Source organism: Lepisosteus platostomus, chromosome 2 (assembly GCF_059453375.1).
Source record: "Lepisosteus platostomus isolate fLepPlt1 chromosome 2, fLepPlt1.hap1, whole genome shotgun sequence".
NCBI classification, from domain to species: Eukaryota; Metazoa; Chordata; class Actinopteri; order Semionotiformes; family Lepisosteidae; genus Lepisosteus; species Lepisosteus platostomus.
Window position 1 is genome coordinate 13,225,903 of NC_142612.1, and position 288,358 is coordinate 13,514,260.

At 37.8% G+C, this 288,358-nt stretch overlaps 8 protein-coding genes across 17 annotated transcripts; 4 read left to right on the forward strand and 4 right to left on the reverse strand.

Moving 5' to 3' along the window:
- Window positions 1–2,250: 2,250 nt before the first annotated feature.
- LOC148675961 (uncharacterized) lies at window positions 2,251–35,524 on the forward strand. Its single transcript, XM_088644235.1, has 19 exons — window positions 2,251–2,606; window positions 3,059–3,189; window positions 6,040–6,165; window positions 7,563–7,655; window positions 8,976–9,038; window positions 10,142–10,300; window positions 10,755–10,904; window positions 11,731–11,889; window positions 12,656–12,811; window positions 14,843–14,967; window positions 15,609–15,800; window positions 16,897–17,083; window positions 19,256–19,365; window positions 24,695–24,760; window positions 25,996–28,209; window positions 31,179–31,322; window positions 31,589–31,637; window positions 33,590–33,687; window positions 34,018–35,524. Exons 2-19 carry the CDS (start codon window positions 3,159–3,161, stop codon window positions 34,264–34,266), a joined length of 4,371 nt encoding a protein of 1,456 aa, XP_088500361.1. The 5' UTR covers window positions 2,251–2,606; window positions 3,059–3,158; the 3' UTR covers window positions 34,267–35,524.
- A 923-nt stretch (window positions 35,525–36,447) lies between these two features.
- srpx (sushi-repeat containing protein X-linked) lies at window positions 36,448–63,083 on the forward strand. Of its 3 annotated transcripts, XM_088599022.1 has the most exons (10): window positions 36,457–36,728; window positions 45,347–45,403; window positions 47,704–47,895; window positions 48,232–48,408; window positions 52,082–52,208; window positions 52,290–52,411; window positions 55,625–55,804; window positions 56,821–56,954; window positions 58,840–58,961; window positions 60,264–63,083. In XM_088599022.1, the coding sequence occupies exons 1-10, from the start codon at window positions 36,659–36,661 to the stop codon at window positions 60,442–60,444; spliced, it is 1,362 nt and encodes a 453-aa protein (XP_088455148.1). In that variant the 5' UTR covers window positions 36,457–36,658; the 3' UTR covers window positions 60,445–63,083. The 3 variants fall into 3 exon arrangements, with proteins under 3 accessions (XP_088455168.1, XP_088455157.1, XP_088455148.1); XM_088599042.1 differs by lacking the exon at window positions 55,625–55,804 and having other exon boundaries at window positions 36,448–36,728; XM_088599031.1 differs by lacking the exon at window positions 45,347–45,403 and having other exon boundaries at window positions 36,455–36,728.
- On the reverse strand, window positions 62,038–132,903 carry sytl5 (synaptotagmin-like 5). Of its 6 annotated transcripts, none has more exons than XM_088599001.1 (19): window positions 132,716–132,903; window positions 131,965–132,012; window positions 88,345–88,806; window positions 83,082–83,294; window positions 81,542–81,657; window positions 80,369–80,468; window positions 77,851–78,000; window positions 75,822–75,945; window positions 73,518–73,629; window positions 71,634–71,737; window positions 70,428–70,523; window positions 69,401–69,457; window positions 68,302–68,480; window positions 67,581–67,683; window positions 66,137–66,298; window positions 65,579–65,687; window positions 65,155–65,290; window positions 64,537–64,745; window positions 62,038–63,888 (listed from the first exon to the last, which is right to left on the reverse strand). In XM_088599001.1, the coding sequence occupies exons 3-19, from the start codon at window positions 88,461–88,463 to the stop codon at window positions 63,746–63,748; spliced, it is 2,232 nt and encodes a 743-aa protein (XP_088455127.1). In that variant the 5' UTR covers window positions 88,464–88,806; window positions 131,965–132,012; window positions 132,716–132,903; the 3' UTR covers window positions 62,038–63,745. The 6 variants fall into 6 exon arrangements, with proteins under 6 accessions (XP_088455127.1, XP_088455119.1, XP_088455108.1 ...); XM_088598993.1 differs by having other exon boundaries at window positions 131,903–132,012; XM_088598982.1 differs by lacking the exons at window positions 131,965–132,012; window positions 132,716–132,903 and adding exons at window positions 90,387–90,455; window positions 96,349–96,631.
- Window positions 132,904–137,635: 4,732 nt separating this feature from the next.
- dynlt3 (dynein light chain Tctex-type 3) lies at window positions 137,636–144,163 on the forward strand. Its single transcript, XM_088599054.1, has 5 exons — window positions 137,636–137,790; window positions 138,556–138,597; window positions 139,043–139,166; window positions 139,914–139,991; window positions 140,492–144,163. Exons 1-5 carry the CDS (start codon window positions 137,764–137,766, stop codon window positions 140,566–140,568), a joined length of 348 nt encoding a protein of 115 aa, XP_088455180.1. The 5' UTR covers window positions 137,636–137,763; the 3' UTR covers window positions 140,569–144,163.
- An 8,313-nt stretch (window positions 144,164–152,476) lies between these two features.
- cybb (cytochrome b-245, beta polypeptide (chronic granulomatous disease)) lies at window positions 152,477–164,491 on the reverse strand. Its single transcript, XM_088599068.1, has 13 exons — window positions 164,340–164,491; window positions 164,150–164,242; window positions 163,365–163,475; window positions 161,653–161,737; window positions 161,008–161,153; window positions 160,099–160,280; window positions 159,515–159,647; window positions 159,027–159,119; window positions 158,141–158,394; window positions 156,897–157,059; window positions 156,458–156,604; window positions 155,111–155,235; window positions 152,477–154,714 (listed from the first exon to the last, which is right to left on the reverse strand). Exons 1-13 carry the CDS (start codon window positions 164,382–164,384, stop codon window positions 154,588–154,590), a joined length of 1,704 nt encoding a protein of 567 aa, XP_088455194.1. The 5' UTR covers window positions 164,385–164,491; the 3' UTR covers window positions 152,477–154,587.
- A 3,200-nt stretch (window positions 164,492–167,691) lies between these two features.
- On the reverse strand, window positions 167,692–183,814 carry xk (X-linked Kx blood group antigen, Kell and VPS13A binding protein). Of its 2 annotated transcripts, none has more exons than XM_088599083.1 (4): window positions 183,675–183,814; window positions 179,532–179,982; window positions 175,398–175,660; window positions 167,692–172,224 (listed from the first exon to the last, which is right to left on the reverse strand). In XM_088599083.1, the coding sequence occupies exons 2-4, from the start codon at window positions 179,774–179,776 to the stop codon at window positions 171,398–171,400; spliced, it is 1,335 nt and encodes a 444-aa protein (XP_088455209.1). In that variant the 5' UTR covers window positions 179,777–179,982; window positions 183,675–183,814; the 3' UTR covers window positions 167,692–171,397. The 2 variants fall into 2 exon arrangements, with proteins under 2 accessions (XP_088455209.1, XP_088455201.1); XM_088599075.1 differs by lacking the exon at window positions 183,675–183,814 and adding an exon at window positions 182,112–182,676.
- On the reverse strand, window positions 183,133–191,313 carry LOC148675967 (lanC-like protein 3). Of its 2 annotated transcripts, none has more exons than XM_088599093.1 (5): window positions 190,537–191,313; window positions 189,056–189,179; window positions 185,514–185,711; window positions 184,889–185,096; window positions 183,133–184,792 (listed from the first exon to the last, which is right to left on the reverse strand). In XM_088599093.1, the coding sequence occupies exons 1-5, from the start codon at window positions 191,077–191,079 to the stop codon at window positions 184,633–184,635; spliced, it is 1,233 nt and encodes a 410-aa protein (XP_088455219.1). In that variant the 5' UTR covers window positions 191,080–191,313; the 3' UTR covers window positions 183,133–184,632. The 2 variants fall into 2 exon arrangements, with proteins under 2 accessions (XP_088455219.1, XP_088455226.1); XM_088599100.1 differs by having other exon boundaries at window positions 184,630–184,792; window positions 184,885–185,096.
- Window positions 191,314–241,179: 49,866 nt separating this feature from the next.
- grpr (gastrin-releasing peptide receptor) lies at window positions 241,180–253,791 on the forward strand. The gene is made up of 3 exons (XM_088599113.1): window positions 241,180–242,084; window positions 251,114–251,465; window positions 253,176–253,791. The coding sequence occupies exons 1-3, from the start codon at window positions 241,669–241,671 to the stop codon at window positions 253,566–253,568; spliced, it is 1,161 nt and encodes a 386-aa protein (XP_088455239.1). The 5' UTR covers window positions 241,180–241,668; the 3' UTR covers window positions 253,569–253,791.
- The last annotated feature ends 34,567 nt before the right edge of the window (window positions 253,792–288,358 follow it).

Genomic DNA, 288,358 nt, shown 5'->3' on the forward strand with positions numbered 1-288,358 from the left:
CAGTCTCGCTAGTTAAATCAATTTGTGTATGCTGAGAAGGCATGGGCACCAAAGCACAAAAAATAGCATTTATTTTCTAAAAGAAGTCACTTAAGTACAAAATATAAAATGAAACAGCAATCATCACAATAACAGCTCAGCAAGTAAAAAAATCCCCAAATATAATAAATGTTTTCTATCAAGAAGACACATTTCTATACATTTACAGGATTATGGTTCTTCACTTATTGAAACTGCTGCAACTGAAACTACTGCTACATTTCCCATTACTGAATTCAATACTTGCACACCTGAATAAAATTTGATCTGCATTATTCTGTCTGATAGCTTGTGCTAAAAACACTACTGTATTCACTACACTCTATTTAAAAAACCCTATCAGAGGAATTATGAAAACTGGTGACTGTGATAGCTGAAGTACTTTTTCCCCAGGCTGTCACACATTTATTTTCACACGTTTTTGAGTCATTGTCTTTCTTGAGAGTTTTATTTTCATTGTAAATGTTAACTTTCGGACACAGAGCTCATGCAATGCAGATGTTAAAAGAGACACAGAAGAAAAAGACAGTTATAATAAAAATAATCATCATCATTATCATCATCACACTTACATAGTGCTTTTCTGGACAGAATGATTGTGTGGCCCCCACCTATAGAATGCCACAGCAGCCAAACTAAACCAGTACGCTCACCACACACCAGTTATCAGTGAGGAGGAGCACAGAGTGATGACGCCAGTTCACAGAAGGTGATTATTAGGAGGCCATGATTGGTTAAGGCCAGCGTAACAGTTGGCCAGGACTCTTCTTGAGAAATGCCCTGGGATTTTTAATGACCACGGAGAGTTAGGACCTTGGTTTTCCGTCTCATTAAAAAACTGGCACCTTTTTATAGTATAGTATCCCAAATTCCCAACCACTATACTGGAGCATTAGGAATCACACAGACCACAGGATGAGCACCCCGTACTGGCCCCACTAACACCTCTTCCAGCAGCAAACTTAGTTTTTCCCAGGAGGTCTCCAATCCAGGTACTGACCAGACTCACACCTGTTGAGCTTCAGTGTGTTGCCAGTTGTGAGTTGCAGATTGATTTAGATGCTGGCTGTAAGGATTTGTGTATAGCTATGTGCAGTGCTTAAAAGGTTGCTGCTGGAAGAGGTGTTAGTGGGGCCAGCGGGGGGCGCTCACCCTGCGGTCCATGTGGGTCCTAATGCCCCAGTATAGTGACGGGGGCACTATACTGTAAACAGGCGCCGTCCTTCGGATGAGACGTAAAACCGAGGTCCTGACTCTCTGTGGTCATTAAAAATCCCAGGGCGCTTCTCGAAAAGAGTAGGGGTGTAACCCCGGTGTCCTGGCCAAATTTCCAATTGGCCCTTACCAATCATGGCCTCCTAATAATCCCCTTCTATGAATTGGCTACATTACTCTGCTCTCCTCCCCACTGATAGCTGATGTGTGGTGAGCGTTCTGGCGCACTATGGCTGCCGTCGCATCATCCAGGTGGATGCTGCACATTGGTGGTGGTGGAGGGGAGTCCCCATTACCTGTAAAGCGCTTTGAGTGGAGTGTCCAGAAAAGCGCTATATAAGTGTAAGCAATTATTATTATTATTATTATTGTGAAAACAAGACTCAAAGGAAGAGCTGGTAAAAAACAGTGTGGAGTTGTTTCCGACAAGTTTAATAAGTTTGTGTACTTATTAGTCATGATAAATCCAGTTCAGCACTTTCATTAAACAGTTTTAAGAAAGACGACCACTGGAGAATCTGTGCAATATATTAGGGAAAGTTAATAACCGACATCAAAATTTATCTTTCAATATTTCAGAGCTTATCAATGATGCAGATCTTAATAATTTGTTATAAATTTTCATTTAATACAACCAATCAAAGGAACCTGGCCATAGCAACAAAACGTTTAGTATTTGTACAAGTTTAACAATATTTCAATTATTCGTTTATTCAAGCCAATCAGAGGGTTGAAAGTGTTCCATTTTTCACACTGTAAAAATTCCAAGACTCCGGGTGAAATGGTTATCACGGTAATAATATTCAACCTGGTTTTTCATTTACTTGATTTAGAATATTTTACTGTTTTTTTCAAAGCATCGATACAGAAAGCTTCAGGAATACACCTATTTTTTTGCTTTGTGCTTCACCTCATATCAGATGCCAGGCAATTACTTCACAGTTCAGAGGCGAGATATGAAGTTGCATGTCAGGTTTTAACTACGCTTGTAACTGGGAGGGGATTCCAGAACAGGGGAAGAATAAACAGTGAATTGTTACCAATAGCCATGTACGTGTTAATTAGGACTAAGCCATTATCTCTCAATACATAAGCCCCAGTCGGTAGACTCACTCGGGAGACACAGAAAAGAAACTGGGGGAACAGTGGCACCACTAGACCCAGGAAAGAACTCCATTGAGTAGACAGAGAGCAGTACAGGAAGGCTCTGGCATCGTTTTCTCCACCATTCCCCCCCAGAAGCTGGACTATGAGAAGTCTGGGCAGGGGAAGAGCCTAAGAACCGCATTGTTCAGGATGGCTGGGATTGAAGAGGGTGCCGAAGACCACCAAAAGCCTATACAGAATTCCAGGTCTATGCATTAGCGCTTTAGTAGTACTGCCGTTTCTCACAACTGATGCAGGACTTTCACAGTTAAAATAGAGGCTGGGAAAGAATTTACGTCATATTCACAGACTAGTTATCCACACATCAGAAAAGAAATATAGACAGATCAGTGGGTTTTATGAATAAGGATTACTTAATTCTAACGTGTTTGATCATTCCTGAACCATAATTGCACATGTGCTATCGCAATGGGTTTCACACATATCTCACAGTAACATTTGCACTCAATTGTTAACAATTATATTATTTCAAATAAAAAGATTAAAGAGCTGCAAGTGTAGTTCAATATACGTAAAATGTATTCATAGGGTTAAATTACAGGATCTCGAAAACTTATGTACGGTACTAATTGCTTGAGGAAAAGTGAATGAGTAGACAATCGTATTAAACTCGCGTTCCCCTCTGCTCCTCCTCCAGCTTTCAGCGCTGACCTCTGGTTGCTAGAGGCGAATGTTTGTTTACTTCCGGGGACATCCCCGACAGACAGCCGCCTGTGCTCCGCAAGCTGGGGAGAAAAATGGCAGGGGAAGCAGAAGACGAGATTCCCGGTAAAATGCATTGCATCATTCATTTGCTTCAGTGGAGGGGAGGGGGAGACGCTGGGAAGACCTGAGCAGTAGTCGTAGCCTTTGGGTGTGATCGATGATTGCAGCAGATGTTGCCTGTCTTGCAGATCAAAAAGTGCCCCGGTTTTTGTTTTGAATCAAGTAGCATATGGTTACAGAAGTCGGATCTCGTATCATTCATTTAAAATGCACGTTGTGTCACACATTAGCCGAACGACTCTGTGCACTTTTCCATTTTGGTGCTTGAACGTTGCCTCTGGTTTTGCATCGTATTGTAGAAATAATTGTATATACCAATATACTGATGTCTGAGGCTACGTATTCCAAAATTAATACAGTAAAAGTAAGATATTTTCGTTACCTCAATGTATTAAGTACGCAGTTATGGACGACGCTTCCGTTAATGGGAAAAACGACTGTAACTGGGAATACGAATGACACAACTTCTTTCTTTACTCTTGTGTTTGTTTGCTGGTAGTTAAGTTGATTTTGGCACTAGCAAGCTACAGCGTGTTCATGTTCAATGAATTGAAAAATACATTTAAACTTAACGCTACGAATCTCTGCTAGAAGTTCTTATTGTTGTTGACATTTTGTCTTTTATACTATTGCACGATTAATGCAGTTAGGCATATTTTTAATAATTTATTTTTGTTTTAGTTAGTTTTTTTTATTTTCTCACGTCGAATTTAAACATTCCTCTGTCAGTTGTCAATTACGTCTTGCTTTTGTAGTCAGCCCCATCAGTTTGAAGTAATTGATATTCGTTACAGCATCACTGTGGCAGATCTTAACATTTTTATTTTACAAATGAGGACTTGTCTTGTTTTCTGTGTATTGTCCTAAGGGTGATGAGGAAAAATGAACTTGGTTTTCTATCTAGAGACGAAATGTGTTGTACATACAATTGTAATTTTTTTGTGGGGGAGGGTACTTATGTAGGAAAACATGATAATTATATACGTTTATAACAAATCTGTACTGCTAAAAATAGGGTTGTAGTATTTTGGTGCTGAAAGCCATGTATTGTAGCATCTCTGAAGTTTTTGAAGACCAAGCTGTTGCCACAGAGTGTGGGCAAATACAATAAGCTCTGAGCCTGAGAGATCAAACAACACAGTAATAAAATAGAGGAGGAAAGTGGAGACACAAAGGTAGGGAAAGATAAGACTTTACAAATGAGAAAGGATGTTACTGCCTGAGGAATAATTGCAGTGAAGACGGCCACAAGTCCAATTTCTCCTTGTACAAATGGAGGTGGTGGTGCTGGAACTGCTGACCTTTGTGCACCTATTTTACCTACATGGATACCACATTATCAGAGCAATAACACAGAAAAAGATGTGTTACAGATATAGAAGCCTGTACTGACAGCCCTCCGCAATGCATTGCAAAACAAGTTTGCTCCACAGTGGAACCCCGGAAGCAGATCATCAAGACTAAGAAACTCGGGGATCGGCTCCAGGACACCACCACAGATAAGGAAGTCCAGACAGAGATAACAGCACTTTCGTTCAGCTCATTGATTTGCTAATCTTAAGCAATGAGAGCAATGAACGATACTCCTGAAGCTACTGTAGATCAGCAGAGGCCGTACAGCTGGCACATCTGGCAGATCCCTGGCGAATAAACTCCACGTTTTGATTTTTTTGTTTCTAAATTCTGCAATTCTGACATTCAGTGTTATCTAGGAATGTGTATGAGACTTATTCGTTCTCTTTGTTTATGTAATCTTTCTCCTGAAAAGGCGGTTTTTCTGGAGGTGCCTGAGTTCAAGGCTACAGACTACCATTCAGAGAGGATAACTGAATACATGCTTCTCCAATTTACTGTCTTGTTATATCTCTTTTGTTGAAAGAAGACAACAATGATACTGTACCTCACTATGTAAGAACACATGCTAAGGTGGTGAGATGGGAGATACTTTGATATGAACTTTTAGATTCTCCACAATTGAATTCCACAAAGAAAATATAATGTTTTTTTAAAAAAAAATCTTAACACCTGGACTGTACTTCATAGTACATGAACTGGTGAGCCACTCGGCTTAACAGAAAATGTTAAATTAAAATAGATTCTTTGTAACATGTTTGTGAACATGCAAGAGATCACCTTTGTTTTTGGTTCTGACAGAATGCTTTCATGGTCTAGTTTTCATCAATGATTATTAACTTTGTATTTGTCTAATTTCTCAATTTCATCATCTTTTTTGGGTTAAACATGCCATGTTTTGAAATCAACACTTTGTTAAAAGTCTCCTACATCTGACATTAGATTATGTGACTGGGGCAAATAACTCTTCTCTTGCAGGAAACTGTAGCATATGTTTAAAAACAAATTCAGATCTCTGGAAAAACAATAACCATATTAATTTCAATACAGCCTGAAAAAAGAGAAAATGAAACTAAGGCTTAAATTTTGCTGGCATCACTCACTGTTTTGAATGATTAGGAACTGTTTTTTAGAGGAATTTGACACTGCAAAAAATACTTTAATAATTTTCTTTAAATAATTAAAAAATAATTAAGGAACAAATCTGGAGATGCCCTTGGATAGAACTTTATTAAGTCTGTGTAGTCATAATTAATTAGTCATGTTTAAATATATTAGAAATTTAGCTTAAAAAGGCCTTTGATATTAATTACATTTAATGTTTGTTTTTTTCACTACTTGAAAATTAAAATATTTGTTAAACAATTTAACATGGGCAGCTATTGTCTTTATAGCATGGATGTCAGACCAAAAGAATGTTTTAAATAGGTGAAAAACCATGCGCTGCAGTTTTCATCTTTTGCACATCGACAGCTGCTGTCTCGTTGTTTTTCTCTGCAGAATCGGGAGCCGTCTTCACCTTTGGGAAGAGCAAGTTTGCAGACAACGTCCCTAGCAAGTTTTGGCTGAAAAACGATAAGGCTAAGCAAATCTCGTGTGGGGATGAGCATACCGCGCTGATAACAGGTAATCCTGACTACTGGATTTTTGACTGGGTGGGAAAGTAATATAGTGAATAATCACCATTGAATCTTGAATGTATGACAGTTCAATGCTGAGTGATTACAGAAGGTCTTGGGGTAAGTCTTGTTCATTCTTGTTTATATGGGGAGCAAAGACATTCGTACAGTACAGGTACATTACATTGCTTATTTCTACTCTTCAGGATCAGCATAGTAAAAAGTTTGAGAGAATAATGGGAAATGACAAGAGGCAGATGGGAAAACCAAAAAGAGTATAGTTTGTTTAATCTCCATGAGATAACCATATTTGTACTGATAGTGGTGTATGAATATATTTAGCCAAGGAAGCATGGTTAGAAGCAACAGGACCCCCTTGGAAATGAGGTGATGCATCTCAAGGAGTTTTATTCTGTCAGTGAAGTTTAGAATGTGAAAAGCAGGAAAAGACAGCAGTGTCGGGGTAGTGGTCTGGGCTCTGGACTTATGGGTTAAAATCCCTGGTGAGGGGCTACTGCTGTAGCTTTGAGGGTCCTTCTCAAAGATTGTTCTAAGAAAATGTCCAATTGTATAATTATACACGTGAGCTTATTTGGATAAAAAAAGCGAATTTAATAATAATAAATGAGAAGTTACAAAGCTAGGTATAGCTGACAAGGAGCAGGAGTTCTTCGTGTGGGACGTGTGTATATTGCATATATTAACAAGCCCAGATGAGCATACCCTGAGGGTGGTTTAGGAGCTGGATCTTTAATATGGTATTATTGATAAGATATAATCGGTGAGATAAAGGACTGAATTATGTTCATGTTTACATTTTGCAATGTGATATTCTTACACTTTTATTGATGATATAGCAGTGTACTGTATGTACTGTGTGTAGCGATTAGCAAATGCATTCCCTGTGTGTATCACTAGTTTATGTAAGATTATTTTATGACATTCCCATTTCTGTCACTGCCAGCACACCTAAGCATGTTCACAATTGTCTAATGATTTTAAAGCATTAATTACAAGGAGTGCTTGCTTTGAAGGGCTATGACAAGGTAATTTTGTTGGAGTCCACTGTTTTATTGGAGATGAGATGCTTTTCGTGGTCTACAGTCATAAGACAAAGAAGTGGGAGTATATGTTTTCTGTATTTTCTGTAAAGTACTCTTACTGTATGAGCTATAGTATGCTCACATAGAGTAAGAGTGCTCTGACCAGATGTAATTTGAGATGCATTATCTTTGCCGTTAGTATGAGTGAGTAGAAAGTGATGAGAAAACCAAATGCCTCCTGAGCAGCTGCATCAAGGAGATGAGGCTGTCAGTCTGTGGCTAATATGCCTCTTGGGAAGCCAGTCTGCTGCTGTTACCGTCTTTCTCTGTTGCTGCTCAATGTATCTTTTTAATCCCCTAGAAAATGGCAAGCTGTACATGTTTGGCAGCAATAATTGGGGCCAGCTGGGGCTCGGAACAAAGAGCACAGTGAACAAACCCACTTGTGTGAAAGGTTAGTCATTCCACCCATTGTTTCTTCTTTGTGTCTGTAACAAGTGTACACTAGCTAACTGCGTGCAGAGTGTGGTATTGTTTTGCTAGCAATTAAGGCTGCCACCTTGGCTTTTAATCTTGTCAGAAAGTAGTCTGTTTGGCACTCAAGGGCTGAAGTGAGGTAGGAGGCAAAGATGATTCTAGGACCGGGCAAAATCACTGTACTTTCTAAGGTTTAAATACAGCCAGAACTCAGAACATCGTGATAACACTGTGTCTGCTGAGTCAAAAAGTTAAAATAAAACACAATCCCTTAAGAGTCTTAAGATTGTATATACTGTATATTCAGGAGAATGTTTTTTAAATACTGTACATAAAGGTAGATTTGGGTAAGGGATTTAAAACTTGCAAACAGCTGCATTATTTATCCAGAATGGCTTTTCATCTACACAACAATATCTATTAGTTTAAGGAAAAATAAATGCTTATAAATATAAGGGTAAAATATAAATATAATATATAAGGCTCTGGGCCACAGGCCGAGCTCTATGGCTCAGACATACCTAATTAAAGTTTGAGCCATGTCTCTATCAAGTCTCTGTAGTCTGTGTAGTCACACATCAGTTGTGAGAACGAGGTTTCCCTATGTGTCTGCGTACATCTATTAGAGTGCCTCCGGTGGCAGGGATCGGAATAGCTCAGCCAGGGCTCTCTGCTGTGGGCAGAACAGTACATGTGGTGACTTCCCAGGTGCCTGCAGGCTTGCAGTGACATCAGCAAGAGGCATGCCTCTTTTCAATTGTTACGTCCTCTCCTGCAAGGAACTGTGGTACTTGCAGTGTGTCAGAAGGCGAATGTGTGTGATGTGTGGAAAGTTTGGAATAAAGGAACAAGTAATAGGTTTATTCCATGCTGAAAAAAAGAAGAAAGGGAACACAACGTTTCGGCCGTGGAGCCTTCTTCAGGTGTCAGTTTGGAATATGCTTTGTAAGGCTCTGATGTGGATGTGTTACAGTACTGTCCTCCTTCTCCCCATGAGTATTTTTGCATGCTCTATGAAGAAAAAGATAGAGCTAACAGAACACAAAACCCTAATTACATCCATGTGAGAATGTGAAATACTCAGCCCTTCACAAGTTATTCAATAGTTTGGTTATACCCACTGTGGCTATTTACATAGATTGGGGGTTATATAGTGGCCTCTAGTGGCAGATCATTTGTAACTGCAACCCTTTCTTAAAGTGGTCTGCCACAACTATGGTATATACAGCATTTAAAAATGAAAATTGTCTAGTTTTGAAGTTTTTCTTTTGATAATATTTTTGTTGTTTTATTAAAGCTTTAAAGTCAGAAAAGGTGAAGCTTGCAGCATGTGGAAGAAACCACACCATAGTTTACACAGGTAAGTCCTTCTGAGCAAATTTCAGGAAAAAAAACCCAAGATTTTTCTTACATACAGTTGAAACGCTGAGGTTAATATATGTATGTTACAATATATAAGTTAAGAATATGGAAATAATCTATGGAAATGATCCTTATATAGAAATAATCCTCAAGGCCATGAATGTAAACCTCAGAGCCATATTTGTCTTGCTAGAAATTACAATATGTAGAGAAAGGAAAAAAGGTCATGCTGTTTATGGTCCCACAATGCTTCAGGGGCCAGCAACATTTGGCCTCAGAATCACACGCAGCCCTTTGGCTGGTGAATCTTTACAGTAAAATGATGTAACAGCTGTACCCAGATGTTCACAATCAGACATTTATCATTAAATACTATCAGTTTTAAAACCGTAGGCTACTGGTCCCTAAACACTCTGAAATGCCAGCTGCAGATGGGAATCCATCTCATCCATTTTCACATTCCAGGCCAGTCCCGCTCTCTGCATTGCATGAATTTTATCATGTTTGGTTTGAGTTGAACCTGTTTCATGCTGTGTGCAATGCAGATTAGCTTCACTAAAAACAAGCAATTTTTTAACGTTTTTTTTTAGAATTGATAGGTTATTTTTCTTAAGTGTGGTCAATATATAACAACATCTATAGAAAGTGTTGACATTAATAAATATCCAACTTGTGCAGCACTCAAAATACTTGGTTATTGAAGAAAATTAAAAAAATGACTTCTCGTTTGGTTTGCCAATCCCTGGACTACTGGGCACAATTCAACCTGCTATTAATTCTGGCCATTATTTGTTTTAAGTCTTCTGTATTGCAGAAGTTCATCACCCTGGCATTGTTAATGGCCTGTTAACGGCCTGTTGTTAAAGTATGCTTCAAAGGAAGGAGTAAAGGTTTATTCCATGCTGAAAAGAGAAGATAAGGTTTCGGCTGTGGAGCCTTCTTCAGGTGTCATACAGCCTCCTTCAGGTGTTTCTTTTCTTCTCTTTTCAGTATGGAATAAGCCTTACTTGAACTAAGTACGCTTCATACCTAATAATTCCATCACTCACGGCTTCCCGGATGTTTCTTTCTGTATTGTTCTGCTGGTGCCTCTGTTTTCAGCCCAAGGGAAATTGTATTCTACTGGGGGCAATAATGAAGGCCAGCTGGGTCTGGGCGACTTTGAGGAGAGAACAACGTTCCACCAGCTGGACTTCTTCAACACCGAGACTCGCGTTAAGATGCTGGCAGCGGGGTCCAACATGTCCGCCGCGCTCACAGGTAAGACCGCCCCAGGTGAATAAAGTGGGCTCTGCTTCTGGCCGGATTGTCAGGGCAGCATCTGACGAGGTATTTGGTGGGCAAGATTCCCCAGGATATGGATTAGGTCTTCACCAGGTAACTAGGTACAAAAACACTTGTCAGAACTGAGGTTCAAGGTTTTTAAAGCTGCGTCTTTATGTCTTTCAAGGTGTGAAGTTAAATGGATTTTACAAAGTGCATAGCAATGTGTATATGACACAGTGTTGACTATAAACACAGTAAGCAAGACATCTGTTGTAATATTACAGTATTTTATTTAGCTTGCTAAAAGCACAAATGGAAGAATGGAACTCTTCTGGGATAAGATCTGATTCTTTGACTTGATAAGCCCAAAATAATTATTCACAGCATCTCATTTAGAAAGCAGTTAGTTTGTGGTGTGGTTATTCCAGGGCTCTTTTTGTCATTCCAGAGGAAGGGAAGCTCTTCATGTGGGGAGACAACTCTGAAGGTCAGATTGGACTGGCCAACAAAAACGGTGCATGTGTCCCTCAGGAAGTGAGTGTGGGGAAGCCAGTCGTTTGGGTGTCCTGTGGATATTATCACTCTGCTCTTGTGACAGGTGGGGTGTCAGTTTTTCTTTTTATTACTCTCAACAGGAGTATTTCTGTACTTTATGTCCACTCAGTACTAAAATAAGACTTTACCATGTTTCGATTCAGTGTACTTAATCAGACATGTGACCTGTGTGTGCCAATTTGTTTTTTCACGTTTTCTGACCTATTTTGTGTATTCTCACAGAGTTCAGTTTCTCTCTTTTATTCCAAACATGCATAGAACTGTAGAAAGCACCATGTCATAATTAAAGGGATGATTTCTGTAAACACTGGAGTCCATGCATCAATATATTGGCAACTTGTTTTTCAGTGAATGGATACAATCTAGTTTGAAGCAGGTTGACAATTTGAAGCAAAAGATGTGTACAGGCACTTTGATTTTAGCTGAGTGATCAAATAGGGTAGTTCTCAGATCTTTAAATAGCCTTCCTCAGACTCTACGAGAGACAAATTCTTTGACTCTCTTCAGATCCAAACTTAATAATTGCCCTTTTACCAGGGCCTATGTCTCATTGTCCTACATTCTTGCTTTTTAAACTTGTATACTCATGTATTTTTTGTTGTACCCCTTATTGTACTTTTTTTGCCTTTTGCCTTATCTCTATGTACAGCATCCTTGGGTTTGGAAAAGCACTTTATAAATCGATTGTTGTTGTTGTTGTTATTATTATTAAAGGAAACTACATAACCAGGTAACCAATTAGTACACCTCTAGACTGAGCCTAAAGACTTGGTGCTGTGTTCCTTTCTGAAAGAGAGATACGCGGAACGCATAGTGAATTGACGTTTGGACCTGTTACTCCATTGCAGTTATTTTGTGTTCCATTGCAGCCGATGGGCAGCTGTTCACATTCGGCGAGTCTGACCATGGAAAGCTGGGGCTGCCCCCACAGCACTTAAACAACACCAGGGTTCCCCAGTTTGTGCAGGGGATACCAGGCAGGGTCACCCAGGTGGCCTGTGGTGGGGGCCATACTGTAATCCTGACAGGTAGGAGCCCTGTTCACTCCACTCACCTGCTGAGAAACCAAGTGGGATTTTCTCTGTGTTTTCTCTTGCCATGGAACAGTGACATACCTGAAAGTCACTGTAAGCTGAGAGGCTGAGACAACTCTCGGAAGTAAAAGCTGGAAATGGCACTGTGTCATTAGAGACATATGAACATAAGAAATGTTGTTGAATACGACACAAATTGTGTTTTTAATCCTTTTGTATTTTCACCCAGCCTGGAAAAACCGATTGTTTAAGACTCAGCTTTCTAGTAATGGGAGCTGTACCTGCATGGAGAGAATGAGAACTGGCAAATGTGCTTCTGTGGCATGCCCACTTATCAGAGCCCTTCATCCCTAGGCTGAAGTCCTAGAACTGAGTCCTTTTAGTCTTGAATGGAGAAGACTACAAGGAGATTGGATAAAAGTATTGACATTAATCAAAGGCATTGACAAAGTCAACCCAGTGGACCTCTTTAGAATAGGAACCTAGACTTTAACCAGTGTCACACGGGCCATAGTACTCTGATAGGATATACAGTATCAGTATAAAGGTTGCTGGGCTACGTTTTTGCACAAAGAGCTTGTAGTGCATTTTAACTTAACTTACTGTACATGGTGCCTGAAATGTGTTAGTTAAGCAGTTTTTATTTTCTTTTCATCTCTGAAAGGAATGCTATTACTGATGTGAACTACTGAAGTTGAAATCATGAAGGCACTGTGATTTGCAGGCTAAAGTGATATCTCATTTTTGTTTTCCTTTTAAGATGGTGACTTGTACACATTCGGGCTGGGCCAGTTTGGACAGCTGGGACACGGGACCTTTACCTTTGAGACCTCTGTCCCCAGAGCTGTAGAGTACTTCAGGGAAAGGAAAGTCCGCCTGGTGGTGTGTGGGGAAAACCACACAGCAGTCATAACAGGTAAGACATCTGATAGAGACGAGACAGTAGGGTGTCTTAGTTTGAGTTTTTCCTAAGGTAACCAGCAGAGTGTAGCAGGCTTGTCCATTCCGCTCCTCCGGTTCACCCAGTCCTACTTTCCTCCTACCCTGACAGACAGCCAGTCTGAAATCATTAACCTCTTTAAGAAAGCTGGAAGTTTAAGTTGATTTCACATTCCAGTATCCTTGAGGTACATAAAAGACTTTGCAGTGTGCTTTTGTAAATCTGACAGGTTGAGTATGAGCATACTGTACCTATCTATTCACATTTATAATAATTTAATAATAAAAAAGCATTAAATTAACCTAACTTTGAATTACAGTAAGGAGTAGATGTACAGTACCATATACACAGAATCTACAGTATCCAGACACTTGCAGAGTTTTCACTGTCATGACACTTTGAAGTAGCGGTTAACATTTATTATATACAACCTACTCCACATGTCTAAAGCAAAAAACGAACAAGAAGTAAACAATTAATATATAAAAAACATACTGTATATTCATAATTGCTGAAGTATTCAAACCCTTTGCTGTGACAAATGTATGCACAACATTACCTTAACATACCATACAATTTGTTAGGTTGTGGCCCAGTAGTGGTTAGCATTGGTGCCTTGCAGCACTGGGGCCCTAGGTTCAATTCCAGGCCTGGGGTGCTATCTGCATGAAGTGCTATCTCTGTTTTCCTCCAAGTGCTCCAAGTTTCCTCCCACAAGCTTAAGAAATTCTGGTACGTAAATTGGCTTCTGGAAATATTGCCCCTGGCATGAGGTTGTGCGTGTTTGTATCTGTGTAGGTTCTGTGATAGATTCCCCCCACACCAGCCCTGAGCTGGATGAAGTGGTTAGAAAATGGATGGATGGATAATTGCCTATAGCTAGGAATTAATAATAATAGTGCGATAACAGTGGTTTCATGGTTCATGATTTCATAATGAATACATTATCTCTGTAAAGTTCCTCAGTCAGGTAGTAAATTCCAAGCAAAGGTTCAACCATGAAGACAAAGGAGCTTTGAAAATAACTCGGAGATAAAACTATATAAAGGCACAGCTGAGGAGAAGGCTGTAAAGTATTTGCAATCCCCTTAATTGCTCTTAGGTCACAGTGAAGCTAATCATAAAGAGGAGGAAGACATTCAGACACTGCCTAAATCAGGCTATTCCTTCCAGACAAGGAGGAAACTGGTTAGGAATGCCACCGTCTTGCCAATGGCAATGCTGAAAGAGTTAAGAGTTTTGTGGTCACTCCACAGAAGGGTCTTGTGTGAAACTGAAAACAAAAATCTCAAATCCCACTTGGGGTTTGCAAAAAAATCAAGTGAGTTGATACTGCAAACATGTGGCAAAGGTTTTGTGGTCAAACAATTCATAATTTGAACTTTTTGATCTAAATGTAAAGCGTTTCAGCTGACTCAGCATAGAGCATTACTCAGTTAACCCACCCTTACTGTCAGGCTTGGTGGTTCAGCATTATTTTATAGTTCATCTCATCAGCGGGGACTGGGAAACATGTTAAGATTGATGGGAACATAGATGAAGCCACATACTGACGAAGATGTTCTTCAGAATTAAAAGTGGGGGGAAAATTCAATTTTCATTAGGAGAGTGGTGTAAAAATAATAAAGTGAATATCTTTGAGCTGCCCTCTTTAATTCCTCACTTGAATCCAATTCATAATCTGTGAAAAGACTTGAAGACTGTTATCTATAAGCAATCCTCTCAGAGGTTTTCTGTCAGAGCATTCAGGTTTTGACACGAATATCAGGTTTAAAGATATGTGTATGCATCCTTTTGGAATTTTACAAAATGGGACACCATAGTAAGGGGTCTGAAGGCTTTTTGCAAGGCACTGTAACTTAATATGATTTCACAAAACCAATACAATAAAGCTAACTTTAAGTGATAGCAATTAGTGAATATACTGTACATGCTGTGTAGACAAGGTTAGATTTCATGTACGTACTTGTTGATTTGTGACCGAGATATGTTTTTTTCTAACACTAGGGAATGGTCTTCTTTATACGTTTGGAGATGGACGACATGGGAAACTGGGACTGGGGGAGGAGAATTTTACCAACCAGTTCAAGCCAACTCTTTGCACTCGGTTCCTCAAGTACCTAGTGCAGTCTGTAAGCACAAGCTCTTCCTATCAGATTGCCATCAGTATTAATTTAGTCTTATGAACTGATGTCTTATTTTTAGTGCCCATCCCATAATTTGGAATGATCCATATGTGCTCAAACTTCTCCAAAGTGGATTGACAATTTATAATGTGACATTTATATTAATCCAGATTCTGCTTTCCTTTTCTGAGTGTATGGTGTTAAGAACAGAAACGAATAGTACAAGTACATTTTTATGGTTTCATCTACATAGTCACTTTTTTTCATATTGTATAAATTATATTTTACATGTTGGCTAAGCTGCGCCAGTGTTCAATGTCAATGTGCCAGTGTTCAAGATCAGTGTTAGTGAAGGAGAAAGCTGGTTTAGACTCATGCCACACAGAGTTGCTTGTGTTGTAGTCTGCGAGCATCATGTTCTTTTGTCTCCTTTGGAATGGACTGGGACACTACGCTCAGACTTTATGTTTTGAAAGTCTATGAAAGAGTTGCATTAGACTCATCCAGTTGTCTTGGTACCTGTTTCAGAAATAACACAAGTGCTTCCATGTGTCGGTTTTATGATTCAGACAACACTCAGATGTGATAGACGTTTTTCAGTGGCTGTGGATGTCAGTGCACATTGTGGAATCATTCTTGTGTTTAAGGTGTCCTGCGGTGGATGTCATATGCTGGTCCTCGCTGTTCCCAGACCTAAGGGCTCGGAGCCTGTAATCCTTCAGGAGGATGACTTGAACGAGAACTACCTGGAAAAATCCTATACAGAGCTCCTAGGGGACACCTCTGCTTCTGGCACTTTCAGGAGGACCCTATCAGCACGTGTCAGGCGCAGAGAAAGGGTGTGTAATCCTAGCACTTGTTATCTGAGTGTTTTCCTGTTTTTTTATAATCAACTGCTGCTTTGTATATAAGATTGTAAATTTGCTCTGAATTGATATATGTTCAAAGTTCAGTAATAAAAATAGAAGTCAAGCTGACCCTTTCATATCTTCTCTATATTAAAAAGGTTCACGGACACCTAGTCATAGAGAAAGCTATGGATGCTTGCTGAAAGTTCAAAACACATCACACCTGTGATCTCAAGTCACAAGACCCCATTGATTATACAGCAGTATAGAAAAATCTATCCTCTCAATAAAGAGTAGAAGAGACAAAAAACGATTACTGATCTGTCCACATAATTAGATGGAGTGTTTTTTTTTGGTTTATGCAGCCACTGAAATGATGGTCATGCCAAAGTCACGTACTGTGTTGCATTATGCACAATATATTGAAACAAAAGCATGACTTAAGAGAGTAAGATGAATCTCTTACAATTTCTTTATCTCCACTAGATGGCAATGTTATTTCATCATAGTTTGTGAAGAGTCTCAGATTATTCTCACAGGGCTCTCTTTGTATTCCTTCTAGTTTGGGGAAAAAAAACAGGACTGGCGTTTAATTGTCTTAAGCCTTGTTGGCAAGTATTAACATGCTGACCTGAGAATATCAGACCACATCCTTGATGATCACATGTAGTTATTAATTTGTACTTTACAGATGAGAACAGATATATAGATGAAGTGCCACTTACAGATTAGGTAAAATTAGCTTGTTAATTACCTAGTCCCTCAGGTATCTGAAGAGCCACAGACATAAACTTTTCTTCCCCTGTGATACATCAATAGATTTGATGGTAGTTTCATGGAATCCACAACCACCAATCAAAGCTGTGGTCTCTAAGCTGCTCTCTGGGCAGAGAGTGCTGGGAAAGTGGCTCATGAGTGGCTCATGAGCCAAAACAATAATTTTAAGCAAAAATAAGAAGTGATGAAATCTATAAATTTATAATTAAGACCTAGAACACTGATTATCCTGTGAGGTTAGTTAATTTGTCAGCCACATGTGTTATATTTTATCACAATTGAGATATGTTGTTCTTGTGTCCTTTTGTAGGAGCGTTCTCCAGACCAGTTTGGGATAATGTTCAGGACACTGCCCCCACCGAGAGGGAATTTCCTCAACTCCTCTCTTCCTGTTCCAAGCCAAACGGTGCCAGCCAGACTTCCTAGCTTGAACCTGCCTGATTCCAGGGTGCCAAATGGAATTCACCACAAGAAGGTTGCAGAGACTTCCAACAGCTGTATGTAAATTAATAAAACTTTTTTTTTCACTACTATGTAACAAACTGGTGACACACCATGAGTGGGTGACAGAATGCATGTACTGTAGCAGACAGTTTATATAATGTGGTGTTAGAATGGATCTTGCACTGAGGGAAGACAAGAACTTTGTTTTTCTGAAATATTAGTTTTTAGAGTACCAGAGCCACAGTAATACTGACATTATAATCTATGACAGACCCTATCCTCAACCAAGGGTCTGTACACCAAAAAAAAAAAGCAACAGCAACACAAGTCCAGAAAGGCCTTTTCTGAGTTTTCTAGTCAAACAGCTCTCAACATACCTTAAGCACTGTGCATGTTCCCTATATACCAAGCAACTTAATTACACCCATGTGAGAATATGCAACAACAGTCATCACCACTAATCTAATTAATTCCCTAATTGTTACCCACTTTGGCGGCTGTCGCATCAGCCAGGTGGGTGCTACGCATTGGTGGTTGTGGAGGGGATTCTTCATTACCTGTAACGCGCTTTTGATTGAAATGTGCAGAAAGACAAGGATGTAAGGATTATTATTACCTGGTGTGTGGCTACTTACAAGGATTGGAGGCCAAAAGTGGCAGGTCTTCATAACTGCAGTCCTGTCTTATGATGGCCCTCTGCCCATTCATTTAAATGTGGATTCTGAGAAACATCTCTAGGAACATTGTTTTCACCTTACAATTTAACGTCAGGAAATACTGGACAAGGCAAAATGGCTTTTTACATTTTTTGTGAACAACTTTGTGTTGGGGGAAACGGGCAATATTTTAAAAGCGTCAGTTGACCCCAAAAAAGGGCTAAGTGTGCTACAAAAATCCATCCATAATAAAACAAGAATGTTTATGCTTAAATTATGGTGGGCCTTTGGCCAATCTCTTTCAGTTGGGTTTTAGTAGCTAATTGATTGAGGATAATTTCCAGCTGTTTCTTGAAATAAGACATACAGTATGTATTCATCTTCAAACACATGGTGTACCTCTTGTTCTCTGTTTTAAAATTATTTGCATGTTATTCACTCAAAATCACATTACCCTGTTTTTTGCTCTATCAACACTAGTGTAGTCTTTCAATAACAGTGACTTAATGATTTAAATTCACACCAGCATACCGTTAATATTAATTGTTATTCCTTTCAGAGATATTATATTTCATGTTACATATATGTTTAGTTAAAATGCCCTACAAGTGCTTTGTAAAAACTTAGCCAAGCAGCCTACATATTAATATCCTTTTGGAGCGATATTGCTCAGATGCCACTGGTTCCAGCCTGGGTCACGTCACTAATTGACCATGACTGAGAACCCACAACCTTTTGGGTAAAGAAGTGCCTCCTGTTCTCTGTTAAATGCATCTACCACTTGTGTTTCACATGTGTCCTCTCGGCTGAGTCTAAGAAGAGTAACCAGATACTGTACATCCCAGGGAATCTCCTTCATTGACAGGCTGAAGGAACAGAATCCTCTTTTGAACGGAGAAGGTTATGAGGAGACCTGACACAGGTTTTCAAAGTCCTCAATGGTACTGACAAAGTCAATTCAGTGGACCTCTTCGGGAAGTATAGTGAAACACAAAGCTGAGGGCACAAGTGGAAACTATGTGATAGTGCATTTAAAAACAAGATAACTTCTTCACCCAAAGGGTTGTGGGTGTACGGAACAAGCTAGCCAGCCATTGTTGAATGTGATACCTTGGCTCTTTTCAAGAAATGGCTGAATGAGATCTTTGGATCACAAAACACCTAGAAGTGCTCTTTGCTTTGTAATCTGTTATAAATGTGTTAGAAAGGCAAAAGGTATCTAAAAGGTAGCTTCTTCTGTTTCCATGATTTAAAAGGACAGGTTATGTCTTGTCCTTTCTTTATGAATGTCAATGGTTGGAGAAAATCACAGTTTGCCAATGAGGTTCCTGATAATGGTTCCAGCAAATAATGATGTAGGTTGAGGCACTGCAGCTGTGAGAACTTCACAACCTTGGCACACGGAAACTAAGAGAAGCTTCTGCCTCTAGTGTAATCCTTTTGTAGTAGCCTGCAGCCTCTGTGTGTTATGAATGTCATCCAATTATGTAAAAAGTTCATGATGCGGACCATCTAAAATGTTGTGTTCCTTGTATTACAGTATGTTTATTTTCTTTTTATTTGGAAAAGACAAGTCTGGTAACGCTCAGAGGTCAGAAGACAAGGGCTGGGCAGTCGAAGACCTGGATGACAATGACAGCGTGAAAGGACTAGGGAACACCACTGACCTGCTGAATATGGTTTGTTCATTTTCCTTGTAAACTCATTTCACTTTGTTTTAGGTCACCAAACTAGGACACCAGCATTTGTATAATGTACTGGCTGAGCAAGAGACTTGTATTCACTGGAATGCTGGGCATAATATTATCATTGCCGCCTAACAGTGAGGCTCACACAGTACATGGGTGTTCTTAATGTGAAACATTTACACTGGCAAGAGTCTGTGAGCATGCTACTGTAAATACTGTATTAGATGCCAGTAAAATCCCTTCATTAAATTTTTCCGTTTTAAATAGTGTTTTGTATGCATTTTGCTCTAAGTGTAAAATCCTTGTGCCTGTCTTACATTTTGTACCTCTAGGGTTTCCTTTTTGCCATTTTGTTACAGAATTGTCAAGTGCTGATAGATCTATCACAAAGCAAAACAAAAATGTAATTGGCACAATAGCAGCCAAACCCAGAGATGTGGTTTTCTGTTACCAATTAATAAATCTAGACGTAATCCCATCCACTGAACTTATAGATGCTGACATACAGTATAAGGTCTTAACAAGTAGGAAAGACAAAGTTCTGATATCTATGATGTAAATATTTCCACTGTAGTGAAAAACATAGTGGCTGTTTTCTTTCAGAAACCTACACTGGCTTCAGCAATGTTGTTATGTTTGGTTTTGTACATTGCCACACAGCCTGACATGTTTCCCAAAACACAGAACAAAAACAGCTTTACTTGAAGCTCTGTACAGTAAGTATGCATAGTGCATTTCCTCTAATGTCTTAAAAAAGTGGAAAAATCGTGCACTAAATATATATAGTTGAATGCTCCTAAACAGTGTAGTCTTTCAATTTGGTGTTTTTATTAACGAAGAATCACCTAAGCACACGGCAGCAATTTTGCATGGTTACTTTAGCTGTTTTTTTTTTTTTTGACAGTACTGATAGTTATCCTGTTACAATGAAACAAAGCCATGGAAATACCAATGTGGCATGGCGGTACAGTAGTTAGGATTGCAGCCTCACAATACTGGGGCCCTCAGTTCAATTCCACACCCAGGGTTCTATCTGAATGTTCTACCCTGGTTTGTGTGGGTTTCCTCCAGGTGCTCTGGTTTCCTCCCAAAGTCTAGGGACATACTGGTTATTGGCTTCTGGGAAAATTGGCTCTGGTGTTTATGTGTCTGTGTTTACCCTACGATGGACTTGTCCTATCCAGGGTGTATGCTGCCTTGTGCCTGTTGCTTGCAAAGGACCTTGGAATGGATGAAAACACTAATGTAAAGTTACATAATTGTGCCTGCTCTGTACAGTAGTTCACCAGTGTTTGGAGTTCTGTAGGAGGGATGGGCAACCATTCTTCCATGCGAAAGAGTCAACTACTCCTCATTGATGTAGATAGAAAACGCTGTTCCTGGTGACACTGAAAAATATCCCATAAATGCTCTATTGGGCTCAGATCTGGTGACTGAGGAGACCACGACATGTGGCTAACAACAGTGCTCATCAAACCGTTGGGAGACCATACATGCATTCTGGGGAGACACACCTTTCCCAGCAGAAAAGACATTTTGTAACATTGGGTAAAGATGATCACTTAGTATGTCTGATTAATGATCAGCATTGACCTTGCCTTGTAAGGGAATGTGTGCACCCAAACCATGCTAGTAAAATGCACCGCATAACAATAAGGAGCCACCAGAACTGTGGTTGTAACTGATCACTCAGGGCTATAGAGTTCTGTAGGGTTTTGCAAGAGGTGCACTCGTCTGTATGTCGAGAACATGTTGAAGGATGGTTCATCTGACTCTATTACATTTCTCCTCTGGTCAGCAGTATATTGCCTGAGCTCCTTACACCATTAGATTCGCAAACTTGCAATGCCAGATGTGATGAGAGGTTTGTGCACTGCAGCCCCAACATGCTATCCCTCTCTGTGGAGTTCTTGGTAGACCTTTCTCAATGAAACTGGCTGCTTGCCTCCCAGGAAATGTGCTGTCAAGTGATCTCGCTCGCCTGTTTTGCCTTACACTTTGAAGGCATGCAGAGCTATCAGATGCTCAGATGTTGTCTTTCTCCATGCAGACATTACCTTGGAACTTGGTGTCCATCATTTACCCAGACGCTTCCATTTTTTATTCAGTACCATTTCCAGTTTAGTGACATTTTCCAGTTTTTTTTCTTGGTAGGATTAAAACAATCAACTAATTAACACTGGTTATATATACAGTAACTATGCAGGATATATTAGTTCTTTATGGTTTATTATTATTATTCTCACAACACCTACAGAGACGATCGATAGGTGGCACTTATACTGAGTTAGATGTTAGTAAAATGATTGCTTCATTCATTTTGTTTCCCTACTGTAGATCTTTGGACTAATGTAACCAAAGGGACATGAAAATGAAAATAAAAATAACAGTATAACATCTCTGAATGTCATAAGTGATATTAATAGATGAATATAAATATATTAAACAGACTATATACTGAATAGTTGGTAGTGTAATAAAAACATAGGGTACACAACAGTATTCCATCTTCTTCATAAACATTTTCTGCATCAAAGTCTAATTTGTTCACTTGCTGTGGTTATTTTGGAAAAGTTTTGATGTTCTCATTCTAACTATATAAAGTTTATATACTTTATATAAAGTTTTATAAAACACTGTAATGTTTGAGCTGTTTCTGTGAATGTATGTTGTCGTTATTGTTGTAAAAAATTGTAGTACTTTTTTAATCCACTTAATACAGAATATTAATGTGGAATCATAACTAACAAAACGAAATTTTGATAGCTGAAAATAAAAATAGTTTTTGAACGTCATTAACAATATAAATTTATGGATATAAATATTGGGGAAACCCATCTCTTGGATATTACTAAGGAGTTATTTTTCTTTTCTCAATAATGAATCATGTGCATTCTCATATCAGGCATGGATAATGGAAAAGCCAGTGTCATGTTTTTCGTAACCATGTTATGTTTTCATATGTGACAAAGTTTAAAGAATTGTAGCTGTAAACCAAGACATTGACTTAGCTGGGTGTTTCTGCTATGGGTAGCATTCATCCAGAGCATCTGCTTTTGATGACTGACTAAGGCTGCACAAAGATGGAAAAACAACTACATGTAGACAGAGAGACTGCGTTTAACCTAGAACCTACCAGGAAGAAGTGGAAAAAAAATCATTTTGGTGCCAGACTAATTTATAAACACCCTTTCCCCAATAGAGATTATAAAATGAGAAAAAGCACAACTCTTACAGCATTAACCCTTTTCTTTTTAGATTTCTTTGCCACAGATACAACCCATTTCTCTAAAAGAAAGCAGGGTGAAATCCTTCTTGTTTTACTGCTTTTTACTGCCTGTGTCACCCTGGTAACCTACCGGGCAGGATATAGAATAGCAGAAGGAATATGCAGGATTTAAACGCTCTGTTTATAGGAAATTAAGTTGCAGACACTTTATCACATTATGGTACAAGTGAGTGTTCTAGGACTGGGTTGATTTACTGGAGAGTTGCCTTGGTGATAAATTGTTGTCATTGCTGTTTGCTCATACCTCACTTTTCATCTCACGCTCTCCTCATTAAAGTATTTACTAATCACAATGAGAAAGCAAGTATAGAAAGCCCTTTTAAGAGCTTTCTTATTACTGTTCACCTTTTTTTCAGAGGAGCTTAATTTATAAATCAGTGTTTAATATAGTACATCCCCTTTGTATCATGTAAGATTTGGGTCTTATCATTTTTGCTAAGCGTGCTTTGCTGTTTCAAATGCCACTTTGTTTGGCTTAGAAATGTCCATTTATGTTGTAGGCTTTGGGGATTTGAAGGAAGATGTTCCTTTTTTAAGCATATATATTTTTGAATATGCGCTTATAAACATTGTGCAGAGATGTGTGAATGTTGGGGAAACATTCTTCATGTTTGATCCATGTGTAAGAGCGAGATACTCCTGTTTCCCAAACAGGGCACCAAGTTACATATGTAATCTGGAATTTTATTTGTATACATCCATATGGTTTACTGTTCAGTACTGGTTTACTGTTTATTTCTCTTACTAGGACACAAGAAAATGTCAAAAGTTAAAAAATATTGTAAATATTATTTTATCACTGTCCTTTTGTAGCAACGTATACTCATAATTCTAAATCAAACAGCTGAACCGTATTTACAGTTGTGAGAAAACGTTTCTTTATTGAACAAATGCAGTTTATATTTGGCTCTCTTTTTCTGTATTTAAGTGCATTGCTTTTAAAATATGCTGTAATTTGGATTAGATACTCATTACATACAAGAGAAATTGTCCTTTGTTTCTTGGTGCTCCATACAGTTCAGACATTGATGTGTTCTATGACTTCATTATTTTGTGTTTTATTGCTATGGCAGGATTATTGTTACATGGTTGTGATTATATTAAGCATACTTGCTTTTTGTATGTCATAATCCAAATCAAACACCCTGACCTGTGTGATGATCGATTAATGCTCATAATCATGTGAAAATATTAATATGTTAGATATTGATTTTTTTGTTTTGGTTTCTAAGGAATTGGAGGTTATCTTATGTACATTGCATGTGTGGTCATTTGTCAAGAAGCTTAATTCTGTTCCTGTTTTGTTGATATTATTTATGCTTTTTTCCTTCTAACTCACTAATCCAATAAGTTGGTTTTCCAATAAGTGATGCAGAAGCCTTGTTAACACATCCACTTAACAGCTTGGGATGAAATATCTCAGTTTGTGGGGTTATCATGCTTCAGTATGTGAATCTGTGACTACTGAAGCCAGCAGCTATATCACCCTGCAACTCACAACTGGCAGCCCCACTGAGGGTAAGCAGGTGTGAGCCTGGTCAGTACCTGGGAAAATCTAGTTTCTGGTTGAAGAGGTGTTAGTGAGGCCACCAGTATAGTGTCGGGGACACTATACTGTAAAAAAGTGCCGTTCTTCAGTCGAGACGTAATACCGAGGTCCAGACACTCTGTGTTCATTAAAAATCCCAGGGCGTTTCTCAAAAAGAGTAGGGGTGTTACCCAGGCATCCTGGCCAAATTTCCCATTGACCTTTACCAATCATGGCCTCCTAATAATCCCCATCTATGAACTGGCTTCATTAATCTGTTCTCCTCCCCACTAATAGCTAATGTGTGGTGAGTGTTCTGGCACACTATGGCTGCCATCGCATCATCTAGGTGGGGCTGCACACTGGTGGTGGTGGAGGGGAGTCCCCATTACCTGTAAAGCGCTTTGAGTGGAGTGTCCAGAAAAGCGCTATACAAGTGTAAGCAATTATTATTATAACTGTGTTTTTCTGTGCTCATTCATTTTCATTTCTGTTTGTTGCAGACCCACGTAATGCAGATGAATCCCAGTGACCAGACTCTGACATTATCACCTGTTCAAAAGGAAAAGGTAAGTCATGGGCTCAATTAAAAAATCCTGTCCTGATCAGCTCAGCAAATCCCCATAAGGTTGGTGCCATCTTTGAATTTCAGAAGTACAAAGAGTGACAAAAATAGAAAGAAAAACATTTAGTTATGCTTTAACTTCGTTTATTTTCTGAATTTGAAATGGCCAGTTGTTTGTTTTATATCCTCGGTTTGCCAGGACAAGGTCTGTGAATGCCCCTCTGCTGCACACCATTTCACATACAGTGAGCTTCATAGTGTGTTACAGGAGAGTTAGCTTGAATTGGAGGAATGATGCGTCTCTCACTGACAGCAGTGGGAGGACACTATAGCCAGCCCAGGTCCTTCCTGTTGAAATTGAAAGAGGCCAGTTTTGTGCCATGCTAGGGAATTTTTCTCAGTTTGCTGATGACAGCCCGGTTTTGGCCCGGTGGTGTTTGAACAGTCTCCACTATAGGATTTAATTTGAGTAAATGTATTTAATAAATTGTTATTTATTATTATTATTTTAACCACATTTATGGATGTGGTTATTTGTTTGGATTTGTTGGTTCTCAGCCTCAAAACTATCAAAGTACAGTAAATGCTTCTCCAATATGGGTTTTCCAGTGCAGATTTTTATACTTGATAAAAAATCAAATAAATGTCACACATGAAAAATCTGACTGGGCATGTTTATATGTGCTCTGCCTAAAATAGTATCTAGAATCTTCTAGTAATGTCTCCAACACCCTTGCACAACCACACATTCCTCTCTCTCTGCCTCATGTACACTGTCACGGTGAGTAATGTTCATGGTTGTGCAGACTGCGATGAATTCATAAGTGTTGCCTGTTATATTAAATTAGGTAAATTCCAAAATTTCCTTTTGACTTTTTCATGGAATACTTAAAGTGCTGCAAGTTCCCTTTTCTTTGGAGGGAAAGTAAGTGAATTATAAACCTTAGTTTTCACTGGAGGCAATTTTTATGTAATTTGTAATATCTTTTTTTTTTGCATACCACCTATATAAATTATCAGTTCTACTGGTGAACAAGAAGCAGGACAGTTTTCCTTACCTCAGCTTCATTGAGTCGCTCTCTGTTGCTACTTTCTGCTTGTTTTGTTTCTCTACACCTGCAGTGACAGCCTTTTTTAATTTGTTTTCCAACTCCTGTGTCTGTACTCTGCTTTTTCTGCATGCTTATTAATTTCTAATATTTTCCTTCTTTTTGCCCTCTGCTTCTCATGGTGGGATAGAAGAAAATTAGAATGGTGAAAAGGCATGGTCCAACAGGGTCAAAAGGACCGGGTCCTTCGTTGGAAAGTCAGTTCCAGTCTGAGCGAAAAGCAGCTACAAAATCTAGGCGTCCCCTTCCTACTGAATTACTGAGGGCGGCTGGGTCGATGCCCATGCCTTCAGCTGCTGTTGTGGTGGACAAAAAAAAATTCAAAGAGAGCGCTTTAAAGAAAGGTGGTGACAAAGAAAATATTAGTACAGGCATGAACAAAATAAAGTCACCATTAAAAGCTAATACAGATAACTTGAAAACGGGAATCCAGTTACCAGACTTGGAAGAAACTAGTAAAGATGAGACAGAATACAGCAAGCCCATGGTAATGAAAAGCAAGTCAAAACTTAAAAGGGTCATTACTGATCCTCCAAGCCTTAGGACTGAAGTTAAAATAGTAGGCACCAAAAAGCCTTTAGTGAAACCAGATGAAGACCAGATACTCTCTACAACAGAAAGCTCTTGTGTACTGCAAAGTGAAAAAACAATCAGTTCAAAGCCAAGCCGAGCTGAAATTGCAACTAAAGTCACTTTGTCATCAGAAAGTAAGAATCAAGGTTCTAACAAAAAGAATAAAACTGAATCAGAACAAGGAGGCGTTGTTGCAGGACACCATGCGAGACTAGAGAGGAGAAAGGAAAAAGTGGTTAAAAAGCCGAACCACACCCAAACGAAGATAAGCGTGACCTCTGTTTCACAAAGCACTGGATCAGAGAGAAGTCCCAAACGTGTGTCAAAAAAGGACGTGAAGAAGGCAGCTCAGTCAAACCGGGATAGTGAGGAGCAGAGAGAGCAGCCTACATCCAGAAGGCCAAGCAAAACTGAGAGGTTCACCAAACAAATGGCAATCACAGTCCAGTCATCGAGCGAATCGAGCGAGACGGAGTCTGAAAAGAGGCCCACCGTTGGTATAAAAATTGTGTCGGAGGCAAAAGGGAGAAAACAGAATGCAGAAGGAAGTAGTGCGAGTCAGTCTGACGGCCAAGAAGATGGCCACAAGAAAGAACTCCTGCAAGAGGATATGGTAGAAGGATATCAGTTTGAAACCAAAAAGCAGGATGGAACAAAGGATAAGGGAGGAAAAGGGAAAAGCCAGGGAGCAGGAGATAAAGACGAGCTGGAGGATGAAGGCAGTAGCCCAGAGAAGGCTGAGGGCGAGAGTGAAAGCAGAACAGAAGAGGGTGTAGGAACCCAGCTGGTAGAAAAAAAGGAAGGTGGCAGTGAGAGTGAGGCATGTGAGGAAGAGGAGGGTGAAGGTGAGGAGGAGGAGAAGGGATGTCCAGAGAAGGGTGAGGGAGCTGATAAGAGCACAAGGGAGCTTGAAGAAGAAGGCAGTGGTGAAGAGGGAACAGAGACGAGAGAGGGAAGCGTGGCAGAGGAGGAAGGTGAGCAACAGGAGAGTGAGGAAGCAGAAGAGGGAAGGAGGGGTGAGCAAGAGGAGGATCAGGAGAGTGGAGAGGCAGAATCTAAGCCTGAGGGGGAGGAGGAGGAGCAGGAGAGTGACGAGGAAGAGGAGGCAGAAGAAAGTAGCAAGGAGGAAGGGGAAGATGATCTGGAGGAAGGTGAAGAGGAGGGGGAGAGTAAAGGAGAAGAAGAGGGAGGGAAGGAAGAGGAGGGGGAGAGTAAAGGAGAAGAAGAGGAAGAGGACGGAGAGAGTAGTGAGGAGGAAAAGGACCAGGAGGAAGAAGAGGGTGAGGAAGTAGAGGAAGAGGGTGAGGAAGAGGAAGGAGAGAGTAAAGGAAAGGAAGAAGACCAGGATGAAGAAGAGGGAGAGGAGGGAGAGAGTGAAGGAGAGGAAGAGGAAGAGGAGGGAGAGAGTGAAGAAGAGGAAGAGGACCAGGGGGAAGAAGAGGAAGAGGAGGGAGAGAGTGAAGGAGAGGAAGAAGACCAGGGGGAAGAAGGGGAAGAGGGAGAGAGTGAAGAAGAGGGAGAGAGTGAAGGAGAGGAAGAAGACCAGGGGGAAGATGAGGGAGAGAGTGAAGATGAGGGAGAGAGTGAAGATGAGGGAGAGAGTGAAGGAGAGGAAGAAGACCAGGATGAAGAAGAGGAAGAGGAGGGAGAGAGTGAAGGAGAGGAAGAAGACCAGGATGAAGAAGAGGAAGAGGAGGGAGAAAGTGAAGGAGAGGAAGAGGAGCAAGAGAGAGAGGAAGAGGAGGATGGGGTTGAAGAAGAGGAACAACCTGTGATCAGAAATAAAAAACATAACCAAAAATCAAAGAAAGACAGCAAACCAGCTTCCAGCTCTAAAAGCAAAACTGTGGGAAAGCAGAGATTGGGCAACGGCACCCAGAACACCCAGCAATTTTGGAATAACGTGTTGCCCCATTATTTGACACTAAAATGACAAACTATTTAGTTCCAGGTTAGTTCAGGGCCATTCTTTACAAAGAGAAAAAATGCTTGTGTACACGTTATTAATAAACATGTACACTTTTTTGTAGGAAACCCTCCTAAAGGTTTTTATTTTTTTTTAATACTGTACTAAGATTACCTCCATACTTCAGAGGATTACGTTAAATGTATGCTTTGTGAAGGGCATTTTCATTATTGCTTTTTCCCATCTGCATACTGTTTCTGTATTTTGTACATGTGCCTCTGAAATGTGACTGACTCTGTTGAACATTTGATTAACCCTCAGCCTTTTTGGATAGTATGGTATAGTGTAGTTGCTTTTTTCATTTTGATATTTCCTATAAACACAGTAATGTAATGTTTAGCCCTAACTTCACTCATCCATGGAATGCCATGGAAAGTCCACAGGATCTTGTTAAAGCCGTGTAAAGCAATAGAAAACCCTTATATAGTCACAACAGTGTGCATTATGCAGTATATTTTTATACTTAACATACTGTTTTACAAGTAAAACTGAAGTGCCAATAGAGGGCATCATGAAAAGAATTCATTGCCATGAATCAAACTGAAAACAAAGCGCAAACTGTCGTCCTAAGAACCTGTAATGTACTCTTATTATACATGCCCATGATCTGGGGGCAACTGTGTATCACTATTAGCAGAGACTATAATACTATAAACTCACCACATTGCCATCGAGTGAAACAGTGAGTAGAGAACATGCCTCCTTTGAAGACATTGTGCCACAGACACACGTTTGGACTGTTTTCTCAGTTTTAGTACTGCAAGTGTATTTTGTTTACAAAGATGAAATGCTAAATTCTTATCAACGCTGGACATCCTTAACACAAAAATGAATAGAGAAATCTGTTGCTGCTGATGGGAGGAGCTACAGTATGAACAGTCCTTTCTCATTAGGGCTTACAGCTACGTTTTGATGTTTTGTCTTCTGTGATGACAAATAACCTTCAGAATCAGAGAGCAGGAAATGATATTTGAAATGCAAACAAGTTATCAGTGTAAACATGCGCCCAACATTTTGTGACTTTCCTTTTTTCTTATAATGTTTTATTTCTGCTCCCAATATATGCCGTGTATATGTTAATTTCTAATAAATCATCTTTGGTATTTTCCTAAATTAACTTCATTCTGATTTCCGGAATTTGTTGAATTTTCAAAAAAGAACATCTTCTTGATATTCATTTTTTTTCTTCTGTACTGTATATCTACAGAGTACATGTATGTAAGATGTATGAATCTGAGACTTTTGAAAAATGTATGGAAATGATATACGTTACTAATCCTGTAGTTGAGCAAATCCAATTTTTATACTCTAATTGTTGGGTTTTAAGGAGATGGAGGTTTTTGTCTTTTGTTATCACAGAGAAAAAATCTTAAAATTTAAAACCTTGTGGGTAAACAGTAGCTCACATACGTTGGAAGACTGCACCACAACATTTAATGAACCCAATTTTGTTGTTGCACCACCACAAAGAGTTTGTGGACTTTTTTCTTAAAATTTAGGTTTTGATAATGCAGAACTAGCAAGTTTTGTATTTCGAGGTTCATACTGATTACCTTGAAAATGCAATATCCTTCATTTGCTAAACTGTTGATATATTTAAACATTGGTTTCATAAGCAGATATGCGTGACTCGTGCAAGGATTTGCTCGAATACTGTACTTTGCCACTGTGCAATGCTGTTCAAGAGCAACATGGTATCAAGGGGTATTGAATGGAATAAAAAATAATGTTTTTCTCATAACCTAGTACTTCAGTGAAAGGGTTGCAACGTTCTGTCCGATGTTATCAGAAGTTAAATCTTACACACTGTCCTACATGAGCTGTACAGGTTGTGATTTGCAAGAGCTTTTATGAGTTTTAACTGCCTGTGTTTTTTAAGCACATTCCTTGTTTTATACCATCATAAATCTATATTGCTTTTGCATGCTGTCATGTCATGACTGTCTTTATTTTCATAGCCTTTTCAGTCTAGAAAACAGAGGTAAGTCGAGACTCAAAACCTGAGATACACCGACTAGACATCCTCTTGTCTTTTTCTTCATCATTGTGTCTCTTAGAAATTACAAGAAAATCTATTCATTATTATAATGTATCAACAGGATTATATTCTATTATATTCAAGTGCAGTAGTAGCTCTTAGACTCAGCACTAATAAGGACATTATATGAAATATAACATTTGCTGCAGGTTTACTTACAGTACAAGCCTGCAGCAGATATAAAGTCTTATTTGGGCAGCAAAACACTCTTGTTGTCCTGTCTAGGTGCCTTTAGAATTTCCCTTTTCACAGACTGCAGGACACACAGTAGGTGTACATCCAGAAACTTTTCTTCATAGTGTAGTTGTGTAATGTGAAGTTGCTAGTTTGTTGTTGTCACTGAAATCCCTCTGATCCTTCATTTATCACCTAAACCGTTTGCTATCTTGGACAGATTTTTAACCCAGAACAGTAGTTTCTCCCTGCCTTTTTATTCTATTCATTTCTTCTTTGTAGTTAGTATACAGTATTGAGCCTTTTTCATATACTCCATATGAAAGGAAAATCAATCTAATTGAACTAGGACCAGTTAAAAAAAAACACCACCTCTTTATTTCACCTCTTTAATTTGCCATCCAGTGGAAAATGAAGGATCACTGGTGAAAGTGGAAACCCACTTTCTCCAAAAACACTTTAGTGAAAGGACACCACTTTTAAAGTATGTGGGGATTGCATGTTTCAGTGTTGATATCTCTCATGACAGAAATTAGGACACAATGCTGCAGAGGAGAGTGAGGAAGATGATGAAGAGGAAGAAGAAGAAGAAACTGATGAGGAAGAGGAAGATGAGGAAGATGAAAGGCCTGCACAGAAAAAATCAGGAGATCAGCAGCCTCAGACAGGAGAGGGTGATTGCCTTTCTCAGGAAACATCAATAATGGTATGATTCAGGACTTGACACTGATTTCAACTGGATTTAAGGGCACTAGAATGTAGTAGGGTGACACTCCTAAAGGAACCCCTTACCTCTAACAAACTTTGGTCTGGATTTCCTTGTTTTATGAGCATGTGAAATCTGTACATTGTTACAATTAAACATGCAATTGTGTACGTTATTCCTTTGTTCCATCCTAAATCCATTCAGCCATGGTACTGATTTCTTCTGTGTTGACTGTTTCTGTTCAACATTTGTTTTTCTTTTTACAGGCATCTGAAGTCAGAAAGAAAGTGACTACTCCAGAGGCCATACAAGAAGGTACTGTATATATCATTTGGAGGTCCTTATTATACATTAACTGGTTTTATTTTCTGAATGCATTTTAAAATCTATTTCACCTTTCCCTTCATTTTTAAAATATAGCATTCTTAAGCTTTGACATCTGATTTTTGTTTGCCTGTTAGTAATTCCTGTAGACCCTTCTCATGATTCTTTTCATAATTTAATTTAACAATTTTTTGAACAAGGAGTTCTAGATTGTGACGCGGGTGGACTTAAAGCATTTGGTTGCAAACTGTGATTAACACAATTCATTTACTTTGATTGCAGTGTTAAAACCAATTAACTAGGGTAGGAACACATACTGTATATACGGTAGCAAGGAGTCATAATTTTCCCTTTGACTGATGACATCCTGAAGCTGAGTGAAACACATTTCTCTTGTAACAACCTACTGTAAGATTGCACCTTACAATTAGTGAACTTCTTTATGGTTATGACCATAAAATAATCCCCCCCAAAAAATGCGTGGTCCCTTACCCTTTCCTTTCCAGCAGTATAACATTCACAGAATTTTCTCATGCTGTATATGAGGTTCCCTATCAGGCTGTAAGGCCCCAAATTACACTCTAGTACACGAACACTGCTGAGCTCTTGAGGAATTCTTGGTGCTGGTTGATAACTGGACCTCTTTCTCTGTAAAACCTCCCAGGTATAGCTCTAGATGTTGTGGTACTTAGACACAGCTGGTAGGTAGCATCTCTTGCCTCCAGAACCTTGCTTATTGAAACATTTCGCCTTCTTAAAACTCCAGCCAGTGTTTGCCCCTTTTACATTTCATCTCAGATTATCCACACAGCTCCTTCTTCGCATTCCTTGCAGTGAATCTCCACAGAGCAATCTGAGAGCAAACCGCATCCCAAAGGAGAGTGGAGTTTAAAAGCTTTTTTATAGGATGCAGAATTTGCATTTGCAGACAGAATTTATCGGTATGTTTTCAAGTGAGATTCAACATTTGTGGATGACCCTTGAGCAGTAAATCATTTGTTGTATTATTCACCTACACTGTTTTTTAAAACCAAAATGGTTTGTTCCTTAACGTCTGCACACCAGTGTACAGTATATAGAAAACCGCATTGTTCTTTGAAGCATTCTTTTAGGTGATTTATCATTTGTTTGGTCAGAGTACTTACTGTATCTGTTGCATTGAGAACCAGCTTTCCCTTTCTACAGGTGAACATTAACAGTTGAATCATTAGCCCAAACTACTTACTGTAGTATAAAGACACTGCTGTCAGAGAGTGATCCTGAATCTGACATAAAAGCAAGTCTTTCATTGAGGATGGAATGTAAAGCATTTAATTACTGCGCCACTTCATAGACTGTAGACGGTATGAAGGAATGTATGCATACAGCAAGGTAAACATACCTTGCATTTAACACTGACCTTTGTGTCAGTGATGTTTCTAGTTGAGTGCTTATAAAAGCCCTTTCATTGTGAATACAGCACACTGGATCATTCATACATTTTCTTCTTAGTAAGAAATTTGCAGGATCTTCATGAGCCAGGCAAGTGCATTGCTGAAAAATATGAAGCTGCTTTGTTAAAAAAAAAAAAAAACACAACTTGTAATGGTTATAAGAATGGTAATATAGGTACTGATGCATTATGGAGAAAATGCATAATCAGGTAATAATGGACATTTTCAGCAAATGTTTATTTTACATGATTAGAAATGATCCGTATAAAACATAAGAGCATCATTTTGTATCTGAATTATTAATAATAGGATCTCTCAGAACATATTTCTAAGACAGACTTACATTATTCACAGAAAACACAAGGTTAATTTTAACAGAATGCAAGAAACGTGTGATGTTTTGAAATAAAGTTAGCATTTTTTTAACTTGATAATCCTTTAATGTAAAGATTCTTAAAAAAATAAATCTGTAGGTTTTAAAATAGGGTTCATGTGTTTTTGTTGTTTTAGCTTCTAAAATGGAAGAAAATCTCATGCACAAGCAACCTCAGATCCATGAAGGAAAAGAGGATGTGAAGTCAAAAGGCCTTTTTGGGACAAATGGCAAGGTGCAGTAATTAAAAGTTGATGACTTCAAAATATTTATCATTTTCTCTCCGAGATTATGATGGTACCGGATTCATTTAAAATTGTGCATCTGTAATTTGCACTTCATGAAGACTCACTCAGGAGAAGGTTACTGTATTATTTTTGAAAAAGGTAATTCCTACTGTATTCTTTTAAAATGTTTCAGTTTCTGTGTGGCAGTCGTTATATAATACAGAAGATAAAAGCAATGCAGACTCCAAGATAGAGGTGATGTTGTTGTAATAAGCAATTGTTTCATACTACAAATGGATGGAAAGTGTAATTTAGCTCTTTTTGCTTCTGTCGCATAGATTTCTTTTTTCAAGCGGCTATCCACCACAGAGATCAAGAAACCAGAGAAAAAGAATGATGCAAGACCTGTCCAGGAAAAGAATCGTTCCGAAGATCAGAAGGTTTTCCCGGCCAACGAGGAGAGCAGAGACCCGAAGGACAGCAGTAACACCAACGCCATCCCCACACAGTCCCCACAGAGAGACCCACGGAAAGCACAGAGTCTCAGTGACGGAGGGTCCCGCTCCTCCACTTGCACTATGCTGTGATTACGTGGAGAGATTACACTTTTCAGTGCTTTTCAGAAGTTGCAGTGTGCCTTAAACTATTTTTATGAGTTTTATAATGTGTTTTGTTTCCAAAACTATAACCATTGCACACAGCAAAATTAAAAGTGCATGTACTGTATACAGATCATTTAGAGATTGTACAAAGCAAGTGGCCAAGAATACCATTTTACTGGCAGTGGTAGGAATACTTCACAAGTGCTTTATGATCCGGAGTCCACGGGCAAACTGGCACAACTGACAGCTCTGTAAGATTACACAGAAATTGAAAACCTTGCACTACAAAGAATGTAAAATCTCAGAAATATCCAAAATATAAGGTAAAACAGGATTGTTCATAAGGGATCAAGTTTCTTACATTGTGCAAAAGGGATTGACTTGGTGTATTGTGGATTTCCAAAGAATTTCACTCAGTCACTTGAGTATTTTGAGGATTGTTGTACATTCGTATTCTTCCACAGCTCTAAACAAATGCAGTAGAATGTGTTCATTCAGTCATTTAAAATTGCAGGTTCAAAGACCAGAAACATCTGAATTCACATTGCACTCCTGGTGTTACCTCAGTTATGTATCTGTTTACTACAGTATGTTTTTGAGTTGTTTCTTACACTTTCAGAATTTTTTTTTAATTAATACAGAATCAACATACACCGTACACAACAATTCTCCCTGCCTGCAGGCCCAAAATGTATTCTGCTGTTGTACAACGCATTTAGCTTGATTCAAAAATCCACAGCTGGTCCTCACGTTTTAAAAAAATTTTGTTGTATATTTAGTATACTGTATGTATGAGTGATGGTTCCACATACACTGTATAGCTTTATTCTAAATGTTGTAATATGGCTCTTTTAGTATTAACTTCAAGATATTTGTTCTATAATTTATGAAACTGTATATATTTCTTATTTTAACAGATGTATTTATTTAAGTTTAGAATCTAAAAGCACAGATTGCACTTTAAATTGAGCTACTGTACACTGTACATTGTACTTGTTTCAGGGAAATGTGTACGTTTTAAAGATTGACTCATCAGCAGGTATACGTGCCTCCTGAAAGACTGCATTTTCACTTTTTATCGTACCTAAGGATGGAAGGATGCTTTTGTATTTTACACTCATCTGGTACATGCCATGTGATTTCAGTATAAACACATTGTGCTCTCTGGTGTGTGAACAGGATTTCTTCTTACAGTACATTCAAACTGAATCCTATTAATGTTAAATAAATCAGGTTATCAGTTCTTAAATCTCCTTGTCTTTTTGGATGTTGACCTTTTTAAAATTGGTACAAATGGAGTATCTACTGTGCAAAAGAGAGAAAAGAAACTAACTTATGGAACAGTTCATATTGCAGATAGAGTGAAGCTGCCAGTTGACTTATTAAGAATCGGGAGCGGTGCAGCAAAGTAGGTGTCTTCTCAATCAACTATCTTGCCAAAGGCTGCCAACTCCAGAGAACCAACGTCATCAGAGGGTTCCCTTGAGATGCTACAACCGGAGCACAACTTGCCTCTGTAGGATGTGTTCTCAGTAGGGGCTGCCGTAGCGCGGAGATCCACTTCAGCCACACACAAAATTCTTGCGTCAGAGTTGTTCTGATGAGAGCAAGCACAGACTTGCTCTTTCATAAAAGGTGCCGAGTGGAACAACTATGTAAATAACCTCAATTTGCCCCCCTGTCAAACATGAATGCTGTTTACCCACATGCGATAGGTTGTTAATTTTTTTCAATTATTTTTGCTTCTTTTTTTCTACATAATCCTGGCACAAGTGTTCGACATTTAAATAAACTCACTTTTCTGACTAGGCGTCATTTTGTGGTGACTTTTGATAGGCCCTGTCCATTTTTCGCTCACACTTAATCGGCAGTAACAACTACAAGATTGTTGGGCAAAAATTAAGTTTAATTCTCAGCGTAATTAACAGCAACCTCGCGCGCTTTTCGGATTCAACAATCACAACCTCCACGGCTGCTAAACGTTGGATGACCACAGTCAAAACGCATTTCAATTATCGGACATTCAGTGTAGGACTAGTTAGACCAATTGTGAAATACAGCACAGCCCCTTCGCATGTTTAATTTTAAGGTAAAGCGCACGGTATAATAATGAATAGGTGTGGTTATTTAAAATTTAATATTTAAATTATTTAAAAAATGGTAAAAGGTGTATTCCTTAACAATAAAATCGCGTAAATGGGGTTTTGCCCAAATCTGTCCAAAGTGCGAGGCAGCTGAAGTATCCAAATTCGATTAGTAGCTGGATGAGAATATTCTCGTTTCCTGCTAAGGAGGCGGACCCGTGTAAAAGGGGCTTGAACTTTGAGATTTTTTTTTTTCCGTGGGACTCCTGGGGAAGACAGTCAAATATTTGGATATGGACACCTGGGTGATTGTGTTCCTGTTTGTAGGTGTGCACGTTTCTTGCGCCCTTGCATATGACGACGGTAAGAAGTGAGTTTGTGGAGTGTATTGTACAATAGAAGCTTCAATAGTGCGACTTCAGCCTGGATAAATCTTGCGTGGCATTAGAGCAGTACATTTTTGGGGAGAAAACACATCGAAACTTTATAGGACCTGTTAATGTTACCGTACATATAGATATAAATGAAGTTATTTTGCTTTACTCTTATTTCTAAGTTTTATTCCGTCTTGAGTTTTTGAAGTTTTAAGTTTCTTTTGACGGGGTGGGAGGTGTGCGGAAAAAGATAAAACGGGGAATATGATCCCTTTTTGTTGCGCGAAACGGCGTAGTGTGTCTTCGTAAAAATGCAATGCTAATATTTAAAACGACACGTGTAGGGGTCGGATTCCAAATTTCAAAATACGATAGGCAACCGATTTATTAAGATAACTATTACTTTAAGCGTTTGTGGAAGATAAGTTATTTTGATAGTATTAGTGATGCATTATACCAATGCTCTATCCTTCTTTTAAAAGGAACCTAAACAGTGAAAACGAGACGAGGTCGTAGAGAGGCTGTAAAAGGTTTAAATCATATCTACAAACTTCCTAAGAATGGGAGGCCTGACAGTCTTGCAGGATGTCCTTAATTTGTGTAAACCAGACGATACAGTATATTTAAAGGATAAACGACATCATGCATAGTAGTTAAAAGGCTTTAACGCCGAACTTGGGTACATCGAATGGAGCCTTAAATGGATGAAAAAAATACTCATTATTTGTAACGGTCGAAACGTCCAAATGAACTCTAATATTTTGCAGGCTGAAGTGATCTGTTCGCATAGAAAATGGTTAAATGCTTTACTGCTTTATTTACTACCGTTTCCATTTCTCTCAGGCATGCTTTTGTGAGACTTGAACTGGCTCTGTTGTGAAACTGAGCAGAATGGTACCTTACTTATCATTACATAGTTATGTGCATTTCATAACCTTGTAACCGTTACGAACACTGCTGTTAGATTATTATTTTTTAGACGCTCTCCTCCTTTACCAACTTCACAAAGATGATGCTTCTTTGTGAACCTCAATCCAATATTCTCTCAAGTAGCACTTCTCGGCAAGCAAAGCATCTTATCCCATATGTTAGCTCTTGTGAATTTTGACTGTATAGCTGAAAGGGATTTTTGGCTTGGATGTCTGCGCTGTTTTCCATAAATGTCGTTCACCACAGTTGTACTCCCAGGGCTTTTTCCATGGCAAGCTGCATGATGGAACAATAGATCCCAGTGTTGTCAAGGTGAGCCAAGTCAAAACGGTCAGTAGAACAAAATCTAGTGAACATTGAAGTCTGAAGACCTGATTTTTTTTTTCCATTCTGGGCCACATTTTGACAACATTCCCCCCCGTCTCTGTGGTGTACCACTGAAAGCAGTAGTAAAGCACAGTAGAGTCCAGCCACGTGCTCACCACTGTCCTAATGCCCCTGCCAAGTCTGTACAGCCTTGCTTATTACAGGACATTGAGTGTTTACGTTGGCTTTGGGCTGCTTTCAGGATCAGATTTTAATGACTTCATGTCAAATGCTGGCAGATTGCATACAACTTCCACAGACATGGAGAAATCCAGAAATGCTCAGTATGCCTTATTATAAAGCCTGGGTACTGTATGAAATTTCATGTGAGGAGAAATGAAGCAATGGAGTACTTCTATTTGTGCAAATGGAAAAATATACACTGAATTGCTCACATATTTAAGCCTCATACTCATTGCTATCCTTAATTTTTGAATCGGAGGTTGGTATACCATGCAGGCCTTTGAGTCTCGGATGTAGGCATCCTAACCAAGCTATTTTGGTGATGCAAGGTCTGTGCCTTTTTTTTTCTGTCCAACTCCTGTGGTAATACTTGGTCTTTGTGCGTCTCCCTGTCATTCCTACTTTCGATAGTTTCCATTGCTCGTCTTAACAAAGACCAAGGCTGTCTCATCCTGAATGTTCTTACTAAGCCGTTTTACACAGTTTTAAAGGACTGGCCTGTTCTTCCTAATTTGATTTTTGTACTGCTTCTAAATTTAAATGGTTTTTGTATGTGGGCACTGTCTTGGCATGATGTACACTGATGTTCCTGAAAACTATGAAGTGCAAAAAAAAATGTTCTCAAGTTCTGTTGTACTGTATGTGGTTTTTACATTGACTGTTACACACCAAGCTGTGTAACTGTGTATACCCCTCTGAGTTGACTGAAAGTGATTGTGCTGCAGGCTGTCTTATGTCGCATAGTGACGTTTGTCAAGTACAACGTGAAGGGAAGCTTTGTTGCTCAAATAGCTCATCAAATAAAGAAGGCAAAAAGTAAATTTAAGTGATCATGGTTTTTGCATTTTTTTTTGCTAGTCAATAATCACCTTTCATTTTGTGCATTATATGGGGTCTTCCCTCAATAGTAGCAATTTTAGAACTTGTATGCTTAAAATAGTGCTCAAGTTCGTTGTGCTGGGCAACATCCAGTGCTTTTTAAAAGCCTTATAGCCGAAGCCACACGTTGCTTGGGGCTTTCATTTACTCCAGAAAACTAAATTTCTCAGCTTTAAGGCTTTTATGGAGGGGGGGAAAAAGGCATATGATTTTGAACCTGGAGTGGAAAAGTTGTTTTCATCATGGTAATTGGAATAACAGACACTGAAGGTGAATTAAAATGGCTGGTCGGCCTCTGGGCTAGTGATGCTTTAAGGCTAGAGCTCAGATGTGGAAATTGCTGCTTAGGTGCTTTCTGCGTATGCAGGCTGTAACATGAGGACCAGAGATTGAGAGAAGATTTATGATGACAGCTTAAACACGGCTTGTCAAACTGACATGGATTGTGGCTTCAGTTTACTCGGTAGAAGACCACATTACTTTCCAGTCAAACTCCTTGAGGGGAAAAAGCACCTTGCCAGGAAAGTACACTTTCTGTTCCTCCTGTATGCTGATGAACTTCAACTTACCCAAGCAGACTTGAATGTGTAAAACGGGAGTAGATCATTAAGGTGTACTTGTTTCTTTAGTTTTCCTGTAATAATAGGACATAAATTACTTTCTCTATTGACTTCCCTTGCATGATTTTTTTTTTTACGAAGTAAAACCTTGGCCTTAACCCTTGTGGAAAAAGCACTTTAAGAGCTTGCATAGAACTGTTATTTGAAACGTGTTCAGACTATCAGGACTCTGTGTCCAAAGTTAGTTAAAACTTTGGAAAGTGGCTGAAACAAGTAATGACTGCTAGTGGGATTAGTTCTTCTGCAGTGTCATTAGTAGGACTTGACTTCAAGCTTGCTGCATTCTGACAAGGCGTTCGGACCTTAATCCCTTTTTGTCAAACTCATGGGCCTGCCAGCGGATTTTTCTGAATACATTTCTATCCCCTGACTCTAGAGAGAAGTTGCTGTTTAATTTCCTGTCACTCTGTACTCTTGCTGTTTAAAAAGTCTTTGCAAATGTATAAATCTTGGTGCACTGAAATTTCTAAATAACTTTTCTTAACATGCTCCGGTTGTCCTTGGCTAAATTTCCCCATCTTTCAAACTCCTGTTGTATTCCTCAAAACTGTAGTGCTAGAGTGGGGAAAACCCTATTTTTAATTATCTTGGGTTAACACGTAATTACTGAATCATAGTAATTGGATTTGTTAAAACTATAAAAGTACATTGGCAAAATGAGTAAGGTGCTGGATCCCTCATCCCTTGTTCGGGGTTTTGGGGGACTTGTGTGATCCTCAGCAGTGTACCGAAAACCTGATTTTTCTTTACCATGAAGTTTGAATTTCTAACTTGCCTTGGTTAATTCAACTTTTTTCCAGGTCCTAACTTTGGGACTCCAGGTTAGTTGTGCCACAAGGTAATGTCTTCCACAAGGGCTCTGCTATAGTAATTGTTCTTTGTGTAGTGAAGCTTCTAGACGCTGTTGTAGTAGAAAGGAACAAGAGCTCACCTCCCCACGGTAAGTAAGCTTGGCAGCTGCTGTATCTTTCATTCCAGAAAATGGCTCTGCGTAGAACTTGGAAGAAAGCACTCTATTTTCATGACTGCTTTTTAGAGCGGATTACTTTGAATCGTCAACACTTAAGCACATGCTAGTATGGAAGAAAAACAAGATTCTGAGCTTTAGGAAGAGATGCTGTGTATAGCTGAAAGATTAATAATTTGCTGTTCTGCTAACATGGAAAGAGACGTGCAGCACGAGTATCTTCTTTGCCAAGCTTTGTCTTTTGTGTTGGCTAGCTGCAGTGTAGGCATTGTTTTAGAGAACAAGTGGGTGGTAGAGACCTGAAGACCCTACATGATTTAAAAATTCTGATAACCAGCACTAAGCTTGGTGGGGGGAGGTAAATGTATAAATTGCACAAGACCCTCCTCACTCTGCAGGAGGCTCAAATTCTAAAACAAAAAAATTACAGAGATCTGAAAATCAGGGTCCTTGTAGAATGATTATAACTTGTCGAGCATATTGGCAATTAACTACAATGAAAACCGTTTAAGATGGCAGGGTGTTTTGTTCCACAGTCTGTCATTGAGGCCTAGCTAATGTTAGGCAGGGGTGAGTTTCTTTGAGCCCAGGAATGTTTCTGCTTTTCCTCTGAACCGATTCCACAACGGCAATATTTAAAATGTAGTAACCTCATTTAAAATACAGTGTACACATCTGATCTTACAATTGAGCTTTGTGCGGTGTAACTTCTTTTTTTCTTGGCCTGAGGCCTTCTATTATGCTGTACAAAGCTCAATTGTAAGATCAAATTTGTACACTATTCTAAATGAGGTAACGACTTTGTTTGCAATGTATTGTTCTCCTTCTCATGCTTTTAAAAAATCAGTCATTTGGGCCTTCGGCTTCTGGCCTTTCCTTCCTTGCATCTCAAGAGGTTCTTTTAACTCTCCCCTCCATTCTGTAGTGATTCTGTCTAGCCTGTTCTTGCACCCTTATCTCTTCATAATGTGCTGTACTGAAATCTTAAATGTTCATTAATGGAACAGCTTTGAAATCATGGATACCCCATGATCCGCTTCCTTGTGGTTCTCAATCCTGTCTTCCTTTCTCTTTCCCCCTGTTTTGTGGGGTGACAAACTGAGAGGAGGTGGTTTTTAAGTTGACCCTTTTAATCTTGGCTACCTGTCTCCCACCACCACCCCCCTCTCTGTATGTGAAATTTATTACTGGAGATGAGCACTTCCCTCTTCACATTCCTTATTTATGTAAGTGTGCAGCTGAATTGTTTAGATTTTAAGGAAATACTTGGACTACTACACACTGTGCCCTCTTTTTTGTTCTTTTAATCTAATTAAGGTCTGTACATTTTATGTAGGTAGAATACTGCACTCTTTCTCCAGAAAATATTCTTCTCCATTGCTCCATCTCTTTCTGCTTTGTCAGGCATTCAAATAGTAGGCATACTCACCCGCTAATGGTCCTAGTATTTAGGCTTCAGAAGGATAGGACTGGACACTAACAAGACAATCTGAAATCAAACCTAATTAGGAGTGGAATTCTCCCTTGGGGTGGAGGGGAGGGATGATCTTGTAAGAAATGTAGGTAAAATATATACCAAAGCAGGTAGGCTTGGACCTGGGTAAAGTCCAAGGTTGGGAAAACAATATAGTATGGTATAAATACTGTAGTTCAGGTGGGAAGCTGCGTCAGCATGCATAGGCTGCAAAGGAACAAGTAATAGGTTTATGTGAACACCTGAAGAAGGCTTCACAGCTGGAATGTTTTCTCTTCTCTTTTCAGCATGGAATAAACCTCTTACTTGTTCCTAGATGTACTGTAATCTAATATAAGCAGGTCTCATTGTTCTGTTGTAAAAGGAAAGCGGGAGCCACTGTTCTATACAGTGTTTTAGAGCAGATCGTGACCATAAATGTTTTGCGAGGGTCAAACTGCTTCCTGTGAAGATCTCGCCCAGGCTGAATATTTACACTGAATCCTTTTGGGACGTTTTAGCAACCATATCGGTAGTTTAGACAATCTAGTTTTGGTGCAAACTGCTGTAATGTGGTGAAAAGAGGGCAGAGGGTCCAGGGAGAAAGCTACAGTATAAGGGGTGGTGGGTCACTGTAAAGACTCTGAAGAGGTCTGAGGGGGCTACATTGTCAGCTCTCCAAAGTGGGGAGGGGAGTGGTGTTTTGACATCTGTCTTTTAGTTTTTTTTTAATGTGTGACCCCATTTTGCCTGCTTTTTCATGCAACATTTTCTTGACTATAATGGAAAAGCACCTATGCATCCATATCCTGATCATTTCAGGATAGACCACTGTTGCCGTGAATCTCTTTTCCATCCTTGAAGACTGCTGTAATCTGTATCTACTGTACAGTGAAGAAGGGTAACTATGGACCTTTTATTATCTTTCGTATTCTTGAATCATGTGAACATGGTCACATGGGACTGGCATTGATTTGTGCCAGACATGCTACAGAACCTCCGCATATATGCGTACAGTAGGATAAATTGCCAAGCAGAAAGTTTTGGCTTTCCCTGCCTTCCTACAAGATTGATTTCTTAAGCCATTACTACAGCACACTTAGTGGTTGCTTTGGTAATTGATTTCTCTGTTGGTAAGATCAAACCATGATACTCACCCTGATGGTGGCTTTATGAATGGGATGAACAGGTTTTAATGGGGTGGCTGTCCATGGGATCTAAGTAACCAAAACTTTCCAGTTCTCACGTTAGAAAAGAAATGGGGGAACTGCTTATTAAAACTTCTCGCAGGGGCATTTCAATAAGCAGAGAGATTTTTTTCATCCAAGGTGTTTGAGACATTAAGTGCTGGTATAAATGGCAGAATTAACACCTTAACTTATAAGGGAAAAATTTCATCCCCTTAAGTGTAAACAAGCACTGATTAGAGTGATCAATGTGGAAAATCTGAGCAAAAGCTAGGCCGTTTAAAGATGAGGGCAAGAAATTGTATAAACAAAATGGCTTGTAGCAGGCACAGAAGTAAATGCTATAAAGTGCTGTAAATCATCCTTGGCACACAACGCTTCCACTACTTGGGACTGACTAGTGAGAAGTTGTCTTGTGAGTTTTTAAAGGGTTTAGTGGAGTTTCTGAAAGTCTCTTGAGGGAACACAGTGCAAAATTGTGAGGCCTGGCACAGATCTGGTCCAAGGCATCGCCTGCCAGCAGCAACTGCATTAGTAAGTGGAAACACATTGATGTCAGATCTCAAAAGATTGATTCTACTTCCCTCTCTGGCCACTCATTTATAAATGATTCCTATTGGCTGCCTGAGCTCTCCCATGCGTCACACTGCCTACTTTGAAGGAAAAGCAACAGTCTGTTCTGGGACTGTAGTGTTCTGTCTAATGACCCATGTGTAATGAGTTTCGCCATGCAGTTCTTAAAACATTCACCATTCTGAAGAAAATCCCGCTAAATTGCATTGTATTCTGATTTGACTTGGTGTCCCGCTCCCTGGTCTTGAGCAGGTTCTGTTTCCATCATTTTCCATGGAGGTAACGCCTCCCTCTGGACTTTTCCTGATTTCCCGCTTTCCAGCCTTGAGGTTAAGTGATTTCTCATCTCTCTTTCCAGGGTAGGCAGCTCAGTCAAAACAAATGCCGGAGGAAGTATTTATTAGCGTGGTTCTCCTTTGATCTTGAGAAAGTTGCATAGGGATGGTGTTTGAGTTGAAAGCCTGAAACCTTTCATCTTGCTTTGTGTGACTTTTTTTTTTTAATGTGCCTGCCACCTTGACTGCTGCAAGATTAATTTGTAGATGCATGTAAAGCACTGGTAATGGTGTGGGTGTGCTTTTTAAAAACTGAGTAAATGGTACTTTGCATGCTTCTGTGCTTTAAGGCACTGTATAGTATGAGCCTGGGTGACCCACAGAATCCAGATTCCAACAGACGATGGAATAAGAATTTAATAGGATGTCTACACTGGGACTCATGGGTTGCCAAATGAGTTCTGTTGGGATCGCTTTATTTGCACATTATACACTTCTGATGCATGCTTACCCTTTACTGACCAAGATAATGTCTTCACTGATTTTGAATTAAAATGGCAAAATGCAGGTTGTACTAGTGCATCTTTCCATTCTCTATTCGCTATGGAACTGTCCTGAGAAATACTATTATTGGGGCTGTTCCTTTTTATATATAGTAAAATTGTTATACAATGCAACTTCTGTAGAGCTCCTTCGAAAATCATTTTGCATGTCACATTTATCATGCTTATTATTTGTTTTTTTCAGGGCCCTAAGATCTTGGGCCTTGCTGTCATTTCTGAAGCGAGCTTTCACGTTAATTCAACTGTTAGAATGTTTCCTATTAAGTGATATTGTAAGTTTTCCCACTGTATTGGTAATGACTGTATTGGTATTGCTGATATCAGGTTCTTTTCCTCACCACCCTCCTGTGGAGTACAGTAGGTATACCTTTTAATACCATTAATCAGTAATGGTATCCTGATTTTTTTTTTTTAAATGATGCTGATTTTGGCCTGCAAAATCTATGGATTCATCTGGACAGGATGTTTATCGTAGTGCCAAACCAGCACATTTGCTTTTTCGTTTAAAACGCCATTGTAATGTTCTCTGGCTGCACAGAAGTTGCTGAAAATGCCTTTCAGTTCTATTTTTAAAATTCTACTGTCTCTAGTCTGGTTTTTTTGTGTTTTAGGGTCTGGATATTCAGCGTTTGAAGATGACGAAGACTCTTATGCACGTAGATATAAAGGTGAAAGCTTCAACTAATCACTAACCTGCACCAGCTCAAGAAGCCTGCACAGCATGCATGACTGCCGTTTTGATCACCGTAACGCAACCAACAACAAGATAGCATGGGAGCTGACCACCGTGGACCCAGTGCAGTGAGAGTCGAGATGGTCTCTAGGCTAAACATGAGCCCCACATATTTGATTAAAAGCTTAGCTTGGCAAGTTAAAACTTTGGTTAGACAAATATGTGAAAGACTTGGTTCCTGATCAAAATGAACAAAGCAACCACTGTTTTTTGTTCATTTTAATGGTAATCAGTAATTGAATGGTTATTTTAGAGTCTTATGGTTGGGACTCTAAAAATAAAAATGGTGGATGGTTGGCTATTGAACTACTTAAGGATCAATTTACCTCTCCAGGTTGGTTTTTAATAAAAGGTCATTTAAAAAACCTTAAGGTTTGTAACAAGTTTTGAAATGCTCACAGTTTGATCTCATCTCCCTTCCAAAAACCTCAACGTAAGTATATGCTCCCAGCTCATGCTGATATGTTGTGCTGTAAATTTCCTGCTTAAAAATGTGGTATTGATTGTGTCTTCTTGGGTAAAATTCCTGTCATGGTCAGAGTTGCATTTACCTTCTCTTGCCAAAATGGGGAGCTCTTTTCCTACTTATTTCTACAGAAGAACCACCTCGATCATGTAAAATGTAGCTGTCTGTTTTTTAATTCTCTGAAAACAATTGAAGTATATTGCAATAGATGGAAGATTTGCATTAGTGAATAAAAGCAGAGTTCAGTTGGATTACTGCCTTGTCTGAGTGTTGACCCAGGGCCTATGGAGAGTATTAACTTTGTAACTTCTATATTTTTGGAATACTGCCTGTCTTGGCCTTGTAAAACCTGAGATCTTTCAATTGTCAAAATGTATAGGAGCCTTTTGGGGGGGTGGGGAGATGAGGACTGAATAGACTTCCCCAGGCCAGGAGTGTGTGAAACTAAATCTTGAATTGTGTAGGAATTAACTGAGGAGCATAATTTAATGGTGTGGGTTGTTTGCTCCAAGTGACAGTACAGCATTGTGCATAAACTGTTGGCTAGCAACCCACAAAGTTCTGCGTTTCGTTTGTGACGGTGACATTTGTTAAAGGACTGTAGCAAATGCTTATTTCCAGCTGGAAAATTCCAAACCCATTAGGACTTTTTTTCTTTTAAAACAGATAATGCTTGTTACATGTATAAAACATGCTATGAAAAAACACATTGTGCGTTATTTGGCGTGCACATGAACTGCTGCCAGATTTCCAGAAGATTCTTGCATGTTTTAAAGGGGAACTGCAATCCCAATTTCACAGACCAGTTATTAAGTCTTGGTAATCAAAGGGACAGTATTACAAAATTTCACTTTTGTTAATTCAGGATTTGTAAACTTTGGGAGGGTACCCTGTGGTCTGTTTTGTTACAAACCACTGCTCCCTCCACAGGAGAGAGCGCAAGTTTGTGAGAACTGTGAGCAGGAAGGTGGTGGTTTAAATCGCTAGTCAGTGTAATAACTAATATACAAGTGAATAAGTGCAGATTACATTAGAACATATGTTGTATTTGTCGGCAAACCATCACGAAGTCGCAGGTAGAACTTTTCTGTTGGATAAAGAGGTGTTCGCACACCTGCTTGTTTACAGTGTAATAAGATGCTCAACATTACTGGAAGTTCCGTTTCCTCATTCTGAAGAGCAGCTGTCCATACCTGGCAATTGTCTAGTTTGTGATGTGCACCGTAACGTGTAAACCCTACAATTTACATTTGTTAATCATTGTTTCACATGCGCTCATCTATACCAATACATTCTAACCCCAAAATACGACTAAGTTGAACACTGATTCTGAAGTCCCCCAAAAATATGCAGTTGCTCATGCAGAATGGCTCGTATACAGAAAAACCTGAAGGCCTATCTACATGGAGATTTGTTATATAGCTAGGAGGTTTGCCGCATGCCATTTATGTCGGAAACCACGAAGGAGTAGCCTGTTGCTTTGTGACTGGAAGTCCCAGTTTTGTTAAACTGGTATTTCCACAGGTAAGGATGTGCAGGGCTCTGTATTGTGTGGCTGATCACATTTAATAGCTTTTTGCTCATGTAAACTACACAAGACTTGTAAACTGGATTGCTATCCTGTTTCTAGATCACATTTACAGCCCCCCTATTAAGGTTTGAGGCGTTCATGCCAATAATGAAGTATGAAAGCCAGACGTTTGGTTGTGGGGAATGTCATTCATCTTCTGACGGGAGAGCTCACTGTCCGGCCCTGAACTCGTTCCCAGGAACACCTTGGTGTGCTCCCGTCAAGGTGAAGAATGGCCATGTGAGCTGCCAGACCCCCCGGGGGGAGTATTATAAAAACGTGATGGGCACCCGGTGCAAAATCGGCTGCAAGAAGGGCTACGAAGTGGTGGGGCATCCGGAGATCATCTGCATGGCGAACAAGAGGTGGTCGGGAAACTATGCGTGTAGAGGTGAGCATCTCAACCTCGAGTTTGCCATCTGAGGTAAGCAGGCAAGGCAGAGACCCGTCAAGAGCTGAGGATGTCCTGTTGTGCTTTTTATACTGCTTTATTCTGTTTAAGTGAGGGTCTGATTTGTCCTAAAGCAGTGTGATCTAATCTAGTATTTTATTCACTAACAGTGAATGATCCTGTTGGAGGGGGAGGGTAACAGTGTTTGGATTAAACAGTCTAATAGCAAAGTGGCCAAATATATCCTTGAGTTGGGTTTTATTCTGTACTTTTATCTCGGTATCTTACATTTTATGATGCTGAGCCTTTTTTTTTCTTTCAAATTGATTTTTTCAGAAATCCGCTGCCCTAAACTGACCATGCCAGCCAACGGAGGGTACAAGTGCTCAGACGGCTCTTACTTCAACTCCAGGTGCGAGTTCTTCTGCTCCCCGGGGTATCAGCTGAAGGGAGACAGGATGGTGACGTGCATGAGTAACAAAGCCTGGACAGGGAGGCACACCAGCTGTGTGGGTGAGTCGGAAGCCCTCTTCTGCTTCTGGTTACTCTGTAATTCTCGCAATTAAAGAGCGGAACTGCACATGCTTCCACACTGACAATAGCATTTGTTTCAGAGCTACTCTAATTGGATAATGAAGTGGTTGCAAGGAAAGAACAGTTCTCAAGTCGGCTTTAATTGCCAAGCCCAGAGGATATAATTGTCTTAATTTTGTGTGCAAACACAGTAATGTGTAAAACCACTTGTTGCATCTCTGCCTTTTCTTTAGCACTTGTGTGCATTCTCTTACACTTGTATTCCGCTGTTTGGACTTCACTCAAAGCCTTTAAAATTTAGGCCCGGTGAATTCCTTGTTTGAAATCACTCTGATCAATCTCGCAGTAACCCTTCACCTTGAACAGATCTCCTGGGATTTTCTCCAGTAATGAGACCACTGGTATTTAACAGCTCTATAAAAGAGGGCATGCTAAAAAGAAACCATGGGTTCTGTTCTTCAATGACAAGGCTGCCATTTACCCTCTTGACCAACAGATGTCAGAATAGTCTCACTTTAGATGCTACTCATTCACCCTACAGCTCTTGCTTAATGATGTAAACTAGATTTTTGGTGACTTACAATCTGTTGACCTAAAGCATAGACTGCTGAACTGACTTTCTCGCACTTGGTCATCTTCAGAAAGGAGTAACTTATTGATACAAATTCCCAGGGTTTTCATTTCCTGTGTTTACTCTACTCTAGCTGCCTCTTAACATAGTTATCAGTATACTGTATTGCACAATGTTAATTAAGCTTGATGTAATTGCATAGCATTTAATGCTTTTCATGCCAAAGGATGGAAGACTTGACATAGAGGAAGGGATCCACTTCTTCCACTACTGAAGCGCAGCACCTAACTGGGTGACTTGAGACAGCCATTATGTAGCAGATCAGTGTGGAATTTTATTTTAACTTGTGCAAGTACACAGGAATATTTTGCCAGGACACTATAGTTTAACACTGCAACTATTCTGAATAGTGTCATGGATTGCTGTCCGAGTGGTTGGTTTAAATTTTTTTTACTCAATGATGGCAGTCTTCCTGGTTACCATCCTAGGTCATTTAGAAAATGTGGTCCAGAGGGTGGAGTCTCCCAGCAGCAACCTCAGTTTCCTTAGCTCTCCCTCCACTAAGCAGGTCCATCTGAGACTTGGATGTGATGGTATAGCAGGTGGTAATATCGGTCCCATGGGAAACAGTATTTGATTATTCGCACTGAAGCATTACTGGTGTGGAAGTATACAACTTCTGTGAAACAGAGCTTAGTTTTGTAAATGGGGGGGAAAAAACAGTATGAAATGGTAAATGTACTACCCTAAGCAGCTTTATTGGCAGTTGAAAGCAAATCCTACCTCTGCCTGCTGTGGAGTCTTGGATGCGAGTTCCTTTGTTCAGCTTAAATTGAACTTCCTGACAACTCGGTATAATTATTGTGAAATGTGATGGAACTGAAGAAAAGAGCTTCTATAGGACTAATGGCTGAGGATAATGGCTTTCTCTTAAATGGTGCCGAAATGTCCTTGGTCTCCTGCCACCTCACTGAAAGCCTTACCAGATCTCCCAGGAGACCACATAATCTACTGCTTTTCCCCGGAGAAGGGGGTTTAACTCTCTGACCCATTTTCATTGGCAGTGAAATAAGCTTCCCAGAAGTGTTAATTCTTACTCGGCATCCTCTATTATCGTTCTACCTAATTTCAGAATATACTGTAGCTATTTAACACTTCTGTAGCCATGGTTATGCTTGTCAGTTTTCTATATTGAATCTTGTGTAATCTGTCCCTTCAACCACAAACTAATCGGATTTGAAGCGATTTTTAAAGGAACTGCAAAACCAGTTTCAGATGTGACTTCCACTGTAAGTAAACTTACCTGGTTTGCGAAAGCATGGGACAGTTTTAACCTCCTAGTGGGAGCTCTGTCGGACATGAAGGGCCCTGTATTTAAAATGCTTAAGCGTTTTGTTTTCATCTCTCCTTTAACGGAGATCCTGCAGCTTGAGATCTGGCCAATGCTGTCTTTCCCAGAGTGTCTAGTAATTTCCAGTTCTATGGCTAGATTAGAGATGGTGTGATTAAGAATGAATATCCAGTGAACAAACAGAATATTGTTCCTGTCCAGTTAATCCTATTGCAACATTGGTGCCCTTTTAGAGAGTGGAGGGAGGGGGAAAATCCCCCAACTCATTTTAAATAGATAGTGAAAAATACAACTATTTCCAGACATGGCAGCATATAACAATTTGCATGTAGACCAAGCTTCTAACCCACAAATGATTAAAACTGGTAATACTGTCTGGTTCTTTTTTTATATTTGTCAGATCCTCTTTTTAAACTCTTCCAAGAGTTCCTTTGCTCCACTTTTCTAGCATCTGGCTTGGCTGTCGGCAGAAATGGAGCCTCCTCTCTTGACAGTAGAGGGCTCCGAGCGCAAACCTTTCAAATCCAGACTGCTTGTCATGAGTAGCCCCATAGATCAGGCCACTTTGCAGCATAAAGGTGTTCTGCATGGAGATCGAAGGACCTTTGCCTCTAATACAGTAAGTTGCTATTGCACAAAGGTCATCCATCACTTGGTAAATGTCACGCTACCTGATTTCTTACCGTATCTTCAAGTGATAAGCTTCCTAAACAGTGTGCTCTAAATGGCATCTGTGCTGAGGCAGAACGTGATGGGGGGGACGTGTGTGCCACTGTGACAGGAACAATGGTCTGCAAAACCCATTAGCTTGTGAATAGTACAATATGAGCAATTCTTTGATATTGAAAGGTGTTCATCAGAACTGCTACAAAATATACATGCCTTTTATGACCTGAAACCAATTTTAATCATTGCTTTTTTTTTTCTTGCAGTTCAAGTCCAATTTACCTTTTACAATTGGTAACATTTTGGTAAAGCTTAGTGTTTGCTATGACGTTTAATGCAGATCTACACTTGATTCTGGGGGTAAAGCTCCTTTTAGACATTGCATTTTGCTCCAGATTTTTGCCCTTTAATCTTCCCATAAAGGCAGGTTTTACTCTTTTCCTCTTCTATTTTCCATAATTACCATTTCATTGAGGAGAAATGGAGAATAGACCTCCTAGAAAGCTAAGTGAGTATGGTCTTAACTAGTTGCAGGAGTTTTGCAATTACAGTGTTTGCTACCTTGCTTTGTTTGGCTTGCATATGAAGCATGTTCCATAGGGGAGTAGAGTAAACCATGGATAGAGCTGTTAATGTGAGACTTTTAAAAACAGACACCTGGATAGGCAGTTATTTCTTGCTTCTGTCTTGTGCTTGTGCTAAGGGACTTGACTCTTGGCCTCGGGAATGGATTAAGATTTCAAACCTTAACACATTAACGGCACTGGGATTCTCCACAATCATTACCTGGCATCGTAACATTTTACATCATGATTTACTGTGTGATCGCGTGTTGCCAGCAGGAGGAGGTCTTGAGTGCTGCTGTTGAGTAAAAATCCTATTGTGGCTGAATTTCCTCTAGTGAAAAGCTTGGAGGGATGCGCAATTAATGGTGGGGCACCCACCATTATATAGTGTAATTAATGTACACCATATTGTGTATTGGTGTACCTCCAGATCTGATGGCAGACTTGCTCAGGTACCTGCATGTTCAATAGCTGTAGTCAGTTCGCTTTTCCCCACAGATGTGGAGCCCCCGACTATCAAGTGTCCTAGTGTCAAAGAGAAGACGGCCGAGCCAGGCAAGCTTACAGCGCGCGTCCACTGGGACACCCCCGAGGGAAGGGACACCGCTGACGGCACTCTGACAGAGTTGGTTTTTGCAGTTGGCCATTTTCAGGCTCTGATTTGTGGTGATTAATGACCGGACCCATTAACAATATTGTTTTGTAGTGTCCTTTTGAAAGGAAGGAGTCCTGGCTCCGATTTCCCTGAGGGAGACCACAGAATCCAGTACACGGTATATGACCGAGCAGGAAACAAGGGTACCTGCAGGTTCTCTGTCAAAGTGCGAGGTAGGTGGTTTGGGGTGTTCTTTGTTTAGCACTGTTACTTCATATTTCCTGTTCAAAGGAAAGAGTGTTGGAAAGCGTATACTACTCAGTCCAATATGGACTATAAACTAGGTAGCATGAGTACCAAAGAGGTGACCTTGTTACCTACACAAATGTGCATCTGTGGTTTTTTTTTTTGTTTATTCAGTGTGAGCTACTTGCTGTGGCAGAAATGAATCTGCTTGGTCGCAGAGCAGCCATAAGATTTAGTTTTGCTGGGAGACTTTCCCAATCATTCTGCTTGCAACCCTGGATCCTGCCTACCCTGTTTTTTCTCGTGGAAATCTCGACTGCTGGGACCCATGATGCTATTGGGGGTGGGGCTGGGGGGCACCCTTGGAAGTACTAAGAGCTACTATTAGCCCAGTCAGGGCCTCAAAGTTAAATGGTTTCCATTGTGGCTTTGACTAGTTTGGAGGTGAAAATGTAGATGCGAGTTCCTCTACGGCAGAGCAAGAGTTCTTGTAGATCGTGGCTGTTTTCTTAGCACAGTTCCGCTTGAACTTGGCTTGTTTAAATTTTTTCTTTCTGTGCCACAGGACATAAGCATTCCAGTTTATTAGGTGCAAAATAGTATTAAACTGTAATGCTGTTAAATACAAGACCATATACTGCATGATCTAGCAGTGGGTATTCCCTGAATTCTATGATGGGCAGTCTGCACCAGGGGTGCACTGGATACTAAAATGGATTTCTGACGATGTCCAGGTGTAGAAGTAGAAGTCTCAAATGGTGGCTCTCGTCTAAATACCTTTTAAAGAGTTAAACCTCGGAATTCCCTTCAAAAAGGGAATGCATCTTCAGTATTGATGGATTAATTGGGAAAAGTACCTGCTAACAGGCCGCCTAGAATTCCTACTATAAGCTAATCTGCATGCTTTCCCATCTGGGAATCACCAGGTTGATTGTCTGCTGCTTTGCTGCCCTTTGCATGTAAGGTTTGTTTTCTAAATAACTTTCTGCTGTTTAAGTCCTTAACTTTATCGCTACTTACTGCTTTTATTGCTGTGGTCCTGGCTTTTGCTTAAGAGCTGGATTTAGTGCTTGGAGGTGTGCCATGATGGGTACTGTATCAAGTAGGCGAAAACCCGTGTTTACTCTTGACCTGACGAGTACACAGTACTGTTAGTAGAGCAGGTGTTATTTTCAAGGTGATCTAAAATGGCTTGTGACTGAATCTGGTCCCATAACCTTGATCTATAGTATATTGGGTAAATTTAAGGCTGTTCAGTGTTTCAAATGCGCTCTAAAGTTACTTTTTTGGATTATAAGGTGGCAGATGTCCCAGATGTTCAAGGAGAATGCATGGAAATTGAACAGAAATGCAAGGTATTCCTGTCGGTTTTAGATGGGTGTCATTTGATACGTTTATATCGAGAGACTTGTCTCGAGTCAAACCGAGAGACTTGGGTCAAGTGTTGGCTTGAGAAATGGCACCATTTGAGAATGAGGTGCCTTTCAGAGCTCCAGTGAACACAAATTTGAATAGGTAAAAATATATGCCACTTTTGATATACTGTAGGTGGAGTATTGGTTTTTATATATCTTTTTAAATAACCCCATAACTGCAATAATTGAGATGACACTTGTAACGTATACCTGTATTTGAAGCACCGATGCATCTGGAAAAAAATGCTTCTTTTGTTAATGGTCCCTGTAATTGACATAATGCATAGGCTGCAGGTAATTACAAATTACATGAATGCAAGAAAGGGAAGTCATCCTGCTACTAGAAGCAGGGGCCTATGTGGGAATGAGAATGGTAACTTCTGTTATCTGGTTATAAAGAGCACTATCAGGGGAAACAAGCAGAAAAAAATTTCTTTGTCGCATGGTGCCTTACCTTCAGCTGAAGTCAAGACCTGATGATCGCTTCACCTCTGTAGACTGGACTTTTTCCCAGTCTCCCTTCTGCCTTCAGTAGGTTTCTACCAATTTCTACCAATTTAAAACTCAAGAATTCTTTACTAGCCTCCACTGCTAACTGCATTATTCTTGGCATGCCTGGGTTTGGATATGCAAGGATAAGCTTATTTGCATGTTTTGAGGCAGCAGGTGCAATGCAGGGTGTTTTGGCTGGGGTTGTGAATGTTCAAAACAAAGGCTGGAAGAGGGATTACTGGATTCTTCAGCAAAATGGAGCATGTTTAAATGGTTTAACCAAACCCTGACTTTCTTGCAAATGGTCTTATGTAATTGAGATTTTGTAACTTGATCTTAACTGGTCAGCTCCTGTTCACCATAAATGGTACACAAGAGCAAAGGAAAAGGTTAAGATGTATTCAGTAAGCCAGAGAAGTTCATCCAGGCTGGATTTTGGTTGATTTGTAAAAAATTGTTGCCTTATGTTCCTCCAAACTTCAATTTATGAAGCCAAACTGGGCTTCCAGTTGTCCATTGTAATTGTTATTCTAAGGGCATACATTATGCAAGCTGAACTGCATGGTGCTCACTGGGTTCTCATTGTACCAGACTGGAAATGCGCCAGTCTGGTTGGCAATGGGATTGAGATTAAAGTGCTTCGTTGTCAAAATGATTAGCGTCTTTATTAAGAGGGCCCCAACATAATCCCTCCCTGTTGATGGGGAAATCCATGACCAGAAGAAGCAGGTGTTTTAAAACTTCTAGTGTGTCTTGCAAAGAGCAAAACCCAAATTGGGCATTTTGAAATGGCAGGAAAGTCAGGGTATAAACATGCAAAGATCTTGCATCCTAAAATGTGGTGATTTAGTTGTACATAGGAATATGAAGCCTAATTCATCTTGTATAACAGTGGATCACTGAAGGATGGAGGAAATGTCACTTTCTCCTGGAGCAGCTAAAAGGTTAAGTGCTGGAACGGAACTGCAACTAATACAATTTGAGTAAACTTGATGGCGGTAGCCTCAGTACCACTGGGTGCCAACGTTTGTCAAATAGGAATACCAGAAAAAGACAGTCCCTCACTTATTATGCATCTTGCATAATTCCTGCCAACTGGAGTTGGGGGAATCCTAACCAGAGTAACTTACAGAAACTGTTTATCTTGGAGTGCAAATGGTAGCAGTTGGTTAGGCACGTGGTCGATTTATGGTTTGTTCAAGAAACCCTTTAATTTTTACAGCGGCTGTGCTCCAGGGGAGACTTGCCAAGACCGATGCGAGGTCTGAGTGTCTTGTGCTTGGGGTATTGCAGTTCGCCGCTGTGGCCGGCTGAGCCCGCCAGATAACGGCTACATGAAGTGCGACGGCGACGGTGATAACTACGGCGCCACGTGCGAGTTCTCTTGCATGGGAGGGTACGAGCTGCAGGGCAGTACGGCCAGAGTCTGTCAGTACGGGATGACCTGGGTCGGCTCCGAGGCCTCTTGCTCGCGTATGTATGGCGGGTTCAATCCCCTCCGATCCGGGGAGTGGAGTTCACCGCCTTCCTATGGGCGATCCGATTTGTGTGCAAGGTCATGTTAGTGCTGCTGATGAAAAGACTTCAGATTTTTTAGGTTCCAATCACCTGTAAACCCCAGTGTTCTCCTGTCAAGATGGGTTACAATAAGTAAAGAATGGTGAGAATAAATAAAGAATATGGTACTTGGGCAGTTTCTCCAGTTACTTTATTACATTTGAGTATTCGAATTTGTGCTGTTCACTAGTAGTAACCATATTGTGAAAGTTGTACAACTAGGCTCTCTGGAACTTTAAAAGTATTGCCCAGGTCAAAATTTGCATCTGACAGATCTATGCAGGTTTCTGCAAAATGTATCTGGTTATCTTAAATGGATGACCTCCATTTACAGTACAGCAGCTCTCTGCCATATAAGAGCTGTGCCATCTTCTGTTCCAACAATTTCAGGAGACATTAAGAGAAGCAATGTCAGGGTTGCTCTTGTTGAGGTAGGTGTACAGCAAGTGATCAATGTAGAACAAATGTAGCTTATGTCCTGAACTGTATTTTTCATTCTAAGTTTGTACAATTTAATTCAGGTGCTTGAAAACTACACTAAGAGACAAGGATATGGTACCAGTTTTAGATTGTTACTGGTCCCCAAAAACATGCAGTTTTGCAGCAAAATAAATTTTCTGCTCAGCTGGTGATGAGAAAATGTTCATACTGTTTAAAAAGTATTAACTTTGCTATAACAACCATTTCCTCCCCTGAGACAATCTGCTGTACAAAAAGCACAAATCCATAGAGGGTTGGAAGTCGGAACTGCTTTTCACTGTGGAGAACCCAGTCAACAGTTCAGAAAGCATAAAGCAAATTGATCAAGTTCTAGAATTCCACTTAAAGGGACACTGTGCATCCTTTAGTGCAATTGTACAAGTAAACAAGCATAATCGGTTCTGCTCTTAGTTTGGGGAACTAGCTTGTTTTGTGGTCTGTTTTTAATGCAGCTATGAACATCAATGTTGGGGTGAGGACAGCAGCTTCCTTCCTGGACCAGTTCTATGAGAAGAGACGGCTCATCTTCTTGTCGGCTCCTACTGCAGCCCATCACCACTACAGGACTCAGATGGAGATTCTCCAGGTGTGCTTTGAACGATTACCAGCTTGCTTGTCTACCGTTTTTTTCAAATATGACAACCATCCATTGGAGTTGTTCAGGGTTGCATAGGTCTGCTGGGATATTATGTGAAAATTGTTCTAAACAATTTCTTTGAGTGTTTTAATCAAAAAGTGCCGCACTTTGTATGGTGTAAGGTACTTTGCCAAGGAACTGTCATTCTAGAAACAGGTGCTGTCCCTGACTTAAAGGTAATGGAAGAAAGCTACTGAATTTTCAATTTTCTCATCTAAAAATGCATTCTTTCAGTCTTTTTAATTACTGGAAATGGTTTCAGTACCAAGTAGATTGGTAACCAGACAACATCCCAATGAATGAAATGAGGTTTGCAGTGTTGGATTGTACAGTTGCCTTATACGGTGTAAATTTAAAGTTTGTAATGAAAAATTCACTTTAATCCCTAAAGTAACTTAGAGTGGATGCCAGTCTATCTAATTTGCTCATTGTCTGTGGTAAGTTTTTGAGTGTAATGACAGCCTACCAATTTTTTTTCTTTTCTGGAAACCTTAGGGGCATATTTCCCACCCCCAAGACATTTTTCAGTCTTGTGCAAATTAAAATTAATCTGGGAATTGGGTTACTAACAATATTGGTGATTGTTTTCACTTTGATCCTTGAAATGCATTAGCATCTATAGACATTTCGGAGAGCAAAGCACATTTTTAATATGAAAGTATCCTGATAATTTGGGCAACAGACACTTCCACCTTGGTAAAAGGATGTACTGGACTCTATCACAGTGAGACATCTATTATTTATGAGGCAATGCCAATTTTAACTTGCACCTTCTTACAGGCTAAACCTCCATGTGGTTTGCTCACAAAGCTTTAACCTTTTGTGAAAGTCATAATATGGATCAAATTAGTGGCCTCCTATTAATGCAAGTAAGTTGATTCATACCAAAACATTCATTAATATGGCAATTTATGTTCTTGGAGATTCTTAACTTTTTATGACACCACAAGCAGAATTGTATCTACTATTTGTGTAAGCTTATTGGTGCTTTAATGTTGGTTTGTGGCCTCAGTAGGTATCCTTTTAAGAGCTATGTATTGCAGTACATGAACACTAATTTTTCTAACGTGCCTTGTTCTGCTGAGCTGTTTAATGATCTGAATGTTTGATCAAAAGGATTCCTTAACGTCTATAAACCACACCAGGATACCAATTTCATTCCTTTTTACCTCTGGGATGTCTCTCTCCACAGAGCTTCTAGAATTCAGATTGGATGTCCTATTAAACAATCTCAGACTAGCACCAATACATGAAGAAAGCAGAAACTTCATTGCGAGTTTTGAATATTGAATACAAAATCATTTTTGAAACGGTTAATTCTGGGTGTAATTTCCCTTACAAGTACCGAGACACTTCTTCCAGTTGGTGCTACTGATGTTAGTTTTACTTGTTGCCTTCTGGTACTATTGTTTAAACTATAAGCTTATTGTTCATGTTAAACACTGGCTCTTCTGTGAAATTAAGATCGGAGCAAAATCATGAAAGGACTTGTTCCACAAAACATGTCTTGCTTTATAACTGAGTAAAGGACATTAAACATTTTAGCTTAGCTACTGTACAGCCTGGGTGTATCAGTAATTACACAAGTACAGCTTGTGTAGTTTTGTCTAAATTGTCTTCATTTTTAAAGGATGAGATGTCAAAGATCTTAGTGACTGTCAACCCACCCCCAAACTAAGGCTATTTACTTTTCAGAAGGATGCTCTTCTAGTTCACCTTTACTGTAGGTATTAATGAGTTGCTTTAAAAGCAGTTATATTAATTGATTTCTTGCTTGAAAGTGCACATACAAGTGAAGCTGTGCTATAGACCTTTTGTGTTTGTTTTATTTCAGCAAGTGCAGTGTGGCATTGACCTGAGACATGTCAGCATCGTTGAGCTGGTGGGGGTTTATCCAGCTCAGATCGGGAGGATTGGACACAGGCTCATCCATCCTGGCCTTGCTTTACAGCTCAGGTGTGCGGCACAGAGCCCTCTACAGCTGCTGGCACTTGGCCTCTAAAAAGCCAGAGATCTCCTTGATAAAGACATGACAAACTGATCAAAATGCATGTACACTACATCTACTAAAGCTTGTGCTCATGAAATGATTAAGCTAGCCAATTAAAAGACCAACGGAAGATTAGAATAGACATGATTGCTGGTTGAAGGTGGTAAGAAATTTAAAAACCTTTTGAGAGTGGATTTGAATCCTTTGTAATTAAATTTAATCATGAGTATTTACTTGTTTTGTGATGAGAACTGTGCAGTTTAATTTTAAGGTGCCCTCTTAAGGTTATGATTTAATGGATAAATGAAATTCAGTACATACTGCATTTCCAGACATTCACTGTATCTGCAACAACCCATTTTTTATCTGCATTTTAAGGTGCAACTCAGTTGGACTGTCTGGATAAAGGGTCTCCTGGTACACTGAGGCACACCGCCGTGCGTCCCCAAGTTAAAATTCAGTTCGGTTAGGTTTGGGTGCCAGTTAATTCCAGCGGCAATATCATGGTGCCTTGTGATACATTTGCAGTGAGGGAAATACAAGTGAAGCAAGAATATAAATGGTTGCTTTGACATGTGTACTATAGCTCTTGAAAAGCGCACCATCAAAAGTTGTTGGGTAATGTCGTTTTCACAAGCCCAGTATAAGAGGCTCTTGTGTTTTCCTGATTTTTTTATTTATTTTATTTATCAAGAACTTGATAAATGTCCCTTGGCCCTTTAGGAAATGTGGAAATGTTTTTTTTGTCCACTTTTTGTGGTCAGAATTAGTTGCCAACGTTTGTCAGGTAATTTTGAACTAACACTTTTTGAGGGTGTGGTGTCAGTGCATAAAGAAGCCTTCACAACCTGACCAAGTTTTGATTAGGGATAGTTGTTGATAGGGTAGAGAGAGATGCAAATCAAAATGCACAAGCAGGTGTTCTGGAGTCAAGATATTTATACAGTATGTAGAAGAGCGGAGGTGAGTGAGATTAGGGTTCTGCTGTACCTCCACCCTAACTTATTTAAAGCTTCAGTTGCCTTTTCATGTCAGACTGTAGAATTAATAACGGAGTGTCTTGAACTTCAAGCAGAACATTTGACACCGGAACATAAAAGGCAGCATTGTAGCAGGTGATTGAAATTTGAGGCCACCAACGGCTCAATCCTTCTAGGATACCAGAGCAGCTAGCGGACTAGTGTCGAAATTTCACATGAAAATTAAAGGACAAGGTGGAGTTTGTCTAATTGTTACCTTCCACCCCCCCCCGCCTTTTTTTTCCCCAGGTTACTGTTGCAGATTTCCCACAACAGCTACAATATGGTTCTCGTTGACAAGCACGGGACGGACAAAGAGCGCTACACCTTCCCAGTCACTGCTGCCGAGCTCTTCACTCTCATCGACTCCTTCCCTCTCCGGCAAGAGGAGATGAAACTGCAGCAAGAGGCTGGCCAGACCTGCTCTTAATGTCCACTGTTCATTTCCCCCGTCCCACACTGGATCTTTCCCTTTCACCTGCTCTTCCCTTCCTGTTTCCCCTCCGAAGGTGCTGAGGAAAGCCATGGCCTTTTCTAACGGATGTACAGAATTTTATTCCGCATGCATGATTTGACTGGGTTTTTTTGTTCTTAAAGCTGCAATGTTTTTATTTTGAACCTAGCAAGTGAATTTATCCTGTTTTTATATAATCAATTTTTTAGATGCCCCTTAATTACTGTGCAATCTCAGCCCAAGACCATGGGGTTTAGATGCTTTGTAAGAAAGGGGTCCATTCCTTTTTTGATTGGGGGGGGGATATCAACATTTACAAGCATTAAACTGCACCATTATTTAAAACTTGTCCAAAACTAACTCTTGGGGGTATCATGCCACATCTGTGTAGACAAGTGGTGTAGACTCACTTGCATATAAATGAATGCAATATTATATTGCATTGATTGATTTGATCATGTATGCCTCTTGGAATTTAGTAACTGTAAATTTGTTTAAAAAGGTCCTCTTCGGTGAATCTAGATTGAACTGCTGACAGTCATCTTCCAAGAACTTGCTTTAGCCTCAAATACAAGTGGAAAAACAAGTGTAAGGGCCCATAAAAGAAGCTGACCAGTTTTATTTTGGCAGAAATATCAGTGTTTTTGTAAAATCCATGAAAGCTAAGTGTTGAATTCTTAATTAGGACACACTGCTTAAAAGCAGCAATTCCAATTAAAACTGAGGTATGTAACTTGAATAATATCAGAAGCATAAGGCTGTAAGTTCTGTGTGGAAGAGAACTCCTGAAATGCACAAGATGCACAAGATTTTTACTAATGGGAGTTTGTGTTTTTTCTCAGAATTCAAGTATGGCTAATTTTACTTAAACTAAGAAACCCAAACCATTTTCCTGTTATGTAACAGACTTCTGATTTCCATCAAAATCATTTTTAAGAGCTCTCCATGGTTACATGATGTACTACAGATAAAGTAACCACTCATTTGTGAAAGCAACACAAGAACATTACATGTAATTGCTGATACCTAATGGTTAGAGACATTTTTGTAAGATGGGTAGACAACATAATTGGTCTTGAAAGGCCAGGAACTGGAGATAATGTCGGGAGTTGATGGCACTATAAATTCTGTGATTTTACTTAGCATAACAATGCTTGATCTAGTTTTAGATTAAACATGCTTCATGAATGTGTGGTGCACTTGATTTGACATTTCTTCTGGTTAATGTAAAGAAATCCCACCTGCAATAAGCATTTTAAGACACCTGCCCCTCCACCCCAAAGAAAAAAGTGTACCTATTTCCAGCTCTCAAAAGGTCAGGCTTTCACATGTTTTACTAGATGCATGAATTACTGGCTCCATGTAGTGCATAAGTAACTCATTGTAAATGCAGGCACATGAGGTTTTACAGTTCCAGTTTGGAATGACAAACTAGTTTGAGGTAAAGCTAACCTCTGTTTAAGATGGAGAATCAGAATTGGGTTTTCAGCTAAATAAAATTTCTACCTTTTCACCATTTAGGAGGATGTGCACAGTGATCTCTAAAAACATTCCACTAACATGCAGTCCTTCAGACATATCATTTTAATGTCAGGAGGAGGCAGAGGTACAGAGATGGCTACAGTGAGCACCAGTCATGTGAAATGCAGGCACACTGTAGGTTGAACAGCGCGGTACTATTCATGTCTGTTCTGCTGCACTGTTGGAAAAAGTGCAGACAAATACAATGCAGAAAGGGAAATGACTAAATACAAAGTATCCATGGGTTAGAACGTAATGCTCAGAAGGTCAAAATACATAGAGCAGGATCCAGAAGCTTCATTCTGCTTCCAGCACATGTAGGTCTTTTGCAACACTAGAAGTCTTGCTCATTTCCTGGACAACCCTGTTCTGACCCATGTAGTCCATTAACCAGTTATATCTGACTTCTAGGATTATTAGAACTTGTACAGTTCATTACTCAATTTAATTTGAATCAATAAGTTGACGTTTCTCCACCATGCTTTAACTGTGTTTGAAGGATTCTAAGCTTGCAGTTTAATTGCACCTCCTAGGTGATACCAGAGGTGGAACAGAAACCAAAGACTAGGTTCTCAAGGAAAAGCAGTGGAAAAGCAGCTATTGAAGGTGGTGGTGGAAGAAAGACTTCTCTGCTGTTTATCACCATTAAAATGCTTCTCTTTTGACATTGGAGGACATCTAAAGTTTTTGTGCAATGAAAAGGTGAAGCATTACTATTGGTAAAATTGGTCTTCTCCAGGGATAGCTGCAATGTTTGGAATCAAAGCCACCTTGCAGTTTTTTTGGAAAAATGTAATTTTACTATAAATAACTTGAATGTTACAAGGAAACGTACTGTTATGCCTAGTAAATGCAGCTAGTTGACCTTGCTTTTTGATAAAAACAGGGCACACCTGATCAATTCCTTCCAGTAATTAAAACATTCCGTTGTGTATTAGGTGAATTTATTGCTCATCAAACTGAAACAGAGCAATGGGAAACATACTTGTATGTGTTGTAAATGGATATTGTCAGGTGTTAAGTTCATGCATAGCTTGGAATTGGCACCCTGATGTTGACATCTAAATAAAATACTACAACAGGTTTGTTTTAAATGCATTTGTCATTACACATCAATGCAGTGCTAGCAATGTTTTCCTTATGTAAATGTTCTGACCATGGACTGTCTAGATAAACGTTAATGTTTTAGGTTCTTTATGTAGTTTTAATTTGGTAGGAAGCTGCTCATTCCTAGAAATGGTGTTGTTAACCAGGAGACTGTCCTGGAAAAAATTGATCCACCGCATCTTAATTTTGATCCGTTATAGTATATGTGCTGAGATCCACATTGCCCAAAGGCCTCCAATAACTGGAGAATATGGTAATAACAGTTGTGCTTTGTCCATGGTGGTAATGTGCATTTTCTAATAAGCAACCTCCATTTATCAAAAGGAACTTGCTATTTAAAGTTATGATACACACGTTTTTATGTCTATATAGTGTAATTTTTTTTTAATCACAGTTCATTGAAGGAAGTTGCATCTCAGTACAGAAGTGATCGATTCATATTCATGTTAATGTGTATGTTGCAGCTGTGCTTTTAATTTTGAATGTAAAGGAGATTTTTTATTTGGGGGAGGGGGGTTGTGTGCATTTATAAGGCATTACACAGTACTGTTTTCCTGAACCGTGTACGTCAATGCTGTTTGAATGAGTTGTAAAAAAAAAAAATCTGTGAGGGAAAAGGGGATTTGAAAGAGGAGTAAATCTGGTTTCCTCAAGTCTTCCTTTTTCCCATGCTTGACCTCAGCATCAGCGTGCACTCCTGAGGGAGTTCGGGATTGTCAATCATTCGCTGCCAAACACTTTGCTCCTCTCCCTGAGAATCCATCCAGTCCACTTCATTCCCATAGCTCAGACCTGGAAATTAGAGTACAGTTCAGAAAACACCAACTCGTTCCGCATCTACCGTAGAGCAACGGAGAACGTAAGTAGGGCATCTCTGTGGCTCAAAGTCAGTGTTTGCTCAGGGTACAAGTTGAGCTCCAATTTAGACTGTGTTTGAACCTGGTTCTCCTTAACTTCTGGACTGGGACCATAAGTTCCCATGTGGCAGTGCAATCTTGTCAGAACACTAGGATTGGAGTGGTTGGCCAAGGCTCACTTAACTTTCTGATCAACAGTAGGACACATGCAGGTTTGCAGTTGTGTCAGTGAGAGACCTGCTTGGGTCTCCACTTGGTGTTAACTTTTGTCAGGCCCTGTAGAGTTTGATGTGTGAAATGATGCATGGTTCTGAATGCATATCTTTTGAAGGAGCCTATTCTCCTGGGAAACACAGGAGTTAATCCCAGAAAACCAAATCTTTAAACAACTAGCAATTCCAAACTGGGTGTGTAATACAAATCAGGGTGCTTGTTTCTCAATTGCAAAGATGGTATGCAAACCATTGCAAAGTATGGTGTGTGTGCGTAAAGATAAAAATGTCTTTAGTGACCTGTCTCAAAGTTAAAGCATCAGCACTAGAAATTTGATGCTGCAGGAGTGTTGAACCAATGAGAATCTCACCACTGCCTATGCTCAGCCGGACCCCTCCCAGAAAGATGTTGCTGGACAACGACTCCTTGTCCCACACGGTGAGCTCCAGACAGACGTTGTGAAGGTCACTGGGCTTCAGGCCGCTGTAGGTAAACGTGTGGTTCCACTGCGGGTTCACGCTCTTCTTCACAACTGGGGTTTTGTGCTTTGAGGCTTTGCTGTTGTCTGGAAGCAGGTATCTGGTTTTGCAAAAATAAAATTGGTACTGTGAATGTACACACATTTTTTCTTTTGGATGTACTGTCATTCTGGTTTCCTCCCAGACATACAGGTAGGTAAATTGGCCCGTGTGTGTGTGTGCACCCTGCGATAGACTGGCATCCAGTCCAGAGTGTATCCTGCCTTTCACCCATATCTTGCCTGGTTAGACTCCGACTCCTCTGTGGCCCTCTATTGGATAAAGTGGCTAGAAAATGGATAGATGGAGTTACTACATTGGAGTGTGAAGTTTGCAGTAAATATGGGTCAAAGAATTCACACTATTTCTAAGAGACCCTAAAGTATGGTCTCAAAGTGTGTTTCTTAAGCTTTGTTTCTGATTCAAGGCTATTACAGATGATCTGACTTCACAAGCAAGGTGTTTCTCACCCTTTGACAAAAGTGTCTGATGTTCCTCCAGACTTCACTGCAGTCAGGTTTTTGGCTTCTTTAACAACTAACTCCACTACTCCACCTTTTGGCAGCTGGGCATTAGTTTTCTTTCCTTTCATAAAACTCTTCTTGGCTGTAGGAAGAGAAAGTATGTTTTTTTTTCTGCATTTTCTTATTAAAGCTGTACTGTAAAGTGGCAAGAAACAATTGCAGGTTTCTCCAGAGGAGCACGGGAACGAGAAGAGACAAGATAGATCAAACCTCTGCCCATTCATCATAAGGCAACAGCGATACTAGTTAGAAAGAATGGATTTAGATTTATTAGGTCAGCCAAAAAATGTTTTTTTCCTCCATTGAAGAGGACACTTCTTTTCAGTTTTAAGAAGCCTGAAGTTAACAGTCTGCCACTAGAAGAGAATACCTTGAAATGGCTCCAGAGGTAATGTGAGGTTTTTCTCTGGTGGGATGTACCGCAGAACTACAGTCAGCTCTCCTTTGTACTGGAGGGCTGCATCCATACAAAGATCCACCTGGGAAACACATACTGTATAATATTAGTGGTAATCTCTTAAGACTGAGCACTGCAATAGCTGCCTGTGTTTGCAATAATATTAAAACATTAATGTAAAAGCATAAATTGTTTTATGCCCGTTGTGGGCTCTACCAACTGTTTCGGTTTCTGTTTTAAGAAAATCAGTGTCCGATTCATGCACATGTGAGAGATCAGCTGTTTCTAGTGTGAAATACTCTTTCAAAGACTGGTACAGAAAGACATACTGTCTTTACATACTGAAAGTATACTGTACATAAGTGTAACATTAAGAGAAAAACAGAATTGCTACTGTATTACCAAATCTTGATTAAAATGGTTGAACTCTTTAATTTAATTCTGCCCCTCAGTTTAATTAAGAAGCTTCCAGGATCTGATTTTCTGTGTCTCAATCCTTCTGTACTGTTGTCCTAGGAACAAGCTGATTACCTTGGGCTGCAGGGAGAACCATTCCTCTGTTTGGTTCTCAAACTCCCACGAATCGAAGGGGACTTCCACCTCTCCCAGGAAGCTGTTGTGTCCAAACCTGTCATTGTGCCACACAGACAGCTGTAGGGTCCTGGTCTCCAGCTGAGAGTGGCTTATTACATACTGCAGGAGAGGAGGAAACCGGTCTGCAGTCATTGATCTCATGAAACCAGCTTCAGGAATAAGAGCTCCATTTCGCTCACTTTCCACCATACCCTGTATTGTGAATGGCTTCTTGTGTGCAGGCAGTCATGTTGACATTAGGACAGTTTTGACAGCACGCGGCCAGAGCAAGGTATGTTTAACTTAATTCCTGCTATAAGGGGCCCTCAGAAAAGCTTAGCTTTGGTACCCTGCTTTTTCCTTCCTTGACTTAATCTCTCTGTAGAGTGTGCTTAATCTTGACTGCAATTCTATTGTGCTCTCTCTGGGGTATTTGCTACAGCTTGACTCTATAGGTACCTATATTGGAAGGCAGCCAGCTTAAACCATTGCATTCATTTGCCATGAAGTGCTGACAAAATCAGACATGGTTTATTTGCCAGAATCCATGTAGAAGTTTCTTTCAGGTGTCGAGTTACAAATGTTAAGGTAACACCATACAGAGGACACAAACTAAAAAAATACCTTGCAAAATTTAGCTTTCACTACTGTAATTTATTTTCCAGTTATTTCTAATACCTTAGTGTATGTCTGCACATAAAGTGGAATTCCTCACAGCATCAATGAGAGAAAAGTCACATTCATTATCTAGAGGTTCAAGTGGGGAACTCTGTCAGTGTGCATTGCAAAAAGTAAACGTTTAATTCCAAGCTGAAAAGCATAAAGAAGAAACAAATCATTTTGTCAAAAACCTTCCAATGGAAGCCAAAATGCTGTGATTCTCCTTTCTACTTTTCAGCATGAAATTAACCTTTACTTGTTCATTATTTTGAAAACAGAATTTCATAACCAGATACTGAGTCAAATCTATGAAATCTATGGAGTAAAGATGATTTCAATAACCTAATATTTTTATAAAGAAATTTTGTTACACTTAGAAGATAATATCAAACAGCAACCTCAACAATATCAATTTGTGAAGTTATTTCAGCATACTGTATTGTTCATTCCATATGAAACTACATGTCCCTCACCAAAATAATTGGATTTATGGACTTTTTGAACAAAGCGTTGCTCTTTTTTTCTAAAAACAAATGGGGTGGTCTTTAGAAAGTTTTGGAAGTTTGGGTCTCCAGCAATGGACCTGGAGAGTCACAGTCCAGCAGGTTTTATAGACAGCCTTTAAATCACCACTTTTAAAGGCCTGAACAAATTTAAATAAGATCAATGAAACAGATGGTGGGTTTAACAAATCACTCAGTCAGTGTACCAAAGCTGTCAATGCTAGGCAGTCATCCCTTACCTTCAGGGTCTCATTGTAGACTGGGTTAGTGGTGTTGGATTTGATGCTTGTTTTCCTCTTGCTCTGACGAGACCTGTCTGGCAGGAGGTATGTCTTCACATAGCTGCAAAACAACCCCCCCAAAAAAACATGAATTGAAAAGCAAAACCAGCATGAAACCTTTGTGTTTATTGTCATTGCAGTGATTTTTTTCTGCTTAAAATAGAACTGAGGTGGCAGAGGCATTTATTCAGCAAAACGAGCGAAATTAAGTAAAATGTATACAATTTGGGACCTTATATTTGTTTTACTCTTGTATAACAGATGCCCGTCTGTTGGTAATTACTTGTGTCTAAAGGGTTATTAGTATGTCAATCTGTGTGACATCTTGAAATATCCGTTCTTTTCAACTGACATCTCTTCCATCGCAATCCTCCTGACATCTTGCCTTTATACACATCTCAAAACAATAGTTATAGCTTGAAATTCATAATACCGCTTGCCGTTTTTATCTCAATGTTATTAACACCAATTTTTTTTTGCCAACGATGTGCATTTTAATATTAACGGCAAAATCTAACCCTGTGTTGATCCAGAGTGATGATAAAAATAGTTGTGACTCAACCATGAAAGAGACAACACGCCAGGTACAGTATCTCGACAGACACAATAATAATCCATACCGGTCAGACCCAGAAAAGTAAAGTAAACCTCTATATTCACTCCATATTCATTTTCTTACGGGTCAGTTCGCTGTTTCTTCTCATCCCCGATGGCCAGGTTGCGACACTCTTTGACCAAGATGTTGAGGGCACCTGTCTTGTAGCTGTAGGTGATGTTGAGCAGGATCTCTCCGCTGATACTGGCGTTGCCATAGTCTCCTGTCTCGCTGTACACACTCATCATGCTGTTCAGGCTGCTCTGCAGGCAAAGACAGAGACACGGTACAATGTCAAGCCAAAGTTACTTTACAGCACTGGCAGTCAACACTTACATTATCTCAGCGGGCTTAGTGTCGAGCTACGGTGCTAGAATTGACGTTTGGGACTGGGGCTAGAGCTAGAAATTTGAGAGAAGAAGTAGAGACAGAATTATAAGTGGACAAGGAGTTATGGTTCATGTCTAGGTTTAGAATTATGAATAAAGTAAAGACTGACTTTGGTGTTTAGGAGTGTGTTAGAGATTTGAATTTCACAGAAAGCATAGCCTTCCAATCAGAAGATTAGGTGGGTCACGTGAAGGGTTCTGCCTAAATTTTAAGACTACAGTGAGTTCAATAATTCCTTATGCAGGAATAAGACAAAAAAATCAGCTTGGTAATGTGAGTGATACTGTAGATATAAATGTTGACATCACTGGGTTTACAAACTATCAAGAAACATAGTAGTCATGCTTATTCACAGATAACAGCAGGCTGATATAATACTTAAAACAGTTTTGGGTAAGCCTTTATAACAAATACCTGTAAAAGCTGTCTTTTAAAATTGGGTAATTTAGTACATGACACAAGTGTCCCTTTTCATTAAGAATTCTTTGCTTTAATGGCCTGTCACAGGAAATTCCTACTCCAATCCTGGAAGACTGCTTCATTATAAGCCTGAATCATAATCACTGAGTTGAACTAATTATCGGCTAATATGTAGTGATATAATAGCTTCTCTTCAGCTCTTCAGGTGTTGATTGAAAGAGACATACTGTATAGAACTTGCTGGTTTGCAGCATTTCAGGACTCAAGTTGGGTAAATCAGTACTATAAAGTATGATTTTACAGTATGTGTGACAAAACTCAGGATAAGACATGCAAAGCAGAGAAAGAGTGAAAGGTAGCATAGAGCACTTACAGTTTCAGCGTCAGAGTCAGGGACATTAAGATAGTTCCACTTTCTCTCTGAGCCAGGCTGAGTAGAGCAGAAGAGGAAGCACAGAAAACAGATTGGAAAGGCAGTGACAGCCAGGCTAGGGGCAAACGTCCTAGTGATCTGTGTCTGAGATCTCTCTCTGACCCTCGATGACATAAACAGCTTTACATTCTGTATCTGTTACCAATGCCGACAAAGAGGAACAGACACATCTTGTCAGATTGAGCTGAATTCAAACTAATTTCATCACAAGGTACTTGCTGGAGAATGAGCCAGACAGATACGAATGTGTTTTGTCCTGCACATGGAAGAAAAAGCTTCAAACAGTTAAAGGAAATTCCATGTTTTTCAGTGCTCTGTTCTGAAAGAGTAGCCATCTTTATGTGGTGTAGTATAAAAATGTACTAAACAGGTGTGTATATATATTTTTTTCCATCAGCACAGTGATGAAAGAATAGGTTAAACTCCAGCACTTGCATCATGGAAAATAAAGCATTTCCAATTGGATGTTTATTTTAGGACTTACTTGCAAGCAAAGAGCACTAAATTAATTAGGGAGTATCCAGGATACTTTTCATTTTTTTGGTTTGTATTTTTACTATGAAGTCGAATATACAGAATGCCCATTCCAGTTATTTTTTTCATTTGAAATTAGGTGGGAAAGAGCCAATATTTCTGGCTGTAAAAGTTCACCTTTTTAAGATCAGGAACAAGCAGAGGTCAATTCTCTTAAAAAATTGGTGGATAGCATTATTTAAAAAGAATGTGCTAAAGAGACATCACAGAGGGAGTCAGAGGGTTCTTATTTGGACAAAAGCAGGACACAAACCTGTGCAAGTTGCAAACTATCAGCCACCTTAGAATTTGTGAAAAAAAAAATTGGCAGAAAATACAAAGTAGAGAAAATATTTTTTTAGCAAAGGAAAAGGTGAATAATTACTTGGAAATGTGGCCAGTGACCAATCCCCTTCATAGAAAACTCCAGCTTGTTACACATTAAAGAACTTACCACAGATAATGCGCTTGTTACAGTTTTCTGAGTAGCAAAATTATGTGCCGACATCAGTTCATCAATGTCTTCCTCTCTTTCTTCATCCGAATAGTTCTGAAATTGCACAGGCAACACTTTCTCAAAATTACTTTAAAAAAAGGTCACAGCAAATTGGATTGTGTTTTATTAATTGTTCCCTGCAGAAGAACATAATGACATAATGAATATGTAATGTCACATCAGTAGCTGGCAGGTAATTCCTTGTAATTATGGAAAACCTTGATGTTCCTGAAGTTCTAACAAAGTATCTGTTATTCAGACTTTACTAGGCTATTCATGGAGCCCAGTTATTTTTTGCCATGATAAATACAATCTCAATAAAAACAAAATATTAATGATGATCTTCGAGCAAATTAACAGATATAAATATATATATATATAATATAAAATTGACAGATAATAAAAAACACCATAAAATGACTGTTCAACAATTCTGTGTGGCTGAAGTTTGAAAAAGTTTAAACTGTTTTTTCAGTTCAATGTTCACCTCTTTCATGTGCAAACAAACCTTGAGAAGTAAATTGGTCTAAATGTGTTAAGCTGTTGCTGAAATGCCTGGCCTCCAAAGATAAGCACTTTTTTTAATTGTAGGGACCTCCTGAAGCAAAGCTGCAGAATTTGCAGTAAGATTTGATAAAAAAAGAGGCTAAAATGCTTTGTTTGCCTGTTTACAGCATGAAACAATTTTCTCAGTTCTAAATCCATGTTTCCTATTAAAAGATCAAAGAACCATTTCAGCTGAATCCATTTTTTTTTGCTCTTGAGCAATGTGCAGGGGAAGCTATCTAGTTAAATGGAGGTCATAAATCTGGTTCGCAGTGGTATATTTAATATAGCCCTAAACATCCCTATAGGGTTTACTTACGGTACAACAGTAGTCAGAGTGAGATTAATACGATTGCTGCCTGGGAGTGTTTGTATTTTTTCATTAATTAATTTATACTGTAAATATGGTAACATACTATACATACTGTAACTACAATATGCACTACACAGGGTGAACTGATATAAAGAATAAGCTATTAATCAACAGTCTCCTCTATAAATCAGTGGATGAAACTAACAGCTTTGCAGCTGTGACAAGTGGCCCATTCTGCTTAGTGCAAAGGTTAACGACATTGTGTGCCCCTATCGGTGCAATCACTCCAGAGGGGCCTGACTTACCTCATCGTTCAGCTCCCCAGGCACAGACTGACACCGCAGGCTCAGGGTCTCCTCGTTCAACTCGGCACACGAGCTGCTGAGGTCCACCTCTGACCGGCTTCGATCTGGTATTTGAGGAGAAAAACATTCATTTTAAAGCCAAAGGGACTGGAAAAAGTGGGGGCGTATGAAGGTTGTCGTGGGTTTGGATTCTTAAGGTGTGTGCTTCATTTCGTATTTTGTTTGACTCTATGCAAGGCCTGATTTTGCTACCTATTTAGATATACAATACAGTATGTTTGCAAGGGTTTGGTGCAGAGAACTATCACGAATAGTCAAATACATATACAATATGAACAAGTCCACCCCTCTACCATTGCATATTGTACTACAGTATACAGTATATAGCATGTATGGTTAAAAGACATAAGCATAACCCTTCCTTACATGATAATTAATAAACACATTGGCTTTAAATTAATTTAAATAACATAGATCAGCCTTCTCTGCTTCTGTGATCAGCGTGCCCCACTGTAGTGAAACTGGCAGTGAGTCAGTAAAGTTTTTCCTGCCTGTCATTCCCCACACTGCTGACACAGAACTGGGAGTGTTCATTACAATACGAAAACAAGGCCACTCTGAGGTGTGGATGTGGGGTGCTGAATACCTAGGCAGGAGGCAGGGGGCAGGGGGCAGGGAGCGTTTCATAGTTAGATTCATCTCACAATCTTAGTCTGTTGTGCCACTGATTGTGGCGCTGCTGATTTCTGATACCCGATAACATGTTAAGGAAGGACATGAAGTGACTTATTCATGTAAGGAAACCCTCAAATGTCACCAATTCGAAGCAGTTGTAGAAAGAATATTTGGCCAAAATTCATAAAAGCTGATATAGAGACTGATAAACAATTATAGTCAATGCTGCTCAAGGAGGTGCCATCAGTAACTGCATCTAAGAGATAACGTACTGGTTCACACAAGTATATTTAATGTTGGATAATTTTGTTCACGTTATAATACAAATATACTGTAGCTGTGTGTTATGTGTTTCAACATGTTATCTTTATCTTTCACGAGGATCTAATTACATTTTATGTTTAAAATATACAACAATATAGCTCAATCTGGGGGTCCAGAAAAGCTTTCTCCAGACCGTTTCAGAATTTCAGAGCTTGGCAGTACAGAGTGCTACCTAAAGTATATTATTACAGATATTATCTTTAAAATGTTTAAAAATACTTAATGGATCCACTATATAATAATAACTGTGTAACTAGTTTGGTGGGTCTAAACATGGTGCTGTCTGAACCACTGTTGCTCACAGCTAAAACAAAACATACAGTACAAGCAGTCTAGAACAGAATGGCTGAAGGAGACAGGCTGCCAGAGACGCAATTTAGAGGCTTCAGGACTCAACTTGAAAACCTTAAATAATTTATATATAGAGATTTTTTTTTCAATTTGCATATAGCTGCTGCCACCAGCTAATCAGCGATAGGTTGACAGATTTAATGCAGGACTTTGAAGTAGGAAAACTTTTTTCTTCATCTTGATCGGCAATTTCAGTTAAAGAACTGGCAGGTTTATCCTGAGCAGCTTAAACAATACTTTATCAGAACTTTACTGTTATAAGCTTTGACGTTTTTCTATACTATGTATACTATTAATCTAATTTCACAAAATGTTTTCTCAACCACGGCCTCATTTTACTGTTTCATTATCTCATACCCTCCCATTAGATACTTTTAATTAAGCCATTAATCTATTGTCTACAGTTAAAAACATAAAACAGTATTCCTCCTTAGTTTCAATCTTTGTCAGCGTCTTGTTTTGAAAGTATGGCATAGAAACCAAGCTTTGACTAAGTGCGCTGTCAGATTTTTCTTATTGCTGGTAATGGCACACCTGAGGAGAGAGAAACTCTGGATACAGCAATCGATGGAGTCCCGGACATTTTCCTGTAGTTCCGATGTGCCATGTCATCGTACGTGCCTGCCATGCTCTCTGCACCATCCACCTGAAGAGAAAAAAATGATTACCAAATACTGTCAGAGAAGCGGCTATTAGTCTGAGGTTTTTTTTTTACAGGAGTCAGCATTGATTTTCTTAAGCATGGAATGGTACAACACTAAAACATCAATCATGACTACACTGTCATACTGTGGGTGGTACCTAATAGATTCTCCATTCTTTCCTCCTTTAGGAGCCCTAAGCAACATTACACAGCTATGACAGAGACACCAGGCAGTAAGGATCTGACAGCTTTGGCTGCAGTATTGTAATCTCACAGTGCCTTCCTGGTGCCATGGGTCCAAGCAGCAGACAGTGCCATACAAATGAAATCAAGGACAGGATTCAGTGATAACTCTGAAGGGAAACCGGAGTATTCCAATGCAGTAGCAGCATTTTTTACTATTGGTGAGACAGGCCAACCAAACATGTTTCTGCTGCGGGGGAACAACATCCATGTTGCCATTTCTTAAAAGCACTCAGGGAGAGCAAGGTATGTTCTTGTTTAGAATGGTGGATAATGAAGAAGAAACCACTATCCACACCAGGATATTCCCAAATCTATGAACAGGCCCCATGGGAAAGCCATACAGGAACTGGAATCATTTGATATCATCTACGAGGTGGCAAGTGCACTCTATAAAGAAAAGCTCACACAAACTATGGAATCTTTTTCCATTAAAAAGAGATACAATGTTAGTATTAACATGCCTCCAAACAAACCCTTCTGATGGCGGTAGCATACTGTATCAAGCAGAAGGGACCTAATTGGAGCCAGAATGTCAGATAAACTTCAGGAGCAAGTTTCACACTTTGTCATATCCTGAACTGCCTCATTCAGTGCAGACAGGTGCATAGGCAGTCCTAAAACAACTCCCATTTCAGGAGCAAGTGTGTACATATAGTATACACTCAGGCTCAGAGTCAATTCAGTAGCACTATTTCGTTCACTGACTCGAATTCGATTCAGTGGCGCTGGTTCATTCGAGTGAATTCGTCAATTCAATCAATCCATCAAATCAATGAATCAAATTAATGAATTTCTGATTTAATGGAACTGAAATACATTTGTTCACTAAAATGAATCGAACAGCCTGACTCTAGTGAGGCAATTGGAGCTTTCCTTTGACAAACAATGAGACTGCATTTGAAAGTAAGTGCACTTTGAAATCAATTAATTAAGATACTCTTGAACAGTAATGTGTTGTTTTATTGTACACAGAACAAGTCTATCCCAAGAGTGAGCAAATCAAAAGCTAAAGAAACAGTATCCCAAATGGTTCAACAAATGTATTAGAAAAAGCACAAGGAAAAAGATTTTACAAAATGATTCACAAACAAAAGGATATAGACAAGAAAAATGGTGAATTCTGTGTAAGGTAAAAAAAAGAATAAAAAAGAGAACTTGAGAAAAGACGAGAGAGAAATGGAAAGGAAAACTGCAATGGAGGCTAAAATAAAATAATGAAAAGAGTGCTTTTAATAGTACAACATGAAGTGAAAGATATTTGGGATAACAATGCAAAACGTCTGGACCACAAGAACAAAACAGCCGATGCACTAAATGAGTGTTCCCCAAGGAAGAAGTCAATAGCATGCCTCAGGTTGCTTTGGATGATGATGTTTAATGAAGACAAGTGCAGGACTTTGTATATCTGTAGCAAAAACATGAACTATAAATACAAAAATGGACACACTGTTCCAGATCAGGCATGTCATTTACAGTACAGTACATCTCCTAGACAATGTGGGGAAGCAAATGAAAATGAAAATTTTAGGATATACTGTATAGTTCAAGTGCAGAATTTAAATTGGGGGCTGTTATTGTCCAAAGTACTAGTAAGAATCCGTTTAGAATACCATGTATGAATTTGACATGTTATCGAAAATAAATTTATGGATATTGCATTTAAAACTGGGAACTGGAATATGTCTTTACCCAAAGGGTTCAGAGAGTGTGGAACAAACTACCCAGACATGCAACTGAAGCCGATTCCCTGACGTCTTCCAAGAAATTATACTACTGTACATGCGTTCCTTGGATCACTTATCCTACAACTACCAAATGCGCCAGGTGGGCCAAATAGCTTCCTGAAAGCAATTCACAAAATCATTCTAGATGATTGTGGAAGTATAGTAGCAAGTGTAATTCTTGTTCTCTGCTGCCTTAAAGCTATAAAGAACACTGGTCCCCCTTACCCTCCTGCTGTTTCCTGATACTGCGCTGCGCTTGCTGGGTGTGGGGGATCTTCCCGGTGTGTGAGAGCGGAGATTGTTGGGAACTGTCGGCACCCCAGATGACTCCAGAGCAAGAGTACTCCCCCTGTTGATCGTGAGAGGGAAATGAACAAAGGAGAAAGGAAACAAAGGAGATGTTGCTCTTTTATTATGCAGTGGTATGCAGTAGCTCAAAAACAGTGCTTGGAACAAACAAAATAAAACTGTGACTGTTTCAATTTAGTGTAAGTAATTGTAGATATAATTCTGTTAGAGGTATTATTTTATTGTGCTGCTGTAGCAGCATCATACTGTTTTTATGCTGCACAACTGCTGTCTGTATTACAGAGCAAAATTTCCTTGTGTTGTAGAAAAACCCCACCATGTTTTGTTGTCAGAATTTATGAAGGGTGTTGGGTTACTTTTGATTCATTCTGGGTCTTAGTCTCAAGCTGGAATTGCTGGTTTAGTAAAGTTCTGTTTTCCATTGTCTGATCTTTCAAAGTCTCCTGTCCTGTCTCTTTTTATTCATAAACAACTGTAATATATATGCCTGCTCACATACTATAATCACATAACTGTAAGGTTGTATCCTTAGTTTCTGGTTACATTTACATTGATTTTAATTCACTCCAAACAACAAACAAAAAAAAAGTTACAATTTACAAACAAGGGAAAGAGCATTTAAACATAAGCAAGCCTTAACTAACATCAGTAACTGAAAGGTTAAAGGATATTCCTCTGAAAAAACAAAGGTAATACTTTTAAACCTTTAAAATTATCAAAGGTTATCCTTTCAACCTTTCAAGTTAAGACTTTGTCAGAAAAAATATGCTGGCCTAGGTTCAATGAGAACTCAAGCCAGTTTGCAAGGGTTAAACGTTTAAACCCGGATGATAAATTAACATTTATTTTACTCACCACCCACAAAACGAGAACAATACACAAAGGAAAACAATTCCAAGAACCATTAAGTACAAGTTAACATAACTGCAATTCAGTTTAGTTGCAGCAACCATTCAATTAGATGAATTGCAAAGCAATTGTTACAAAGCAAGCATGTGGATGCTTCTATGTTGTCAGTGTGATTAAAAGTGTTACCACTGTTATCAAGAAGAAAACAATAGCCAATCTCCTGTATGTCTTTGCACATGTCACATTAATATCAAATCGAATAACATATCATTGCTCCTTTTTCTTCATGATACAGGAGGGCATTAAGGGCCATCACTGTAAGAGCTCAGTCTATATACAGTATACAGTATACTGTATGATGATTGCCACTAATGACAGCAATTTGATGATGTATGGTCATTTCCATAAATACAGACTCCTGTTTTGAGATTTTGGTGTTGGTTTGCAGTTCCAGTTGCTGTTCTATAATATTCCTAATCTGCAGACTTCAACCAGGAATTAATGAGACTACTTCATGGCCTCTGATTATTCATAGAGACTCTTAATGACAAAATGGCTTTAACATTACTGCACAATAAATGCTTGCTGAAGCACGTGTGCAATGTTATCAGTTCAATCCCAATTCCTACTTTCCTTGTTATTTTGCTGCTAATACTCAGTTTAGAGAAAGGACCCTCATTGATCTGAGCAAATGATTGATTGTATTACTCTACCTACAGTACATCTTCAGCTTTGTGCAGCTTCTTGGAAGAGGCACTGGATAGTTTTTAAGTGGTGGCTTATGTTTCACATTTTTAGATACAATCATCTTGCTTTTTCTATATTTGCTCCCAAATGTTCAGTGAAAAACAACATTTCAGTATTTTTTAAACCCAACCAGATCATAAGGAAATGAACACAATACAAATAAAGCACCTGACTAGTATCCTCATTACTTGGTTAAAAGGTAATAAGTGATTGGTTTAACATGTATGATCACTGCTATGAATCTGGTTCAGGACGTTGATGTACTAATGTTACCCAGCTGTGGGAGTATATTTCATCTCTAAGGTACGTGCAGGATGGTAGAGAAACCCCTCGTGCCGCTGTGCCCCACCTGTTGGATCGAGGTGTAGAACGGCCACTGCGAACGCTGTGTGCGTCCAGGTCCGAGGCTGAGCCTATGCTCCGGGAGTCTTCAGCCCGGAAATCCACACCATTCTCAGCTTTGAGCAGCGGCCTGTTACCTCGCTTCTCCAGCCTGAGTCTGCATCAGGGTCACAAAGGAAGACCATCTGCTCATCTCTGCATGCTTACGATTATAACGTACACACACAACACTCAATACGAAGTGGTACGGCTGTGTTTTGTGGCTAAAAGGACTCTTGTCAAAACAACGTGTTTTGTGTTTTGGCTAAAGTGCTTTGACTAATGTTCAGTTATACAGTAGGTACTGTATTCTTTCCTTTTTTCTTTTTAAGGTTTGATGAATTAAATTGTGTCTCATTCTATATGGTAGAAAACTGTAATTCAACAGGTAACTGCCCAAACAAAGGAAACACCAGCATAAAGTGTCTTAATGGGGTGCTGGGCCATCACAAGCCACTAGAACAGCTTTGGTGTGTCTTGGCATAGATTCTGCAAGTGTCTGGAACTCGACTGGAAGCATGAGACATCATTTGGTGTTTTGTTGATGGTGGTGGAAAACTCTATCTTAGGTGCTTCTCCAGAGTCTCCCATAAGTGTTCAGTTGGGTTAAGATCTGGTGATTGGGGAGGCCATGGCATGGTTTATATTGTTTTCATGCTCATCAAACCATTCAGTTACCACTGGTGCCGTGTGAATGGGGGCATCGTCATCCTGAAAGATTCAACTTCCATCAGAAATGAAACACTCTGAAAGCAAGTACTTACTGGCATCTACCATGCCATCGAAGGAGTTGAGTGGGCCTAAGCCGTGGAAAATGCACCCCACAGCTTTACAGCGCAAACAGAGCCCCTCACAGTGGGAAACAAGCACTCGAGCCTGTAGGCTTCTTTTGGTGTGCACCACAAATGTAAGCCAACTTGTTGAGTGCAGGGTGAAGAATGAGTCATCTGACTACATGACTTTTTTCCACTGCTGGAAGTAGACCAATTCCTGCGATCTTTGCACCACTTTACCTCCAAAAAGGGCATTTTTAGATGTAATAGGGGGTTTATGCACTGCAACCCCACCACAGTATCCCTCTCTGCGAAGTTCTGAATGAAACTGCCTGCTCACACTTTTAGATTTTTGCAGTCAACAGACTCAGAGTAACTCATTTGCTTTGCCTTGCATCTCAAACCAATGCACGGGCATCACAGTCAAGGAGGATGCACTTTTGTCCACAGTTGCCCCTAGTTGATGATGTCTTTCCCTCAGACCTCTATTCCAACACCTTAGCCACTGATCCTCATAGAAACTTCAGCAAGTCGAGCAGTCTTTGTCACTGAAGCTCCTGCCAAAGTGCCCCTGCAAAGTCACCGAGTTCCTTCTTCTAGTCATGATATCCAAAACAATGGACAACCAGGCGTGCCCAGCATTTTCATATAAAACTCATGTGAAATGATTCATGATTCACTTTCATTTGAAGCATGATGGGATGTTAATTGCTTAATTAACTCAGTAAGTTCCCTGTGTGGTAGCACCTGATTTCAATATATTTTTTATCTGTTTTTTTTCTCAAGTGTTCCCTTTATTTTGACAGTTACCTGTATATGTTTGTATACTGTATGTTTGTGAAACTAAACAAACAGTATAAAAATAAATCATTTTGTATGAACAGGCCTCTGGAAAGTAGCTACATGCCAAACTCAGTGTGGTTTCAAGAGAAATCGCCAAGCTATGTTTACTTTAAGAAGTGACTTCTGTATCATTAGTGTCTTCAGAATTTCACAAATCTGATTCATATAAAGCTTGCACTAACAGGTGACAGAGGTGAGTGTGGGCTCTAAATAACCTAGGAACAATCAGGACATGTTGTACAGTCTGCCTGAAGCAATAAGGCAGGTTCAGAGTCCATTGGGGATCATAATTCATTACACCTTACCTGCAACCTCTCGTACCATACAGTATGAAGATCACCAGATCATTCTGATTTACAGCTGACTCTGGAACCCAAACATAATCTCAGAAATAAAACTTTTTTATTCATCTGCCAGTCCAACACAGGAAGGAACTGGAGCGTGCGTGGCTCATTCCCAGCTGGGATTCAGTCTCTGTCTCTCAGATGCATCTCCCAGCACTGAGCTATATGGTGCAGACGTCAACTACGCCACAAGGCCAGATAAACAGCATGGGTGAATTCAGTTGAACCGGCAGTGCCTTGGGGGTTACATCACTGGGCACATCACTCACCTTACACACGATACCAGTGACATTTTATTCAGCGTACAACTCATCAAATTGAACATTAATTTCAGTAAAAAGATAAATATACAACAGAACCTGAACTGTAATAAAATCATTTAGCTTATTAACCTTTCTAATGATATTTTTACACCTTTAAAAATATAATTTGGTTGCATAATTTGGTAAACAGAAAATAAAATGTAAGTGTGCTGTATTTCCAATGTATTGTAAATTGTACATATACAGTAATAAATAATGCTTACCCTTTCTTTTTTGGTGCATCTAATACATTTCTGGTGGCACTCCGGCCTGACATGGGCGTATCAGGTCTTTCTTGCAGTGTTTGGTCAGTTTTATTGTCTCCTGAAACACACATAAGCACCAGCACAGTACGTGAAGGTCTGTTTCATCAGTACATTGAAACTATAATCTACAACCTTACTATGGTTATCAGAAAAACAAAATAAATCTATATCTAAATAAATCTAAAGTTAAATAAGTTACACATATCTGTTTAAATTTCCAATTGTGTTTTTCAGACAATTGTAAAAAGAACAATGCCGTATGTAGCATATAAATTGGACAGTACACCACCTTTTCACAGTCAAAACAAGCAAAGGAAAAGAAATAAAACCACTACATGCTCTTTTTAATAAATTAAAATGTACATTTCATCTCTTGGTATCCGGAATTTCTCCTTTAGCTCTCTTCTGCATGCAGTGCAATGCTCAATCTCCACTCTCTCGCATGCTGGCTTCGGATGTGTGTGGGGAGTCTGATTCCAGACTCTGCAAAGATTCGGCCTCTCTCCCTCTATTAAAGCTAGTTGAAGCCACTGTCAAGAGGGCATCGGCTCATTAAACAGTGCCTACAGCGGTTCTCTGCATACTTAAACAGACTTTTCCACTTCCCAACATCATCTGAAAAACAGGCTATTAATATACTATTCAGGGCTCTGAAGATACTATTATATACAGCATATTATTATAATATACTATTCAGGACACTGAAGAAAAGATGCTAAAAATGGACCTATGCAAAACAAGCTGAGGTATTGTATCTAAATAACCGAATGTATAATGCATTATATTAAACAACCTCACAAAAGACTAGTCTAGAAAGCTTGTACTTTTGTACTTTGTACTACCATCATGCATTGAAGTAAATACTGATTGCTGAGTATTTTATACAGAAAGGATTTTTGCATTTTTCAAAAGTTGCATGGAGTCCATTTATTTTATTTTCATTACTTTTGGACTTCTGTCCTTTCATTAATTTGCTCTGTTTTTCTGAGTAAAATGCATATCAGTCTGCTGAGCCGGGCTCTTTTGCTCTGAGCTTAAGCGTAATGTAGTTTAAGGACATTCTGCTTAATCTAAAAATGTGTTCCAAAAGACTTTGTCTTAAGTCTTCTCTGATTTGTCTCTAAGGCTCACCTGAGGGGGACTGCAAGATGGACTGTTTAATTAAGTCACAGCCCAGGACGTTTCCCTGTGAGAATCGTTTTGATCGCTCTTCGAAGAACCACTCCCCAGTCACAACTTTCAGATGCCTGCCGATGGAAGAGAAATTGCTGTAGAGAAGATTTGCTGTTCTCAAAGGGTTGTGAATTGCTTGGACCGTTGCTGATACATTCTGAAAATGGCGTCTTGGAGCAATTTTCAACTATGACTTCAACACAGACTGCTGCTAACATTCATTATACAGTACATAAACATTAAAATGTAGAAAAGACAGAAACAATTTTTATTTTCCAGTTGCATAGTATGTGGAACAAGCACTTAAATGGACACTGATGTGGCAGCCCTATATTCTTTCAACACACTTGGTACAAAGGCAAGTTCAACTTTGTTTAACACATACAGTAATAGTCTCATCCTGACTTCTGGTGATGTTTCTAAGCTTCTGGTAAACATGCAAACTTTAAGGCATCATTGAATAAGGCCTTTGGCCTGAAGGTCAATTGTTAAATAGTTTCATGTACTCAATTTTATTTGGTAGTTCTTTACTAAAATGTTATTATGCCCTACTGTAATATAACTGATGGTTCTGACCATGAAAAAGTTAACTTTAAGAGAAAACCTGACAGAGTAGTAGATGCTGTAGTGGAATCTTAAGGTTTGTTTATAGCAACACATCTTCAAGACAGTCAAAGATATGCAGAGCATATAATTTCTGAGACACAAAGTAACTCTCTGTTATTGTTGCAGTATTGTTTAGTTGCCAGGCCTACTATTCAAAGAGTTTCACACTTATTTTGTGTAACACAATGGAAGACTGCAGCAAATGTTATGGGCATAAAAAGAACAAGCAATTTTGAGTATATGAAAAATAATCTTTATTGAATGGGACTGAGTCATCGAAGGGCTCTTGTATTATTCATATAAAATTGGTCTGCTGTCGTGATAATATATTACTGAGACACAGTATTTAATCTAAAACTTCCTTTCAAGGTGCTGTATAAAACTTTGCATCAATATGTTAAGAGCACACATAAAACCACCTTTAATTTTTAACATTTTGAAAAATGAGTTTTCACTTACACAACATACATTTTTTAAAGAGGATGTATTCGGATGGTGTGAAACTAACCCAGAGCTTACTTACTCATAAATTAAACCATGAAGCCATTTCAGGTTTGTGACATGCCTTTTCACTTGTTTTGCACATTAGAGTTGTAAACCCCCCAAAACAAATGTTATGTTTTCTTTAACAAAGTTGGATTTTTTGTTTAGAAAACTTTAAAATTCAGAAACTCTGGAGTTTCCGTGTTTAGCTATTGAGGAAGGCCAAGAAAGGGAAAGACTATTTGCAGTGAAAGAAACCAGTAATATAATGAAATGGTGTAGCTTTGGGGTATAAGTCAGTATAGGGAAATCATTGTAGAAACAGGTATTTCAATGCCCCTGATCTTCAAAATGCTGTAAAACTATGCTAGCTCTGCAGAACAGAAAGGCAGAGTCCGAAAAGACTCACGAGATCTTGGCACAGACGATGCACTTCCAGCTGTTGTCCGACTGTACTACACGGCACTCATTGCACACCCGTTCCTTGCACTCCTCGCACAGCTCCCCTCGGTGGAAGATCAGGCCCAGGGCCCTCTGACAGCGGACACAGACCCGGTCGCTCTGATCCTGGTGTTTCCGGGAGCCCTTCCTGCGAATTTCCAGCAGCTCGTTCTTTAGCTTCCTGGGGGACAAAACAGAGAAGGAGCCCTTGACTAGGACACACTTTAGCTCAGTTTTATTCTCTTCATAGCATTATTTATTGCTTGTATTTACGGTACTGGTGTGTTTCTGTGATTGTGTATATCAGTGAAAGGTTCTTAAGATGTTTAAGTCCAGAGGTTCTCCACTCAGTATCGCAAGTAGATCATCTACATGTTAGCTTACAGATATTCAGACTCCATGTCTGAGAGCCAACGTCTTGGCTGTGAAAATGAGGTTGATGGGGGTCCCTGTGTGAGGTCAGTCAGTGACTGATGGGCACTGAGGAATCCAAAGCAAAATAACAAATGCAGAAAAATAAGGGATTTAGCTGTATTTTGCAATTAAACCAGTAATGATGTAAGAGATGAGAACATGGCACTCTTCCACCTTGGAGATGTAATCTGCATATTTCATTTATCAAAGAGCCTTTAGTAACTCTTTCAGGTTTTCAAAACTAAGTGCCATAAGCAGGAGCATTCCATCTTTTGGTGAAATAATAAAAATGCCTATTATGCTCTCCTGTATAGAAAATCCTGATGAAAATCCTTAATAACAAAAATCTGTTTAGCTAAACAGTTGTGGGAGTCTATAAGATGCTTCTCGCATATGTTGAAAACAATATACTGTACTGAGTTCTTAAAAAAATGACATGATGAGGTCCCCACATCAATTACCTGCTACCAACTAAACAACCTAAATGGGCTGAATGGCGTCCTCTTCTTTACAAACTTACCATATGTTCTTAAAGGTCATCTTAAAGGTAGGTAATTGATCCAAGGATCTCATCCAAACTTTTCTTGAAAAAAGCCAGGGTACTGATTTCAAAAACATGGCAGGTTAGTTTGTTCCATACTCTTATTTTTGTCCTCTGGTTTGTGTTTCACTATTCATTCTGAAGAAATACGGTACGCTGGGTTGACTTTGTCGATGTCCTTGAGGATTTTTAGCAGGTCCCCTCACAATCTTTTCTGTTGAAGACTGAAGGTTCAGTTCCCTCAGTATGTCAGTGTTGTAGGACATTCCCTTAAGCCCCAGCATGTATCTAATTGGCATATTCTAGACTGATTCCAGAGCAGCAGCAAAGCTTGTCAACATGCATGTCAAAAGCATCAGATGTTTTACAGTTTAACTTATATCATATGCTTTTCAGATAGCACCCCTAGTGAGTGTTCTCCTGTCCCAGTGATGCTGTAGTGAAGAACATTTCTGAGTATCAGCATATGATTTTTATCATGTACTGATTTATGGCCAATTTCCTTCTCCAATTCCAGGATTGATGAGTAATGAGTGTTTGATGGGATTGAGCTTGATGATGATCTAGCTGAGATAGTTCAGAGGTTTAACAGAGGATGCTGGGCATTATCATATTAAACCTCTGGCCCAGCAAAGCAATTACCCTTCAATCATACAAAATCTGACTGATGCCCTGCTGCCTTTATAAGCCACCTCATTCTAAACCTATTCCCTTCCAAGACTGAAGATGAAAGTGTCATAGCGACTTACAGAGGCCTGCAGTCACTGCTTCTGAAATGAGCAGAGAGCTGTCAAAGAATTACATCCATGAAACATGCTGGCAGTAAAGAGAGTTCAAGCGTGTCTTATCACAAAAGGCACATTATACAGTAAAAGTCCTACTTTTTGGCATAAAATAATGACTGTATATTTAACTGGAATTTTATCGACATTAAACAAGATTTACATTAATGTGAAAGTTTGTGAGTAGAAAAAGCCAGCAGGTTGTTTCTCGGTTGCTGACATTTATGTACTATACTGAATTTAAATCACATCTGAACCCTTACAACCACCTACACTGTAGTGTAAAGAGTGACAGAATTTAATGTAATTAAAGGTTTACGTGCCTGGGTTTTTAAAACAAATAACTACACCCTGCATTACCTTATTTTGCCCTCTCTGTTGTGATTTAACCTGTGGTTGTTTTTATAATTAGCCTCATTCTGATGTTGTTGGTGCCAAAAAATAATTAGAATATACAAAGTACAGAATTGCAATGCAACTCAAAGAAGAACATAAGTATAATCTGTTGAGTAAAGCCTAAATGCACTTAGGCAAGTACTGTATAGACAGCATTATTCTGTATTCTTAAGTAAATTCTTACTTTATTTCTAAGTTGTTCAGCAATGGCTGATTCTATTTACTGATCAATGTGGTGTTTCTTCCTTTGGGAGTAATTGTCAGTTGTGAAGTGTCTTGGCTATGTCCCCCTTTGACTGGATGACAGAAGCGATGCCTCAGCAGTAAATATTAATTTACTTTCTGTAGAAATTGAAAGGAAGATCTTTACATCTGGGGGTGGAGGTGAGTACTTCATAGGTCTAACCTGCTGCAGTGTGAAACAATGGTAAGAGCTTTGGAGAGCTCAAAGGCCTGCAAGCCAGCTCAATCTGTAACTTATGAGACCTGAACCACAGGACACAAGTAGAAACTACCGTACTTTGAAGTGCACTTAAACTGAGAACAGGAACCAATCCAAAGGGTTACGGGAGTATGGATTGCTTCGAAATTTCAGAATGTTTATTACTATATATACAGCATACAAACCTGGTGCAAATGGATTGTGCACATACTGAAGTTTATTCTCTTAACTGTAAATGTCTCACAGCTACATTGCTAAATATCTCAGCTTCAGATATCTGCCACCAGAGAGCAAGTGTTCTTTAATGTATACTGTGTATTTCTATAAACCATTTTGTTAAGATGTTCTACCACAAAGTAAAGCATACAAAATACTCTCCATTGGGTGCATTATACAGTACTGTAATAATAATAGCCATTACTGGATTTCAATATAGCACTTTAATCAGTATAGCATTCTCAGTCATTTTTGTGGTATACAGTACGTAGTTTTACCATTTATTTTGTAATGAAATTAACAAATATATTTTAATTCACGGAAATATGTCCCTAAATTAGGAAATAATTCCAGTTTATGCTCTCAGAGAAGTAAAGAATTAGATCTAATGTGTGTCTCTACATGAAATGATGTGATTATGGGTCATAAAAGGCAATAGTGTTTTAGTGGTAATCTTGATTGGTTCCTGCATGCCTCAGGAGTGAGTTAAATAGGTTTGTGTTATTAACTCAAGAAAATGTTTCCTTTAATCAGTACATTAGATCAATGAATCATACTGTCTGGCTATTAGACTACAAAGAACACAGACGTCCTGTGGACTATAAATGATTCCTACAGAAGTTTTATGTGAGCCAGGTTGTAAAGTGGCAATTAAGAGGTCATTTGTTAAGCTATTTTAAACAAGTCTTTCTGGAAGCTTGCTTGAAATATTGCGTTTTTTAAATAATACAGCTTATATCCCTTTATCCAATTTCCTACTGTTTCTTCCAATTCAGAAAGCCCATCCCTGCAAGCAACTGGCAATAGGCAGGGTACATCCTGACATCCTTGACAGGGCACCAGTTCGTCGCAGGGCAGAAACAAACACAGAGATGCACACACTCACAACAAGAGCCAATTCTCCCAGAAGCCAATTAACCCAGCAGCAAGTTTTTGGACTGTGGGAGGAAACTGGAACACCCAGAAGAAACCCATGCAAACTTCACCCATATCGCACCCCAGGAACTGAACCCAGGGCCCCAGTGTTGCAAGGCAGCAATGCTAACCAGCCCTCAAATATTATTGCACCTTAAATATAGCCCTATTATGGACAGATGAGTGTGACTGAAAATCTGAGGCAGTAATGCTAAAACTGTCACAGTGCCGCCTCTTCCCTCCACCCAGTTTCTAACCGCTTCTTCTAATGCAGGGCCACGAGGCAGCCAGAGCCTCTCTCGGAAAGTAACGGGTATGAGGCAGGGTATGCCATAAAGTAAAATATCAATAAAAAGCTTGTAAGGCAGGCTTATATGATAAATGACAAGGTAAAGACCAAACACGCTGTGGACAGGATGCCAATCCAAGCAGATACTGTACCCAAAAATGAGGCAGATCAAAAGTTGTAAGAAAACCAGTTCTTATTGATAAACACTTTAATTTTTGTCTTCTAATGACTAACGAGACGTACAGTATAACTGCAGCCAACGCTAAATGTTTCTGCTAACCCTAATCCTACAGTAGCCTAAAATAGATCCTCTTTGAAGTACCATTTTACCAGTGTTTTTCATGTGACTGAAAATGTATGTAAAGATGATAGATTATTGAAGATATTAAATTTCAAAGAGCTTTATTATGTCTTTATTATTTCAGACTCATATTTTTGGTTTGGGGAACATTTCAAAATCTCATGCCTGGAGCGCTTCACAGACGTTTTCTGGAAATGCCCCTTTGAAAACCCAGCTAGGGTTAGGGTTAGAATTCCCACACTCCTTAGACAATTTTTATGCTCAGTGCTGGATTTTGGGGCCCAAGTCAGCTTTAGGACAAGTGATAATTTGCTCCTATCTACAACTTTTGTTTTCATAGACTTTTGGCTGCTTTTATTGTGTATTGCAAAGTTTAGTAATTGTATCCCAAAACTGAGACAGATTAAATTTTCTAAGAAAAACAGTTCTAATGGATAAACACATTTAATGGTGTCTTTCTTTTAATGTCCAACTAGAAGTATAACAGCAGTCAACGTTTAATGTTTCTGCTAATCCTAGCCCTACAGTAGCCTAAAATGACATCACATTGTGCTTCCTGACATCACTCAAAAAGTTAAAAAAATTATATTAAATGCTTTGTCACTCAGATTGTACTTCAAAACCAAATGAAAACCCAGACATTAGCAAGTTATTATGAAATAAACATGTAAATCAGGTTTGTTGTAAATACTGTAGTACATCAGTAGAAAGTAAGAAAAGGAAATAATTTGCTATTTTACTGCCTTAAGACTAGTGCAAAGCCCTACTGCCAATTGCAGCTGGCATACCTGGTAGTTTTAGGCAGCTTTTTTGTTTGCCTCAGGACTTTTGCTTCTACCCAATGTTTTAAATACTTAAATAGAAAGTGGACAGGTCATCAGTTTGGTTTAATTTGGCCTTAATTAGTCTGGACTGAAAGTTAAGAAAGGTCTTACCTTATCCGTTTCTCCTCGCGTTTCCTTAGCTTTTCGTCCTTTTGAAGAACACTAAGAATTGACTCTCTCTCGTCTTTAAGAAGGAAGGAGACATTAATGATCTCGGTGGTTTTCTCCATCTCCCTTTCAAGGTTAGCCCAAGGGGCAGGGATCAAGACCAGAAGTCACAGAGCAACAGGATTAACCAGAAAGGACGAAGCAAGCTGTCAAGTGCAGAATGTCATGAAATGATTTGTACACATATCCCAGGTAGACAAGGTATTCCACTGTGGCGTCTTTGCAGATGACATTGGTTAAAGGTGCCCAGTTAGAGTACAGACATGTTCCAGGTCAATGAACTTCCATCTAGTCTTTGGCTTTGCTTGCTGTCCCTTGTGCTCAAAGTGTGGATTGGCATCATCCTAAGAACTCCTTTTGTGTCCCTCAGATGACTTAAGTGAAGTGTCTTCAATCATACGGGCACTGGAATAAACAGAAACAATTTAATAACACTGCTCTATGTGGCTATTCTGCCCAACATGGATCAGCCAAGCTACCTAAACAATAAGGAATAACAATAAATATGTAATGTATCAATATGGAATTTAATGTATATGTATTATTTCTTTGTCTGTTCTGTACACAGATGTATGTTAAATGAACTTAGCATATCGCCTTTGTTCCAATGAATATTGTGATTAACAAATGTCATTCAGATATAAGTATAGCATTAATAGGAAGCCCTGTGCAGTAAATTATGCTTTTCCTCTGATGCACATAAAAGGCTGCTTCCTGTACTTATTTTGAACTCTGATGAAAGGAGTTTGAATTATTTTGGATTATAAATATCATCAAAACCCTTGACTAATGTTTAAAATTGGAATGTTAATAAGCTCATTACTGAATGACATTTGAATGGGCAGGCAAGTTCCTCTAAAAAAATATGTTTATTTCCAACGGCAATGTGTTTCTCAGGCAAGTTCTATTTATGACCTAGCTCCATTGATTGATGAAAAAAACTCATTCAGGATTTCATTCTACTTGAGATGGAACAGAGAAGAACAGTCATCATTAAATGCATCAAAAATCTTGACATCATTAATTTAATCTTTTAGCTTAGGTAGACATATATGATTACTAAGAAACACTAAGAAACAGGTAAAGGTTTATTCCATGCTGAAAAGACAAGAGACACAACATTTCGGCTGTTGAGCCTTCTTCGGGTGTGAGGGAGAGTGGGAACCTGCAGCTGATAAAGGATGGGAAGGATTAGAAGGAGACGAGTCTGTCATTAAGAGAAGGGGGAAGGTGTGATCCTAGTTTCAGGATAATTTTGGTTTCGGGTGTATTTCTGCAATAGGAGTTCCGAAACCCCACTATGAGGACGCAGACGGAGAGATCAGTGTGATCGTGGCCATTAGCGGTGAAATGGGAAACTCTGGGTTTGGAGAGATCTTTGATCCTCACAGCCCTGACATGTTCCCTGAAATGGTCCCCCAGTGTCCATTCCTGTTTTGCCAATAGCTGGGCATTTTGATTAATTGCTCTTGCTGACTGACCGTGATACACTTGGTTTGGACTCTTCTGCAAGATGTTATGCACAAGCAATGAATCACCTCATTGTTCAGAGAGTTATTGGGCACAAGTAATGAGGTTATTTAACCTGATAACTGTCAAGCTGTCAGGGAGAGTGGTGCAGACATGCAGCATGTACAGTAGTCATGCACATTACAACAGACCACCCAATGGGGAAGTCCAGATGTGATAGACTGGGCAGGACTGTCCAGAATTCCACTTATGGTGTCCGGTGGCAAAATTACTAGATTGATCACGTCCTTGGACTTCACTTGGTGGGCTTCTTGTGAGCTTATCCTGCTATGAAAACAGTCCAGCAGGACAATGCAAGTCCTCAAACTGCTTGTGTAACAACAGCTGTCTTGTGAGATCAGAACATAACAGTTCTGCCCTACTCGTGGGAAATTGCATATTTAATGGGTGAGCTTAAATGATGTATGGCTCCTAGGGCTCAAAGACCAGTGAACAGGCAGAGATAAAAAACGTACTGTAGATGATCCAAATAGCCATCTCTCTTAAGTAACCATTCTTATCTTCTTGTGCTTATCCAGGATCTACTGAAACGACATAAAATGATTAAACTGATCAACTTCATTGATCAGAATGCAACAAAATTGCTCTGGTTTTGCAACTTTTTTAGGCCTTGATGTTGGGGAGAAAGCACTTCACAAGAATTTCTTGGACTGCTGTGTGCTTCTTTCTGATAGCGACATAGTGACATTGCCACATCATCACCGGCTGAGGAACTGTTAGAATCAATTCTAATGTTAGGAAAAGAAGCTTTCGTAGATCTACAAATTACTCTAGTTTCATTTCTCAGCAACGTACTGTAGTTCAAAAGGTACGTAAAGTCAATAACAAAGTGAGAGGGCCTGCCTACCTTGCTTTACTTTCAACTGAAGTGTTTTGGAAAATGTCAGTGCTGATAATGTTATAGACAAGCTCACTGAAACTAAAGCACACAATTTTTATTCAGCATGGGAAATTTATAGAATGTGTTATTGTGTGTGACAGGAGTAAAAATGGGGCACGAAGGCAGGGCCAGAGGCCATTGGTGAGTCAGGGAAAATGTGGAGACAGCTGAAGCTGATGAGAGAAACAGATTTAAAAATGTTTCTTCTCCAATCTTAGAGAGGGGAGCTGGTGAAAAACAGTACTACCACAGCAGTCTTAGTTGGACAGCGCTTCAGACCTCTGATGACGCAAAGACCGCAGAATTTTCTCCATTGATGGGTTTTTATTTTAGCCTGCTATTTTGGCTCTCGATTATGAATCGTCTTTATTCTGGTTTATAAAAATGGGATGGCTCCCAGGTGAAGAATTATTCTTTTTCTTTTGTAAAAACCCAGATCAAAATGATGATCTACTGTACTACTGTTTGCCTTATTCCAGGTGAAAATTCCAGCTGTGATTCCTTAACAAGGGTAATCACATTGTGATATTCTGTGACTTTATGTATTGCTATCAGAAGGATTGGATTACAGATGTTATCTTTGGACTCTTGATGTTGGAGTGCTACGGTATGTCCTCTGACAGTCTATAGTGTGGCAAGGCCTGAATTTGTCCCTTCTGACTCAAAGTCTCACTATGAACTCTGAGTAGATGCTTTTACCAGTGGTATAAAATGTTTCTAGAATAAGGGAATTTTCAAAACTTACAGTAGTTAACACTTTTTAAAATAGTATTCAAACAGTTGTACCGTGCAGGATGCACAGCCCCATGAACCTCTCCATTGAAAATATTCTTTATTATTTTATGTTAAAGCCCTGGAAAAGACCCATCTGAGCAAAGCACAGTGAATAAACCAGACTGGCAATAACACAGAGCCTCAGTCCTTCAACACATTAAAATAACATAAACTTCCTGATTTCATTTACTTTTAATCACAGCTGAGAAATCTTTCACATGTGATTTCTGGAACAGTCAGAATCACCACTCCCCCCTAAATGTGATACAACTACCAAAACCCCAAACATCCTACTGTGTCTGGCATCTCTCATATTGGATTCAGCCTCTTAAAACGTCCTCCATGCACAAAGTTAATCACCACATGGCACATGACAAGCTTCTGAAATTGAAATCTTGGAAGTCCACTCATATTTACAGCAGACGTATGTGTCTGAATTTATCATTCAGTATTCATTCATTAAAATTTGAATGTGGAGCAAAATGTTCAATGGAGATTTACATTCTCAGACTTCCTTGAGATCATTAATTATTTACCTTTGGAGGCTTTTAAGGAGAACAAAACTAAGTCCTGGAAAAGAACGGGAGCAACCCTAAAGCCAATCCTTCCTTTGGAATGTATTAGTTGACAATAGCTACTGCAGGTGTGGTACAGTGGTTAAAGTAAAGCTTTCTAAGACCACTGGGGGAAAAAAAACAGCATGGCAAACAACTCTCCCTTCCCAAAACACCTTTACAGAAAGACCTAAAAGGGTCTACATAGCCAATGCAGCCCCTTAATGTACTATACACAAAAAATCACTAAGTATAACTATCACAACACCATAAAAAAGATATTGTTGATCTGCAATCAATCCAGAGAAGAGCAATCAGACAAGGGAATCTACAAAGGGGGTGTCCTACGCTGACAGGCTGAATGAACTGAACCTTTTTAGTCTTGAAACAGTAAGGATCATGAGTGAACCTATTACAAGTATTCAGAATCCTCAGGAGGATTGACAAAGTCAATTCAGGGCCTCTTCAGATAAACAGGGAAACACAAACCAGAGGACACAAGTGGAATGAACATGGAAGTGCATTTAAAACTGATAAATGCAGGCATTTTTTTCCTGAATTGTTGTGGGAATATGGAACACACTACCCAGCCACGTGGTCAAAGCTGATTGAGTAAGATCCTTGGATTAATTAACTCCTAACTACTGCACCTAATGGATTAGATGACTTTAAGTGGTCTTCTATTGTTTGTAACTGCTCTCATGTTTAAATATTTCTACCATGGAATTTATTTTGTTAGGCCACACAACAATAAAGATGTGTGCTCTGTTTAGGACACTCAATGTTATTTCCTTTCTTTGGTCTGAAGAAAAAGAGCATTCATAATAATATACAAAGAATAAACAACATTTCCTATGTATAATTCATATGATAACATAAATATTCAGGATAAAACTGTGACTCTAAGTTACTTTATTGTCGAACATGAATATTTGATTTAGATATTAAGTGAATTCATGGGTAACCACACACATAAACATTTTACTATCCCGTCTGTAGCAGCTGAGTCCTATTTATTTGTAATTTGTTATTTCAATTTTTTCTTAATCTGAACATTTACAAATGTTAACTCTTCATGATTTTCTAATAGTTTTTCTCTCATTCACCCAACAGCATGTGCTATCGAATATGATGTAAAAGTGTAAATAACCATAGTGCATTTCAGAATAAATGAGGAAAAATGTCCTGCACACTGTATGCTAACATGGTTGTTTTAATTGTGGATCCTCTCTCATGTGCATGTCTGTTGGCCCACCACGTGTTTCTGCTGATGAGTATATAGTCTATTTTTATTTTACATGTTTAATGTTATAAGCCCAGGATTTAATATGAAGTACCAGACTGATCCTTGTATGAGAGCATTGCAAACTATGAATGAATTTATATATCTATAGAAAATAATTGTGTTTTCTGTCTTTTGTACAACTCTCCTACCTGAATGAAAGGAACATGTTATTGGGGAGATGTTTTTACCTTTTAAAATTTCCACAATACAGTATGTCATAGACTTTTGTTTCATTTTCTTTCTGTAGCGAAAGAGCTATTCATGTTGCCTTGCTAAAATATCATTAGATACAATAATAGATTTTGATCAATAATATAGATTGTAACAGGTGTTTTATATATGCCCTCACTTAGCATACAAAATGTGCCTCAAGCAGAGGCTGTGAAGTGAGTATTCATTAAGTTAAATGAATCTTGAACTGTTTGACCTCAGGTCATTTTGTCGCAAAGCAATGGCAAGAATGAGAATCAAATCTAATTATTTCTGTTGAAATTGAAGTTGAAATTCTCCCAGTAGCATAATGTGGTGTTTGGTTGGTTGCGTTTGTGCAGGGCCATGTTTAAAAAGACCAAAGGCAGAAAAAAAACAATACCAGCCAAACCACATTGACTGTTAAACACAAATCTGATAAAATGGTTCAAAGATAGAAAGAGAAATGTGTTCTACAGTACATTGTCTTTTAAAAGTAATGTTTTTTGATGGGACTTTACCATTCTATTAGCTCGTTGTAAGTTTTTAGTAAACATAGCCAGGACATAACAAGTTGTCTATTCTCATTCTTTGCCAATCATTGTGCCTTAAATCATAGGAATAAATCTAAAACTAACATAGCTCTGGCCATTATTGATACTGAAAGAAGACTTAGTAATATTGTTACTGCAGAAATATTAGTATTATATAATATAATATATAATATTATATATATAATACTAGTATTGGATTCATTATTATGACACATGAGTTAAGAAGAAATTAGAGAACGATTGCAGCTGCTGTTTAACAGAAGGTGTTTCCCACAGGCACTAGATTTGCAACTGGGCTCAGCACTTCTCTTTCCCCTTGTGTACTCCTCTTTCACCTGACGTAATTACTACAAGATAAAAGCTGACTATCTGGATATGATTTCAGTCCCTAGCTGAGTAAAACTTAATAGGAAGATATAAGTTGAATTAGAAAGCTTTGGCTAGCTTAGCTTTCCAGTATCTATTGACTACCTGAGAGTACTGTATATTTTCAAATTCATAGCAATTATTTTTTCTTTTTTGATTTTTGTTCTTTTTGAATCCCCCAGAGGTAATTTTCTGTTTTTCATATAAATGTGTGCATAAACCCAGCTTTATCCAAACTATTGTGTGGGTTAAGCATGTCGCTCTTGAAGTAATTATTATTTTCTCCCACTCATTTAGTAGCACATAATTAAAACAACAACAATATATTTCAACTTTAAGTTTAATTTTTTTTAATTCCCTGAATTATATTTTGGATAATGGTGTAGTTTTAGGATTTTATTAGCTATACTAGCACATTTGTTGCTCAAAATTTATAAATCCTTACAACACATTAATTTATAGAGTTACAATTTAAATTAATATACAGTATATCTTCAAAGAAAAATAAAGAGGCTTTTCTCAAACTTTTACAAGTCATTCCCATCAAATACACATCACTTTACATAATATATGACATAAGCATTCCAGCTGAGGACGTGTACCCTTGTAATTTGGGACATAAATCGTGCCGTCTTCTCTCAAGGCAAATTATACCAAATTGACTTCAGTGCAGAGTGTTATTTTACAAAATTAATACAGCACATCATTGCACGCTTTAAATTATTTTCTGACACTTCATATAGAGACTGAGATACATGTCCATTACCTTTGTTTTAATTAAAAAGGAAATTTATAATTTCATGCTGTGGATCTTGGAATTTTTACCAGGCATTTGAGCTCTCTTATTCCTGATTTACTTTACCGGCAGAATCAAAGAAGAATTATGTGGAAGCAAAGTGTTCTACAGTAGTATAAAATGCTAACTCTGTGTTGGGTATTGTTAGATTTTAATATGTACTGTATACAAATCGGATATTTGTCATTTCTTTTAAATTAACAGCTCTGTGATAATGATTGAATGGGTTGAGTTTCAAGGAATTTGGCCTGAGCCAACAAGGTATGACTGAAACAAAAGTATATATTTCCTTAGCAGGAAACAATCTTCTAATTTCAAATGATTAAAAAACTGGCAAGTTCACTGGTAAACTACATTTGTAGAACAGATAGATTTTCTACTTATACAAAATACATTAGTATGTACTAAGATACACTGCAAGTCTGTCTTTCATATTTAAATTAGTCTTATTAAGTTCCTTTTTATCAGCTTGGAAAGCATAACAGGTGAGCACACAAAAAAGAACGAACTGCTAACAGAATCAGAGAATCTACACAAATCTGCACACAACCAGTTGAAGTTGTGGTAGATAGCATTCTCATGAACAGCAGTATTCTTAACTCTCTAGTAGCTTAAAGCAACAAAATAAATCACATGACACAGAGATCTTTCAGCTTAATTAATTTGCACAGTGCTTTTATTCCTAAGAAAATTGGAATTTTAAGTAAAAAATTCTTTGTGAAATTAATGATCAATTTATACAGGTTTATAAGGTTGTGCTGTCATCTTAAACCACTCTGTGAAACTAGCAAGAAACCACCACATTTTAAATTATCTTAAGAGCTGTCTTATTTGCTTGAGAATGAAGCAAACCAGGAGAATAATATGTTTTATAAAAGACTGCTCAAGCACTGGAAAAACGCACCAATGAAAAACACTACGAGGAAGAAATAGCTTAAAAAAGAAAGGTACGTTCACAAGAAAGATCATTAGAACACTAAAATAATTCATACAAAAATATTCTGAAAAGCCATTCTTACCTAAGAAGAGGTTCTGCAGATGTAATAACTTGAAAAACGTTGTTAAGACAGAACAGGCTTCCTTTAAGCTCCTTAACAGGTGCCTCTGGTCTTGACAAACCTGTCTTTCCTAGTTGTTTCCAGGGCTGCTATATAATACAAGCTCACACCCAAATGAATAATAAAATGTTGTAGTCAGAAAACCTGTGTTTACTGTTAGCTACTGTAAAAACGCCTTTAGGCTGTGGGAGAGAAACACAAACTCAAACTTACTCAGGTATGTAAGTACACAGCAGCAGAAAAGGCAGCTGATTAAGAATGGCACACTCGGCAGCATAAGGCATAAAACTGCACAGCTGACGTAATTATTAAGGGTTAAATATATTAAATACAAAAATGTACTAGAAGGGAGATTGTTAAAAAAGGCGGCTTACAAATAAAAGTGGCAGCATTGTGTTCATAAAAGTTCTGGGACAAAGAAAGAGTTACCCTTAGGGCATAGTTTTACAAAGAAGATTGTAAAGATTTTTTTTTCTGTGGCCGTGTCTTCTGCTTCATTGAATGCAGACAAGTACAAGACTGACTGCAAGCAGACATTTTTTAACGTTTTTATGTGGTACTGCAAACAAATGAGGCTGAAAAATAAATGAACAAAAATGAGTCCCTGAATCCATTTGGATTGGATTATTGATTCAGAATAAAGACACAAACACAATGAAGCAGCACATTTGAAATTTCCAAATGAAAAAGACAACACTAAACTTTTAACTAGCAATTAATGCAAAATATAAGGTCTCCCTGACCCACATTCCCTAGATAATATATCTTTTAAGAGAATTGTAATAAACTGTTCAATGCCAACCTGATAGAAGAAAAATCATTCAAATATTTCTAGTAGATAGCTGATCAGCATAGATCAGCATCATTAAAATCATTAAAATTGTTGGCTGTACATCAGCAATAAAGGAGCCTTGTAGTTTGAATAAAATACATCAAATGTGAAACACTCACAATATAGTGAATGATTAACTGCAATTACTGCAAATGACGAGCAAACTGGAGAAAAAGACATTAGCACTCACTAAGATAAAGAGTTCAGGGTGCATGAACCAAACCTGTCAGTGTACCGGTAGCTGTTTTTAGATTTGTTGAGTTTCACAGCACTCCAGTGCTGGAGTTTCTTGCACCTTTCTATAATCTATAACATGTTTCTCCCCTGAAAGACAGTCAAACTAATGTGATGTGATGGTTTTAGCAACTGCCAGGGACATTCCCCACCAGCCCACAGTCAGGCAAGCAGGTGGAGGAGAACGAGCTGTCACAAACAGTAGATATCTCTCAATTCCCTAGAAAAAAAGAAAGAAAAACAGCTACTGTAGAAGCAGCTCAACTGTTTTGACCTTGCATTATCATGATGTTAAACATACCACAACAAAAGTCGCTGTCGCGGCATATTAAATACTAAGGAACAGATGCAAGGGACCACAACAGCTTTTTCTCTCAGCTAATAAGGAGACATTAAGTTGAAAATAATATGACAGGTGTTGCTAGTGAAATGTTTTGCTGATTGTTCATGTACACTGAAATGTGCAGTCATGTACAACACCTCTTCAATGTGCTAGTTATTTGTCTTTATTTATACGTCTTGATTTTAGAACAGCTACCAATGATACAAAACACATATTTGTGTTTTATTTATTTGTGTGCCTGATAATAACTTCAAAGGCATGCTGTAGGTTTTGAGCTTGAATGTTTGAGCTTGAACTGTTTATGCATTCTGGTCTGCCCAGATCATTTTATGCATATCAATAATCTACAGTAACTGATCTTCCTGTTTAAGATGAAGTGTAAATGACCAGCACAGCTAGTTGGTTCTGCCTTATTTATTCCTGAGCCACCTGAGGTATGTATCACACCTGTAGGTGAAAAGAAATAGAACACAGTATATACTGTATATATACAGTAAAGGTAGAATGTTCCTCTGTTAAGGTTTACATGGGATACATATCAATTTTATAAACAAATTAAAATCCACAATGAGAATTCTACATTTTATTCACACCACATATTTTAGCTGCATTTCCACATACACAGGCATTTACAGCTAACTACTTTTACCACACTGATAAATTCACTGCTGTGGCTAGCGAATACAGCAGTTCATCTGCTTCATGTTTCAAGAATGCTAATGATAAAAAATCTAATAACATGGATTTTTCAGGATTTACAGTTTGTGTTCATCCATCTGCACCCTGAGATGCAATAGTGCAACTATTTCCTAATCTTTTTACTCAACAAAAGCTAAGAATGATGGCGTAACATCTTTTAGATATGTAGAGAAGAGCGACATCATTTTTATTTAGATTTACCTAGAAACACCTACATTTTACCTGGATTTGTAAACTAACACTCTTCTTTTGGATCTGGCCTCCTGTGGCTAGAAGGGTAGATGTTTTTCCTGGAGTACAGGGAAGTACAGGGCCTCTATGCTCTTTAAAACTCACATCTAACAAATACTGGTACGAGTCATACAGTATTGTTTTACATTTTTTTACATTTCTTACAAATTAGAAATGTCACATTCATTTTTTATTCATATTTCACTTGTACCCATCTTATCTTATCATTCCTTCTTTCCACAGACACTGCTGGATAGCATGAATTCTCCGAGGTAATATTCTGCTTTGCTTACCATTGGCTTTTGGTTGAAATAGCATGGCAGTGGTTAAGAGCCCAGGGAACACGTTATCATTAAACATCTTTATTTAGAGTGCGGATATGCAATGCCACCTGAGTACAAATGATTTCAAGCATCCAATCTGAAGAACTGCTTTAAAGATAACAATGTCTCATGGGATTATTTTTTAAGAAAGAAAAATAAGGTAATTGAAAGAGAGCCAAGTGAACTGACAAAGTAAACTTTGACAACAGCTGGATTACACCAAACCTTCATGGCCTCATATACTGTACAACAGAGGAACAAAATTAACTCAATTCATCTAATTACAACACTAGATTTCCTTTCCCCTTTAAATTTTTTATGAATGCTCTAGATCTAGATATTTCCGTTTTACACCAGCAGCTTTCTTATTCTACTCCCAAGAAACTTTTATCGAGTTGGCCCATGTACAAATACGCCGAGGGAAGTAATAAACGAACAAGTACAATGAATCAAATTTGTAAGACAAGATGCACAATTCAGTTTAAACAACACATTTTTGCATTGGTTGAACTCAAATAAAATAAAATAAAACTTATAATTGTAAATGAACTATGAAGGTCCTTTTGTGTTTTTTCAGCAATAACCTCTGCCTATTCCTTTGAAAGTTCAAATACTGAAGTGACTCCCCAGTTTATTCTCTTATACTGTATATACATTAAGCATCAGTTAACAACAAACTAAATGTTTCTAAACTTGTGCTTCAAATTTAGTATCATTTTCTTATGTTAATTTATTTTCTACATCTACAAAAACCACAATCATTATTTCCACTGACACATTTTCAATGGAAAGCAAGTGAACAATGTTTTCAAGCTCTCAAGCCGGATTGAAAAACTACTTGTTGTGGGAATACAATTCTAAGTCAATGGTATAAAAAACATGTTCCAGTATACCCTCTCCTTATCTTAGTACAATGCATATGTTAGTCATGTTATAGGTGTGTCATGTATTGTAAACCAGCTTAAGTAAGAGCCCTCCCTGAGTACACAATAAAAAAAATTCCCACAGGTTTCATTTTGTCCAGAGCAAACATCTTCACTGTTTGAATTTCTATTTACACTCAGTTTTCAAGATCAAAGAAACCTACAGTGCTAGAATCCTGTTCATAGTAAGGCTGTAATTCATCTGTCATGCCATTAAAGCTCTTTGAATTTGAAAGAAATTTATTACACATCACATGACTGAAAGCATCTTTCAAATGCAAAACGAATCAATTGACTAGATGCTGGTTTTCTTTGCATTTTTGTCTCCTTGAAAAATTGACTCAATTTTCTACAAGTCTGGTCTTTGACTAAAGTATTCTCACCCTGTACGGAATTCAAGATTGTTCACATACTGTATCTTTTGAGTAAATAGAAATGATAGAAATGTTGTTTATTTAATTCATTGATGAAGCCTTCTAGCAATATACTGTACATCAGATATTCTAGTATGTTAATTAATTTATGATTTCAGGCAGAAGCATTATGCAGCATAGCTATTACATACTCAGTCTCCTTTTGACTCTTGCTAACCATAATATGCAACCAAACACTGGGTTTCATCATAGTTATAGGACTAGAATATCCAATTCATTGCCATGGGATTTTAGTGCAGTTACACTCAATTAACTGCTGACAGATACTGGTTATTTGCCCTCTTTGGATGAGACTGCAAACTCAAAAATGACTAAACAGAATAGACAAGCTAGATGGAGAAGCAGAGGAAGGAACCCAAGAGTCACAACTAGAAGGTTGTGATGAATCTGATACCCTGTGATTCTCTGAGACATTACTTAATAAAATCCTTAGATCAATTACTGTAGGTAATAGAAACCAAAAAATGCTAGATGGGTTGAATGGTCTCCACTTGTTTACCATCTCCCTAGTGTATGTCTTGATTGAGAACAGGAGGTACCTCCATAGTATTTAATCTGCTTTAAGTATCAGTACAGGGAATCATTTTATCTTTGTCTGTTGTTCTCCTAATCAATGACACTAAAGTAAAAATGGCAGGGAAACAAAAACCTGCCTTAGCATATACTGCATTGTCTCTGCTTCTGTGTCTTGATGTCTTCATTTACGTCACTAAAGGATTGTTGTGGGCCACTAAAGATACGGTACATAAATTCAGACAGAATAAGTCCAGTTTGGACTTTGTCCTTTGGATGAGACTTTAAAAATCCTAGGGTGTTTCTTAAAAAGAGTAGGGGAGTTACCATTGCATCCTGACCAAATTTCCCATTGGCCTTTCCCACTCATGGCCGCCTAACAATCCTCATCTATGAACTGGCTTCATCACTCTGTTTTCCTCCCCACTGATAGATGGTGTGTGGGGAGAGTACTGGTGCACTATGGCTGCCGTCGCATCATCCAGGTGGGGCTACATATTGGTATTGGTGGAGGGGATCCCCATCACCTGTAAAGCGCTTTGAGCGGAGTGTCCAGAAAAGAGCTATGGTATATAAGTAAATAATTATTATTATTACCATTTTAGGATAACTTAGAGTCCCTACCCTCTGCATCTTTATGATAACACAGCACAGTATTAATAATACTATTACTGTAAATGCATTGGCTGCAGACCTCCATTCCATTCACATGCTCTTTTTTTATAATGGGCTGCTCCTTTTTCTCTTTACCAATCTGCTTGCCCTTTTGATATTACATAGTCTACAATTACTGTACAATTCAGTAAAATGAGCAAAATAAAAACACTAGATCTGCTTATTATTTAAATATAAGCATTCTTAGCCTTAAGCTAAAAAGATAAGGAATGATCCAGAACAAAACAGTGATCTATAAACAAAGCAAATGCAGCCACTTACTAATGACCCATTGCATGTCACTCTTGTGAAGACTAACCCTGCTGACAACAAACTAGTGATATGAGCACCACTGCAGGCAAATGCACTGAAATCACACCTTAAAGCAGTTAGAAGACTAACATTTAATGGAGCGCAAAATGTATTGAGGATTCCCTGGAGGAGAGAAGTCAGAACACTGTTAATGAGCCAGGATTTCACTGCTGCTGAAACCCATTCTCTTACATTTTTAATCTACTAAAAAATAAGGTTATAAAATAGAATATGACAGCATACGGTTATTACTATAATTGCAACTGCAGTTATACAATCTCAATTTATAATTTAAAGACAATTTTAACCATTTAAATTGTATTTTAAAGACACAAATTTCAATGAACTGCCGTTCTGTAAATCACAGATGTATATTTACAGGATTTTTAAACTAACCAATGATTTATAGATAGTGATGCATCTACTGTATAAATAAAGAGATGAAATTTGAAAATTTGAAATTTGAAAAAAGCATCATTAATCACAAAGACTTTCAAAGTGCCTCAAATATTGAAGGGAACCCACTATAACCAAGACTGGATAAGTTACAGTAAGAACCCAGCCACCATAATTTCAAGCAGCATTGAGCTCCATAGCAAAATAAGCATAGAAGTGAATAAGAAAATGTATGCCTAAAGAGGCCACACTATGTAAGCCCAAAGTGGAATTTAGCCAGGACACTGTTTCTTTTTATATCTGAATTTTTAATGATTTTTGTAATATCCACCAAATTTGGAATTTTTTTCACAGCTTGGCCTGCAACTAGAAACCCATGACCACACTTAGGGGAGAATGACAGTGTAGGCAGACTCCTCTGACCCTCTGTAATTTCACTGCTCATACTTGAATGAGAACAGCGATCTGGGGGCAGTGACCAGATCTGACCACATCCTGAATATCCAGATATATTCAGTAAGAAGCTATAGACGGCATGAACCTTGTCTCCCACTGTCTCACTTGCGGCAGGACCCAAGCAAGACGACACAGATTGGGATTTAAAGACAAAAGTTCAGCAATGCTAACTTCGCACACCTGTCCTCAGCAAAGGTAGGCAAAGCACTTTCTTTATGCACTGGGCAGAGCAGGCAGCTGACAAGATGGACTACGGACGAACCCAGCCAGCTTTGCCTCTGTGGGAAGTTTAAACTCATCAAGGTCGTTTGGACAATGTATTTTTGACTTTCAAACTTCTTTATTCACATTATAATTCTCGACAACTGAACTATTATTCCAAAGACATGCTTGATAGAATATGAATGTGATTGAATTATGTGAGACTGATAAAATCTACAAGCTAGACTATACAACTTGATGTATTTTAACTCTGACCTCATTAACTCCTCTCCTCATTGACAGGCTGAAGAATCCAAGAGCTAGAGCCCAAATGAATAACAGTACCTCCTCTCAACAGGTAGAACTCTAAGACACTCACTGTAGAACAAACTAAGTGTGTATGAGCGAGGAGGTGACGCAAAACTGGTCATAAAAATCTTGTTTCCATTGAGACAGGTTAGGAGGTTAACTGTGCACAGGTTGAACTGATCTCCAGCCTGAGCACATAGTCACAGAAACTGATTGATTGTCAGTATAGCTGAGGCTCTGCTGGTTGCCATGGTAGCTCTAGTGCATCCCCCAGCACTCTGACAGGAGTGGATGTGATGGGAGCCCCTTGTCTTTTCAAACATCAGAACCATTACAGCATCTTGTAGGTGGTTCAGTGGTGATTAGGGGGCGGGAACATTTCTCACCAACACAACCACATGCCGCTGGGGTCACTGACAGCTGAGATAGCCTGTGCTGGATGATTCTACCCTTTCCTACCAAGCAGCAGTACAGAGTCATCCAAGAAGCAGCTTAGATTATTTCAGTCACAGTTGGCTAGTTACATGAACTAGGCTCAAATCCATGACTGTAAAGCTCAGCCTGCTTTACAGTCATGCTCAACCTTTACCCACAAGTCTCTTGGGATGCCCCGATACTTCATTTAACACCCCTATTCTAAGGAACAGCATGGTAAGAACTTTAATCATCATGTAGTTAGGACATTGGTCTCGGTCTCAAAGGATGGCATCTTATACAGCACAAGGCTGTCACAGAACTGGGGCATGGGTCCAGGACTACCAACGAACTTTACAGCTGAAAACTGGTTTAAAGGTGTCTTAGACAATACTGAAATATTCAATCAGAACTGAATTCATTTACAGGTACATTCTGACTTCTACTATATACACATTAAAAAGAGGAATGCAATTATTACACATTTAAATAGATAAAGTAATAATAAATTGAATTTATTTTGTCTTTTAAAATATTTCTAACCTTTTGCTATTATCTTGCCCTATTGGTCAATTAAAGTTAAATATGTTCATTTTTTTTTTTACAAAGACCATTTTGTCCTATCTAACATATGTTCTCTTTTTTGTTTTTCACACAGAAATGCCACTTTCTACTTTTCTCAGAAGCAAGTGGTAACTTAATTCATACCTCCAGCATTTTTCTTCCCTAGGCCAGAGAATAGAAATCATGAACTCACTCTCCTTGTGTTTTGGAAAATCCCTCAGAAGACTGATGTCAATTTGAAGGCACTATGAAGTACTGCTGAAAAGCAATCTCGTCAGGAAGCATTTTTACAATATTCAGCAAAAAACATTTAACACAATTCAGATGACAGAGTTCCAAAGATTGATTTAATTACAAGCAACAGACCCAGATCTAGGTACTGTACTTTATAATCCTGACAAAGAAAGAGGAGGCATTTTTATTTGAGAAAATGGATGTCAATGGATACTGTCAAACACTGTTGTGTTTGACAGCTGCTGAGAAATGTTTTTTTTTTAAAGTCTTAGAACTAGAAAATGCTTTAAAATATAATTATGTAGTATGATTTAATGATTACAAAGCTTTTCTTTTGAAAATGGAACTTGGTTTTTGAATAGGCTCCTATGCCTCAAGGTCAAGTCAGTGGCCCCTTTTCAGAGAAGCCTACTCAGTCCCCAAATCCAGTCATTAACAGAGGTATCTTTTGGGAACCAATCTTTAGCTCCTCTTCTCATGTGGAAGAGATTTTCAGTCCTCTGTTCCACTGAGAGAGTTGGAACAGACTAATTTCTGATTAGCTTCTGAATACTCCACTTCTCTTCTTCCTTATAAAAGGAAACTTCTCATTCCCTGGAACTCCTGGCACACAACTGAGCCCTCACATCCACAGCCAGTCTTCCCTTTACCTGGAAGAAACCTGACCCATCCCTACTCTGCATCCCCTGCAACAGACAGTCTCACCCCTTCACAGCCAGTCTTCCCTGGAAGATACATGTTCCCCAACTACTCCAAGACCTACTGGAATGCCTTACCCTCTGGTACCCACTTTCCAGCTATAAACACTAACCTGCTACACTATAAAGACTACAGAGAACTCAAACTAGTCCAGGTACATAGTACACACTAGAAAGACAACCAAGTTCTCTCTGAGGATCCATCTTCTTTTCTAAAGCCAATGCATACCATAATCCTTGCAAGGTGTTTCTCTTACTAACTTTGCAAGGCTAAAGAGGAGTTAGGATTGCCATGTGGCTGATTTTAAAGCACAGGTATTAAACACACTAAAATCTAGAGTACAACTAACACACCCTCCTTGAACTGCAGAAACTTAAACAGAACTCTCCACCCTCTCCCCCCTGACTGCTGTTATAGTGACTACTGCTGGTCCTGCTTCTATCCCAATTAAGCACAGGGCCAATCAGCTGATCCCTTTTCTGAATTCCATTCCACAGGATTCCAATCAGTCAGTCAAGGCAGGTGTGTCGAATTTACTGTGGTGAAGGAAGAGGATTTAACTAAGCCACAGCTTGCTCCATTATCCCCCCTTTCTTAGTTCACTCAAGCAACAGCTTTTAGTGAAAGGGGAGTGTAAATTGGACAGCAGGCTTGATAGACCATCAGGATACGTACAGATCCCACTCCTGACAATACCAAATCAAGTATTGTAATTGTGGAATTCTGGCCTGTTTTAATGTAAATTATAACCAGTTAAAACAGCATAACCTGTAATACTTTTTATATGCTTCCTGCAATCCTATTCCTTTTGTGCCTTGAAGCCATTATGAACCTTCTTGTAGCCAAGGCATGTGAGTGTGTGGCTTACAAGTACTGCAAATAATCATAAGGCTTGTTCATTCTCTCAGTAGTTCATTCTCTTACAGTATCGACTAATAGTTGCAAAAAAGGGGGGTTGAGTTTCAGATTCACTATGAATGATGTAGCCTTCGAAATCTTGAAATCAAACACCCTGGAAAAGTGGAAAAATGTACTGCAAAATGATGAACAATTAAATTTTTGTGTCATTAATACTGTGAGAACTGTTACACTGTTTAAAAAGTTTATTTCGTTTCAATGATGATAATAATATGTAATTTCTCTGGGATCCTTTTTCCTACAGTCCAGTTCCCAAGCACAGTATGAACTGTATAGCAATCTTAATAATTAATAACCTGGCGCATCACATGCTGTGCTAATACAGGTCTTGATATGTTTATTCATTTCTGGTGCTGACAGAAGACAAAAAGTATACATCGTTAAATTTTCATTTTTATTTGCCTTTAAAGGATAAACAAACAGGATGAGTATTTATATTGGAAATGCAATCAGTAAACCACGTTTTCATAAAAAGTATAACATCATCTTTATACGCACCTTAATGCAACATAAAGAGGCTTTTCTGTGCAGAACATAGGGCACAGTCATATATCCGTGCCTTGTAACAATTTCTGTGTAATTCTATTTTTTGGCTTGCCTATACCATTTTATTGAATAAAGGCTTGTGTGTTATGTCCTTGCAGGATATGGTATGAATTTGTAGGATATAAATATTTAATGCTTGTTTCACATTCAGGATGAATTAGCTTGGGGGTGCTACACAGGAAAATGCAGTGGAACCAGTTATAGTAGACCTTAGGCAGAATGACATTTTATAGCCATGGACGCAGGTTTCTAGCCTTCGATCTAAATTTCAAAATGGACAGCGCATTAATTCACAGTTACATTTACACTTCATAAATGTTAGTATGCACAGCGTACATTCAAAAATTGTGAAATGCAAAAATATTTTGGGATATCTGAATTTAAAGTAATAGAAAAAAATATGAAACTAGAAAATAAAAAATAGTTCAAAGGTTGCAGAGTGTTCCAACCAGTAATACCATATGCCCTCTTCAAGCATGAAATAAGACCTACAGCTCAGACACAGCTGCTCATGTTTAGATGATACCAGATAAATGGGATTGATGCTGGTGCAGGAGTTAGATAGGCCAAATAGCTTTGTCTTGGTTGTAATATTTCTTACATTTTTTATTCCCCAGAATTAGCCAAACATCACATGGGTGGGGTTGAGTCACACAGGATTTCCTCAGTCTCCAGCGCAACTGACCACTCCGAATTTCCGGGTAAATGTGTGCTCTGGCTGTTGGTGACAACTGAGCTCAAGCGCCAGTTAATGCTAAATCTCTTGGGAGGGAAAGAGGGCACAAGGCTCAGACATGGATGTTGTAGGAAGTCTACACTGTCCTCACATCCCCCTTCAGCAGATTTAAGCTGGCAAAATATAAACAGCGGAGTGACTGGTGATTCCAAGTCACAGAAGAAAAATATTTTGTAGTGTAAAAACAAACAACACAGCAAACATTTATTTGATCTTAAAACCTGTTCGAATGTATATACATACTGTACCTTTTGGAAATATGTCACAATTTGCCCCCTTTTCCCTATGGGCAAAATGTTACAACCTGCCAATTTACAGTAATATAATTACTATTGAGCAGGCAGTGTGCCCACAGGAAAATCCTAGGAAAGGAGGTCATAGCATATTGGAAAACTAAATAAGACAATTATAATTAAGAATCATTTTTCCAAAGTGGTAATTATATCATTATCTAATTTGCAATAAAACAGTTCTGTGTGAGTTTATTATGCAGATCCTGCAGCATACTGTACAGTGGTTTCATTCAACATGTACAGTAGTTCCAATCTTTGTGGAAAAAAAGTGTGTGGTGTGTGGGTCACTACTTAGCAATCTGTTCTGAATTTTTCTGAATTCTTTTTTCTCATCTAAACATACTGAAAAAATATCATAATGCCATTTTCTGTGCTTTGGATGTGAGCACTGTTTTTTGTGGTTTTAAAGAAATACTCAGTTTATACTGAGTTCTTAGGGAGTTCTGCAAAGCATTGTTCTCATTTGAACTTAAATGGTATTAACTTTAATAAACACTACACTTGGTACTATTGACTTGTGTTTTTTTTTTACTTAATTGAGGTTTGATTATTGACTGCCTTGTTAAAATCTAGTCGTATTAGTTAAAACCCCTATCAGACTTATACGTCCTTCCATTTACTAACCACGTCATCCAGTTCAGGGTTGTGGGGAGCCATAGCTTATCCCTGCAAGCAACAGGCATGAAACAGGATACACCTCAGATGGGATACTAATCCATCACAGAGCACAGAGAGACAAAACCCAGACATGTACATACAGTACTCACACCAGGGCTACGTTTCACAGAATCCAATTAACCTACCAGTACTGTATCTCTTTGGGCTGTGGGAGAAGGTACTCTACAACCTCAACGTACAGTAGATAGCATCCCAGGTCCAGAATTGAGCCTAGGCCAAAATGCTAACCACTGCACCACTATCGTACCCTCATACTTATACAACAAATGTAAATGATTCTGGTGCTGTTTCTCATTATATCTTTTTAGTGAGATAAGTTAAAACCTGTTTTTATAACTCATGTCAAGACAGAAGCCCTGTTAACGTGAAACACATTACCTTTAGCTGTATTTATGCTGTCTCACTCCCAAGGTAACTGGAAACAGAACAGCATTAGAAATATTTCCTGGTACTGTAGATACTTCTGGCTCCGTTATGCTTTTAACCTTCGGTGCCTTGGACACTACCTTCTGTCTTGGATGACCTGTTTGGATTTTCTCATGGATTGTTCGCCCCGGATTCACTCTCCCTGGACACCTGCACCCCTTGGACACGCCCCCTGTCTCCATACCCTCTCCTGCATGACTTTTTCCCCAGTGTTTCTTCACAATTCTGGATTGTGTCGTCTGCATAGGGCCCGGAAAGAACTGTTTCTTGACACTTTTAACTATTGCCTTTCAATTGGTAAAATAACATCTCAAACTAGAAAGTAGAAAGAAAGTTGCTAATACTCCAGTCAGGGAATCAATTAAGGTTTCAGACAGGTAATTAAGCTCATTTGCAATGAAAATGAGCAGGTGTATAGTCCTCCAGAATGAGGACTTGCATTCCCTGCCATATACAAAGACATACTGTATACAGATGTATTCTTTGTATGTACACTTTGTATGCTGCATATACAGTACTGTATATGGATATAAGCATATTGATACTCTATTCCAATTAATCTTTGTTTCACTTTAGAAAAAGGTTGGCAAAAAGTTCCTTTTTTAAAATTCATTGAAAGACACCTAGTAATGATACTGTGAGAAGAAGGGAAACCAAATGCATAAAAGGGAGTACATCACATGTACATGTACCATCATAGTTCAAAAGCAGTTGTCATGGTTAACATTCTTCATTTCCTTCACTGTGTGACAGTCTGTTGAAGAGCCCTGAAAAATAATGTTTCTTTGCCTCACTGGGACAACTGCTGTTGCAGGCATGAGGAGAACTTTATCCATATTGAATCTCCAGAAAAAATACTAGGAAACAAACAACACCAAGCAAATATCAGTCTTTAAATCTGTCAAAAAAACGTTCCTTGTGCTTTAAAGAGCTAATCTGAGACTGAAAGTTACTTCACGGTGTCTGTAACAGAAAATACAGAGAATGAAGCACTACCATGATCAGATCTGTTACAGTGAAGATGCTCAATGTTTTACCACACACAGTCAGCTAATCATGAACAAACAAATCAAGTGTGATCGTCCTTCCTCAACAGAGTAGGCCTGGCCATTATCCAGTGGTTGCCATGCAACAGTAAAATTAAAAATTTGTAAAACGGATTTTAAAACCTGGAATTAGTCTGATGACTAATTAAAGATTTAATTAAAGATTTTGATTGATTGATTTATAGTTGCCTTCAGTCACAGAACCTAAATGGTGAGTGTAATCAAGCATGTTAAATCCACTGCTTATTTTGACTGGCATATCTGGCAGGGAGGAAATCGTGATTCACTGACAAAGAATTGAAAAACAGACTTTCACATTGCTTATAATTGACTTCAGAAGGGGACTATTCATATTGTATACAATTGGCCGCAAATGTATTAATACAATGCAACTGAATACTGATTTTAGGAAAAAAATGCAAATCTACCTTCAATATTTGTTACATACATACATTAAAACACACAAATTGTAATGTTACCATTAACAGATATGGCAAAAACAAAACAGTTGAACATTTTTTTTCTAAATGGATAATGCTGTTTATTCACACCCCAGCAACTGATACTTTGTTGATCCTGTGTAAGAGGGCAGCTGGATGTGGAGTGTCAGTTAAGGTGTCAAGAACAGCAGAGGGTTGTTAGAGACACTCCAGGTACATGAAGAAATGCATGAATAAAACACATACCGTACACACTTGTGTGAAGCCCGACTCCATCTGGAAGGTTTCGTAAGTAAAACGTCCAGGTTGACTCAGAGGAGTCGGACCCTTGCTAGCAGATGTGTCAGCCAGTATCAGAGCTCAGGGGGAGTGAGACCCAGTGTGAGACATGGGCGAGCCAGTTCCTTACTGGCAGGTGTCAGTAATATACTGGCTCTCGGCATCTCTCCCTGGAAGAGGCAGGTTCCAGCACAATCCCGGAGGGGACTGATCAGTGTGACAGACAGTCTGAGCTTTAGGAGTGAACAGGGCTGTCTGAGTGAAAGACAGGCATCTTGCGGTGAGACAGCTGACTGTGTCCGCTCAGTTACAGAGAGACGTGTTTGAGCCTTAAGGGAAAATCCATCTACCTAGCGAGACTTATGGTTAGTAGAAGAAGGTGGAGAACTCCCAAGGTTAGGAGTGAGAGGTCTGAGCGATCTAAGGAGAGTAGACAATCGAGAGAAGAGAAGTTCACAGAGTTGTAGTGTCAGTACTTTCCGTGTCACTACAGAGAAGACAGGAAAGGAGCAAGACTGGCCAAAGAGAATTGACCCAGAGAGGATCTTCCACTGCTACTCAACCGTAACACACTACAAGGTTGAGTAGGCGTGTGGTCACAGACTAATACTGTATAAGGACAGAACACAGTTAAATTCTAACAACATATGTAGATCTGGAAGACTGGCCATAGATTTGGGTCATAATCTTGCTGAAATGTCTATTTGTGAACAAATCGGAATTTTTTAGAAAGGGAAAAAAGATTTTTACAGATTTGGTGGGGAAAATATCCTGATACACTTTGGAATGCGTCTGTCCCTCTTTTATAACAAGAACAGCAGGACCAGGGGATATGGGACAAGCCTAAAGCAGAACAGAATGATTTCTACCCTTTACAGAAAGCATGAAATTAATTTTCCACATGAACTCACCTCTCTGGGGTGAGACTCTCCAAAAACTCCTCTTATATTTCCTTACAACCACTTCTCATCTCACTTAATGAGGGAGACATTTTTTTTAATTTAGCAAATATGTACTGTACATACAGTATGTCTTTCTATATCTGTTGTCAAAAATAAAAAAAATGTTTACTTATTTAGTTTTTACTTTCAGTCCTTCCAGGGTATGATTACATTTTAGAGGCTAATGTATGCTGCTACTGTAGATACAGTAGATATACAGTAGTATGTAGATACTGTACAGTATAAAATGGACTGTTACAGCAGGTAGAGCCTGGATACATTTTAACTGCTTGAGAATTTATGTAGTGATGTACAGTACAATATAATGATGTATCATGGCCACCAGTTCTTCAAACAGCAACAAATATTGCGGAACTCCTCATATCATTTGTTTACTACAAATGAAAAAATTCTAGACACTGATTTAAATTTCAGTGTTCTTTAAAAGAATGAGCCACTTAGGGAAAAGGCAGTCTCATTGTGCTGTGAACACAATCAGTTGACTTCCGGTACTAAGGTTTGTGATTGTTCAGCTTTTCCTCACAGTGCCTAATTATCCCTTTAGGATGAATTAAAAGAACAAAAGCACCTTTTTGGCTGACATCTCCCCACAGGCCCTGTGACACTTACAGACTTGTGGCCTCTGGAGACTAAGCTTTCCCCCCAGCTCTTAAACTGTCTCATTTACTTGTCTTAATAGCTTGAGACTTTATTTATGACGTACAGTGATGGGCCATTCCCAAGGCTTTCAATTGACTGTGCAGCACATTAGCATGCTTTGAATTTTATGTCTGCGTCCCAAAGCGCAATGGAAGTACTGTAGGTCTTTGTTTTCTTCACGATTTTCTGTTAGCATGTCAAATCTGCATGTTATTGGACAAACCTAATTGGCAAGAACTTATCAATTGTGACTTATTTTAATGATATTTTTTCATAATGTTATTTTAGCCAAAGAGGACTATTGCAGTCTTCTGATGCAAACATGGGCAATAACATGAATTCATTATAGACTAAATTACTTTTATGTTGGGATGAGCTATGACCTTAAAAACATACAGTATGCTCATGTGATGCGAATTATTGAGAAATGTCTGCCATTTTATCTACTGAATGATATACAAGTAAATGGATTTTGATTCATTCCAGTCAAAACAAAACAAAAAGGTACAAGGATGGTCAACTAACTTGGGTACACGGATTCCTTATTTTTATCAGCAAAACTAGACCTCACCTGGTCTTTCTGAGTTTCTGAACGTCCAGCAAAGTTTTAGCCTTAGGGCACTGTTTACTTATAGTTTGTATGGGGTCAAAATTTCAGCAGACATTGTGACAGCAGTTTTACGATTAGTGTTACCTGTTTAATGCATATTTGCAGTTTATTTGTGCATAATGTTTCGTGTTAAACCTGGTTCAGTACTTATTTGTTGTCTACATCTTTCATATAGAAATAACTTTTCTGAATGAGAAAAGAGTATATTACTAATCATTATTTTGAATAATCAGTTGACAAATTGTGCTGAAATACAGGACTTCTGAGTACTCTATGAATTAACTTCCCTTAAACATTTCCTGGAAGGTGTTGATGAATGGTCTTTTCAGCAATCATTTTATTTGGTAAAGACAACTATGTCTATTAACATGTTCTAACATGACAAAATCCCCGACCAAAATGGAAACCAAACTCATATCGAAAGGGTGATCAGTCAGGCATTTGTGAGATAATTAAAAAATAAAGACCATTCATTATGCTTACTGAGTCCATTCATCAAAAAATGACACAATGACACAACATAATTGAAAAGCTGTAGTAGAAAGAATTGTTTGTAAAAAATGATAACATCACAACTGAATCACAACACCACATCAATCAATGAATCAATAAAACAGCTATCAAAATAAGATCCAGAGGCTCAATAAGAATATGTCTTAGCCATATGCCTTGCATCTTACAAGATGCAAGTATATGTTTTACAATGTCAGGGTAACACTGCTAAAATATTTATATTTACTTGCATTAGCTGTTGAACACCTCATCTAAAAAATTAAAATGTCACATATGAAGACAAACCTTAGGAAGGGTTGTGGTAATAAGAGAGTTCAATCTAATTAGGAATCTCTGTCTGTCAGTAGCAGTTTGCAAGGCACTGCTGATGAATGTTTGTATAGAGTGCTCTTCAGGGATTCAGAGAGCACTTTGCTTGAGTGCTGCAAAATCTATCACATTGGACTCTCTCCCCCTCAGGCAAAAGAAAGAACAGGGACTAACTGAGCAGGATTCTGCAAACCAAGATAACATAAATCCTAGAAGATTTTAGCCTGCACTTTAGGGACAGTATACGTACTGTATTTTTAGTGATCCCAGGTTGTACGAATACCTATCATTCCTGCCTGCCTGTGATAGGATTCTTGTACATTTAATACAATGTACAATGTAAATCCATTTCAAGCAGAGTGAGAATCCCAGGTTCCACATAGTCTAATTATTAGGTCCTTCTTTAACATTTTGTGGAAAAAATTCAACCATGTTACTGTAACTTTTTCAATCACTTAAGAACATTCAAGACAAGGCAGTGTGCAATTTGTTTCCAATGTAACCTCTTCCTATTCTGTCAGATAAGCCCTATCAACTCCCTATGTCAGAGGCAACAATGCTGCTCAATATTTATGATCAGCAAAAATGATACGTTTTCTCAAAGAAAGTTTAGTCTCTTGGATGTCTGAAATTGAAGTATTTCACTATAGAAGCAAATCAAAAAGGCCTTCAAAAGCCTTTTTAATAGAAACCGATCTCACCATTACATTTAATGTAAGACTCACAAATAAAACTATAAAAGAAAAGGCATTTCTCACACTCCAGGTAATTTACTAGTGACCAACATGCTTAAAATTTACAGTGATGTTAAATTTCAGCTACTGCCTTAAGGCAACAATTGTAACTTGCTGCACAAAGAAGCAGTTTACTGAGAATCTAAAGTCAATTCATTCACTGGAAGGAAGAGGTCTTAAATGTTAAGGACACTTACCAACATTCAAGATGAGACGAGTGACTGAAAGCTTAAAAACGAAAAATAGCCCATATAAAAGGAAAAAGCATCCAATAAATGCAATGGATGAAATATATTTTAAAAAGAACCAATATGAGAGTCACTGTATATTACTGTTATCTTTGATTCCATGTAGGCTTTCTCAGTTTGTACAATTGCAACATACCTCTCAGCACTAAAGAACTAACTAAAAGGAATGAAACAACATTAATAAAATATTAGTAAATACTACAGTATGTAATCTGAAACACTTCAGTCACTAAGAAAGCCTCCTTGTTATGATTATTACATTAATGAAAGCTGAGAATGGTGTTTTTTGCCTCTAGTTCAGCAACACTCAGTTTGATACTCCAAGACAAATTAGTGGTGACCTGCACAGATCTCTGGTCAGCTTCCAGAGAAAATGGACTGTCCTCCTTCCTATTGTATACCCCAGACACTGATGGTGTTTTTCTTAAATCTACATGTTTTATACATCATTATACAGGGAATTTCCAGGTCCGCTGTAGCAGACGGAGATTGTAGCCCAAGATTGTAATTCAATCTTTTCAAAAGGATAAAATGTATTTAAAGAAGTGTTTTTGTTTGTTCTGTTTATAAAAAAAAATGATGAAATATTTTCACACTTTAACCACCCCTGATAACTCTGAGACAAAGTTTGGCAAACAGTGCTGAAACCATGGAAAGAGAACGAGTGAGCAGATCTTCACGCATTGGCTACATTTTAGAAGAACAAAGAATGACTTTTAGTCTAACTGGGTTGTGAAGGTACAGTACCTCAGATGCACAAACCACAGCAGTGCTACAGCGCGCACCCTGTCTGTCTTTTCCGGGGGGGTGTCTGGGTGGGGGAGGCTAGGCACATGGATGGATGAGCATGTTTCTGAGCTACTTGATTACATCCGTCCCAAGAACAGGTGCTCACGTAATGAAAAGAAATGAAAAGACTGAAAGCCAGTTTGCCCAAAGCACTCCCTGACCTGTTTGGAAAATACAATAGCTCAATCTGACTGTACATACAGAAAACCTAAATCTATTTACAGAAGCACTGGAAACTCAAACAAAACATATTTATGGCAGCATTATCCTTCATTAGTAACAGAAGAGAAAAAAAATGAATTTCACTGGGCATACTGCCAGTAGTGGTTGCCAAGGACACATCTCAAGTAAATATTTTTCTCTTCATTAAAAATATTCAAGTCTCAAAAGTGGACAAATTGGAGTATAGGCAAAACCGTAAGTATATAATATGTATTGTCCATTCATTCATTTTCTAACCACTTTATCCAGTTCAGGGTTGCAGGGGAGCCCGGCGACTATTCCAGCAAGCAGTATGCACAAGGGAGAGTACATCCTGGATGGGACACCAGGCCATCACAGAGCACACACAGACACAAACACAGGCACACTCACACCAGGGCCAGTTGCCTCAGAAGTCAATTAATCAGGAAGAAACCCATGTGAAGACAGGGAGAACATAGAACACCCAAACAGATAGCACCCCTGGAATTAAACTCAGGGCCATAGCGCAGTGAAGCAACAATGCTAACCTCTGCACTACAGTGCAGCACGAATACAGTATGTATTACATAATATGTAAATATACAGTATACTGTATTCCAGACATGTAATCATTGGCATGCACACATGTCTTACGAAAGCAATCACACAAAGCTGTGACGTTCAACAGCTGCTTATGGACTTTTAAAAATGACGCTTGGAAGAGAGGTCAGAATTAGCAGACAAACTCTACCAAAGCATAAATCTGTCGATAAAATCAGAATACAGACTTGCCCTGGAATAACTGGAAAAACAATAAAACACAGTAAAAATAAATACTATAGCACATAGTGTTAATATTCAGGAATTCCAACGATGCCCTGTAGGGGTATGTTATTTGCTTAGGATGGGGGCTGTTTGTGTTTCGGATGCTTTAGTGAATTTTATACAGTCTATTTATGACACATGAAATTAAAAGTGTATGATTAAAAGTGTTATGATAAAAAGGGACACTTTTCACATAATTTTAAAACAGTTATTGATTGCATTAGTGAAAAAATAAGTCAAAAGACACAGAAAGCATGTATATACAGTATTACTATATATATATTCCTCTTATGCAGTAATTGTGTTTTGGGGTTGCAAAAACATCATTGGTGATTTAACAGATATTTGGCAATAACAGATACTCCTTCCCCACTATTATGCTGTTGAACTAAGGGTTTATTGTGCCTTTGTGTTCATGTCTACTCATCAATCATGGAGTGCACCTTATTGAAAAAGTATAATTTATTGTCCTCTATGGTGTGAGCCTTCTACTCTTCTCTGTTAACTGGATTTTCTTTTTCTTGGCACTGACACTGATTGCTACACAGCTGAGTCGAGCATTGTATCCTTTTTTGCAGTCTAACGGGAGTTTCATTAACACACAGTATCTGCTTACGAGAAACATTGAGCTCAGTAAAGAGGACCCAGGGGAGCAAGCATGTAAACTCTTCACACAGAAAAATGTCAATGATGTGAAATGGAGCAAACCACAAATAACTGAGAATTTAGCTTTCCATAAGCGCAGTCAGCCCATGCTGATAAAGGGCATTTTTGCATGTTACCCCTGCAATCAAGATGTGAGCTATGACACCTCTGATCTGAGTGCACAGCCTTGTCAGTGACGTGAGCCATGTGTAAAATCAGACACAGCACTACACTTGCCTATCCTGTCCTCTGTATTCCACTACTGAGCAGGAGGCGAAAGAGTGTTCAGTGTTGTTTTACATTCACAAATGGTTTGAAACATGGAATCGTCTTTTAGAAATTCATAGAATGGTCTTTATCACCTATAATTTTCCAACTTATTTGTGTGTAATGGCATGGGCTGTTTTACAGCTAAGCACAGATCTCAGTGGGGCACATCTTGATGAAAATATAACCATTTCACATTCAGCAGCTCTAGATCACATATTAAACATCCGTGCAAAGTGTTCTGTTCAGTGGGATTTCACATTCTGCTCTTACATGTTTCTGATTCCTGAAATATCTCAGGGCTCTGCAAATAGTGAAAGGTAATAGTCACAAGCAGGTGACGGTAAGCAGCTTCAAACTGCTTTGTTTTTGGGACTTTAGATAAGAACCCTCTCATAGTGGTATATCTAAGCCAAGATGAGTTAAAATCTCACAAGAGCCTAATCATTTCTGCTTGAATTTTAAGATCAGATATTGATATATAAAAAAAACACTAAACATTATTTTCTAAAATTCTGAATTAGAAGTTTATATGAGAAATAAATGGGGCATTATGTTATGTACTGTAAATTGCCAAATTAATAAATAATAACATTTTTAACCATTAGCCTACATAACATGCATGTATCCAAATATATAATATATTAGCTAGTTATTTTACTGAATTAATCCGAGTGAAGAGCATCAGTTCTTCTGCTGGGTCTTGAACATCCAGCCTTTCAGTAAAAAGCCCTAACCTCTATTCACTTCTACTTCCCCAGTAAAGACAAGTTTGGATGTGCTTAGAAACAAGACGAGGAGATTGCACTGGTCATTGTTCATGGATTCTTCTATCACACAGGCATCTCAGCTAATCCATTCATGGCCAGAGAAGTGACAGGCAGCACAAATACAGTAGCTCTAGTCAGGCATTACAATGACCATTCTGTCAGGTGCTTGAGCTTGTCTGTAGAAGGTCACTATACACAGTAAAGTAGAGCTCGAGCTGGAGTCTTTATTATCATTTAATTCAGACCTTGTCCTTTTCATGATTGCACTGTTGACACCATGCTACATAGTCCATATCCATATATAAACATATTCCTGAAGCTTGGGTGATTGATGGGTCAAAGCAGTTAGCAATGTTTTACAGTTAATAATAATAATTGCTTACACTTATATAGCGCTTTTCTGGACACTCCACTCAAAGCGCTTTACAGGTAATGGGGACTCCCCTCCACCACCACCACCAGTGTGCAGCCTCCACCTGGATGATGCAACGGCAGCCATAGTGCGCCAGAACGCTCACGACACATCAGCTATTAGTGGGGAGGAGAGCAGAGTAATGAAGCCAATTCATACATGGGGATTATTAGGAGGCCATGATTGGTAAGGGCCAATGGGAAATTTGGCCAGGATGCCAGGGTTACACCCCTACTCTTTTCGAGAGACGCCCTGGGATTTTTAATGACCACAGAGAGTCAGGACCTCGGTTTTACATCTCATCCGAAGGACAGCGCCTGTTTTTACAGTATAGTGTCCCCGTCACTATACTTGGACATTAGGACCCACATAGACTGCAGGGTGAGCGCCCCCTGCTGGCCCCACTAACACCGCTTCCAGCAGCAACCTTATTTTTTCCCAGGAGGTCTCCCATCCAGGTACTGACCAGGCTCACACCTGCTGAGCTTCAGTGGGCTGCCAGTTGTGAGTTGCAGGGTGATATGGCTGCTGCAGTTCCCAGCAAAAGTTACCTTATTCTGAAGGTCTGAAGCAATGAGTATTGCTTTGGTGTATTTACACAGTGTCACCTTCCAATAAGACTCGAAGCCAGATTCTGTCCAGGTAATATGAATGCTGAAGGAGTACCAGATCTTATTATTTAAGGGAGATTGCTGTATTATTTATTTGAAAATTGTGATTTCCTATATTCTCCTCAGTCAAAAAAAAATGTCTCTCCTGGGTTACTGATGGATGGTTAGAATAAGGAAATTAGTTCCTGTCCCTTGTGAATACCCATTTAGAGAGGAGATGTAGTCCAGGTTAGAATCTATTTTTATTTATGAGGATGCGTGTTCTCTGTTCTTGGTTTCTAGATTATAAAGATAGAATTATGGATTGTCTTTATTTGTAGAAGGCAGAGCTCTGGAACTCACAGACCTTTAAATATTTTTGCAGAGTGTGACTGCTGTATTGTACCATTGTGCGCTGTACAGTTATGTTATTTATTAGAAACACATGTCTGTCCTGTCTAAACTTGCCAGCTTGTCCTTACTATGTAGCTTTCCTGGAGAATAAAAGAAATCATTGCCGTGTATTATGGAAGTTTTTATCTATAATTTGCTTGCACAGCAAAATGGTGTCATTATTTGATTTGGATATGCAGTTTAATAACCTCCTCATTCTATAATATAATACATATACACTATAAATATGTCCAATTATGTAATAAATAAAAGGTTGTTATATTACTTAATGTCATTGAATCATCACAAATACATATAATGTATTGATTGAAACAGTGAACATACTAAGGTTTTACAGCACCAGAACCTTCAATTTTACCTCTTTCATAATATTCTTTATTCTTTATTCTTTAAACTGTTGTGTGTATATTGTAAACTTACAGTATATATTAAACAATATGCATACTGTACATACGTTTCATTAAAAGGGATAATAGAGTATTAAATGTTGAATTACTGCAGGTTATCCCCACACAGTCAGCACTGAAACTGAAGAGATTATGTCAGGAAATTCAACCATTTTTAGATATTTAATACTTTAAGTTATACACCATGCTAACATGTCCTGAAATTCAGAACATGCTTTTACTGGGACATTTTGTATCCTTCATTTTGTTAAACTACTGACCACTTCTTCCTTTTAAATTGATTCTAAATTGAAATAATCCACCATATTTCAATGTGTTTCTGATTTTAAGTATAATCTAGCACTGACCGAGGAAAGCATAATTCTGAAGGAAATGCTCTGGGAAAAGTAAGAGTTTCCGAGTTATTAATTACAGAGCAGGCCTGTTGACTTTAACTGATGAAAGCCTTCTGGCAGTTAAAGTTAAGGGTTAGTTATAAACTATCTACTCTAGACACACTCAGTATAGATATCTGTCATTCACTCTCATTTTTTTCACTAGTGATGTACTTTCTTTGATAACATTTTCCTTTTAGTCCTGCATGTGAAAAACTAATGTATGCACAGTGACCCATCTACACCAATTAATCTTCTCAGCTAAGTGCAAGCCCCATTAAAGAAGTGTGTTATACTCTGAAAGCAGAATTAATTTCAAATGTTTAATCATCTTTCAAAAGTATGTTATACTGTATGCCTACATATAAAAACACATGAAAATTGACCTTAAAAATATGAACATAACATACTGTACAAAGGATACAAACAAGAGTACATTTGGTTCTTCTAGCCCATTTTCTTCTTAATAGCTATTTGATCCCAAGAGCTCACCCAGCAGTTTGTTTAAAAGAAGCCAGGGTGTCAATCCTCATTTCAAAACACACTTCCTCATAGTTCATAATCTTGTTTCACTATTTATTCTGAAGAAAGCCACCGGGTTGATCTGATACAATTGCCTTTGTATCAGGTCCAGTCATAGTCTTCTCTGTTCAAGACTAAAAATGTTCAGTTCCTTCAACATGTCAATGTAGAACATTCCCTTAAACTCTTGATGCTCCTGCCTGGAATATTTTAAGATCAGCAATATGTTTTCTATAGAGTGGTGACCAAAATGGTCAACAATACAGGCATCATTTGATTTAGGACGGTAACTTGTTCCCACGAAACTTTTAAAGGCATCTGTTAATAGCAAATCAGTTCTTATAACATTATATGTAAATCTTTCCAAAAATCACAGAAAAATCACAAAAGCATTACAAAAGTATAGTACAAAAGCATTATAATGACAGCAATATTACTTTTTATGTTAATTACTGACCATAAAAACCTAGTTAACCTAACGGACCACTTTCCATAAGTTAAATGATATTTACATTGTACATTAGATATGATATCTAAAGTAATAAACAACTTATTAAACAAGCAATGCATGTAACAGTTTTCTTTAATAAAACCTTCATTTAGAATGGAAATAGTTAAAGAAAAATGTGCATGATTTGTTGTAGTAAAATTCAGAGTACAAACATAGTGTATAATGTAGGATGTTTGGCTCTATGCAAGACACTAAAGTCTATTTTTCCACCTACAGTAGAATGCTCATCAATGAAGGGATTTTGGTCATTATAGCAAAAAAATATTCTTTTTAAAAAAATGGGGAATAAATATGCACACTTCATTGTAGGGAAAAATTGTAAATTGAGGCCTTACTAGTTTAACTAGTTTTATTCTAGCCTTGTACAGTTTTAACATAAAATCCCTTGATGTAACTTTTTTTTCCTAACTTTTTGTTTGCCTCCTTTCTGGCTTCCCAGTACCTAGAAGATGTAAATAATGTCAACTTCAACAACATAAGTCATTTTCATTAAATACATTTGACAAGAATCATTGTATCTGAAAATCTTGCCAACACTGATGAGTCTATCTCTCATGAGTACGCCTGGGTATAATCCCTGTTGATAAACAGGAAATCTCCTGGATAGATTTCCCATGAGATTGGAAGACGTCTGCTCATACAGCAGTCACATTTCAGTGAGTATGAGTTGACACGGACACATAGCAGAAAATGCCACTATCGAGCCCCTTTGAAAACTGCCATGTACAAAACCTATTATCTGAAAATGATTTATCTTTCAATTCCTTGTGTTACCAGATTGTGTTTGAGACACATTCATTTAAAAAAAAAATATCAAAAGCTGCAGATTGCAGCAAGAATTGGCTATATGTCGGATCTTCTGATTGTTGAATGAGATAAAACTCTATGCCACAGCAAATGTTTGCATCACTTTTACACTGTTCTATGCTGCCAGTGCAAATAACAAAACTATGTAATCATAAAATCATTTTTAAATGTAAAAAAGTTGGAAATATGAAAAGCTGTCATTTGCTTCAGAATGCGAATCACAATGTTCTTTCATAAGCATTTTTATTTGATGAAAGAATGCCTTGATAGGATATTACACCAAGCAGAATTACCTTTTCTCAAGTGAGGGCAAAGTTTCATTTCTCACCGATTGTTTATCCAATCTAAAGTTTAACTCTCCAGAGAAACACTTTTTATTGTCTTACATACATTTTGGTCAATAAAACGTGAAAGTCTAAAACTTTTGCTAACACTGGAAACTGCTGTACACATTTAAGTTTTGAAAATAACAGCTGGTAAGAAGTTTGTTTAAGTCTAGCTACAGTTTTCAAATAAGAACCTGTTATCACACTGAGCACCAGAGACATTAAATATAAATACATGTGAAATATACATAGTAAATATTACAACTGTTAGAAGTGAGCTGATAAATTGAATACAGGTGAACAGAGTTTTTATTTTCTTCTTTACCTCTATTATCCTAACTCTCAATTTTCCAACGTTTCTTCCCAAAAGGCCTTAAATATCATAATGAGCCCCTCTCTCTTCCTTTCATTCATCTTTCTGCCTTGGCTAAGCCTTGGTTCACGAGGAAAAATGACACCCAGGCGATTCTGAAGACATATATTGAATGTTCAGTCCCAGAAAGATTTGGCTCAACCTGCTGGACTGCTTGTCTGGGACCCCCTAAAGCTGAGGAGTCATCCGAGTGGGAGCTGCAAAGGTGGAGGAGGAATGCGCGAAGTGAACTGTGAGATGAAGAGGGATTGGTATTTGATCTATACAGCTTTGAGACTTGCCTTTGGGCAGGATGATTCAGAACAGCCAGCGTGAAAGACGTGGCTATTGTCACCTCTCCTGAACTTCGATTCAGCTCCACTCTGCTCGGGGTAGAGGCCTCCTCGTTCTGTGGCCTGGTGGTCTAAGCTAAGCTGAGTGAGCCAAAGCTTCTTATACTTCAGTTCCCAATAAGTAATCCTATACTCATTTTCTTACTAGGTGATGATATTCTTCATTAAAATTACTTTTGTTAAAAGCAAAAGAGATCAGTGAATACAAATAGTGAGATTTAAAAAAAGTACACCAAAGTCCAATTACACATGAAAGTGTCACGATCGCTACCCCTCCTCTTAAGGGCGCTCCAGCCCTTCCTTGTTCTGCCCCATTACCTGCACCTGTTTCTGCTTTCCGTTCCCCCTTAAAAGCCAGACGCAGACGTCACCCAAGTTTCCTCATTGAATCCGGTTTTGTGAGAGCCCAGGATCCTGCTGCGTCTGGCTCTGTTATGGTTTTAACCTTCTGTTCCTGATTCCCCGCCCCGCTGGTCCCGACCCGGTTCATGCTTTTATTTCCTGGATGGATCTCCTGGCTTTGGACTTTACTCTTCTGTTTTGGATTCTCCATTTGGACTTAGTCTTTGTTTGTTCGCCCCGGATTCACTTCCTCAGGACACCTGCTCACCCTGGACACTCCCCCCTGTCTCCAGACCCTCTCCTGCTTGACTTTTTTCCCCCGTATTACCTCACAATTCCGGATCGTGTCGTTTGCATAGGGCCCGGAAAGAACTGTTCGTGACAGAAAGGCAATCTTTAGAAATGGAGCAGTGTTTCAATTTCCTTACAAAGCAGAATTTTAGCAGTCACAATTAATGCTTTACAATTAATGTTTAATTTTAAATTTTTCATGACTCCTAACCCAAATGGCTAATTTCTAGCATTTCAAAATTCATTTGGAATGGAAACAACCTAGGTTAACATCGCCTTCAAATTCAAGCATGACGTGTGTGGATGGATGAGGAGCCTGAGGAGCCCTGGAGATCTGTAAGGGCTTCCTTGGCAAAGCCACACAGACTCCAATATATATTGTTTGCAGGAGTGGGGCGAAACAATCTCATGCCAGCAGATATATCTCCCTGCAACTATAGAAATGTTAACATTAAATACAAATAGTTGAACTACAAATTTTGGTAGCCATTTTAAATTAGGCTTTCTTATACTCTATAGCAGCAGTAGATTTTGTTCCCAAATCTAAAAAGCTACAGTAATGAGAGCTACAGTAATTATCCCATGATCATCACATTCTCCAGAGGATGCCCTGTTGAACAATACAAATCACTCCAGTTTTATGCAAGTGGTAATTTAATACTCATGTCAATCAAAGCTATTTGTCTGAAATCCAATTAAGAGGATCTAAATCTCCACATTCCATCTCGCACACATCCAAAACAATACTGCAGTACCATAATGGGGACATTTTGGTGACCAGATAATCAGCCTGAGAAACAGTAGGGGACTGCCAGAGGAAATGGGGAAAACTAAAATCTCTAATTACAGTACATTGGTTGCTATTGTTTTAACATTGAAAGGTGTCCAGGACAAGTGCATCTGCTAAGCAAACAAAAAAACATTTTATTATAAATAATAATTGCTAGTAAGAACTGCTCATTTCTTATTAATTAATTTTTGTGTTGACTCTGGTCATAGAGCACACTCCCTTCCGCCATTTTCCTTGTGTGGTAACGTCCTCATAATTTTCAAAATTGTTTTTTGGATTAATTTCTCACTGTAATGTGCAGAAATGGTTTGATTTCTGTTCTGTTTTTTCACAGTGTGTTATACCACCTTCGTGTAATACCAACAGGAAATGACTAAGTGGAGTGGGGCAAAGGTGTGTTACATTCATTATTTTAATTGTAGAGAACTGCAGGGACAAAGCACGATTTGTGGCACGATTAAGCACCAAGCCAACTGACTGTACGTGGTGTTCAGCCAGTGGGAAATTCATGAATCAGTGGAACGGAAAATAAAATTTGCTGTGCCGCACTGGTGTCAGCCTCCTGGCAGAGGTGACAGATATTCCTTTAAGTCGTGGATGTGGAGATTACCAGTACAAAAGTGATGCCTGATATATCTTTCTTGCAAAATGAAATTGAGAGAAATACAAATGGAACCAGGACTTGAGAATGTAAAGAAAAGTCTTTGCAGATGATGAGAAAAGGACTACAAAAAAATCCCACACAGAAAACAATCATTCTTTCTAATGGAATCCAATAATATCAAGAGCTAGTGATGAATCAACAACATTAGGAATAAAATCTAATTGGAATGCAATTATATCCCAATTAATCCGTGACCATCACATTCACCTCAAAGGTCTTACAGCAGTTACTGTACTACACTGCTTCTATCGACTGGGTTTTCTTCTTTCTAATAAAAGAATGTCTGTTCCATTTAACCCCACATGGTGTTCAATACTTGACTATCATTCCACTAATTCTCAATTGTTACATTGTTTCTGCTCCGAATCACACAAGACCGTTCCCCCAGCAGGATGGCAAATATACTCATTTATATCGGGGGATTTTTATTCTCTCTCCCAAATAAAATGCACACGCTGTTTGATAATCACACACTTTAAAGAAGTCCTGCTCTCTCCTCTCTGAACAGAAGACCTTAGGGTATTTGATTACATAAAATGGTACACATATAGAAAACCATGGGATGAGATAAAACAGAGAGACAATATTTGTACACACCCAAATCTTGCCTACATAGGATCAGATAAGAGGACCTAAAAGAGAGTAGAACGTACTGTATGAGCATATTAGCAATTGAAACTGAAATATTAGTAGTAATCAATACTGACATTCTATGTATTCTGCTTACTTGGTGACCTTTATAAACATAACAGACCATGAAAATGCCAGTACTGCATCTGGACGACAATAATAATTTCTATTTTCTAGATTTTTCTGCATATGGGTTTCCAGTGAATTGCTGTTACTGCTGTGATAATTTGAATAGTCCTGAGGAGCATATAGCGAGAGTCTGAGATCATCTAATATTCTAAATAGTAGTTTTTTTACTGATTCTGACCATGTTAATGATTAAGTATTTGGAAACTGCTTCTGACCTGTTACCTTTAATTAATGTGTGCAATGAACCCATTATAAAAGGCAGATTTATTTTGAGAGCATCTTGGCATCTTGCATTAGGAATTTCACATCCTCCCACCCTCCTCAGTACTCTGCCTGTTATTAATATTTCTGCCACTTTAAGCTTTGTACACATGGGGGAGGCCTGTTCTTCACCCTTCAACTAGCTACATGCCTTACAGTTGAAGTATTTACACAGTACTTTCATATCTCAGACATCAGGTTTAACCATGTTGTGGATCTCTTACTAGAAAATTTCTATGACATTGAAACTACACCTGAAAACAAGGATGAGAAAGGAAAGTCCCCATGCTCCTTTGTTCCATCTCTTCCATCTCTCAGATTACTCATGTATGCATCCTTCCATGTGTGCAACTTCAAGAAGACATCTACACAATGCACTTGTTTATTTAAACCATTTATCTGTGTGGTCATCAAACAGAAATGAACAATCAATATTTCAATTGTGGGTGGAACAGTGGCACAGTGGTTAGCAGTGCAGCGGTCCTGGGTTCAATTTCTGAGATGCTGTCAGCGAGTTTGTATGTTCTCATTGGGTTTGCGTGGGTTTCTGCCAGGTGCTGTGGTTTCTTCCCACAGTCCAAAGACAGGATGATAGGATAAATGGCTTCTGGGAAAACTGACCCTGTGACTCTGTGTGTGTCCTACAATGGTCCAGGGTGTATGTCGCCCAATGCTTCCTGGGATAGGCTCTGGGCCATGTGACCCCAAATAGGATAAATGGCTATTAAAAGTGATGGGATATTTCAAATATATAATAGTATAAAGCTTTGAAACAGAGACTCAAATGAGCATTCATTTCAAGGAGTAGTTTGGGAGTTTGAAGAAAGGAGTAGTTTAAAGAAAAAGATAGGTAGGAATTTGTAAAGAAAGGTACTGTATGACAAAGCGATTGTGTTACAAAAATGTAAAAATATGTCAATGGGTAGTGTCTGTATTCATCTACAGCAGGGATGGCTACCTACAGTAGATCCTGGAGAGTCACAATCCAGCAGGCTTTATCTGACATATTTAAATCAGCAGTTTCTAAACACTTTTAAACAATACTGTTTTGAGCACGTAATGAGGTGATTTGTTCAGTTAAGCAGTTCAGAGATCAATTAAAAAGAAAACACCAATACACTGCAGCTCTCAAGGGCCTCAGATGGACCATACCTGTCCAAAACAGCGAAGGTACAGTAAGTACTACCCTGCTCATAATGCACGTGTTCCACGCTTTGACAAGTTGATAATGTAAGTAAGCATGACGTATAAGATCTGTCGGAATGTGGCTATCTGGGAACAGGGTTAGTCCTTCCTGGTCTACAGCATGCAAATCGACCTGATAAAGATCCAGGAATAACACTCTCTCTGCAGATAATACTTTAAATAAATTATACATCTGTAAAGCAATGCACTTCCTTATATTTTACTGCATCCTGCCCATGTCTCTTGAATTTTACAGTGTTTCCATTTTCAACAGAAAACCTAAATTATTTAAGTTTTCATTCCTGTTATACAGGACGCCCAACATGCAGCTGTAATACACAATACAGCAATCAAGAAAAAGTTTTTGTCTTCGTCAAGATCCTATATTTTGTGTTTGGATTAATTTGCCACAAAACCAAACAGGCAAAAGGCAGCTTTTATTAGGTTTGTTATCAATGAATTAGAAAAGTCAAAGATTATGAAAATATTCCATTGAAGAAACACAGGAGGGAATGTGGCAAAATGTTAGCAGTATTGCTCCTACTGTAGTTCATAATAATAATCATAATTAAGTGTATTTTTGATCTTCTGATTTGTACAAGATCCAGGCATTTTTATGGAATATGCCCTCTAAGTCTCAATTACAAGGTCTCTTACTGTACATCTCTTCTTTTTTTAAGTGATACTGTAAGAAAAAATAGTAAACAGATGGCAGTTACAATAACCACAAACATGTAAAGCTGAGTGAATCAATAGGTCTAATGCTAAATAAAATATTCTGGTTCAGTTCTTCTTGACAAATTGATATGTGGTGCGGTAGATCAAAAGTACAACACAAGCCATCAATTTAATTGATCTACGTGAAATTAATGTGGTAATAAAGAAACATTAAACTCAACTCGATTTAAAAGTACAGTTATAAAATGCTCTTTGAGATCTGGCCATGCTGCAGGTCTAAAGGCCATTGCACACATACAGTAGCTCTATGAGCATTTGTGCTGTTGCGACGAATGCTCACTAATATGATTCAATGCAAATTTCATTCACTTCTCCTGCTTTGTTATCGGGTGTATACCATTTTTCACACAGTTGATATAATCCCATCTCGTGATCTATTCCGTAAGGTCAGAACAGAAAAAAATCACATACTCTGATGAAATATCAAACGCACAGCAGATCCTATTATCCTAACACTATACTTAGAACAGATCTAATTTCGATAAAGCCTATTGCAACTTTATGCAATGAAAAATCCCTGCTTGAAATATAAAAATATTTGCGATTTAAACCCAAACCCACTTTTTGAATGGTGACGTCATCACGTTCCTATAAACAAACAAGTACCAACCATACATAAAGGTACAGTAGCTCTTGATTATGAAATTGAATTTTTATGATCAGGCTGAAGTGTTTTAATTTTGGTACTTTCTGGGGAGGCTGTTCTTCTCAAAGCTGAATAAGTGATGCCCAAGCTGTTCTGAATACCAAATGAGAGCGGAAACGACAAGCAGAGTACCAGAGCAGAGATTAGTCTATCTTTCAGGGCATGGAAAAGCTATGTAATTTGCCGTGATTGTAAATCCATTATCTCTTTGAGTCATTCTTGCCAACATTTTCTAAAAAATGAATTCCTCCTCTGCAGCACTTACACTGCATTCGCAGTTCAGCACCCACTGATTTCAAAGCAAAACCTTGATTTTATAAGAGCTCTTGATTGATCTGTACGTGGTTTCAAGCCGCAAATCTATCTGATGTGTGGCAAAGCCAAAGCTAAATATGCAGTGCCTAAAACATGTACAACATTTATCGATTAATGATAATTGATACACTCCAGGCAATTCTAGAAATATCTCAATATGCTAAATAAAGTTATTTTTGTGGGAATAGGAATGATTGTTTTTAAAGCATGGCTGAGAAGGACAAGAATAATTCTATATAGCCCACTGCCATATTTGTCGTTCACGTTGCACCTTTTAAATAACTGCTGAATAAATAAAGTACTATTTAATCTGAAATGAATAAAAAAGAGTGTGGAGCCTTCTTCATAGAAATTATACATCGAGTGTGTTGTAAAATTATTAAAAGTAGTCATTCGTTGAAATTATGTCCCAGTTTGTTAAATGATCAAAAATTGTGTGTGTACAGAAGGTGTTGACTGTGTAATGTTCTGTGTTGGATTTGAAACAGACTTAACACTTACAGTAGCACTTAGAACCAATAGGTTTCCAATTTTGTCTTGTCTGACCACAAAACCATTTGCAACTATTTTAATGCTTTTCTGCAATCTTCACGAGGGGTTACAGATGGTTTTCCGACTCTGTCATACGGGACAGCTTTATGGATATTGTTGAGTCTTGGATTATTTTCTCCTGCCCCAGTCATTGGACTCTGAAGCTCTAACGTCGTCACTGTTGGCCTCACGATGGCTTCAGTGCCGGATTTCCCATGAGGCACTGTAGGCACAGTGCTTAGGGCCTATGAAATTTTTAGGGCCTACGAAGGCGGGAAACACTAGTGACTAACGAAGAACGAGCTGAAACAACATGCTTGCGATCGACTCTGGGTGCTCCAAATCAATAATCATACGCTATCGAGCGGCTGTTCTAGAAACTAGAAATATCGAAACGATGGTCGCTTGACTCGCTCCGTCAATCACGCGGTTTAGCATTAGAATAGCTTAAAGTGTGTCATGTCAATCGACATAATTCAATTGCCGTTCACCCCTCTTTTTACACATTTCGAAGTGAAAGCACCTAGGGCCTACGTACACCTAAATCTGGGCCTGGATGGCTTTCCTAACCAGCTTCCTCCTTGCCCACCTCCTTAGTAAAGCCTCCGTCAGGCTGTATCCCTCCTTGTCACCTTTGCTTGCCGGGATAGGACTGGGTTCCCCAATGACAATGAATTGGACAAAGTGGTCAGAAAAGGCCATAGGACATCACTGGAATGGGGTGAGTACTTTTGCAAGACACTGTAAACTCCAGGGGATCAAGTGCCACTTTGGCACACGGCATTTCAAGTTCTCTGTAGGCTGCTTTATCTCACTTAATGCAAGGCTGACCATGCTCACTGTGGTACATTTCATCCCATCTCAGCGGTCACCCAGGAACTGGATGGTTGGATGACTACTGAACACATGCTGCAGGTGAGTCATTACAGGTTAACAGCACATGATTTAAATTATAGTCTGTTATCATGTTCTTAACTTTAAACTGTCCCAAAACATTTTAAAAAAATAAATTATGATAGCAACTTTTCATATAACCAAAAGCATCACCTTACACTGCTCCTCCCAAATCTTCAATTTCCTCGTTTCTTTTTCTTCAAACCTTAATCAAACTACTGTATACTGTGTGTCACCCTCACAGGGGGAGAAGCGAATTTCAATGAGCGCCCTGCGACGTACTTTACACGCCTCAGGAATTTTAAAGGGTAAACTGATAAGCTTTTGAGCTCCCGAGGACAGATCTCAATCACAGCAGGCTTAATCCCTTGGGGGTAGATTCAGCCATTTAAATGGTGACTTTATACAGCAACGTCAATATACTGGCAATGTCAATAATACGACAACAACTTGCAATCCAATAGAAACAGCAAGCAGCAAATATGACTGGCCATAAAAGATGATAAAAATCCTCGATGAAATGTTCAAATGTGCCTTTTTGTTAGAGACGGACTCCAATGCATGAGCTGAAACAACAGCAACAAAATCATATTTAATGTTACTTTTACCACCTAAAAAATACAAATGTAAAGATGTAGCATCTCAGATTTGACATTTTTTTTAAAAAAACTGCTACTTTCCAAATAACTCCTCCAAGAAAACTAAAACTATCCATATTTATTTGTGCTCAAACAGAAGAAAACGCCGATTCCTATATAAGGAAAATTCTTCGAAGAAAAGAAGAACTTCGCGGCAGTATAAATTCGTGTGATTTTAAACTATTCTGTCCTAAAATATAACTTATATAACCGCGCTGGTGAAGACAAGCAGTCCCTTGGTCACATTAATAATAGAATCTGACAGTTGTCCACCACGATGCCTTTTCCCGTTAACTCGCAACAACTAAGACACTGGACTATCTTTGTTACATCTCTCACGCCTGTCCTAAACTATTAGTTGACAAACAGCCTCCAAAGCTACATTGAATCATTTGTCACTTCTGCACAGGACAGCTCATGAACTCCAAGCCGTGAATAAAAGCGTTAAACTATATAAAATAAAGCGTTAAACTGTTAAACTGTATTGCAGTACACTGGAACAGATCATTTACGTCTCCCTTGGAAACTATGAGCTTTGGCACTCAATGTATCAATTTATTTAATTCACATGTTTAAAAAGAACGAAATACTTAAGCGCACATTATTGTCACAATCTCAGACAAATACAAAAAAAGAAACATTGTGACGTTTGGCTACATTTAATTTGATCAATAGTGACCAATATGGTGGTTTATATGGTAATATGTAAAGTCATGCTGTATATAGCTTCACAAACAACGAAATGAATGAATGCAGTACTACTCACATACTATACATCGTGTGGCGACACATTCACTACAGTAAGAAAGATGCAGGGATTCGATTTACCAGTATAACACACAGGCGGGTCAATATTTACATGTCAACGTTTAGCGCCTGAAAAACAGGAATAGTGGGTCGTCAATGGGACGAAGTCATTACAGAGGGAAATTCGAAAAGCCAGAGGCAGGAGAATTTCATATAGCCTACAGTTTTCTGCATTAGACTCTGTAACACAAAAGCTACTGAAACTGATAACTTTTTGTTATAGGGTTATCATAGTGCTTTTCAGCTTTAAAAACATGCATCACATTTAACATCTGAAACATAAATAACTAACTACTGTGTGGATACAGACAATGACTAAAAAATCTAATCCAAGCGAAACTGCTGTAGATCGTACTGCATTGCACCGGTAAGCAGTACGTAACAGACGGGCACATTCGCCTAAAAACAACAGCTTTAAAACTGGACAGACAGCACAAGATTCTCCTGTTGTAAAAGAAGACTGGGACTGCTTGGCTTTATCTTAACGTGCTTTCTGCCACACACTGTGCGTAAAAGCGATACCATCTGACGTTAAGCGATTGACGATTTAGGAACACAAGTTAAACGTCGACCACTAACAAATAAACTTTGGAGTTTGAAAAGGTGACCGCACATTAGCAAGAGTTTTAATTACACCTGGTTTGTCAGTTTGTGCAGTATCTTTACGCTGCCTTCAGGAAAGGTAGTCCTGGACAGGAGCAATTCGGTTGGTCGGAAATGCGAACAAAAATATTGCCTGTTTTTTTCTTTTTATACGTATATTGTTTCTTACCTCCGCTGTCATGAAACTCTTCTTAAGTGCTGAGTAGATTTCCCCGTTTTATTTTATTCGAATAGTAGTAAATGACCGGGGCAGTTAGCTTTCCGTCCTTCCTGCGTTTCGTATATCCTGATGTTAGTATCCAGTCTGTTGTTAAGAAGACCTATCGCTGTACAGTACCAGCAGCGAGCCGTAGACCTTTCTGCTTCAAGGAGGCGGGTCTCGGGCTTTTTCAACAGAAGAATCCCTCTAAACATCTGGATTAGTGATTCCCGCAGCGCACGTAGCCTAATGTGTTCACACAGTTACAGTCGTGAAAATGGCTACTATGTTTTTTAAACAATTGAACTTCCATTGACTATACATAAACTTGATATATTTCTTGAGATTTGAGGGGAATCTGATCGAATGCTTCTTTAACTGTTAATTACAAAATGGTTATGATCTCAGGGGATTCAGAGACATATTTTCGTTCTTCTTGCCTCATACTGCTTTCATCTGGTCACCAAACATTTCTTAGGAGGCTTTTAATTAAATATCGGCAACCGCCTGCCTGAATATAAATTCTTACTTCGGGGGTATTAATTTCATATTTTTCAATATTGATTTTCTCGTATTCCTCTGTCATAAACATGGTATCGTAGGAAGTCACGTTGGGGTCCATCGCCTTCTTTCAAATAGAATAGAACACTAACAATACACTGATAATGAATTAGTGAGCTAAAACGGACTCTTGTTCAGCTCCTACACTGAGTACTAAAGTTATGACTGTAAGGAACTATTTGTACAGATTTAAAAGCAAATTCGTGGGGTTAATTTGAATACAAAGTGGAGAAAACAGGAGTGCATTGCCAGACATACAGTCTGCAGGCTCACTCGCTGCACAACCTCACCAGATAACATGCTAATGTGTCACTGAAATGTTATACTGCAGAATATACAGTATGTGAAAGCAGCCAATTTCAATAACAGACCAGTAGCCATTTACTGCTTTGAGATCAGCCAACAAGCACACTTTTCCTGTACCACTACCCAATAATATACAGCTGGGTCGGATTATGTTCATATCGAACTATATACTGTATTCTGACTTTAATTTTCTTTTTTTCAAGGATAAAGATTTATATATTGATTGATGGCAACCTGACTGCTCCATGCTGCTTTGATCTAACCCTAGGACCTCAGTTGCTACCCCATTCTGTGCAGTTCATCCTTACATGACATCTTTCCAGCAGCACATTGTATACTCTCAATTGCTTGATTACCATCAATGATAACCATCAGGTGAAAGTTTGGGGGGGGGGTTTTCACAGCATGGGTCCCCCAAAAGGGACCCTCGGCCAGTGCCAGATTTCCCATTAGGCACTGTAGGCACAGGGCCTATGTTAGGGATTCGGTAAGAGAAACCGAAACCAGTGAATGAACCCACTTGCAGGAGCTGATAAAGCCTAGCCGTGATCCAAAGAAAGCAGTAGTCGAAGGAACGAGCCGAGAGTCCAGGGGAAGCCAGAGATCCAAACAGGGAACGGGTTACCGAAGCCAAACCATGATCCGAAACCGTAGAGGATAGATCAATCCGAGAGTCCAGGGGAAGCCAGAGATCCAAAACAGAGAGTGAGTACCGAAGCCAAGCCGTGATCCGAAAAACCGTAGTCAAAGGGGGAAAAAACGTAATCCGAAAACCAAGAAAGACACAAAGCAGAAGAAGGAGTAGCGCAACTAGGAAGCTAGAAAGGAAAACCAATACTGAGCGAGGAGGTAGGAAAAGACAGGTGTTTAAGTACAGGATGAGACGGGGGTGTGGTGGTGAATAAGTAAACTGATAGGTAGACTGATGAAGTAAGGCTACGCCTTCATCTGCCTCTTCCGTTGCCGGGAGGCAGGGATCGTAACAGCCTAGGGCCTACAAAATTATTAGGGCCTACAAAGGAGGGAAACACTAGGGACTAACGAAGAATGAGCCGAAACAACATGCTTGCACTCGATTCTGGGTGCTCCAAATCAATAATCATACGCTACAGTATCTAGCGGCTGTTCTAGAAACTAGAAGTATCGAAGTGATGGTGGCTCGACTCGCTCCATCAATCACGTGGTTTAGCATCAGAATAGTTTAAAGTGCATAATGTCAATCAATGTAATTCAATTGCCGTTTACCCCTCTTTTTGCACATTTCGTGCACATGCCTAGGGCCTACGAACACCAAACTCTGGCCCTACCCCCACCCACACTGTTCTCAGCAGCTCTGACTTACCCAGTAATTCACCTCCCCTGAGGCCCTAGCGCCCAGTCGTGAGGCAGGGCCTCTCAGCAAGCTGGGGGGGGGGGGTTATGTTAAGGCCCCAGAGGACCACTTGGTTCCCAGTGTGTTATGGTTACCCCTTTCCTGTACCAACCTTTCCCCTGCTTCTCCTGGTGAATTTCTTCCAGCAGTGGTCACGCATGTCTGTGGCTTTCACAGCTCAGAACCTGGAGATCAACAGATGCAGTTACCATTGTTTGTAATCTAACTACGAAACACTGTTTCAAGTGTTGTTACTTTCAGTCCCTGTTTGTATCATATGTGGACTGTCTCACAGTACTGTATGTATTGCTCAGCTGGTTCCAATTCACTTATGTTTCACTTGTGATGTTTTCCTATGTGCTACAAAAAGCAAGGGTGACAGGGAATAGCCAAAAACAAGCTATTGACTACAAATGAGAGAAAGAAGGGTCAAGACGAGCAGAGCTTCGTATTTTCTGTTTTTTTTTGGTTCATACTATGGTTATGATTGGAGTTTTTTACACATCATTGAATATATCTTCCAGTTTCCTAATATCAGATTACACAACTTTTGAGTCTTCAGCGGCGCTGTATATGTCACGGACGTCCAAAGGGACTAACCGTGGGGAGCAGGAGAGCGGAAAAAGACCCATATGCGTAGCGGCGAGACGGGAAAAAGGCCCGGGCTCATAGTGCAAAGAGTTCAGGAATGCCGTATAGAAACCTATGCCCTCAGGGAGCGGACGAGGGGCGCCCTGGTGCTAGGCGGGTCTCAGGACATCCGAACGTCAATGCTGAGCGAGGACAGAGTGCAAGACCCGGAAATATATAGCCCAAGGGAAAGAGAGGGACAGGAAGGACAGCAGACCGGAAACTAGGGACAGGACAGAGAAGGAGCGCCCCCTGGCTGCAGAGGGCGTGACAGTATACAGTAAATGGCTGACCCTGTGCTCTGACCCCAAGCTTCTCTCCCTGTCTGTGTGTCTCATGGAGAGCAAGTTGGGGTATGCGAAAAGACAAACTCCTAATACACGAAATTGTATATGGCCAATAAAGTGATCTTATCTTCTTATCTTCTTCAGAAACTATTCAAGCACATAAGCGCAATTTCTCTCTCTAGTCTTTTAGCTAGTGCACTTCACAACAAACACTTTTACAAAATTTCATCTGGTATACAGTATACTTCAAATGTCTTTGCATTTTTTAATGAGAATGTCAACAGAAATTTTAACAAAATGAATTTAAAACTACAGAAACTTAACATTTGTCTGTAGTTATCTGGTAGAAAGAAGAAGATCCTAGATTGTCAATAACTGGCAGCACTAAGAGCAATATTGAGGCTGGGGAGCTGTAGTTAAGCAGGAATGACCAAATTCATATTACTTTTGGCCATGGTGAATGTCCTATTGATGTCAAGACGAGTGTCTTTTAGAGCAAAGAATTTTACCAGGTGATATAAAAAAGACATTATAGATAAAATGAAGTTAATTAATGGGTGAGCCAAGAACGTTTGTCTGTATCATCTCATATACAGTATGTACTGTATATGTGGATGTTGATGTTATGATGTGTACAGCATCTGTATGTGTACAGTATGTGTGTAATTCTGTGTATTTGTGCACAGTGTTGAGCTATTTACAGTAGGCTGATGTGTAAAACAACATTGACCCAGTGAAATGAACTTGGTCCATGATAGCTGGTTATCCAGAATTGACCCTGAACACAATGCCACTACCCAGAGTACAACATGGGACTGCTGAAGGCCAGAACAATGAAAAAGAATGTTAAAAATAATACATTCTAATCTGAAATGCCATATCTATGCATGGAAACAGTGTGCATTGTTGCGTTTTCCTTTCAAGAAATTTGAATTTACCCCTTCTCAGGAATTCTATCATTTTCTACCAAAATATGTTTTACTTAGTATTTAATCTTAATCAAGCGACCTGTTATTAACATCACCAGTAGTACCGTGTGTTGTGATAAGCAACAGATTCTCAGAAGCTATTATTAATCGTTTTTAAGACTATCGTCCCTCTTTCCTCTTCTTTTTTACTTGGTGTTTTGATGCACAAGCCCTATTAAGGCGTGTCGATGTATTATGGTTACACACTCCCATCTTTCAGATCTGCAGAATAATCGTCTTGCGTACTGAAAAATATCCATTTTTCTCAGCTATTTGGAAACCTATGCTGAAATAATGATTACTGCTAAAAAATAAAAAAAGCATTTATAGAAAAGCAACAAAGCCCATTCAACTCAGATGCTTTCTATCGGTTCCATCTAGTGGTTAACAGAAGTAACTGCGTTCATCGAAATTTCCAAATATTTTGGGGAAAAACTGCGACTGCGTGTCACAAATAGCAAAACGAAGTTCCTTGTTCGATTTTTAAATTAAAACATATAAGCTGGTATTTGCTTCTCGGTACAATATTGTCATGCCACAGTTGAAAGAACGCGTTGTATTTCAAACACTACTTTGAAATACAATAACGAGAACGCCTTGTTTTAAAGCTTTGCTTGATTGCCGGGGAACGTACATTATCTAAAGGTACAGCGACGTGGTGTGTGCGTTACATTTTAAACACATTCAGGCAACGCCGTCGTTGGTACCCCTGACCACAAGGCGGCGCTAAGTCAAATCTCTTCTCTCTCTCTCTCGGAGACGAGCAGTCTTTGATCATCAGTTCCCTGAGTGACAGCTAAACAGGAACACAAGCGCCACTGTTGCAAGGGAGTGTCATTGAGAGCGGATAGCGTTGGAGACGCTTGCTGTTGTTTGTCTTCGTGGAATACAACGATGGAGGAATACCATTCCAGTGACGAGGTAGGGGGGGAGTCTAGTGTCTTCACCGATTATTAACGCAGTTAAGTTTTGGTTTTAATAATAAAGCAACTTACAGGAGACTGCGGGGGTTGGGGATGGGGTACTGCCTCTCGTTAGACTGGGTTATTGAAAATGGGTAAAAAATGCGGATTACCAGCTGTCAGTACTTCTGAGAAGAGATTAAGCGTCGTGCACGCTAAATATGTCGTAACTGCGAAGTAGTCGGAACCAGCTGGCTGGCTGGCCGTGCTCGCTGGACTGGGAGTCTAGCGCCCGAGGGTGCGGCCAGAGACACGAATAGAGATCCAGACGCAGCACCTCTCGTACTGTACATCGGCCCAAATCCGCTTCCCTCGTTACTGGCCAGGTCGAGTGAGTGAATTTCAAACTTTAGCGAGTCCGGTTTGTCTGTAATACCCAAGCCTGAACGAAAAGGGCACTACCCTCTAATCTATTTCCAAATAGATTACTTCTTTCTTCATTTTGATTTGGTAGCGTATTCAAGTTAGAAACTCCTCTGCATTTAATTTAGATTCAGGTAGATAAACATTCTCTTCTGAGTTGCGGTAAACTTCACTATGAGTTGAAAGTAGCTCTGAAATCTAGTTCACTGTGCTTTTGTAAAATCAAAGTAGTCTGTTGTTGTACAATACATTAAAAACTCTTCGAAATCACCGAAGTTGACTCCTGTAATTATTTAGACATGCACTTCACTTGCTTTCTGTGTTGTTGAAATGAGCAGCTGCTGATTCTTTATTTTTACAGGTCCCCTTTAATGCAGATGAAGCAAGCAGCTGCGTGAAAGAGGTACTGTCATTGTTAATTTTGTCATTTTCATCAGTATGCAGGGATATTAGGTTGCCAAAGCTATCGGAACCTTTGAAATGCAAAACATCATGTTAAAAAAAAACATTTGAATCCTTTTGAAATAGCAGTGTGAAGAAGGTGGAATGCTAAGTACATACAATTCAGATTTGTTGCTTTCCTAGTGTTTAGTTTAAGCACAATACAGTGCAAGTCTGAGCAATCTGGTACCCTTAGATGTCTGTCTCAGTCACCTTTGCTGTGTGTAGCTTGAAGCGAAGTGGATTATAAAGACCAAAGCTCCTTAGGGTAATTCTGCTCTTACTGTACTTTGGAGCTCTACTGGTCTACAAAGAATTCTCTGAACGTTCTGGATCCTAACTCATCTGGGATCCTTTGACTTAAATGCAGGCCTGAGAGTTCTGACAGAATCTTCTCTTTCTTGCAGTGTATTGAAGGTATCATTGGTGGAGTAGATTACAATCAGAACAAGGTGAATCAGTGGACAGCCAGTATTGTTGAGCACTCCCTCACTCAGCTTGTCAAGCAAGGAAAACCATTCAAGTACATAGGTATGTGCTTGTGCATTTTTGGTCCTAGCCAGCTATGTGTACTGTAGTGTATCATAAATATAAGACAATTTCTTAAATAAATTGTGATCTATTTCTCTGTATATTTTTTAGGAAAACTTAAGTGTATAGTATGAAACAATGATTGAGCAACGCGGTCTCACTAATGGTCCCTTTTGCACCAGATACAATGCACTTCATACGTTTTAGGACAGTGAAGTCAAAATCTCTACTTTTGCTTCATACTTCATACAATTCAAATTTGAAATAAGAAGATTAGTATGAGATTAAAGTATAGAAGATCACCTTTTATTTCTGGGTTTTTCTGTGCTTATTTTTTATTCCATTTTAGAAGAATAACACTCTTGGTATTCTTACCTGCCATTTAGTAGTTTTGACACTATACTGTGAATACTTATGGATGGCACTGTACAGTTCTACGTTCTCAACTCCAACAAAGTTTGTGAGTGTGCCGTAGTTTGCAAGTGGATCAATCAAAAAGGTATTTTCTAATAAATTGATTCAGGTACTGTATAGATAGGATTTATGTCAATGCAAAACACAATTTATAATTATTTTGGGGGAAAATATAGTAAATTAATGTCATGACTGTGCTAAATTAGATTTTCCAAACGGAATATCTGAGTTTTCTGGATAATGTGTAATAAGAGATGAAACCCTGTACATGACTGAAGCGTTATTCCTATTGCCCCATTGTTGGTCATTTTCAATGCTTTTCCTAAACTGCAGTCAACTGTGCTGTGATGCAGAAGAGTGGAGCTGGACTACACACAGCCAATTCCTGTTACTGGGACACAGCTACTGATGGTGAGAACTGACAGGTTGTCCAATGCTGCGTCTTTATCTTCCTGCTCCAGGACACACTTGTTTCTAATAATACCGCGTCATTTCAAGTCAAAGTTGCAAAATAATTGATGAAGAAAACACCCAGTATAAATAATAGTGAGCTTGTCCAGTCATCATCTTGTGAGTTAGTGCTCAATGCCGTGAGAAGTTTTATTTTAAGCATCATTATAAAACTGTCTTATTTGTTACTGATTGTATTCTTGCATATGTATTCTAAAGTTAGTGAGTGAAAGCCTTATGTCAGTGAAACTCAGCTTGGGTTAAAAGGTACCGATGGCCTGTTTAAAGATTATTGTCCCGTGCATTCTTAACCACATCTATAGTGTGTAGTGGAGACACAGAAGGTGGTACAGCCGAGAGAAGCAGTGACCATTCTGCTTCTGCACGTGTCGGTTTCAAGCCTAGTGAGCCATGCTCCTCCCTTCAGGCCTGCTTCACTTCCTGTCCTGTGTTTTCTGCAGGGAGCTGCACGGTGAGATGGGAGAATCGCACCATGTATTGTGTGGTCAGTGTCTTTGCTGTTGCTGTGACCCTCTAGCCAGGTGATTCAGAAGGCTGGACAAACAGACCTGCACACGGACTCACATGGGAACCGCCAAAGCCTTGAAGATCCAATGCTGTTTTATGATGTGAAATGTGTGTAACGCTGGTATTACCGGTTAGCTGGTAATAATGAACTCTCGACTACCCACAGTTCAGAAATCACACACGTCCAGGAGGAATGATAAGGTTTCCTTGTTGCGTACAGGCCTTTTAAAACTATGGTTAACCTTCATGCTTTGATATTTTTCAATTATTATTGCTATTGTTTTGTAAAGACCAGATTGGTGTAGTGTGTGGTGGTATTTGAATAATTTCTGTTTCCTGGAGGGAAACAAGAAACATATTCTGATTTGAATAATCACTTACAATAAGATTGTCCTTTGTCAGTAACGCTTTTAGGCTCAATTAGTTTCAGTCCCGCTGTAGAAAAGCTCAGCTTTTTTAAAGTGTCTATACTGTATACAAGGAAGAACAGCATGCAGTTTCTTAAATCTCTTCCGTTTTTTTTTGGATAAAACAGAATTCAGAACCCTCTTTTGGTCAGAGGCACTGTGTTACTGTGCTTAATTTTGCTTTTGTTGTATTGGATCTATACTGAAAGGTTCTTTCCTTTTTGGTGCCTGAAATGAGAAGGAGATTTCAGCTAGTTCAGGTTAAGTTCAAGAAGGGAGCAGCATCAGCATACTTAGGCTACAAAGCAACGGGTAAAGGAACAAGTAAAGGTTTATTCCATGCTGAAACGAAAAGAGACATGTTTGAGAAGGCTTCACAGCTGAAACATTGTCTCTTTTCAGCCTGGAATAAACCTTTACTTGTTCCTTTCCAAGTTTAAGGTTGAGATTGTCAAAGTATAAAGAAAGCAACCAGCTGTAAAATCTTAATGATCTTAAGTCTTAAATACCTAAAATGTCAATATTACATGTATTTCATGTATTTCTTTATTCTCTAACACATTCTTATTGCTGAATGCAGTGGGGTTGTATAGGCAGTTATCAAGTTTTAGCCACCCCCACTATAACAAGTTAATAAGCAAGCCTAATTGATTTCCAAATTAGCAGAAGCAGTCTAGCATTGAACCCTCCTTTTTACATCCAGCCTCCTCAGCAGTTTTGTGTAAATAACTCCTGTTGGCGCAGTGGTAGATTTACATAATTCTTCAGTGTAGTAGACTGCAACTATATTGTGAGCACAAAACAATTAGTAATTAAACAAAACAGTAATTTGCCTCGGTGTGATAAGTAGGCACTGCACACAAGCTTGGGATTGTATTCCAAACGGCAAAGGCTTAACACTGTTCTGAACATTTTTTTCTTTTCAGTGGATATCAGTTCTGGTCCTGAGGTACCACTATGTATACTGGTTTTTGCTTCTGCTCAGCTCTCAATCTCAAGTGCGCCTTTGATGCCTTTAATAGGTCTGCTTTCTTGTTTAGTCTTTTGTTAAACCTTGATTCTGCTCTAAGTCTTAAGTTTCACGAACACTCCAGTTAAAGGTATTTGTGGTGTGCACCATTTCCAAAAGCCTCAGCATAAATTAAAACAGCCTTTCTTCAATTTGCATTCCCTTGTTTCTGAATTAATGGATCTAAAGAAGCAATCAATTTATGTTGAACAGACAAAGCTGGGAATGACAATGTATCGGACAGTCCCACAATTATTTTCCTTCGGCTGAGATGTAGCTCATTGTATTTCAGTTAGCCTACAGTACCTGAATGGGGGCAGTTCTGAACCCCAGAAATGTGTGCAGGGTTGGTACCAATCGCAGATATCATTAGACCTTTTGAGGAATGAAATCATATTTTCATTGAGATCAATGAGCCTTGTGCACTTGGCTGGAGCGAAACCAGGTCCCCTGGCCAGGGTTGTGAACCACGTCTTTACAAATGGTTCTTTAAAACGCAACACACATTTCTAAGACTATTGCCCAGTGAACGGTTGCTGCAAAAAGCATAAAGGCGGCTTTAACATTTTAAAGCAAAGTGCATTTTTACGTTTGCCCGTTAGATGGCGCTCGAAGGTAAAACTCGTGATGAGTACAGTACATTCCCAGGAAGACACGCTTCCCGAGCTGTAACGAGCCGTGCTGTCTACTGCTTTTTGAACAGCCGAGTGGACACGTCTTTACTGCTTAAGAGCTCAGTTTTCAATTTGAGGGAAATAGAAGAATAAATAGGAATGTTGTGATTAAATTATTAGTATTTTTTGTTTATTGTTAAGTATTTTATTTTTCCTGTCCAAAAAGTTGAGTCTTATAAAGACTAGATCTTTACTGTGATTAGGTCAAAGCTATAAAACAAGCTTCAGTCCACCTACCCGTCACAAAGCCCAAGCCCTGTACTTGACTGTGGTCTTGATTTGTTGTGACTGGGGGTCTTGGTAAGCTTTAGGCAAAGAGAAACACATTTTCCATTGGGAGGGCTGAGACAAGTTTAGGCCTTCTGGTCTGGTCATGCTATATTTCTTTGTCATTTTCTGTGGAGTATTGCTATAACATGATTTGAAGTCCATCAATGAATTGTGACTTAAATCAACAGGAAACAGTACCCTTTAAGTGAAAAGGCAAAACTTTCTTAGTGTTTAACAATGCTAAGAAAAGAGGTAAATATTTTTTTGCTCCTGTGACTTTTTTTTAGTATTGTTTCTTAATTTCAGATTTTATTTGTTTAGACATACGGTACAGTTATTGGAGTTTCCTAACTGGTGTGTTATATACCTTTTGCATACAGGAGCAATTTTACTGGTTAGAATTTGCAATTAAATGTTTGTGAGTCTAAATAATTCTGTTTATGCCACTTAATAGTTTGACTTTCATTAAAGGGCTAGAATTGTGATCACTAACACAGGGGGTATTCTATCAGTGAAGCACTTATTTTATTCTAAATAAATGTCAGAACGTGTCTTGTAGGATGAAGTCAAACAAGAGGAGCACTAATTATTCACAAATAGTGTGAATGAGAACTGACTTTGCTGAATTAAACTACAGTTGAACCAACTGTGGACTTCTCCTCCAACTGTCGGCCCAGGTTGCATAAGACACCTTAAGCATTTCTTAAAAATACTTCTCCCTTTAAATAGGGTACTGACTTGGGGTCGTTAAACAAGTTTTCGCAACATCCTTGAGCTCAAGGAATACCTAAGAGGAAAAGTGTGTGGAAATGTCAGCTCCAGGGCTTTCATGCAATGGGCCAGTGGTGTCCTTATTTTGAAGGGATGGCAGTGCTGTCTATTACTTGAACACTTAACAGAGATTGATAGTAGTCTATAGCTTCAAAATGTAAGAAAGTAAAAACCCAGTGCCACTACCAGCTCTCGCATTATGACACTTGAGAAAGTATTGTAAATAGCCTAGTAAGAGCATGCCTTGACTATTGGAAATGGGAGTATTGTCGTATTCAGATCAGCACGAGCTGTTGTGTTTCCAGGCTTGGGAGGACGTGGATGAAGAGAAGCTGGCTGGGGTCACGCCATGCCTCACACTCTTGTATTGTGCTCCATCTCTTCCACACCTGAGTGGGCTGTTGTGCATGATTGCATGCTTTTGTAAGATATAGAGCGAAGCTGTAAATAAACATTAACTCATAAAAAAAGGCATTCTGTTGTTTGGAGTGAGTTATATTCCATGAAAATGACGACTTGTGTTTTTACTCGCTTTTGAATTCAATGGAGGGCTGTGGGCGGGATCTCTGATCTTAAAATGTTTGCGTTTAAGAGCATTTTAAATCATTGAAAGCTTGAATTTCAAAACAATTTAAAAGTTGAAGTCATAGTTTATCTGGGGTTGGAAAATGCTCTTTTCTAAGCAGACTAGTATAGAGTTTTATGAGACGACAATGGCATGGGTTGAGGTGTGGTTGGCGAGGAAGTAAAATGGAATTTGTACACTATGTTCTTTGTAGTTATCCTGAATGAAGACAATGAAGACTAGCCTGAAACTATTTTGTTTTCTTTTTAAAATATCTGTTAAACATTAGCTCCACTTATGTAAGATGTATGAAAGCTGGAAGTTTCAATATTTTTGAATGCTTACCTAGAAACCTGTTTTGTGTGACTAACTCTGTTGCAATTTCATGTTTCGCCGTTAAACTGTTATGACTAATTTCAGTATTCTTCACACATTTCTGTTAATTCTCTGAAATGTTATTTTTGAAATATAACCACAGCTGGTTTTATTTTGTGGTGCAAAGAACATACATGTACCCCACCAACACTACAGTATAGCTTGCTTTCATGATGGTGAATAGCCAGAGTCCTACACTAAGGTGCAGTGCTATAATGATTCATACAGGGTGTCACTGCCACTATACCAGTGGTGTTAACCTTATTAAAATGGAAACTACAGTGGAAACCAACACATACAGGTTTTGTGAATTATTTTATAACCATTCCTCAACTTGTGGAGGTCAATGACCATTTGCTTGCAGTGCTTAAAGAGCTCTCTGACCATAAGGATGAAGATGTACTGTATGCAATTACTCAACGTTGCCCATTCAATACCTCCTTTTATACATCTGGGAAACTGGAAACCTTCGGAGACTTCCTTTATACTTCTGATGAGCAGAATGTTATTGCAGGTTTTTGTTGATTTTTTGCAAAGAATGCTTAAGGGTGTGAATAAATGCAATTCACTTATTTTCCTGACTTCATTAACTTATGACGCATACAGTATGATTCTTTGAACAGCTGTTGTGACTACAGTTAAAAGGTATTAGAATTTATTAAGCAAGACATTAGTTGTCAAACTTAAACTCATTCAGCTATATGATGGTTTTTATTTGATCAGGGAATATTAATAACCTTGGACAGCGCTGTATAATCTAACTACAGCAACTTTAAAAGTGACAACAATACCTCCTGATGAGGTACCTAAATTACAAGAACATCGGTAAGTGGTTCAGTAAGTGCAGTTAGAATACTTTCAAAATAATTACTAAATTAAAGCTTTGTGAGTCAGTACATAAAAAAGAGCCTTTGAAAGGAATTTACTAGTAACCCAGGAATGATCACTTCCATAATTACAAATGAAGGGCTTAGACATTCCCAAAAGCGCCAGAAGAGTTTGCATTCTTCAGCACATTTTACAGTTTTGGCACTTGTAGGACTACTCAATGTTCTTCTATAAGAAAATCTTATGAAACTATTTCCAGAATTAAAAGTTGCAACAAAATTGTCCCTGCTAAGTCAACTAGATAACTACCTACGTTATCTTTCAAAGCTTCAATTTAATATTAATTGAAGTCAAGGGCTCAATTTAAAAGTTAAGATAAGCACCTGAAATGGAAGGCTAATCACTGATGATCAGCAATACATAAATATATTACATTTCATCCACCAATACAATCCAGTCTCGAGCAATGCTGACAATATCCAGTGTACTGTATATGCATCCCAAAACCACATGCAACTTCAAAGCCATCCTTCAGTCATAAATTTGGAAATTGTGATTGCTAGATGTGTTGATGTTTTGGTTTAATCCAAAATTAAACAATATAAGAGATGTATAAATTGCACTTGTTCTGTGTTGAAATAAAACACATATTACATAAATAAATGAATGCTATGTTAACTCAAGCATAGAATAGCCAGACATAACCTGTTGTTCTAGCATTGTTCAGTTTAAAGTAAAAATACTTGAAAATAGCATAAATGTCACCGCTTGTTTGTTTTGAAATATTTTTTGTTATGCATTTTGTTGACAGTATATTTGTTTAAACAATTTGTATCTTTCCTTTTAAAGGAAAAGATGAATGTCCAGTAAAAGCATGTTATTATAGCCTGTCACTTTCAATAACCAATTTCAGTATCCAATTCAGGCCATGGTGGCCAGGAGCCAATCCAAGGAAGCAAAAGGCATAGTACACCCTAGACAGGACACTAGTCCATGGCAGGGCACATAGAGACTCAAACATGCACTTACTCAGGCCAGTTTTCTAGAAAGCAATCAAACTACCAGCATCTCTTTGGAGGCAGGATTTCCTGTTTACTAGGCAAGGATAACTAAGCCAGAGTGCCAGCCTGCTTAGTTGGTTAAAGCGTCTTTGGACTGTGTGAGGAAACCAGAGCACCCGGAGGAAACTCATGTAAACACAGGGAGATCATGCAATCTCCACACAGATAGCACCCCAGGAATTCAAACCAGAGCCCTAGCTCTGCAAGGCAGCAACGCTAACCTCCCAACACATATTAAATGTGCAGCAAAATTCATCTATCATCAGGAAGCTCATTTTACTTATTCCTTGCAAGGGCTGCAGAAGTGTAGGGTGTGAGGCAGCACTACACTCAGGGCTAACCAGAGAAAAAGTCCTTTAAGAAAATACAGTAGTGATTATTTTTGTCACAACATTGGTGAGCACTAGAAGGCAGCAGTTAGTCCTTTTGAAATTAAGAAAGGACTTTTGTACATTATTTAAAAAAGCCTGCTGTTGTCTAAATCATGAGACTACACAACAATATCCAGTTTTGCATTGACTCTTTTGGTTTCTGTGTCATATGGTATTTGCACATTTAGGTTCTCAATTTTGTTTTTTGATATTTCCTCTTGTATGCAGGGCTTCCACCCATCAGCATCATGTGAGCCTCAGCTTGTAAACATGTGACAAGCAGAAGCTAGGAAGGGGCATGATTAGTTCATATTGTCTGGACAACGCCTAACTCTCAAACTGTTGCATTATTGTTCTGTAAAATGTAATGAAAGTATCTGTGCTGTTTAGCACCACAAAAAAGGATAAAAATGTGTTTCAAAAACTAATAATTGTAATATGATTTGTTCGTAAAAAGTAATTTGTAGTTGCTTGCCCGTACTTTTGCTAAGGTCATACTGACTAATGATGTTCAATTAGCCACTAATGCTTTTCAGGAACCATGAAATAGAAATGCAATAGTTCCGCTTGAAAAACTCAAGTGATGCACAGTATTATGAATATGAGCAGTTTTATAAAGAAGTATGTGTACTTAAATGTATTTGAATTTAAAGTGATTATTTTGATTAAATAATGGAAAAATGCAAAATGTTCTGTAAGAATAAACTGTAATATTTTCGAAAGACTTTAAAGAGGCCAGTTTAGCACACCAGTACAACATTAGAACATAATATTAGAAGCACAATCAGGAGAATAATGTAGAAAATCCTAACCCCAACCCTAACTAATGTTAATAAATAATTTTCATTTTAACTCTAATATCTAACTCTTATCTTAACCTCAATTACTAATAGTAATCCCTAAACCCATCCCCAACCTCAACCCTAACCTCAATCACTATTACTAATCCCTGGCCCCTACCCTAACTCTAACCTTAACCTCAATTACTAAGGCTTAGGGATGTTAAAATAATTAAAATATGTTACTTTAGTAAAAGTACTTTTACTTCCAAAAATACAGTACGTACAGTAACTTAGCAAAAGTACAAAATGATAATCTCTTAGTGATTCTCTATTATTAAAAAGTAAAAAGGTGACATCTCTTCTGTTGTTACCTTGACTATTTTGCTGCTTATTTTTATTAATTGCAGTACTAATTACAATTAATTCATTTATGGGTACCGATGTTACCAAACCAAAAAGTGAGACAATCAAAAAGTGAGTATTTTAAGACACTTTCCTTAAATGACTTACAGAAATATGCAAAAAGAGTTCAGTTCTATCTACCTTGAAATAGCTAATTTACCTGTGAAAAAAGCATGTCCGTTTTATAAAAAGAGGCCTTTTTATAAATGGTGTTACAACATTTGTCCCATCTTGTGTTTGAGTCTGTGACCAGTCCAAAGTACAGTACTTGCAGTCATTGCGAAAAAGACAAATTCCTAATGCAAGAAATTCTATATGGCTAATAAAGTGATCTTATCTCATTGACCATGTCTGCTGTCTGATCAGTAATTACAGTAGGTTGGAGTGGTGTTGCATTTTACATTTAACTTCAAAGAGAACTCATCACAGCACAGAATGGGACCATGATGCCATAATGATTTTCTGGGTCTTTTAATAAGCTGACCAGGGCTGTGTCATCCGCAAACATATTGAGATGTCTGTGTAGAGTATTTACAAATGCTATTGTATGAAATGTACAGTAGGGAGTGATATACACAGCCCTGTGGTGAACTGTGTAGCTAATGTCAGATAACCATGTCCTCCGTTTGACTTGTTGAGACCTGTGTTAAGAGGTCTAGAACCCATCTTATCAATTTACTGTTTGAATTTAAGTTTGACAGTTTTGACAGTTTCTGTGCAAGCAACAGTGGTTGTTTGTATGGCAGTTTTTGGAATGGGAATAGTATAGTTGATTTCATTTCTTACTCTCTGTGTTATATGGACGTGCACTTTTCCTTATATTAATTATTCTAACTGCTTACACCTCTGCTGTGTCAATTTTAATAAACTCCAGAGGTGGTTGTGGGGTTTAATTCAAAACCCATTTAAAACAAATCTACATCAGTTGAAGCTATTTCAATATAGCTACGTAGCTATTTAAATTAAATGTAACAGCCAGCTAAATAAATACTGTAGAATACACATACCTCCATGTTCCTTTAAATTTGATGTTGAGTTGATGTAGGCTGAGACTTTCACCGCCTGCACTCACTTATATACTGTACAGGGGGTCCATGTATATTACAGACTGTGCACATAAAAATTCCCCAATTTTACATGAGATACTGTAATCATTCTGTTTACACACACAAATGTGAATGCATGCTGCTGTAAACCTGTGTTGTCATGTCCTGGTTCCTATTAATGTTGAAATACATTGACTTTTTTGGTGGAATATATCACACTTGAGCCTACGGGGAATACTTTCGACCTCCTGGCTCCCATTAATCCAATTTCCTTTATTTCCTATCGGAAATAATTTGCCGTTTAACATAATATTTAACAACATGTTTTACAGTTCCCCTTATGGATTTTAAACATGGACCCTGTGTATTACTTTTTAGCTGTCTAGTTGTGTTGCGGAATGGTTATTTGAAAAAGCAGCACAGTCTGTGGTTGGGCTTCAGAATAGTGGAGTACAGTAAGTCACGAAAGTAAGCAGACACTTTCCGCATGCACTTGCACCTCTGCTTTATCCAGTCAGAACCCGAGCCTGTGTAAATGCCAGTATCCCAGAGGGAAAGAGAAAAAAGATGCTTCTGGTACATGTAGTGGAGTAAAGGTATCTTCTTTTCTAAACCAACGTACTTGAGTAAAAGTTAAAGTATCCAGAAAACTAAATACTTAAGTAAAATACAGATCTCTGAAAAATGTACTTAATTAATATAGCAAGGTACTGTAGTTCAATTATTTTACTTCACACCCCTGCTAATACTCATCCCTAATGCCAAGTCTAACCTTAACCTCAATGACTAATACTCATTCCTAACCCCAGCTTCAGCTCTTAGCCTTAACTTTATTTAGCTTTAACCTCAATCCAAGGCCTTAATTTAATTTAGCCTTAATCATAATCCCTAATAATCATTCCTAACCACAACCCTGACTCTAACCTCAACCTCAATTAATAATACTCCTTCCTAACCCCAACTTCAGCTCTAGCTTTAACATTTAACCTCAATCATTAAATCACATCTCTGACCAGATCCTCACAAGTTCTAGCAGTGAACACTTCAGTGTCTAGGGGAGGAGGGTACAAAACTAAACTGAAAGGAGAAAAAAATGACATTTCAGCTAAGGGGGCTATACAGCCAAACATTGCATTTTCTCTTTTCACTTTTCAGCATGGAAATCTTGTTACTTGAAGGCTCATACAGTGATGTAGTCTTCCACTCAGATTTCAGTTACTAGTACAGTATTATTAGAAACAATTTATATATCCAAAAACAATGCTTTCTTTGTAATACTACAGTATATTTATACTGTTTCTGACAGCAGAGTTCAGTAATCTACATTTGTTTTGTGAATATGGTCACTTAAAAAGCAGAGCAGTCTGTTTTGTTAAATGTTAATGCATAGAATTACATGAAAGTTCAGTAAGACTTTTAAAGTTTATCTTGTCCCCTTAATGAAGCCGTTAGTCTTTGCTATGGAAGACAGTTGTCAGGGGTTAGTTCTTGCATGCATTTCAGAAATAATTTCTCAACTACCGTTTTACAGAATTTCAGTTTTGATGAAATATCACCTTTCCTAAATGTGCATGCATGCCTTCATACCTCATTGGGTTCTGATGGATTTATTGTCAGTACTTTGCCCTGGATAGTTGCATGAAGTCAGGCTTGTGTAAGTGAATATTCAGTCTTCAGAACTGGGTTACAGTGTGCCTGCAGAAGGTTACAGTGCATGTAAGATGAAATGCTCGTTACAAAGTAAACACATTGATTAATTATAGTGGTATTTCTCTTGATTATCCATAAATCTGCTGTAAGAGTAATGGTGGTCTAAAAGCTTAGATGGTATTACATTCAGCTGTCCTAGCAGATGCCTGTTAATTTAGTGCTGTCTTTGGAGAAATATGGCACTATGCAGTGAAAAGCACAGCCTTGATTTGAGCAGCTCTTTCATCAAACCTTGGTTTCATGTTGAATTAAAAGAAGGCTCCACACCCGATGAAAGTTCCACAGCTTATACGTTGTTTCTTTTCTTCTCTTTTCAGCCTTGAATAAACCTTTACTTGTTCCTTTGCTTCCTATTGAATTATGTGCCGTGTAAGGATTCTTCTTTTGTCAAAAAAATACTGATACTTCAGAATCTTCCAATATAGTGCTTTTCAGTTCAGGTTGCACTGAGTGATTTTCGTTGCAAGTGGTTTTGGAATGATGTCTTTAATTTTCAGTCAGTTGTTTTCACTCAAACAGGGATCTCTTTAAGATGGGGTTTCTGCACTCTTATACTCTTATACTAGAGTGTGAAGATAGATACATTATTGATCCCATGAGGGAAATTGCAGAAAATGCTACAGACTATGTAAACTCTTTTTTCAAGAGTCAGAAACAGAGGCCAGATCTCTTTAACTTTTTGAAGACATGGGAAAAATCATAACTGAAGTATCCTTATATTTAGAAATAAGAGCAATTCACTTATTCTTAGGTTGAATTTTTATGAAATAATTCAAAACCCTGCCATAAATCCTATAGCTTAAATAACAATAGTGAAGGGGAGTTTGGAAGCATTGGTATTACTTGCGTAAATGAAAGGGTCAGTAGAGGGAAAATATGCATACAAATCTTAACACTAGAATTGATTTATTGTAAATTCTCAATCTCATGAGGCAAAGAGGGAAGTGGAATTGCAGCGCATGTGTGGTAAAATCAATATGCGCTGTTAGTCATTTAACCACTAACATCCCCATTTACTTTAGAAATTTATTTTTTGACTGGGCAGTTTTTAAAAGAAGAAAAAAGAAAACGGAACAATTATTTTGAAATCTAAGTCCCTTTCATGAGCGGCATGCTTCAGAAAAAATTAGAAGTAGGGGCTGGTTAATGTGGCAAGCTGTTTCTTCACACGTTTGTGCAAGGTCCCTCTTATGAAATACAGTGAAGAAGAGTGTACTGTATGGTGGAGATCACAGAGGTGCTTAGGCCTACTTCTTGCCATAATAAAATCCTCTAAAAATAAAGTTCACTTAAATAATATCCTTGAATGCAATATGTTTTACACATGATCAGTTCCCTCCATTTTGTAGTGGACAGCTACTCGTGTGTCTATTATGCCTTTCACTGCTTTAATACAAACCGCAAAGCAAGTTAATTTTTTTATAAATTGCCCAATGACAACGAGGTTTCATAACAAAACCTAAAGGCTTCATTAATCAAATGTACATTAAAAGTCTTACCTAAAAGCTTTGAAATCTAAACACAGACAGATCATAGCAGAGAGTGGCAGCACCAAACCTATTGATCGGATCAGAGTTGAACCAATGACTAATATACAGTATAGTGGATGATCATATTGGTATTAATGAATGAGTGAGATTTCAAGAATCAGTTGAAGTATTTTATTAAAACACTTTAAGGAAAATCTATGCACAAAATGAAAGGCCTTTGCGTGCGTATTTGAGCTGAGAGGCAGGAAGTGTTACCAGTATAATAAGTACCTAAGATAAATTTCCACGGCTTGAGGATGTACTCCTGAAAGAGTTCTTTGAACAGCAACAGCAATAATGGACACACACAAAGAATGCAGTATGATATATAGTAGTTACAATGCTTTAAGGCTTTTAAACAAGGTTCCTCATAATATAATTATTTCTTAGACAGCAGGCAGGAAATTGGATTGAGAACTATAAAAACGACAGAAAACGGAGAGCAAAGAAAGTAAAAGCTCCAAGTGAGTTGCGGTAATTAGTGGCGTACTACAAGGATCTGGACAACGACTCTTTTAATATCTATCAATGGTCTAGATTCAAGTATGATTAGTATACCACAATCTAGATCAGGCTGGAGCAAACACGGAAGTTTTTGCTGGTATTGTATTACTCTGGAGAAATGCAACCAAATACATTCCCCATCTTCAAGAAATATCCTGCGGCGTTAGGCTAAAAGAACATAGCCTACAGTACTTATTCTTAAACAGAGAAGACTACAAGGGAGCCTGATTTAAATATTCTAAATCCTTAAGTGTAATAACAAATTCAATCCAAAGGACTGATTTGGAGTAAGCAGTAGAATTGTCAATGAAAGACAAACAAGTGGATACTATTGGAAACTGTGGGAATGTTCTTTCCAAACTCAGAACACTGTACAGTAGGTGGCACCTTTTATACAAAGAAGTGTGCCAATATGACACAGCTACCAAGTAATGTCATTGAAGCTGATTCCCTGGCTTCTTTCAAGAAATGCCATCTTATGTTCTTATGAGTTTTGAATGAATAATGAATTCTATAATAAACAGTGCAGAACAATATCAGGATACTAATGTATACATGTTTGGATGTAAGATTTAAGATAATATCTTCCTGGTGTAATTAACCCAATTTTTTTTTCTCTCTTGGATCAAAGAAAAATGTTTTTATTAAATCTTTCATCATGCACATTAGTTTTAATTAGCAGGTCATAAACCTTTGATCTGTGCTTTGATCTTAAGGTGCCGAATTTGAAATACAGTATGTCGGGTGGAAGTAGATAGAGAGGTGAGCAAGAATGGCAATCATTAGCAGAATTCAGCTGTGTCACGGGCAGTATGACAAGCTTTCTTTAGACCAAAATAAAAGTAGCTTTATATCTAATGCACCAGAAGCACCATCACATCAATAATTATCTGCAGGATGGACAGATGCAGTGTTAATTACAAATGAAAGAAAACATAATACTGATTTCGGAAACAAAAATAAGCTTTATCCTTTATCTTATAGCATATTTAGATGACAGGTGATTAAAATGCTTTAAAAGGGGAGTTAGCCAAAAATAAATTCAACCTCTGGAATACAAACAACTTATCCTAAACACCCTACTGTATCAGTGTACTTATCAGAATGCTTGATGTTTTAGACAGATTTTTTATTTTCCTGATACAGGCTGAGTCTTTACATATAGGTAATGAATGCTCTGTTAGTTCTTTTAATGGAGTTCATTTTATATCCCAGTGCAAAACCCCTATAAATCCAGTATATTTAAACCAGCATCTATCTTTAATGTTATGTCACATAGACAATGAATGAAATTTGATAATGACAGAATTATGTATAAGTATATGTATTCAGAACCAAAATTCACGTATTTTGCTCTATTAGGTACTTAGTATCTTCATGACAATGAATGTGTTTATTCAGGGTTTATTGTGAATTTTGTTTTTAACCATGAAATGTCTTTCTTTTAGCTCTTTATAGTTAACATCTTACTTTGATTTATGTCATGAGCTGCAAACACTAATACTGAGAAAGAAGTAACTTGTTTCTTTCACTGCAGAATAAATTGGATTTGTATGCTGTATAAGTATTCAGTCTTTGTATGCCCAGTTTAACTAAAGATTAGCGTATCTCAAACTCCTTTTAATACAGTATTCAGCGTTACCATGCAGCAGTTGACAACAAACACTGCTGTCAGATTTCGCCTGCAGAGGCAGCTGGAGTACTTCCTCCTGGTTCAGGTGGGGTCTAGAAGTTCTCCTTGTTGAATATGAAGTGAACTCCTCGTGGGTCTGCATCAGAGTGGGTGTTGCAGTTCTTTCCCAGTGATTTGGCGAGACTCTCCGGGCCACACAGAAACAATCCGACTCTAGTACTAGGAAAAGACAGAATATGGGGCTGCTCAGACAGTGAAACACATTGAATGAAACATTTCTACGAGTGTCCATAGTTATTTCTCCAAGCTGGACAAGAGAGGATTGACTTCATCATTGATCTCTATACACAAAGTCCTAATTTTTTTTGCTTCAGATGGATTTATGTTGTTTTACATCTCCGTAGTGTTTTATGAAACAAAGTTTAAGATTGCCAAAGGCAAAAGAGTTCACACTTACAATTACACTACTGCACATAATTGTTATTTTATTTACTATCTGTTTAATAGTTAAAGTATTTTTATGGTTAATAGTTACAGTTTTTGGTAGTTTTCGGTTTTTAAAATGTTTAGAGACGTTTTGAAAAACATAGAAAATTTAGAAGTTTATTATGGTACCCTGGGTGATTGCTTGCGATGGTCTTAAATTCATTGTCCCAATTCGGTCTCCCATAAAGAGTTTTTTGCTTCAGTCCTGTTATAGGATCATTCTCCTCTTCATGATGAACAGTAAAATGGGTTGCCTTTAAAAGGGAATAAAATCAGATGAGCCAACAGAGTAGGTGATTGCGCTCAAAACAAATAATCAGCTGTGTGAAGTATTATTTAGATAATTTAATCCAGTCTCTGGAAGTTATACAGCCTTACTTGTTTCTCTTGTATTAAAATTAATATCACAGAGAGATTTTACTGTAGAATGGAGGGAAAACATGAACATCTGAAGAAAGCAGTGTGAACAAAATACAGCAACAGAGAACGCCTCCTTTCTTTTTCAGTTAGATGTTTTACCCAGCACCAAGATGTTTTCCTAAATTCTGCATTTTGCCACTAGCTCTACAACCTGTAATCTTCAGACATCCATGAATTGTTTAAATCAGCGAACCCCCAGCTCAACAATTTGGTGATCAGATGAACTTAATTGTTACATTAGGTCATGTGCTTCAGTCCTTCATCACAGAATTTGGTTTTGTCACTCATTTTTTCCATAGTCCTTTTTTAATGCAAAGTTACTCCACTGTGCTATTAAGCACCTAATGACGCAATATATTGTTATGCATTCTCATAAATGTCAAATGTGGATTCTTATTGGAGTTGATGAAGTGCAAACATTTGGATGTCTGCCTCTGAACAAATGGCGCAGACTAAAACGTTTATCTATCTATTTGCAAACAGAGAACAAAGACTACCACTGGGGTTCCTGAGCTACTTTACATTCACCTTAATTTCATAATGAGCTTTCCGATTATCAAGTCAAGAAAAGAGGAGACAGATATTCCCAGGGTCTCCAATGGAGTGGATCGAAGGGCCCATAGCTTGGGTAGCTGAGGAAAAATTGGCAGTTTTGTCTCTCTATGCCATAACACACAAATAACACGCAACCTGACACCTCTCCAGAATGGGTGTGCTTGGGTTAGGAGTTTATCTAACAAAAAACACTGTTTTTTTTTCAAAACAAACTTTATGTTGAAACGTTCACTTTTTGTACTGAGGTTAATGAGAAATTGATTTAATGGCTTGTGGGACATTTTTTTCTGTTCAGCTAATTTCATCTGTGTGAGGCTGCACTGGACAAGGGGAAAATGGAAAAGGGGATTTTTTATGGATGAGGAAATACATACAGTATTTCAATAAAATTAAGTGAATAAAGGACCCTTTTTGTGTAAGCAGGAGGATGCAAAGGTCAGATCTTTGGGTTTCTTTCATAGTGTGGAATATAACAGAACACTATGGAGTGAAAACGTTTACCTCAGCCTCATTCCAACTAGTCAGGTAGATGTTGTAGCTGAGAAAGTCAGCATTTCCTCTCTCCAGCATCTGACTCTCCAGGGACTGCAGCAGATCAGCAAACCACTCGAAGGCCTGGGTCTCTCTGCAGAGCCAGTAGAAATAGATCTAAAACGTTGAGAAAAAAAAGAATAACTTAAAAAGAGTAAATTAAATTAATTGATCTGATAATACAGACTTCTGAACAACAGCTGGTGAGAAAAACAAGAGTATGGAGAGCAATTAAGTGTTTTTGTATTTTAGAAATGAAATGATAAATGGTCCTTAAATCATTAAATAAATATTTAAAGCAGGTACTGTATCTTTAAAAAGAGCCATTCATTGACCGAGTGGCACATCTCTGTCTGCATCTTATCTCTTAACAAGAGGAGTGACTAAGGATACAGGGTTTTCAGCTCACCTTTTTAGTCACTAAGTTGGTGTTGTTGTGGGAATATCTGTACCAAACCGACTTGAGGATGGAGGCAAAGGGTGTTACACCAATGCCAGCCCCTACCAGCATGACCACTTCATAGCGGAAGACGTCCTCACTGGCTGTGCCAAAAGGCCCATCAATAGCGATCCTGTGGGATAGAGCACATAATACTCGTATACTGTATAATCATAGCAGAACCACCCAGCTGCTTAATGCCATTTTCCATTCCTAAACACCCACGCGACTTGATATAAATCCCCTTGAGATGATGTGTCGTGACCAGTATGCAAATCACAATCAAGATTTTTATTCAGTCCAAAACCTCAACTTGTGCTATATTTCAGATCATTTCAAAATGGCTTTAGAGACTCAGGCTGCCAAAATGTACTGCGGTGTCTCAGAAAGTGTTACCGGCTGGCACAAGCCAAATTGTTCAAGATGCTAAGATATCATCTACAGATTCTGGTTTAATACAAATTTAATCTGGCGATTTCAGATCTAAAATGTTAAAAGAAGTCAACATTAAAAAAAAACGTACAGGGATAGACAGATGGAGCAAGAAAGTGTGAACAATGTCTACTATTTCAGTTCCTTTATGTTTCCAGTCATTGAAACCTCTTTAGATCCTCTTGCACACTTCCACTTCCTTCTACTGTATGCTCTCCCCCCTCAGTGTCAGTACAGAATCTGACTGTGAATGCTATACCTCCCTCCACCCACCTTTTACTGTGGTCAGTATCTCATTCACATTGTCTCCTGCTTCAATGCTTTGTGGCCTAAACATTTTTCATTTTCTGAGGACAAAGAGTTACAAGAAGGCTTTGTGGTTCGAAGTCTACATGAAGAAGGTGGCACGGTCCACTGTTAGGAAAAGTTGCCTTGCAGCACTTGGGCCTTGGGTTCAATCTAGGGGTGTTATCCACATGGAGTTTGTGTGGGTTTCCAAAGACATGCTGGTAGGTTAAAAGACTTCTGGGAAAATTGGCCCTGCTGTGAGTGTGTTTGTGTGCCTTGCGATGGACTGGCGTCCCGTCCAGGGTGTATTCTGCCTTATGCCTGTTGCTTGCTGGGATAGGCTCTGGCTCCCCCATTACCCTCTCTGAATTGGCTGAAGCTGTTATAAAATGGATGGCTGGATCCACATAAAGAAGCATTAATTATTCTGCTGAGATAGAAAGTGGTACAGCTTAGCCACATGTCTTCTATTCTCATTGTTGTTGTGTACTTACTTTGGCAGCTTCCAGGCTTCCTGAAACTCTTTCTTGTCACAACCACAAGCCTCAAATAATTTCTGTGTCCAGTCACCCACGATTCGGATGTGGACACTGAAGTGATCTTCTTCTGGAGCAGATGTCAGTGTAAACGGATGCCACTCCAGTTGGGAGATGGATGGGCACTTCATGAACACATACTGACCAACTTCCATCTTGAAACCCTTCTTCTTCAACTGTAGCTCTATTGTTTTGGAAGGGTGTGTAACCACCTGCAAGAGGTGAATGGAAGTAGTTGAGAATAAATGTTTGCAATGCATCCAGAATGATCAAATAATCTACTGGCAATTTATTTTTGTGATTCAAGGTGGATGGATTGAGTGCATATTTATTTTCTCTAAGGGTGCAATGCAACATTTTAATAATGTTACATAGCATGAAACTATGGTTCACAATGTAGATTGTTTGTTTGCCATACATACACTGCTGCAAAGGAACAAGTAATAGGTTTATTCCATGATTTAAAGAGAAGAAAGAAAACACAATGTTTCAGCCGTGGAGCCTTCTTCAAGTGCATACAGTACAGTTCCTAATTTAATAGAAGGCACTAGTGTTCCGAAATATGTTTGTGCATGTAAAGATATCTATTTTTAAATCTTATTTGCAATATTAAAATCTGCAAAATTTGCAAAATATTTTAGGAAAGTTCTGCTCAATCTGTTCTGATACTGTTTTGATAGTATTGTCCACAGCCCTGAGAGAGAAATGGGGATATTAGGCATCTTTGCCTAAAGACGAATTCCAATACTTCAAATAGTACCATTTCTCTTTGAAACAGGGAGGGCAAATGTACTTTCTTTGATACATGGTAAAATCATAACAAGAAGTGACAAACAGGACAAACCTTTGTAACAACAACTTTCTGTTGTGATCTCCAGAATCGCACTAGCCTTTCACACAGGTATAAAAACATAGGTCCGACCACCCACATCCAAGTCTGAAATGAAAGGTTTAATTTTAGTATAATACTGAAATAAAAAAGTGTTGAAATAAACATTTTTTTTCACTTTGCTGTAGTTATAATTTATACAAAGTCATTTGTTGCATGGTAGAGCAGTGGTTAGTAAAGCTGCCTTGTAGAGCTAAGGCTCTGGGTTCAATTCCTGGGATGCTATCTTTGTGTAGTTTGTACAGTATGTTTTCCTTGTGTTCGTATGATGTTTCCTCTGGTTGGTTAATTAGATTCTGGGAAAATTGGCCCAGGTGTGTGTGTTTTGGTCTGTGTGAGTCCTGCTCTGCTCTGGCTTCCCATCCTGTGTGTATCCTTCCTCTGAGCCTGTTGCTTGGCAGGTTATAGAAAGTATATAGAAAGTCATGTATAGGCAAACTCACCACTGGAGGATTTCCTGCAAAGTCTGGCACAGGACACTCTGTATTGTTCTTTCCCCATGTTTGATACTGGCTGATACACTGTTTAGGATCATGAACTTTGATACTTTCTGCAGTCTGGCCACGCACAATTCGTCTAGAGAATTCCAAAACAATAGGGATTGACAGTTCAATTCCATCCCAGGTAAATTCCATGTGATTTTGCAGAATTTTCAGTGGAATCACTCATCTATTACAGAATCAGCTACACACAGTGTGTGAGGAACTCTTATTTTAAAGCCAAACTGCAATAATAATAATACATTTCGTAACACATTAGTAATATAAAGTATCTAACTGATTTGTGGGAGAGATGGAATTGTGTGGAAAATTCTGCATCCCCCAGGGAGCGTAAATTACAATAATTACATTAAGGAAAAATATCCAGCATGACTAGATGGCTAAAGAGTAGGGTTTTGAGCTCTGCTCCCATGATCTACTGTCCAAAATCAGAATGTGCTGCAGGAGCAACGATCCTTGTGATTAAAATATTTAGGAATTTCCAATTTGTGCATATCTGTTTAGTCTTGAGGTGTTTGAATACATACCCAATTCCATGTATCACTATCCCAATGTAAAAGACGACAAAAAGGTGATGAGTATACCAGAAGACTTCAAAGTAAGACCTCCGGATGACTTCCATGGATGAAGTAATCATCAAAATCAGAGCCAAGGTACTGGCCACACCTGAGAGACCAGCTAAGTATGTGAATGCCACTTCTGTTGGGTTCTATAGAAGATACACACACAAAAAAAACTCCCAAACTGTGATAACTGGAAAAAAATGTGAATCTTTTTTTCCCTCTTCAGTTTAATTGAATAATAGCAAAGTTCCATGAATGGCTCGTCATCATTGATCGTTGTAGTCAATGAACATTAACAATCACATTAGTCTGTTACAGTAGGTCTTCCCACGTTCTTCTCTTAGGATGGAAGTTTGTATTTTAAAAGATTATTTACTTCGTTCATCCCCGATGACACGGAGATGAGACAGGTACTTTATGGACCTCCGCTTGTTTTGGCATGAAAGTCTGCCCAAACCTCAACGAAATATTTTTTCTAGCTCCAGGTGTAAAAGATTCAAGGAAATTAGCTAACCAATTAAAACAGAAATAAGACTCCACATGTTTGTAAAAATAAATGTGTAGGAATTTACAAGTAAAAATACACTCAAAACATCTTGAGGTGGGAAAGATAAAATAGAACAAGGAACCAGATTCTATTGTTTTCTTTTTTGTGTATGATGATTCATTTCTTTAAAGTGAAATTGTTTTACAGTACATTACTATCAGCCTGTGGTTGACCTTTTATTGCATAATGGCTACAGAACTGTACAGTACAAAGTCTGACTCACCTAAAGTGCATTAGATATAGCAGGGTGCTGTAATTAAAACATGCTTTGTAAGTTATTGACGGAAGTGTGATACTGTATACTATAGTAAAAAAGGATTACGTACTGTTTGGTTGGTTCGGATCGGATTCAGATAGGACCTGTTGTCTCCATTTCCAATTTGTGACAACACATAAGGAAGACTTGTGGTGTTGTCTAACTGGGCATCCATGAACCACTCGAAGTTGAATAAATGAGCTATTATATGGACAGCTGAAGAAAATATAAAATGGAAATGTGTCATAAATTTCAGATTTTTACATTTTTATATACCTGTACATTTTATTGCCTTTGTTAATCTAAGTAAAATTTAAATGAATTTCCACTGACATAAAATATTATTGTACCATGTTGCAGAAACACTCAATAATTCCAGATACTTCTGTTTTATGAAATATGCTGAAGTATGTCTTAATCATAGTAAAATTAAACTTAAAAACTGGATGCCTAGCTCTAAACTTATAGTTTAATTATCTACAGTTAGACATGCAAAATGCATAACTAACAATGTGATTTTTAAGAAACCAAATATTAAGCAATGCAGTGATAGCACGGCAAACTTGAATGAAAAATTTACATCCACGGTGAACTCCTTATTAATTAGGTTAAAGAAATAATTTTTAAATGAATCTCTTATTGGAGCATGGAGATTGAGAACAATAGATAAATCACATACACTACATCAATATACGTAAGATCGAGTGATCCTCACCAGTGTGAAATGCAATCATGTAGGCAACCAGTTTGTGAAAGGTGATATTTCCGTCCAGTTGCCTTGTGACATTACGACTAAAGCACTTAAAGAAATAGAAAAAATAATCATTATGGGATATTTGCCATTTCATTCAGTTATTTGCATTTTCTAAAACGGGTCATTTTCAAACCGGTATATGTGCACTCATGTATGGAGCCCACCCTCAAACCTGAAAGAGCGTAACCATCCTTTTTTCAGACTCTGCAAACAGGGTTCTGAATCCCATTTATTAAACGATATAGTGACATTTTTATTGTACAAGTACTGTATGTTTTTAGTATTTTATAAGAGCACAGTAATATAAGCAATTCCATACATCCACTCTTTAATGAAAACGTTTTGGCTGCGGGAAATTAGTCTTGCAGTCAGTTGGAATTTGTGCATGCATTTAAAGTACAGTAATTTCTTGAATTTGTGCAGGTACTGTATAGAACTTACACCTTATCAAACTGTATTTGTGCATGCATTTAAACTTTCTTGAATATACTCATGCACTGTACAACACACATACCTTCCAAAACTGATTTTTCTCCAACTAGTTAAAATAAGTGACAGTTTAATATCTTAACATGGTAACTTAAAGAAGGTCCAAGTGTACAAGTGCTGTTCCACTGGGTGTAGCCCTCTGTGGAACAAACAAAGGACCCAGGGTGTATCATGGAAATTTGAGTAATCCATTAAACATTTTTGCTTTCAGATCTTCAGCATGTTTACTTTATAAATTTTACAGTACAGCTTCCTATAGATTCTGCATGTTGCAAGCCTATGACTTCCCCAAAGACCCTTGGGAAAATGAGCAGAAACAGTTGCAACATGTCCACAGCTATCACTTAAAAAAATACAGCTTTTATTTTTTTCCTCAAGGGACTTGCTTTGATGGCTCTGGAGAAGGGGAAGAATGATATATACAGTAACCTTAATGTGTATTTAGTTGTTAGCCCTCACCCCCTGGAAAATAACTTAATGCTGATAAATTGATATCTCTCAGGACTGTCTGAAATTGTTCAAAGTCGAGGGAGTGGGCACCTTCCTTTATATCATAAGGTTCTAGGAGGAGTCGGAAACGTGAGAAGTCTATGAGGAGCCACTAACATGGTAAGTCATCCTTACTATCACATGGTAGAATGTCTAAATGATAATTCTTAATCGTAAAACCTGTGAGAACCCAGCGTAAGTAGAATATAAAAGCTGATGACAATACTGGAAGGAGAACTAGGCAGGAGAGCTGTGTAAGTGGGGCTCGCAAGCTGAAGAACTACAGTAAACCTTTGTGAGCACCAAAATGAAAATGCAATAGTAAACATGATTTGAATGAAATGAAACGAACGACAAATTTGATTTAAAGCAAATGCATGTCCTGTTCCTCCTTTTTCTTTCAAACAATTGCATTTTGAAATAAAGGGGTGGATTCTCTCCTAGATACTGTATGGAGGAAGAAAACAAAATGAGGAACTGGTTTAACAAAGACAAAAGTAATCTTCTCCCATTTTATCCCCACACATTTTAAATAAAGAAGTGAGACTCTCATCAGTAGGACTTTCCCATTTTCAAAAGTTTCCTTTTATGTTTTTTTTTTTTAATTTGAATTACAGTTACATTTTTTATAGCAGGAGAAATGGCCCTGCTCTACCATGTCTGAATTCTTTCCCAAATCTAACCAAGCTTCTTACCTGGCAGGATCCTCGGAGAAAGGAAAGTAAATTTCGGCAGACTGGCAGGAGAATGAGCATGCAGTTAAAATTAAGGCAGGCAGCTGGGGCTCTGGCCCAGGACAAGGCATGCTGGAGGCAAACAAGAAAAGAGCTTACTTTCATTTCCTTTAAATACTCATAACAGACACACAGCAGACACCTGTCCTGACACCTGCCTGTTGCCTCTCCAGACCCAGAAATAACTCATATCTAAAATAAAGTCAACAGCATCTTCAATACTTTACTTGTTGATTACATTTAATTATTTTCTTAATTGAACCTTAATTCAATACTTGCAAATAGGAACTTTTATTCAGAAGACTGGAGTTTTAGCCAAGAGACTAAGTTGAAATGATCTAGTTTTAAGGCAATGTTTTATGTTTTACTTCAGAACAAAATGAAAAAAAAAGATTTCTTAATATAATGAAGGACACCTGTCATTAAATTAAGGCTATAATATTGTATGTCTCATGGGTCACTGAAACAGTGCATACTGTAAATGTGAATTCAAACCTAGTACTATCACTATAACTGATAAAAAAATGTACTATCACTGTCTCTCACATTATTTCTGTTCTACCCGAAAGAATAAACTACTTACTTATCAAAATAAATATATATGGATTACTGTTATTCTGACAGATATTCTTCTATGTCCAAAAATAATTCTGATAATGACATTAATGGTACAAGCATGACTGAATCTTAAATCTAAGACTAGAAGGATGAAATATTTTAAAATTACCAAATTAATGGCTACTCACCCCGAGAAGAACTCTAGTGTAGAAAAATCTGTCACTGAGGTAAACAATATAGAAATGCACAAAGAGATAAGCATTGATCCCAAGCCATACCAGCTGAAAGAAATAAAATTTATAGAATTAAAATGAAAGAATTGTCTATGTTTAAGGTAAGGTTGCAAAACGTAAGCTGTATATATCAGAAAACACTTACAATGACAAAGATGGAAAGCCCCTCGTTCACAACCCAGTTACCCATTTTGAAAAGAAAAGAAAATGAGACCCGTAAGGGTTGCAGCTGGAGATATAATAGTCCAAAGAAGGAAGTGAGAATTCAGCTCTGGTGCAACACCTCTGTGCTTCTATTCAGCAGACAGGAGTTTATTTTGTGCTTTCTTCCTCCTCTGCTTTCATTTATGAATATTTTCAGAAGATGAAATAACAGACTTTCTCCTAGTACTCACCTGAAATGCACAGAAAACATAATGCATGCATGTTTAGGGTTCTACTTTATCAAGACTGGTGTTTGCATAACTGCCTGCAAAGTTAGTCACTCCAGTTTTAGAGTTGTATCTCCATTGTCAGGTATAAAGTATTGCAGTTATATTGTTGGTACTTGTGATAAGCTATTATTTTCTTTATATTTTTGTTCCATCCTGTACAGGAAAAAAAATCTGAGAATAAGTCAATGAATTACCAGGTGATTAAAAAAATGATTAAACTGAGTTTGTTATACATTTTGTGAAGCTTTAGATGTTATTTTTCTTAGAGCTATTATTCTGCATCCTCGGTCTTCCATGGAAAGCAAATGGAATTCTGACTTTTATAAATTAACAAATGCATATAAGAAAAGTGACCTAAACTTCTGTTAATTCATGAAAAAAAAACAGATAAATTGATATATGTGATCTAGTAGAGTCAAAGAGTACAATATATTTAATAAAAGAGTTTCTTTGGGGGTAAATTTTAAATAGGAATGAACTTTTACTTTCAAAAGAATGCAGAGAACTAATATTTATTGTTTATATTCTCTATGATCTCTATTCTTTATGAAAAGACTCTGGATGCTATAAATGATATACTGCACTATATACTGTAATATGTATAAAACCAATAATTTTGAAATGTCCATATCACACATAATGTATACAGAAGTTAAAGCAGAAAACATTACATAGACAAATATGGAAGTCTTAACTGTGATATGAATCTGCTTTTCTCAGTTTGCAAGGGCCAGTTGAGACTTCAGGATTAAAGCCCAATCCTTGTACAGAATGTACTGTACAAACTCTTTCAAGAGCTCTTTGATCTTGAAAAGAGCATTAGAGATTTGATAAGACATCAGAATCATCAGGGCTCATGCTATAAAATGGCCAGAAAATTCTGGGAAAGATTGCACAGACTGCATTTCTCAATTGCGGTTTCATATTCATTTGCAGGTTTAAATTAAGGGCATAAAATAGAGAAGTATGAAAATTAAGGCAAAGCTCCAACCTACACTGCTAAATAACAGATATAGCCTTACACCTTGTACAAATCTTGCTGATCCTAAAGGAAGCATCTGATAAAACATTAGAGATCTAAGACAATTTATTCATGACCCTGTTCCACTTTATCTGCAAACTGCTTCCTATAGTCAAGACTAGTGCAAAAGTTTGCTTAACATAGTCTTTCACAATTACATTTTCATCAATTAAATTTGCTGAGAGGCCAGAGTACATTTAATACTTCATGTCGTATTCCAAAAAGTGATTATTATTTGCTCTCTACTGAAATTCCAGATGGGGCAGCAGTTTAGAAAAATATCTATGGAGCCTACACTACTCAAAACATCACGAGAACGTACTGTATATTAAATTTACAAATTTTACCTCTTTGGTCCAATCCAGGATCATAGCTTTACAGTCAGTTTCCAATGCGCCGCTATTTTAGATATAGTCTTTTTTCAATCCAGTATGAGAAGCTGTTCTCTATTGAGCTGAATTTTTTTCTCTGAAAAATGAGCCTCTACTCATAAAAAGAACAAAACATCTGCAAAAGGGTATCTAAGTCATACATTAAAAGTTTCTATATGAAGCATGAACTATCTCCTACAGTCTGGACATTATCAATCTAAACTTGGACATGGGACATCTGTGGGGTTACATGGAGCTCTGTGACTGAGCCACTGCCTTCAATATCATGTAGTGGAGAAGATATCAATCTGTTATATCTGTTAGGAAACAGATCCATGAGAAAAATCTCTATTTACAGCTGTTCTTGTAGAGACAAATTAACTGTCTTTAGTTGCCCGCCAGTTGGAACAGTTACTTCCCAGAAAACTATCTCCAAACCTGAAAGTATTACAGCACGCTGGAGCCACTGCAGATACTGTAGGTAGGTGGATAGTACAAGTTTTCTGCCTCTAAACATTACTTGTTTACTTGAATTCCTTCTAAAGGTATAGTACATTTCTTAAGATGGACAAGGGGAAGAAGTCCATATTTGATAATCTTCCATCTTTTCTGACCTGACCTTTTCTTACTAATGACATCCAGAAATGTCTTCTTCTGCTATTTGTCTAGGTCTTAGAGATCTCAGTTCTTTCTCCTGCAAGTGAAAGGTTTGCACCAAATTATTCAATTTAAGTCTCTTACTCTGGCATCAGTTTGCACCAAATGTTGCAACTATGCCTGTCCTCCGGTTAACACTCGATCTGCGAGTGAAAATAAGTGTGTGATGTAGAGGAGCATGTTTCATGTATTAATTGTTCGGCAGACACTTTTATCCAGAGCGACTTACAGTGCAGAAAATCCCAGTCAACATGCAAAGGATATATATAAAACCAACAGCTACTGTACCATCAAACAGCAACAAAATCACCAACAACAGTAAGAGCAGAATTAAGTGCCATCATGTTGCACAGTGCTAGGGAGTTTTAGTGCTTCTTTACAGACAGGAAGACAATAGTAAGATACACTAGGTGCATATTCAATGGGGATTAGTCACATCAGCCTCTGGGATTAGGTGTTGTACAGTATGTTCTGAAGAGGGGAGTTTATAGTTTCTTCTAGAAGACTGTGAGTCCCGAGGTAGGTCATTCCACCAATGGGGTGAAGTTCATAAGAATGGTGCCATACACTTGGATCTGTGTTTCTGTGTAGATAAGGAAAGTCAAACAATCCAAACCGTCTAAGATTTTGCTGGCAGTGTATAATTAAAATGTTTGTGATATTTTAAGGAAAAAAAATACAAACATGAGTACAGGAATGTTTTACCTCAAAATATTGTTATTTCTATTATCTTCATTAGCACAATGTAGGTAGAAAGGCTTGCATATGAATTAATTTTATTATGAAAACCATGGTCTATTCATTGTTATCATGTCTTATTTTTGTTGGGTTTGTTCCTTTTAATGCCAGGTTTTCGTATACTGCAGCATTCTATATACAGTAACATAATCCAGTGTATTGTGTAATTTATCTGTGTTTTATTTAATTCTATATCAGATACGACTGATACTGAGACCATTATTTTTGGCTTTAGCACTGGAAAAAGAATATGGAACACAATCAAAAACCAGGACATCTTCATCATGTATAGTTTATTATACATCTTTACAATAATTAAGGCAAACTTTGAGCAAGAACTGCTGAAACATATAAATTATCTTCTAAATACTCCATGAAACCATATAGCTGTATATACAAAATACTGAACAAATTAACTGCCTGGCACAATACATTGTAGCATATTGAGATATACTATTATACTGTAGTACAAATAGTTTTACATACAGTAAATGTGTTGTAGTATTAGGTATAAGGGTGACACCATACAGAGCAGTGAATAAACATTTTTTAGTCCCGCAATGTAATATTTTATTTCAAATCCAACTTTGAAATAAACAAACTGTGTCATGGAATGACTTTATAAACCTGTGTCATGATATTTTGTAAATGAGGTTTCAGTTTCTTTAGACCACAAATGTAATGAAAGACCATAGGCCTTTTTTGTCCTAATTGTGCCACAACTGTGAAATGGTGGAAATGTGGTGGAAATTATCTGTCTTTCGTACCTGTACATATTTTGTCATCCAGTACCATTTGCCAGTAGAGGTCAGCAAAGCAACATCAAGAAACAAAATCACTGAGAATGACATATTTCATGACTGCTGTTTACTTGAGTGGTTTAAGCTGTGTGGCATCACTTCCTGTTACTTCCTCTTTACTTCCTGTTGATTTCTCATTTCCACTGCTCTCATGTGATATTACACACAAGTGATCATTCACTGTTCTTTCTGACTGAATTTTTATTCACCATGGTCATTGTTTACTCTTGAATAAAGGACTAAGGGAATTTAGCCTTCAGTGAGCATTAAAACAGCTTGGTGAAAATTATTATAAGAAAATGAAGAAGCATCATCCCTGCAGAACACTAAATCACTTCACCACGCCATTTTTGTAGTATGATGATAATAGAGAAACATACTGAAATCAGGAATATAGAGAACTGGATAGTCAGCAAGTAAAACAACATAAAAAAACAACACTCTTAGGAGAACAAATTAATAATAACCTGTTTTTCATTCAATGTTGTACAGTATATAATGTAATACATAAGGGAGGCAGTTGCCCTACAGTATAAATAATTTCTCATACTTTCAGGAATGCTTCAAAAGACATTATAAACATTAAGGATAAAATATCCGTTTTAATAACAAGCAGGAGTTTATCCCATTTCTAAAGACATAAATAACAATTTTCAAGAGTTTTTATATTTAAAAATCTTTTTATTTTTTTCTGGTCTTATGAGGACATAAAATAATTTTTATCAAAATAATAATACTCCATAATTTTCATTTTTCTACTTTAAATAATTTACAGCATAAATCATTATAATCTAAATCTTTGTTATGTGATAGAAAATAAATTTTAGCTCAACAATCTTCATTACAATATAAATAATAAATAAATATATACTGTATAAATTAAATACTAAAATAAGCATTTCTACAGTTCTTGCAAATTATATCTCCTGGAAAATATAGAATTCATGCTGAAAAATGTTTCAGTTTTTATTGTAGGCATTGGGAATATTTTTCTTGTAATTAATGCAGGATACTTTACATTACATTATGTACATTACGTGTCTGTTTTACCATTATTCTAAATACTCATTATGTATAATGATTGGCTCAGAAATTTACTAAGGTAGGTTCAGTGCACATACTACACACAATGAGTTGTAGAATTCTGTTGCTTAAGGAATGACCTTCACAGGACAAGTAACTTGACTAATGATTTATTACTTAAAACATCTCAAATTATTAACATCTCCAGCAGAATAGCAAATCGCCTTTGTTTCTAATTTAGCCTGTGTATTACATTATACATCCTGTAATACAGGGCTTGAGAATAATATACAGTATTATACTTTAAGGAATTCATTGCATCCATACTCTGTATGGTCTGACCATACAGTATATAGACATCATTTTCTGTAGTTTTAGAAAATGAAAATGTATTTTGATTTCTGGAAAAAAAGTTTGCAAAACAGTGGAATTTAAATTACTTTTCAGGAGCATCTGTTTTTGAACACTGATAAATAAATATGGCATCAAACTATGGCTGGCAACACCACAAGATTAAAAACATTGTATGTAACACTATGGCAGGTATTAAACCAGCTGACCTGAGAAGATTTCTCAATTGCATATGTAAATTAAGATAGAAGAAAGCTGAAATGGTATTGTCATATGTAACTTTACTGGCAAACAACAGATAGATTTACATATTTAATTTGTGCCTCTGTTCATGGAATTTCTTGCAGATTTCATGACCAAAAAGTCTCAAAAAAGATACTTATGATTTCTCATAATTATTTTAGTGGTTTAACTTAATGCCTACAAAGCACCTAAATCTTGCTGGTCTTTCACATAAACAGATTACCACAGAGAGAGATGTGGAAAAAAATGGCTCTAAATTATGCCAACTGGCATTCACATCATTGTGAAACACACATGAGAGAAAACAAGCTAAAAAAGGAGATTACACAAAGGTGAGGAAAAAAACATCAAATGGACAAGGACTCCACCACACCAACACCAATGGCAATTCTGTAAACATCAGTGTAAAACTGAAGTGTTATTATGCAATTCTGTAATGAAATGAAGCGAGAGAAATGAGTTTGACTACTCATCCATGGATTAGTCTATGTACTGTACTTGCAAGACTTCCAGGGCTCTTTTTCTGCCTTTTTAACTTTGCCAGTTTTAAGGCTGACAAGGCCCACAACGACTCATCAATGAGTGCACATCAATGATGTTTAAGCCTGCAAAGAAAATTGGTCTCACAGACTATTAAATGCATACTCATGTGTTGTTAATAACATGCTGTTATTATTATGAACTATAAAATTGTTTTCAAAGTTCCCCATTTCAGCATAATTTTCCCCAAACATCATAATGCAGAACACAAGACTTTGTGAATTTGTGACTTCTGTTATGTGTACACTGGCTCTCAGGTATTTTGATTAGAGAGAGGAATATAGTCGAGATACACTGTTAATCATATTTACTTTTCTTATTTTGTGTTCAATGTACCAATCAAAATAGATATTAATCAATTAATCCCAAGAATGACTAAATTATATATTGTTAATAGAGTAAAAATGTGACTGAATTACAGGAAATGTGCAAAATTAAAAATATTAAGGTTTTAAAGACTTAATTCTATACCACATGCTTTTAAGTCAACCCCACACTGCTGTTTCACCATTGTGTTAACTGAGTTGGCCCTTAACTGCTGAAATGGGTTTAAGATCAGTATAAGATTTGCAATTCATAACACCATTATATCTGCATGACAGCACAATTGTGTAGTGGTTAACATTGTTGCCTCGCAATACTGGGGCTCTAGGATCACTTCCTGGGGTGCTACCTGTGTGGAGTTTGTATGCTCTCCCAGTGTTCATGTGGGTTTCCTCCAGGTGCTCTGGTTTCTTCCCACAGAACAAAGATATACAGTACTGGTAGATTAATTGGCGTCTGGGGAAAGTGGTCCTGGTGCGAGTGTGTGCCTGTTTGTGCCCTTAGATGAACTGGTTTCCCGTCTAGGGTGTACACTGCCTTGCACCCATTGCTTGCTGGGACAGGCTCTGGCTTCCCTGGGATCCTGAATTGGATAAAGATGTTAGAAAATGGATGGGGGGATGGACTTACAGTATATCTTCATTGTTGTTAGAACTTTTCAGACCTCAAGCAGGGATATCCTCCATGGTTTTCTTATGTTGTTAAGGGTTGCTGGACAGAGTTTGGCTGCTTTTCCCATTCATTGCCTCAGTCATGGTATCATTGGCCACGTCTTTGTCAGTCATACTGGGTGGCTCCAGTGCCTTCCTATCAGTAGATTCTTCTTCCTTTCGTGGTTTACAAAGCAAGCACAGAAAGTTTGAGCATGCCCATAGTCCTTGAGAAATGCTAGAAGAGAACAACTTTTTGCAGGGGTGACAAAACTGGTAGAACACCAGCATGAAAAAGATGCCAATGGAGTACCCAATCAGAAGCTGCAAGACCAGCAGAGGGGCGCATATATACCTATAGAACTCTGTCTGGTAAACGTACCACAACAAAATGAGCGTGGCGTTTTCCACAAACCTCAGCATGTAATACACCGCCATCCTATACCAGTTCTGTGACTTATTGATCAAGTCGGGGTCGTTGAGTTTCAGCTGCACCGCCGACCAGCAGAACATGTTGATCCCGGCGTAGAGAAAGGTGAGAAGGCACAGAACAATGGTGGTGCCCACTCTAGTCAAGGTCTTCTCAATGTTCTCTGGGAAAGGAGACTTGCTCTGCCAGAAGAGAATCCAGGGATAGAAGAAGAAGACAAAGAAGTTGAGCAGCACCACGGGCAGGATCCATATCTGAAGCACGGAGCTGAAGAGGACAAGGACAACCACTCGCGTGGCAATCTCAAAACTCCTCCAGAGGAATATACACAGGTATGCTGCTGGCTTCACGTCTACCTCGTAGTCATCATACTTGATCTTTATGGCAAGAATGTTGCAGCGGAGGGCACCGTACACTATTGACAGCAGAGATATCACCATCAATGTCCCTGGAAGAAAGAAAACGAATTAAGATGAAAACACCACACCTTGTTTGCGAACAGGCTCAGTTACATGATATTCTATAGTCCAAAAAAGATGGACTAATTCCTTTTATATTTCAATCATTTGTGGACTTCTACAATAATAAAAAACTCATACTCACTGTACCTTCAAGCAATCTTATTAAACATAAAAAAATGTTACTGAAAAACTAAGGGTCCCATGCTGTTTATTCCTGTATCCTTGCAGTTTTGCTACAGAACCTTTATTTCTACTTTATTGCTTGAAAGAATGATCTTTAAAAGATCTTCACCTACTGTACTTCTTTTCATCAGCTGTACAAAGTATGAGCTGAAATCACAGCTAATGTAGGCGTTGTGAGGACTGCTAATTAACTGTAGGTGTTAAGAGCCAATCCAACACAATGACTTGTGAACTAGTTTATAGCAGCTGGCAGAGCAGGAGCTGGAATAGGCCCAACATCAAAGCAGTGCAAATGGCACACATTAAACATTGTGGCTGCTTAGAACAGTATCACCACTCATTAAAATTTAAAGATCACTTTTTGGTGGTGAAAGCGTGCAGACAGGAACCTTTGACTTTGGACTATATTAGAAATATTACTTTTCCTTCACAGAACCATATCAATGGAATTAATTAATCTGTTTTCATTTGAACACAGCATTCAAATTGAAACAACAAAAGGTACTGTATCTACATGCTGAATTTCACACTGATGAAGCTGAGCTAATTTTAGTTTGTGGGTGGCACAGAATAATTCTGAAAGTACAAAAGCCATTAGTCATTCAAATCCATCAGTCATTTCAAATCCCATCTGTTGACCATATTCTTTTAAACTATTATTATGCACTAAACACATCGTTATACTGCTTTAATAATACGAGAGGACTCGAAGTTTCAAAGTGATACATCTTCCGTTGTATTTCCATGATACATCCCTGCCACTTCTTTCTAAACAACCCATTCTTGATGTAATACACTTCTTACTGGATTCCCTGCTTCGGTAATCTGTCTTTTCCAACTGTTGCAATCTGCTGCTCCCTCTGTATTCTCTCTGCGTCTTTTTCCTGGTACAACTCCTTTACTTCAGACTATCCAATGACTCCTGTCTCTGCACACATTCAGCTCAGGATTCTTGTTCTTTCCAGCTGCCTTCTTCATTGCTCTGCATCTGGCCAACCTCCAAAAACTCTCCTCTCTCTTTATCCTCTCGTCTTCTCCGGTCATCCCTTTGCTTTTTTGCCTCTGGTGCACACTCTGTCTCTTCTACAACCCCTCTGTGGTGGAACAAAATAGCCTGCAGCCAGCATTCACCTTTCAGTGCCTTCTCTTGTCATTTCTACACCGCATCTACTCTGGGGTTTACCATTCTTAATACTAATAGACACATACATGTACAAGATAAGCTGACTTCTAAAGTTTCCCGTTTTCTCCTTGGCTATTGTTTCTTTTGTTAATCATATTATCCTGGTGCACTGTGCTGATCATGCTGTAATCTTTATTAATATAGCTTCATAAAGTATGTATTCCCCAATTTATTATATCATTCTCATTCTTGTACTACAGTGTATATTAAATGAACATAGGATGAGTTACTTCCATCCATTATGAGAAAGCTGCTCTTTCCTGCTCTGGTGAGTGACTACAGTCAGGTTGCAATCAGGACTTCATCCTGAATGGGATACTAGTCCCTTGCAGCGCACACACAAAGATCTAGAAGGCATCAATGAACAGAAATAGCACGAAAACCCATACTGACACAGGGGGCACATGCAAACTCCACACAGAAAGAATCAAAGCCTGGATGCAGGAGCTGTATGGGAGCAGCAGCACTTTCATTCTCCTGTGTTATGTGTAAAACTGTGATACCTCATTCTACAAATCGTAATTAAGTACTGCAACCTTAAATAAAAGTGTCTGCAAAATTAATAAAAATGATAAGAGGAATAATATCCAGAATATGACAATGAGATGGCTTACAGTATATAGGGGAATCTTTGATTGATGTAGTTACATCTCTATTTTGCACTGTAGGGGTTTATTGGGCTTTTGCCTCAAAAAACAAATAGCTTTTTTCAAGGTTAACAGTAGACTAGAAATTACGGGAGTTATGTGCTGATGCATTGTATTTTAGTGTACCTCATGACCTGCTGAATTCCAGACATACGTTTTTAGTACCTTACAAAGCAAGGCTTTAAAGTAGGTTAAACTATTAATACAGCCTGTTATTGGTTTTTTTTTTCTATAGTGTAGCACTGATTAAAATTTTACCTTCTCAAAAAAAAGTAACTTTACAAATGCTAAAAACTGACTTTTCAACCTGTAGTTTCAAGTTTCATTAAAACGAATTTTGAAATTAGCCTGTTGTTTATTTCAACACATACAGTATGTACTATATCTAACTGATTATAAAATCCCTCGTTGCAAAGTGTCTGAGACCATGCTAACCATAAAATAAAAAAAGAGACTGTTTTTTTTATATAGACCATCCGGTACAAAGTGAAAGAGAGATGTTATCTTTGAAAAATGTGCCTTCTGTTGCATTTTTGGGCATTATTTGAGCTATTTAAGTCACACTGAATAATACAACATACTGTACCTTAGAGTGCCTGATACTTATATCAATTTTAATGTTATACTGTTATGGAAGTGGAGCCGACAAAAGTTAAATATTTTAATCTCATACTCCTCTAATGAACTGAAAAGGAAACCTTTAACTTGCCTTATTTTATTTATTTTTCTTCTAATTAAGAGAGCGTTCTTTTGTTTTCTCTGATCATGTGAGAGCAGCCCATTTGGGGTATCTTAGACCTCATGTCAATAAAACTAAGAGAAGATTGGAGTAGGTTCTATAGTCCGCTTTGGATGCCAATATGTTTTTTTCACAGACAATAGGAAAGCTGTGCTCATTCATGAATTACATTCTGACAAACTCAGAGTCTCAAAATGCAAATCTTACAATTCCTTTATAAGGCGTAACTTGTTACTATGTTTGCTCCTTCTGTATGTTCATCTCGGATCACGTGAGGATTGAATGACTCACAATCAACCAGGTTCCTTAACCAGGCAAGTGAAAAAATCTGGATTTTACCTTAACTGAGTATAATCGATAAAAATAAAACTGTTCTTTGAACATTGTACTAAACACATGATTGCTTACCTCTTCCCCAGCTCACCTCCTGCTGCAGCACACAGATATAGAGCTGGAGTGTGAGCTGTGGAGCGGAGCCAAGGAAGGCCTGGATTACGGATGTCCTAGCAAAAGCAGCCCGATGGGTGAAGATTTTGCCCTCAGCCTGCCCCACTTCCTTCTCAACCTCTTCTGACAGGCCTTCCTTTGGCATCTGTTTCTTCCTAGTAATGCTGACATATGGCTCCTCGAGTTTACCGGAGCTGCCATAAATCCAGAAAGCTTCCAGGCACCTGCAGTAGTGAACAGTTCAGTTTCAATTCTGCATATTCTCCAAGCTCCTTCACTGCCCGCAATAATCGTACAGTTCTCTTATTTTCAAAATACTATCTCTGTGTTGGGGAAAAGCCACTGAAAAGGTACTTCCAGTTGAGCACCTTTTGGTAAGTGTACATGGGACAGAGAGGTGACCTTGTGGCTAAGGATCTGCTCCTGTGGCTGGAAGGTTGCTGGTTCAAATCCCCTGGCTGGCAGAGAAATCCTACTCCCTTTGGCCCCGGAGCAAGGCCCTTCACCCCAGCTGCTCCAGGGGTGCCATATGAATATGTGAAAAGACAAATTCCTATTGTAAGAAATTGTATATGGCTTATAAAGTGATCTTTGCTTAACTGTGAAACTATATTAAATACAGGTTATAAGTTACACTGGTGATTAACTGAAGTGTTAATCTGACAAAAAAATACTACATTTTGTATTTCTTTTCTCAGGTGTTCTGGATTGTATCACCCTCTTGAGGTTTTATATTCTCTATACCGATAGTATATTGTGACCTACTGTTTTTTCTGCTATACAAAATTGTCAGTGTGCACAAGACACAAGACACTGTAAAACATTTAGAAAACATTTTATCACAGATTTCCAAAAAACCAAAATAATGCTTTAAAAAATAAAAGAATGGAAGAACATTGCTATGATTCTCTATGCGATTTATTGCATTTAAAATGGTCACGAAAAATTAGTATTTCAATAAAAGTGGCACAGTCTGAAAAAAGGCTCAACTACTGCAATGCAGCGCAGAATAGTGCAGACAGCAATCAAGTACCCAGTCTTAAACAACCGCTGATACGCCTACTGTACCTTTTCATTATTGAAGCTATTAAATATTTTAAAAACAAAGAGCATTTTAGCATTTCTCTTGGGTCATAATAAGTATTTTTAGAACCTGCTTATTTTTTTGCAATTGCTCTTGCTTTTGAACTTTAAATTACTAAGTGTTCCCCAAACAGAACTCTTGGGTTTAGTGCAACACATCCTTCACTGCTATCTCACATACTATATGAGGGTCCACAAAAATCCTTTTGATTTCATAAGAAAGAGCTAGGAAAAGGGATGTGCTTACTGTATTTGCACATAGAATGTTTATTGAATTTGAATAAAACTAAGAGAAACTGGGCTGAGTTATATACACTACTGGCAGCAAATATACTCTTTTCAACAGTACTACTGTTCATATTGCTATGGTTCTATTTATTAACTTCATTATGGCGCCTGAGTGTGCTCATACTGTATGTCTGTGCACACCAAACACATTATCAAAATGTGAAAATGCTGCTTTTGCATGCTTGTGTAGAATGATCATTATTAATTGACAAACACAGAGGACAGGCTCTTTGTTCAATCAATATTTTTCAAAACCTAAAGGGGGCAATACAACTAGAATGCAATACAACTAGAAAACTAGTGGCTGATTGGTTTGACACAAATTAGCACATGCTAATCAAATCTGCATGCATTTGTTTTACTCTGTCTGAAGATACGTATTAAGGGGTTTTCTTGTTGAAAACCCAGTAAATCTATATAGAATATCTGACATAATAATGACTGCTAGATAAATGTAAAAATATGCATGGAAATGTGCAGAATTACTAGTGTGCAGTCACATTTTCTATATTTTTACTATAAAGGTTTGGCTCTCTTCCTATGGAACAAAAAGAGATACTGTATATTCCTTTGTGATGAAAGGATCAGTTTTTTTAAGCAAAAAAACACCACTAATTCACATACTAAAGCATGAAAAATGCCAATCCTATGCATTGTAATTAAATGTTGTTCTTCTTATCAAAATGGCATTATATGGAACTGTCCACTACTTAAATGTGCTGTTTATCCTGTTGCATTCTGTGCAGTTAGGACAGTCTATAGTATTACGTTCCATATTTAAGATTTCTTTTGAGGAGCCTTTAACATAAAAAAAATATTATATACAAGATACTGTATACAGTAAGTCATCAATTTTTATGAGGTCAAGGACTCAGCTTACAAAAACAATATCTAGAGTTCTTTATAAAATTAAGTCCCTAACATTATGAGGGGATCTTTGGACATAGTTTAAGTGGAAGCTACAGAAAAGTTCATTTAAAATTGATAGAGGCATTTTTTCACACAGAGATGGAACAAGCTTTTTTTCTGGAACAAGCTACCAAGACACGCTGTCAAAGTTAATACCCTGATTTCTTTCATGAAATGGCTGGATGAGAATAGTTACTGTAGTTACTACTAATTGAGCTGGATGGGCCAAACAGTCTTCCTCTCATGAGCCTCTTACTGTATGTTCTTAATCTCCAAATTTGCTTGGAAAACAAACTTTACAGTGTAATGATTGTTTATTCTAGTGTAAACTACAATGATTTAAATTGTGAAGGGCTCTACAGCTTTCCCTAGAAAATAAAGACAATTATATTTTTACAAAATCAGGAACCCAACTGTATAATTATCCAGAAGTTAAAATGCTTGTTTAACAAAGTGGAAGCACAGTTTGTGTACTCTATACTGTACTGTATGTATATAGAAATCCAGATATACTGTACATCATATTTAAAACTCTGGAACATGCAAACACGGTTCATTTGTATAATATGTGAACCCTGAAGACATATTCAATATGGCTGACAGGTCTGTCTGCTTTTTATATTATGAAAATACATTTAAATTAAGAGGCAATTGAACAGCGGGATGTTTCTTTCCACGAAAATGCTCCTTTAGGTCTCTTCATCTGTCAACAGGTCTTGTTTTTTACAGTTTCTAACAGAATTTACAACAAATGTAGTTCTTGAATTCCTGGCAGCTTTTGTGCACCAACACAGAATCAAATTATAAAGACCATTGTTTAGTTTCCTGCATGCTTTTGCACTTTCTTGACAACTCTTGAGTAAGTGTGTAGATTTAGCATCCAGCTGTGTGTGGCAGATGGGCAGCGCTGTTGGAGGATAACAGTGTGGGTAGGATTGAGACACCAAGCATGTCTGCACAGATTACTGTACTGTATGTAGCCATCCCTGAGTAAGCATATCAGGGAGTGAGATTCATTTTGTTGCATGGCACAACAGATTTCTTAGCCGGAAGGGATATTTTATATATTTCTTTGGTGTAGACCATAAGTTTATAATGTGCAGCCACATAAATCTTTTTAGAAACGGCAAATTAATGGAACGTGACAGGTAGAAAAGCTGCTGAAGGAATGTTGTGTAGCATCATACACCTTTTGTGTCAAAGCATACACCTTTATAAATAACTTCTTGTGATGAAATACAAAACTAGTAATGTGTTTATTTTACATGTGTTGAAGGAGATTTTTTTCAATTCAAAATGTAACCGACGCAGCTACCGCCGCATCATCATTTATCACAGCAGATGCTATGTATGCCAGTATTGATGCCCTCGTCGCATATAACTGGCCTAAGCAGACTGCACGTAATGCAGATGCAGCATAATGCATTAACAGTATGAGGCCTGTGGTAAACAAAACGATAAGAAAACACCACAGCTAGAAACTAGAAAGCTTGCAACATCATGGTTAAAGATTAAAGCTCAAACTTATGCTCGATGTTTGGTGCTGATAAAAAGCATTTACTGTCGCTCCATATATAGTACATATGCTCACGGTGTCAAAATTACAATCGCGTTTCAGAACGCACGATGTGATACAGTAACTCACGGTAGCAGTAACTTTTAGCTTGTCCCTCTTCAAATGAATGTCCAGTAAATTGCAATTGATATTTCAAACCTGAACACTAAACGAAGGCGAATACCGCAGCGAGGAAAAAAACCGAATGTCCTAAGTGAATTGATGCAACTCCCAGGCAGCCCCGGCATGCCTGGACCTACCTGACAATTGGCCCAAGCTGAATAATATGAAGAAACAGCACGAGGGGTCGATCCCTGCTTAGGTCTCGGTGAATAAAGGTTAGGGTGAGCTGTACCAGCACCGACGGCACCAGCACAAAGAGGAGAGTCAGCCCCTGCCAGATCTTGTCCCCGGCAGATCTGTAAGTGGTGCTCAGGTACACAGCAGCGGTCGTCTCGGCAATGAAAAGCGAGACGGACACAAAGATGGAGCTGGGGAGTCTCATCGTTACGCAGCCATGGGGAAGAAAACAGGTCTCCGTTGCTTCGTGTTCGCATGGGAAAACCGCACAGGCTCGCCCGTGTCACACAAGGCGAGGAGACTTCGAGATGGAGATGTGCCGAGGCTGCTGCTGCTGCTGCTGCTGCAAAGCAATTTAGCAGGTTGCTTTCAGATGACAGTTCTACCACAGTGATGCTGTAGGGGCCGCTACTGCAAAAGGAAGAAGAATTAAGATTTATGAACAGTATACAGCCAAAACGTAAATATTTTCAGCAGTTCGTTTCTATACAGCTGTATTATTATTTCTTCATTTACAATCCCACTACAGGTAAGGTTTTCCCTTTGTTATTCTATCTCAGAGGCTTGTTCTGGTCTGTCCTGGAATGGAAAACCTCTAAAGACAAGCAGGTTGAGAATGTGGTGTGGGAGTCCCTTTGAGGCGCTTTTCCTGTTGAAGCAAAATTAACCACACCAGGGACCACGTTGCTGCTGTATAATACTACTGTAGGTGCCATTCTTCAGAGGAGATACAGTATAAGCTGAGGTCCTGTCTCCGTGGTAAATAAAGAACACATAGTACAGCCATGTTCTGGCTGTATTCCTAAATTTGCACAATGTGGTCTCCTCAAACTTGTCTCCAGCATAGGCTCTGATCTATTACAACTTCCACGAGGGTAAGCAGCTCAACCTGGCAAACCCCAAAACCAGAAGGAACTCAATTGGTTTTTGGGGAGACGGATCTTCCACACAAGCCTTTTTAGTTTTACAGCAGGGTCCAGAATCGTTACTGCGCTGGCATCAACATGCACTGTCACAGTAGCCTGTGCTTGGCTCCCACCAGCTGAAAGGAACAAAGACTTTCCTAGCTCACAGGCAACACACAGGTGCACAAAAACTGTCCAGGGGACCAAAGTGGAGCTGAAATCATAGTAGCAAAACTATGCCAAATTGTACCAATACTTTTTCTTACAACTAATATTGCCACTTGATTTCAGATTTTATACAGTATGTGAATGAACTCAGAAAATAGGAAGTGATAATTATCACAATCCTGGAGCTTTTAGAGCTCTTCGGGTTTGGAAATTACAGCACTCCATTTAATGCAATTAAATTATGACAGTAAATTTGCTACTTTTAAGTGACATTTTACTTTTTGTCTTGTTTTTATACCCCGTGCTTGTAACTGCTTCACCAATAACCAATATCATGTTTTGAACCTCAAGCTTTAAAGCTTCTTTCTAATGTAAATGTTGGAAGAGTAAGGATTACGTACACTTAAAGTGTGTACTCCACAAAACCACAAGTAAAGATTTTAATTCTGTGGTTTATAAAAAAACTGTGAAAAACTGTTGCAAAGATAATCAAAACAACATAAAAAGCATAGAGATTAATAAACACACTAAGTAGTGACGTGTACATATAAATGTCAACACAGTGAAGGACACAAGGGAATCAAAGCTGAGCAAACTTGACAAAATATACATCATGGCATAATATACATCATATTTAATTAATTATATGTAGAATAATATGGAATAACAGCAACATTGTACACACAAGACTTGAAAGAAAGGACAAAAAACACTGATTTCCACTAGGCCCTAAATTACAAATGTAGAATTCCATAAACTACAGTGCTTTCAGACTGACCATGATTATCATGACATCAGTTAGGTTTTATTGGTAACGGTATAAAATGATAAATTAAAGCTACAGTATGCAGTGGAAAACAACCTTTTCTCATAAGATTGCAATCAGAAACTAAGCTAAGATATTGGGATATGTGGATTTGATTTGCATTTGCTTTGAAGTCTAGCATTATACCATGAAACTCATTACTGTAAATACATCTTCCTTTATGGTTCTGTGTTTTCTCTTTGCACTCAGATGTGCTGGCATATTGTAAATTGATATGTAGAAACAGTAAAAAAACTGTATATGAAGTACTTTAATCTAACATTAAATATGGATTTTATTCTTTTGTTAAATACAATGTTTTTTAAATAGTATATTACACACTATTAATTTCAGGATGTATAATGAATTTAAAGACATTCAACCCTTATCAGGCATTAAGCTCAATTATGAGGGTGGATCAGTAAGCCCATAGAAGAAAGTACTTTAAATTGCTCTAGCAGCAATGTCTCCATCAGTTTTCAAACTGTTGAGGCTGTTTTGCAAACCTCAAACCACTAATGACATTTTGAAATAATAACCACTGGAGGTTAGGTTTGGAATACAAGCTCATTAATTTAGCTGCTCAAACTTGCATTCAGAGATGGTGACTTAAGAAACACCAGACTTGTAGTAAACTATTTTGTCCCGAAGCTGCAGCTCACCTCTGTTGAACAATGCCTTCCTCTTCTGCTTGCTCACTTTCTCCATCTAATCAGCATAATACTCCTCCATTAGTAATAGTTCTATTCGACACTTAATTAGTCACCAGGGCTCCTTTCGAATCCCAATAAGATTACAAAGATCTTGCCCCCTGATGGCTGGATGAATATCACAAGAATCAGGGACCTTAGTTTGTTTTGTCTTTTGATTCAATAGGTTATAACACCTGGAGACAGACATAAATGAAAATTGTCCATTTCTGAGGTGAAGATATGATTCCTTTCATAATGGCCAGGCACTATGTTTGGAACCTGGAACATTAGTACTCCTAAGGACTATCCAGTCAATAACCAGCCAGACACTGTACTGTACTGTTTGGAGAAATAACTTACAGCACCACCCTGAGTGAAGCCCAAAGATCGGGAAAAGTGTAAATCATGGAACAAGGAGGGGGCTCAACTTGAGCACATGCCTAAAATATATTTCAAGGACTCATGTCTACAGTATGTTAGAACTCAGCATATTCCATTAACTGATGTCAGCTCATTTGTGAGAGATCCATTATTAAAGTAGAAGCATCACTTTAGTACAACAGTGGTCCTCTATTAGGGAAAGTGTTAAACATTTTTGGAAAGTTTTGAAGGAATGACTGAAATAAAATAAAATGTTCTAGACATTTTTCTAGAAAATGAAAGTTTTTGCCCACATCAATATAGTTGACAAAAATATAGGATGTTAATTTGACATGAACTAAACCAAACAACCAAAATGTACAGTAGCTGAGATCTATGAAAGCTTTCAGAATACATAAATTCAAGATGTTTAAATTTATAAGAAAATGTTTTTGTTTAGTTTGAACAAAGTATGAAATATATGTATTGTATTCTGTTTGATAGTCTGAAAATTACCACACTGAATATTATAGACCCTGAACAAATAATTATCCGAAAACAAAAAGAATATAAATTACTGCATAATCTCAGGTCAAAAAAAAAAAAAGAAATAGCAATACAGTACACAGAATACTGCTGAAAAATAACTGCATTGTAATTGATCATTGCAAACAAATTCACACAGAATTGTACATCTTTCGTTTCTTTCAATAAATGGTAAATAAAACGTATTATAAAGCATAAATACACAAAGAAGCATAATAAATAAGCAGCCAAACAGTGTGAATATCTGTTTGTTTATACAGACACCTGGCATTTAAAAGTGAGTGCTGAGCTTGAGACACAAATGTAACATCTCTGCTTTTAGGATAACTGTAGGATTTAATTTCATTACAGAATTCCAAAATCAGTACTTTTTCACACGACTGCTTTGAGCAGCTGTAAGCTGGGTAAAATAGACTCAGAATTATATTCCATACTAAGAACTACCCTCTTCATAGAGACAAGCCGGCACAATATACAGTATTTGCAATCTGACCTATAATACAGTCTACGGTCTCCTTGCATTTGTGTTGGTGCACCAGTTTCCTCCACTATTCAAGGACAGCTTGTTAAGTTAATCGGTGTCTCTAAAGTGTTCCTTAACTTTAACCATCCATGCTGTACTCCCACCTTGTCCCATACGCATCAAGAGCAGCCTATGGGTAGTTCCCTGTGAAGTAAGGGCAGTAGACAGGTTCCAATATCCTCGGGATTCTGGATTTCTAGAGGTTTCCTGACATAAAGAAATAAATATTTGCACTCTTCACAGAACTGGTCAAGTTCAGACATCTTTCCTTTACAAAGACACATATTACATTAATTAATTTAATAACACTACTGTATGTTGCTGGTTTTTACTTTACCACAGTCACAACATTAGTGAGAAGCTTTTGAAAAATTATTTACAGTCAACTCATTTCTTTAAATTGGCAGCCAAAAAAAGTGCCTTAGTGTGCAATAAAATCACAGCTATCCATTGTCACAGTCATCTAACCACTTAAAAACATCACAGAAAAGTTAGAACGGATAGCAAGGGGCTGATACCAGAACACACTGAGGAATGAACAGAAACTTCCCCTTACAAGTCCTGGGACTCTAGAGTGCTAACTGCACTGATCAATAAAAAGCCTTTTTCTTATTGCACTGAAATGGTAACAATATCTAGTGTACTGACATGCTCCCTATTATATCAAAAGAAGCAAACAACAACAATTAATGTTTCTTAAACATAGTGCATTTGATAACTCATCTTACAAACATAGGTGGCAGTCCGACATTTTCCCCCATGTCAAGTGATTTTACTTACAGTACTTTAATTTATTTTCATCCTAGCTAGATTCACACTAACATCTTCTGCGAAGTGGTGTCCTCTGAATCATAACTGAAGGGTAGTACAAACACTTTAAAACTGAACACCCATGTGCATTCAAGACATATCCAAAAGAGCTGTGCAATGTTGGTACATGGATAACAACCATAAAAAAATAAAACTAGAACAGGTTATGCTGTTTGACTGACAGAAAAAATTAGGAATATATTACTCTCTGAGATGCCTGTAATGCACATTGCTCAATTGGCAGTAAGGGATCTACACAAACACACTGAAAAGAGGAAATTCAGACTTCTCGGGCTGAATAAGGTCAACCAAAAAACACACTGTTCCAGAAAGACCTTCGAAGAGGCTGTAAATACTGTTAAGAGAACAGGATCCTGCTTTGAATTCATCAGAAAACAGGAATTCTGCAAATCTGTCAAGAAGAAAGAAAAAGGAGACAACTTATTAGTCATAAATGATCAAAAGCAAGACGTGCAATGTAACATTAGAGTAGAGAGACCAGACCTGCCTTTGTGCCCTGTAGATGTATTTGGAGTTACCAGTCAATCTGTACAACAGTAGAAAGACATAGGCACTACCAGCCACTCCATGACAAATCCCTGGGCCTTTCTTCAGCAGCCCCTTCTGCCAGGCCATCTCCCCACAGCGAATACACGTGTCCAGATACCGCGGTTTCTTGTTAATTAGGTAGGCTTTGGCAAACAGGTAGGCAACACCTGAGAAACACACAGCCTCTTCAGTTAAGAGTGCAAAACCGACAAAATTCTTTCAATCATGAAATGAAAAAAAAATCTTGGTTATGTGAGGTTATCTTAACTACACGTACTGTAGCTGATCATAAAATGGCACCCCATCCAGGTGTACAGTACCACGCCTTGCACCTGTGTTGCTTGCTGGGATAGGCTCCAACTCCCCCCACCATGACACCGAACTGAATAAGCGGATTTAAAAATGGATGGATGACCTTGCACTGAAATAGATATACAATATATAACTTTATTGTCTATCCAAAAGGGTGGGAATTTGTCATCGATGTGGACTAAAGCACAGAGCGACTTGCTTGAGCCTTTTCCATGTGTCAGCTGTAGACTGATAAAAATGTACAGTGCCCCCCATATACTTAGGAACCTGACCTGGAGCCCCATGACACCAGTGGACCAACTCATTCTCACGCTCAATCATGGCCCCCAGTTCAGCCGGCCAGTTACAGTTCTGCTCCTGGTTCATCAGAAAGTCCACGCTCTGCCACACCAGGTCCCGGTCCCCTGTTGGAAGGAACTCGCTGTATGACAGTAACATCTGGAGGATGGAGGAGAGCCCATGAGCAGCACCTGGGAGGAGATTACACACCCACAAACTGACAGTGAGTGGAAATGGACCTGATGCCTGGCCTGTACTCCAGCTTCCTCTATGTGTTCTTGAGTCTTCAATTAAAATGTGCATTCACAAAACATTTAGACAACTACATTTTAAATTGTAATTGCCTTTCAAACATAACTGGTTTCACTTTAGTATATTTTCACATTTCTTAAACACAGTTTAAAGGCTTAACTTAATAACTAGTATTTCTTTAATAATTATGTTGGATACACAAAATAGTGATGGTACAGTAAATGTTTTGTGAGCACAGCCAAGAGATACAATGTTACAGAACAAAAAAAAGAACATTGAAACTTTTGGAAGGGAATATTTTACATAACAAAGGATCAGCTATTCTAAGTTTAAACTCCACACCATGTGATTCTTAAGCAATCCATTCTATCAGATGCAGTAAAAAGCAACATGCAAAATCATTATTCCTTATGAAATTTATATAAATGACATCCAAGAATCAAAGGCTTTATGAATGTTTATTGCGTATTTACTGTATGTATAATTACTCCTTCCTTAACTTAAGTTAAGAACTTCCATTTAGAACTGCAAATTATTCTCATCGGTACTTCAGTGAATGGGCATTTTATCTTGGCTCACTGCTTACATATCCTACATCAGCCCAAAGAAGGTGAAGACAACCCTGGTGTGTCCCCTTGAAACATGCATTGTCGAGCAGAGTATTTTTGCAGGACTTGAACACCAGAAATAATGGGTTGGACAAAGGACTCACACAGCCGGAGTGACAGCACAAACTCTCACGTGCTGACCAGAGCTGGTTCCTGAGGAGTCAAGGATTTCCTAACTAATGTGAATCAATCAAGACCTAGAATCGCACTATGGGAGCCCTCAAACACAACTGCATAGTAGTTTAGCCCACATTTGATTTCCATGCTAGGGCATAACCAGATAGTCAGCTTGGTATCCCCATAGCGGGACTATTTAAAAATGTGTACTGTTGAATGTTATATATTTATGCGTTAGAAAATAATACTTTTCCTGGTGCAAAGACTTGGTACAATTGATTCTCACACTACTGCCACAGAGATCCATATTACATATCCATATTATTGGAGAGGTTAGTAAAAAATCACACCTTTATGGAAGATCTTTTAAAAAGGTTTAAAAAATTGGAAAGTAAATTCAGTAATATAGACAAAACCTTTAAATACAAATTCTGAGTAGCGTGTTTCCTGGCATTTTATGCAATGTGAGAAAGAGGAAAGAAATTCTCTCTCTAATTTGTCAAAGGTTATGATAAAATACAGCATTCAAGCTGAATGTTCTGTGAGAAGGTTTATAACCCAGAATGAAATTTACTGCAGGGTGTCTGAGCATCAGTAAAGAATCAGTTGCTCAATGCCAGTGTTATACAGTAGGTTCATTCTGTGGGTGTGCACAAAGAAAGCAGCTTTGATTTACTAAGTGAATGGATCTTATTACAGATTTCAGTGTTGCTCTGATAAATGTTCTGATTCCAAACAAGTCATAAAGCTGTCAGTCTGAACTTTGCTACAGAATGAGCCCCTGAAAAAAGAAAGTTAGAAAATGGTATGCAAGGACATGGGTCTGGTGCAGGAGCACAAGACAACAAGCAGACAGAACATCAGGTCCAAGAAAAAAATGACATGCAATTTCAGCTGAAATGGTACATGGGGTTGTCACCAATCCACCCACTCTCCAGAAATACAAAGGAGTCTGTGGATATACAGCAATCTGTGCATTTACTGTGCAGTATTCATGTCTTTTATTACATGCAAACAGTCTCATACTTTGCTTACTATGGCCACTGTGTTGTTGTGAAAGTTTAATCTTCACATCTGAATCACTTCTCCATCTGGTACAGTCAAGGAAAAGTAAGGTTAGCTTTAAATAAGAGGGGAAAGAAAGCACCCAAAGCATGACTGCTGTGCTAACAAAACTGCAGGATGATCAAGAGTTTTTACAAGATGTGAGCATAAAGGATCAATGCAGATTTAAAGAAATATCTTTTGAGTACATTTAAGCCCTTCGTGAAATCCAACCCTGCATGACATTTATGAACAATGCATACTTGTAAAACACTGTGTATGTAAATAGGTACTGCAGTACTTAAAATCATGAGGCACATTGCAATTTGAATCTATCGGTTGTCTCCTGTGAGGTTAATAACTGTTGACAAAGACAGACACTGAGGGAATGAAATAACTAGAGCTCTAAGTGGAATCTGCAACATTACAGACATACTGTATAACACAGGAAATCCATGATTTATTCCAGAAACAACTGGAGTTTATTAAAATTGAGTGGTGCCTGTCTGTTTAAAAGTCTCAAGCAGATTGAATATGACATTTATAAAGAGAAATATTTTGCCTATCAAGCATTGTGCTTTTAGAGAAAGACAGCAATGTCAAAATACATGTCCTAATCCTCTCTGCTTTGTATGACGCCCGTTGAGCTATTTAGCAAGAAATTCATTTACATATTTGTAAATCTTTCAGAACTGGGCTTCAAAATACAACAAAGAGCATGAGATAATAAAACACAAGAAGAAACCAGAAGAATGTGCCTAAGTAATGTAATTATATTTATATTTTGTGAGGCATCCTTTCAACCAGAAGGAACAGGGGGATAAAGTCATTTAAAGCTTTTCATTTGAAAACATGCACACACTTGGACCAGCTACACCAGCTATAACAAATATTTTAAACTAATTTTCCAAATCAAAAATAGCACTTAAAATAAAATTGAGGTACTCCTGAGTCCTGAAATTCTCCTTGATATTTCTCTATAGAGAAATACTCTGTTTCTGAAATAGAGCACTGTTCAGAGGTTATACTGTAGTACCCAAAGGCATGCTTTGTTGTAATCCCTAAAATATTTTTTCGCACAGTTAGAAGGGGGGTTGTTTATTAAAAGCAAAAACAATACATTAATATGTTCGAGTCTAGTTTGAAGGTTTATGAGTTAATCTGCAAGATCAATGTTTAAAGACTTCAGGAGTAGACATTTTCCTTCTAAGATACTGTAGATGTCAAAGACAAATTATTAAAGTTCTCTTATTATTCTTTTCTAATTAGGAAATGTTAATCTGGTAAAAAAGTAGATGGAGAAAGAGCCAATTCATCTTAAAGTGAAGAACTTTAGGTAAGGTTATAGTAAAGGCTTTTTCACAAATGCAAATTAAGCTGTGTTTGCAAGAAATAATAAAAAGAGGGTTTTGGTTTAAAATGTCCACTTAACACATTATGTGAAGTACTCTCCAGAAATAAAACTTGCTTTTAATTTTAATGGGTGTAAATTATACTGAAGGAGCTATACTTACCTAAATATTCTGTGCCATAATAGGAATACATGAGAGAAAAAGGCTTTCTTTTCTTCCTTGCATACTGCTTTCCAGATTCAATTATAGCCTGGCAGATTGCTTTGATCTGCTCTGGACTTAATACCTGTGTGAAACATGACACATGAAAAACAGTAAATTAAATAAGGTACAGACGCTGGATTATTCCATGTCTGAACCTCCTTTCCCCCCCCATAATCCACCCACATATACTGTATTTTGAAACAACCATTTGGTCACTGCACACCATTCATTGGAATGATTCATTTGTTTTCGTACTGTACATCTGTCAGTTCATGACATTTTACTTTAAACAGAATTTGATTTTCCAGTTTAATCATATTTTCCAGTTTAACCTACTGTATATACTTATTTTGCAAGAGCTTCTATAAAATATAAAAGTTGTGAGAGGTCAGAGATCTTTAAGTAAAATAATTCTTAAAAACAGATCCAGATGTGACCCAGACCATCAGTTTTAAACTAGCAAAATTAGTCTAGAGAATAAAGAGACAATAAAAACATTCTTTGGCTTTCCAAGTCTTAGTAACTTCCATAGTTGGGCACTTTTTTTGTTTAAGTCACCAAGTATGGAAGTATGTACAGTAACTAAGTAACAGGAAAAGAGACACTAGCATAAAAACAATAGTTTACACAACAGATGGCGAAATAACAAAACATTACAAAAGTAAATAACAGACATATTGCACACTATTAACAGCTCCAAAACACACAATACACTTCAGTTAGATCAATGTTGAAGTGGTGAAGTGTGCTTTTTTTTTCCACACGTTATACATTTTTCTAAGCTGTGGCATCTTTTAAAAAGCAAAAAAATCATATTGCAAATCCACTTAAAAAAAATCTTAAACTGTAAAATGGGAAGACTGTGACAGTAAAAATAAAAGAGGAGATATAAAATATCTTCACTTAATGTCTAGCAGCTTTTTATGGGGAAACTTTGAAACAAATATATGACATTAAATGGCGATGTCATTTAATTTTTGTTTATATTTCACTCCTCATTTAATAGCACAAGTGTTATCTAATATTATACTACAGGACCTGCGTGGCAGTACAGTAGGTAGTTCAAGTTATCATGAGATACAGTACTGACCACGTCTAGAAAAATAATATTTTTAAGATAAGGTCACGCTTTACCTTAGATTTCATTTCGATTCTAGTAGAACGCCATTTCAGAAAGGCAACTACAGCTTTACGTCTGGATTTTTTAAAACGTTCATTTTAGTGCGCAGTTCATAAATCATGATCTTCCTCTCGCGGCTAAGAAAAGTATTGCACAGGAGCGTCAGCGAATAGCGTTCATTTAATGGTAGCGAGCTGCTACGCGCAACTTTGTGAACTTAAAAATGAATAAACCTAGCGGAGGCCCGTTTTGCGAAATGTGCTGAATATCGGATCCATCTTCAAAAACAGTCTTATTGTATCACTTTTCAAAACCTTACCTCTATTCCGAGATTCTGTTTAAGAACTAGAGCACCGCACAGATAACCCGCTCTTCCAACAAAAAGCTCATCGGAGCCGCATTCGAGGAAGGTGAGGGGCGCGCACACCTCCCAGAGGTTCCGAAATTTGGTGAGGGGCTTGACAAAGTCCGCCAGCCCCAGGGCTTTGTACACCATCGCTGCGACTGCGTAGATACCCGCTCCCCCAAGGAGAAAGGCAGCTCGCATGTTCTTATCTGGCTCGGCATCAGCGGACCGCACGTACACATCTATGATTCGCTTCGCTGTTTTCAGGTAGTTGTCCCTTTGCGGGGCAAACATAGGACACTCGGAGACGTAGTATAACATGTATGCCACCCCCGCCGGACCGTCATACAGACCCCCATCGAGGCAGTCACTTGGATCGGTGGCAATGGGAGCCGTCTTAATAATCTTCTCGATAGTGCTAATCACTATGGGCACCACAGCCTCCTTCCCCTGGCCTGTCAGTAAAGCACCTTTGTAATCATCGAACCGGTTTGCAAAGCAACGGTTGGTTTCCATCACAGAATGAATGAACAAATGTAACACAAAATGCAGACCAAAAAAAAAAAACTTAAGCAAATGCCGTTCAGAGCTATTTTCGGATTAACAAATGTTTCCTTTCTTTTGTGCTAAAATTTTCAGTATTTAACAAATTAGGAGGTTTGAGTTTAAGAAAGGCAGACTAGCAATAACAAGCCAGGTACAAAATAAAAACGCGCAGAAGGCTGCTGCGCTCAGAGACGTTTGTAGGGAACCCGGAAATGGTCTTTTGTGAAACCAGCGATTTGTGGGACTTGTAGTATGTTGTCAATCAAAATAATTTAAATCAATTTATTAATTAACCAAGGCAGCGCGTGCTTTTTGTACAGTTCACAACATCTTCTTTTAAACCCTTTTAAGGGTCTTCTTTTAAACCCTGGCACAAAATTGTGAACTAAACGTTATTACTATTTTTCATTATTTTTATTACATCTTTATGAGGCATGTACTGTACTGTAGATGGGGCATGGCATCTACTGTAGAGTTGTGACACAGGAGGATTTTAATTAATTTGTTGAGAGCACAGTAGCAGGAAGCCTGATTCCGCAGTGATGATGATAACAATAAATGTATCGCTCTTTGGGATTAAACATCACTGTGAGATATTATAGTCCTCGCAAGGGCAAATTTTAATTTGGATTTTCTTTATTAGTCAAAGATTAAAACGGGCAGAATGATAGTCGCAGAAGTCCAACACTTTAGGACACCAGGAGTACATACCCATTGCCTAACAGTTCCCCCGCCCTAAACTTTCTTTTTGTTGCCCCTTGTTTCAACACGTAAATGCCTTTTCACAACTGCTATTTAGATTGTGATGAAATACAAAGGCGTTTAAAAATGCTGAACCTGGCATCAATTACTTCAGTTTTTTGTTGCACAGTTTGAACAGTAGTTCGGCGAATGACTCATGGTATTTGTCTTTTAGTGTCTGGTTCTGGAACAAATAGATATGTAGACGTAAAACACTTTTATTTGCATTTCATTTATTGACAAATTTCTTGTCATTTTAAAATGTAATGTCAGTGATATATATTCCAAAGCATACAACTCATTGGTCTACGAAAACAGGATGGCTAGAATGCATCAAATTCAACCACGAAGTTCATAATGCAATCCTTCCCTTTTTACAGATAAACCAATTCTGATTAGTTTCATTAGCACTGAGGAATTTATATACTGTACATTTAATGAGCACATTAACATTTAATTGTTAATTAGCACAAACAACAGAAATGAAATTAAATGTCAAATTTATGTTGTTTGCAAATTATTCTAATTTTTTTAGTGTAAAAGTGAATAAATCCAAATTGACCAAAGATGAAAGACAGCAGCTCCATTCATACAACAGTAACGTTGTCACCTTCTGGTGTGTTCTTGTATGATTTTAGAAGCTATAGTAAGGAAACACCTAGTCTGGTTAGTACTGTGGTCCTGGGGTGGGAGACCTTCATGCAATATCAGGTTGCTGCTGCAAATGATGTTGATTAACCACTAAGTGAAGCTTTTCACCCTGAGGGAAAATTACCAAAAAAATGATTAATAATAATAATAATAATAATTGCTCACACTTATATTGCACTTTTTCTGGACACTCCACTCAAAGCACTTTACAGGCAATTGGGACTCCCCTCCACCACCACCAATGTGCAGCCCCCACCTGGATGATGCAACAGCAGCCATAGTGCACCAGAACACTCACCACACATCAGCTATCAGTGGGGAGGAGAGCAGAGTGATGAAGCCAGTTCATAGATGGGGATTATCAGTTTTACGTCTCATCCGAAGGACGGCGTGTGTTTATAGTATAGTGTCCCCGTCACTATACTGGGGCATTAGAACCCACATGGACCGCAGGGTGAACACCCCCTGCTTGCCCCACTAACACTTCTTCCAGCAGCAACCTTAGTTTTTCCCAGAAGGTCTCCCATCCAGGTACTGACCAGGCTCACACCTGCTGATCTTCAGTGGGTTGCCAGTTGTGAGTTGCAGGGTGATATGGCTGCTGGATAATCTATTGTAAATGTCCATGTAAGTGGCAGGTAGGGGACACTACTACAGTGCTGCCTCCCTTCGGAATAGGTTGTAAACATACTTTGTGAATACTTGGTAATTAAAGATTTCATGGCACTGTTTGTAAGGGAAGTATTAACCCTAATGTCCTGACTAAATTCCACTTCAATTTTTAGCGTTTTCTAGCTCATTTTTTTCCCTTTATTCAATCAGTGAAGCAATTTCCCATTTCTGTACCCAATTAGTTGTGTAACGGGACTGCTAGTGTGAAATAGCTGCAGCTTGTCACCCAGATGGGTGCTTTGCTTTTGGGATGGATGAGGTAGGTCCCTCCTGTATGTAAAGTGCTTTGCAGATGAAAGTCCTACTGTATACTGTGTACTGTACAGTACACAAAACATTTATTATGAAACAGGCCAATCCGATGCTCTTGTCAAGTCCCTTTCTTTTCCAGAAGGTGGGAGTGTTGCATTGAAAATATGAAAGTAGCATATGGTGGCTTTCATGGGATTTAAAAAATAATGGTTTGATAAACAAACTACTTAATAAAAAACATATTCCATCAGAAATATACATTTTGTCTTTTTGATTTTTGTTATAATTGACCCTCCTTCCCTGACAGTTTCGGATTTTTTAGCATTATCATCAATCCCATCACCAACCTAAAGCCATTCACACCATCCATGATGAACACAGCCTTAGATTTAACATGGAGAGTGTGAACCTACTGTACAATGGCAACTTCAGGTACAGTAAGTAACTTGTGCATTTATTCTAGGGCACATACATTTCTGCCAGTTGCCAGACAATGTTATACAGTATGCGGTGAAAGCTTAGAAAACTATTTTCTATAGGTTATCATGGATGACTTTAAGAAATATGTCAGGAAGGGTTTTTAGAAAAGTTGGCCATTAGGCATCTTAGAACCTCATTTTTTGATGATGGAAAACACTTTGAATTTCATATCATACTTTTCATTTTAAATTCTTTAGCATTCATAATTGCTTATCTTTGAAGAGTATGTTGTATGTAGTGTAAATTAAATAAAACAATTTAATACATAGCTAAATCTAAGTTCATCCCTTCCTCAACCATACACACATACACACAGTTATTTTTTCTGTCTTGTTTCAGTATGGGTACAGGTTATGATCTACAATAAGTTACTTTTTGTATAATACCTTTCCCCTGGTGCCAGCTGACAGTTCATAACTGCTTTTTGCAAATTGCCTAGTGTTTAAAATGTCAATTAGTGGAGAAAAATAAGTCAGTTATAGAAATGAAAACGTTTATGAAGTGACAGACAAACAGCTAAGAGAGTTTACTATTTCAAGATTTTGCAAGTTATTTTAGTGATTTCTTTGAATACTTGGTTTCATCTTTATCTATGTCAGTACTATCTTAGCTTAGAGTTTTTATTTATAATCATGTCATTTTCTTATAACTAATATTTTTCAGAAGCAAGAACAATTTACCCAATGTTGAAAGAATGATCCTGTTTTAAACACCTACTGTACTTGAAACATTTCCTTTTTTCCATTGCCTGTTTACTGCTGTCCTTGTACTTGTTCTCTACTCCTCCCTGCCATGGGTGAGCTCTATAGTCATATCACACCTCCTCCCTGACCTCATCTATTCTCCTCTTGTTTGGTCAGTCTCTCATCCTCCTCCTTTCCAGCTTCTTCTCCATCGCACACCTGCCAACAGATCCAGCTGTCTCTTCTACAGTGCATGGTTCTGGTCCTTTTAACATATAGTGTTATTAAACCACGTTTATCAAAGATCAAATATTTGTGGTATATGGGCACTGTACTGACTACTGATACAAATGACATAAATGAATAATAAGTGAATATATTATTTAATTGAGCCTTTAATTAGGGGAGATATCTGATTTTGTGCATAAATGGACATTTAATAGAGGTCAGATACTACCATGTTATTTACATGATATGTACAGTATGTTCTGTTCATATATCCAGGTTATAAAGGGTTAATAAAACGATTTGCCTCTCCTGCTCTTAAGCATGACTGATAAAACATACCATATTTTTAAATAGTTTGTTAAGCATTCAACAAAGAATAATAAATTGTTTCTGAGGAGGAAGCTGACTCCAACACTTGGCTATCAGAATGTAGCAAAGCAAATTGAACCAGCTTTGAAGAAAGACTCTAAGGTGTCATCCTATTTTAGAAAGCTCAGGGAAATGGCTGGCAGTCTCTGGCTGTGTCTTACAGTAAGTGCCAGTGAACTCTGTCCATGGTGCTGAAACCCAGGGAACTGAAAGCACTGGAATAAGGTTATTGAAGGATTTCAAAAGAAAACAAAAACTTCAGTTTCAGATTGAAAGTGGGAAATGCATTAGCCTTTGAACTGAGTGTATTTCTTTGTCAGTTATCAGAACAGGTATCCTGTGGGATAAAACAGGAGATTACAGAACAGAAGAAGCATAAAACAAACAAGGTGAAAAGGATATGAGCTATTGATTAAAAACAAGAATACAGAAATTTGAGGAAAGAAGATGAGATACTGTTTCATCCCCCTTCTCATCTCACAGTTCAATCACTTGATCAATGGTAAGTAAGTCTCCCCTTCAAAACAAAGCTTAGCAAGTTTCAAAACATTAAAGCTTGTCTTGTCATTGTTATTTTATAGAACATCTCTGAGGTAGTATGCAAGATATATGAAAAAGATGTGAGTGAACTACAAAACGTGCTTTAGTTTTTTTAATTTTAATTTAGAATTGGGCAGCACAGTGGTGCAGTGGTTAGCACTGTGAACTTGCAGTGCTGGGGCCCTGGGTCCAATTCTGGACTTGGGGTATTTGAACTGTATGTCCTTCCCATGTTTGTTTGGGTTTCCTCCAGGTGCTCCAGTTTCCTCCCACAGTCCAAAGACATAATGGTTATTTAAATGGCTTCTGGGAAAATTGGGCCTCGTGTGAGTGTGTGTATCTGTGTCTGAGTGTGCCCTGCAATAGACTGCTTCACTGTATTGCCACTGTTGCAGGTAGTACAAGCACAGCAAAACAGGCAAACAGGCCAGCAGCATTGTAAGCAGGCAGCATGTAATGGAGACAGACAACTGCAGCTTCTAACAGTGATGCTGAGCACAGGCAAACACAATTCAGAGCCATAAATAGGGACAAAGTTCAAAGCCAAGAAACACAGTACAAAGTGCCAGAAGAGAATCCAGAGAATCCAGATGGTGTACTGTTTCCTGTAAAATTAATTTATTATAGAATCTTTTATGCTAGTGCTGGTTGGTACAGTATTTTTTTAATATAGAATTATCAGTTTTATTAATTACACATCTCATTTGGAATTATATCCATCTCATATATTTAGCTAACAGCTCTATGTGTTCCTCACAGAAACAACAAGAAAGTACAGAAGGTTCCTGCTAAACTGTTGATAATGATCACTTTTCTTTGTTTTCTAGAATTACCATAACTTTCTGCCTAGAGATACTCACAGAGATATTGGTATGTCTCAAAAGAACAATAGCTGAAGGGTTTCAAATGAAGCTTTATAAATGCATATCAAGTACGATTTCATCACTCATTTGTGGTTTAATAAAGCAGTTACAGTACGTAAAAAAAGGAATCTGATTTTTTAGAGCTGCCCACACATTAGTCTATTCAGTGACCTACAGGAGGAGGCACATCACTGCATTAATCTAAAATAATAATGACAAACCAATAGAAAGGCAGTGAAAAGAAAGAATGAATGGAAACTTAAATAGAAATTTAATGCAATAAATAAAGACAAGCGGCAGAATAGCTCTGCATCTTCAGAACATACAATATGTATGACTTACAGTGCAAATAGTACAGCTTTTCCTGCTTGGAGGAAAAACAGTGCACTGGACATACTGTAGACTTCCATGCACTTTTTTATTTACTAATCTAATCTACAGTAGGTACAGGTGGAAACCCTGTGTTGTACATTTCCAATTGTGCTAATAATTATTCATCGCTGTCATTTAAAAATACTGCTGTATAGACTGTAAAGTGATGGGTATCAGCTTGTAAAGGAAATATACTGTATTTGTTTTGAAACGACACAAAAGATAAACCAACATGAACTGTCTCAGTTCTGAAGAGATAGAAGCCATTGACAAACGGAATATTGCTCACAAATGAATTTGGCAGATTTACAACAGTTTATTTCTTTCCATCACAAAAGAATCGCAGTCAATTGCCTGCAGGTAACCTTAATCCCAACATATTTTTCTACAGTCATGAGCTCATTGTAAAGGATGAATGAGGACAGTGACTACCTGAAGCCAATTAAAGTCCAGTGGCATTTTCTTTCACTATTGCTTGCATCTCTAGTGTTGTATCTGAAGGATGTTTTAACCAGTCTCTTAATATCTTGAGCTAAAACTCAATGCAATTTCAAGGGCATTTATGACTGTTTGCTTCAGAAACGTTAATACTCAAAGATCAGAAATAAATCCAGTTAACACAATACTGCTAATAATCTTTAACACTTTTTATTTACACAATTTCACACAGACCTTTATAGAAATCGATATACTGTACAATACCTTCCTGATATGGCATACCCATGGCTGGTTGATAGAAAACAGTAAAGAATCTATATTCTCTGGTGCTCAGATTTAAACTAAACTGAGAAGAGGTTTTGCACAAATGTAGAAAACAGCTTTTGCACTGATATCATTAGCATTATGAATAATGAGTATTATGAATAATTAGCTTAATTATTATAGTATAGAATACTAATTGGCATAATTAGCACTTTCCTCAGAGCTCTATGGTGAAGATGTTATTTGCCATTGTTATCCTGCTCATTGTTAAACAGAGCTCAGTATGAGGGTAGGGAAGTTGTGGAGCCTTCAGAGCTAACTACGGTGTCACCCAGGTGTCCCTTTTCACCACATACTGTATCATGTTTAAATGATTTCTGTAGTAAAATTATCATTAGTGTGGAAAAAAATGTCAATGCAATGTAAATCACTAAGTCTACAGAAAAATGTAATAATATTAGTCATTATTGTGTTATATGGTAATTAGTGTCTCAATGGCAATATCATGTTAATTTGGATAAGCCCGTGTAACCTGCTAAGGACTCTACAGAGTAGAAGTAAATCAATACAGAAAATAACGGTAATAAAATCTATAACTTTGTTTACATACAGTATAGGCAGATCTCATTAAAATCTGTAGAAGATCAAGGATGACAAGGATGCGAATCTCTTTAAGGACACTCAATCAAATGGCTCTATCCTTTGGAGTAATGGACAAATCTACGAGTCAAACAATTAATTATTAGTTTCCAGGGGTTCTTCTTCATGTGAGCAAGGGGAAAATTTGAAATGCAAGTTGTTATTCAAGTCCAGCGATTCATCATGGAGAAACTGGAAAATACAGGGAAGCAGCTGTGAAGCAAAACTGCCAACTTTTCAGCAGGATTCTCATAACTGAGATATTTTAGACTTCTTTATAATCCCTTATGCCTTGTATCACTTGTACAGTATCTCAGTTTTCATTTCAAGCTAAACTAAAGAGAAATGTCTCAAGCTTTTTTGTCTTTACAAATGGAACATGATGCCATTGAAATAACTTCAAGCAGCTAGAGATGAGCACATTTGAAATGTACAGCAATGTCATGGCTTCTTTTCATGGCAGCTTTAATGTCAGATCCTTTGTGGCAATTAACATTAAGCTTTTCATTTTCCTACGAAGGATGCATGATCTGGAATAATTTCGTAAGTGACAATTGAACTTTGCAATCTACATTGAAGCATTGTCTAACAAGTAGCTTGAGAACAATTGTGTTTTTTTAACTTACAGTGGAGGTTACTAACACCTACAGTACATCATTGCATGTCAGATAGAAATACAGTACATATAATTCCAGACAGGGGATGAAAAGGAATGGTACCGGTCTTTATTCTTACATTCCTGTGTTATATTAAGAATCTCCATTACCAACATTGTAAAATGCCCCTGTGCTACAAAGCCACACTTTGTGAAAATGCGTTAACCTCTTTTTGGTTATTTGGTAGTAAATAATACTTCAAGTATTGTAAAGAAACAATATTTCTGGTATGGAGCTGTTTATATTAATATTTCCAAACTTAACTGACAGGTGAACCAGATTTATCTGTGGAAACTGTAAACGATTTACTTCAAAGTATTGTACAGCATGTGGTAATTCTATACTTTCACTTTTCTAATTGTGTGTTAAACCTGAATAATCTGGGTTACGTGTTTACTGTTTTGGCAACATTATATACAAATTATTTTAATTCTGTGGACCAATCAATCACTTGATTGATCAATCAATCAACTGCTTGATCAATCAATCAATCAATCAATCAATCAATCAATCAATCAATCAATCAATCAATCAATCAATCAATCAATCAATCAATCAATCAACCAATCAATCAATCAGTCAGTCAGTCAGTCAACCAACCAGAAGATCAAAATTATATTTTTTTGTATTTAATCATATTCATTTCCTTTAGTCATATAACTTTTTAGATAGTTTGCCATCTAGGTTTACCTCAGGAACAGCACATCATTGAATGTTCCTGCTGACAAAAGCAAAATCAACGTACTGCAAATTGCTTTTCCAGATCAAAACCTAGCTGTAATTTATTTTCCAAATTTCATGACAGATCACCATATATGACAAATAGTTTTGAAAGTGAATGTAGATCTGCAACAAAAAACTTTGACAAGGCACAAAACCTGCTAAGTCAGAAAAAAGTGTCTAGCTGAGTGAGATGGGATATCAAATAAGTCAATTCAAGAAAAAAGGTAAACAGGCATTCAGCTCATCCACACTGTGAAGAGAAGTGTGGTGACATTGTATGTATTCTTTTCTTTATATGGATTTTCTTGATTCTTTATTCCATTAAAAATAGACTTCTTGGAAGCAGCTTTAGCAATGATACTTCAGATCTTGAGATGAAAAGTCATATGCTGTCACTTCTTTAGAACTTATGTTGTATCATAGTTGTTAAAAGCTTTTTGAATCTAATTAGTGGCAGTCTGCGGTGCATGTGTTTATTAAATAATTAAGTTAAACACTGTATTAGCTCACTACTTCAACAATTTGTAATGAAGGTAATGGAGGTCTTTTATCACCTGTAGACAACTAATTAAACTGTACTTGTGCTCAACACATTAAAATGGAACATTCACATGAAAATTCACTTCAGTACATGTACTGTATAATTAATTGTCACCCTCTGATAAAAGACTATCTTGGCACAAGTTTCTGTACCCTAATAAAGGCGAGCTGCTTTAATAATCAAAAAGTAAGTGAATCAAGGACTGTGCTGCTTACATTTTTATTTACTATTTTAAATGTAATTCTTCTGGTTCTCACCCCATTAACCTTGGGTGTGTGTTCTGTTCACTACTTTGAAATAATTTGTAAATATATATCACTCCACTGTATGACTGAATAAAGCTTAAAGAATAACAGATACAATTATCAGCATGCACAGGCTTCAAAGGAACAAGTAAAGGTTTATTCCAAGCTGAAAAGAGAAGAAAAGAAACACAACGTTTCGGCTGTGGAGCCGAAGAAGGCTCCAACTGAAGAAGGCTCCACAGCCGAAACATTGTGTTTCTTTTCTTCGCTTTTCAGCATGGAATAAACCTTTACTTGTTTCCCTGTAACATATACAGTCCAAAACTGCATTATTTGTTTGTGTTTTGGTTGATGTTTTCTACTAGAAAATCAATGTTTTCAACCTAACACGCAATAAAATTATTTTATATCTGTTGACAAATTAGGGTTGAAGAGGGTTAATTAAAGTTGTGAGAAAAGGCAGTTGGCAACTGAGCATTCTTTTATTTAAAAAAAAGTAAACTAAGTTAATTTAATAAGATCCACCAATCCATTTTCTAACTGCTTCATCCAATAGCAGGGTCACAGGGGAACTGGAGCCTATCCCAGCAAGCAATAGGTAATATACCCTGGATGGGATGCCAGTCCATTGCAGAGCACATTCAGACACAGACACACACACACAACAGCGACACTTACCTCAGAACCCAGTTATTCTACCTGTATGTTTTTAAACTGTGGGAGAAAACTGGAGCATCTGGAGGAAACCCACATGAACATTGGGAAAACCCTTAAACTCCATGAAGACACCACCCCACATCCGGAATGAAACCCAGGGCCCCAGCACTACGAGACAACAGTGCTAGCCACTGTGCCACCTTGTCTCCCTTTACTAAGACCCAAGAAGAACATAAAATGGAAGTATGACTAACTCTGACTACTCATCTGATTGTGGCCGATTTGAAATACGACAAAAGGAATGCTGGCATTCTCTCTCACTGTAATTCTGTGATGACATTAAATAGAAAACATGCCTGAAGCAGTATATAATCAATCAGCCAGCATCACACATTAAGTACATTTCAGCACTCCTCTAAGAATCCTCTTATTCTTGGACAGGAACTTTTTGCATAAGGGGCTGCATATTGCCAAATAATTGCTGACCATTTTTGTGTAGGAAAATTACAGGAACAACTTGTGACACACAAATCCAAAACAGCATTGCTTATTCATGAAAACTGCAAACCCTCAATTCAAATGGCATAGCTCCCAAGTCAGAGGCAGGTATTTTGAGTTCAGAAAATAAAATAGAGACTGGCAGTTAGGCAAAGCTCTTGTGACCCATTGCAGCCCAAAATTACTTTAGCAATTTCCCAGATGTAAATTTGCAAAGGTTTGTTGATGAAATCTGATATATTTCAATTCAGATGGTGCACTGGTACACAGGTAGAATAATATTCAGTTGAGATTACCATCTTCTTTGAAACTGGACATCAATTTGGGTTAATTGCTTATATGGTCCAGTGCCTTTCTAAAGAGTGTGGCTTTGCTCTTTCTCTATGGGCTCTTAGTATACAAAGCACCATTCCTAAACAATTGTCAGCTCCATTAAACCAAAAGACTGGGTTTTCTGCCTTGGTCAGATTCTACACTCTTTACATGCCCAGCTTACTGAGCCCTATCACACCTGCCTACTATGGCCTTCAATTTACTAGGTTGACCAGTGATGCAAACAGTTAATTGCAGGCATGACTGCTAATGAATGTTGATGCTAATGAATGTTGATGCTAATGAAAGTATTTACCTTGTTTCAGCAGGTTTTACAAACCAGCTTTTCCCTGCTCACTCTTGGCAATTCTAACCCAAGCCTCAGCATTCCTTCTCTAGTGCTTACTTCACTTTCTTGGCTTCATTCATGCATTCATTCTGTGGATCTCCCTTGTGCTTTGCTAGTGTTTTCCTGTGTTTGCCCTTTTATGACAGTGTGGAGTGGGAGGCGCCACGGCGAGCACTGGGAAAAAGTCAACGCCCTGGGTGAGGGAATGGAAGCACCGGTGTGAGGTCAGCAGGGACCAAAAATAACACAAAAAGAGCAAAAAATGCAACAAAAAGGCAAAAAGAAAGTACCGCTGTGCCACATTACCTCCAGGCTGGACTTACCCTATTTAGCGGGGTCCAGTCTGGTAGAGCAAGGCGCGTAAGGCAAAAACAAAACAAGAACTTTGTGCATGAAAAAGGTGTGTGTGTGCCTGCCCCGGTGAAAGTCTTTCCAGCATGAAGCTCTGTTTGCATGACTAATGGCTTTCAACTACGCTTCTTAGGCTACTGCCGGTTAATGTCACCTACTTGAGTTCAACAGCCCACTCATCTGTCTACCTGCATCAACCACCAGCCTTAGATCGCTGCTCTCGGTCAGCTTGGTGCGGTGATTATTATAGGTCCCAATTAACATGGAATATGAAACTAAAGGAATGAATGTTAATCTGTTTTTAAACGCCAAAAAATAATACATGTAAAATATAATTGAAGTAAATGAGCTACAGAAGCTTTTTTGACATTACCTGTAGATTAACTTCCAATGGAGTATTGCAAAAGAAATGTTAAACATAACTGTATGGATTTATCAACACTGTATCATGACCAGCATTTATTGACATAAACCAAATACATTCCATTTGGAAAGTAACTGGATCATTTGTCTTCATTAACATGTGGACAAAGGTCTGCTATTTGTCTTCTGGATATTCCAATAGAGTTTTTTTGGTGGCACTGATTTAGGACAACAGAATTACCAATGGTGTTCATGGAATCTTGTCCACTTGGTCTGCTCTTCACAATTTATTACAACTTATTTTTAGTTATGAGGAATGGATGCTAAGGGGGTGATAAACTGTACAGTAAATATCCGTCCATCATTTTAATTTAAAAATCAATGCCAAAACTACAATGTACATCAAAACAAACATGACTTATAATAGCATTAAATTTGCAGCTATTATCAGGATAATGATTTAATCATATTTTACACTAACGCTTTATAGAACAGAAATTACTTAAATTCACTATGCAGATGAATATTTGTAGTCAACAGCAATGATCAACAGAGGGTCTACTGTGAAAGTCAGCTGATAGGAGTGTATGTGGTCACTTTTGGAATCAATACAAACTGTGAATCTGCAAAGCACTGCTTGCACCAAATTGTGAGATTCTGTCTAAAAACTCTTGTAGATTTTGAATATACAGTACAGACTTCTCTAAGTCACATGACACAGCAGGGCATCTCAAAGGAGTAATGTAACATGAACAATGTTGTCATATCAGGATGAGCCCAAGGGATAGGCAGCAGGGGAAATGCTGTCAACTTGCCATCAATCATTCGCAGGTGTAATTCTTCAGCAACTAGATATTTCTACTCACACCAACACACTTGGGCGATGATGTGTCAATCTTGGTGTGGAGTCGTGTCTCGTGGTCTCCTAAATTGTGGACTATTAATGATGGGCTGTTATTATGATCTATTATTGCTGGCTGTGAAGAATCCAGATAGAAAGAGTGAGCTGAATTCAGCCTCCAATATAACAATGACATGAAAGTGTCATTCTCTTATTAAGATAGTAATATTCGTTCCTTTTTGTGTCTTTCTGTCTAGGTTTTTGCCAGGCAGATATTCAACTGTGTTGAGTACCACTTATAAAACAGTCAATCACATTAATCAAAATGCCAGAAAAATTATATAATATCCAAAATATGTATATTTTATTTTTCTGAAATTTTACAAAAAAATATATTAATTACGAAATGAATGTCCATGGGCTTCTGCAAAAATACAAGCCTTTGAAACTTCAACCGCGTTTTATGGTCAGACAATTTCAAAATAAGTATTTTTCACTATGAATGCGATAAAGGAATAATATGTTTCAAGGAAGAGAGAAGAATGTACTGTAAAGAAAAAGTCAAGTAACTAAGTTCAACACATAGTGAGAATATTTTGTTTATGTGCAAAATTACTATGTATATCCAGTTAAGAGCTGGTCATGGTTCTTTAAGTGAGACACCTAGAGCTACTTACTGCCTTTGTATATGCAGCTTTTCAAACGTAACATTTTCTACTGAATTTCACTTCATGTTCTTTGAGGGATTTAATTTCACTGCTAGGCCATTGATAAAATCTTTATGGTGTTATTTAACAAAAGTTCAAATTAAAATCTTGTACTTCTGATTGTATGCATCTTTTCTAGCATGTGGAGTTTCATCCTCACCAGAGACCAACAGCTCTCACAAAGACCTTACCTTTTTCTTGTTTGCCTCCTACAAGCCAGGACTAATTCTTTTTTCACTTTTTATTTGCTTTTTGTTCTCAAACAATCACCTCTCAATATTCATTAATACAGTATGTTTCTCCCCTATCTTCCTTTTCATTGTCCCTGTAGGACTCATCTCAGTCACTGAATCCCACTCATACCTGAGGATCTGCAATGGGTCCAGCCCTCTTTATTTTTACAGCCCTAGGCATCCGTGGTGTCCCTAGTCATGGCCCTACATGGTGCTACAGTGACAGGTTTTCTATTCTTTACTCCCCCACTTCATTGTCCCCCCTCCGCTGGTGTCTAACTGGTGCAGTGTTGGCCCTCAACAATTTCCCATCCCTAAGCTTCCACCTGCCAACATAGCTGATATTTTTCTTTCTTTTGATGTTTTCTTTGAGGAATTTGTCCACATTTATTCAATTCTAGCAAACTTAAAATGTCACTACCAGTACCAGTAACTCACTACCGGTAACTGTCCTGCTTCTAATTTGGCACAGTTGATCTCAATCTACTTTTCTGGGTCACTGCAGTGTGATAATTTGCCTACCACAGAGTTCCAATGTCAAGATGTGTACAGTAGGATTTGGTGGCTGAATTACAGCCTGTTTTCTGACTTGCGTTCAAATTGCCTGCATCATAGTGCTTCTCTTTCACTTTATTCTCCACCAGTGTTCCTCTGAAACTTTGAATCTGAACATTGAACTGAACCTAGATGACAAAGCTGAAGACTGCATCATCCACACTCTACATTTACTTTATGCAACAATACATGTTATCTGAAATGTTTTACAAAACCTTGCAGACAAAATGATTCACTCCTAACTCTGTTTTTAAAAAAATCTGCATCAATGTTTTGGGGATCCTTTTTGGGATGGTGTCAGTGCTTTGTTCAGCCATGTCATTTAACTCGGCCTGGTGAGTTAACCCCAAAGTATTTAGCCTGCTGTCCCCTTTCATTTGTCAGCTCATTTTGTCATTCTTACAATTTGACAGAAATACTGATATGGTCATTTTGAAGAGCACACAACATTTGTGGAACACACATAAACGTTTCCATTTTTCTTTCGATTTCCCTTTAGAATAAATAGCAGATTTTCTGTTATAATTCCCAAGTTTAATATCAGGTTGCTCTCCATTTCTTCAATACCGTGGAAGCAGAAGGATAATTAATACAGCAAACAGGTACAGTATGTTATCGGTCGTGAAATGCAAAAGGTAGTCACTTTTCCAGGTAACAAATACATGAGCTGTAGCTCACAGTGTCTAGAAAAAATATTAATTGCCTTCAATGCATCTCAAATGACACAATGTTAACTTTTCATATCAAATGAATACATACTGTAAAACTAACTACATAAACGAATACGTACATATTTAAGCTCAGCTGATACAGCTTTTTTCCAGGAGACATGTCATACAAACAATACGTATATTGTGCAGTATTGATGTTTTTCACATTGACTTTTTCATTTAACTCATCATTATTTTAAAGCACAGCCTGCTAGATTTGCCATGGTACAAATGTCATTTGTTGTATTGATTATTAGGAAACAAGGTTGTCTAAATATGGTCCTTAAGGATAGATGTTTCTGCTATAAAGAGACCAAGAAAACCCAAGGCACAACTGAAGAGCTGGGAGAATTTGATGAATTGGTTTATTTAAGACAGTAACAAGCAGCTTTAGATCATTAAGAAATGTGTTGGAATGAAAACCTGCTGACACACTGGCACACTGGGACTGATTTCAAGCTGCCCTGGTATAAAAAAAAATCTTATTTATATGAAATGCCAGTCAACACATGAAATGTCATTGCTACAGTATGTACATGTAGTATCCTACTCATTACATTGTGAATTTGCCAATGATCATTCACAAAAGGGCATTTTGGCCATTACATAAGTAAAGCTGGTTGTTAAAATAACAAATTCAAAGATGATCAATTATAGCCAAAATCATAGATTTGTGCTTCCAAATGGTTTATAATATATGCTTTAATGGAGTTGTTTTAATTCCCATTATAATGACTAGCCTTTGTGTCAGAAAAAAGCACATAAAGTTACAGTAAATGCAAACAAGATAACACAGATACAGTACATACTGTACAGTACATGGAGCCCAATTGCAGACCTGGTTGTCTTCTTCAATTGCACTTTTTTAAAGAATTGATTGCTGCCACATGTGATTCATTTTAAATAGAAATCACTTGCTTTGCAGAGAATCTGATGTTCTAAAGGTGCCATTTTAATTGGAAGCCTTAAAGACATTTATTGTACATCGAAGTAGATCAATGAGGTAATGGTTCTATTACTGTAGATCGCAGAAAAACTCTTTTGACACCCCAGGAAATTACTTAGACAATTTTTAAGCACAGCGCTGGATTTTTGGACCCAATTAAAGTTAGGACGAGTGTTTTTTTGCTCCTATATGAAATTTTTTGTTGTTCTGAAACTTGCTGGGACCTGGATGGCGCGGTGCACCATGCGGCAATTGTATCCCAAAACTGAGTCGGTCGGATCAAAAGTTGTCATCAAGCCTTAATGAATCTCATTTAAGTGCAAGAGCTTTAATCAGTGGTCTTGATCTTTTTACACTCATACTTTTGGGTCAATATCTGATGTCCAGAGAAGTTCAGATATACAGTATATTAATTTACATTATAATCCAGTGCACCATTTCTGTATAAACTGTGTTCATGAATGCTTTTCTAATACCTGCTCATCCACTAATTCCAGTAAATCCCAGTGTAGGTGTACTGCATGTTATAGACTTTACAGTACCTTCTTATAACCTATCCAGATACTCTCAGAATTTCTTCTGATGGACTGGGTTTGTGTATGAGGAACAGTTTTACCTTGTGTCCTGTGCTTCCATGAATGGAGGTTTTATTTAATTCTTCAGTTGTTAATATAAGATTTTATTTAAATGTAGTCTAGTGAAGTATTTAAAAACTCAAAACTTCTTTTAGAAACCTCCAGTCCAGGTCTGATCATCTTAAAATGATGGAAAAATTCCTTGGGTCAAATCATTATCAAATGTGAGGTACTTTTTCTCCATAGCTTTCAATTAAAGGTGCAAACCTGAAATGTCCAAATTTATATCTGAATATAATAGTTTGGGACAATGTTATTGCATATGTAATGTGATATAGTAGGCAACATCATTCACAAATTAACTATCGCGTTTAAATGCAATAATTTTCTCTTTTAAACGTAGTAGTTTTCTCATATTATTGCAATACTATCTTGTATAAACACAATAATTTTCTTGTTAAAACCCAATACTACAGTATCTTATATAAATGCAACATTTGTTTTCTCTGTGGTGCTAATAAGCTTTCGTAAATCTATATAGAGTAACCCGAGAAAGGTTTGTATGGATTACAAAAGAAGAAGATAAATCAGCTAAGTTCAGAATTCCCAAAGCTCATTATCGCTAAGCGAATATGAAAATTCCCAAGTGACCTACTGGAAAACACTGCTGCTAACAATCTCTTAATGCACATTTTCAATCTGAAGGCAGGAAATAACAGAAATTGGAATAGGAATACAAATTGGAATGAAAACCATTATTACAATTATACAGTATGACACTATAAAAGGTTACCAACATGACTTTGTCTGAAAGGAAGAATTCTTGACATGGGCAGTACATGTTAAGCCTTGCCACATGAATTCTGCTTATTAAGGTGGAGCTCTGTGTTGTGGTTCCAGCCAGGATTGTGATTCACAGTGCTGATTTATTATTCAAGCAGAGGTCACACCTTTCCATCGCTTAGTAGACCCAGATCTGTAATTACTGATACTGTTTGTAACATAGTGTAGGAAAGCAGCCAGGAAGGCACCTGAAATAATTTCCTCAGAAATGACCTCCAGTTCAGCTTTAGAAAAGTTCCAAAGGTCTTGAAAAGATACTTTAATAGCAACTGGAAGGGCACACTTCTTTGCACTGCCCTTCAAAAGAAACTTTGCTTTTCATTTCACGCTATTTTGTTGAATTACTGTCACCCTTAGGATTTATTTTGAATTAACAGTCGTGAAAGAATCAGTCAATCAACATGAGGAAACAAAAGAATATAAATCAGGAATTTAAAGATTATAGTACCCCAGGTACCATAATTATTTTTTAAAAAATACAGTATATATTGCTTGGATCCTTATGTACTGTAAACAGTTAATAGTAACAGGAAGGTATTGTACACCTGTCATAGATATACACAACTGATTGGTATTCAATACAGACTGATGCACCTGTATGAAAATGAACTTAATAAGCGAATTACTTCATTTTTACTTCAAGAATTTTCAGTGAAAACTGTTGTATTAGTCCCCAAAGCTGTTTTCATTTCAAATGAAATTAATTAAATTATTTTTGTTTGTTTCTACTGGGGGTGTTTCCAAACATCAAAATCTTTTCATTATGTATTTGTAAGGTGTTTTGCAGGAGCTTTATCCTTTATGTATACCTGTAGTACAAGTGTGAATATTTTTACAGCTATATTCCAGTCTAGGTAATGCTCAAATGTGTCGAGAAGCAGCTAAACATTTTATAGTATGTTCTGACAATGTGAAAAAAATTTCATATACTGTTAACTTTGTGCATTTCTGTGCAGCTCAAAGACACTCTGCATTTTGTACTATCAAAACACAGAGTTTGTTCCCACAGGATTAATAAATGCACATTTATGCTACTCTGTGGGGCATACTTTTCATGCTAATCTTTAATTAAACCTTTTCAGCTTTGATTATCTCTTCAGAGGGATAGGATTGTGTTAAAAGATGGCATCATAATTGAAATTAATCTTGAAATAATACCAATCAAATTGCCTCTAGCTGCAATTTTCCATAAAATGGTACTTAGTCGTGTCATGCCTGTCATTATTATTTTTTTACCAGAACACGGTGTAGGAAGCTTTAAGCAAAAATGACAGGTGTCAGGATTTTGCAATGACTTCTGTTTTAGTGAAACATGTGCTGCAAATATTGAATGAAATTAGCAGATGATGTATGAATAATAATGGGATCAGTTCTTCTCACTGAGTCCATTTCCATGTAGTAATTTTTTATTCTTGCCCCCCCAAGGATACCCTGTATCTCATCATTATTGTCACTGTGAAGACCTACAGTACAGTAAATGTGCAGTTTGCAACAAACCACAGTAGATAAAATGAAAGGGAAAACTTCCAGTTTTTCACAATACTTGCAGTTAACAATTTCATAAGTAAGTTACAGGAGTGTGTAATGTGTAGGATCTTTGATAGATAAATGTAGAACGCAAAATAAACTGTAAATACAAAACAGGAAACAGCTATGGTAGAAGAGTAGTTCAGGTGGGTAGCTGCGTCAGCATGCGTAGGCTGCAAAGGAACAAGTACAGTTATAGGTTTATTCAATGATGAAAAAAGAAGAAAGAAAACACAATGTTTTGGTCATGGAGACTTCTTCAGGTGTGAGAAAGACAAAGCAGTAGGCAAAGGTAATGTAGCGGGAGAACAAAGGCTGGGAGGTAGGAGGAGCGAGAGGCGGGAGCAGGGGACAGAAAGAGAGATACACAAATGCAATAGTAATGTCAGGAATTATCTGACAAGCTGGAAAAAAACAGAACACTTTTGCTCTTGAACTAGTTCTGCAAAACCTCAAAGGCATTGACCAAATGAACCCTGTGGACATCTTCAAAATAAACAGGGAAACGAGCTAGAGCAAAATCAAAGGCTCGTTAAGTCATTATTAGAATTTGGGTTCAATTCCAGGCTTGCGGTGCTTTCTGGAGTTTATATGGATTCTCTCCCCCTTTACCTGGGTTTACTCTGGGCGTTCGGGTTTTCTCCCACAGTCCAAAAACAAAGTGGCAGGATTATTGGCTTCTTGAAAATTGGCCCTGGTGTGAGTACAATGTGTGTGTGTGTGTGTGTGTGTGTGTGTGTGTGTGTGTCTGTGATGGACTGGCATCCTGTTGAGGGTGTAGCCTGCATTACGCAAAATGCTTGTGCTGGTTCCAGCCCCATTGTATTGAATAAAGCAGCTAGAAAAAGGATGGATGAACAGAACTACCAATCACTGTAGATGTGGAAACAAAGCTATTTACTTTCAATGCAGTCACAGAGCTCAGTTGCAGTTTGAAGACTTTGATTCATTTTTACAGTATGTGGAAAAACTAACTTTCACAGCCATTTAGATATCTGTAGCAAATCACAACTCACAAGCAATGTAATTAAAGTATTTTTCCTGTTCTAAAATAAGCCTAAAAGAGTAATTATCCTTTAGTGAAAATCTTTGATACATCTATCACGGATGCAAAAAGGAGGTTGATTGTTGCTTTGACTTTGTTCAGTACAAATATTGCTGTATAAAGTAATCAATGCACTCCAGTTAATCATTAAAATTCTGCCACTTTACCAGGAATAAGTTGTAAAAACCAGTTGACTAATGGGTTTTGAAATGGTAAATATTAAAGGTCATTGAAAGCAATGCAAATTTCCAACAGCCAAATGATTCTATTAACATAGCAATAACAGTATTAACTGCCTTGAGCAAACTATTCAAGCCACATCATTACTATAAAGCTTTTATAAACCCAATATTTGTGAAAATATTACCTGTGATGCATATGATCCATTTCCCCTGGCAGTAAACACACACAAACACTGTCAAGCTTCTGATTTTTTTTCCTGTTAGAGACAGATTGCACATACTGTAGTTGTTTTTTTTTTTCAAAATCTATATTTGAATCACCTCAATCCAGATAAAATCAACTGTTTATCAGATTATTTGGAGTAGTTTGAAGTCTAAACCAACTTGGCTGAGACACATGACACTGGCTGTGAAAACAAGACCGTTAATGTCCAATATACTGTATAAAGCCAAAGGGAAGGAATACTGATGTGGACAGAAAAATACACAGAGGAAGAATGTAATCCCTTTTCATCTTTAGTCTGTTTTGAGGCTTGATATTTTCCTTCATACATAAATTCAAGGTTGGACGTTATGCATGTCTTATCTCACCACAGCAATCAAAAAGTGAATGTGGATTGCCTTCTAAACGAGTACTGCTAGCAGATATGTGGTATTAAAGGTGGGTCAAAAAGGTTAAAGAGCAAGGCATTTTTAACTCATCACAAATAATTTTTGTTGTGCTGCTGAAAACAAATGAAATCATAACTGAATGTTGAAAAAAACATATAATGGATTCTATCCTCAATAGGTAAAAAATTCTGCTGCACCCTAAAAATATATCTCACTACATATCTCAGGGAGCAGTGTTCCTTAATCAAAATCCTAATCATAACAATGGATATATCTACTTGAATTTCAACAGCCTATGTTGGGTGTTTCTGAATTGGTGGAATTCCCAAATCCTTCAACAGTAGCAAACTGGTCAGATGAGTTTATGTCCAAAAGATGGCCTGTGAAGATATGACATGACCCTTGACCTTTAAGCTTGACTTCCTGCTGATGTCATCATGGATCACATGATTCCTCATACTGAGAGATTTGCTACATTAAGATGGTTTGTTCCATAGGTTAGCTTTTCCCGCGGTAGTTTCAGTTTTCAAGATGAGTGCCTTCGGTATGGATCAAAATATAATCTGGAAATCTTTAGTGAGGTTCCAGTGGACTTTCATGTTTGGTGGTGAGTGTGCGAGAGTACAGTAGGTGCATTTCTTTATGTTAAACCTCTGTTGTTCTACTTTGTGCTGTGTCTGAGTTGTTCACTTTCCACATGAATAAAAATGATTAAACCACAGATGATCGTGTTTGTATGCATTTACTTCATCTCATTTGCTGCATCTCTTTTGATGATGCTCTGCCATTTATCATACATCAGTGACACAGCGAGATGTATTTCAGGGAACATGGCAGAGCAGTGAGAATCAAAAATCTCTCCAAGCCAATAGTTCCTGTGCTGCCTGTTGCCACCATGATTTCATCAACTTTTTTGTCTGCATGCTCTTACGTGGATTTCAGGGCTTTTATTTGAGAGAGACAGAAACTGAGATTACCCCCTTCTCTCAATGATAGACTAATGTCTATCAGAAATTCTCCATTCATTTACAGATTTTAGATTTTCAATCCTCTCCCCCAGTCTAAACTCATTTGAACACTCATTCTCACCCACTGTGCCCACTCTGTCCTTAGTTCTCCAGTAATTTGTTTCCCTATTGCCTTTATCTGTAAAGCAGACGTCTCTGAAGCCAAACCATTGTTTATTTTTCTTTATATCTACTTTTCATCATGGAATTAACCTGTTAATTTATGGGATTAACTTGTTCCTTTGAGGTAAGCACAGGAATGCAGCACCCCACTGCAATCTCCATCTATTAATATAAATTTATAATTGAGCTAGTTCAGGTGGGTAGCTGCGTCAGTATGCGTAGTCTGCAAAGGAACAATAGGTTTATTCCATGCTGAAAAGAGAAGAGAGAATATAATGTTTCGGCTGTGAAGCCTTCTTCAGGTGTCATTAATTGATTAATTGTATAATTGAGCTATATTTAATAATTGCACACCCTTTATTACTGTCAGGAACAGTTCTTTCCGGGCCCTATGCGGACGACACGATCCGAAAGGTGAAGAAACAATAGGGAAAAATATCATGCAGGAGTCAGTCAGGAGACAGGGGGGCGTGTCCAAGGTGAGCTGGTGTCCAGGGGAAGTGAGTCCGGGGCAAACAATCCAAGCATAAATCCAAAAGGGAAATCCAAAACGGGAGGCAAAGTCCAAGACCAGGGGATCCATCCAAAGTAGTTAAAAACCGGGACCGGCGGGACAAGGAACAGGAACAGGAACAGGAACAGGAACAGGAACAGGAACAGGAACAGGAACAGGAAACTAAAACCATAACGGAGCAAGACGTGGCAGGACCCCGGGCTCTCACGAAACAGGATTCAATGAGAAGCCCCGGGCAAACGCCTGCGTCTGGCTTTAAAGGTGGAACTAAAGAGGGGCTGGAATAAGGAACAGGTGTGGGGAATAGGACAGAATGAGGAAGGGCTGGAGCACCCTTAAGAGGAGGAGTAACGATCGTGACAATTACCCTGTATCTGATGGCCTGTTTGCACTCTCCAGACCAGAAAGGAAAGACAAAATATTTCACCGTTTTTTTCACAGCAAATACTGTACTACCTATTTAAAATTTCTTTGGAGAAAAATACCTTCATTACATTTCCTTTAAGAGCAGGCTGGGGCAATAATAATAATAATAATAATTCTGTAGCTGCAAGAAAAAAGCTGCTTTCACCCTTGATCAAAGCCATGATGACAGAGAGTTGCAGACGTGAAAAACCTTTTTGTTTGTCTTGATGATACACAGGTTACAATTGATTCTTCACAGATTTGTAAATGTCTTGCAGTAATTTCATAAACAGTGTTGTTATGAAGCAAACCCTACAGGGATTATATACAGCATTAGGCTGGTCTTTCTGAAAACAAGGTACAAAAGAAGTGCTTAATTAAGCTTTTTGAGGTCAAAAGAGTTGGTCATCACATACTTGGGAAGTCTGTTTCTCAAGAAAAAAAAATTGACTGCTGGTGTCATACAGTAAGGCATCACTTAGAACAAACAAATGAATATTGTTCAAACAAGCAAAGACAGATCACTAATTGTGTGCTACCTTTTTTATTAACAAACCCCTCTCACTCAAAAATGATAAAATAGAACTTCTAAACAGCACGTACAATGCTTAGTTTTTGTGTTAATTGGTAATATTTAGTGTTCATGTAAAAAAAAAATATTTTTCCTGAAATACAATGGGAATTGGAAAGAGTTTGTTTTCTGCTATAGTGTTTTATGTCTGTAATACTAAAAGTAGAAAGAAACCTTTAGCATGAAGAGAAAAAATAGTTTGTTTAGGGCTATGTACAGTAAAAGCACTGTCATTGTCTTAAGGCATTGGTATATGAGCTAAAGAAAATATAAGTTATTATAAAAGTATAGTAGATATTCATTTAAAACATTGATACTGTAGTGTGAAATTAAAATTATTTTTGGTCTGAAGAACCTGTCAGGAAAATAACTTCTCCCGAGTTTTGATTGTGATATCTTCAACATGGCACTGTCTTTATCATTATATACGTTAAAACATTCAAAAAATAACACGATATTGACAAAGTAGCTCCCACATTTGTTGAGTAACATTCATGGCATTTAAGGGGGAGACCATTAATAAGAAGGTAATGTCCGTGGAGGGGGAAGGACTAGGCTGTGAACTGGTGAAGGTGGAGGGAATGCAACAACTGAGGTGAAGAGTGATACAGATGAGAGAATACTGCTCTGGGTTAAAGTTGTGATGGTGGAGATTGAATAAAAAACTATTGCTGCCAGTAGACATGAGAACCCTAGCAAGACTCACTTACTCTAGAAAATGAAAAGAAAAACCCATCACTGATTGAATAAAGGCAAAGGCAATCCAGCATTCTGAAGGAAAGCTGCAAACAGACAGTGACGATCCAAAACAAAAAAGGAAGGCAATTTGATGTTGTCTGTGAGTTCTCCATGTGTGAAAAGATTTGATCAGTGGGATTTAATGGAAGATGGTATTAAGGAAGGCATCTAAACTGGAAGATACAAGGCAGCATAAACAGGAATATGTAGAGTGAACGATGAAACAGGTGGCACATTTGTGTCAGTTATCACTGTTGCTCACACCCCCATGGGCCCTGAAGGCTCTGCTCTCCAGCCTTGTTTGTCCAGACCTCTCAAAGGCATCAGATTCCTTCTGATTAGCTGCTCTAAATTGTTCCTTGTTCCTTTGGTATAGAGGTGGGATTGGGTGGGAATACTGATTATGTGACAATGAATCCAAAGTGCATGATGAGCTTTATGGTCCCTTCTCGATTACTCTGTAGTTGTTATGATGTCCTGAATATTGGGAAGTTAATATTTGTCACCTATATTTTTCTTTTGTGAGGCAAGGCTGAGGGGTCTTGTCATGTCTCTTGAATTTATGTCGATTTCCATTTAAACTTGTAATGCTCTGGCTTTCCAGTCTTTACTAGTAGCCCAACTACGGTATCTGCTAAATCATACCACAAGGGAATTACTCAGTTGATCAATTTTGAAATACACATAGCCTGTCTAATTTGTAGATATGCAGTTTGTAGATACTGCAAAGGACATTTTGCAGAATACTGTACGTAGTGTGCTATGTTTCAGCACAAGTTACTCACCAACCCTCCCTCGGGCTCAGTCTGTTCTTCTTCAGCAAAAATGAATATAAAATAAATTGTATGAATAATCCAGACAGAAAATGTATTAAATCCAATGACTGTGCCACCCTAATATTAGTACTGCTAGGTGCAGATGTTGATGGGTAGGATAATATTTGTTTTTCTTAAAGTACTTGTTAATTTGAGAACAAATTCTGCATACGATTGGATGAGAATTGGACAAGACTAAGGCAAACATCTCTGTATTAATACAAATATTATAATCGAGCTAAACACAGCACTATGACCCCTTACTGGCAGGAACAGAAATGCTTTAAAGTAATTACTTTTTATTCAGCTTTCAAGTCCCCGCTAAGCTTGTACTGAAGCTCACAAAGGAGAAATCTTAATAGTTACCTACCCCATCACTTCTGGGAAGTACAATCAATATACTCAAAAAATTGAGCCTTTATTTAATTGTTTTACAAAAGGATGCAGAAGAATCCTTTTATCCTGGTGATGTATGACTTTGATGCCATGCAATTGCGTGTGGTTTAAACCAGTGCTTGAAAGACAAATTATAGTCAAACTCATTGAGTTTTCCATGACAACCATGATACCACTGAACAATAAAATAGTTGAATATTTTAAATACTACCAAGCAATTATTATATACATTTTTTAACAACAAATTTAATTAGGCTGTAAATGTCAGCACATTCCCAAAAAAGAACAATCTGGGAATTGTGTTGATTTGATATTTGTTCAAGGCTTGCCTTAGTTTAATGTCTATATCCTGTGACCAAGCCAAACATGAAACTTAGGGATTGAGGACAAGACAAGAAACATGAGGGGGTCGGAAGAGATGATGAGGTGGTCGGTCCCAAAAAAACATGCTTTAATGAATTACCACAGGTAAGATTAATTAGTTTCTTCCCTGGACTTTCAATGTACTTTTCTCACAGAAATAGTGCCTTTTCAAGGTACTGTATGCATTTGTTTTTAGCACTGTTTTAAACATGAGGGTCCTAACTGAATAGGAAAGCCGTAATTACACTTTAAATCTGTGGATTTCTTTCTTAGCACTGTTATGGAGTTCAGTTATGGTGGGAAAGGAATTCTGTTTGTAATAGTAAATGTTCAGGCTCCCTCGGTTAGAAGGATAGCCACCAAACAGTGAGATATCATTGCCCCCACGGTTGAAAGACTGAGCTCTTATGCTGACTTCAGCACCAGGCTATTTGTTTGTGTGAAGCATCAACTCTGCAACCTCTCCCGAGGGAATACAGGGCCAATCAGCTCTTTTACACATTCTCATTTCTCACCAGAGCTTACTGTCAGCAAGTACTGAGGTAAGACTAGAGAACATTCCTGTTCCCTGGATTGATCATCAGTCATGTCTATCTGGTGGAGGTAAAAATCTAAAATCAAACCCAATAACTCTTTTTGAACTGCTCTTTTCCAGGTAAAGGGTCATGTTCTACAGTTGCCCCCAGCCTATTTTAGATTCTGAATTTACTTGGTGTGGTCAGTGTTGCTCCCTCTGTATACTTGTTAACTACAAGGTGTTAAAAGGTATTCATTTCCTATTGCAATTCATAAACAAATGGGAACAGAGTGCTTCTCAGCTCTTTTTCTCCCACTTTTTTATAGTTATCCTAGTTGAGCAGTTGCCTTGCCTAAAATACTTTTTCTTATTTTGAATTACTATTAGACATTGGTTGGATGCATGGGATTGATGTCCAATGAACTGTTTTTGCCTCAAAACCATGTGTTGGACTAAGGAGTTAACAGTGTAAACTGTATGAACAACATACAAGGTGAAAATCAGAGATAGTTCATCTGTTTCTGAAATATTTCACCCTTAATATTTCAGAGTGACACTGGAAAAAGACTGCATGACTGAACTGGGAATCATTGGCCTTATTATGATTTAATCTTAGTGAAGATATGTGTTAAGAATATGATTGAGAGATCAATCTCTTTAAGCTTCCATTATATACAAGTTTCAGCATAGAACAGAAATGGTCAATCATGTCACTTTCATTCCATGCAATTACAAGACATTGAACCACATTCATTAGCAAATTCATTACTGAATTGATGCATAATTGCTTAATTAACACAGCTTCCAAAGGCCACTTTATAATTAAGCATTAGCTGGAGCAAAGACTTCAAAATGGAATTTAAAATGGCAAGGCTGACTGCCTCTAGCATAGACAATAAAAGCTAAATGGGATTTAATAGTTCCAGAATAACACTGGAAATGGAATAAGTTGGCATGTTAATCAGGAGTGTTTACATAGACAGGAAACACAATGACTCATGTAATATAATATTATTATATTCTAATTATGATGGTTTAAAACATAATTTCTAACAGGTAATTGCGCTGTGAGGATAACACCTTTGTCAAATTAACTTTGCATTCTGATATCATTTACAGAGTGAATTCACTTTGAATTCAGTCAATATCACAAGAAATAATATTTCTAAAGATATGACATGTTCAGGTTCTGTTCTGCTGTGATATGGGATTCATGTGTGTATTTATCACAAGAACAAGTAAAGGTTTATTCCATGCTGAAAAGAGAAGAAACACAATGTTTCAGCTGTGAAGCCTTCTCCAGCTGTGGAAATGTTGTGCTTTGTTTCATCTTTTTTCAGCAGGGAATAAACCTTTACTTGTTCCTATGAAGCCAACGCATGCTGACACAGCTACAGTACCTACTTGTACTACTTTATTCATCACAGGCTATCATGGTGGTGCATTGTTGCCTTGCTGCTCTGGGGTCCTGGCTTCAATGGCAGACCAAGGGGTACCATCTGCATGGAGTTTGTATGTTCTCCCTGTGTTCCTGTGGGTTTTCTCTGGTTTCCGCCCACAGTCCAAAATATGCTGAAACATCCAGGGTTTATCCAGACTAGTGCTTGTTGCTTGCTGAGATACAGTACGTTCAGGCTCCCCCATGACTGTGTTGGATAAAGTAGTTAAAAAATGAATGGATTAATTGATAACATGTTTCCTTTTTTTGTTTTTTAATGATGAAACTTGAGTGTATAAAGTGAGAACCACAAAAAAGGACTATCTATGGTATTCCACCTCTACAGTAGATTAAATGTTTAAACTTGAATTCTAAATAATGAAACTACAGAAATCAACTAACTATTTTTCATAGAAAGCCTTTTTAATGCTGCCACACTTCATTCTGTTTGACCTTGTACTGTCATTTTGATTTAGAAATTATGACATTCTTTCCATGTCTCATAAGAAGTGAAAGGCTACAGAAAGCAACAGCTTTTTTAGTTCAGAACAGTGTATCACTGTAAAGTACATTTTTTTTAACCAGGAAACAAGAACATATACACAATATCACACATTTATCTGTATCTGTGATACATCAAGTTGTGCAATAGCTTTAAATACAGAGAGCCTTTGCTAACTCCTATAAACAAATTGGCTGTAGAACAGCATTTGACCTCCCTCTACTAGAAGTAAAAAAAGATAAAAACAGCTTTTTTGTTCTTTGCTTTTTTTACTGATTGGCTTATAGGCACAATTTTTCAAATCCTGAGATTGGATCATTCATTTAGTAGCTCTTGGTGGAAGGAAGATCCCTTCACACATAAGGTTTTCTTATTCGCTTTAAAATCATTTGGAGATTTTAAGAGAATGCAAGGTAATTAAGCGATTTGAACACTAGAAACGATGTGTTTAGAAATATATTTGTGGACCAGAAGTTTTATTTCTGAACATTTCTGAACAGCCTGGGGCATTTAATGTTTATTAGTAGACATTCCGATTTTTAATGATTATATTTCAGATGCACAGAAAGTCTATACGAGTTTGCAGATGAGAGGTGGCCTCTTGGCCCATCTAGCTTGTTTGGTTTTAACAACGTGTGGATCCGAGGATTTAATCCAGCCACTTCTTGAAAGAAGCCAGACTATCTTAAGGCAGATAAGCTTGTTAACCTTTTGTGTGACGAAGTGTGTTCTTTTCCCAGATCCAACGGTACTTCCCCTTAGTTCCTATTTGTGGCCTCTTGTTCATGTTTCACTGCTGATATTAAAGAAGTTCATAGATTTAAATTAGTCAAGTTGTCTTTGTGGATTTAAAATATTTTAATTGGTTTCTCTAAAAGTGTTCTCTGTTCAAGACCCTATCAGGGTAGGACATTCATTTGAATCTGGAAATATATCTGGTAGCTCTTCTCTGGACTCATTACAGAGCAGCAGTATCTTTTTCGGTATCGGGGCAACCAAAATTGAACGCTATATTCTAAATGAAGTCTTACAACTGCATCGTACAAATTTAATACCCCATTATTATTACAACTTTTTAAATGCATTTTAACATGCTGCTAGCCTTTTTTTTATTGCACCCCCGCTTTGTCTAGAAATAAAAATGCAAAGGAACAAGTACAGGTTTATTATATGCTGAAAAGAGAAGAAAAGAAAGCCTGTGGAGCCTTTTTCGGGTGTGAAGAAGAAGAAGGACACCCGAACCCGAAGAAGGCTCCACAGCCGAAACGTTGTTTCTTTTTTTCTCTTTTCAGCATGGAATAAACCTGTACTTGTTCCTTTGTGCTGAGGCAGCTACCCACAAGAAAAAAAATGTTGTGTCAATACACAGTAAAAACTTGTTTTTTTTTCCATAAATAGCTACTTTGAGCTCAGAGTTTCTTTTTGTTTTAAAGTTACCATTTTTATTTTTAGCTACCTGCAGATAACAGTGCACAGTGCCTAAATCCCGAGCCTTGCGTGGATGAGATCTGGGATTGCTATGAATCTTTCTAGGAATACGTTACTCTCTGATAACAGATGTATGGAAGAATCTGTTTCTAACCAAAAATAAGTTGCTTTATTATTTTTAAATAATTCTCAAACAAAGCACTGCTATGCAAAAAGTAAGTCATCGCAGCCAGAAAACATCTAATTTTTGATTACTGTTGATAGTGAAATATTCTTACTAGTGATTTACATTCAATATTATAAAAAGGTTGGTATTGAAACAAAACTTAGGAAAAACTAAACTAACATGCACATGAAGAAATAGAAGAGATTGCAAGTTCAGTTTTTTTAATCATTCTGTAAAGTCACATTTGTCCTATACTTACTGAGCTATAAGAAAAAAAAACATACATATAGAAAAATGCAGTAGATTCTGAATATTGTTTAATTGGGTTTTACGTCATTTTGATGAATTGATCAGTCATGAGTCACCATGATACACTCAAGTGTCTTTGACTGTTGTATAAGGTATAAATCATCTAATTAATTTCTTTTGTTGCACAGTATATGTGCGAATTTATATGCAAGCTCTTCATATACAATCTTCATGGCCTTTCCAATTCCAGTGACTGGGTAACTGAATATATTTCACCATGCCTAACCACCCAAGTAGTAGATCGAGTTATGAAGAGTTTTCAAGGATGACTAAGCGGTTTCAAAACACACAAATTCCTCTTTACCTAGTTTATGCTCACAGACTACTTTTAGATCATATTTTGTTAATATTACATTTTGAAATATTGTGTGGTTAACCACTAGCAGATTCTAATATGAACATCTAGTCAAAGTTGACAAATACCACTCTTACTAAATTCTCTGCTATCAACATAATTATGGATTTTTTTCCTCTCTTTTTTAATGGTTATTTTAAAAGAACATTAAGAATATTTCTTGCATTTGCTGGGACAGGCTCTGGCCTCCACTGTGATGCTGTATTGAATAAAATGGTTAGAATATCGGTGCATGTATTTGTGGCATATTTTAGGTTTCTCAAACCTTTTGTATTTGTTCCTGATATTAAGTATATAAATGGGTGATACAATCCCTTCTGAAAAAAATGATAATGAAATCTAGCAAAATGCAGTTTTAATTAAGAATTCTAAAAAGAAACTTAATTTGGGTCCAATCAAATCAAAAGTATTTGAGTTGTACAAAATTATTTGAATAGCATTAGCAATATGATTTTCCCCACAGCACAGAAACAATTATTGATAGAATGCTTTGCACATCTGGAAATCTAATTGAAATCCATAATATTTTTCCATGTAATAAAAATGTGTTAAATAATCTTAATTATCTATGTCTAACTTAATTGCTGTAGCTGATGGAACAAGGCTTCTGGCTTCATCTTTATCAATTGTGCTACTGTAATATTAATTTTTAATAATGTCCTTTGCTGCTAAGATCTTATAATCTTTACTTTGGTATTAACACATTTTGAGTCAATAGATAACACAACATGACGCATTCCAGTGTATCCTGGAGTTTAGGAGTCTTCGGCTATGGAGTAGAAGCTTTCTTTGAATCTAGAGGTCCAGGCTTTTACAGTATACTACTAAATGTTCTGCCAGAAGAAAGGATAGAGAAAAGTGGATTCCCAAGGTGATTTTGGTCTTTTATTTTGGATTATATTATTCGCCGTTCTGAGGCAGCATGTGGTAAAGATGGTCTGGACAGAAAGGAGTTCTCTCCCAGTTATGGTCTCAGCTGTCTCCACCACCTTCTGTAATTTTTTACGGTCATGGGCTGAGCAATTGCCATACCAAACTGTAATGCATCCAGTGAGATTACTTTCTACTGTGCATCTGTAGAAATTTGTGAGTGTTTGTGAGGACCAAATCTCTTCAGTCGCCAGAGGTGCTCTTAGAGATCTTAGGGTCCTTATTCATGTCATACTGCATGTATTCATTGGAAACAAAACCCTCAACAGTTCAATATATAACAATACAGTAGCAATGTTGTGATCAGTTGCTTGAATGGACCGAACCGACAGAATAGTACAACAAACTAAGCCCCTTACACATCAGTGTAAACATGCTCATACATTAAATGCCATAAGAATATATATTATACTGTAAATACTGCCTTCCAAATAGTGCTTGAGCAACACAGAAATCAAAATGACCTTGCGCAAATACTGATTTGTCTCTAAACCCTAAAAGAGTTGTTACAACTAATGGATGAGATAAAAGCCAGAAACAAGAGAAATATGTACATATAATGTCCTTTTTCATTGTTACTACTGTTTCTGCAGAAGAATAGGTTATATTAACTCTCTTAATATGGCCTCCCTGGGTGGATGTCAAAGTCTCTGACTTGTGAGACAACATTTAAAATGGAACTGTCAGCATGCTCTTCTCATAACATTTCACTGTTCAAAATGGAAAAAGTCACAGAGAGCCGAATCAACTGCAGAAGTACAGTTACAGAGTGTCTTGTACAAATGCCTGGTACTATTTAGTCACAATCAGTTCTAAACACAATTATTTAAAAAATTAAATGCTAGTTTTTACCCCGTTTAAAACAAGGACAAACACACCTAAACTCTGGGAAAATGAAAATAATAAGGGCATCTTTAATCTCATAGCTCCAAAGACACTAGAATTGTGAATTTTTAAAATTAAAAAAAAATCCACTAAGAGCCCCATTAATTCTACCTAAAAGATTGTTAAAATACTTTCACATTCAAGGCCCCTCTGAACAATTCTGGATCACTCAGATGACATCTTGCATTTCTGTTTCAGGGAACATGTCAGGGCTGTGATAATCAAAGATCTCCCCCAAACCACAGTTTTCCATTTCACCACTAACAACCCCGATCACACCAATTTCTCTGTCTGCATTCTCACAGTGGGGTTTCAGAACTCCTATTGCAGAAAGACATCCAAAACCAAAATTATGCTGAAACTAGGAGCATACCTTCCCCCTTCTCTCAATGACAGACTCGTTTCCTTCTAATCCTCTCTATTCATTTGCAGGTTGTGACTTCACACCTCTCTTCAACTCTCTTGACTGCACACAAATTGAGTGTTGAAACCTGTTTACAAAAGGTAGCTACTGTACATCCACTCTCTTAATGTGCATTAATAATGCCTACAGTGTCCTGTGGGCAGATCATATGCAGTACACTAGGGACTGGTTTCAAATGGTAGTCATTTATATTCTTTGGAAAATTTCAAGTGAATCATGAATTTTAACTAGCCAATTTTATGTTGAACCACATATCATCGCAGAAAATGTATTTAATATAGAAATCCTTATTAAAAACAGTACCAGTCTGTATGAAACCTTTAGACTAGACATACCGTAAATAGAAGAAGCCAAGAAGCCTATTCGCTTTTTTTGCATGCATTTTTATACATGCATTTCTGATCATCAGATTGAATATGTTAAATTGGCCAAGTAATTAGATTATCTGAATAGCAGAGAGCTGAAACCCAGCTGAATACAAATGCCTACACCTGGAATTGGAATTTGACACTGTAACATTTAAGAAGTTAAAAGGTGTAGCAGAAGTTAAAATGAAACAGTGCAGTAAAAATCATTAAGTAACAAATTAAATAACAAAAGAATACACTTGTGTCTTTAAAACAAAGAGATACTTGTTTGGGTCCAAATGTAAGCCTTAATATTTGGGTCAGTATTTGGACAGTATACTGTAACTTGACATGATCTAGTCTGTTCAACTCATGCTTGTCACCTAACTGGCATTGTAGCTGACCCACATCTTTTGCCTTGTGTATGGTGAGCCCACCTGACAACTCCACATCACCATTTTGGGCTAAGCCTGTCCAGGTTACATGGGTAGATCAGCCACTAGGTGCTGGCTGGCAAACATCACATCAGGCCTGGATCCAGAGGCGGCTCCTGGTGTCCCTAATCCAGTTTTCTCTTAGGTTTTAGGTGAACCATCATGAAAGTGTAGTTCGGATCGTTCTTTGGATTGTCTGCCAATCTTCTTAAACCAATTTGCCATGGGTAACCATAAAAGGAGCATAAACTCCAGACAACATAACTCTAAGGCTCCCTGGGGCATTCAAGCTTCTCCACCATAACAAGGTTATGATCCAAGGCCGATGCGAAGGAATGGCCTCTCTGACGTGAACCTCAGCAGTGACTTGTTATTAGACTTCTGGTACTTGGTATTTGATGAGTGACTTTGAATAAACAGACCTAAGGCTGTATATTCTGGACACTTGATTAAAGTGAGGGGCAGAGGTGTCAACTGATCGCCACTTGATGTCAAGTTGGGGTGTCAGCTGGAAAGACTTGAGAGGCCCAAACGTGAAGTGAGGGTGTACTGGGATCACCAGATGCCGATGTATGGCGAGTTCAACTCCCACCACGAAAAGAGCTTCTCCTCTATCCTAGGGAGGTTGGGGCTATTGAGTCTGAGTGCTTAAGTCAGCTGCAAGGTGCTCTGGGCAGAAAATGGTTGGTGTCTGTTAAGGTGCGAACTCTAGTGTCTACCTACAGTAGGAAAGCCTATGCTTCATGTTCTTCATGGACAGGATATCAAGACACTGCCGAGGTTCGTTTTGGTTCAGTTTTTTCCAAACAGTTTGGGGATCTGAGGGGTGTATTTCTGCTGTTTGTGGATGATGTTGTTCTCTTTTACTCATCTGACTGTGATCTCTGGTGAGCACACTGGAGAGATTTGCAGCTGAGTGTGAAGTGGTCAGCTCCTCCAAATCTGAGGACATGGTGGCTTGCCTTCTCCAAATGAGGGGGGGAATAGCTGCCCCGAGTTGAGGAGTTTAAATACTTTGGGTTCTGTCAAGCCAGAGCTTGCAACTGCTCCCAGTCCCAGTCCCAGTGACATTCCCATGAGTGATCACAGCCATCACTTGGGTCTAAGGTATCAGTCCGGCTACGTTTCAATTAAACCATCCGTATACCAATCAGGTACCTCATCTACCAATTAATCAGTCCATTTCAGGTTCTCTATTTATTTCTCAGATGCTACCAAAGAAGCACACCGTCATTGAACTACCAAGGGGAATACAATTCACAGCACAGCTCTGTGTCACAGCAAAACCAACTAACTTGAGGTTCTACTCTTCTTAAACTCTCCGTTAAGAATCCTACTCCTAAAGCCACTTCTAAATTCAGAGCATTTGTAAGTCGTCACTGGCTACCCGATCAGACCACAGCCACCCACCAGCTGGCACCTTCCTTACTGCACCTTCAGTTGCTTATGGCAAGCTATTTTCCAGTCTCTGACTACCACTGAAAACCTGCAAAAAACCCTCAAGTGCAACCATTTGGATTCCAGCCAATAATCCTCTGCAGCTGCCTGCAGTGCACAGCAGCTTTACAGCTTCATCAACTGGGCTTCAGCCTGTTATTTCATCGCTGAGATCCTGAGGCAGACCCAGAACATGCTGGAGGGATAATATCTTTTGGCTGGCCTGGGAATGCCTAGGATTCTCTTCAGGAGGAGCTGGAGACTGTTGCTGGGGAAAGGAGTCAGGTCTGCTCTGCTCAGCAGACTGTAATTCAGCTTGGTTTGTGGTGGCTTAAGACTTCCTGGTTATACTCAAAGAGCTGCAGAACAAGAACAGAGTACTGGAACTTGTAACGCCAACATCCTATTGATGTAAAACCTCTTATACATGGTTCATGGGAATCACAGCACTGACAATGGTGGATAAGACAGGCTGTGCCTGGTCACTTCTAGGATGTGAGGTCTCTAAAAAAAAGCCGATTGCTGCTCTAAATGGTAGGTAGTAATTCTCTCTGGATCAGATTTTCCAAACCAGTGAGACCTAAGACACTATAATGTAGTAGGAGCCATCATTCAGCTATTATCTTGGCTATGCTTATTTGCATTAATGAATGGATAAACACTCTGCAATTAAGTTTTTCCTCTCTCTACTTTTCAGCAGGGAATTAACCTTTACAAATTCAGTTTTTATATGTAAAAAAGAAGATAGGGAAGACTTTTCCTTTTCCAATGCAACAAAAGCAGTTACTGTATATCTCAACACGCAACAATCATTTGAAATTTCCAGTGGGATTTTTGCTTTTGTCCATTTGCTTGGGGAAAAAAAAGCTTCACATAAAAGTAATCTTTAATGCACCCAACATATATTATTTGAAGATACAAAATAGTCTCCTTCTAAATTAAGCAGTCCTTTTTCACACTTAATGTAACCACGCCTGAGGCTGTACTGCTCTTGAGAGCACAGGAGAGGTTAATCTGTTTTGAATTAGGTCCTGGGTGCAGTGCACTTCTACTGCTGAACTTAAATGAGTTTTACTTGGCAGATTTCATGTCCACAATTGGGCGCTCTTGGTCCTTTTCTATTATTATTGACTAGGAGACTAAAATTCATGTTCTTCTAAGGGAAGCAAATCCCACTTTTAAAATGAGGTAGGTGTCCTAAATCAATTATTGGATATTGCTTAAGTTTAATTTTTTATTCCTTTTTAAATTTGATTTGATTTTTTAAGTACACAAATAATTCATGATGTACTAAGAATACCAAGAGGGACCACAGAGACTTGGTGCTGCCTTTTCTTTTTTTGTCAATAATAGAGTCAGGTTAAGTGGCTGTGTAAACTCTTCTATTTTAATGACTGCAATTATAGCAGACCTCAGAAAAATTAAGGAAAAGAGAAACTTTTATTTTTTCCACTGACAATGCCTTTCTTTGAGGGAACCCTTCCACATACAGTACTGAGAACCTACCTATGGAGACACCACAAATTGCTTCAGTCCATTTTATTAAAAGGTGCATTACTTTGTTCATCATTACGAATTATTGTATAACCGAGCATATTGAAACACAAAATCAGAATGAACCAACATACTGTATTAACATTTAAAATGTGTTGAATAGATTGCAGAGCACTAAAAGATTTTTTGTATATACTGTGGGAAGCTACCTGTGCATTCTTACATGTATGCTAAACCAGAAAGTTTGAAATGATGTCATCTGTATATGTATGTCTCCTAAACGTCCAACCTCATGTCCACGTTGTGGAAGGTGGGCAATGGACAAAGTAGGGGATGCCGACAGGTCGAAGTACAGTGGGGCTTTTTCCCCTTGGCCACTATGGTAACCATGAACGCCCGTCATGAACCCTGAAATGGCTGGCTAATGAGGCTCTGGTGAAACCCAGGCAGCAGAGGCCCCTTCTTCACTATTGGCACAGTACCAAAGCGGAGTACCAATGTGTGGGAACACGGCCTCAGTTACTACGCTTCAGAGTATTCAGAGAAACACGATCAATCACGGCCACCATAACATCTCACACCAGGGTTGGAGCCCTTGGACAGCAGTCATTGACCAGCACCAAGAGGAGCACCTGGTGGAGGGGAGTGCTCAAAGCCTGGCACGGGACGGGAACCTTTTCCGGATAAAGGTCGAATGAAAGGTTCCAAAAACTGACTTACAGACATTAATCTGTCTGAGAACCTGGAATGTCCTGATGTTAAATGGCACAGGATACCAAGTTGCCCTTGTCAATGAGTTGGCCAAGTACAACGTCACAGTGGTAGGAATTACAGAAGCTCGTCTCCCTCAACATGGTCAGAGAGTTGTAAATGGTGCCACCATACTGCATTCTGGTGCGAATGACCACACTAAAGGTGTCGCTTTGGTATTATGCCCTCCAACGTATAATGTGCTGGTGATGTTGCACCCTATTTCACCCATGCTTCTTTACACCAGACTCATTCACAGCCATGGCCATTTGTCATTAGTTGTCGTCTATGCTCCGACAGAAGATAGTGATGACGCACAGAAAGATTACTTTTATAACCAGTTAGCGGCCTGCATACAGTCAGCACCTCTTCATGATGAATTACTAGTTCTTGGCGACCTGAACACAAACCCCAGACCGAGGGTGCTGGCTTCAAGAAAATGATTTGACCTTTTGGTTTTGGGACAGTGAATGACAACTCACATGGAAGCTGTTTCTCTGCTCAACTCAAGGTCTGGTAGCAACAGGTTCCTGGTTTCAGAGAAAACATTCACAGGCTAACATGGATTTCCAATGATGGTAGAGCTAAAAATGAGCTTGACCATATACAGTACTTACACATCAACTCCACTTGATCAAATCATATTGCGTCTACTGGGGATCCGAAACACCTGCTAACACAGATCATCGACTGCTTGTTGCAGAGATAGCAATTACCTCGAACCTATCTTGGCGACATAAATAAAGAATACATTTGCAACACCGAAATGCTAATTTGACCATCATTGAATTTGGCAATACACATGAAACTTAGGGGAGCATTGCTAAAATCAGCCAGGCATTATTTATTTGGTTTGCTCCAGATAAAGCATGCCATTCTACTGATCTCAAGGTAACAGGCTTCTCCATTATGGAGTCTCCCCTGTTATATACATGTCTACACAGTATATTGAATTCAGTGGAGAAAGGAAGCCATCGGCCAGTCCTTGCGAAACAATGCCCACACTCATTCATTTCACAACTTGAATTCTGAACTTTCACTGCATGCCTTAACCAGACAAGTCATTGGTGGCTGTATTCAAAACTGTGATTCCCCTATTTAATCAACTAAATGATAACATTTTCTCGAAGAGAAGACTCCTGAGAATGCAAAAGTAACAGTCCAAAATAATTATTTCACTCTTTTCTCAATGTGAATATGGAGTGCAGCCATCTCATGCACTTCATCCTTCTCTATGGATTTATTGCAGTAGACATTTTATATTTGCTTTTTGAATAATAGAGATTGTTTATTAGATAATGTATTAAATAATAACTAACTAATACACTTTCACGACTTATATTTGTGGTGTACTCTTTTTTTCCTATGCTGTTGTTCCTTTGCAAGGAAGCACATTTTATAGCATAAAAATGCCCAGAGCAAGAAACTGTGAGTTTGAAAATCAGCTTTCATTTACAATAGTTCTATTTGATTATCCTTAAAGGCCTACTCAGTAATATGTTCTTTGAGAATTGAATTTTCCAACACTGGGTAATATTTTAAATGATATAATCCTAGAATCTTTGTAAAAAAAGACTTTAATCTTGCAGTGCTTGCGGCAAATAAATTCTGGATCCCGAGATTAAGTTAAACAGATTAGTTTAATTGCATGCAAGGAACAATAAAACCGAAGTATTTTTCAAAGTGCCGGTACAAAACTTCCAGTTTATATAGCCCTTTTCTGCCGCTTCTGACGTAGCTCATTACCATGGTGATGGGGGAGGTCATGGTGTCCGGCCAGTTCACAGACTTTGGTCACTCTTAATGGTCTGTTAGGTTTCCTTCCCTGGGGGGTTTCCTAGCTGGCATCTGGAATCCTTATCAGTTATCCCCCTTTCCTGCCATAACTCTAAGTCTGTCACTTAGAAGTCCAGTCCTCATGCAGAAAGGACTCTATTAACCCCTTCTTCACATCTTGTGTCTTTCTTCACAAGTATCTACTGTAAAAGCATTTTTTTCTTCACGTGAGCAGCCGATTACAGAGCTTCAAAAAGCAGTTTGTGTTACTCGACAATTTACCAGTATTGAACCCTGCGTGGTGTGATTGTGGAAAATTCTCAAACTTCCCAAGAGACTCACACCCAGCAAAAAAAGGGTTGCAGGTACCTGTGCTTAAACCTGCATGTCAAGAGTAATTAAGCCTGGAGACATTAATAGTGTGTAACACAATCAACTTGGATTTACATTTTTACCTTAAGACCTGGGCATTACTGGGTGACCTTTTGACATACGCAGGTTTAAGAGATGATACTTACACATATTTTTAATAAAATTACTCATTATACAGGTCATGCATTTCTTTCGCTATGTACGGTAGAACTGCTTCTTCTTAGTCAAGGCCACTTGGAAGGTTAGGGACCTAATTTTATTTTTTTTTTCTGACTAAATTGTTGATCTGTGATAGTGAAGCCAGAAGCAGTGAATGCAGCCCCTGGAAATAAATTACAGGACTGATATCTTGAGATACAGGTCACACATAGTTATGTACAGAAAAGTCAAACAGCACATTGGTTTTAATATGATTTGATGGAAACAGATATATTGAGAAAAACTGAATGTTTTAAATTTCCAAATTAAACCAGCCAAAAATAAACCGATTTATTTCAAAACAGAAGCTGCTAAATCAGGAAAGGGAACTGGGTGCAATATTTTGGTCACAGAATTCCTATTCTTTTAGAAACATTTCTCCATATAACATCACTTTTGTATTATCCTGAAGTACATCAGGTACAATGGACAGTATTTCTTAAACACGCAGAAAGCACTGAGCATCCTGCATGTCAAAAAAATGTACTTTCAGTTATCCAGATAAATACACACTCCATGTGAAATACAAATGTGTCTCAAGAGACCTGCAAGAAAAACCTTTGGGATGTGAGCTATTTAAATCAATTGATTGATCGGTCAATGCATCAATGCACAACAAGTAGAGATCTTACACCCGTTGTGCACATTTTCACTTTTCAATGCAGTTTTTGTCAAGACAGTATAGTGGCTCAAAGACGCTCCACACTAGTTAGTTAAAATGACTCAGGCAAAGATGCACTTAAAGTACATTGTTTCACTCTAATCTTCAACAATTGCAAATGTCAAGCACACAGCCACAACACAGGTGAGGAAATTCACGTTGAATTACTGTAGGTTGGTACCGTAAAACACATGAGGAAGCACTTCCCAGGACTTTGTCCAGAGTTGCTTTTTTTTTTTCTTCGTAAAGGGCAGGGTTCACAGACAGTAAAATGAAAAGAGTTTTCAAAATGTGTGCATAGCGCCCCCTGCCGGCGGGGCCATTGAGAGTGGATCAAGAGTATGCACCAGCTCGAGGTCAACTGCAGTGTTTCTGAAATTAAGTCTGACTGAAAACGTGGAAAATTGGGTCAACATGTTTACGGGTAATCTGCTACCAGTCCCTGTGGAATCATTAGGTGCATTTTTAACCCACTGGTTATTGCGCAAGGAAAGAAAATAAGCATTTGGCTCATGGCTTGTACCTTTTGAAAGGGAAATGCATTTTATCTTAATGCTCTTAGAAACACTCAATTTTTAGAGATCAAATTTGAAGTTTCTAGGTCATCAGGTAGAAGTGGTTTTGTAAGGTGTTTTTTTTCTAAAACAAGCCTCACTTTTATTTAATAGCAGCCTGCACTGATTCAGATATAACCAGTCATATTCTTTACTTACTCTGTCAAAACTGTAGATTGGACAGCAGTTTCTACAGTACATAAGACAATTCTTGTGGGATTTGTATTTTGGAATTTTTATAAATTGTTTATGACTGGTTAGAGCCTAAAATGTCACCACAGATAGACAGTTAATATTTTTTACTTCAAAATTCTTCCACATCTGATTCTTTACTTATAATGTGTTTTTGTATTTGCATACTGGCCTTTTGTTTAATCCACCATTATACTTTTTTTCTTAGTAAAACAAAATGTCTGCAGCCCAGGTCTATTATAAACACATTGCTTTCTACACATGACATTAGAGATAATGGACAACTCAGTTTTCATTATGATTTAAGGTCAGTTTCTCATCATAATCTGATCAGCATCATTTGCTGCCAGAATGTCTTCAGAACTTCAAACTGAGCCATGTACCATTTCTGTTCTGAGGTGTTCAGTTAAAACATAATGAATTTGTAGCCTTTATTTTAAAGTCTTACTAATGACTTTAAAGTGGTATCAGAGTTGGATACTACAAGTCATTAGTAATTAAGAACTATTGGAAAGTGTATAACACTTTTCATCCCAAAGGATCCCAAAGTGCTTCAAACACAGGGGCCCCATTTCACCTACCACTGAAGTGCTGCTCCTACATGGGTGACTTGCAGCTGCTTTGGTATGCCAGCAGCCACCACTACACAGCAGATCAGGTGCAAAAATGAGAAATTATCTCACCACTCGAATTAAGGGCAAACTGTAGGTGGGCTAGGTACAGCACAGCCAGGGTGGAATTTAGTCAGGACACCATGATTAACACATCTACTTTCACAAAAAGTATAGGATCAGTAATCAAATAGGTAGGACCTCTGTCCTACCTCCTACAGCACAAATTCTAAAATATCATTGTTTCTAAAAATTGTGCTGCAAATTCAAATGGACTTGTAGTTGCATGATTTAAATACAAACTATTGAAAAGGCTTGTCCCCATTTCATTGCAGAAGTGGCATTCCTGACAAAATTATCTTACTAGGATTCACCACAGGTCTTACATAGTATAAAACCTAAATAATATAACCCTATTGGTATATTGTACCAATAGAGGAATTAGAAATAGAAGAAATAGCATTTCCTCGAGAGTTTGCTTGAATGAATAAAAACAGAAATGATACAGTACTTACATAATATGAACTCAAAGCAATTAAAATCAGTCAATTAATTCCCTGAAAACTGCAACAACTAAAAAAAAAAATGAATCTACTATTACAGTATGTACTGTGAACAATTATGGTAAATTCTTAATTCTTGATTTACAAAAATGATTGTTTTAGCCCAGAATTCATCAATAAAACTTTAATCAGCTTTGGAATTCTAAGAATGTCCTTTAAGGTTTTATTTTTCATGGTGTACACAATACCTGTGCATTGACTAGATTTGGAGAAGATAAAAGATTCAGAGCAGTGAATTTATTGAACTTCTGTTTCTTGCAAAATCCTTTTAACATGTCAGCTTTGTTCCTTTATATTCATTTGTGATTCTCATGCCATTAGTCAGAATGAGTCATCGGATACAGCTTTAACAGAGAAGGCCAAGGTCCCTGCACTGTTTTCCATTTGAAATTGTAATTATTGACACCTACTGCTTGTATTATTCAAACATGCTCTGACTCAAAATCAGCACCAAGAGGCAGGACTGTTCATTCACAAGTACAAGGCATCATTCAAGTTCCTGGAATCGAACAAGATAATGGAATGCAATTTATCAGGCATTGCTGGGCAGGTCAACTTCGCCCTGGTGACTTTCTCCCTGTCACTCAGACGTCATATTGGAGCTGGATGAGTCATCATTTTCAAATGTGAAGGAAATGGAGAATGTAGTCTAATTTACATTGTACTGTATGATCTAAGTTAATTAACTGTTAGAGGAGCATACTGAACGCTCATAAGGCTGACACTGGCTTATGATAAATTTGCAATTACCTGGCTCAAATAGTCAACAGCAGTACCCCATGTGAGATCTGGACCCATAACCTATTTCACATCCAGAGCCCTAACCACTTTAAGTGTTTGTCCTAGTTATATATTGCTGGGAGAACTCAGGGATGCCCACTTTCTGGTTTGCTTTGTATATGGACTCAGTTTTTGTTTAATTACAACCTATTTTTGGACTTTTATTTTCAAATTAGAAGATATGCAAACTACTTTACTTTTATGGTAATATTACATGGCAGCCAGCTGGTACTGTTTTGTTCTCTTGGGAGAGATAGAAAGCATCACATCTGCTGATAAAGCTGTTTGGGAAACATCTGTTAAGAAAGTCCATTCTTATTGATGAGACCAACTTTTAGCTGGATGCTGCGTCTGTGTCCAGGTGGTACAGTAGTTTTCTCTTTAAGCTACAGGACATGGTGTGCGAGCATACCACTACCAGAAAATAGTATGAAACATATTGTGGCTAATAATAACCGACTATCTGCTGTAGTATTTCAACAAGTGTGTACAGTATTTCTGGCATTGTGAACCTTGAAACCATTTTATAAATGTAAATATTTCATACACTGTCATTTGCCTCATACGCATTCCTTTCAACAGTATACATAATTATCTAACTTAATTTGCTTTGGCAGGAAATGCATGGGTTTTAAAAACATATTGACTTTGCCCTTTCTTCTCACATTTATTATGCCCTTTTTGAAGACAAGGCTGACAGGTATCTAAACAGTCATTAGACCTGCCAAATTCCAAGCCACTCTCAGCAGCACGGACAGTAACCTTGTGTACACAATTGGAGGTAAAGGACATGTTTCCCAAGCTTCCTGTGGCTGTTCCCATGGATACTGCAATATCTTGTGTAGCCCACATCTACTCAAATATATTTTTTTGTATTCTGTGATTGGTAGGAAATGATCCCTAAAGCAGTCTTCTAGATCCTCAGCAGGATAACACTGCTCACAGTAATTCTCCACAAAGGTTACTCTTTAAAAATACTCTTTCAGCTGCTGGTGCTGTTGAGGTTTGTATCAGACCTAATGTATGTTTGAACTCATCAATCATTGGAGCAATTGTTATTTTCTCTTTTCCCATAAACGTTAAAAAACCAAACAAAATTAAAGGATTTGATGTTTCAACATATAAGCCCCAATCCCCTGGACATAAACTACAAGTGTCACGGATGTCGGAAGGGATGAACCGTGGAATGACAGGAGAGCGAAAAGACCATATGCGAGAAGGGGGTTAGCCCGGGCTCAGCTCTTCAGGAAATGCCATATAGAAACCTATGCCTTCAGGTAGCAGACGTGGGGCGACCTGGTGATAGGCGGGTCTCAGGACATCCGAACGTCATTGCTGAGCAAAGGCAGAATGAAAGACCCGGAAATATACAGTCCCAGAAAGAGAGAAACACTGGAAGGACAGCAAAGAACCGAAAATGAGAGACAGGACAGAGAAGGAGCGCTCTCTGGCTGCAGAGGGCATGACAACAGGTGCCAGCTAAATTCTGAAGCTGTCATTTATTCAAGTAAACAGTCTGTGTGTGATATTTCTCTGTGCTCCACTGATATTTATATTTGAAATATTTGTGTAACATACTGTATATCAGTCGAACAATCACAAAATAAATAATATAAATAATAACCACACGCCAAAGGAAACTCAAGTGCTAGTTGTTTTTTCATAAATTAGTTCTGAAAACAAATACTAGCTATAATTATTTTACAGATTGTTAATGCAATTTAAAAAAAACAACTAAATTTGGCATTCTAGGTCAACATATTAAAAACTACAGATCGACTGTCAATACAATAGCAATGACTCGTTGTTGCTGATAGGTAGCAACATATTATCCCTCAGTGCTTTTCACATTTAAGATTATTTTAATCTTTTTAGTGTTAAGATTCAATCTCATGGAGAGCTTTATTGTCTACAACGTAGTCACAATGAATATACTGTACAGACCCTAGTGATGTAAAGTATGTACCCTTGCCGAACAGTTGAAGATTTGAGCTTTCCCACATACTTCCACACCAGACATACTGTATAAGTATTAGTTTTCCTCCTGACTGTCTTTATCAACACCAAGACAATGTAAAAGGTGAAGCTACCTGTCAGGATTCAGTCATGGGCACTTATGGGTTTAGAGCACACAAACTGCCACTCACCAGACCTGAGTTCAGTTTTCTAGTGGATCATGTCACTATGCATATTCAGACCCCTGTCATCTTAGAATGTCTACCCCTGAGCCTTGCTGCAACTCAGAAGGTTTACTCATGAGAATACAAGTACAGAGCATGAGCAGGCTTTATACACAGAGGTGTCAGTATGTTGTTGTTTTTTTTGCTGTGGATGTTGTGAGAATGGATGTAAGCCAGTGGTCAGCATTACCTCCTCACAGCACTTGGCCCTGGGTTCAAGTCCAAACCTAGGCTGCTGTCTGCTGGAGTTTGTATTGTCAGTTCTTGTAAGTTGGTTTCCTATAGGTCTCCATTTTACTCCCGCTGTCTAAAGACATACTGGTAGGTTAAATGGTTTCTGAGAAAACTGGCTGTGGTGTGATTGTGTGTGTGCTAGTGTTTGGGACTGCGAGTGCTCTGAGATGGACTGGCGTCCTGTCCAGGGTGTATCATGTCTTGTGCTTGTTGGTTGCTGGCATAGGATCAAGTTCCTCTATGACCTTATATTGGATAAACCAGTTAGTAAAAGAATGGTGAATGTGGAAGTCTTTATTTTCTGCTATTCATGCCATGTGGTGGACATTGTCTATAGCTTCAGGACTGTATGCGGTTGGATGCACTTTGTGGAAGCTCTCCCACATCCCCAAAGCTGATGCTATAAATAGGATATAGGATCCGAATAGTCTGATAAACAGTTGGTGATAGCCATGGGGGTGCATTCAAGCTTAGAAGAAAGTATAAGGATTCCAGAAATCTTGAACTGAAGCCCTGTTCTGGAATAGTCTTATAGATTACTTTCTCTACCCTATATTGAGCTATGATTAACTATTAAGCTGATGGAAGCTGTTTTGCACAGTAATAGTGAATGTTAATGTGGGTACAATCTGCTTCATCAGCACCGCACTATACTTAACATTGTTTTGCCTCAGAATGGATTTGCAACATTTAAAAGGGAAATGAAGCATGCAAGGATAAAGGATAGGAATATTTACAGTAATGTTCTCAAATTTATGTTTTCCATTGTGAGTTTATATAGAGACTCAGTACTGAAGCACTCATTGATAAAATAGTTAATGGTTTGCAGATGGTTTCTAACTCTGGTTCACTTAATGGTCTTTTTCTGGGCTTCCTTAGAGCCTTTAAAACGTACAATCAAGGCATCCTACTAATGTAGATAGCATGAAAAGTACATAGGGATCAGTAATATTTTCCTTTGTTGGTTCGGTTGCTGTTTGGCTACAAGGAAATCTTGGCTGAATAAAATCTGATTATGTCATGAACTCAAGGTGTTCCACAGGGATCAAGGCTGGGACTATAACCTTTTGATATTTCTATGCCTATAAATAAGACTATTTGCACTAATCTTCACTGCCAAATTAGATTCAAAACTCAATTTAAGACCTAGCTTTACAATAAAACCTATAATGTATAATTTACTTTTACTCTTGGTTTCACTTAATCAATGTGCTTTTCATTTTTCTTTCTTTTTGATTTTGTTGTGGATTAAAACTGTGTTGTTGTGCTGTACTTTGGATTGTTGAAAACTGCTTATTCTATTCTGAAAATTGTTCTTGTGAATATGTGCATAATTAAAAAGAAAAAACCAAACGTATGCATGTCATTTAATCTATATACTGTACAAAACCTTTAAGTCTATTACAAATATAAATGGAAAAAGTTAATATCTCTGGTTATAGAGATGCACTTGGTTTCATTGCTGTCTTTCTTCAGTGATGTGTTGAGCATGGCTATAACTTATAATTACAGTATGCTATTATATATTCTAGATGGACTGAATGGCATCTTCGTTTTTGTAACTATTAAGATGCATAAGCTAAGCTAAACACATTCATCTCCCTTTCTGCTATTTAAACATATCACATCAAAAAATATATTAAGGATTTAGGTTCTTTCTCCTCATAAGTAAATTATTCTTTGATGAAAATATACAACAAGGGAGCACTGTCCACAGTAAGCAGCCAACGTTCCCGACATAGGACATGTTTTTTAGAAATTAAACTTAGATATATAATGCAACACAAATAAAGCTATTTTTTATTGGTAAAACTGAAACATTATTGAATTTCATCACTCATCACTTCTCTTGAAAACAAACCCAATGCTTGGTGTGAAACTGACTCTTCCAAGTTTCTTATTGGATTTTATAAACTATTATTCCATCATTCCTTTTTCTAATCACTATCCAATACAGGGCCACAGGGGAGCCAGATCCTATCCTGGCAAACAGCAAGTGCAAGGCAGGTGTTACAAATGGGAGTCTGGGTTAGTTTGTGAAGTGGACCCTATGCAGTTACAGTATGTGTTTAACTCGTGTGCGTTTATATAAATAACAGAAACACAAAATCCAACACAGCGAGTAACCAGATGTACTTATCCGAGAGCCATAATCCAAAAGCCGTGGTCAGAGGAGAAGCCTTATCCAAGTATGAGAATCACACATACACTGTAGGTAACGTCTTCAGAGAAAGCAAGAAATGTAGCTCACCAATCCTAAACACCATAGTTACAGTATAACGAGCAGGAGGAAAGTATATAAGGGAGGGGAGGTGTGGTGGAAAATGAGTACCACACCAAGTGTGCCTAGACGCTCTACGCCTTCCTCTATTGACTGAGGTGAAGGTTTGTGGTACAGTAGGTGCCACCTGGTAGCGGTAGGCTGGTACTGGAACAGCAGGATACACCCTGGATGGGACATTGCAGGGGATACACAGGCACAGACATACTGTACACCATCACACTAACACCAGGGCCAATTTTCCCTGAAACCAGTTAATCTACCTGTATGTCTTTGGACTGTGGGACAAAACTGAGGCACCCAGAGGAAACCCATGAGAATGCAGGGAGAATATTCAAATACTATGGCAACAGCATCCCGGGAACTAAACTTGGGGCACCAGTGCTGTGAGTCAGCAAGGATGCATCATGCTGCCCTTTGGACTTTATTATTTCAGGTTTTTCGTTTCCTTACCACATGCTAGCAAATATCTTGAGGTTATGTATATACTGTATAGTACATAGTATATACTGCAGCATACTGTAGGTAGTATCTAAGTGACTTAAAGTACATATATTCAGATATATTTTCATTATTTGATATTTTATATAAACTATGTTGTGATGCTGAGTAGGGATGTACCATGAGAGGCATGGCTTTTCCTGGGGTCTATATCTTTCCTTTTGGAAGCATTTCCCTGCCCAAAATGGTGGTACTCAGATCACAGATGGTTTGACGGGACACCAGAACTCACTGGAGGAGGATCAGCTCCACATCCTGCTCCTGACAGAACATACTGTATTGAAGAGATAGTGATTTATGTTTACTGTATGTTTTTCAGCATGAGAGCTGGAAATCACTTCTTCCTGCTGCAGCGACAATGGCCTACTTTCCTGGCTGGGCAACCAGATGAGCCGCATTTTACTACAGTGGAAAGTACTTGTTTATTTTTTCCACCGTCTTGCTGGATGAGGCAATTTTTGCTGGTCACTGCTACAGTCCTAGCTCTGGCTGAAGGGCAGCTAATTATTTTCCCCCAGTTTAGGCTGAAGGGCAGCTCCACTGCAGATTTCTATTTTTCCCCAACTTGGGCTGTTTCTCCTCCGGTGTTCTACTGAAAGAGTCCTGTTTTTCCTAGTTTCTTCCCTGGTGTTCTACTGAAAGAGTCCTGTTTTTTCTAGTTTCTTCCCTGGTGTTCTACTGAAAGAGCCCTGTTTTTTCTAGTTTCTTCCACGGTGTTCTACTGAAAGAGCCCTGTTTTTCCTAGTTTCTTCCCTGGTGTTCTGAAAGAGCCCCATTTTTCCTAGTTTCTTCCCTGGTGTTCTACTGAAAGAGTCCTGTTTTTCCTAGTTTCTTCCCTGGTGTTCTACTGAAAGAGTCCTGTTTTTTCTAGTTTCTTCCCTGGTGTTCTACTGAAAGAGCCCTGTTTTTCCTAGTTTCTTCCCTGGTGTTCTGAAAGAGCCCCATTTTTCCTAGTTTCTTCCCCGGTGTTCTACTGAAAGAGCCCTGTTTTTCCTAGTTTCTTCCCCTGTGTTCTACTGAAAGAGACCTGTTTTTCCTAGCACACATTATTTATTTTCTCCCCAACATCCTGCGAGCAGAGCCCCATTTTGCCACAGCACAAGGCTGTCTAATTTTTCCCAGCATGAGGTCCTATTTTTGGCCACTGAAAGTGATTACTGTAAATAAGTGTGTCTTACTGTGTCTATGCTTATTGTCTCATCTAGAACCCGTATCCTATTGAAGGCTACCTACACAGCATCACAATGTGTACTAAAGAGCTGCGATTAGGACATATATACATTACTCCCAAAAAAAACACTTAGCCTCAGGTGTGATTGTAAACAGTGGTCTGGATGCACATTAATTCTCCAAAATGCATTTTTTTTCGGCAAAGTGTCTACACTTACACTTCCCCAGCCATTAGTGGGACTGGAGAAACAACAATCCACTAACATAATTCCTATTATTACAGTTCTTCTTATAATAAAGGATTAAAATAAAGTTATTTCAATTTCTTTCTATTATTCTCTTCACAGCATGAGACCTTTGTAAACATTTGTTCTGCAATAATCCATTAATAAGCCATTATTCTGTACCGTCAATGATTTAATTAAATATGCTAATCAACAACAAGAAGAAATTTAAAAGGGATTTCTTAACAGTCTTTAGCAAACTTTTAGAGACCATGGCAAGAAAAGTGTCAAAGTTAAAATAAAAAGCCATTAAACTATAAATGTGATGCAATCTTTCAATCAAGTCAATCAGTAAAAATATTTAACTGTAGTTAACTGGAAACGACAACTGTTAATATTATTATTTTGGTAGTTCTTCAGTACAAGAAAATACAATGAACTAGAAGACAGCCGTCTTGTCCGTTGATAAACAGTAGAAAACCAATGGCCACTCAGACTATAGAAACCGTAATCCTTTCATGTAGCAGTTAACACATCAGTTTCCCTACGGGATTAATAAAGTCTTATCTATCTTTTTTCTTTCTTAAAGCGGTCTGCAAGGGATTTAAAAACCGTTAACATTACTGTGCGTTTTCAACCACTCGATATTTCTCTTCTGCATCTGCAATACAAAGCCTTCCCTACAGGAGGTGACCACTCACTCCATCAGTTTGCGTGCCTCAAGCTCACCTACTGTACCCGGCAAGGCAGTTCAATGAGCTGTGGGCGAAGAAGGACGAGATGTGTCTTGTGATTTAAGACTCAATAAACGCAGACCTGCTTGCTCATATGATGTTATCTCGGAGAGAAGGTGGTTTGAAAGATGTAGTTTCGCTTGTCATCACGGGATATCGTCACTTTTCGAGAACGCTTTTTCAAATAAACTGCAAAACTGCTGCCCGATGATGGACTTCCTGGACAAAGAATAGTGAAGATGTTTTTTAAAAGTTTACATAGAAATAGGGATATTATTATTTACTCGAATATTCTTTCAAATAGCATTTAATTCTCTTCTTGCGATGAGTGACACATTTTAAAGAAAAAGTTCAAACTGAAACAACGGCAGAAATAAACATATTTCGTATTTTCTTTTTAATTGCAATTCGGGTAAAGTATTTTTCTAAGACACTGCATAACAGTAATTGTTAACTTTTTGTCTTGCGAGATATCAAGAATCTCATATTGCAGAGGCTCTTAACATACTGTACAGTAATGTCTCTCGAGGAAGTCTCAGTGTTTAGTCCAGAAGCTACAAATGTATTTTTTTCAAACGCGTCCGAGACAGACTACAGAAACTACACTGCTCTTTTTGAGGATTTTCCCTGGTATCCGGGGATTGCTATCACCGCAGTCTACGGACTCATCATCCTTGTGGGACTTGTCGGGAACATTACTCTGATCAAAATCTTCTGCACTGTTAAATCTATGAGGAGTGTTCCCAACCTGTTCATCTCTAGCCTGGCTCTGGGAGATCTGCTCTTGCTGGTGACCTGTGCGCCCGTAGATGCCAGCAGATACCTGGCGGACAAATGGCTCTTTGGCAGAGTGGGCTGTAAACTCATCCCTTTCATCCAGCTGACCTCGGTTGGGGTGTCTGTTTTTACACTGACTGCACTGTCCGCGGACAGGTAAGGATGTACAGTAGGTAGGAGGTAAACATTAGCAATGTATTATTTTTTTTTTAACTCTAAATGACACTCGGTAAGTGACACTCTTTTTTGTCACTTACCGTAACCAGCAGGTACTTACAGTACATACAGTACATTTTGTGTTTAAATGAGTCGAGTCCCTCCAAAGCATGTTTGGTTTTAAAATTATGCGATTCTTCTTGTGTGGGATTTAAAAAAGCTCTGTTTACGCATGTTGGGAACTTCATTCTTCTTTATTACCAAATGAATTGGAAACATTTCACGAAGTGGCAAAACTATTTTTTTCAAATACAGTACCACGAGGTAATACTGTATTCGTAGAACTGGGTATAGAGTACTGTATACTATAGATCCGTAGTTCACGGCTTGACTTTACAGAAATTAGTCAAACTAAAACATACACTTACTGTACACCAGCATTTCGGTTTACCCAAGAGATTAGCGTTTCACTAGCTGTGTAGCTGACTTAATAGTTTCCACGTAAGTGGAAAATTCACAATACAAACGACTTTATGAACAGTTCGAGCACAAGATCAGAATATTAAGCCAAAAAGACACATGAATTCACACATTAAGCGTGTTATGCAAAGTTTAAACTTTTTCAAACATGCTTTAATATTTGTTTATATCCTCTATCGAATCTAAATATTATATCCTTTATTTTTATTTAAAATGTCAACAGCTTTTATGTTTACGGCTACTTTCATTACTGGAAGACCAAAGAGGGCAGTTTGTCAAATGTAGACATAAACAGTACTGTAGGTAGGAAAACTCCAAATTCATGGTCTAATGAAGAATAGAGGGTAGGATTCCTAAATAATACTTGTTTACTTATGATAACATCAAAATAAGAATTACACTAATAATGACAATGCTCATTTATTGTAATAACTGAAGGTGCCAGTTTTCAAAAGAAAACTCTTTCTCGGAAAAAAAAAAAACACATTGAGTTATATTAGATAGAAGATATAACACAAGACATTTTCAAAGATTTGACAGAGTGAAGCAGAAAATGATGTGATGCACGTTGTCTTTCACTGGGTGAGAAACTTGACGCAGACTATTGTGAAATTGGATTATGGACTTTGAAGATGTGTTATATTGGAAACACTCTACATGTACTGTAAGTCTGGTGTCTTCTACTGTTTTGATGGACAACGTTTGATGTTGTAGTATTGCATTTGTTGCACTGGGTTATCTTCTAAAGGACAATTATGGTCTCATCACATTTTAGTGTTGTGTTCTCTGGGAAGCTGTGACTGTGACTAATTCTTGGTGAATTTTATGCTGGAGGTTTGGCTCTGATCTAAACTGCTTGTTTTTGCTGTCTGTGGAATATGGTCTCACCATAACCTTTAAAAGCATTTCACTCAGTTTTTATATAGGAAATGATGCTTTATATGATGTATAAGTACTGTACTTTGTTTTAAAGCTGCAAGGTAGGAGAGGAAACACATTTGTATTAATACAGAAGCATATACTGTACTGTAGGATTATTTGTGAAAATCTGGAAGTAGTAAAATTGTGTGAAGGCTAATGATGCTGGCAGATGTCTTTGAGGCACATACAGTATATGCAAAATAAGCAGTGTGTGAAAATAGTAAAAGTATATATAACTGCAAGTCAATAATAAAAAAAATCCTTATTTTGAAACTTGTAAAAATCTACTGCTCTGTATACAGTATATGCAGTAGTAATCATTTGCTTCCTTCAACATTGAAAGTGAATTGAAGTGAATTTATCCAATTCTTTACCATTCAGTTAAGCATTAACAGTACATTGGCATGTGAGAACAAATTCATTCATAAAATGTTCAGAAATAAATAAATGTACTGTAAATACAAACATGCAGTGATGGAAGAGAAAATATCATTTAACCTGATGCAACAACAACAAGAGAGTTGTAGATTGTACAGTATGTATTATCTGAGTCATTATACAGGTAAGTCTGCTCAGTATTTGTCTCACACTCTGGCCCACTCAGAAAGGGTGCTGTAAAGATGTTTTATAGGCAATTTAAAACTTCATTGCTCTATGACAGGAGGACATGGGCAATTTAAGAAAGAACACAGTAGTTGACACTTGTTATTTCAGTGAAACTTTATCATAATTTTTCAACGTGATTAAAACATGAACATTGTTTTGAGAAACACAGAAGAAGTGTAGATACTGTAAATGTATGCATTTGACTTTATATTTTCTTGAAAGTAACAAAATGTACTCCCTCAGGTGTTTATCTTCCTGTACCCAGTGGCATACTGTACAAGTAAAAATACATTTAACTTTTATTTTTGATATTAGTTTTTTTTTCAAATAGAGAAATACAGTAGTGTTGCTTTATTTTCAGATTCATTAAAAATGTCTACTATAGTTTACTTTATTAATTTAAATAAATAGACTTTTATATCCCATCATTTCAGATGCTCTTTGTATCAGGATTTTTCAAGTTAGCTAAATACTGTACATTCAAACTTACACTTGTGTTAGTTGAGTGGATGGCATATTTTAAATGTTTGAACATCATTACCCTTATATATAAACAATGTATAACTGTCACATTTAATAAAGGAACATTAAGCAATAGTCCTTAGAACAAATTCCAATGTAACATAATTTTGGCATGCTAATGCAACAGCAAAAAATGAGTACTCAGTGCAGTCTTTGGCTCAATATGCCCTTTTAATATCTGGTATTTTGAGGAAAATCTTTGCTTCTAGAAATAAGAAAACCCTGAAGGCATGTCTTATCCCAGTTGCAATGAACACAACACAAAAGCAGCACACAAGAAAGTAATTACAGAACTGAGGCATTAGTACATGTTGCTAGGAGGTGGCACAGCCACCGCCAACATGCACGTTTTAAACGAAAGGAGAGAAAGAATATTGTGTTGCTGCATCACTTTGTTTACTTTAAAAGAGGAGGACACAAAATATAGATGTCGGCTAAATATTGTGGAATGAGCTGGTAGGAGACTGGAAAGATGAACTGGAGCCAGAAAACAACAGCAGACATCTCATATCTATGAGAAGCCTATGATTCCTAGTATCTGGTTCATTTCATGGACTGAAGCACATTGTTGGCATGTCAGTCAATTAACCCAGAGGTCCTGTAATCGAAGTATTGTGGAAGAGAACCCAACATCATCAGTATTTATTTCCCTAAGACCCAGGAGGCTGACATTTAAGCCATTGACAGTTTCCCCAAAAAGACTTGGGAGTGAAAGACCGCGCACATTTGATCTACAACCTGCAAGAAGTTTGAGCAGCTGTGCAATCAATGTACAGATGGTCAGTGCTGCTGACAATCACCAACATTGTAGCCACATGCAGCAAAATGGTTCTGCATGTTACATTTATCATTGCCTCTATAATTATGGTACCTGAAGGAAAATAAACATGAACCTTGGTGTCTTATAAGTATGGAATAGGTCATTTAATGCAAGGTAGCACAAGACTGCACACATCTTTATCATTACAGATAGAGATCATTACTCTTTGTGCTGTTAAGGTGATAGTGGCTACTTGTTAAGACCCTGAATTATGATGCCTGTGCTATAGTTGTACTCACCAGAAACACAGCAGAAAAGCACACAGTATAATGAGGCACTTAGAGGAAGTACATGTGTCACTGGCAATTTGGGTACTGATACAGTACATGGAGCTATTGACAGCACATACATTTTTGATTAACACACATCCAGAAAAAAAACTTGATCTGTCACTGTACAATTACATTTAACAACAAGATTGTGACACTGTCAATAAAGTGCAGCATAATTATATTAAATATCTCCAATTTCATGACAATCACAGGAATTATGAACAGAAGAATGTATTATATACTGTATGTATATATTCATCCTTGTATTGTAGTCTGTAGTATAACACAACACATATACTATATAAACAGCTAGTTTGCACTTCCTAATCACCCTAGATTGTGAGACACACCATCAATGTTATCTCAGATGTGATTGCCTGTGTGGTCTCCATATGGCTGTGCAGTAGACTTTGATGGCATGGCAGCACCTACATTGCATTAATGATCGTGGATACAGAAGAGACCACTCACAGTGCCTACATACATTAGAACTTCTCATTTTTCCAACACTGTGGCTCTCCATGACTTGACATTCTCATCACTTTCACATTGAATGATCTAGTGTGCTGCTGTAGGGGAAGAAGAGTGTGTAATAGTGTCAAAGGTTGTGGTTCCTGCTGTTTTAGGAACTGGTTTAGGAACTGCTCTCTCTGTGATAATTCTTATTTTTGTGCATAAGATCACATACTGTACTTGTTGCATGTTAGACATGAAGGACATTAGTGTCTGTACTTCCTAAAGATGGGTTTGTTGCACTAGATTCTTTTTCATAGAAGATACAAAGACAAATTTTATAAAGAGACATTAAATTACATTAGTTGAATTCCATCTCCTGTATATACTGTACATATAATTCTAAGTTGTCCTTAGCAACTAACACTCTTGACATTATATGAACCTAAACAACTTGCATACCCAGTGTCCACACCATGTAACTATACAGCATATGTGGAATTTGTGTATTACTGTGTAAGCAAATACAGAATCACTTGAGGACAGCTACTGTAGCTACTGTATGATACTTTATTAGGGCTTGTTATACCTAAAAGTTTAGCTCTTACAAATCTTTTCTCCTTTTCAAGACCTTTTGTTGTGTTGTGCTTGACTGGGTGTGTCCAATAGTTTTGTCTATGTCTTTTTTTAGTATTTCCAAGGATTGGTTTTGCAATATTAAAAAATCTGTATGTTTATACAGGGGATCTAAATGCCTTCTCCTTTAATTATATTTAATAAGACTGTGGAAACTAGTACAACAGCGTGTCATTGAGAAATGGAAAAAGATATGTGCTGAAATGAAAAACATTGCTAGAAATTTTCTAGGTCCATTAAACAAGAACAGACTTACTCACTCAGGCAAATCAGACAAAATACCTGTTCACCATCTACGGCAGATTCAGTGATTTAGTGTTTCATAGTAAAAATCCTAAATCAATAAACTGAAAAATATAATTCACTACCAATACACAGATAAATTTAGATTTCTGTAATGCACTGCTTTATTATTGTTTAATTGGAAGAGAAATTATGAATTACATTACATAAAGAGAAGCAGTCCTTGTGGCAATAGGGCTATATAAATGACAAGAAAGGTATTAGCCTCAGCTTCCCTGCTTTCGATGATTTTTTTCCTTGTTTTTGATCAGTGAATATATACAGTACATGTACAGTATTTAATTAAAATACTTGTAAAGTATTTTACTATCAGTCTCTCGCAATGAGTGTTAATCCAATGTCACACCCAGTGACCAATGCTACTTTCCAGATGTGTGTTTAATATCCTATGACAGGACCCACTTAACCTGGTAGTGTTGGGCAGGGAGTACCTGAGCACATGAACTCCACATTATAGGGTACCCACATCCTATTTGCAGCAACCAGAATAATAACTCTGGGGAATTGTGACACAGGGGCTGAGGCTGGACCAACCCTGGTGTAAAAACCATCCCACCCTGACTTAGTCTTTAACATTTGCCTCAATGGATGCCGTGCATCTCCCTTTTAACCTAATATGTATAGGAAAGCAAACCACTCTTTTCCCTTTTCAACCTAAGGGAGAGCCAACCCCCTTCTCTCTGCAACCCTATAGTTAATTTCTTTTTCTGGTCTAAGCATACCTCTTAACTTGTCTGCCTTCACAACTACTAGCTCAACTTTTTTTAGAGAACGATTGAACACAGCTGTCACAGATCTTACTCTTTCTGTCTCGTGTGAGTGCTTGTACTTCCTCTCTTTAACTGGTCTCTGAGGTGCCTCCCCGCCGAGCAAATCATCACAGACAGCTGAGAGACACATACTGTACATACTGTATCCTTCCAAAACTTCTAAACATGCTGTAAATTGTGGCCTTCTATATCCCGTTATCATGAATGGGTGACTCGTTTTTATCTTTTTATTTTTGGGGTATTAAAGACTTTGACAAAGTTATGAAGTGCATAATACATACCTCATTCAGTACAACTTCTGTGAATTAAAAGATATTGGCTTTAGGGAAAATGATTACATCATTAACCACATAAGTATATTTAGTGTCTGCATAAGTATTTCATAAATATCTGCGTGATAAATATCTGCATGTTTTGTTTTGCAGTTGACTAGAGGGTAACAATAAATTGTCAAGATGTACCGTGCCACTTCGTCTTGTCCGAGAGAAAAACAAAGAACCTCTTCTGCCAAGTATGTTTGGTGCAGATGGTTAAAGTAGGCAAAGAAAACAGGAGAACATCTGCTTTAAAATTGCACAGCTCTGCAAAAGTGATTGAAGTCAGAGTTTGAAAAACAGTTCTAGCCCCTCATTAATCAAAATCACTTAATGCAATGAGGAAAGGTCGAGTTCTCTTTCTGACTGCTGCAAAATTCTTACGCGATAATTATAGTTTTTGGTGTTACAAAATCCACAGAAAACTAATAATATTGCAACGAGAGAGAAATTAGTACTAAGAGTGTAATTTTCTTCACTGTCAAAATAATTCAATAGTAAGTTTTTTACGTCTATACCTTTCTTGGGTGAAAACTTTCTTAGCTGTATTATCATAGGCTATGACATCCTGTACTGTATGTGGATCACAAATGTGTGACGAATACAGATAGGTTACAGTGTCCTTTATTTAGAGAACATTGAAAAGTTCAGAATCTAGCAAATTTTTCATATTCCATAAACATAAACAATATTATACAAACTCACACGTATACCAGTATATACAGTATACTTTGTGGCTACGTGACAAAGTACTGATATACATTTTAATTGGATTGTAAACTGCAAAGCCACGGACCACCAACAGCCCTGATAGATTGCAGAGGCACACAAAGATTTCCAATACACATTCAGTGCTCAATTACCTTCCTGTCTAGAATATCTATGTACTGTATATACTGTATATGAATTGAACGGAAGGGTTTTAATAACTAAGAACCTATCATTACGGAGATTATAGCAAAGGGAGATGATAATAAATTTTCAGCCTAATCTTCCATGAACACAGTAAGGTATTGCTGTCAGAGATATTGTGGCAGTAAAAAATAAATGTCCTGATTTAGTTTTTATTAAACTATTTCACATTCCCTTGTACTGTAGCAATGCTGTCAAAAGATACTTAATTGACAGCACTGGAAAACAGTAACCTGTTAATTCTATAATTCTAAGAAATTTACACTGAAATACTGCTGAGATGATTTGAGGAGCCTGCATAGACAGAAGTTAGGTTTCAGTGGTACTCAGAGATATTGTTAAAAGTCGTTTTCCTGTTATGCTGCAGCAAGGCATTGCAGACAGGCTGAATCCGGAGATCAGAGGCTGTAGTGCAGCTGTACGCTGCAATCGACTGCAGAGAATTAGTGGACAGAACCCAAGTGTGTGAGCTTGTGGGTCCTCAGACGATTTCGGAGAATTAATTAATCACTAAAAAAATAATTTGAACTATGTTTCTAGTGAGACAAGACAGTGGAGCTTGCCTTTTTTTCAGTAAAATGTTTGAAAATAAAAAAAAGTCTTATGGATAGTTCTGAACACTGAATGGTCTTTTGTTTAAGAAAAAACAATGGGAAAGTTTGTCTAATATGAAGTCTATTCTGACTTTTTCTTACAATACCCTTGAGTAGTGCATTGTGGAAAAGTAAAAACATATTTTTAAACACTGCTGGGCTGAAAAGTCCCTATAGATACAGATCAAGTGATGTGCTGGTAGGATATTGTGTACCATACTCATTTGTTCCTAGTCTGATTTCATTCACGTAGTAAATGTGTAGTCTCATGAAATTTGAACAGAAAATGTTCCCCTCTTGTGAAGTAGGTGCATTTTAAAACTCATTATCGGAGTTTACTTATTCCTTTTTTTGTTTCACGTTCTCTTATTGTGAGATGGGTTGAACTGTGTTGCCAACAGTGGAAAGGGGAGGGAAATGGGTTTGTCATTTTAAAATGGGAACCTGTTTTGTCTTTGTACTGTATTGCTCGGAAGAAGAACAAAGCAGTTTACAAAGTGCAGTGCTGATCAACAGGGGTTCTAATGTGAAAGTCATTGACTAGTTACATGTGTGGACACTGTTGTAGAAACACTAATCATGCATGTTATACACAAGGTTGCAGATCTTGCCTTATGGGATTGTGTCCCATTGCACTTCAGTGGTCTCTGAACCCTAGAGGCCACATGTAATCATGCCGCAAACGTTCTTTGGTGCACTACTCTGCAGATAAAAACCATGATATTTTCATTTTTAAAGAAAACCTTTGTTACATGAGCAGCAGTGGAAGTGTGTTGTCCTTCTGGAATGTTGTTGTATCAAGATGAACCCACAGGAAAGGCAGCAAGTGATTGATCAATTGATGAGTCCATTAAAGATCAATGTAGTGCCACGCAACCAGGCTGCCAGTCATTATAAGAGCAATTAGACACCCATGCAAGGACCATCCCACTTGGACGTCTCCATCACGCTTGGTGAAGTGTTATCCTGGAGCCTTTAGTTTAACAACTGTGTTTAGATAACATCTTGCCAGGATTGAAACTGCTGCCCGTGAGCTCCTCAGATAATGAGTGACTAAGTATTGATTTAGCCCAGTCTCCAACATACTGAAGACATAAAGACATAAGTGGGGCATGTTGGTTCCTTCCTGAGTTATTCTTGTTTCTTGATGTTTACAGTACATGTGGCTTTACATTTGACAGGTTAAACTCTCTCACTGAGGTAGGACTTTTTTTTGTAAAAATCACTCAAGTATGTCATGGTCAGTCATAAATAATCAGTTAATCAAAAAACCTTACAAAATATACAAAATCCATATCCTTTATTTTCATAAACAACATACATGAATAGAGTGATATGTTTCATTTAATGCTCTCTGTATATAGTATACTATGTAAACAACCAAAAATTCCTGACTAATTGTTTTTGTATTTCTTGTGTACTTACAGGTACAAAGCTATTGTCAGACCGATGGATATTCAGACCTCCCATGCCACAGCAAAAATTTGCATCAGAGCTGCGTTGATATGGATGTTCTCCATGATTTTGGCAATTCCGGAAGCCATCTTCTCAGACCTTCATGCTTTCTACATTGCAGAGACCAATGAAACATTTGTGACATGTGCCCCCTATCCCCATTCAGGCGACCTGCATCCAAAGATCCATTCTATGGTCTCTTTCCTTATATTCTACATCATTCCACTTTTCATCATTTCTGTCTATTACTATTTCATTGCCAAGAACCTGATCAGGAGTGCCTCTAATATGCCTGTGGAAGGCAATGTTCATGTTCGAAGACAGGTGAGTGTTTTGGATGGGTTTGATTTATTAAACACATGGTATAAGAACATTAGGTCAGGGAAGGGAAATATGAGCCACTGAAGCAGGAGACTGTTCCTGGAGAATTGTGTTAATGTACTGTGGTTAATGTGTTTCATATCTAGGAATACCTTAATACAGTAATGCAGAAGGATATATCATCTAACAATCTGTCTAAATGTAGTTATCTTAATTACAATCTTAAGCAAGTTGTTAAAATCTTTATCAAATCCTATTTCTTACTCAATCCAAATGTCAGTTAACTCATGTGCCAAAATGTGACAATTCTGTTTTATTAAAACACTGCCCTTCACAACATTCTAGAGCATCGTTTATGTAAAATATTGCTCATCAAATGCCAGTTCTGTTATTCTCCTGAACTTTCAGTTCTGAAATTATTAAAGGCAGCTTCCAAGCCATTTTCATTATTGAAAAAGGGGTTTAATGATATACAGTAGGAAACCCAAAATACCAAGATCAAAATAATGATAATTAGGAAAATGTTCTTGTGAAGAAAGAAAATATAGTCCTTGACTGAAATGCAGGCTTGTTGCAATTGCAGAATAGGTTTAGGAAATAGAGTTAACAGCTCTATTTTTGGATGGATGAACACAGTTGCACAACAAACAAATAAATGCTGATAATGTCTGTAGCCTGTTTCTTATTATTTCTGTGTAAAATGTGGTGAACATTACAATGCGCTTTTTCAAATTGTTTTTTAAGGACTGTCACTAAATACTGTAACTAAGAAATGTGTTCGCAATTGAGAGTTGATTTAAAAGGTTTGAATGGTTTAAATTTTCAATTCAGAAAATTTAGCTTGCCACCTAATAAGAGTTTACAATGTCAGCTGTTAAAGTTGTTTATCTGTCAACAGTGATTTAAAATGAGAAGATCTGAAACAAAAAATCTAGGCATTGAATCATTGGCATAATGATACATTTTCAGTGTCACAAACAATAATTCATCTGCAATTATGCCACATTCTCAGTATGAAAAACACACTTACTCAGCCTTATGGAAATCAATAATGAGCTTTTAGTGCTTTACAGTATGTTCACAGTAAAGGCAAGTGGAAAATGTTTCTCAAGTACTAACGTCTTGCTTTAAAAGATCAAATTTGCTATGGGCAGATGTTGTGTTTCAGAAATCTGACTAGGAAGCAGGTCTGATCATTTACACCAGCTCAAAAATATTTAAAAATAGATTGACACACGTTATACAGTATCATTAGTAATTACAGCATATTCTAATTTTAATTTTATAGAGTCCAAGAAAAAACGTACTGTATTTAGAGAATATTGTGATTTTAAAGTCTGTCAGGAAGGCATGGGTATTCGTTCCTTTTTATTAGTGATGTGAAAGAAATATACAGGCAGTAGAGTCCTACTGTATGTTCATATTCTGCAACTTTTCCAAATGTTCACAATTCTGAGTAAAGATACATACTGTACAGTGTTTCCCAGCAGAGTGTTGGCCTGAGATTTCTCTTGCCATCAAGCACCACAACTGACGTCTTTTTCCATTACTAGTTTTAGTAGACACTAGGAAACAATACACTTATTTACTGTCTCTGGTTAAGAGAGATTACCTTTGTTTGGACGTTGAGTGTATATTTCAGTCGAGAGTGTTAAAATATTAAAAAGTCCCTGCACAAACCTTGTTTGTATGTTTTCTTATTTTTCCTCACAGATCGAGTCAAGGAAGAGGCTAGCAAAGACAGTGCTGGTGTTTGTGGGGCTCTTTGCTATCTGCTGGCTCCCGAATCATGTCATCTACCTGTACCGTTCTTACCACTACTCAGAGGTGGACACTTCATTACTGCACTACGTAACTAGCATTTGTGCCCGGCTCCTGGCTTTCTCCAATTCGTGCGTGAACCCTTTTGCTCTTTACCTGCTGAGCAAAAGTTTTCAAAAGCAATTCAATAACCAGCTGTGTTGCTGCCGGGCTACACTTCTCATAAGATCTCAAAGCATGGGCAGGAGTACTACCAGAATGACGTCACTGAAAAGCACCAATCACTCCGTGGCCAGCTTCAGTCTTATCAATGGGAATCACATATGTCACGAAGGCTGTGTGTAGGATCGGCGACAAGGTCAAAAAGGCACGCAGAAGCACTGGCTGTCTATAGGACATTGGAAATCAGCTGCAGTTCATATTGGAGCCTACTTTTTGCGTTTGGATTATGACTTGATTATATAGTTAGAGTGTTTTAATCTGTGATAAAAAAGAGTTAGACATTTTAGGATAATTTAATAACTGGGACTATGGTGAATATAGTTGTTATATTGCAAAATACATGTTTTCAATTCAATTCAATTCTCCCAATAGTAGAATACAGTGTGGTGGATCTGTTTTGATGATGGATACTATTGTACCATACCATTCTTGATGCTACCTTATAAACTCATATGTTTTTCCTAATGTTTGTATAGCCTTATATAAAATACTGGTTGGCAGTATTCGACAACATTTGTCAACAGGTATTAACATAACCTATGAAAAAATGAATGGATAACTATTTTGCAAATAAACATTCTGATCTGTATAAAACACATATAAGTATTCCCCACTTCAGATGTGTGCACAGGTTTTGCTGTACCAATTCCTGTTACTCTTCTATGTTTAAATTGTTAAGCAGCAGTGATATTGGGCTGTGAAGAAGCTGAAACAAGCTGCTGGAAATGCATTTTGCTGTAGTCAGTCAGCTAATTGTAAAAAAGATGTCTCAAGATAGTGGATCATTTTGAGGCCTGAAAATCACGCAGAATCTCTGGATGTCTGAATAGTTTTCATCGTTATTTGGGAAAAAAAGCTGATTATAACCTCAGCTGATGGTCATTGGACTGTAGGGAAAAGAACACAAGGAACTATGGAGATCCTGCATCCATCACAGCACCCATTTTGCAACATTATTATGATCTCTTTTCTGAAAGGTCATTTACCATTGACATTACAGTACTTCCTAAATCATTTGATGGATTTTACTATTACAGCTGCCAATTCTCCAGTGAATGATAAAGTAATATTTTTTCTTTAGGGAATCTTTCAAAATCTATTACTCCAATAATACTGTTTTAGAGTAGCATTTATTTTTAAAAATTCCATAATATTTAATATCTATGTAATATCTAAATTGTATATAATATGATCCATAATTCTCCCCTTTATACCACTGTGTAGGGGTTTTGTGCATTTACTGGGACAAGCTGAACTTGTAAATATTGAATTGTACTGGGTGTGAGTTCACTATAAACATTCAGGGAGGATTTTTCCTAAGTCTCTTTTGTTTTATTATGCTCCTGGTCTGTTTCAAATTGCTATTAATTCCATTAAACCAAAAATTTAATTATAACACAAGATGAAACAGAAATTTTAGAGGAAGGTTAGATCCTAATCTCACACATGCTTGCCTAGTCTCCCATCCCTGATGTCTCTTGTACCCCTCCCCCCTCACCATCTACACCTCTACAGCAGCTCCCTGGCTCATTCCTTGCAATACAGAGGCAGCCAATTCCCTCAGCCAGGTGAGCTACGCCAAATACACTCTGCATACCTTGTTTTCGCATTTGGATCCAACCGAATTACAGACATAGGTGTTAAACATGAGAGAGGGGCTACAAACAGCTGGATTTAACAAGCCTAATTTATCAAAGTGGAAGTACAGAACATAGGAGAAAATAAACAACCATTTAAGTCCATGGTAGTTGTCTGAATTGGAAGGTACTGCAGCATCCCTACATACAAAGTTATTAATGTTCCAGATTTGACTACTGTTGCACCTCAGGATGTTTTGCAGTACAAAAAAATTTTGCCTAAGCAGAACCTTTTGTACAGTTACTTTTTAAAAAGTAACCCTTCTGCACACCCCATAACCATGAACAAAAACAAAGACCCAACTGACATCATTGTAATTTAAGATTGCCTTTAGTTCTCTATTCATATCTTGTCCTTTGACCATGCTTTTTTTCTCTCCAAGCTGACTCCCTCCATAAGAGGGTCTCTGACATTGTCTACCTTGCCTTGGAATGTGAAACAAAAAACTTCAGTTCCCTATTACTTCAGTTCTGTCTGTGTGCTTTCATACACAGCACTCAGCTGAAGAGCCCTTTTCTCCACCTTGCCTAATAACTGTGTGCACATTTTCCTTACAGTAAACATTGACTTTTCTTTTTTAATACTGGCTTTTATTTCCTCATATTTTTTGTATTATATCAAAGTCTTTTAAGATAAATGCGTGACAAGAGATGATCTGCTGTCTCCAGGGGAAATAAATACATTACCAAATAAATGAAATCCACATCAGATAATATCCAGGACCATAAAGAACACATACTGTATTAACTTAAAAGGGTGTCAGTTTATTTCAAAGTATCTCTGAATTGGAACTGAGCAGCTGGCATAAGTAGAGGATAGCAGGGCAGGAGTTTATGTGGGTTTTTACTGAAAATGGTTTTATCCAAGCAGAACTCATGCAATGTTCATGGGAGCATTGTTTTGTATTGTGATGTGGACATCCTGTATAATATATGGTCATGGTTAGCAGTTCAGTTTAGAGATGGATGCTTTGATTTGAAGAATTTTAAAGAAGGGAAGAATATGTTTTTTTCAGTACATGTTAGTTATTAAAGTTTGTAACTGGGGTATGGGGTTGGATTTTTAGATCTTTATTTTTTAGAAGAAAGCATGGCTAAACAGTTTAGTTTCACTATTTAATATACAATATTTTCTTATTCTCTTTTATCAAAAAGAGAAATCAGTCATTATTATTTTCCGTGGAATTACTCTGTATGTAAAATGCCAAATAGAAATTACTTTAGAAGCAAGAATTGTAAAGTTGTAAATAAAAATAAACTATAAGCTCCAGCTCAGTATGCCAGCACTTGTGGGTGTCACAATCATTTGGAACATTTCTACACATTTGTGACATCATTTTATTTAATTACTTTCAAACTGGGTTCCTCAAACTACATCATACATGAAAATGACTTGTGCAATGCTTAGTTGAGATACTGGATATGTCTCTTCTCACTATATGATTAATGCCCTGGCTTAAGCTAATTGTTTACTGTTCTCAGGTGAAAGTTGTCATTTTGCTACTATGAAGTATCAAAAATGTATGTTAAAAATGTATTCTAAAATGGAATCTGCCGTCCCCAATTGTTGAGGAATTGTTGATTTGACTGATTGACTGATTTTCACATATTCTGTTGCATTCCAGTGATGTATACTCTGTCCTACTAGACGTAAACAGCAGATAGTAAAGTAGCGGATGATATTCAGAATGTCCTTGCAAGTACGAAAGTCATATTCTTAATTTTAACATTAGAAGCCCCAGGCTCCCTTTCTCACCTTGTGGATCCTTGAAGAGCTTTCATGCTCCTTATCAAAACTGTGATGATTGCTAGAATGGTACTGTCCTCTTACACATTGTATCGCACATAATCATGTTTTTACGGAAGGATGGTAGAACTGTTTATTTGGTCTGGAGATGGCAGATAAACCCACCTTAGTTCCTACAGTAGCTTATGACAACTGGTGTTTGTGAAAAATGGAGGATGTGTTGCTGGTCCAATGTGTAACATATACTGTACATACATTTCCAAAGAGGACGAATGAACGTCAGTCCATTTTAAGGCTTCACTATGGATTAAACAAAATTAATTTTAAATAAAGCATTGGCAAGTCTCAAAGTATGATCTATGTGTTTAACATGAGATCATGAAAGTGTACATAGAGCATGTAGCACAGTGAGAGAGAACAGATTGTGCTTTTGTGTTTTCACTCCCTTTGGTTACAAGTCCACCTAGGTTCTTTTTCAGTGTTGTGATACAACCTCTCTCGTCAGAATTACATGCAAGCATTCACAGTAAACAGCTCTCACCCTGTGGCCAATCAGTACCTGATTTCAGCTGTATTAGTCAAAACAGTGTGTCAAGGTGACAGCTATGTTATTGCGTATTCTGACATTGTTATTATTTACTGCTATACACTCTCTTGTGTCTGTTTAATATAGCTTGTATTCAAGGTGAAAGTTTTAAATTGTTTGTACTTTTATTTTTTGCATGAATATCTTATTTGTTGTAACATTATGTCGACAATGGATGGATTTATGAAGAAAGTCTATTTTATTTTGTGCTTCATGTAAATAGAAGATGAATAAATTGATCTGAAAATGTATTTCCTTGGTGTTTTTAAACCACTTCTGAACAGTGTGTATAATAAAGGAAAAATGTAAATAGTATATATTTTAATTGTATATAGTTGGTTGGTATCTCAGTTATTTAGAATAAATCATACACATGGAAAAGCAATGAAATTACAAATGTATTGTGTTTTTACTTATGCAAAATTCACAGTGATTAAAACCAGTGTTCTTTGTTAAAATACAGTATACTGTATATTCTTATCATTGTTACTACACAAAAGGTTTGCTTATATGAAGTTAGCCAATAGCTTTTCAACATTATTCATGCACTTTTGCACACGTTTCCTGAATATGTACCAGTATTTTGAAACTATGAATATATCTGTGAGTTCTTTAAACTTTGTGAAATTACAATGAAATGAGTCCTTTGTTTTAAAAAAAAGACCCTTTATGATAATTATAAAATTGTGAGTTGTGTATTTATAGTAATAAATATCTGTTACTTGTTTGTGATTGTAATTAAGTAATAAATATTTGTGCTTTCTACGTTTGTCACCCTGTCATTACTTTACTGTCACACTGCTCCAGAAAATGAAAAACACATACCGTGTAATGTTCAAGTATTGCCTGATTTAAGGGAGTGGAATAATCATTTATCTTCATAATTTGCTTGCGTGATGTTAGGACCAGATTCTTATCTGATCAGGTAAATTTTTATTCTATAATTTTGTCCCTACCTTTATGTAACAATGTTTCGTTTTGATTGTGTCGCCATTAACTTGTTAATTTAAGACATGGATTATGAGAATTACGTTATCAAAATAATAATAACTGTGTTGGATATTCTACCTAGGTACACTGCAGTTAAGGTCAGTGGAAACCCCATTACAACTTATTGAGAAAATATTTCCTTAGTCCTCAATCTATCCAATCCCAGTTTCTTTTGGTTAGTTTGGTGGGCAGCTCCTGACTACAAAAAAAAAACAACAAATCTTGTGTTCACCAGTAAGTGATAAATAATGGTGAATAGGGTGTTGGCTGCTTTCAACTGCTTCCCAATGTGTAAACTACTGTAGAAGTATATTTCATCATTTCTGTGCACAAAATAATCTCTTGGCTTGGTCCTTTTTTTGATTTTGTGCTAAGAAGTTCTCCTTTCCCTCTAAGTAGAACGTCAAATGCACACTTTATATATTTATATGTTGAATAAATTTGATTTATCTGAAGTTAGCGTTTTTACTAAAGTGCATTTGCACACTACAGTATGTTTTCCTGCTATTGCCTATCAGATGAACAGGATAATTTTTAACCATTTTATTATCTTTCTGTGTGAAGTTCTGGAATAATTTGTAATGAAAAATGATTGTTTTATCTTTGCATCTGGGAACTGTATTGATAATTTTATAAGGATGATTTTGCAATTGCACATTGTTCATTGTTCTCATTAATTTGTCAAACATAATGGCTCACTTGGAAAATAATTCCCTGGGCAGCATTCTGCAGTTTTATTAAATCAATCTATTTAAAAGATATCTGATTTGAAAGTAAAATGATAGGTTGCCTATGCTCATTATATTTTACAACTAATTTACTAAACACTCGGATTTCCTCTTTTGTCTGCAATTGTTTCACTATGGGTATAGATTAGATTTGCCCAGGTTTGTTTAAACAAACTATTACAGTAAAATAACACCCCTTTGTCCCAAACTGTAAAGAATTGTTTCAGATCTCCAACTCAAATTAAACTTAACAATTACAAAAGAAGGCATATATACAGAAGAAACCATTATTAGATTTCTTATAATTGGACTCATAAATCCAGGACTCATTTATGTGATGTGATTGAAATGCACATGATGTCAACCTAATTGTCCCTCAAGTGAATATCAGGAAGAGAATTATAGGCATTATGGATCACAAATCAAAGCAGATATTTCAAACACCCACTGTCCCATCAGCCTCATCTGCTGTCTTTATTCTGTCTGGATCTGTTTTTCTTTTTTATTCTTTTCTCACAGGATGACTTCACTGGGAGGGCACCATGGTGGTGCAGTGGTTAGCAGTGGTGCCACACAGTGCAAGGGCCCAGGGTTTAATTCCTGCGGTGTGGAGTTGGATTGCTGTGTTATGTTCCCCCTGTGTTCATGAAGGGTCCCGTTTCCTCTCCCAGTCCAAACACATACTGGTATGTTAAATGGCTTCTGGGAAAATTGGCTCTAGTGTGAGTGGCCTGTTGCTTGCCGGCATGCTCTCCGCAACACTGAATTGGATTGAGCAGTCAGGAAGTGCATGGATGGACTTCACTAGGTTTAGCCTATCTTTTATGGTATGGTATACTGTATGTAATCAAACTTTGTGATACAAAGATAAGCACTCTTGTGAGAGAAATGGTTTGGTTCTCAGTTATTATTTGGTTTACTAGTAAATTTCGTATCTTTGCAGTGTTACTACAGTATGTATTCACATAAATAGTACAAAGTCCTATGACAAAAGGCTATACACAGTGTACACTCACAGATGAAGCAGAATACTTGGTTTTCTCTTAGATTTGACCTGAGATCGTTGCAAGTGATCTCCAATTTGTCATAGGAGCATGGTAGCTTTTGATAGGAGAAGTACTGTAGGTTAGCTTTTGGTGGAAGGGTTATGTGTTCATATGGCCTGGTGTGTCCCTGGTAAGAGTCAAAACTGAATAATTTTACATGACATCCTTATCCTGAGGCAAAGACTACAAATTCACCACGTGAAGTATAGGAAACGATTTTCTCTTGTGTATATTCACACTCATGGATGGACTCACTTCTGATTTGCTTTGCTTTTAAGTTATAATTGATCTAATTGATTGAATGGATCCAAGTGAGTTTCTAATACTGCTTTTAACTGAATGAAACTGTGGTTTGAATGACTAAAATATAAATGAAAGCAAGCCTTATTTAGAAATGTTGACTAAATGTCAAGTTTTATAGTAAACTGGTATTATATTAAACTATAGGCTTGATATTTACTGCGTCTGAATGGTTCTACATATCATATATCACATTTAAACTACAAAAATAATAATACATGCTGAAGTGTGTTCCAGGGAGAAAAAGAAAAGCTGCTGAACAACATAAAAACTACATCATATACAGCCAGTAAAAAGACACATTCTCCTAATTTGAGCATAAAATGCTAATCCTATTATTTCAATCCTTAAAAACGCCAGCAGAGATTATTGTACGTCTGACTAAATATGCTTCCCTTCTCACATCATTAAAGTCATAGGGTGCACATCAAAAAGACAAAGGATAAAGGCTCTGTAGCTGTGAATCGTACAATGCAGGATTTATCATTATTCTGCTTCTTTAATAGTCCTCTGTTCTTCACTGAGGGGACACTCTAATGCTTGCACAAACACGGTATTGATTAATGTTCCTCTGAGTATAGTAAACCTAAGCACCTTCTGCCCTCAGGCAATATGTGCAATGAGGCATGAGTTAGCCACCCATAAAGCTAAACAGGGACATCAGGTTTGCAAAATGAAAAAAACACCTTGCAATATTATTATGCAGATATGGGTTTCTATACTGTGCTGGTATGGATAAATGCTTCTTTGATTAAAGAAAGATTAAATGAACTCTTTGCAACTTCAAAGGAGAAGTCTCAGGAGTATCGACTATCATCTTTCTGTCCGCTACTTAATTGTTTGATATTTATTTGATTTAATCTGAATTTATTAAGGGTAGAACAGTGGTACAGAGGTTCGTGTTTGTGTGGGTTTTCTCCAGGTGGTCCAGTTTCCTCCCACAGTGGTCTCTGAGTCCTGGATGACACTCAACATCCCAGGTCATCATACTAATGTCCAATGGTGCTGAAGTCCAGAGAGTAGGGCATCCACAGTATTGCATGCCATAACCAAATAGCCATTGTTACACAAGCAGGATATACAGTATATTTCTAGAGCTTAACATCTACTGTACTTACTTTTATTTACTTAAAAATTAAAAAGTACTTTAAGTGTTGTGCACAGTGTAATAGTTTTTTTTTTCCATCAGCAATTTCTCTCAATAGTGAATTTATGTGCCATGAATTTATGTAAGTTGCAGATAACTTTGGGACATTTTTTTATATGCCAAAGTACCAGATGTAAGTATTGTACAGTAAATTCCTTCTCATTTTTATTGTATTGTGCCTGTGGTAGTATTGAAAGCTTTTGTGAGTAATTTACTTTAGACCAGTGGCGCCCAACCAGTCGATTGCGAAGTGCTTGCCAGTCGATCGATCGCAAAAATGTTTGGCAAAGAATAAAAGGGCCATTTGCCTATTTACTTTTTTCGATAGCCTAAAAATGTATTCAGATCTGTGCATGTAATGTCATACATTTCACTGCCCTTGTGTATGTTTAACCCTTGTCGAATGGGTTGTAAAAGTCTCTTCCCTGAGTACTGGCTGAGACTGAAGAAAAGGCGACAGGAGCTCCTTAACCTTTTACTACCAGTGACATATTTAGCCAATGTCCGCCTGGAATTCCCCCCCCCCCTTAAACATTTGTTATATCTCTGCAGCAGAACATAACAGGAGCCTGGTTCAGGTCTTAAATTGAAGCTAACCCCCTTGGCTTTTGAGTGTGAAATTTCTTATATTTCTTAATGTGTCCACTCAGCAGACAAACATATGAAAAAAAACAAAAAAACAGCTGGCAAACATTTTTTTGCGGTCTTCAGAGGTCAGATTTTTCAACTATATGCATGTCAAGGGCCTGGGAATGATTTGAAAACCTTGTTCTAGGTGGCTACTAGCTTGGATAAAAATTTGGGACAAATTGATCAATTAGAAACAATTCTACATCATGTTTTGTGAAGACTGGACCTGGAATGAAATTTCACGCCTACAATAAAAAATCATAAAAATATTGAAAATAATAAGAATAAAAACCATTGCAATTGCTATAAAAACCTTAAGACACTGCTAGAGAGCCTTTATCTGCTGTTATGCAATGAAAAAAAACCTCAGAGTTGCCTTCTGGTGTGAAAAAAAGGAGCACTGATAAGAAACTGATAAAAAACTGATTGATTACCCCTTCTGAGTCAATGATTGACAGCTAAAGATGCAGCCTGAAGCTTCTAGAGGAAGTCTCACCCCCTAAGGGCTCTGAATGGCTGAAAATACAATGAATGACAGTGGTTTTTACCAATCAAATCGCCTTATTTCTGGCGCTCGTTCTTCAAACATTTACTACGTAATCAATAACTTTTACTAGTCTCTAGCTCTTGAGATAAACTAGTCTGGGTTATTTTGGATATATATCATGCTCCAGAATAAGGTAAAAACATGGGATATATATATATATTTGCTAGTTTTTGCTTTTGCGGTTTTGTTGGTAAAAATTTATGATATTGACATGCTGTGCTTGCCGGGTTGCCGTTTGTTTTTATTGGGATTCTGCTAGTTCATTAATTTATTGGTTTATTACATAATAGTGTCATGTCTGTGGAAACAAACTTTATGGTTTTGTTGTGGTGATATTTGAGAATACGTGCATGTGAGAAAATTTGTGGAGCGGTTTCAAACAAACGTTGTTTATCTCGCGTTTATCTTAAAAATAAAAAGTGTCTTCTGGGGAGACAGGAGTGGTCCTCGGTGACCGCGATACGGACTAGGTTGTAAAGTGTTGTGTGTGCTGCCCAAGAACTTTCTCTTGGTTGTTGCCACACAAACCCGTCATTCGCTAGTGCATACTGGAGCGAAACAGACTGTCTGTGACAAATTCACCAACAGTTTGATAAGTGTGATTGTCTATTTGATAGTTGTAGTGTTTGAGCGAAAATGATGAAGCAAAGAGACCGAAAACTTACCGTTACCACAAGGAATGGGAGCATTATTTTTTTTGTACTTTCGTGTTCAAATCTGCAATGCTAGCGTCTACACGAAAAAAGGAAATATAGACCAACCAAAGCTGCACATAAAATGTATGATGTGGAGTTTCCTGCTAAAAGTGAGACACAGAAAAGAAAAGTGGAAAAATTAAAATCTCAAACCCCAGTTTTCATGAGGCCTAATACAAGAGGGAAAGCGGCAAGCATCGCATCGCTAAGTCCTGGCTAAACATAAAAAATCATTCAGGGATCGAGAAAAAAAAAAGCGTTTGTTGAAGCTGCTGACTTGCTGTTTGGAGATTTCAAAAACAAACATTTTTGGCGATGTTCAGACAGCTGCTGCCTGAAATCAAAGAGTTTCTCAAGTCGTCTAAACATGGTGAATATGCCCAATTAGATGATGACCAGTGGCTTCTGGGTTTAACATTCCTCACAGACTTGACTGAACTGCTAAATGAGCTGAATGTCGAGCTGTAGGGACAAAATAAAAATAATTGACATGATCAGCAGTGTCAACACATTCCCAAAAAATTACAAGTGTTCTCAAGTAAGCTTCTCAGTGCCAATGCTCACATTAAGGTAGGGTATTCTTTTTTCTAAAATGGGGAACATTACTTGTGCACTGTAGCATGAGTCAATTGCTTTTATTTGCTGTCATTTTAGTGATGGGTATCGTTATTGTACTGATGTGCCCACAGTCTGTTTTTCCTATATTTTCCTGGGAAAAACTAAGGTTGCTGCTGGAAGAGGTGTTGGTGGGGCCAGCAGGGGGCGCTCACCCTGCGGTCCATATGGGTCCTAATGCCCCAGTATAGTGACAGGGACACTATACTGTAAACAGGCGCTGTCCTTCGGATGAGACGTAAAACCGAGGTCCTGACTCTCTGTGGTCATTAAAAACCCCAGGGTGCTTCTCGAAAAGAGTAGGGGTGTAACCCCGGTGTCCTGGCCAAATTTCCAATTGGCCCTTACCAATCATGCCTCCTAATAATCCCCCTCTGTGAATTGGCTACATTACTCTGCTCTCCTCCCCACTGATAGCTGATGTGTGGTGAGCGTTCTGGCGCACTATGGCTGCCGTCGCATCATCCAGGTGGATGCTGCACATTGGTGGTGGTGGAGGGGAGTCCCCATTACCTGTAAAGCGCTTTGAGTGGAGTGTCCAGAAAAAAGCGCTATATAAGTGTAAGCTATTATTATTATTATTATTATTATTATTATTATTATTATTATTATTATTATTATTATTATATCAGAGCTTCAAATTCACAGTGGTAGATCGCGCTGGACTGGCAAATAAAAACGTAGATCTTACATTAAAAAACGTTGGCACTCCTACTTTAGACACATACAAATCCCACCTCATCTAATATTTTAGAGTAAATTGCCAAACAAAATCCTTAAAGCAATGAATATAAATATTATATCAATATCACCTTTCAACACCAATTATAATTGAAGGCTTTGGCAAAGGTCAGAAATTGACTCTAATTAAAATTTCAAAGGATTAAAAGTGTGATGTTGTTTTAGTCCAGAGGTCTCCAACTCTGTTACTCAAGGACTAGAATTCAACAGATTTCCTGTGTGTCCGTATGTTGTAATAAGCTCTTTGCTTGGGAGAATTGTTAAATTGATCCAATTATGATTGAGATGGATAAACAATCTTTTCTCCACAGCCTTCTGACGACTTCAAGAGACACAAAAAACCTATTGGATTAATGACCCTGAGGATCACAGCTGGGATCCCTGGCTTTACTCTAAAAAAAAACCTCTGTTCCCTTGCCTCATATTTAGGAAATGCTTAATTTCAATGAAGGACTAGACCAAATCAAAACTCACCAGCTAGTGACAAAGGGATCACCCCACTGTTCAATGGCGAATTTCATCTGGGTAGAGACACGTGTTTGTTTTGGTCCAGGCTTACTGTACTGTAGGTCTGTAGGCATTGCCATTCCCAAAGGTGGTTCTGTCAGAGACATAAGTTCACCAAATGCATTTTCCACAGTAAACCATGTCTCTGGGTAACATAAGACTTGACTTACTTAAATAAAACCTTACTTAAAAGTCATCCATCAGGGTTTTTTAAGTTATGGAAATTACATTTACATTACATATGTGAAAAGCAAGCACTATGGCGAGTTTCTTCTGTGGATGAAGAGCATGGAGTTAACATGTCTCCACCAACATCCACCAGGACTCTTACACTTAAGGCAAGCTTTGCTTTTTTACACGAGACAACTTGTACTGTTCATACTGTGTCATGTCAGACCTTTTCACTGAAAATTGAGAGCAACCTGTATTGCAATCATGTTGGGGAGCACCCAAGTGATTTTATTAATTTATTATTTATGTGTATTTTATTTAGGGTTTGCTGAATAGTGCAGTGTGGGATAATGAAATGTGCGGTACCTGTATTCATAATTTCATATTCTGTCTAATGCTTATTAACTGATTTACTGTACTGTATATTTTTAGGTGTAGGCTAAATTTGGTATTTAAGAATTCAAATTATACAGTTTTAAAACTTTTTTTACTTATATAGTGAACATATAATGGAGGCCAAAATTTATTTTCTCTGTCTCTCTCTACCTCATGGACTGCGAGCTGCTGCTACACTCTCTCTCACTCTCTACTCCTCACACACATGCGCCTGTGGACCATTAGAGGACAGCAAACCCTGGTTAACCTCCAGTTCTTCTCTCCTGTCCCTCCTTTATGGCTCGCTGACTAATAAAAAAATGTTCCCTGCAATTTCATGAATATTAATTCTCTGTAAATATTCACACAACATTTAAGAAATGGGGGCTTCTAGTGTATGTAAGATTTGGGTTGCCTGAAGACCTGTGGAAAGGAACCTTTGTGTATCCCTGCCAGTGGGTTTACAGTACATACTGTACATATAAGACTACAGTATGTACTCCTCATTCGATGGGCTGTTGGTCAATTAGCTTCTTGGTGGTAAGGGATATTTTTACTTTTTTAATCGTGCTGTTAGGGCTGCTTCAGCCAGCAGAAAACAGTGAGGGGGTAATGGTTAGTAGAGAGACCACACTCATGCTTATTTTTTGTAAAGAATGAAAGTACCACTTTGACAACCATGATCTATAGTTTCCAGTACTTTACAGCTCCTCATGGGATGTCATATGTCTTATTAAAAATCAGAGATGACTCATGTACAGTAGGTCCAGTTTATCCTTCTCTTTCTGTGAACAGCAGCTATTAGCACTGTGATGTTATTATATTAGGCATTAGATTGAGGGATGCATTCTTTCTTTCCAGATCAGCATTTATCCAGCATTAAAATTTAAACACCCCCTGAAATGTAGTCTTTAATTACCGATCTGTGCAAAAACAATTCCTGATAAACAGACACACGTGTCCCCCTGAGCCTTTGCTGCATACTGTAGAAATGGCAAAAGTGTTAACAGTGCTAGCCAGACAATCACAGTATACTAGGTGTATAAGGCCACCTATGTTGGCTATATTGTAGCTGTAGTTTATAATAAACCTTAAGCTCCCATAACATATGTTTACATTTTCTTTTTCTGTACAAAGTTTCTAATTTTACATTAATCTACTCTGTAACTGTGATTACTAAATGAAGGTTGTAGGACCTAAGCATGTTAACATTTAAAACATTAGAGTATATCTACTTTACTGTCATCAACATTATTTTACTCTACTTGCAAACACAAGAAATTGACAAGCTTTGGTTTAACCAGCAAGGTCAATTAAAGTTTTTCTGCCTCCAATTAAAATCCACTTTCTTTATGCATGGATTTATTGAATTTATTTGACTATTGGCTATTGACTAAATAGCTTTTCTTCTGTCTTCAGTAATGAATCAATCAGTTGGACTAAAATACTGAAGATCAATACAGCCATAGGGGTATTGAACAACACCAAAATGGATATATAATATTTAGTAGGTTAAAACAATTGCCCTCAAATGCTGTACAGATCAATTTATGAAAGATCTTAGATTGAGGACAATATACAGTACATCAAAATTCAGATTTGGGAATAGGTTGATTTGATCCAGGCCTTAGTGAGACTTATCTTTGTAAAAATATGAAACTCATCATGGGTGACTTCTTACACCCATGTTACTTGCAAAACAGTGACTTTCAAAAAGCTGCACTATCCTGTACAGTTTCAGGAAGTACAAAAGGTCTCTGTTATATTTATGCCTGAGGTGATGCAATGCGACCATTTTCTAAAGGTCAGCACAACTTCAGACCAGCTTCTTTGACACCTAATCATTTTCTAACCATTTTATCAAAGATAAGGTCATGGGTGATCCAGAGCCTATCCAGTATCTTTGTCTTTCCCCCCATATTCTTTATATTTGATCAGAGTTCGGAAAAACAAGTTAACAGAATGTCATACATAATTCACAGGTCCCTTTTCTCTTTTTCTATCAGGTTAGTCTCTAATATGCTTTTCTGAAGGGACGTGTGGTAGCTTGGCAGTCTGTGCTGCTGCCTCACAGCTCTTGGATCCTGGGCATGCTCTCTGTGAGTTTGCAAGGTTATTTTTTTTTGGGGGGGGGGGGGGGGGTTCTTTGGTTTCCTCCTAAAGACATACTTCTTAGGCTAACTCGTCTCTCTTATTTTTTTCCCTGTTTATGTGTATGTGCTCAGTGATGACAGCATGAAGTTCTGTTATGCGCCCTCTGCTTCTGGGATAGGCTTCAGCGGCTCTGATCCTCAATGAAAGTAAAGTGTTGTCTGATGAAGAGTTTCTGATAATCAAATAAAAACTTAGATGGAAATAAGGCAATCTACTGTATGTATGAAGGAGGGTGATATCCCGGTGCAGTGGTTAGCATTGCTGCCTTGCAATGGGTTCATTTCCTGGTGTGCTATCTGCATGGAGTTTGTACGTTCTCCCTGTGTTCAAGTTTGGCTTCCTCCAGGGGCTCCAGTTCCACAACCCAAAGACATGTTGGAAGGTTACTTGGCATAAATGGCTTCAGTAAAAGATTGGCCCTGGTGAGAGAGTGTGTATCTATCTGTGGGTTTATAGTTGGTTAGAAAAAAAAACCATGTTCCTGATTGTAATGGTGTGCAAGGCTATGTTAATTAGAACTGTTCAAATTGTAAACCCATGTCTGCTAGTTTCAATCACTTAGCAACATTTAAATCACCAAACTGGTGTGCAATTAAGTGCAGAAAGCTGGAAACAATAGTTCCTGATTGCAATAGCTGTAGTTAGATAGTGTGTGATTATCCTCAAACACTGTTGTACAAATAGGCATATGTAAAGATAAATACAATAAATGATTTTATCCAATTCTCCTTCTGCTTGTGAAAGTAATGCAACATGAACATGTTACAGTATGTCTCTCCTAGATATTTTGTCACTTTCTGTAAAATTCGGAAAGCCCTGTGAGTATTTAACACTACAAAATCCTTCCATAAGCAGGGGGTTAGATGTTTTGGAATTTAACATGTACAACATGTGTTCATAATTGATGTTATACTATAATTATACAGTATAAAGTAATTATTTAATGTATATAATTGTATATAATTATTCAATTATACAAATCCATTAACAAGGATTTAGGAAGCACACCAAAGAATATGGCCAGTTTTAATGGATGAGTGTCTGCAGGGTCGAATTGATTGACTAACTCCGTAAAATTGAGGAACTTGATTTCTGGACCTTTAGAAATTAACCTTAATGCTTCTGTTTGTACACGTAAGACAAGGGTGAGCTTGAAACAATTGTACTGATATCATTATACTGATACTGACATGAGAATTCTATAGTTATACAGTAGCTTATGTACTTTCACAAAAAGTTGTCAATTTGTTGTAAGCCCACTGATCAGCAATACAACTTGTGTAGTGAGGCATTGCAACTTGCCAATCACTCGAAAGCTTGTTAGGTGCTCTTTTAACCAATTGGGTCCAGGTGGAACAATGCCTAATCAGGTCACCTTTAAAAAGGCCTTAATTCAAAGCTTAGGTCACTACAAGAAAAAGGCCACACTTAATCAGTTTTCTGTGCATTCCATAATGCCTCAAATGTCACCAGAAGCAAGGGAGAGGGCCATTGGCATGCTGCAGACAGGCATGTCATGTGCCAGCATTGCCAGACACTATGGAGTAAGCCACTCCACTGTGTCTGACTGCAGAGAACATTTCAGCAGACCAGCAGGACAGATGACCGTCCAAGATCCGGTTGCCCTTGAGTGACCACACCAGAGTAAGACCAACACATCAGACGGGTCCATCTGAGAGATCGTTTCAGATATGCTACCCATACTGCTACTGAAACTGCCAGCAGACACTGATGGGGGCATTGTGACAAGATATGAGGCTCCATGCTGCTGGTCTTAGAGCAAGGTGACCTGTCAGAGGCCCTCTGCTCACACCTCCTAGATATTACAACCGACTGGCTTGAGCCAGACAGAGGCTGTGATGTGATGGACTCCTCAGCAGTGGCATCAGGTCCTCTTCATGGATGAGTCACTCTTCAGACTGTTCCATGCAGACAGGAGGGTCAGAGTGTGGAGGAGGTGTTGCGTTTCTTTTTTTCCATCAGTATAATTTCCATGCTTCAAATATTTTAAGATTCTTTCAGATCTTAATACTTTAATGTGAATTTAAATACGATTTTTTTTTAACTTTTAGAATAAGGAATCCTTATAGTGGCCATTAGGAAAACAAAATACCTTAATCTTATCCTAACACCTTCATAAACATGTGCTCCTTTTTAAAACCGGGACTTACTTTTGCACTGAATTATTACATGCATGCAAGTTAGCTCTGGAAATATATCATATGAAACTGATTTATGCTGCATGAGCTGGTTGGAAAATGAAAAAAAATATATCTTATTGCTTGTTTACAGGCTAATTGCAAACAAAACCAGAAGAATCTGTGTGGCCCAAGGCTGCACCTTTCTCCTTGATGACAATTGGTTTTGAATGCAATCAGGAACTGATCAATACTACTGCATCTGTAGTAGACATCATAACCACCTATTTACTTATTGTTTATTTACTGTACCTTTCAGAATGCAAGGAAGCAGTGTTGGTGCAAATTAGAACACTTAGCCACATACAGGGCTTATCTCAAGAAAGGAAAAGTTTGCCTATTTGAATGTGTTTCTAACGGTGCAAAAATAATTGACAAATATATATGTTTTAAGCATTTAATAATAAGGATTGGAGAACTTGACTGTAAACTGTAAACTAAGAGGTCAAAAGCTCCACTTCAATTCAATTTAATTCAATTTATTGAACTTCTATATTCTATAAATTCAAGCTTTATTATTCCTGGGGGAAATTAGTTTTATGGCAGACTCCAACACAACAATACAACAAAAACAGACAAAAATCAGCAACAAAGAATGCAGTGCAACACTCTTTCAGGACATTAGAGAGTAACTTTACAGGGGATGAAAGATTTCCTGATTTTCTGTTACAAGTGGGTGTCTCCTGGAAGGAAGAAGTATACTGTAAATTCATGCCACAAACTCTGTAACGCTCTATGCCTTCTTTACTGCCCTGTATTTTAAAAGGACAGGTACTGTAGGTTGATCTATTTTGTCCCTATGATTTTGCTGCTCATCTTCACTAATTTTCCCAGCCTACTACAATTAGTAGTGCTGATGTTGCACACCCAATAAGACAGTATGTTAAAACACTTTCAATACATACAGTACTTTGTAGAACATGTTAAAATAATGTCTAAAAGAAGCTGAGGTTCCTAAGTAAAAAAGTCTCTGTTGGTCTTTTTATAAAAAATTGGTAAAACATCTTAGGTTTTTGTCTATGACCAGTCCCAAGTACGTGTGGCCACTGACAGACTCTACATTATTAAATCTCAATTAAATTGCATACTTGTTCAGACCGAAAACAGAACATGACAGTAAACTACAAGTCTACGACAATCCGCACACCATCTCTCTCAAATGATCAGCACTCTCTTCAAGAACCATTTTCAAAAATTCCTTCCGGATTGAGATTAAAGACCAAAAAGGAGGACAATTGGCCCTTGATTATTTTTTAGCCCTTTAATTAAACAGACCAGGGATGTGTCATTCTGTATATAAAATATATGTACTCCTGTACACAGATTTGAAAATACATTGTTTTACAGAATAATGCCTTTTGACCTTCCTGAAGATATTTTCAGATTGCAACAAATAATATAAAACACCTAAAAGACAGGCCTGCCCTATGACCTGATTAAAACAATTTGCTTGAACATTTCTTCAGAGAACCTAATTTAAATTCTTTGGAAGGGTATATTTTCTGGAGGTGTGGTCCTCAAAATAATAACTTTGTTGATTCCTAAAACACAGTAAGGTTTTAGCTGCCTCCTAATACAAATATATAAGAAGAGGTAGAATTTTTTAATATATTCCTGTAAGAAACAGACAATGTGAAATAACATTTTTAAAGGGTATGAATTACATGATGAAAAATGGCATACATTTCAGCTAATTTATTCTTCGAAACTGTGGTGACATTTTTCTTGTATGTAAACTTAATGAAGTACTTTAAGAAAAAAATGTTTTAAGAAGTTAAAGGTCACATGAATGACGATGCTGTACTGTCATTTCTCCTGAATATTGGGCTGAAGATGCCATTACTGAAGTGGAAGTAGAAGTGCCATTAATGTACGGCTCTTGGTTACCATGAATAGAAGACTACTTTATCTGTCTGCCAATGTATAAACATTGTTTAACATACAGTATTGTTGTGTATCATGTAAAAGTAGCTATTCATGTTATAAGTGGCATAGCTTTTTGGGTGGATTTTTAGATTTAAAATATACTGTAAGTTCTAGTCATTTCCTTTAGGGAACAGTAGAAAAAACACTCCATATTTGAGTCATGAGCTTCCTGGTCAAAGTGCTTGAATTCTTCGCTATAATTTGAAAATGGAAACAACTTTATTTGTAAGATTGGCTTAGATAACTCAGTATTTCGAGTGATAAGCTAGTGACAGGAAATGTCTTGTCTGAAGTGCTTGGAATTCCAGAACTCTGTCTGTTTCTTACCAAGACTGGAAAGTATCAAGTCTACTATTTACGTCAGAAAATGTTGGATTCAACTTTGCTATTTCTAGTGATTCTTAAATTTCACTAACTGAACTTGTGTTTTGAAGAGAATTAATTTTAGTCTGAGGCTGGTTTTACAGATTTTGGGAGCCTTGAAATTTGAATGAAAATCCACAGCTTTGCTTGCTCATTTAATAAAAAAATCATGTTGCGTTCATGTATTGAAAAACAGCAGTGTCTGGAAAGCTGATAAGTTTGTGCTGTATACATATAAATGGAATGCCCTTCAGAAACACATTTGTGTATTCTTATATGGGGTTAGTATAGAATTCCCCCTAAAGTAAAAGTTTCAAGTATATTTGTAATGTAATGTGTTTTACTCACATGTACTGTATACAGTACATCCAAAGCAATGCAGTGCTGCAGTTGTCTCCTAGGACTAGATATGCATATAAAGTTAACAAATTCTGCTGCTTCTAATTCAAGTAACTTGATGAATGTATATTAATTGGTATAATTTTCTCTATCTGCTGAAGTTCACATAATTGTCTTGTTCTCTGTTTATTAAATTTGAATCAATAAATAAATATATATTATTTATCTCAGGTAATTGAGTTTATCATGAAGTAAAGAGAGCTTACAGGAATTGCCAGTTGTAGTAAGAACAAAGCAGTAGTAGTTCTAATACAGTAGGTATGGAGCAGAAGGCACCCCTCAGCATTCTCCTCAAAGGAAATATGCATAATGATCAACAATACGTTCACAAATAGAGAGTAACTGTTATAAACATCCATTATCCTCTATTTGTGTTTAATTTATAAATATATTATACATTTAATCCAGCATTTCACAAGTGCTCAATGTGCAATTCTAGCACTCAGATTTTCTCTTTTCATTCTGCTCACTGAAAACAAATCTTGAGGGAAAATGCTGGCCGTATTTTGTGCTTACTACTGTTTTTTTAAATCTTGGCTCAGATGATTTTCTCAGTTACAAATACACAATTATTTCTCAAAGTATTTTACAGATCTAGTTTGCCAATGTAGACAAAATTTGACTACTCATGACTGTTGGTTGTTGGTAATTTTCAGAAACTACTTTGGCTACAAAATGCTCTTGTCATTGCCAGACAAAAATGTTGTGTTGTTTTCAAAAAATGGTACAAGGATTAGCAAACTGATTATGGACCATAATGACACTCCATTAAGCAGGGGTGATTCTCAACAAACTGGAGTGAAGCATGTTAACAAAATGCCACTGAAAGGCAGATTTTTGTGATAGAGGTAGGGAGAAATGTGGCATCAAAACCTTTTGGATTCTTATTGTGTGCCACTTCAGCAGATGTGGAAGAAAAAGGTGACTTAGTCATCTCAGTTCAAATTAGAGAATGTCTGTTCTTACTCTGGCAAACACACTGATAATGCCAGATAATGTCATAACCCGCTCCACAGTCTGTAAAGACCTCTCAGCAAGCATCAGCTTCACTGCCTGCAGGACCATCCAGTGTGCCTCATTTAGCACCAATACCTTACAGCTCCTAATTCCTTTCCTGCTCGCCTTGCAGCTGTCTTCTCTTCTCTGTTCTTAAGTCCACTTTGCCACTCATTTCTCCTCTGTAATTGCACAGTATCCCTAACCCCAGAAACTGAATTCCCTTCCTGTCATTTTCATCTTATCTCTACTTCTTGCTCCTTTGTTTCAGCTGGCATCTAACAAAGCTCTGTATCTAGCCCTCAGAATCCCTTTGCCCCTAGTAACCCCTGTTAACCCTGGTGCCCAAAATTGGGCCTCTGCCTCTGTCTGCTATTGTCACTTACATGGATATCTTGTCTCTTTCCCTCGGGCAGCTCTCGTCTTTGTTCTCTTCCTGCCGTTTCTTCATCTACCTCTGTTGATCTTATTTTGTCTTTTCACTCTGCCATCCATTTGATATTTAATGTACATTTTTGTTGTGTGTAGTTAATATTTGACAGCCATTTGTCCATAAGGTTTGTGCCCAGATCTGTACAGACTGCAATTGCATGTACTGAATCACATACACGGTGGAAACATAATTATATTTATTACTTTTTTGTATTTTTAAAATGATACATTTTGTATCATTTCAGAATCTGACAACCTTACTATGTTAGGACAAGAGGGTGCTGGAACTTTGAGATCTACTTCCTCAAATTGTTGGACATTGGAAATTCCCTAAGTTCAGACTGTCATGGCAAGCAGAACATGTGTAAGGTGAACATGGAGACAAAAGAAACCTGTAACTTCTAGTAGCAGACAGAGGGGGTGAATTAACCTGATTTCACATTGATATCTACAAAGGGAATTCTGAAAAAAGGGTTGCTTCCTTCTTGGAAAGGGAGACAGAGTGGAATGTGGATCAGTCCAAGTAGGGGCAGAATCCAGGTAGACACACACAGAAGCCTGCAACTGGGATCACATACAGTACTCAAGAGCTTTTATGCTGCAGTGCCAACTGCCAGTTGTCTGTGCCTCCCACAGCAGCATTTCAACCCTGTGATTTCTTCCATACTGAACAATCAAGGTAAAAAAACAAAACAAACATCTCTTTTACATTAAGATTTAATATCTTATCATAATTATTTGCCTTCTTTACCATTTAATATGTCTTATCACTATGTGCACACAACCTGGCCATTAAATGTAATCTCAAAACAATTAATAAAGTAGCAATAGAGCTCAAACATAGCTGTGAACACTTAAAACATTGCCGAACAATGTAATATTATATAAGGACGACTCAATGATAACTGGTATCCCATCTGGGCAGTATCCTGCCTTGCGCCCATTGGAAAGGGGACTTTGTATTGGAGGAAGAGGTTAGAAAATGGATGGAGACAACATCCTAACAGAGATAACTGAAAAAAAAATCTAAAATGTATTTTGTTTTTCATTAAATAGTATTAATGTAAATTAATATTAAAATATATTATAAAATATAATTATTAATATTATATCCTTTCTAAATAAAATGGGAATGGTCAGAAAGGGAGTCTTTTATTTCTTCACCATATCCTCCAGATGTCCCTCTGATATGTGATGTAAAGGCATTTTGCTTGAATGACCTGGTCATTTACTGTAGATACAGTTTTGATGCAAGTTTTCAAAACTTTCACAAATTCCATGGCTTAATCTCATATTTGCTGTAAGTTTCTTAATTAAAACTAAAAGTTTTATTTTCATTTTTTTCTGGAAAAGTTTCAATGACTTAGTCTTTAATGGATGAGAAATCTGGGAGATTCTGATCTCGCACTTCTGCTCTCCTACAGTACATATAAATAGGAAACGTATGAATCTTCATTCATAAGTGTTCCTCCAAAACATCGGGCATCCAAGTCTACTCCATCAAACAAAGCTCAATCTGCATCATGTGGATCCTCATTCATTCCAAAACTCATTCACTATTGAGATTTTGGAGTTGTCCTGAATGTTGGGTGTCATGAATTCTGATATCAAGGGGCAATTTCTATTTTAGATATCAAAGTTTGTCAATAATATGATTTCAAAAGCATTGTAAGCACAAAACTTTTATCTGTTTTAAATGCTTTTTCCTCATATTCAAACAACTACATTATATCCTGTTTAATGGCAATAATTATGATTAATTGATACCATATACATCTGCACCTGACAGGACCAAACGGCATAGCATATCATTTTTTGGACTAATTCTATGCTGTAAACACTATTCAGCATTTGGTTACTGTAGGTCATCCTCTTTTGATTTTAAACATTCAAATTTTTGTCCTGATATTATCAGTCTATTAGCAGTCTTTAAAAAAAACATTTCTGGAATGTACTTGCCATACCTTGTAAATTCATTTAGCAAATTGCAGTGAAACATGCCATATGCACTGTTTCATTTTGCTACTTAGAAAGATCTTTAAAAGAAAGCACATTTATCCTTTAAAAACAAGACATCTTGAAACATGTATCATATTGTGAGGGAGATGTTAAATGAAATACCCAAAGTATTAATCAAGGAAATTGCTGGGTTGATTTTCCTGAAATTAGAAATGGGATGCTGACACAGTTGATAGCAAATGGTAATTATTCAATTTTACAAAAATGGCAGGGAACACCTCAGAGACTGACAACATATTACTTGACTAAGTAAATTATTTGTTTTTGGCATTAAAAAAACAATTAGAATAGCAAAGCTGCCTCTCCACATAAAACACTGTGCCAGTGTTCTGAATCTAAAAGCTTGAGATATTTCCATTGCTTATTATTGCTGAGTTAACCCCCTAGAAATCAGAAGGGTTGTTTGCGCTAAAGCATGCTATTAAATCCCATGTAGCATTCATGAAGCTCTTGGTCTGCTTAAAAGATGGTAATTCTTCATGGGTTCTGAACCATAACAATGATCAGCAGCAATTTCCTGCACTTATTGATTTAGTCAAACATTATGCAAACCTAGGTTATTCTTTACAACCGGCTTACAAAGCATAAAAATACATTAATTAATGGTGCATTTTATATGACAAACAGGCACAAACATGTGGGTGTTTGATAATTTGCTACACAGAGCACATAGCAGCGACTGATAATGATTGTACTTAATGTCCTTTAACAAATGAGTTAGCTTTCCACCATCAGATTTCTGAAACAAATACTGTAGATCTATGTTATTAGTGACTAAATTGCCAGTTAAAGGTATTCATTTAGTAGAGATTGAGGAAATATAATGCATTCAGTCTCTTAAAATAAGATTTATATCCACTTCATAATTACATCTCCAGCTTAATGAAACCAGGACTTGAACCATTGCAGTTAGTCTGAGTGATAGAATTCTACCTGTCGGCAGAGTCGGCCTAATGGAGAAGGAAACAATAGATGCAGGTTGCATTGTTCATAGGAGGTATTTTTAACACACGTGTGTTAATCACTGGGTATGAGATGAAACAGAGAGCAGCATTAGCTAGCACACCATGAGGTATAACCAGCCTCTGCCAAGATTGCTATCTGGTCTTGGTGGAACAGCTGACCAGGCAGCCCCATGGGGGAGGGGCCACATCCACCATCTCTATAAGCAGGCATGGTCCAACCCACTGGGAGTTGAGCTCAGGGCAAGGTTGCCTCAGCCCATTGACCCATATCTGTTCCTGGGGGATGAATGGCTTCCCTTGCACTCTTTAGTCATAGTTCCACCTGCACCTCTTTCCTGTAGCTTCAACAAGCAGCAGAGGTGTGGGTTGTCTACATGTGTTTCCAGACCTTTCAGCATTTATATGGCATGGGCCGTCACAGTGGCAGCAGTAGTCTTTGACATGCTGTGTAATTCATCTGCAATAAAAGCCCATGGAGCTGGTGGGGGGTCTTTGAACTCCAAACTGGCCCACCCCATGGTGCCCATAGTGTGCTTAGAGTTCCATAGCTTCCACCTTCCATCTTCCAGAACACCACTTCAGAGACAGGATGAATCCAGTGATCAATAAATGAACCAGCCATTTACACTAATATACTGAGGAGTGGGGAAGCTCCACTGTCCAGTGGTAGATATTGCTCCAGTTGAGCATCTGTGCCACCACAAAAATTCCAGACTGAAGTTCAATAGGTGTGTCCTTATCATAAAGAGTGAGATGGAGTGTAGCATTCACCGGCACCCCAGGAGGCATAACAATATAACAATCTCAAGATGTACACCTCCCCATCTGTATAGGGGGACAGGGGAGGATAAAGATGAGCATGTGTGGAGAAGGGGAAATGATCAAGAAAGTAGTAATGGCTGTCCAACTCCAGGGAAACCTACAGTATTTTATATATTGTAACGCTTTCAGACACCGGTGAGTGTGTAAGAGCCGGCTTACCAGAGCGGTGATGTCACCACCCTTCCCTGTAATAGCAGGGCCCACAGTCACTGGGCTTTGGGGAGATCTCTCTTTAGCTCAACATGCTGGGTCCCTGTTGAGTAATGCCGGAGGCCTGGGTTCGAGTCCCCGACAGTGGGAGGCCGACCTGATGTGGCAGCGGCAAGGGTGCCCACGTGAATCCCGAAGTGTTACATTGGTGTCAGAAGCGGGGTGGGATACCCCTTCGCTGAGAATGGCGAGTTAAGCGGGGGAGAGTGTAACGCTTATGGCCACCGGTGAGTGTGTAAGAGCTGGCTTACCAGAGCAGTGACATCACCGCCCTTCCCTGTAATAGCCTGTTGAGTGACGCCGGAGGCCTGGGATGGAGTCCCCGACGGTGGGGTGCTGACCTGAGGTGGCAGTGGCAAAGGTGCCCACCCCGTAGCATTACAATATTATATTTTCTAAAGCTAAATTTTCACCTGGGAACAGGATATAATGAATGGTAAAAGCTTACTGTCACCTCAGAATATTTTTATAAGAGATAGAAATTGTATAAATTATACAATTGAGTGATTGAAAAGTATGTTAGTCGTTTAACAAGAAGGTTTCAGACTAGTAGTACAAAAGGCATAACAGTAGCTCGACAAGAAGAGTGGCCATTTGATATTAAGATTTTTAGCTACACAATATTCCAAGGTCAAATGCAGAGTAAAGCTAGTTAAACAAATTTTGGATCCTGCCTCACAGTTGATAATAGTGTTTGTTTTAGATTATAGCATGAAAATGTCACACTTTCCACCATATTAATGATTTCTCTGTTCATATTTGTGCTTTACACATTTCTAGGCCAGCATAGGGGCTTTGTACACATGCGTCTGTACTGCAGTTTGATGTGTTTATTTCACCTCTCCCTGTAACGTGCACGTGACCTAAAATCAAACACTGATAATCTCAAAAAGTTTGTACTGTATTTCTGTCTGATATATGTTTTATTGCTGATAAACTAAGGTCAAAGTGTGATCTATTTTTTGCCCATGTGAATTGATCAGAGAGTAGGGTAATTTCCATATATGAGGCTCATTGGTTTAAAGCTTATCTTGGTTTCAGATTAGAGAGCATGTGGCTCTCCCCCCAGATGGGACACTGGTCCATCACAGGGATTACCCCCAACACTGCTGGTCCCTATTTATACAGCTTGGTGGACTGGATCAACTGGTGTGAGGTACCTCATTCTAGAGCCATGTCAGAAGCAAGGACTTGAACCCACAACCCATCAGTCATGAGTAGAGACTTCTCTACACATACAGTTGCATCACAGTGTACATATAAAAAATCAAAAATACGAATCAGCACAACAAGCAAATATGTTCTGCATAATAGGGTTATAAAATAGTGGTAGAGTAGGAGTCAAGATTGCATAGCTACTTATTGTGGCTCCAGAAGAGTGTGTGTATGGAAGGCAAGGACATTTTCCTGCTTTAGAAAAGGGGGCAAAATAGCCAGTGTTATTTCTCCACCAGTAATGTAACTGTAGGTGCTATTGCACATGACAGACTAGGTACATAGGTGTTATAAGATGTACTGTACATGCTATAAGATGTATCCTTGATGTTTTATAAATCCTTGACCCCTTCTAATGCTTATCTGTAACACAGATGGAAAGTATTGGCATTAACTGTAATAATGCTGATTATTACAGTAATGAATTGCTTAAAAACAAGTTTATTGCAATATTTTTGATAATTGGTTTAGTTCTTAACACACTAATCTGTTAATACAATTTTACTTAGGAACATTTTTCAAGAAGGTTTTCATGATTTTTCAAGAGTTTCTTTTCATAGTATTGCAGTAAGGCAGTGCATGGTGTAGCTCCAGGCGAATTGAACGATTACTGAATGCGTATAGTCAAACACTTATTCAGATGTACTGATGCAGTCTGACAGAGGCCTCTCTTGTGCAGCTCCTGTTCCAGACTCTGGAACGCACTGCCCAAATCTGTTTAAAAAATCTGCAGCTGTGAGCGTTAAACCAGCTCACTTAAAGACCTACATGTTTATTATCACTTTAATGTAGAATTTTGTTTTAATCTTGGTCATTTTCTCTTAACTTACTGTATGGTACTGTATGTTTTTCTTAAGAACTGTACCATTGTGCAGTTCTTAAAGGCTTCTAATCAAAACATAGCAAGCATTATTAAAGAGATTTATCCTGGAAGATAACTATCATAAATAACTTTTAGTCCAAGAATTAGTCTAGGAATTCTACTTTGAACTTCCACCAAGTAAGCAATATCCTTTTCGTGACATATCAGTCAGTACATCAGCACAAAGTCATCCATGTTACAAATCGCAGCACCTAGTCAAATAATTTAATGTTACTGCAGTTCCTACAATAAATTACAAATTACAAACATCAAAAATTCAAATATTTTACAATTACCATGGCATACTCTTCAAAGCTCATGTGTGGGCGAAGTATACAGTTAATATTTTCCTATAGTTTGCAATATTAAGCAATACTATGCCTGTCCAATTAAATTAATTTTAAAAAAGACAGAATACAGTATATATTTGTTAAGCGTCTCTATCTCTTCGACCACTTACTGTAGGTATTCATACACCACTGTACTGAAGTGGATATACTTTTTATGTGGTATTTGAGCATACGAGAAAAAAAGCACATGGTCTCATTAAGTGTTACCAATTTGCATGTCTTTGTCCACATTGCTTTCTAGAGAGATGATAATTATGCTTACTATTGTAATTAATTCTACCACAGAGATTCACCTATTCAGAAAAGCCCAACTGATTTCAGTCTTTGAGGAAATTGTTGCCAGGGGTCTTGCTGTGCTAGCTTAATATTGCCCAGGACTCCTAGTGTTTTATCAACACAAACGGAGTGCAGCGCTGAGGTCTAATTGAAGTTTGAATTGTCTGGGATTTTTTTGTAAATTAGCATTTATAAATAAATAAATGGTTTTATCATATCTTAACTTGGTAAGTTTAAGCATAATGGAAAATCGAATACAACAAGCTGGTAACATTAACATTTATATTCTAAAGGCAATGAATATTGAATCAGTTGATTAGATGAATTCTTAAGGTAGCTTTTTTGTAGAAGATATTTGGATATACTGTATGTGGAGTGATTGCCAATGACTTTTCTCCTCCCTCTCATTTCCTTAAACTAATTAAAAAAGTTTAAAGATAAAAATCGACATACTGTACTATAATTATACTGTAGACATAATGTTGGTAAATTAAATGGTGCTTAAAAGGTTTAAATAACTCTTTATCTTTATAACTAAAAAAAGCCTTCCAAATTGAATTTATTTGTGCATTTGTAGCTGTTCCATCAATCTAGAACATAATTGTTGAAATTGCTATTTTCTTATATAAGCTTAGCTTGGGTGCATTTCAATTTAAAATTTCCAAATCTTCTAGACATTGGTTTTGAAAGAAAACCATTCTATAACATTAACATTTCTTTAACTTAGAACATTAAGTTTTCCTTAATTTAAGAGTAGTGAAACTACTTTTACTACTGTTTTCCTACTGCTGCTTAAAAAGCTAATTTTCCACTTAGATAAAAACAGTTTATAAAAAAACCTTTAATCTCAAATCCAATAGAACACTGTCTTCTTAAAAACACTGCCAGAGAAAAGCTTGGTGTTAAGCTCAGGCCTTATATAGTAGCTGTCCACAGCAATGAGATCAGGTCCCTTTCCTCAGTCGTTGTTCTTCTATGACCAGCTGTCAAGTTCGTGTTTTGGCTGTTTAAAATTGATAACAAACAGAACACAAATATAAGTGTTTAGAAAGGGCAGCATCAGGCAGGAAGTCCTATATTAATGTCTCAAAACAATTTTCAGCATATCTATTTATCTTCGTGTCTCCATGGATAATCTGAACAAAATTGTGCTACTTGTTAAGATGCATTGGGAAATACAAGTTGTGTCAAACCTTATTTCGATACCTAGTTAATGATCCCTAAAAATGGAAGTCTAGGGTCTCTGTGCTTTCTCTGTTAATAGAGAAAAATAAGTAATTACTTAATATGTATAAGTGTATTTCCCTGTTGACCTATTTCATTATGTGCACAAATTGACTTGATTTGCTTATTTTAAAAACAATTTTAATTCTTAATTTATGGAACACATTTCAAATAAGAAAGGATTTCTTTTCTATTGTACTTGGTTGTAGAAATCTGCAGTAAATGTTGAAAGTTCTTAATGTCATTCTTGTTTTTATTAAACAGAAAAATGCTCTTGTAATTTGCGTCTGGCTCACTTCTATGAACTGTCAAACGCTAGCTAAGGTTAAGTGCAAGACTCTGAAAAGTTTAAAATCAGCCCTGCTGAACAAGATCCATTTTATTTTAACATGAACTGCCAGTCCTGAAAATGATTCATAACACTGTCTTTACAGTGATGCGTAATTTTCTTAAACTATGGAAAACTCAGGAGTTTAAATAAAAAACACACCCGAAGAAGGTTCCACAGCAGAAACATTGTGTTTCTTTTCTTCTCTTTTTAGCATAGCATAAAGCTTTACTTGTTCCTAAATAAAAAAGGTATATTCACACACACTGTAGTGTCTCTATTATACTTTAATGTAATTCCATTTTTCTAAGCCATGACTGAGATTATGTATTGAACTTAATTAGCAGCTTTATCACCTTGCAACTCACAACTGGCAGCCCACTGAAGCTCAACAGGTGCGAGCCTGGCCAGTACCTGGATGGGAGACCTCCTGGGAAAAACTAAGGTTGCTGCTGGAAGAGGTGTTAGTTGGGCCAGCAGGGGGTGCTCACCCTTCTGTCTATGTGCCCCAGTATAGTGACGGGGGCACCATACTGTAAAAGGTGCTGTCCTTCGGATGAGATGTAAAACTGAGGTCCAGACACTCTGTGGTCACTAAAAATCCCAGGGTATTTCTTGAATAGAGTAGGGGTGTAACCCTGGTGTCCTGGCCAAAATTTCCCATTGGCCTTTACCAATCATGGCCTCCTAATAATCCCCATCTATGAATTGGCTTCATCACTCTGTTCTCCTCCCCACTGTTAGCTGGTGTGTGGTGAGCATTCTGGTGCACTATGGCTGCAATCGCATCATCCAGGTGGATACTGTACATTGGTGGTGGTGGAGGGGAGTCCCCATTACCTGTAAAGCGCTTTGAGTGGAGTGTCCAGAAAAGCACTATATACAGTTAAGTGTAAGGAATCATTATTATTATTATTATTTAATTAAACCTTTTGGGTTCATTCTCAAATTCATTCAGTAGGTGATAATATCACGGATGTTGACCGTAATGTTCAGGAAAATTTTAGTTTTTAATTGTTAGGGTTGCAGTCAACTACATCACCTAGTGATTTAAAGGATGTTAGGACCCTTTTTCACCACAACAGGTTCTATTTAGCTTACAGAGCCACCATTGTAACCACAGACCATCCTATATATTATACCATTTATTTCATTTACCCACTCCTGGTGTCCGAGTCCTCTCTTGGGTGCTGACATGCAAACTGTTCCTCCAGATATTTCTGTCTCTGTGTGCTCACAACTGGGATTTTTGAAACACAGTTGGGGGTGAAAGTGTCCCTTTGATGTTTTGGTTGTGTGCAGAGCTACAGTAACTGTTCATGGCTCATTGATCAACTGGCTGTATGCAGGTAGCCAGGAGTAAGGATGCATTGTGTATTCGTACCCTGTTCTAGAGCCCCCTATTAGTCTGAGACTCAGTCAAACCTGTTTTTTAATCCCACGACACCTCTGAACTGTGCAATAATCAATGAGTGTCTCCAGAAGGAGGACCATTGATTAATGGGAAGTCCCAGAATAAAGAAAGACAAACGCATCACCCATATGGAGACACTGACCATTCTGTGCAAACGTAAAGTCAACATAGTCACCGACACTTGTTTTACACCCATTTTTTCACCTCTGTGCCAATTCACCAAAATTTGCTAACAAAGTGTAAATACAGATGATTTATAAAAAAAACATAGTAAATAACTGCAGATTCATCAGAGACTATACAAGGTTTTTATCAAAGTGCTTAAAAATTTCCAAACAAAAATAAGAACACAAAGAAAATGTCTCACATCACCATCTAACATGGTCTGATGAAACTATTTTTAGAAAATCTTTTACAAAGGGAAGAAGGCTTTTAGCTGAGATTCAAGCAGCTTCAGTCTTGTTTAAATGAATATGATAGAGTATTCTAAAGTTGAGGTGAGTATCAACAAAAGCCCCTTAAACAGTTTTCTCATCCTAACTCTGGGGATATAGGGTTGACTTGCATTAAGAGTGCATACTGTATGTCGATAGAGTTGTGGAGGAAGAAACCTTTCCAAAAGATTTAAAACTATCACAAATCACATTTTTAGTTTTTATAAAAACTGCACAAGTACAAAAACATTATATTAATTTACAGTATATTAATTGGAAGGATACAAGTTTTAAATAGCATAAGTAAATTAATACTTAATATTTAATAATTAATAGTCTTTTGTGTCCTGTTTTGATCTCTGTCTTTAGTTATCCTTAAATGCCTTAATTTTTTTTTTCCTGCATTAAGTTTTCTATTAGGAACTCGTTATGTGTAAAGCTTCATCTTATTTTCCTGTAGACGACTCGGAGAACTCAATATTCATTTTAGTTTCACAAAACCCATTAACTTTAACAATTCTTTAGATTAGAGTGGAAAGCATGCCACTCACAGAAACAGGACGGCACTTATTTGAGGCTTGTAATTAACATACAGATAAAATGGAATGCATTCAGGGCTTTAATAGCTCTTAGTGTTTGACCTTAGATGGTATTTAACGACAAAGTATGATACAAAAGAACAATTAATTCCTTTCCAGTCTGATCACAATGAGTGTCATTCCAAAAAAACTTGTAGAAAAAAACTGTTAGGTTTGTCCTTGTAATATCCTAAAGTAAACTTTCACAAACTAACAGGAAATTAAAGCTTCAGGATCATCAGCCTTCTGCAATTTCTAAATATCATTCTTTACCAGAATGCTATTTAGGATTGGTACTGAGCAATAATTTGGTGTAGTTTGGTAGTTTATGAACATATCAGATATCAGATTTGATGAGGGTTGTTAAACCTACTGTACCATCTGATTTATTATGGTGGTAAAAACGTGCTGTTACCATCAATTTGTGCTTAACGTAGGATGTAGTGTCATCATAGCTGCATTACAGTAACTAAAGATGATACAATCAATTCTCTTTTATACAGAGGTACATACAGTACTATGTACCCCTTTTACTTGCATACACTGAAAATTATTTACAAAGAAATAATGATGGTAAATGGCTTTTACCAGCATGGAAAATACGATGTGCTCAATTTTTTTGGTAACATCTTAAGTTATTGGGAATTGTTTTATTCCATATTCACTTGATTGATTTGTTGTCTCATTTAGTTAATCAATGTTCATTTAAAGTTGTTAATATGTCACTGCTTGTAGTGAAATCTTGACACAATTTTAACTAATGGTAAAGCATTTACAAATTAACTTGGCTGAGATAGGAGAAATGAGATTTAAAATATATTTGAATTAAATTGGGTCGACAAAACAAAATAAAGTCTAGGCTAGGAGCTCAACAAAAACGTTTTCTCAAAAAAAACAGAAACATGCAATACCTATGCTTTCAAATTTGCCCATTATTTCCTTGCTACAGGATCATTGCATAGATCTATAGGATTATATTCCGATTATATTATTAAGTGTGTGCAGGAATAATCAACTAGTCTTCCACAAATGTGTATTCCCAAATGTTTGACTTTAGGGAAATATCTCTGGTCTACCCAGCAGTTTCTGTTTTTTAAACTTTGTTCATTTCAACTGAGTTCCACATTTTCTTCCTACACTATAGATTTGCACTAAATAACTGTATTCTGCCCAATTAGAAAGTAAGTAAGAAGTAGAGATAGGTAGAATGCATGCATTTGAATTGCTGCTGATGACTATAAAAAGCAAAGAATTTGTAGCTCCAAACAAACAAAAAAAAATTACCTGTCAATCACAAAATATGTTAAAAGCCTCTGGAGTAGAAGGGAAAGGAAAAAGAAGTCATGATTGTAGGTATTTCAATGAATCGCAGTATAAAGAGCAAACCATTAAGTAGAATTTTGATTACAGTACCTTGCAAATGTGTTATATCAGCTAAACTTGAGATTGAATTTCAGTACTTCACAATTATTAATCTGTATATTGTACTCATGTTAGAAATGTGTTTACTGTATAATTTTATTTTATGACAGGAAAATGAAACATATTATTATTCAAAGTGCAGAATTATCTTTAGGTTTCTTGACATTCAAAAAAACTTTGATAATGATAATTAAACTTTTTGTACTTTAATTTGTAATTATTCAATATCCACTTATTTAAAATAATTATTGAGTGCCTAGTATATGCAGTTGTGATGGACAGTAATGGAGGGTAATTTGATGAAAGATAAAGTAGAAGAAAGTAGCAGTAAAAGCCCAGCAAAATATACCGTTCATCACAGATTTTGTTATTAAAGTTACACAGAAACTATAGTACCCTTATTAATAATAACTTGATGTTTTTTTTCTCCAGCTTCGACAGACTATTAAGAGCATTTCCCATGATTGCTTCACTAATTACCTGACTCACAAATCTCAAAACATAGGCTTAAAGGTAGAATTTATGGGCACCATTATAATTGCATATACTGTACAATAATTGCACATACTTTACAGACAGGTCTTAGACCTTATATTGCACAATTTACACCATCCTACTATCTCCACTCATGTGCTGTCTTTCACACATGCCCCTGTTATTTGTCTCAAGGATTTCCATCTCTTTTAAGCCCTCTTTTGCTGGCCCTTTCCCATTTTCACTTACTTTCCTTACTGTAGCTTTTCGACAAGGCAAAGTTGTACTCCTCTTTCTGCCTTCTCACCATGGAATTAAATTCTTTTGTTCCTTTGTAGTTCGCGCTCTGATGTGGCTCCCTGCTCTCACTACTTTAGAAGGTTACATTTTATGTAATCTTTTTATCCATTTTCTCTCTACTTCTTAGTGAAATGGTGAAATTGTGTATCCTTTTCTACTATTTTGGAGTCAAAATCTAAATGACAGTTCAATGTCAGACAGGCTTTAGGGATTTCTCATTTCACTCAACACAAAATATACATATAAAATGCACAGCTCAAAAACAAAGAAAAAAATCTAAAACAAGTAGAATTTGGCAAAGTTGTTTCTATCAGGTTTCATGTAGCCACTTGAGATGCAATCAACTGTGGAGAATTTACTTTATCATTGAAGGCAACTTTTAACTGAGTTTCGATTTGAACATTAGTATAATTTGATATTGTTCTGAGGTACCTAAACTAAATTATTACCCTACATATTTTACCCGTGTTAGAAATGTGTTTGCTGTATAATTTTATATTATTACACATAAAACTTAAAAAAAACTTTTATAGTGATAATACATATAAAATGTATCCCTCCCAACCTTTGTTCTCCCGCTACTTTACCTTTGCCTACTGCCCTGTCTCTCTCACACCTGAAGAAGGCTCCACGGACGATACGTTGTGTTCTCTTTCTACTTTTTTTCAGCATGGAATAAACCTATTACTTATACATATAAAATGAAGAGCTTAGTAGTGATTGGAGAAGTTGAATAGATTTAAAAAGCACTTTTATTGATTGGACAGTTGATGACGAATATGCTGTATACAGCATACTTTCACAAGGAAAAACAAAAGAGAGAGCGAGGGCAGAAGTCACCAGCATGTAGTGTGAATCTAAAGCTATATTTACACAAGCACAACTATTCCGGAATGGAAGGACAGAAGGATGGATTCTGGGGAATGTTTTTGTAACACGAATGCAAAAATGTACACATTCCAGAACCCTAACTCTCATCCTCTCTGCAGTAAAGGTCACATTCCAGACAGACAGGACAAGGTTTAGTGTTACGGGATACTTATTTCCAGTGTACACTGAGGTCTTGTTTTTTAACTCTATTCCTTCAGAA

Excerpts from the sequence above, each read along its gene's own strand:
- LOC148675961 (XM_088644235.1), top strand. The coding sequence starts at position 3,159 with ATGGCAGGGGAAGCAGAAGACGAGATTCCCG. Across the intron at positions 9,039-10,141 it reads CCACACCATAGTTTACACAG|CCCAAGGGAAATTGTATTCT; the intron begins GTAAGTCCTTCT and ends CTCTGTTTTCAG. Across the intron at positions 17,084-19,255 it reads TGCAGAGACTTCCAACAGCT|ACAAGTCTGGTAACGCTCAG; the intron begins GTATGTAAATTA and ends TATTTGGAAAAG.
- srpx (XM_088599022.1), top strand. The coding sequence starts at position 36,659 with ATGGACACCTGGGTGATTGTGTTCCTGTTTGTAGGTGTGCACGTTTCT. Across the intron at positions 36,729-45,346 it reads CGCCCTTGCATATGACGACG|GGTCTGGATATTCAGCGTTT; the intron begins GTAAGAAGTGAG and ends TTTGTGTTTTAG. Across the intron at positions 45,404-47,703 it reads TTATGCACGTAGATATAAAG|GAACACCTTGGTGTGCTCCC; the intron begins GTGAAAGCTTCA and ends ACTCGTTCCCAG.
- sytl5 (XM_088598963.1), bottom strand. The coding sequence starts at position 88,463 with ATGGAGAAAACCACCGAGATCATTAATGTCTCCTTCCTTCTTAAAGAC. Across the intron at positions 80,469-81,541 it reads CATCTTGCAGTCCCCCTCAG|GAGACAATAAAACTGACCAA; the intron begins GTGAGCCTTAGA and ends TGTGTGTTTCAG. Across the intron at positions 65,291-65,578 it reads ACCTCTGGAGCCATTTCAAG|CCAAGAAGAGTTTTATGAAA; the intron begins GTATTCTCTTCT and ends CTCTTCCTACAG.
- dynlt3 (XM_088599054.1), top strand. The coding sequence starts at position 137,764 with ATGGAGGAATACCATTCCAGTGACGAG. Across the intron at positions 137,791-138,555 it reads AATACCATTCCAGTGACGAG|GTCCCCTTTAATGCAGATGA; the intron begins GTAGGGGGGGAG and ends TTATTTTTACAG. Across the intron at positions 139,167-139,913 it reads AAAACCATTCAAGTACATAG|TCAACTGTGCTGTGATGCAG; the intron begins GTATGTGCTTGT and ends CCTAAACTGCAG.
- cybb (XM_088599068.1), bottom strand. The coding sequence starts at position 164,384 with ATGGGTAACTGGGTTGTGAACGAGGGGCTTTCCATCTTTGTCATT. Across the intron at positions 161,738-163,364 it reads TTCTCCGAGGATCCTGCCAG|TGCTTTAGTCGTAATGTCAC; the intron begins GTAAGAAGCTTG and ends TATTTCTTTAAG. Across the intron at positions 157,060-158,140 it reads GAAGCCTGGAAGCTGCCAAA|GATCGCTATTGATGGGCCTT; the intron begins GTAAGTACACAA and ends TCTATCCCACAG.
- xk (XM_088599083.1), bottom strand. The coding sequence starts at position 179,776 with ATGAGACTCCCCAGCTCCATCTTTGTGTCCGTCTCGCTTTTCATTGCC. Across the intron at positions 175,661-179,531 it reads CAGCTTGGGCCAATTGTCAG|GTGCCTGGAAGCTTTCTGGA; the intron begins GTAGGTCCAGGC and ends TCACTACTGCAG. Across the intron at positions 172,225-175,397 it reads GGAGGTGAGCTGGGGAAGAG|GGACATTGATGGTGATATCT; the intron begins GTAAGCAATCAT and ends TCTTTCTTCCAG.
- LOC148675967 (XM_088599093.1), bottom strand. The coding sequence starts at position 191,079 with ATGGAAACCAACCGTTGCTTTGCAAACCGGTTCGATGATTACAAAGGT. Across the intron at positions 185,712-189,055 it reads TTATGGCACAGAATATTTAG|GTGCTGCTCATGGGCTCTCC; the intron begins GTAAGTATAGCT and ends ATCTCCTCCCAG. Across the intron at positions 184,793-184,888 it reads TACATCTACAGGGCACAAAG|ATTTGCAGAATTCCTGTTTT; the intron begins GCAGGTCTGGTC and ends TCTTCTTGACAG.
- grpr (XM_088599113.1), top strand. The coding sequence starts at position 241,669 with ATGTCTCTCGAGGAAGTCTCAGTGTTTAGTCCAGAAGCTACAAATGTA. Across the intron at positions 242,085-251,113 it reads ACTGCACTGTCCGCGGACAG|GTACAAAGCTATTGTCAGAC; the intron begins GTAAGGATGTAC and ends GTGTACTTACAG. Across the intron at positions 251,466-253,175 it reads ATGTTCATGTTCGAAGACAG|ATCGAGTCAAGGAAGAGGCT; the intron begins GTGAGTGTTTTG and ends TTTTCCTCACAG.